Source organism: Micromys minutus (assembly GCF_963924665.1).
Source record: "Micromys minutus genome assembly, chromosome: 12".
Classification (NCBI taxonomy): domain Eukaryota; kingdom Metazoa; phylum Chordata; class Mammalia; order Rodentia; family Muridae; genus Micromys; species Micromys minutus.
In genome coordinates this window covers 48,253,617-48,541,974 of record NC_137981.1, presented here as the reverse complement: position 1 = coordinate 48,541,974, position 288,358 = coordinate 48,253,617, and the positions used below count along the sequence as shown (strand labels likewise).

General features: G+C 41.9%; 1 protein-coding gene and 1 pseudogene across 2 annotated transcripts; one reads left to right on the top strand and one right to left on the bottom strand.

The window, feature by feature from the left end:
* Positions 1-108,946: 108,946 nt before the first annotated feature.
* FNDC3A (fibronectin type III domain containing 3A) lies at positions 108,947-249,613 on the bottom strand. Its single transcript, XM_080926399.1, has 26 exons — positions 249,476-249,613; positions 226,719-226,856; positions 206,638-206,713; positions 156,108-156,184; positions 147,951-148,188; positions 143,508-143,777; positions 141,880-141,938; positions 135,727-135,884; positions 135,565-135,624; positions 134,492-134,630; positions 132,726-132,779; positions 130,381-130,505; positions 129,111-129,285; positions 127,943-128,029; positions 126,545-126,683; positions 125,500-125,568; positions 124,083-124,201; positions 121,671-121,776; positions 121,392-121,567; positions 120,013-120,126; positions 119,224-119,373; positions 118,843-119,126; positions 118,490-118,702; positions 115,357-115,523; positions 114,442-114,569; positions 108,947-111,404 (listed from the first exon to the last, which is right to left on the bottom strand). The coding sequence occupies exons 2-26, from the start codon at positions 226,815-226,817 to the stop codon at positions 111,090-111,092; spliced, it is 3,597 nt and encodes a 1,198-aa protein (XP_080782525.1). The 5' UTR covers positions 226,818-226,856; positions 249,476-249,613; the 3' UTR covers positions 108,947-111,089.
* Positions 144,669-145,598, top strand: LOC308427999 (large ribosomal subunit protein mL44-like; annotated as a pseudogene). The gene has a single exon. The product of its transcript is annotated as a large ribosomal subunit protein mL44-like (transcript).
* Positions 249,614-288,358: the final 38,745 nt, after the last annotated feature.

Below are 288,358 nucleotides of genomic sequence, written 5' to 3'. Positions count from 1 at the left end.
AGGCACATTCAGATGTGGTGGTGGCCACCTTCAGTGATGCACTTGAACCAGGGAGATAGGATGGTGTCTTCTACTCTGTCTCTGTTCTAAGATCATATTCAATTTCCCCTATGTAGGATAGTAATGTATGTATGCATGCATGTATGTATGTGTGTATGTATGTATGTATGTATGTATGTATGTACGTGTGCATGCATGTATGCATGCATGTTCCCAGATGTAGAGACTTCCAGAATAGAGAAAAATCACCAATCTGTCCTGTTCCAGACATGTGTTAATTGACAATTCTTTTTGATTTTTACAAATTTGCAGTGGTCACAATCTGGGGCTCCCAGAGCATCCAAGTCCAAATATGCTCATCCCCATCTAGGGCCCATATGATCCTGAGCCTGAGTTGTGGTACTTGGCCCAGGCTTGCCTGCTTCCAAGCTTGCCTCGGATTTGTCTTCTCTTAAGGGCTATCCTAAGATCCACAGTCATGAGTCTGGGGTTCATCGAGTATCTCACAGTGACCTCCAGAAATGTTATGACATCAGAGAACATTGGAGAAAGACCCAGAGACTCAATCCAGATTAGAATTAGTTAAATTTATTAAAGCTACTATCGGGGCCACTATCTCAAACACAAACTAGACCCATGAAGTGCTGAGGAGAACAAGAAAAGGATTCTTAAATCAAAAACCATAAAAGGACCTTAGATATCTACACAGCAAGGCAAGGGCTGTTTTGTCTGCAAGGATTAGGCAGTCAAGGCAACCTCAAAATAGTCCTGGGATGCCTGCACAAGCAAGTCAGAGAAGCCAGAAAAGCAGTCATATTATGACAATGCAGATGGTGACATCTGCACATTTCTAGGTAGGAGAATTACTTAGTTAGGGTTACTGGGGACTTCCAGGTTCTGGGATCAGAGACAAACAGCTACTAGGTACCAAGATGTATGTCCAGTATAAATGGAGTTTCTTTAGCCATCACAACACAAGCCTACAGGAGATATTTCATATTAAAACTACCACCAGAAGGCCAAGGGAAACTGAATAACCTTATGGATGGAACACAGTTTTACCATTTTACCACTGGAAAGAACCATGGGACCATTGTGGAAGGCAAGGATTGAGTTAAGCATGAAGTATCCATAAGACAGGGTGGGCAGGGAGGGTTTATGTACAGTATATGGGACCTTGATAGCAGACAAGCACTAGAAATGGCAAGGCTGAATGAGCTTAAACCCCAGGAATCTCAGAATTGACAATGGCAGGAGTGAAGTCAGCTCCCTGCCAACCTCTACCTGCTCTGAAACAAGTAACCATGACACCCCACTGAGAAGACCAGGGACACTAGATCACATAGCATTAACACCCGGAATTCTCCATGCTAATGGAGTATCTAGATAGCCACTAAGCAGTCAGACACTGGATTTCCCTTCCTGGGCATTCCTTCTGGAAAGGGGGTATTTAATCCCTGATTCACCCCCAAATAAAGCACATGCATTTACATCCACCATCAAATAAAGCAGTAAGAACAAGCGAGGATCATTTCTTCATCAAGGATCGCCACAGGGTAGGTCTTCATCATAAAAATCCTCTCTTCCAACCTCTCTGTGTTCTTTATGCCGTCTCTCAGAATCAGACCCATTCAGTGCCCCCACCCACCCCCTTCCCCACCCCTGTCCAGGGCCCTGCTTTCCCTGTCATGTGTGTGGACACTCTGAGTAGAAGCAAAGACCTTGGACCCCATTTCTCGACTCCCAACGATAAACAGGTGGTGACCGGTACGCAGAAGACCGGGAACCACAGCCCTTGTCCCAGATCCCACTGTTTTCCTTACAGGAAAACACGGACTGTGGACCACCGACTGGGAACTTTGCCTTGCTTTTTCCCCCCGCATCTTGCCAGGTGGTGCTCCGTGCACCCCAGCAGAGAAGCAGGTGCTGTATGGCAGGTTTATTAAAGTGAGCTCTTGAAATGTCCTGGACCACTCGAGATGCCTGTTGAACAAAACCTGGAGCCCCAGCTTCTAGTTGCATACCCCAGACAATTAATGGAGTAATTTGCTGCCTTTTCCCAGGTTCTTTTATTTGATGAGAGCAACACATACCTCTCTCCCTGAAGCCATTAAGACTGCTTTAACTTGCCAAACCCTCTCCTTATGACGATTTGATGTGACACTCCCTGCATGCTTACAGGCCAGTCTGGACCTATGAAGTCCCCCCATGACTGCAGCTCCACTACTGAAAACTTGGGTTTGAGTGGGTGAGATGGCCCAGTGAGTAAATGTATTTGCTACCTGATGATCTGAGATTGATCCCCGGTCCCCATATGATGGAAAATGAGGACTGACTCCCAGAATCACCTCTGCGACTCGGAAGCAGCAGGGGGCTGCAGGGTCAGAGGCGTTTACTTCATTTCTCTTTCTGCATTCACCTGGAGAGGAAGAGGGAGGAAGAAATCGATGCTGACTATCCAGTTCAGAAGCACTGGCCAAGCACTGCCCCAGCCCTGTGCACAAAGAGTAATCACAGAAAACTCGCACTACCCTCAACAGAACAGGGTCTTAGGCATTTGCAGAGAACCTTATGAGAAACCCTGGTTTCCCTAAAGAAGCCTTCATCAGAAGGAAAGAAAGGTGTGTGGGACTGAGGTGGAGATTACCAAAAAGAACTTTCAACCAGAGCACCTCCTTGCAGTATGGAAGAATTTTCCCTTGTTTATTATTTTTAAGAGGGACTTTTAAGGGGTTTCGGAGACAGGGAGTTACTTTGGAGCCCAGGCTGATGGGGAAGTCACTATGTAACCTATTCTGGCCTCAAATTCATGGCTAATTTTCTGCCTCAGTTACCTAAGTGCGGAGGTTACAGGTGTGAGCCAACATACCAGTTGACATTTTAATACATTTTAAAATGATCCTGGAATGGATTGACCTTTTCAGATTTGAGCCATTTGTTTGTCAACCTGACAAAAGCTAGCGTCATCTGAAAGGAGAGAACCTCGGCTGAGAAAAATGCCTCCATGAGCTCAAACTGTAGTGCACGTTCTTAATTAGTGACTGATGGGAGGCCAAAGGTCCATTGTGGATGGTGTTGCCTCAGACTGATGGTTCTGAGTTCTATATAAAGAAGGCTGAGCAAGCCATGGGACTCAAACCTATAAGTAGCATCCACCAGGGCCTCTGCATCAACTCCTGTCTTCAGATTTCTGCCCTGTTTCATCTCCTGTCCTGTATTTCTTCAAGGATGTACAATGATGTAGAAGGGTAAGCCCAATAAACCCGTTTCTCCCCAAGTTGCTTTGGCCATGATGTTTTATCACAGCAACAGAAACTTGAACCAAACTGATGTTCCTCTTTCTGTGCCTGACATTGCTTGCCAGAAACAAAAGTTGGGAATTCCAGGAAACAGGTGTAGAGAGGAAGGAATGATTAGAGGGTGTCTTAGTTAGGGCTCTATTGCCATGAAGAGATGTCGTGACTATAGCAACTCTTATACAGGAAAGCAGTGAATTGGTGCTTGCCTGCAGTTTCAGAAGTTTAGTCCTTCGTTGGCATATCAAGAAGCATGGCAGCACACAGGAATAGACAGACATAATGCTGAAGAAGAAGCTTGAATTCTACATTCAGAACTGAAGGCAGCAGAAAAGGAGAGCAAGTGGACTCGGCTTGGGCTTTAGAAACCTCAGAGTTCATTCCCAACAAGGCCATGCCTCCTAAATCCTTTCAAAGAGCAAGACTGTCCGACGACTAAGATTTGAATCTGTGAGCCAATGGTGGCTATACTCATTCAGACCACCACAGAGGTGCAGGGAGCATCAATAGACCTGAAAATTCACTAGCCTCGCATCCTAAACATCGGGATTATAAGCATAAGCCACCAGGCCTGCCTGTATTCATATATTTAACTACCGGGTCAAGTAAGATGACTCAGAAGAATAGCACTTTCCACAGAAGCCTGGTGACCTGAACTTGAACCCTGGGACTCATGTGGGGGTGGAAGGAAAGAACTAGCTCTGAAAGCCTGTACTTTGATAACGATTCCATATTTATACACAGAGAAATGGAGAAAGAAAGCAATAGAACCTTCCATTGCTCTCCATGCTGTTATGGCTTGTTGGGTGGGAACCTGCATGACACTGAGGTCCCCTTGCCTTCATCTTTTTATACTCATCCCATAAGAATGAAATGTAGTCTCTGACTAAGAAGCATTCGTGCTTTATTGTTGTTAATTTTTTTAGGTTTATTTTATTGTATGTATTGTTAGTGTTTGGGCTGCATATATCTGTGCATTACCAATTACAGTACTACTAATCACATTAACGGTACACTGGTGCTTGCAAGTGAACAGTGATGCAGTGCTTTCAAGCAGACGTGCCTGTAGTTAGCACAGAGGCCACTGCGAATGCAGGTGTTGCAGATGTGGAAGTGGTGCTCTGCTGTTCTATGCAGTGAGTGCCCACGTACACTGGCAGAGCAAAAGTCTCGTGCAGTCATCTTTTCAGTCCGTTTATCACCACCTCCGTGTGTGGCAGCACAGCTGTGTGTGTTGTGATATTACAACGTTCTTGCTGCTATACGTGGGCTACCATTTGCACGGTGTGCTTCTCAACCCCGATTCCCTTAGGGACATTTGTGTTTCTGTGTACTGAAGGTGACTTCCTAACAGTACGAGTAAAGCTGTCTGCTTTTTTTTAGTAAATGACTCGTCGTAGTACCGTGGATTTTGCAAATGCACCATTGTATGGTGTTTTAGGCAGATGCGTGTCTCTTTTCCAGAGGCCCTCGTGTGGTGCACGAGTTAGAGTTACGAATGTCGTGCATCCCCGTTCTCATGTGCAGTGAGGGTCCAGGCGCACTGCTGTAATAACCATCCCCCGTGCTGCGCTTTCCAGTGAGCCACCGCCACTCCTGATACAGTATAGCTTTGGGCCTTCCTTGGGCTTAGTAAAGTTCTTGCTGATAAGAAGATATTGTGATAGGAATGCATTTCGCAGGGTGTTGTTAGGAATGTGTGTTGTGCAGTTCAGATGCAGCAAACGTGAGAGCTCCACAAGTAAAGCCGCCTGCTTTGTTTTAACTGTACATGAGAATATGCTACAGGAAAAGCGCATTCAATTTTGCAAGGATATCATTGTACGGTGTTTTAGACATGCAAGTGCCTGTTTTCCAAGGAGCTCATTGTCGTACATGAATTATAGATACTTATGCGTGTTCTCCCATTCCTTTCATACTCGTCCAGATTCATTGATATCATAAAGATCGAATGTGATCTACTTTCCAGTAGACCTATCGCTGAACTGTACCTGTGCTATGCTCCTCGGCGTTACAGCTACTGCCTTTGTAATCTTCCCACCTTGTACACTGTGTGCTGATCAATCCCAGGACTCTTAGGAATGTCTATGTTCCGGGTCTAAAGCAGGCACCTTCAGAACTCTATGAGTAAACTGTCCTTTTATGGTCATGGAATGTCAAGGTCCTCTGCTACAATAAAAACCTCACACTCTTTGCTGTACAGTCAATCTGTCACCAAGCCTGTCACGATACAGCTGTGTGCAAAGTTCTTGCATTGTGATCACACTATTTTACACTGTGTGCCTCTCACTCCCGTTGTCTTAGAAACGTTTGAGTTGCCGTTTTACTGCAGGCAATTTTGGAGCTGCACGGAAAAACCTGCCTTCTTTGCTACAAACATTAGATTACAATATAGTCATAGCAGTGCACTGTTTTGGGCAAATACACCACTGTACATTGCTTTAGGAATACCAGTGTGTTTTCCAAAGAGGCCATTGTATGTGGCTTGAGTTCTAGATGCAGAAGATGTGCCCTGCTGTGGCAAAAGTCTCGTGTGTTCTGCTTTCTAGAAGATGTATCACCACTTAGTTTCCCTGAAATGATGTCCCTGCCATGAATATTACAAGGTTCCTGCTATGGTAATAGTTCGGCCATTATCCCAGTATCATCCTTCCCAGTGCTCTGAGGAATGTTTATGCCACTGTTTTCCTGCAAGCAAATTAGGGCCTATAGGGATAAACCTGTCTGCTGTGCTGTTAATCCATTTAGATTATGCAACAGGAATAGGACACTGGAGTTTGCAAGTGCACCGTTGTGTAGAGTTTTGTGATTCTGGTGTGTTTAACAAAAACCGTTGTGTAGCATCTGAGTTAGAGTGAAGTATGTTGTGCTTCCTTCTCCCTTTCAAGTTCAGCCCCAGTGCACTGCTATAATAAATACCTGATGCGCTGTGTTTTCCCATGTGTCCGTCACTTTTGCTACAGTACGTCTGTGTGCCTGGCTTTGGAATTACAAAGTTGTTAATGTGGCAATGGCACTGCCATTTGCATTCTGTGCTTGTCAAGTCTGGTGCTCTTGGAGAAGTGTGTGCTGGTGTCCCAGTGCTGGTCATCCCAGCTCCATATTAGTAAACCTGCCTGTTTTGTTGTGAACACACATTAGATTATGCTATAGTCACAGTACAGTGGGTTTTTTTTAAAAAAAATGCATCATTGTACAGTGTTTTACATATATGAGCATGTGTTTTCCAAGAGCCCAGTGTATACTGCATGAGTTACAGATGTGTATATGGTGTTTCTCTGTTCCTTTTATGTTCAATCAATGTCCGGGTGAATTGATATAATGAAAATCTCATGTGCCCTGCTTTCCAGTAAACCACTCCTGTTAGTACATCTGCTACATTGCATTGGTAGTGTGCTAATCTATCCCGGTACTGTTAGGAATGTCTGTGCTGTTGTTGTAATGCAGGAAACACCGCAGCTGGAGGAATAAACGGGTTCTCCTTGTTATAAGTGCACATCACTGCACAAGTCACAGTGTAATTCTGTGTGCTGCAGTGTTATTTCCAACTTCTTGCCCTTGTGATCTTACTACCATCCAGGCTGTGTGCTAATCAGTCTCCACGCTACTGTTATTAATGTGCTGCGGCTCTGTTGCTGGCAATGTCAGAGCTGTGAGGATAAACCTGTCTGCTGTGTTATAGTTGCACATCAGAACACACTACTTTTCTACTACATTGATCTTGCAAATATGCAATTGTGCATTGCTTTAGGGCTGTGTATGTTCATGTGTGTCTGTGTGTATGTGTTTGTGTGTGTGTATGTCTGTGTGTATGTTTTGTATGTATCTATCTGTGTCCATGTAGTGTGTGTGTGTGTCTATGTGGTGTGTCTGTGTGTGTATCTGTGTCTGTGTGTCTATGTGGTGTGTCTGTGTGTGTATCTCTGTGTGTGTGTGTCTATGTGGTGTGTGTCTCTGTGTGTGTGTATCTGTGTATATGTGTCTATGCAGTGTGTGTCTGTGTGTGTCTGTGTGTATCTGTATGTGTGTATCTGTGTATGTGTGTCTGTGTGTGTATCTGTGTGTATGTCTGTATGTCTGTATGTGTTTGTGTGTGTGTGTGTGTCTCTCTCTCTCTCTCTTTGTGTGTGTGTGTGTGTGTGTGTGTGTGTGTGTGTGTGAAAGATGCTATTGTGAATGGCCAGAGTTTTAGATGCATCTGCCAGTCTCTCCTCTTCTCTTCATGTCTGGGTGTACTACTACAATAAAAATCTCTGTGAGGTGCATTGGTGTAACAGAGTTCTTGCTGTCATGAAAAAAGACTGCTGTTTTCAGTGTTTTTACCAATCCCACAACACATGGGTACAATTTTGCTGCTGTTTTTATGCAAGCAACTTCAGAAAACACACTATTGTGCAGTATTGTTTCTGTCACGTGAGTGTCCATCTTCCAATAATGACACAGTGTGAAGTTTTAGTTGTAGGTGCATATGGCGTGAATTTCTGTTCCATTCATGTCCCACCATGGCTCAGTGTTACAAAGTGACCTCATGTTCTTTTTCCAGAAACCAACTGTGTCTTCTGTTAACTACATAATTGTTATGATACACTCTTCTGTACATACATCATCATACGAGAAACATGTTCTGGATGTCCTTGACACTGCAGCAGACACAGTTCCTCCTCCAACTCTGAAGCGGCCTGCCTCACAGCAAGTGTATGTTCCTGGGTAAAGCTGGTCCACTAGCAACACAGTGGAAAGAGTAACATTTTACAGCGGTAGGACTTTTATTAAACCCATTCACCCCACAGAGGTGTGCTGGAGCAGAAGTGTTGGTTGATATACAAGAAAGCAGAGCACGTGGAATCACCGAGTAACTGAACCAAGCAAGACGCTGAAGTACAAGGTGGACCCTCTGGGAAACCCAAACACTTGTGACTAAAACCCTTCACCACGGCATATCTGCAAGAACCAACAAACCTGTACCTGCAGCAAAATCTTAATCCCCTTTACCATGAAGCAGACTGCTTTACACATACAAGTCTGAAGTTGCTTTCAGTGGAACATCGGTAGGCATGTTCCTAGATAAAGCAGGTGTGTTAAGAGCAAAATGAAAGCAGAAGGACTTTTACAACAGCAAGAATTCTGTTATACACAGGGAAGTAAATCGGCGCTGAATGATTTACAAGCGAGCAGAGCACAGGCCTTTATTATTGTAACTCTGCCCCGGGACCACCGATTGAACAAAAATGCAACGGGAAAGCTCGCAATAAGCATCCTAATGTGAAACAGTTCACAGTGGCATCTTTAGAACACACATGCACGCTTATGTGACTAAAACACCCCCACAATACCACTATTTGCAAAAACCTATGAATTTTTATTACAGAGAAATCAACCCTATTTACATCAAACCTGATGGACCTATTCATACAGTTCCAAAGTTACTTGCACTGAACACCAGTGCCTAGCTCCCTGGTAAAAGCAGGTTTAAGAATGCAGTGAAAATGGTAATACTTTTACCACAGCAAAACTGTCACACCAATACACCTCAGAGAGATTCACTGTAACAGAAGTGGCTACTGATTTACAGGAAAGCAGAGACATGAGATTATTATTACAGCTCTGCACTGGGACACTGACTGAACTCAGAGGAAATAGGAGAGCACAGCATAAGTCTCTATAACTGAAACAACACACAATGACAAATGACTACAACACCCCACAATGGCAAATGACTACAACACCCCGCAATGGTATATTCTCAAACACCGATGCACTTGTATTGCAGCAAACTCTAAATCTCATTCACAATGAAACAGACAGGCTTATTCACATATCTCTGAAGTTGCTTACATCGGAACAGCAGCACCTTTGTCCCTGGGTAGAATGAGTCTGTTAAGAACTTGATGAAGGTAGTAGGGAATTTACAGCAAGACCTTGGCTACACCGCTTCACTTTACAGAGAGGCGGTGTAAGTGGGGAGTGAGGGACAAGAAAGCAGCGCACATGACTATTGCTGGGACATTGCAGCAGGACAGTGACTGAAGAAGAATGGAACTGAACATCAGTAACTGAAGCAGCACACAGCAGCATCTTTGGAAAACACACGCACAGGTAACAAAACCAGTACAGTGGCGTTTATAAACTTCAGTGTACCTCTGCTGCAGTGAAATTGAAATCCTGCTTACAGTGGGAGAGATGGGTTTATTTTCACACATCTAAAGTTGGGTCTGTTAGGAACAAAGTGAACGTTCATGCCAGAGAAGCTGGTGGGCTAAATAGAGATCTTCACTCTTCCCTCTGTTCCTGGATGACCAAATCCCCACTGTCATCAGCAGCTCTACAGCGTGCAGCTCCCCTTCCTCTCCTGCATCTATTTCTAGTGGATCACACAAATCTTTTCTTCCCAAATTCCTTCTACCAACACATTGCTTAATCTCAGCCCCCAACTCCAGTAGTCTCTCTTTGGAAATCCATAGGCCGCTCTGACCAGGAAAGCAAGTAGGCTAACTGTAGATTTTCACCTCACCCTTCATTCTTCCAAGTCCAATCCCCCGGTCTCATACCTAGCTCACTAGCAAACCTTCTTCTGTGGCCTCCCACTCCTTACTCCTATTCTCAAGAGAGTAACTAAGCAGGTCCCAGTAAAACATTGTTTTCTTCCCTCCTATGAACCTTCTCCACCACACCCAGCCCTTCCCCATTTCCAAGTCTCTAGTGCCAATACCCAGAAACAACGTTGAAATGGAACCTCTAGTACCTACCTCTATTAGGACCTAGAAAGATTTTTTTTTTCCTGTAGACAACACACAACTACCACACTCCCCTAATAACCAAGAGAAAATAATACAAGGAACAAAACACACACCCAACAAAGACAAGACCAGACATCATCTCCTAGGATTAAATTCTTTCTAATCCCACAGGACTAGGTGATGGCATCAAAACAAAATTAATAGCATCCTGGAAAATATGTCTCCACTAGAGCCCAGCAAATATATGTTCCTTCTCCTGCATTTCTTCTCCTTTCTGTATTCCTGAGTAAACATGCCAACATACCCTGAATAGTCCAACATGGCTAAAGCACAATCATAAGAACTCCAAACAGCCTTTATGAATATGGTAGAGTTCCTTAAAGAGGAAACAAATAAATTCCTTAAAGAAATTCATGAAACCACAAGCAAACTGTGGAAGGAAATGAACCAAACCATCCAAGCCTTAATAATAGAAATAGAATCAATAAAGGAAACCCAAACTGAAGGAAATCTGGACATGAAAGATCTAGGAGCTCAAACAGAAGCCACAGAGGCAAGCTTCACTAGCAGAGTACACAAGACAGAGAAGAATCTTGGCCATTGAAGACATGATAGAAGAAAGGTATACACTGGTCAACAAAAATGTCAACCTAAGAAAGCATGGCATGAAACATCTAGGAAATCTGGGAAACTATGAAAAGACCAAATCTAAGGATTAATAGAAATACAGGAAGAAAAAGAAACCCAGGTCAGAGGCACAGAAAATATTTTCAACAACATTATAGAAGAAAAGTTTCCTAACCTAAGGAAGGAAATTCCTATGAAGGGACAAGAAGCATATAGAGCATCAAATAGACAGGACCAGAAAAGAGATTCCCCTTAGCACATAATAATCCAATCACTAAGCATACAGAACAAAGAGTATTAAAAGCTGCAAGGGGAAAAGACCAAGTAACATATAAAGGCATACCTATTGGAATTACATCGTATTTCTCAGTGAAGACTCTAAAAGCCAGAAAGACCAGACGAATGTGCTATAGCATCTAAGAAACCACAGATGGCAATTCAGACTACTATATGCAGCAAAACTTTTGACCACCATAGGTGGAGAAAATATATTCCACAGTTGCATTTTAAAATTCTCATTATCACATATTCAGTAAGGTAGCTGAATGCAAAAGTAATTCAGAAAAATCAATAGCCCATCTATGTGAAAATTACAAATGGTCTGGGAGAGAAATCAGGGAAACAACACTTTTTGCAGTAGCCTCAAAACTATAACATTTCTTGGTGTGATCCAGAACCAGAGGGGATAGAGGACACCAGGAAAGCAAAGCTCTCTCAATCAATATGAGCAAAGCCCATATGAACTCACAGAAGTCAACTCCCATGGCCCTTCACATAGGGTTATTTATGTACACAGGACCTGCATGGGTCTACACCAGGTCCTCTGTGCTTAAGTGATGGCTTTCAATTTAGTGTCTTTATGGGATTCCTGAGTATGTAAATGGGTGGGTCTCTGATTCCTGTGTCTTCTCTTAGGCACATATAAACAGCTACTCCATTCTAACAGCATCTTAGTCAATGTTTTAACCACAGCAACTCTTATAAAAGATAATTATTTAATTGAAGCTGGCTTACAGTTCAGAGGTTTAGTATATTATCATGGTGGGAAGCATCACATCACACAGGTAGACATGTTGCTGGAGAGGTAGCTGAGAGTTCTATATCTGGATTAGCCAGCAGCAGGAAGACCAAGTGAGCCACTGGGCCTGGATTGGGATTCTGAGACCTCAAAGTCACTAGTAAGGTACTGCCTCCAATAAGGCACACCTACTCCAACAAAGCCACATTTCCTAAAATTGCCAATCCCTGTAAGCCCATGGGGGCCATTTCCATTCAAACCATCACAAGTGGTATCTTTAGGTTCTGAGGATGTAACAGTTAAGAAATGAAGTTGCTTTTCAGTGAGAGAAGATAGAAAACAAAATGGATGGCAAGTCAATGAGTACCCCTTCTGTTTCCTATGGCTGTGACATCAGATTGAAGGTGTTGTTCTTTCCCACCTATGCTCATCCACTTGACAGAATGAAACACTAAGATAGCAAAGCAGAAACACCAATCTGACCACATTAGTTAGCAATCCACAAGCCTCTTTTGGGTCCACTGCTAGAAGGATCCAGCCCTAGTTCTCTACTCTGTGATTCTTCTTTAGTATAGAAATACACTCCTCTTCATAGGGCTTGGTCCTGATGTTCTCCATAAACTTAGGGCTTACCCCATTCAGGTCTTAGGTCTCAGTTCCAAAGCCCTAAGCACAATTACAACTCCCCATGTTGGAGATGTTATTTGATAAATGATCCTCTCAGGGGATATATTTCATCAATGACCATCTCATTGGAGGACTTACTTAATGAGTGGTAATTATCATAGGAGGAGATGCTAGGCAGTGACAACCTCACAAACAGTGTTTCTTTGATCCATGACCACCTCACTGAAAGCATAATTGATCTGTGAGTTTCTCTCTTACCAGCTTATGATCCCAGGGCAAGAACCTTATTGGCTCCATTCCCTAAGCCACAGTGTAGGTCCTGAGCCCAGCAAGTATTACTTTGCTTAGAAGAAAAGTAAGCCAATGAGCTATTGAAGAGTCTTTGATCCTTTGGGTATGGAAAGATATCATTATGGTTTGTCCAATCTTCTTCCCCAGAGCCATTTCTAAGGGTAGAAACTTGAAACTGAAAAATGCAGTCCAGTTCTGAGTCATTGTAGCCTTAAATATAGAGATTTTGAACATGGGGATGGAGCACATTGCTCTGAACCGGGCAAGCCAGGGACGGTCATGAAGCCATGACAATCTTTGAGATGCTGAACGCATACATTCCTCGCCTGACTTCTTCACTTTCAGGAAACCCCTTGAAAGTGACTCTACTAAGAAGATGTGATACTTAGGTCTCACAACTTTCCTCCAAATCTTTGTGTTTTCCTGCCTTAGGGTTTTATTGCTATTAAGAGGCTGTGAGCACAGAATCTCATATAAAAGAAATAGTCAGTTGGGGCTGGCTTACAGTTTCAGAGGTTTAGTCCATTACTATCATGGTGGAAAGCATAAAGGCCTATAGGCAGACATGGTGCTGGAGGAGTTAAGAGTTCCCCATCCTCATCCCTAGTGACACACTTCCTCCAACAAGGCCACACCTACTCCAACAAGGCCACACCTCCAATAATGTCACTCCCTGTGAGTCTGCAGGGACCATTTTCATTCAGACCACAACAAAAATAATTTTATGATTGGGGATCATCAAAATATGAGGAACTGTATTAAAGGGTTGCAGCCTTAGGAAGGTTGAGAACCACTGTTCTCTCTAGAACCACTGTGGCTCTCTCTAGGATAAAGACAATGAAGAAAGTCCTGCCCCTGAAAAAACTTTTCAAAAGAAAAAGCAGAGAAGGTAGGTACTAAGGATCATGTTTCAGGAGATAAAGAGTTGAAAGTGCAGTGTGACAGACACTCTGCCTGTCCTCGGGAGTCTCTGGCATTGGAGGCCCTCAGTATGGCTCACCCTTTGGATACCACGTACCTTTCTACCATCTAGGTGGTCAGCTCTAGCCAGAATGGAAAGTATCAGTTTGGGCTTCTGTTGTAGTAAATATTAAAAAATAAAAAGTGTTTTATCTCTTTATTGGCCCTGAGGTCTCACTCCTATGGTCAGACCCTGATAAGAAGCTGTTCGTACCTCTGGCACCTGGTCTGAGCCACCACGGCCCAACTTGTCTGCGCAACTCCTTTCCCTGGCAGTTTTCTACAGCCTGTTCTCTGCCTCTGTCCTGGGGTGTTTCTCTACCCCAAAATCCCACATAAATACAATGCTACAACCCAGTAGCTTTTCATACAGGTTTATATATTCAACTCTCAATCCATAAACCCTCTACACAACAAGATTACATCAAATAGACAAAGATACAAACTGCTTTCTATATGAGATATTAGACCTATAAAATCCTTAATGCTCATAGCTTTTTAACACCAGTCAATCTCACCTGGGTCTAGCTGATCCTTGGGAAATTCCATGTTGCCATGACCTTCTCCCTTCATCCTCTGACCTCCTCAGAGCTCTTAGCACTCCCCACCTCCCTCAACCCACCCAGTCACTGGCTTTCCTTTATTTTACTAATAAAATTGGGAAGGTTCAGTTGGAGTCACATAACTAGGCAGCCCTTCTTGGGGAAGTGGAATTAACATTAAAATACAAACAGCTTCAGGACAATCTACAGGCTTCTAGGAAGTACATTAGGGTGTTAGAAACTCAGTAAAAAGGTAAAAAGAGTGGAATATGCCTTACTGTGCTTACACTTCAGAGTCCTGCCTACAGCATTTCGAACTCTGGAGCTGGTACCTAAGCAACCTTTAGACAGCATGAACTCAGACTGCAGGGCAGAAAAGACAATGAACAGAGGATGTTGGGAGTATTCACTGATTTTTTTTCATCATAGGGATCTTAATCATCCCTCACCCCAAAAGATCAAATCAAAACTTAGCACATACTAAAGTCATCTTCTGGCAGAAATTGGGTTGTTCTCAAAAAAAAGCACCTCTAAACCAGCAGAGACCCCAGCTTCAGATTCCCACTCATTGACCCCAGCCTCAGGTACCCACTCCTTCCTAACATGGTGATGTGGTTGTGTCCTTGGTGTAGAAGGGACATCGTACGGGTGGCCATCTTTGCATCCTTGGTGACTCAGGAACACATTGGTAGTCAGTGAGGTTGAATTGGCTCCCTTCTGTTCTTGAGCTGCTGGTGGAAGTCTGGAGGAGCAGGGAGAGCTCCCACTCCAAATCTTCAATCTTCTGAGCCAGGTGGATCCTTTGCACTTCCAGCATCAGTGCCTCGGTGCTCTTTAGGATAGGACAGATGTAGAGAAGACGTGAACCAAGAGGCCCCACTTCCCACTGCCCGTTGTCACATTGATGCTCTGTAAATACCAACATCCCTCACTCTCAAGAATGTATCTAGAAATTCCTCTAGGGACCGAAAACATTCAATAGAAACACAGTATGTCCATCTTTTGCCATGAAGGAGTCAGATAAACTGCCAATTAAATCACTAAATAGTCCACATATATAAATCATTTGGAATAATTAATATTAACAGTTAAACTTCATCCATCATATAGCCCCTCATCTCAACTGGCTTGTTCCTTCCTCACCTCTAAGAATATTTTTAGTGAATATTTAAGAAAAATGAAGCTTCTCTGTCATTAGTCCTCCCTGAGTCTCTTATCTTCTGCCCTTCCCTGGTCCTGGGGATGAGAGCAGCATCCAGAACCTGGTTCTCCACGGGTGGGACTAACTTCAAAGCCGTCCACTGAAGCAGAGGAAGGGGAGCTTGGAGAAGAACCAGAGCCTTGACTCAGCCTGAAGCCCACAGTTCAGCTGCCAGCTTCACCAGAGCCTCACACTCTGAGCAGACTCACTGCCTGACCACATACACCCTCATCTTGTTCTCCTGTCTTCATCTCTAGAGACCCCAGACAAGGTAGAAGAACTCAGAAGACTCAGATCATGGAAAGCCCCTGGGACCAGAAGCATGTGCTGTCAACTAAGCAATATCCACAACAATCTTTTAAAGCAGAATTTCTTAGCTTAGACCCAGTACTTGCTTCGTAACTGAATTTGGCCTCCACACCCCTCCCCTTCTCTCTCTTTCTCTCTGAGTGTCTGTGTGTGTGTGTGTGTGTGTGTGTGTGTGTCCTGTCAGTCTGTCTATCTCTCTGTGTCTGTGTGTCTGTGTGTATGCATTATCATTGTATGCTATGGAGATCAGAGGACAAGTACAGGAGTCAGTTCTTCCTTTCCACCATCTTGGTTCCAGGAATCACATTCACCTAGGCCCCCAGTTTCCACAAGTGCCTTCACATGTTAAGCCACGTTGATTTTCTGCCTCCATACTCCAGGTACTGAGTTTACAGCACCACTGAACCTAGTACAACAGCTATTTCTATTAGTCTATTTCTACAATCAATCCATCTGTGAATGTCCTCCCGCTTCAGTGCAGAGGCTTCCCTGTCTGTCTCCTCAGCCCTCTGACTTTCTCACTCAGCCTTTCATGTGCCAAACAAAATGTAGCCATGGATACTGGATGCTCTGGTCATCAGCCATCTCTGTGCAAGGGGCTCTGATACAATAAACTCAGTCTTTGGACACTGGAGGAGCCGAGCTGTTCACCGGCTGGGCTTACCATAGACATATTCTCTTCCCCTAGAGGGAGTTGGTCCAGCTTGCCATCCTCTTTCTGAACCTCCAAGGCTTGAGCACTGAGCCAAAAGAACTTCTCATTCAGCTCGTCCAGCGCCTCTTCCACTTGCCATATCTTTTTCTGAAATTAAAAAAAAAAAAATTGTTTTTTTTTTCTTCCTATAGGGCTCAGCCGTGTCATCTTTCCAAGACTGATCTTGGACTTTTGAATTTAATAGCCCCTTCCTTGTGTACCCTGTAGACCAGGCGATAGCTGTGTGCCACTGAAAGCCCCAGGGGACTGCATTTGTTGCTGATGAACTAAGCTTAGGCTCTTTAGGAAAGCTCTCCATCACTGAGCCTCATATTCAGCCAGCTCCTCACCACTTCTACTTCCATGAACATTTTATTCCTATGGTGCTACAAAGCACCGCTCATGCAGGATGCTCTCAGGGAGCTCAGAGCCTCATGAGTCAACCCAGACCCACAGGAAAGACCATTGTAAAGGGATGGGCTAGACTACAGGAGCAGAAAGGACACCAAACCTGAAAGTGAGATCAGAAAGAGGAAATTCCAACTGAATTTTAAAACCTGGACAGGAGCTCCCTGGGGGGAGGGGGAGATAATATAAGCAAAGAGAATAGCATTTTACAAAAGCCAGAGATATAATGTGGTATAAAGCATGTTTATCCATCTAGCTGTCAGTTTATCCATCCATCTATCCACCTATGCACCTCTCTGATGATTTACTCAAATCACCATCTATTCACCCACTCTCCATCCATTTATTCCTTATGTATCCATCAATCTACATATTCATCTATTTACTTACAATCTACTCGATTTCTTAAGCTTCAGTCTATCTATGTTCCCATCTACCCAACCATATACCCCAACTCTACCTATGCATCTCTGCATCCTTCTTTATTCATGCACTCACAGATAAAGTGATATTTATTGAGGGCCTGGAGATAATGGTTCAGCAGTTAAGAACACTTGTTGCTCCTTCATAGGACCTAGGTTTAGTCCCCAGCACCTACATGGTGGCTTATGACTATATATAAACCAATTACAAGTAATCAGACACTCTCTTCTGAATACTGTGGACACAAGATATGCACATGGTGCACAGATGTACACACAAGAAAACACTCATATACATAAAATAAAAATAAACCTTTATTAAAAAAAATTTAAATGCTTACTGCACACCCACCAAGCACTGAGATAATGTTTTGGGATTCCATTGGTGAGCTTCTATGAGTTTGTAGTTTATCAAGAAAGACTTGAGCAGAGAGGTTATATGTGATAAATGATGTCTGAACAGATTTTAGGTTGCTGTGGGAAATAGTTAAAATTTAGCAGCATAGAATTTTGTTGGAAAAGTGGAAGATGCTAGGGAAACACATAGCTAGGGGTCATGGAATACAGGTCACCCAGGGCCTGTATGTTCTTCCTGGTATTGAGGGGTCATCAAGGGCTACAGAGTCTTCCTGGTTATAGAACCCACATTAAGGCTGTCAGTATGCTCACTTGAAAAATGTTTGAGACTCCCCGATAGAGCTGATTATAGTGCTGAATGTTGGCTAAAGCTGTTGTGAAGTGAACACTAGGCAAGAAGTTAAGCCAGGTATAACAGCTTATGCCTGCAATCCTAGAAGTCTTGCTTGAAGCAAGAGTATTGGCAAACATTCAAGGCCAGCCTGAGCCACAAAATGAGATGTGGTTTGAAAACAGACAAATGAGTTCCATTCCGAGCATCCATGTGGTGGTTTACAGTCTCTGTAACTTCAGTCTTCTGGCCTCACTTATAGTGAAACACACGTGTGAACATATATATATACACACACACAACACACAACACAGGGGGAGAGACAGAGACCCAGAAAAATCCCATATTCATGGATTAGAAGAATTAACATTAATAAACTGTACATACTTTTCAAAGTAATGTACTGACTTAGTGTATGTTTTGGTCAAAACACTAATGATGCTATTCCCACAAATACACACAGAAAAAAATAACAACCACAAAATTGTAATAGAGGTAAAAAGAAAAATACTGAACAGTCAAAGTAATCCAGAGATAAAAGACAAACAAATTAACAAACCAGAGGCAATATCATACTTTCCTTTAAAATATGCAACACTGGACTAGAAAATTAGTTTAGTAGTAAAATTACTTGTTAATCTTGCAGAAGACCCAAGTTCAATTTCTAACACTCATGTAGCAACTCACAACCACCTGTAATTCTAGTTTCAGGGGATCTAATACCCTCTCCTGACCTCTGCAGGCACTCAGGCATGTCCATGGTACATATACATATATGCAAGCAAAACACCCATACATGTAAAATAATAATTAAAAATAACAGAACATACTACAAGCTGGGCATGATGGTGCACACTTGCAATCAATCCCAGCACTCGGGAGGCAAAAACAGGTAGATCAGGGTTAATGGGCGCCACAGGCTACTTGGAAGTTGGAGGCAGCCTGGGTTACATGAAACCTTGGTTTTGACAAAGGCAGAAAGAATTAATATCAGTGAAAAGAAAAGGGTACAGCCACTGCAAAAAAAATAAAATGGGTTCCTTGTCCTTGCCATGAAAAGAAATTCAAAGCAGACCAAAAACCTAAAATATAAGATCTGAAGCAATATCTGCAGTAGAAGAAACATGGGGGTGGGCAGTGCTTTAGGGCTGAGAATGGACTACAGCTTTTGAATATATGACCCTAAGCACGAGCAACAAAAACAACTTGGCAAAGCAGCAGGAATGCTTCCTCGTAGCAGAGGGGCAGATCCAAAGGATGGGGATGAGTCTGCAGCACAGGAGACAATAACTGAGAATCATTCATCTGACCAGGACTTAGTGTCTCGGGTATATGAGGAACCCAACACAGCAACAAACATCACAAACACAACCTGAACTCAGTAATTCATTCAAACAGGGAAGTGAGAGTAATAGGCAGTGTTACAGATTGTTAGGGGAGTACAATGAGATGGCTCACCCGAGGAAGAATGGCTGTCATCAAGTGACAAAAATCACATTGCTGTCAAGGACACAGAGAAAGAAGTCTTATATGTCGCTGGTAGAAATGCGAATTGATTACTTTATTGTAGAAAATACGCTGGAGGCTACTCAAAGAGAAAACAAAGTATTCCTCTTCAGAATAGACTCACCATATGATCCAGAAATCCCATTTCTGGGCATATATACTAAAAGTACTAAAACCAATCTGTTGAAAACATATCTACACTCTTGTGCTTGCTGAGTATTATTCACGGTAGCCAAGATAATGGCATCATCCTAGCTGTCCACGAATAGCTCAACAGGTAAATATCACTAGCCACAAAATGTCTTCCTCATGTGGCTGGAACTGGAGGACATTCTCTAAGCCATAATACATCAGACACAAAACGGAAAGTGACTGTTTATCTCATGGCATGCAGATTCCTTTAAACCTCATAGATTTCCATTTCCTGCCATTGAGAACATTGTCTCCAGTTACTAAATCCATGTTGATCCCCTGACCAATATTCACCAGTCATAAAGTACCTCTGCTTGCCACTTGTTTTCCAAAGCTGTGCTTGATTTCTGTCTTCTAGATTTGTGAAGTGACTAGGTAGTGATCAGGACAGAGGGACAATCAGAACCCTGGGTAGGAAAAGGTGAGTGGAGAAATTGGCCCAGTTCTAGGGTTATTCTTACCTGCAAGTCAATATCAGGCCTGTGTCTGAGTCTGGCCCCAAGGATCCACTTCTCAGGAGTTGTGGTCTGAACATCCCTTCCTGTAGTGTCTTCCTGGGGGAGCTGGAAAGGTTCTGGGGCCTGCTGGGGCCTGTGGATGAGGAAAGGAAAAGTCCCATTTGGGCTCTACATACAGTAGTAGGCCCACCCACCTGGGAATAAACTGGATGAGACAAGAGTTCACAGTCCAGGGGCTGGCTGAGCTGGGTAAGCTCTATGAACCCTTTTAGGCTTTGGAAGGAGGCGGTGGCCCTGTAGTCACATGGTCACACACCCTGCCCTCTCTTTATGTGTCCTCTGTCCTCCTATATTGTCTCAAGCTTTCATGTAGAATATGCCAGCTGATTTCTTACTGGAACCAGCTTTTAGCAGTGTCACAGTTCCCACAAACTCTAGATATGCTTCTGGGCACTGAAATAGAGGAAGTCTGGGCTAGGTACAAAATTTTGGTCCTTTCTAAAGGCAGCCATAAGTCACATCTCAGCTTTCTCATCTTATGTCTTTGTCAAGGACATATCCTTCCACCCATCATGGCCATTCAAGACCTCCCTTCCCCTTAAATGCCCACATACAGCCCACTGGTAGGACTGGGGAAGGATAGTAAGAGATCCCCATGGAAAAATTCAATACATGGAAGTGAGAATTAGGTAGAATTAGGTAGGCTAAAACATGAAGTCTGGAGTTTTTCATAACAAACATGAAATGCCTCAGTGGGCATAAAGCGTCTCCAAATCTAGTAGTTGGATTTGAATGTCTTAAGCTCATTTTGTGTTGTGAAAAATGAGATGGCCACAGTCAGGGATCTAAAATTTGTCCTTAGAAGCACCTCTCATGGACCAACAGGCCTGACCCCACCTTATGCTCTGGGGTTCCTGGTCATGGACTGGAGGCTTTTCCATCATGGGTGAGTCTGTCTGATTGGTGGAGTGAGGCTGCTCATCACGGTGACTAGAGGCCTAGGAAGAAGAGATTGTGTTGTAGTCTACAAGGAAAAACAGAGCCTAGAGTTTCAAACCAGAGTTTATGGCCACCTAGGATAAGCCAGGTCCCAGGAAGTATGTTAAGTTATGGTTGCTTGTGTATATTGTTTATGCGCATTTGCATGCATGATGGGTCAATGGGTTCCACCTAGCTCCATGGCAATCTGGTTTGCTCACATACAGGTATATGCATGTACCATAGACCCATGAGTCTCATTTAGCTTCAGAGGATGACGAGGGTGACAGGCAGACTGTCCTGATTACACACATGTAATCAGTTGCCTTAGCAGCCTCTTACCTTTCTGCTGGCCCCAACTGGTGACACACGTGCCTGAGAAAGTGCAGATGCCAGGGCAGTGATAGCTCTGTCAAGCTCTGGCTGCAAGCCCAAGGGAGAGATACTTGGCGTATAGCCTGGGAAAGAAGACCAAACAGAGGAGCCTCAACATAGACACTTGAGCCCAGCACAGATACACCACATGATACCCAATTACCCTGATCCTGGCTTCCTAGCCTTGTGTGGGGGTAAGCATATGCTCCTCCCCTTCTCACTGTATTTTCTTCTTGTGTCACAACCAACTCCATCCTTCTCTTGATGAGATGGACATTTTACTGTGCCAGATGCTATGGGTAGAGCCTTGATCACCTATGGAGGTACCCTGCCTTGATCACCTATGGAGGTACCCTGCCTTGATCACCTATGGAGGCACCCTGCCTTGATCACCTATGGAGGCACCCTGCCTTGATCACCTGTGGAGGTACCCTGCACTTGAATGAACACATGATCTCTTCCCTCTGTTTCTTGGTTGTGTTCATAAATACAACATTCTCAGATCTGCTGGCCTCTTTTACACATCTCTCCACAGCCTTTGCTCACCATACAGTCCTACAGACACATCTTCCTCTGTCCCCCACACTTATGACACCACATCCTGTATTGTCTCCTGGGGCTTGACGAGGAAAGCATGACATTCCATCCTGAGTGGCTTTCCTGGGCTATAGAGCAAACATTGCCTGTGCAAAGATTAATTGATTTTTTTTTCTGTTTGATGGAATTTCATATCCTGTTGATTGGGGAGGGACATAGTCCCTTACCAGGGAAAATCCTCAACCCCTCTCCCTTATAGTAAGTACATAATGGTCTGGGGTGGAAATAGGCTTCATCTAGACTCCAAATGCATCCTGTCAGTTGGGAGATGGGAGAAGGGAGCATGTGGACCAGCTTTAGAGCTTCAGAGAAAATGGGCTTTCTTGGTCCTTCTCACAATCGGAAGTCCAAGGAAAAGAATTGGTGTGAGAGGAAGGTCATAGAAGCTTCACATCCCTTTGTGTGTGTGAGACAAGGCTTTCCAATGAATGTCTAAGCCAATTTCTAAATCCCTCAAGACCAGTCACCCAACATCAGAGCCTGGAGTCCTCATGATCTTGTAGTACATAATAGTGTCCCTGCTATATGGATCCCTCTGTAAGTCACTCTATGATGGGCTGGGATTGGGTACTGAGTACCACATGAGATGACTAAGTGGAATTCCGTACTCAGCATCTACAGCTGACCCTTCCCAACCACACCTGCATCTCACCTGGAGCAAGCTGCCAGGATTCTGTCTGAGATGCTGCAGTGTGACTGACTCTTGCTTCCTGTGATTCATCCTTCTCCCCAGAATCTGATTCCACCTGGGTTTTGACCCCTGAGGGCTCAGGCTGTTTGTCCACGACCAGAGATCTAAGTTCTGACTGGCTGAGGCCCTGAAGAAAGTCCTGAAAGAATCAGAGTTGTGTCAACTCTTAGTAATAAGGTCCCCATGGGCTCTGGCTGCCAACAAAGTAGTGGTTGCTCTCTGGGTAGTTACCCAAGAAAGGGGCTGACCTGGAGTCCCTGCAGCTGCTGGCTTGCAGCCTCATAGAAGGCCACTGCATCCTTCCTGTGCCTGCTTAGCTGAGCTGCTATGTGAAGACTCTGGTCCTCCAGTTTGTCATAGAGCGTGTGCACGCTGAAGTCCTCCAGTGTCAGGGCCTGGGGTGGCTTTCCTATAGGGGAAGATCTTGGAGTGAGATTTGTGGATGTGCAGGGAGCAGTAATGGCCTGGCTGGGGAGGTGCAGCTAGGAATTTTAGAGGCAGAAGAAATGGAGGCCACCTGCAAGAGAAAGCCAGCTGTTCTCTATCTCAGAAAACACTGGAGAAGGAGGGCGAGGCTTTATGGGGAGGGACTGAGAGCCGTATGGCAGTAAATGGTGGATGAGAACCTCTGTGTGGCTGTGACTGAAAAGGACCCTGATTGTGGCGCAGCCAGGTCAGCCTTCCTGTGGGAGCCTCCTGCGGTCCTCTCAAGCTGCATCAGATGCTTCACACTCAGCCCTTCCCCCAACTTGTGCTCACACCTCTACCTGTGTTGCCACAGCCGCCATCTGGTTTGTGCTCTCCCCTTTGACGTCAGTGCTCTTTGGGCTCATGTATAGGTTGCCTTCTCTAGCACCCTTGCCATGAGCACCACCAGGGCTTCTTCCCAGCCAAGGGAAGGGAAGAATCAGGGTGACTAATCACTATCCCTGCCTACCTAGGCCCTGGCTCCACTGGACCCTCCTAAGTCCGAGAGTGGCTCTCTGTTGCCCCTGGCTCACTCTCCATCCAGATACTAAGTTCTACAAGAGGTAAAATAGGGTGGTAACGGCCCTTTTCCAGCTGCAGTAGGTAAAGCACTGAAGAAAAACTCAGTGCACCAGGATTCTGCCTCCACCAGACTTCAAAAGTGAGGGAACAGTGGCAGAATTCCCAGAGAATGAGAAGCAGACAATAGAATTTGCCATGGCCCCTGCTCACATGAACCCTGCAGGGTGACAAGAATGCTGAATGGTGCCTTGAAGCTAGAGAGTCACTTAGAGCTCTGGAAATAAAGACCTTAATGGTTAACAAGTTGTTAATAGTTGGTTAGTGGTTAATAGTTGTAGAAGATGATGTTTACTGTAACAACTGTTCATGACTCTACTTAAAACCCCAGACTGTGAACTGGAGAATCTTCAGAGTATGGGGAAATCTCTCCAGTTAACTTTAGGTCTCATTCGAGAGACTAATACATTGAAAATTACGGAGCGAAAAGCTTATGCTATTGTAACTTTGATTTGCATTTTATTCTTTGTTTTTCTACATACAGGTGGAAGATTAGAAATGGCCTTCCCATGACGCAACAGATGAAAAGAGTCCGGATAACAAAGAATAGTGTCCATTCCAAAGAGATTTCAAAACACAGAAATGAAAATGGGGGCATTAGCATTAACTTCACAAAACAAAGAGAATGTGATAGTGCCATGACAATTCCAAGTCAAGAAATTCATAACTGAACGGATAGAACCAGAAAACCTACCAAAACTGACTCATGAAGAAACAGAAAATCCAGAAGATACATAACCAGTACGGAGAGCAAAAATTCCAGAAAGAAACCTTTACATCTTTGGTCAAACGAGTTCAGCAAAGGTTCCAAGACCAGAATGATTTGGGGGAAACTGAATGCTCACGTGTCGAGAAACAGATCTGTGTTCTTAATTCCACTTCCAGAAGTAAAGCAAAATGAACTGAAATCCAAAATATAGAATCTAAAACGAAAAAACCCTAAGGGGGTGGGGAACAGTGCAACTCCTTCTTAATATTGAATTTGTCCTTGATTTAATATCAAAAAATATATAGGAAATAATAAGGAAAATGCGGTACAGACTTTTTAAACCTAAAATAATTATATCTCAAAGATGCTGATGGCTGGAGCTCAGGTTGGTGATTGAACACAATTCTGCAGGCACAAAGCACTGTGTGTAATGCCCGGCACCTGAAAGAAACACATACAGTACTACCCAACACAATGTCCAGTGTGTGCATTCTGTTTTCCCAGCTAGTCTGGGAGTTCCTGGGTGTAATGCCTATTTCTCAACTATCTCTGTTGTTCATACTCCCTCCTACTGTTTGCCAATCTCTCTTAAGTGAGAAAAGACACTATAAACATTTCAAAGGCAACCTAGAGAATTTCAGGAAGTATGTTCAAATCACGCACATGATGATGGATTTAATATCCAGAATATACAGAGAAGTCCTGAACCTAGATGATGTGTACCCCAATTCAAAATGAGCAAAGGACTCGCCTAGACTTTCATGCAATATTATACAAATATCCAAAGGGTGTGTGGAGAAATGCTCGCCGTCTTCAGTCATCAGGGAAAAGCAAATGGAAACCACAAGAAAACCCCAAGCTCATAAGAGTAGCTTCTACCAAGGAGAGTGCTTTGCCAAAGCTATGAGGGAGCTGGAACTCAGAGCAGAGGAAAGTCTCTTCCCGGAAGTCTCTTCCTGCTCACCATCTCTGCTCATAGTGGTTGCTAAGTGCTGGGGTAGATGAAAATGGTCCAGGATGGGTCCATGATGAAAGCAGTCATGGTCCCCTTAAAATAAGAACACTTCTCCTTCCCAGCCCTGAGCTGAGCCAGGGCAGTTAACGAATTGTCCTTGGCTCTAGAAGACTAGCACAGTAACTAACCCAGGGCCACCCTTTCTGTACACCACACTTGCTGAGGACCTCTGAAGACCCCTATTTCTTGGCCCCAGTCTTTCTATCTGTAAAACAGAGAAAACACATGGAATCATTCATTTGTGGGTATCAATGGGAGGCTCTGCTGGATGGATGAAGTCTCTTATGGCCTGTTAGTAGCAAAGACACATGAGGTACTGTACCAGAGGATATGCCTGATGAAGGTGTGGGGATGAGGCAGAGAAAAGGGAACTTAATGCAAACGTGTAGGTACCTGCACCACGAGTCACATCCTTCTTCCTAGAATCAGCTTCTTCCCTTGAGCCATGAGGACCAAGGTCTTCATAGGACTGGAGGCTGGAAAAAAGATCTGGCCTCAGCATGCAGACTTGCTAGAAGCCCTTCATAGGTCACTGGGTCACTCTATTCAGGCTCTACATGACCAGGGCAATGCTCAGCAGTGCTTGGCTCTTAGGAGGGACCTTACGGCAGCCCCTACATGGGGCCTGTCTAGTGCAGGTGCATAAAGAAATTACTTACTTGTCCCTGAGGGACACACATGAAGCAGGAGTATAAGGCTGGCTCGTGCGTCTCCACTGAGATTCCCCAGCCTTTGTGGGCCATGCCTGAGGTGTGGCAGGTTTCAGAAGGAGGCCAAGGCCAGTGAGCAGAGCTGTTGCCAAGCCAGCAGCCAGTAGCACCCCTGAGAGTTGGAAAGGGAATGGATTTGTGTTGGGTTGTCAGACATCATTGGGCAGTATCCTCTAGCAAGGGGCTGGGGCTAGGTTTCTCCTGGTCTCAAGATCCAACCTAGAGAGTGTGACTGTGACTGAAGGGGACAGGCAGGGAAGACAGTGAGAAAGCCACAATCAAAGTTCTCCTGGGACCTGACTCTCATAGTGGTCCTGTTCTCAAGTGCCACTCCCAGGACCAGTGGGTTTGGTGGTGTAGGAAGGGAGGATGAGAAAGACCACATGGCGGAAATTCTAATGTTGTTGTATACAGCTGACGTCCCCACTCAAGGCCAAGTTTCACGTGTCACCTGTGGGACTATATCCAGAAACACAGGACTGGCTCACACCTGGGCCCTGCTGAAAGGTCCCAGCTGCAGTGTCTGAACTGTTACCTGTGATCACTGTCCAGTCTGGGCCTAGGGTCAACATCCTGTGCCTGAGGACCCCGAGTCTGCCAAGCTGATATGGAGAAGAGGGCTGCACAGGAGACAAGCCAGCACCACAGGCTGCCCCCTCCTCCTTCACCAGCACCACCGCGATATTCTCCGGCTGTCCGTTGTCTTGAAACACATAGGTGCCTGGATCCAGAAACTGATGGGCAAACCTGGTGAGTGAAGAAACAGAATGTGGGAGTTGGCCTTGATGGGCCGCTCAAGCCTGGCTGAGTGTGGTGTTGTTGGTTATGGCGGGGACTCTTAGTTCATTAAAACAGTCTGGTCTATCTAGCTAAAGTACCCACAATGCCTCACTCTGCCAGGAGTCTCTGCCTACCTGAGTACCACCTAATCCTGCCCAACTTTATTCCAGGTGGACCCCTCCCCCCCAGTCTAGGTTCTCTCTCTTGGCTTCCCATCAGGAAGGTCAGCAACACCCCCCTTATCCCCAGTTCCCAGGCATCTCAACCACGTTACCGTGAGAGGCTGAGATTTGTCTCTCGGACTAAATGGCCTAGTCTCCTGAAGGCGCCGAAGTCCCAGTGGGAGTTGCTGTTAAGCAGGTGCTGCCTCTGGTACGTGGGGTAGTGACTGGCAGATCTGTCTAAGGGAATCAAGTGGGTCGGGGATGAGGCCCAGATAGAACCCGGGCAGCCCTGAAACAGAACTCATTTGGGCCTAAGGTGAGTGGACAGAACCGGAATGTGGGTTTAAGGAAATGATTTATTAATCGTAGTGTCAGGCAAGCCCTTCTATTCCTCTGCCCGCAAAAGTCTTCCAGAGTCAAGTGGGCTGGGCATGGCAACCAGGTTTTTTGTAATAAGCAGATCCTCTATCTAACACATGAGATGTAAGAGGCTCAGTACTCAGTGATCATGGTGCAGCAGGGGCTCCCTGGGTGCTGTGGTATGGTGGGGTAACCAGGCAACTGAGAGGGAAACCAGGCCCTGGCAGAGGCAGCAGGTGGCTCTCCTTGAGATGGGCCTTTCCAATATGGTGGAGAGGGTGGGGTTTGCCAGGTCTCAGTGGAGCTGATTTTCTCAGGCTCATGTTCCTCTCTGGCCCATAGCACCTTGCATCTCTGGGGCTTTTGCCTCTTAATCTGATTCTCCACGCCTTAATACTGTAGTCCCCATGTCCTTGTCCCTGCTTCAGTCTTGATGCCCCAGATGGGACAGTAAGCTACCCTGGGAGAACAGAGGCACACGGAGCCGGGCACATCAGCCCACTCCACAACAGACTCGCTTAGCTGAGGTGTACTGAGGGAGGTGGACTAATGCCCTGCCTAGAATGCACATAGGGGAAGAGAATGAGATTAGGACCAGAGAGGATCCCACACTTTCTCCATCAAAAGATGGCTGCTGATGCAGGGGGAATCAAGCCTGCTCTATGGTGCACCCAAAAGTGGGACTTTCTAAAAGGCAGGCTTTCTCCATTTTTGAGGAACGTATCCATCATTGACTAATATGCCCTAGTGGGAGAGGCTGAAATGGCTCTTTGGAGCAACTCCGGGCATGGCAAGATGACAATGTCACAGCTTTGGAAATGATCAGTGAGATGAGGGTTCAAGACGAGGTGTGGTACAGCCCCCCCAGTGACTGCCCTCTCTCCTCGAGGCATAAAAATCTTGCAGGCTACTAGGCTTCAGGGAGAGTCAGGAAATGCTGGAGCTGGGATCTGTGTTCCATTTTACTACAGACAAGGAAAGTGAGGCTCAGGGATGCAATGAGCAAAAGGGTTGAGAGCGGTGTACAGTGGATGGCGGTGGCTTGCTCACTGCCAAGATGTAGTCTCTCTGTGAGATCACCTGTGTGGGAAGAGTGGGTTGGAGAGTCAGGACATGGAGGGAGAGCAGGTCCCAGCTCTCCAGGTGGCACTTACTGTGGGGAAGAAGATGGAGCTGGAAGAGGACCACATCTCCAATTGCTAGGCAGATGACTGGATTCGGAATCTGGAGATAAATGTTGGGGTGCTGTGGGCCTGCTGTCTTGTGATGCCTTGGCTGTGAGGGACTGGATTTGGTTGTTCCTGGGATAATTTGGAAAGGCACAGTAGAAACTTGGGCCTGACTTGGAGGCACACGCTTGCCTTTCAGTTCTATCTCTGAAGAGCAGGCTCGTCCTTGGGTACCTTTTTTTATGAATGCATAGGCCTTGAGGAGGGGGTCTTTGTCACACTCTTACCCCCCAAACTCTAGACACCAGTGAGGGTTTTATGAGGATGCTATGAACCCTGCCTGATCTTTCTTTGGGGAGCAAAGCCACACCTTCTCCTCAGCTTACCTTGCAGCAAGGAGACAAGCATGTCCACTTTGGAGATGATGAAACCAAAGGTACCGCGGGAGCCAAACTGGACCAGGTGGACCCTGGCACTCCCTGAGAATTGCAGATCAGGGCCCAGAGTTTCTAAAATCTCCTGCAGACACACAGCATCAGATGGCAGAGCGGAGCAGGGCAGCCAAGGACAGAGAGAGCTCACATCAAGGTCTGTGGATGCTCAGAGTTTAATGACATGAGCTCCATTTCTTTCACGTCCCCTTCCTCATCCACAGCTGTCCAGGTAGCTTTCTACATCCCTCTCCCTCGTTCTGGTTCAGAGCACCTGGGTTCCCATTGTCCCCTCTGCTTGAGTCACTTGAGAGTCCGCCTGGCCCTTCCTCCCCTCCTCTCTGTAAGCATCCTGCTTAGAAGTCAGTGGGAAACCTCTCACCATAGATCTGCTGCCTAGCACCAAACCAAGAGACCCCTGTGACCCATGAAAGACAGAAGGCAGAGCTTTCTAGTAGCCAACCTGCCAGGGCTAGGCTTCGTCTCCCACTCCTTCCACAGGAGAAGAAACATCAGGGCTTAAAGGCGGTCATGGCAACACCACAGTGGTTACAGCCTAGCCCTGCCCTGAGCTCAGATGCTTGGTATCAGAAGGCCTGACATCATTTTTGTGACTAAGTGGCTTCTTGTCCCAGATGTCATCTTACGTGATGACAGCATCTTCCAGTGTCTCATCTGACATTCAGACGGCACAGTGTATACGAACACAGGAATATCACAGGCCCCTTCCTCCCTGCCTTCCATTAACCCATAGAACTGAGAGGCCCACAGGCGGTAAACCCAGGCAGTATGACAGTGATCAAATGGGCTTCCTCCTCCACTGAGCAGTTCCTTTTAACTGGTGCATGGAGTCTCTGTAGCCCCAGGTGTTGTGTGGCGTCATCCTTCCATCCTGCCTTCCCAAGCCAGCTTTCCCTGAGTTGGCTCACCTGTTGGATGCTATCTCCATCCTCACTCTTCACACTAAGGATCAGCTTCCTGCCAGGGTCCCAGGACAAGGAGAGCAGGGGAGCGTTGGCCAGACATGTAACGTCACAGAGTTCTTCTGCAGAAACATACCCCGAACACTGGCAGCTGAAGAGGAGAGAGTGTGGGAGGTAGTCCCAGGGGCACAGGCCCTCTGAGACCTGTAGGTGAATCCTGAGCCCTTCTCCATGGGAAGTGAGCTGTCTGCTTCCCCAGAGGCCACTGCACCGGGAACGGATGTCAGCGATTGTAATGCATTATGGTGCAGGGTCCAGAACCTGTTTTGTTCTGTCAGGCCGCTGTGCCTGCTAGTCTTATGTCAAATTGATACAAAAGCTAAAAGCAAGGGAGCCTCCGCTGAGAAAATGATTCCATAAAATCCGGCTGTAAGGCATTTATTTTCTTCACTAGTGATTGATGTGGAAACGCTCAGCTCATTGTAGGCTACTCCATCCCTGGATCGATAGTCCTGGTGGCACAGCCATATCCTGGAAACAGTGAGCGTTATGAAGCCAGCACCACTGGGTGACAGTTTTCAGCAAAGCTGAGCAGATTGCTACAACCACTCTGACTTGTGAGTTTTGGTCACTGTGGTGCTGCATTCTTGGGGACTTCCTGCCTTATGATTCATTTTGAGACTTTTTAGCAAAATCCTGAAGTTAACTTTATCAGGGCTGGCTCTATTTGGAAGTCTCCCTTATGCCCTAGAGGATATTAAGCTCAGCTAGATGAGGTCATCATTCCAGGAGTCTTCTCGGGGTGTCTGCCCCTGAGTAAACTAGAACAGTATAGTTAGTGCAGGGTAAACAGGGACGGTTAACAAACTCTGGCTGGCCAGGAGAATAGGTTATAGATTCAAGGGTGCTTTTTATTACAGGTTTAGAGCCCCCTGAAAATGTAGTGTAAAGATGGGGTAGCACAGGGTGCACCCCTGGAGCAATAGAACTGGTAAATAAAAGAGATGGACTAAAATAACTTTCCCTACTTTGTAGCATAGATGTTGGACCATACAGTAAACGAAGTTAAGTATTAACATTTGCTACTTATAAAGACACAGTTTAGGTATTTTCTGTTTGTCTGGAGTGCTTCCAAATGGCCAAACACTGCTAGCCTAAAAGCAGACTGTCGTATATTAAATGTGTTTGCTTTGGAGGTGGCATTTTTAGCTTCTTTAATTTGGAGCCATAGGAGGAGAAGGAGGAGGAGGAGGAGGAGGAGGAGAAAGAAGAAGAAGAAGGAGGAGGAAGAGGAGGAGGAGGAGGAAAAAAAGAAAGAAAAAAGAAAGAAAAAAAGAAAGAAAGGAAAGAAAGAAAGAAAGAAAGAAAGGAAAGAAAGAGAAAGAAAGAAAGAAAGAAAGAAGGCAGAGAAGAATCTGTTCTGTTTTTATTTTCTAATTGTGCGTGAACTTGTTACAACCTGGACATGTGAAAAGTCTAGTATATATTCTGTAGCACTTGGATGATCATTAGTCTATCTTTGTTCTGTGGTCCTTGTATAAATAAAGAAGCACCTTGTTGTTAATCCCTCACAGCAGCAGACACCTGATTCTGAGCAAGTCAGAGCTACAGGAGATTCCCCAGCCATTACCTCCCTCCCTCCTTCCCCTCAACAACTCTATCTTCTGTTTGGGTTGTCTTGTCATCAAGCACCCTAAGACCTTAGGCTGGCAAAGGCTCCTGGGAAGTCCCTGACATCTGGGTTCTATAAGAAAGAGTCTGAGCAAGCCAGGGGGCGCAAACCAGTAAGCAGCATCCCTCCATGGCCTCTGCATCAGCTCTTCCTCCAGGTTCCTACCCCATTTGAGTCCGTGTCCTGACTTCTGTCAGTTAAGCCCTTCCCTCCCCCAACTTTCTTTGTAGTCATGGTTTTCATCAAAGCAGTAGAAATCTTAAGAAAACCATACATAGTAGGCAGGGCTTAACCCACAATGGAGGCAATGCAGAAGGCAAGGAACAGGCCAGCATCATTGCTTCAGGAATCTTGCTGAGACAAACCTGGGAAGAGACCCACATGGCCCAAAACACCCTAGAGGATCTGAAAATAACCACTCTCCACCTAACCCACAGGTCAGTTGGATGCTCAGAGATTAGATTTCAGCTTAGCCTGTGGTAACAGCAAGCATCTATGTTTGGACCAGGGCCTGAGATGGGACCCCATGGGGTCACCTCTTCCTAGTTCTGCACTGCAGACCCAAGCTAGTGTTGGACAGGGCCTCCTTGGTAAGTATGGGCATAGAGAAGTCTCTGGAAGGAGCTTTCATTGGGCTTGGTGTCCCATTGAGGCTGGGCTCAACTCCACCCATCAGAACAGGCCCTCTTGGTTTGCAAGAACAAGTGTGGAGAGGTTTGGGGAACTGTGTTCACTCACATTCCCAACTCGGTGCTAAGTTTTCCACCCCCTGGGCCACAGAAGGAGGTACAATCATACTGCTCTGGAGACACACATTCACGGGTGGCAGCTAAGCGGACATCACCAGGGGGGCAGTGCTGGGCCACCTACAGGGGTTGGCATAAAAAAAGAAGAAAAAAAAAGTCTTAGCCTTGGTGCCTCCACAGGTCTAGTGGAAGTATTCTCAGCTTTGAAGAACATTCCAGGTGCATGGGTAGGTAGGGCCGATGCCTTGGAGGTGACTGGTGCTCATTATGGGATGCTTCCTGGATGTGCTAATGGTGAGGCTGGCTATGTTGTAAGATATTCAAGGGAGCACAGCAGAGGGAAGGGTTGGACTAGGGTGTAAGAGCAGTCCCAGTGGCTGCAATGACATAGAAGGTCATTTGCTGGAGGAAGTGACATAGGGCCATCATTAAATTGGCCTCCTGGTGGCATGAATCTGAGGGAGGAAGCTAGGGACCTGTGGCCTTTAGTGTGGAAGACATATGTGCATTTGAATGGCTCAGCTTCCAAGGGCTGTATTAGCCAGACATGATCATGCCCCTTCCGGAACAAGAACATTCTAATTATGGACACTGTAAAAATGTTACTATAATGTATACCATGTATAAAATACGGACTAACAGATAAATGAAAAGCTAATGAGCAGGCAACCGGGTTTGGACAGTCGTCATCTCTGCAGCTGGTCCTGAGCCACTGGGAGATAGATAAGAAGGCCTCCAGCCTCGGTAGATCTATGACCAGGGACTGCAGGGATGCTTAGGAAGCCAGCCTCTTGCAGATGAACCGTCGCTTACTGCTGGCAGAGAGGAGTCTGGGTGGTCTTCGTGAAGGCATTGTCCTATGTGTACTTGTGAAGGGGCAGGAGGACTTTACAGTCTTGAAGAAGTTGGGGTTCGGAGAGGGGAGTGTGCTGTTGGCAGGGCAAGGAGGGGAAGAGAAACCGTGGGATAATCATCCTAAGGGCTGTCTTAGGGCTTCTGCAGTGGGCGGAGCCAGATAGGAGACCACTCCTCTCTGAGAGTAGGAGGGATGACAGAGAAGGAAGTTTTGGTGTTCCTGGCTGCGGTAACGTGGGAGGGACGGAGGTTGGCCTGGCTTTGACCTGAGTAAGGACATAGGGAAGCATGGCTGGTAAATGGCAGGAAGGATACCGGATCAGCTTACAGCATGGTTTTAGCTGTTCCTGCGCCGGCGGAAGTGTGTCCAAGTCCCAGCCTTAGAGTCGCTAACTCGGTGGCCTGAATAGGATGCAGAATGCATTCCCAACCAGTGACCTCATGCAGGTGCGGGCACTGCTGTTTCAAGGACTTCACCAAGAGGGGAACAGGCCCACCTGTGCTCACAGACAGGACCCAGGCGGGAAGCTACTGGTGGCCCTAGAGCGCAGATGAGGAAGGGTTCTGAGGGTGCGGGACTCTAGCTAGAGCTGCCTCAAGTCCAGGGCCACAGCCAGGTTGGTGTGTGGTGCCCTCTAGTGGAGACAATATAGAATCACGCATCTTGCTGGCTTTTCTCAAAACAGCAAGGCGGAGAAGCTGGGCTGTTTTATAATATTAAATAACAATAATATTGTTATTCCTCAGCTACAGGACAGAGCTTCTGTCCGACTTAGGTGTGGAAGGCCATAGGATTCTGACTCCAAAATTCTCTTTTTGGCGCTAGATATATAGGCTTGGGGCTGTCTGTCACATAAAGACCGGGGATCCAAGCTGAAAATTCTATACAGGTAGGGTCTATCCAGAATGGAATCTGCTCCAGGTGCTCTATAGGGGACTATCTGGGGTAACCTGGGGTAGCATGGAGGGCTTTGTGCCAAAGGGCTGGGGGTGAGGGGATGTAACAGCTGTATACAATCCCAGTACAAGGGAGGGTGAGGTGGGAGGGTCAAAAATTCTAAAACCAAATGGCAGGATGGGGGCTCTAGAGACACAGCTGTGCTTCCAAAAGAATCACCTCAGAGTGGAGGGGGGCTGACACTGCCATCATCAGCCATCGGCCGCTGACTGGGGAAGGGCTGACCCTCTTCTGTTTTCCTGTCAGTCAGCCTGGGCAGGCATGACCCTCCTTCAGGCCATAACTCTCTAAGTTACAATGTCTCGGAGATGTGCACATGACAGATCCAGTCTTACATGGCCGCTGCTGCCTGCCGTTCCCAAGACGCCAGCTCTTGGACAGCCCTCAGGGCCACCTGGAGAGATACCTGTTCTTTGCAGATGAAGGTAGTACAGTGCCCTGACTTCTCTGAGGTCATGCTGAGGAAAGTCTTGCTGAGAGCGCAGCCCCCCTACTTAGAATCTGACACATATCAACCGCTGCGCCTGTGACGCTGTGTGGTAGCCTCTGGGGTGCTCACCCTCCCTTGCCAATCTGTCCCTGTCTGTTGGGCCTACCTCGGGTTGGCAGTCTTCCTCGCTGTGGCTATTGCTCTCCTGGTCGGTTTCCAGACCCCTGTGGTCATAGGAGACATGTCCAGCCTGGCAGATGCAGGAACCATCTGACTTCTGGAAGACCCTGTTCAGACCTCGGCAGGTACAGGTAGAAGCACCTGAGGGCAGAGACATTTGCTCAGCTCACAGACATACGGCTGGGGACGGCCCCATCCAGTCCTCTGGGAGCTTAGGATCCAGCCGTAGAATTCATTCACCAATTTTACCACAGTTCTAGCCTCAGGGGACTGTAAGAAGACACATGGAGTCACAGTTGGTCCGTTTCAATCCTGGCTTTGCACTGACATATCTGAACAGTGGTGTGCAGTGAACTTTGGACCACTTAAATCAGTGGCTGTCCATACTTCATAACTGTAATTCTGCTACTGATATGAACCTCAGAGTAAGTATCTGTGTTTTCAAATGGTTTTAGATCATTCAATATCTCCCTTCCCAAGGGGTCACATGGGCTGAGAACCACTGGCTTAAATAGATCTCTCCGAGGTTAGGCCAGGGTATACACCTTTTATATGCAGCTCCCCATGATCTTCCTGTGCAGCCTTGGCTAATGCCTGCTAAGCTGGCTCAGGGTTCGTTACTATGCACATACTGTGATCCTGGTCTTGAAACACGGGGATCAATTGGCTGCTTGCAGGGTGTGAGAGAACAGTAGTACCCCTGACAGCAGAAATAACATCATAACATAGCTAACCCTGTGGACAGTCACTAAGCAGAGCCATGCTCTCTGAGCTGCGCCAGTTTCTGCTTGCCCAAGATCGCGATGGAGACCTTGACCAGCCCACAGAGCTGCTCTCCTGCATCTTCTCCCACAATGCAGCTCTTCTGACCTGCCACCACTTATCACATGAGGATTGCTTCCTAAGACCTCGCCCTGTGGATCTGCAGGCTGCAGGGGCAGATGAGGATGGCACAGTCACGGGTGGCAAGGATGGACCCAGGGCTCACCCAGGGGAGAGAAGGCGGCGCTCCCACAGGAAAGGCATGCTGCCTGTCCTGGCAGGGCACTGAAGGTGCCTGGGGGGCACGGCTGGCACTCTTCAGAGGCAGCTGCCTGACTGCTCCCACCAAAGGTTCCTGCTGGACAGGGCCTGGGCCTGGATGTCCCCGCAGGACAGTAGTGGCCCACTGGGCAAGGCTGGTCGTGATAGCTCTCGGAGCCTGCAGGGGAATTATGCAGGGATTGTGATGAACTTGTTGGGACATAGGGACAGATCTGAAACCAGATGGGGAATGTCTGGTGGAAGGGTGCATAGAGAGAGCTCTGAGCACTTTGATCCCTAGTTTCCTGCCCATGGGTCTTCTGAGCACACAGCACACGGTTCTATCTTTCTCTCAGCTAGACGTGGCTTAGGATATCGGATACTGAGCCCCCTGGTATGTGGTGATCCCCCCTGAGAGTGTTCGGGTCTCCAGCAGCGCCTCCATTCAGGTACCTGAGCCTCTGCATATTGTACTTTATGACTTGTAGCCCTATTAGGTGGGGTGGTGACCTCTAGGTCTGTTTCTCATCTCACCTAAGGGCCCAGGTCTCACCTGTCTTTGCCCAGTCTCTCCTGACACTCACCTTGGGGGCAGATGAATCCAGGTGGACAGGGCTGGCAAGTCAGGATATCCAGAGCAGGGCTACGGTAGGTGCCTGCCACACACAGGCGGCAGGAGGTCTCTGCAGAGACCCTAAGGCCACTCTTGTTCAGAGCCTCAGAGCCCCCAGGGCACCCAAGTGGATGGGCGCTGCCTGGAAGGCAGTAATAGGGAAACATGCACCTGCACAGAGAAAAGGCCCAGGCTCAGGCCACCTTGTCAACTGAGTCCCACAGCCCAGCTCTAGCATCACCCCACACAGGACTTGGGGTGATTGGTCTGTGTCCCCTGCGTCTCTGTAGGCTGAACCGCATTGATGGAAAAGGCTGAGCTGACCAAGATGGACTGACCCTGGGCAATCTTTCTGTGCCTGGGTAGAGGGATTCATGGAGCTGACTTGATAGCTGGGGTTCCACTCCTTACTCCTGGACGGGGGCTGGGATGATCTAATTTTAACTGAAATCCCCCTCAGGGGGGGATCTAATTTTAACTGAAATCCCCCCCAGGGGGGAGGTCATATCAATGTTAAAGATTAACTGACTATGTCCAAGACTGGCTGAGTAGGACTCTGTGGTCAGAGAGAAGTGGGATGTTGCAGAACCAGAAGCAAATGATTTGGGGCTATTTTTAGGTCCCTCGTCAGTCACTGACCACCTCTGTGTCTCACCTAACATGCGTGTAACATAACAGACCCCTGGCTTCCACCAACCCGGAAGATGAGAATCTCATCAGATGACATCTGAACCAGACCCCACATTTCTATAAGCTGCCTGCCTGACGTTTGCACCAACGTGTTTGCGAAGTGCCTTGATTCATGGCCTCCTTCTTCCTGGAACTCTTAAAAACTTTATGAAACCATTTTACTTGAGACATGGCATCTGCGTTAAGATGAGTTCATGGTTCCTGGCCCCCAAACAATCCATCTTTATTACTCCGCTTGTGACGAGAGGCGTGATTTTCAGTGTTGATCCCCAGAATGGCTGACAAACACTGAGAACATTTTTGTTTTGTGAATGTATCCCAGATATCCCACAGGCCTCGTTTATAAAGAAAAAATAAGCTATTTTTTAAATTACAATGCAATTTTATTTTCATTTTCTTATTTGCTAAATGTGGCTGCCCTGCGGAAGATGTTGCTGGAGGCCAAGGAGAACGTCCTAGCGACATCCCTTGCTTACTGGTACCATCCGGAAGGGCTGGGCCCTAGCTGGCAACCCAATACAAAGAGTTACAGAATACTTGCCCAAGACTCTCCCATTTGGTTCCCATCACTAAGAAATTGAGGACCAATTTGTCATTGAAGAGTGTCTCTGACTCACAAGATGGATGAGGTAATATAGGGGTTCAGCTTTGCAGGATGGTGGGGACCCCTGAGAGAGCTCAGATTCATAAGGATATGAAGGGACTTACCGCTGCCCAGGACCAGTGTAGGTAGAGGAGCCTGCTGGGCAGGCAAATCCCCCAGGGCAGAGTGGAGGTACTCCTGTCCTGGGCCCACAATAAGAACCAGCCCTGCATGGGACCATGTCCACAGCACCTGAAGGAGACAAGACTGGATTGAAGGCCAGTAGGATTCTAGATGAACCGGTTCAGAGACATAGTAAGTTTCTGTCAGGAGCTCGGGGGATATTTGGAAGGCTCTAGGATGTGAGGAGAGCCAAGGAAGTTCCCAGCATTCCTGGCAGAGGTCTGGGTGGAAAGACTGTAGGGTGAGACATTGAGATAGTTGGAGTCATGTGAAGACCAAGGAGAAAGGAGAGGGCTCTGGTAGTCTTCACTGTGTGAGCAGAGAGGGAGACTCTGAGGTTGGAGCCCAGGGACAGAAAAGATCAAAGCACAAGTGAGTCCCACAGTGCTTTGGGGTATGTGCCTTGTGTGGGGTATGACAGAGTATCAACAGAGAAAACGCAGGGACCCAGCACAGGGAAGCCATAGTCTGTTCTCATCCCTCCACACTAAGGATGGTACCTAGGATGGTGGGAAGGTGAAGGGCTCATCCAAGTCCTGTAATTGCCATTTCCTTGCAGGAACCCTCCCATAACTACCAGTGGACATTTTCTGCACCCCAGCCTCATACCCACATTGACTTCTTCCTGTCTACCCAAGGAGCAGAGATTCCATGGGATCTTGAGAGTGGGTGATAAAATACTCTGCACTGGGCTTGCGAAACCTCTTAAGCTGCTAGTCAGACCCTCCCTGATCTAGCTAAAAGCAGGGCTCTAAGGCATCTTGGTCCTGAGGAGATGCTGAGAGAGTCTGAGTAGGTCTTGGGGATAGAGGGAGGTTCTAGAGTGGACAGAGCCATGTATGCCTGCCTGCAGCCTGAGCTCAGTAAAGGATTCTTTTTAAGCTCCAGCCCGAACCCCAGAGGTGAAAGCATGAAGGGTAAGTGACAGAAAAGGAAAGCAGGACCAGGATAGGAGGTCCTATGGGCTCACCTGCTGGGCACTCTGACCCAGGCTGGCAGGGGATGGCAAACACATTGACACGACCTGTCACCTGTGCGTCAGGGCAGTAGTAGCCAGAGGGACAGAGCTCACATTCTTCTGGAGAGGATGCTCCTGGCTCTGAACGAAATGTACCAGGTGGGCAGAGAAAGGCACCCTGTGCACCTGGACACCAGTGGCCAGGGGGACATGGGTAGTCTTCAAAGGAAGAGAGGCCTGGAGGGAAAACACCATGAAAAGTGGGGTCTCCCTTAAACCTCACTAAGGCCTATCTCCATTCAGTCCCAAGGTGTCCCTGGTGTCTTGAAAAGGGGTTCTTACCTGGCCGTGGGCAGTGGTACCCAGCGGGACAGGGAAGGCACTCAGCTGAGCTCTGACCTCCTTCTGTGGTCAGGTAGGTATGCTCAGGGCAAGCCTGGGGGACTCCTGGGTGGGACTCACTCATTCCAGGGCAGTAGTAGCCAGCAGGGCAGGGTTTCCAGGCTTGGGCTTCTGCGGGTTGAAGGCTACACTCAACTTTCTGTCCAAGCATGGTCTCCCTGGCCCTCCATAGGAACAAACATCTAGGCTGTGACATGGTCACTTTATCCTAGGATCTCACCTGCTTTGCACCTCTGTCCTGGGGGACAGGACTCACAATCTTCTTTTCTCTGGGCTCCAGGAGTGGCCGCCAGGGTATGAGGGGGACATGGGATGGGTTCACCACTGCCCTCGGGGCAGTAAAACCCTAAAGCACAGAGTTTTCACTGTGGTGGATACAGTGCAAATAGACAGTACCAAGCTGAGATCCAGAGTGGAATGAGCTTCCCCCCCCCCACACACACACCAGTGTGTTTGTAACACCAGGAACCTTGTGCATTGGCACGGGGTTTTTATATTATGTATACATCCATGCACACATGTTATAGAGACAGCTAGGTGGATCCTGAGCCTTTCGTACCTGTAGGCTGGAGGCAATGTCTGTTACCTGGTGGGCACTGTTCTGCACATAGCTGTTTCTGGGTGCACAGGGCTTGAGGCTTGCTGGAGTCTGATATTATTTCAGAGGTGCCAGGGGGACAGAAGTGGCCAGCAGGGCATCTTCCCCACACCTGTCCACGTCTAGTGCTCAAAGAGAAGGTACCAAGGTAAGAAGCCGGTGATGGAACATCTTATCTGAGGTAGGAGGAAGATTGCTCTAGCCAGAAGCTTTCTCTGTGACTTGTAATGGGATGATCTTGCTTTAAAGCCCCAGAAGACTGCATCAATGTGGCACAGGCAATACCAACACGGTACAGCAAAATTCAGAAAGGAAAGGATGAGACCCAAGCCCAGCACGGGCAGGCAGCTTCTCCTTTGTGTCCAGCAAGTGACAACCTGGCGTGACCCAGGCTGCCATTAGCACAAGTCCTTCAGATGGCTCAGTCGCCCTGAAGCAATTGGCTCTGGGAACAGGGATAGACAGCAGGCACGGATCCTACCTGCTTCCCGTACTGACCTTCCTGTCTGCTGCAGCTCTAGGGCTTGGACCTGGATTCTGAGGCATCCATCCTCAACAAGTGGGAGGGGGACAGTTCCTCAACAAAGAGGAACTTCAGCTCTTGCGTTTCGAGTGGGGAAAGACTTGCTTAGAACAGAGGAGAATCTGTCTCCAAGGCTACATGGAGAGCTGCCTGAACTTAGGCTGCAGGCCTCTTCAGCCACAGAGGCTGACCTCTGGACAGAGCAGGCAGAGAGCTGTGGTGACCACAGTTTGACTGACCTGCAGTAGTGACCAGGAGGACAGATGGAGCAGCCACTTTCTTCCTGGAGGCCTGATACATCCTGAGGAGTGAAGGTTCCTGGGGGACATAGGCTCGGGAACCAGGTTCCTGGAAGAAAAAGAGACAGGGAGGAAGGGAGGAGCCCTACAGGGTCAGAGCCACATCAGTGACTGGGGGACCATAGTCTCTATTCCTAAACAAATTTACGACATGAGTACATCTGTTCTTCCCACCCTCGGCATTCAAGTGTCCCCTGGATTCTTTCTGCTACTTTCTCAGGCAATAACCCATAATGTGGGCTTACTTCAGTCTTCCCTCTAGGAAGGGGACAAGGCAGGTGACTGCCACGTGGAATAATCCTGGAGCCTTCAAGATGGCTCACTGGGTAAGAAGCTTTCTGCCAAGCTTGATGACTTGATTTCTATCCCTAGGATCCACGCAGTGGAAGGACAGAATGAATGTCTCCAAAGTCATCCTTTGAAATAGCATACCATGAGTGTGTGTGTGTGTGCACGCACGCACACACACACACAAGCATGCATACATGCACTCACACATACACCACATGCACACCAATGTAATAAAAATTTTAAAAGGAGCATTAGTGTTTGAGGGTCTTTGAAGAGCAGTTAAGCGTTGCGATGCAGGATCATGCCTCTAGCAAGGACTCCCTGAAGTCCTCTGGGGCTAAGTCTAAACCTTTTCCACATCACGGTAGAGAGAGTTTCCCTCTGCCCTTTCTTCTACTTTGTGAGGAGCAGAAGGTACCGGGACAGGGAGTAGCCTGGTGACTAGCCAGCTCCCTATGTGCTACGTTCTAATAAGAGTCATGGCCATGGCCTACAGAGTGCTGACCCTGGCTTGGTTGTTCTGGTCCACGGACACTTTCCTATCAGATGTCAGAGTCAGCCTTCTCTGTATGGGGCTGCCTTTGAATTCCATGCAGAACCAGGTTGATGATGTTGTATCTTGGTCCAGGACCTTTGGGAAGAGGTGTAAGTAGAGCATGGAGTCAGCAGATAAAGAGAAGGCCAGAAGTAGAATGGGAAAGCAGAGAGGAAGATGACCAGGGCAAGAAGGCAGATGGCTAGATGCATCCATGCGGGATCCTGGTCCAGACTGGTGTGCTTAGTGTTGGGATGAATGCAGAAATGAAGATGGGCAGGTTGTGGAAGGGTAAGATGTGGGTACAAAGTCCCTACACATACCAACTTGACAATAGGCGTGGGCTGGGCAGGGCCTGGGTGTCCTGGTACCAGGATGTGGGCAGTAGGAGCCTGGCGGACATGCGAGACAGGTGTCTGAGCCCACGGAGGGCTGGTAGTACCCTCGGTGACACAGGATAGGCCATGCAGCTCCTGGCTGGCAGAAGTGACCCTAGAAGGTAGATCCAAATAGAAATCTGAGTCTAGGGCAGGGATGGTTGATATTCTCAGTATCTCTGTGGGTCAGCATGGTGTCTTTCTTTCCTTGGATTAATGCCACAGTGAACTCCAGGGGCAAAGAGGCCAGGGGAACTTGCAAAAATTGAGGCTTAGGAGATGGAGGTAATTGGAGTGTTAGGTGGGGTAGCAAAAGCTACACATAACAGATTGTACCCGAAGTTGGGGCATGCACCCATGACCCTGAGATTAAGAGTCTTAAACTCTGGAATGTGCTGCACTACCAGGCCCTACCCAGCTTCCCTTGAATCCATGGATAAAAGACACAGACCCACTGTTGTTCAATTTTAACTTACCTTGGGACATAATTGCTGTGTGCTACTATCTCCCATCAGGGAAAGTGTGCCCTTATCAATATTCTTAGCTTTGCCCACCCCTGCCCTAAACATTACTTGTTCAGTTGCATCTAGTCCCTGCTAAACACCCCTGGCCACCCTATAGGAGCAGCCACAGACCACCACTCCTCCTGAAACTTTACATGGCTACTTGGCTTTCCTCTCTCCGAAGCATGGTGAACTATGTCTCTTCTCTCCTTGTTTCTGTCTGCTCGCATCCAGGGACCAGGAAGTCCTGCCTATTCCTTCTGCCCAGCAATTGACCCATGACTTCTTTACTGACGGATCAAGAACAAACTGGGGAACAGGACCTTAGCATCAGAACTGCCCCTACATTGGAGTTCATCTCTTGTGATCCACTGAGCCATCTTGATGGCCACAGTCTGAGGGCTAATTGTCACCTCAAGCCAAAGCGGTATCTACTCTACTCCTGGGCTAGGAGAGTGAGCTGGGAGGTACCTGAGGGCATAGGACAGGTGTAGGAATGGAAGCTCTGGTGTCCAAGGACCAATCAGAGTCAACTGTGCTGGATCCATCAGCTGAGCCAAGGTCCAGGCTGGGGCAGAAGTACCCAGCTGGACAGGGCCTGCAACTCCCCTTAGAGGTGCCACCTGTACAGAGAGGGTCATAATACAGGGCTTTATATGTTGTGGGCTCAGACATTCTCTAGAACTACAGTGAACCCTCACCCAAACTGTTTAATGGAACTGCCCTTGGTTGGGGTCCACAGGGCAATGTTTTCCTGGGTTGGCCAATGGCACTGCCTGCACTGAAGTTCATTGTGGCCTAAACCCAAGAAAAGAAAGATAATATGCTAACCCATGGAGATACTGAGAATATCAACCATCCCTGGCCTAGAATCAGATTTCTATTTGGATCTACCTTCCAGGGTCACTTCTTCTAGCCAGGAGCTGCCTGTCCTGTCCTGTGTCACTGTGGGTATTACCAGCCCTCCCTTGACTAAGACACCTGCACCTCCACCCCTGTACTTGTCCTGTGGCCTCAGGTACCTCTCCATGTTCAGTCTCCTGGAGGATAAAGTTGGGTAGCCTTGGCCATACCTGATCATGGCATGGCACCCAGACATCTAACCAGTTAGGTTCCTTGCCACTGTTCACAGGGCAGCTCATGCACAATTCTGAGTGCCACAAGGAAGAGGTCCCATATGGGTCTCCTGAGAATAAAGGAGAGGACGCAGGGCTGATGCTTACCTATGTGGTTCCTTGTCGTCCCCAAGGGGCAGGGTACTGGGAACAGAGAACCCTGTGGGCAGTAGTGGCCTCGGGGACAGGGTCCATTTAGAGGAAAGATGGTGTTTCCCTGTGGTGTGGGGCTGGCAGCACCCCCTTTACAGTAGTAACCAGCTGAGCAGGGTCCTTGGGGAGAGAAATATGTGAAATTTTAGCACAGCTACAGAAACTTAACAGCTTAGTTGAACCCTGTCTTATTGAGAGAGGCCCCTAATCATCCTGCTGTTGGATCCCGCTACCAGCTACTAGCTGCTGCTGGTCCTAACCCCAGGGCATCATGGTAAGTAAAGTGGGAAGAAGAAAACTGCTAAGGATGCTATGCATCACTGAGCCCCAGAGATGTCCTTAGTACTAGAGAGGACACTGCCATATAAGGAGAATACTGCAGATGTCAGGAAGTGCTAGGCAGACTCTGGTTGGGGAAAATTCCATTCTCTATAGCAGCCATGAAAGATGCTCCTTTTGCCATCCTGTGTCACAGAGAGAAGACAGAGCCCAGTTGGTCAGTGAATTGTCCAGCATCACACACGGAGACACGCAGGCACAGAGGCGTAGAGGCGCAGAGGTAGATGATACCTCCCTGTAGCTGCAATGCCTGATCTTGGCAGCAGACGGAGCTCACAGAGAGAAAAGGAGGAAGGAAAAGGAAGTATAAAGCATGGCCCACTTGTGCCTGCTGAGGAGTGAACCTTAGGACCTAAGATCTTGGGGCAGGTACCAGCCTTGATTTTGGCTTTGGTTTTGGAAACCTGTCCGTAGATATAAGGTTTCCTCCACCCCCACCTCCTCCCTTGATCTTTAAAGGTACAGACAAGGTAGCATAGGAGCTGCCCCCAATCTGTGTTCTGTGAGAAGCCTGTGCAGCAGAACAGGGCTTAGATTGCCAATCTCCGAGGGCGTGTATGCCAGTACCTACCTTCAGGCCACGTGTTGCCCTCCCCGGGACAAAAACTCCCTGCAGGGCAGAGCTGGCAAGCCCTGGGAGATACAGCACCTTCCTGTGGGTTCAGGGTTCCTTCTGGGCAGGGATGAGCTGAGAGTGTCCCTGCTGGACAGTAGTGACCTGCAAGGCCAAAGTGGTCAGGGGCTGTCTGGGGACCTGGCTATCCTCTAACTTGTTGCCTCCTGTGACAATGACAGAAAAACCAGAATAACCTTGAGGGTCAGAGATCAGCCAGAGAGAGGATGCTCTGAACAAATTGAGGCTTGCAGCATCAGGGTTTAGACATAGATCTCTGAGTCGGCTCAGCATGTGTGAGCAATGTGCTAGAGAGCACATGAACATGAGTGTGTAAAAGAAGTAAGAACTGATGTATGAGCCTGTGTGTGTGTGCAGGGCTAAGTACACGAATGTGTACATGTGGGTGATAACCCCATCATCCTGAGGAGAGGGTGATCTTAGTGACAAGAATACCTGATGCAGATGGCCTTGGCTGATCAGGGCTGAAAAGACAGTGGCCCAGATTTTGTTAACCTAGAATTTTCCTAGAGTCCATAAGTGCCAGGGGAGGCAGCCTACCTCATAGGTGCCTAGGGCAGATAGGAGACAACACGGTTTTAGGCCAAGTCTACACAGCAGTGCCTTCTCTCAGGCATGTTCTGAAAGGAGTCAACTCAGAGTGCATGGGGTCTCCCGGGAGTCCCTGGGAATGCTTGAAGCAAAGCAAATAGTCCATATCTCATGTTTGAGCTCTCTTGTCAACTCATCCCTGATTCCCATGGGAGGGGTCTACAATGAACAGAGCAGGAGGGCGCAGGAGACTACCCATCACCATATCCTCTTTCTAGTGGATGAGGGTAGCTTTGACCTGCCCCTTCAGAGCTGCAGGGAAGAACTGTGTTTGTCTAGACTCAAAACCTTCACCCCACACCTTCCCTCTGCAATATAGCCAGCCCCGTTGTATGGGTGGGCCTGGTCAGGGAAGCCGAGGTCTCATTAGACATTGGGTATGGAAGTTCTGAACATAAGCAACATGGCAGAGTTGGGTCCCTGAGCATCCAAGTACCCTACCGTAGAGAAGGAAGGTAAGGCTGGCCTGGGGGTTACCTTTTGGGCAGGTGATGGGTTCCACAGTGGCTGCCTGAGGACAGTAGGTACCCTGTGGGCAGGGTAGGCACGTGTCAGCCCCAGGCAATGGGCTGAAGGTTCCAGGCTTGCAGGGCAGCTCGTGGTGGGCCCCTGAAGGACAGTAGAACCCTGGAGGACATTTGTATCCATGAGTTCCATCAGTGGGTGAGGGTACAGAGCTTCCTCCAAGGCAGATGTATCTGAGGACACAAACAGCCATGGCTCAACCTCCTTCATCCTGGAATTCCCAGGTAGCTTTGGGAGCCACAGGTCTTGAGCTTAGTCTGGAGCCAGAGCAGTGGATCCAGTACAGATGGTGGCTCAGCTGGGTTCCTGGGGCCAGAGCAGGTCACACACACACACACACACACACACACACACACACACACACACACGAGGAATTCCTCAACTTATACATGCTCTGGCCCTATGATGAGAACCAAAGAGGAGCTGAGAGAGATGGTTCTGAAAAGTGTCAGCATCTTTCAAGTATACTCTTCTCCCTGCAAATACCCCCAGTCCTCAGTGTCCCTGGGCAGGTAAGGCATCTCATCATTCAACACTCAAATAAAGTTCCTGGGGTCATGGTGTCTCTAGCCCACTGAACAATGAGTAGCAAATGTACTGTAGGCATTTCTGGTGCTACTTGCCAATGGCTCAGACCAGAAAGACTCAGATCTACAAGGGCTTTAGAGGTAGCAGGAACTTTCCTGGATGCTAGGGCATTCCTTGAATCTCAGAGGGGGTGTGAGGTTATACACAGTGATATCTGGAAGGCAGGATATCCCCAGCCTACATGCTCAGGGAGACAGTCCTTGGCCTGTACTTTTTCAGTAGAGCCAAGAAAAGGTGGTGAGACTTTAGAATTTGTTTGTATTTGGAGTTCTTTGCAGGCTCAGATTGGGACTCAGGTTCACCCCTTCTCTTGAGGGTTCCCTTACCCTGCATGGCAGAGATCAGCGTCCAAGACTTGCGATAGCCCAGGCTGACTACAATAGTGTCCCGAGGGGCATGGCTGGCATTGGTCTTTGCTGTTCAGGCCACGGGCAGAGGAGTAGAACCCAGGAGGGCATGGAAGTGGAAAGCCTGTTCCCACGGGGCAGAAGAAGCCAGGGGGGCAGATGTCATTCCCAGAAATCTCTGGACCCTCCACCTGTGCAGAGGGGAGAAGAAAGAGAAGTTGTTCTATTAGAATTAGGGCCTGTGCTACACACATCACAGCTGGAACTTAAGGCCAGGGCCACCACAGGTTTCCTAAGCCTGTGAGGCCTCTGGAGAGCAGTCATCAGGATCCACATATGGGCTCTGAATTCTCAAATCCTACCATCTGCTAGCTGCCTCCCTCCTCACTCCTCTCTGTCTCTTCCTCACTTATACCCTGAATTCTTCCCTTCCCCATGCATTAATGTGCAACTCCCAGAAGATCAGGCACCTTCCATTCTAAGAGGAAGAGCTGGTCAAGAGAATGCAGGACTAAGTTACACACCAGGTCAGTGATAACTTGGTAATTACTATCCACCTCTGTCTGTCTGCCCACCATCCTTAGTCTCCATCCATCATGCTAAGCAAGTCTTACATTAGGTGTGAGGATCCCCTGTATCCACATATCTGCTCCTATTGCTGCATATCCTCAACCTAAGATGCTATAACCACTCCCTGTCATGACTGCCAAACACCTTAGCATCTATGTTGTTGCAGGTTTGTAGTGATGCTTAATGTAAAAGATACACATCTTAGAATCAATATGAGGAGTTTTCAGGGAACTGTAGCCATTCTGGGGAAGAAGGGCTCCTGGGAGTTTGGTGGTCCTGAGCCCTGGGGTGTGTGCATCCTGGGGTGCTGGGGTCCAGTGTTATCTACCTTGTGTTGGATGGGAGTGGGGGAAACAGCACCCCCTGTGCAGTAGTGGCCAGAGTGACAGAGTCCAGATGGCTGAGTCAACCCTTGTGACACACAGAACATTCCTGAAAGGAGCAGGAAAAGCATGTGACAGAGGGACTTAGCTTCACACACACTCCCACCCCGTGTTTGAACTCATCTTGAGACCAACATGGGTAAGGATTGTCCCCACCCTTTTCCAAGTCTGCATGCCCTGGTGGACATAGTCCTGAGCGACCCCCACTTTCATCTTTCTTGGGGTAGCCACAGAGCCTCATGGCCAAATTACAGATTAAATACCTGGAATTTCCCTTCATGTAAATGAAACCACAGCTAATAATGTAAGCACACCTCAACCCCTACACCCCCACTCCAACCCCCCACTAGGAGCCCCCCACTCACTCAAGACAACAGGGTTCCTGCGAACAGACAGGCTTCCTTCCTTTTCATTCTTTCATTCAAGGCTTGCAAGGGTGCCTGAATACCCCAAGGGCAGAAGCAGAGCCAGCCCCCACTTCCCCCATAATTGTTTGTCTGGCCCCAGAAACCTCAGATGGGCACTGGGGTTCTTATCTTAATCCTTAAAGGTAAATGGCCAAATTTACCTTTAATGGGGGCAGTCAGGGTACAGAGACTAAGGAGGCCCTGAGTCCCTAAAGAAACATGGGGGCTTGTCTGAGAACTCACCTTTCTCCCACCCACCCTCTCTTCTCTCAATACTTCTTCCCAGGCTACCTCAGTGTCCAAGGTTAAGGCAGAAACCACAAACCTGCTGGACAAGACTCACAGTCTTGCTCTGTAGTAGCTCCTGGCCTGGGCCCAAATGTTCCCTGGGGGCATGGGTGGGCAGTGGCTGAGTGAGAAGCTGTGGGAAAAGAAATAGTCTTGGATGCATAGGCTGTAGCCATGGTGACAAGGTCTAAGAGGCAATGGCAGGATCAGCTTGACTGACTCAAAGTGAAACTCCTTTCGTGATCTACCTAAATCACAGTCCAAGAATCCTAACCCCTTGATCCAGATGCTGACAGGGAGGCTTGAACATGGTTGACCATCTCTAGTGGCCATGATACAGGAAATCTGCCCTTCTTGAGAGGTCCTGGCCATTGAGCATCCCCACCCCCATTTCCACACTAGGCTATCACCCTTGGTACAGGAGTTTGTGCCACATCCATCTTGGGGAACTGAGTTAGATTTGACCAGCTCGGCCCTGGGGCTCAGGTTGTCCTTCCCTGTTCTGTACTTGTGTCCCTACTATGCTCAGACCTAGATTGGGCACTTTGAGGAAGCAAATTTATACCGAACAGATGTTCCATTCTACCTTACATCTTTAACATTCTCTTATTACACCTGGGTAGTTACAGCCCTTCCCCATATCAACTTCAGTCTTTAAAGCAACTCATTAACAGTTGAGAGTCACAAAACTTTCTATACCTATAAAAAAAAAAATAGATCAACCAAGTCTGTAGTGATCAACCCACTGAAAGATCACCTATTAGCTCCCACACAACTTACCTGTGCTGGAGACTTCACAGTAGAACCCCATGGGGCAGAGCTCACAAGAGCCCTGGGCCTCCTGGGGCTGGAAGGTTCCATTCCCACAGGCCTTTGGCTGGGGTGATCCCTCAGGACAGTAGAAGCCCCGGGGACACCGGAAAGACATGGGGCTGGCTGAGGTCTGGCCAGGGGGACAGTAATATCCTGCTAGGCATGGCCCATCAGGGGAGCGTTTCCCAGTCCCTGTAGAGAGGATTGAAGACACTATGGCTGGGCCCAGCCTATGCTCGAAGGAATAGTGTCAAGGAGTGGAAGACAAGACATGGGGCTTGACAGCCCACTTCCTTTGTCTCTTCCTGGCTCTGGGTTCCCTTCTGGCTTTGTGACCTTTCAGGCTCCATGTCTCCTAAGCTCTGGAACCTCTTGGTGTTCTGAGGCCTCTTCTAGCTCCTAGCTTTGCACCCCCTCCTGAACCTTTAGCCTCTTCTGGCTCTGTAGCTCAGTTTCTCTGTCTCAGCTCCTCCATGGGACTGTGTGCTGCTATAGAAACCTAGATTGCAGGTCAGAATGTAAGGTTTCAGTGAGCAGAGAGCTGCCTATGTGTAGGGGGTAGGTTGACATTCTATGTCCCCAGCCTGATTCTGATGTCACATAGCAGTGGCCTTTGGGGCTCCCTTCTTTTTAGCAGCACCTACCTACTCACTTACCTCTGGCAGTACCTTGTTGCATGAAGTTTATAATATAGATTAGACAGACAACTCAGTGACAGATGTCCCTCTCAAAGTCACCTTCCTTTCCACATGCTCATTAGTATGCCCTCTCAGCTTCTAGCTCAATCCTGATCCCTGCTTCCTACACAAGCCTCACCTCTGCTCCCTGCACCTTGGTCTTGAGATGGCCTCCTTTTTTTTCCATTTCCTTCCCAGTAGAAGATCTCCTTCCTTCCTTCCTTCCTTCCTTCCTTCCTACCTACCTACCTACCTACCTACCTACCTACCTACCACTAGCTCATCTGTGTCTTGAGAAATGCCTGCTATACGGGACATGTAACCTGGGATGTCCCCTGTGGGCCGGCCCAGGGCATCTGAAGCAGGCGGGTTAGTTAATGACATGCCAAGGTCTAGGATCTAGCATTGGTAACCTGAGTCAGTGCAGAATTGCCCTGCAGGACAGAGTTTGCAGTCTTTGGTGCTGCGTGCCCCAGGCATCTCTCGGAAGGTTCCCCCAGGACATGGGTGTTGGGTGGGATTCTGGGTACCCAAAGGACAGTAGTATCCAGCAGGACAGTCCACTGGCCTCACAGTTCTGGTTCCTGGCTCCAAAACCCCTACGGAACAGAACCTTTGGAACAAAGGAGTTTGGTGTTAGGTATGAAAGAGTTATTGTCATCTAGGAGCTGAGGTTCTCCAAGTATGAAAGCCTCTCGGGCACAGAAGATCTAGGAAGACATAAATTACCATAGGCCCATCTGAAGATGGAGGAGATGGACACCAGATAGCTGCTGGGCCTATCTGTTGAGTTTTCTGCATGAACCTGCAGATTTCCCAGGCCATGCTTGGCTTTGGGGTGTTTGGTGATCGGGTAGGGGTTCTGTGCTTAGTATATATATATATTAGCCCCTCTAATCTTCAGGGAGTGTAGGATAAGCCAGGTGTCAACAGACTGAAAAGAGAGGCTCTGAGCTTACTTCCCAGCAGGGCACATCTTGCAGAAGCTCTGTCCAGGTTCATCTTGATACTGCCCAGGGGCACAGGCTCGAGGTTCGGGGCTGCCAGGCGGACAAGAGTGCCCCGGAGGACAAATGGTATCTAGAAAGGCAAAGGGAGAAGGCTGTTCCTCTGGGTGGCTTTCGTCTCATTCTAGCAACAACAGCTGTTGTTGCTCCCTTTACATCCGTGTGGCTGTATGGGTGACGTTCTTACAACCTAGGACACCCTCAGGCCCTCCTGGTGCACCAATGTGTGTGGATGTGCCTTCTGTTTGTATCAGTCTTGTGGCTCCCCATGAGAGGACTAGATCCAGTCTGAAGTAAGCTCCAACTTTTGGAGTTACTTGAGACTTTTTAGTTTTGGTGAGAAAAATCCAAACCTAGAACTCTTTCTTACACAACTTTCTTTTGTACACGTCGCCTCTATTTCTCTCCAGGACATTTAATGATGCTCTTTCTGAAGATACTAATTTAGATGGGTAGTGCTCTAGGCTTGTGCTGTATGAATCAGGACTTCTGGTCCTCCTGCAAACATCTAGCTGTTGGAACATGGTCCTCAGAGGCAGTCTGAGACCAGGACACCATTTCATGGAGCTGCATCCTTTGGTGCTGTGAGATTGGAACTCAGTAAAGCATGAGCTCACTCCCCTCTGTCACCTTTAATAGTGTGGCAATCCTACATGGAGGTCACAGAGATGTCATCCCAGGCTGACTGGCCTTGTACAGGGATTTCATCTTTTATACACAGTCCCTGGCTTTGCTGCTTCCTTGGCACCTTGATGCACATTGTTTGTTCTGGTCCAACCTACCGGTACATTTGGCGTCTGAGTGCCCCTTCTGGGAGGAGAATCCTTCATGCTCCTTCCAAGTTATTTGACTGATACATTGATGACTGCTCACTCAGTTACAGAACCCATGTCTTTCAATGACACATATGACCTCGGCATACAGCCTTGGCCTCTGTCAGATTTCTCACCCTGTTTCCCCACTTTGTATTGACCTTATATGGAGGGTGCACCCCTAACAGTCCTCGGTCTACACAACACAAGTCTCAGGAGCCAGCTGTGACTTCATTCTAACTTCCCTTTGTTGTCGAAGAGCATGTCAGAAGGAGCCCGAGTAATATAGTAGGGCCAACTTTCAACTCATTATGATATAAAAAAAAAGGGAACCCTAAGTAATTCTGTCATAATTATAGTCCTAGCAACTGATAATAGCTAATCCAAATGAATAGAAGAGATGACGAAGGCCTACCAGGCCATAGTCCCATGATCCTCTCAGAATGCTTGATTCTGCTGACTGCCCAATTTATAAATCAAATATTCTCTGTTAATCTTAATTTGTCAAAGATTTTCTTTGAACAGTCCCCAAGAGACAGAATGGTGTAGACCTCCAGATCAAATCTGTTTCTGATCTCTGCCTAGCTCACGTCTTCTTACTCGAGCTGTGTGATCCTGGAGTACTTTAATCCTCTACCCTGAAGCATGAAATGCTCCATCTTTAACTGATTTTTTTTTTAAGTATTTCCAGGTTCCTCCATTCCCTTCCCTTATCCCATAAATCCTCACCTCCCTTTTCAAGAATGGGACACTGAGCTCTGAGGGTAGGAGCCGGGTTCATGCATGGTCTTCCACAGTGCAGGAGCCGGGAGCTGAGCTCAGGGATACCCACAGAGCATCTCCCTCTAGAACTTATTCTTCTTCCTTCTGAGAATGATAAGGAGGGTCTGTTCTTACCTGGACTGTGTCCAGAGACAGAGGCCCTAGGGCAGAACCAGCCACCATCACATAAGGCCTCTGGGGAGCTCAGGCCAGCCTGGGAGCAAAACCAGCCAGCTGGGCATGGTTGGCAGTCCTTCATGGATGTAGCGCCTGGCGTGGTCAGGAGGAAGCCTGCAGGGGCACACAGTGGGAGCTGGGACAGGAAGCTTCCCAGATAGATTCATGGGGCACTGTCTCATGACGGTGTTGGGGGGTCACTGTCTCATGACGGTGTTGGGGGGTCACTGTCTCATGACGGTGGTTGGGGGGTCACTGTCTCATGACGGTGGTTGGGGGGTCACTGTCTCATGATGGTGTTGGGGGGCACTGTCTCATGATGGTGTTGGGGGGGTCACTGTCTCATGACAGTGGGGGGGTCACTGTCTCATGATGGTGTTGGGGGGTCACTGTCTCATGACAGTGGGGGGGTCACTGTCTCATGACGGTGGGGGGGTCACTGTCTCATGACGGTGTTGGGGGGTCACTGTCTCATGACGGTGGTTGGGGGTCACTGTCTCATGATGGTGGTGGTGGGTCACTGTCTCATGATGGTGGTGGGGGGTCACTGTCTCATGACAGTGGTTGGGGGGCACTGTCTCATGACGGTGGTGGGGGGTCACTGTCTCATGATAGTGTTGGGGGGTCACTGTCTCATGACAGTGGTTGGGGGGGCACTGTCTCATAATGGTGGTGTGGGGTACTGTCTCATGACAGTGGGGGGGTCACTGTCTCATGACGGTGTTGGGGGGTCACTGTCTCATGACAATGGGGGGATCACTGTCTCATGACGGTGTTGGGGGGGTCACTGTCTCATGACGGTGGTTGGGGGTCACTGTCTCATGATGGTGGTGGGGGGGCACTGTCTCATGACAGTGGTTGGGGGGCACTGTCTCATGATGGTGGTGGGGGGTCACTGTCTCATGACAGTGGGGGGGTCACTGTCTCATGATGGTGGTGGGGGGGCACTGTCTCATGACGGTGGTTGGGGGGTACTGTCTCATGATGGTGGTGGGGGGTCACTGTCTCATGACGGTGGTTGGGGGGCACTGTCTCATGATGGTGGTGGGGGGTCACTGTCTCATGATGGTGGTGGGGGCACTGTCTCATGATGGTGGTGGGGGGTCACTGTCTCATGATGGTGGTGGGGGGTCACTGTCTCATGATGGTGGTGGGGGGTCACTGTCTCATGATGGTGTTGGGGGGTCACTGTCTCATGATGGTGTTGGGGGGTCACTGTCTCATGACGGTGGTTGGGGAGTCACTGTCTCATGATGGTGGTGGGGGGTCACTGTCTCATGACGGTGGTTGGGGGTCACTGTCTCATGGTGGTGGTTGGGGGGCACTGTCTCATGATGGTGGTGGGGGGTCACTGTCTCATGATGGTGGTTGGGGGTCACTGTCTCATGATGGTGGTGGGGGGTCACTGTCTCATGATGGTTGGGGGGCACTGTCTCATGACAGTGGTTGGGGGTCACTGTCTCATGATGGTTGGGGGGCACTGTCTCATGATGGTGGTTGGGGGTCACTGTCTCATGACGGTGTTGGGGGGTCACTGTCTCATGACAGTGGGGGGGTCACTGTCTCATGACAGTGGGGGACGGTTGCTGTTTGTTATGCTTCATTCTTTTAGCCTCTCATAGAGAGGGCTCGTGAACATGGTAGCCAGGGATTGAGCTCTGACGATGCCCTCCCTCATTCTCTTCAGTGTTTCTATGTCTCACCCATCTCTGCTACCTCATTCAGATGCTCGGCCATGCTTTGGATCACCGGAGGCATTCTTAGAAACCATGCACACCACACTATTCCTGCAATGACCACTAGCTTCTGCTTCCTGAAGCATTTCTTCAGTGTCCTTTCCCCCAGAGACCCCTAAGGCTAAGCCCCAGCTCCTTTTGTCTCTAAGGGCTTAGAGCAGACCTTACCCTCTAGAGACTTACCAGGGCCACATGGAACAGGATGGGGGCTTCCCTGAGGACAGAAGTGGCCTGTAGGACAAAGGTCTCCTGTGATCCCATCAGTGGGATTTGGGACAGATGCTCCATGACTGCAGTAGAACCCAGCACTACAGAACCCTGACTGGGTGACCAACCCAGGCAGGACACAGTAGGACCCTAGGAAGAATAACAGGATGGCCCTGAGATGAAGGGCTCGGGTACTTCTCTTCGGAGCCAGTTTCCTAAAATGCTCTTAGGTTTCGTTAGAGACAGGCCTCAGGCACAGACACATTGAGTAAGGGTGGGCATGACCTAATGTGGTCAGGATAGCAAAGGAAGACCTCTGAGTCCACGAACCTTACCTGGTTCACAGGGGCTACAGTCTGACCGATGGACTCCTCCTCTCTGTGGCTTGTAAGTGCCCCGGGGACAGGGGAACTGAGTAGCGGATGTGGTGGCGGCTGGGCAATAATGACCAGCAGGGCACTCATTCCCTGCCACAGAAGAGGTGTTGGCTGGGCAGAAAAAACTGTAGAGAGAAGGGAGGAAAGTTCAGAGGGCGGGTAGCCTCTGCATCCTGACGGCAGCTAGAGGCTACACAAACCTTACACTAATGGCTTCCCAGGGCAGGGCCTGGTATGGAACACAACTCTGCAGAGTCCATTACTAAAGGGTTTGGGGTTAAAGAGGAGGAGTGTGGCACAAATGACCAATAAATAAACAGACTCGGACTTGAGATAGGAAATAGCATAGTAATACTCAACAAAGCTGTCAAAAGATGCAAAGACTCAAGTGATCTTCCAGGCACAGAAGCCTTGGACTGAAGGGGTTAGCAGCAGCTGGTTTGGCTACCCACTGAAGAGAGAAGAATGTAAATTGTATGCACAGAGACTAAAAGGTCCCCAGGGAAGTTTCTCAAAACTCACCCCTGGGGGCAGGGTCTGCAATGCCCCTGAGCAACTAGGGCATTGTGAGTACCAGCTGGACATGGCTTGGGCGAGGCAGTGCCTGGTGGGCAAAAGTGTCCTGAAAGGGAAGCAGACACTATAGTTCTGGCTCGGGATAGCCTTCTGCACAGCACTGAGCAGCCACAGTCATAATTGAAGCCTTGTAGGGCCCAAACACAAGTGTTGGTGCCCTAAGGCATTGATCTCTGCTAGGTGGCAGGCCTAGGGGTATGAACTCATGCTTGACTTAGAAGTGGATTCATTCTAACCTTCCCAGATTTTTTTTTTCTTTACTCCTAGAGAGTACCTGCAGGACATGGGCCACTGGTTCTATCCTCCAGTGAGTTGTTTGGGACTAGAGCTCCCTGGAGGCAGAAGAAGCCTTCGCTGCAGAGCCCAGAAGGATGAGCAAGGCCAGCGGAGGCACAGTAATGGCCAGGCACACACGGAGAGCAAGCAGCCTGCAGGAGAAGTTAGGAGTCACCCACTGATGACCAGCATGGATAGCAAAAGATGGAGAGGAGAAACAGCTGACAGAAATATCGAGACAGAAATAACTCACTCAGGAGAGTATTGGACATTCTTCTGTGACTCCTCACTGTCACAGAAACTTGGGGGAGGGGGGATGGTAGGAGACATTCATGACTCAATTCATTACAGGACAGGGAAGCAAAGGCAGCTTCAGCTAGGGTCAAGCGAATGCTTGGTGAGAGTCCTGAGCCCCACCCCCTCTGGATTTCTGCTTACCACGGCCAGCCTCCCTCCTAGCAAATGCTCTCTGCTGACATTCTCGGAACAGATGCCTAGTCCTTATAGCTCAAACCCTCTCTGTGAGACCTCAACTACCTAACAGTACTTGGTGGCAAGTATGTATTTTCTCTCCAAGCTATTAACTCAGCATGCTGTCCTTCCTCCTACGGCCTCCAGGGCTTCCCACCCTCCCAAATCCCCTCTGAGGTTTTAGTCTCCAGCTTAGAGTTGTGCCAAATCAAGCATATACATGTTGGGAGAGAAGAGCAAGTCAGGCCCCTAGATTTGTGGTGCTTATGTTGTAGAGAGAGGACACCCGACAACAGTCAGTAAATGAAACTGTTGTGTGCTTACGGATCTAGGACAAGCTTTCTTGGGAAGTAACTTTGAGAATGATGAAGGAAGACATCTTGACAAATGACCCTGGTCTCCAGTGCCAGTAGTAATCTTTGGTTTGCGGGTCAGTGTGGTCTGATTAAACAGAGCCCACCCAAGAGCCTTTCTTTGTCCAGGCTGTAGTTTCCCTACCTCTGACTCAAGCTTACTCCAAGGTCCGAAGGTACCAGGTGGGCACGGCTGTGGCATAGCTGAACCTCTAGGGCAGTAGTGTCCAGGAGGACAAGGGCCAGCATTCTCTGGAAACAAGATTCAGGTCAGTCTGGCCAATGGGAAAAACACTTACATCTAGGAGGCAGTCATTCTGAGTAGCTTTCCCCGAGTTCCTGGTGGGACTCTTGCTTGTTGGATTGAGCTGCTGTTTCTGAGAATACTGAAACACCCCTTCCCTTGGTTCCACCCTGTACTGCATAAAGCTTCTGGCCACCCAAGGTGTAGTAGGAGCTTTCTTAATGATAGTCAGCATTCTCTGGAAGGGATGCTGTGGGTGGAGTAAGGCTCTTCCAGAGAGGTTTAATTCTGGGAGCTTGGGGACTTCGCTGAGTCTGGCATATTGAGGTAAGAGCTCACTAGGTGACTGTCTCTTCTTGTTCCTGCCAGAGGGTCTGGGTAGGTATCCTGTATGGGCTTGTATTCTACATTTCCCAGGGACTCTGAGCTGCTGGCTGTTGTTGGGTCCTTATCTCTACTACCCTAGCATAGGCGCTGAGTTATAAACCATCTTGTGTGCCACCAAGCATGGTAGACTTTCTTTCTGAACCTCAGCTGTCTTGTCTGCAGAGAGTGGTTTAATGGAAGAGAGTAATTTGTCCTTCAAAGAATACATGGGAAGCAGGGTGTCTCACTGACAGTTGTCACATGGATTTCAAAGGAGATGACCCCAGAAGATTCTCACCACTGTGGTGGTCCCTTGGCTATACATGAGAACCACCTGAAGGTTGAGTACACTGAGCAGCAAGCACTCCAATGTGATTCCCTGCCCTGGTCTGAGTTCCTGGTGGTTAAAGTCACAGTCTGGCTGAGAACTTTTAACCAAATGAAGCTTACTTTGGCCAACCATAGTCTGCAACACAGAGCATCTTTGTGGACTCCGCCCAGAATTGGGGAGTAGGTGACATGACTCCAAGCCAGACACCAATTCATCCACAGGCCACAGTTTCATGCAATCATGAAATGGGAATCTAAGCCTCGCCTAAGACAAAGAGCTGGCTGTGCAGAAGAGAACAGAAAAATCTGTCTCTTTTGCATTGGCCCATGAAGTAATAGGAGAAACCGCACACACCAACTTTCTAAACAGGGTTCAAAATGTAGGAATGTGTGGGATACCTTCAGTGCCAGCCTCTGGGTTGGGTCTTGTTGAGCCTCTGGTACAGAAGAAGCCCTTCCAGCACTGCCCACCAGCCTCTGTTGCATTGGCCCTGGGACAAAACCTGCCCCCATCACAAGGTCTGCACTGTGGCAGGCTGCTCAGCCCTGGTTCATAGCCATAGGTGCCTGGGGGGCAGGGCTGCCAATCCAGGCCAGTGCCTTCAGAACAGTAGAAGCCTGTGGATGAAGCAGGTCCAGGAAAGCGTTCTCTGGTCAGGGAGGGAAAACATGGGCAGCAGAGAGGCTTGGTCTGTTAGCAGCTTCTACCCAAGCCATGTGAGCACCTCCAATTATGTTATGGGAGCATACAGCCAAGGCTGTGGGTACCTCGGAACAAGGCCCAAATAGAAGTGAGTAGCCTAATTGTCCCTAGCCCATCCCCATCCTCTGGCCAGAGGATCCTTAGACAAGTCAGCAGGACTGTCTGATGCTCACTAACCTCTGGGACACAGCTGTGGCCTCATCCCTGGGACACAGTAGCGGCCACTGGGACAGATGAGGCATTCCGTTGTCACAGTGTGGGAGGCGTAGGAGCCAGGAGGACAAGGAGTGACGTCTATCATTCCCCAAGGACAGAAATGCCCAGGAGGGCAAGGTCTCCCAGAAAGAGTCTCCGTGAGGATAGCAGGGGCAGTTCCCCCAGTACAGGAGATACTGGACAAATGTAAGAAAATAAAAAGCCTTTAGCTAAGAATAGTGCCTGGGTAACATGCAACCTGAGGCAGGGCTTGACACGGAGCAGGACCCGGATTAGTCAGTGACTGGGACTCATTACTTGCCCTCTTGTTTGTCCCCTCCCCCCCCCTGCCCCCAGCATGGCCTCTGACCTCTGACTAGCTCTTCTGAGTCTGTAAGGAAGCAGGGATGTGTCCTGGGGTCACAATCTGCTCCCTGAAACCCCCTAGTGGCCTTGTCTGCAAGGCTTTGGGCCCTGGCATGGCTTGAGCTCTAAGCCCTGCATGTGGCCTATAAGCCCTGAAAGGCAGTGGTTTGTCCCTCCTCAGCTACCCTGCAGGGGTTTCTTCTTGCTTCCTGGAATGCATGTCCCCAGATGAAGTAGACCCCTGAATATCCCTTCTAAACCTGGAGCTGGGAGATGAAGGCTGTGCCTACCCTAAGTAGCAGGATGCTGGCCAGGTTGACAGGAGGCCCCCAGGACAGAGTTGTCCAGCGGAGCACTGCCGACATCCTTCTGGGGCTCTGGTTCCTTCTGAAGACCAAGTTCCAGGTGGGCACAGGGATGGGACTGGAGTGCCTGCAGGACCAAAGACTTAGAGATGTAACCATGCTGCCCCAAGGCACCTGTGCCCCGGGATGGCCCCTCCCCACAAACCAGGACAAGCATTCTTCCTCCGTGGCCAGAGGCGGGATGCATTAGTTGTGGAGTTTCCGGTCACCTTCACTGAAGCAAAGTGGACAGTGAGAAAGGCAGAAAGTGGACGTGGTATTTGCTATTCAGCCTGGGAGAGAAGGGTTTCCCAGGCCTGGATGGGCCTCCTGGATGGGAAGCTGCTGAAACATGAGGAGGCTGCAGAAAAATAATGTCCTGGGCACATTGATTTTTAGTCCGCTTTCCTAAGTTTACATCTGGAAGGGTTTGGAGATGGTGGCATGGGTTTGGTTCTAGTAAAATTCCTCTATGTTCAAGCATACACAGTTCAGTCATGGATGCAAAGCAGAGCTAATATGGTTTTTGAGGAGCAAGAAACAGCATCTGAGGGGAGCAGGGCGCTGGAAAGAAAGGGGCTTTCTCTTTCCCCCAGAGTAACTATAGTGCCATTTGGGTTGAAAGTACCTTCAAGACAGTAGTGTCCTGGGGGGCAGCGGAAGCCCCCAGCCCCATCTGTGGGATACTTGCTAGAAGACCCTGCTTTGCACCAGTACCCTGCAGCACAGACTCCTGGAGAGAAAATGTCTAGTCAGCATAGTCATCAAGGTCCTTGCTGGTGACCATGTTGAGACACAGGGCAGTCTGAACTTTCCTTACGGGAGGGTCATGGGATACACCTGTGGTCAGTGTGGGGTCATGGGATACACCTGTGGCCAGTGTGGCATGGGGATTGAGGTCTTCAAGGACCTTCTTCCTAAATTAACTCTGAAGTCTCATCAACCAGATCCCAATTTGAGAGGTGACCTTCTCAGAGACACCAGGCCTACATGTCTCTAATGGACTCGTTTCATACAGAAGCCACCCACTCTCAAATCAGCACCCCAGGTGTACGAGACAGACATTCTAAGGTCCCCAAGAAGAATGTCAAGGGAGTGGCAATTTCTCTGCAAGTGTGTCTACAGCTGGATGCTGTTCTGCCTTAGAGAAGGGTGCAGTAATGACAACTTCCCAGTCTGTGGGAAGTCAGAGCCCTGAGAATCTTTCCAGAACCAGGCAGATCTCCATCCCCGGGATGAGGGTGGGGTATCGAGCTAGCACCCGCTGTTCCCATTATCTCTAGAAGCAGTGAGCACGCAGACCATTTTCCAGCCCACACACCGTGGCTGTCCTGACTCAGTGCTGCAGACACAGTAGTTTATCTAATAACACCTTATCACCACTTGTCCCTACCCAAGTCCACAGCTTCCTATGGCCTTCTGTGTCCCCCTGTTCTGTACCTGTGGGAGCCGAGATCCCAGCCAGTGAGCAGAACTTTCCGGCAGGGCACGGCTGGCACTCGGTGATGCTTGTTAAACCTTTCTGAGGACCGTAGGTGCCCACAGGGCAGCTGTGCTGAATGGCCTTGGCTGTGCCCGCTGGACAGTAATACCCTCGAGGACATGGGTACAAACTGAAGTCCTGGACAGGCCCAGTGCCGGAGTCACAGTAATACCCTGGAAGAAGTGGGGACTATTGAAAAACAGCCTCTCCCTGAGACTCTTGGCCCTGGTTGTGTCTTCTGTTGCCAGAAGGCCCTGGGGCTCTGGACCCAGAATGTTGCCCCTTGAACTCACACTGGCCTTATCTTTCCCCACTTCCCATCCCTCCTCTTACCTGCTGGGCACCACCCACTGGGAGCCTGGAGACCTGCCTCTTTGCAGAAGAAGCCTGACGGACAGGCCCGGCAGGTGGAGGATGAGGTCTGCTCTGGGAGGCTGGAGAAGGTGCCCACAGGACAGGGTGTAGGCTCGTGTGATGCTGCGACTGATGGCACAAGGAAGAGATGGGTTCAGGAGCAAAGACTCCTCCCAGGGCCTCGAAGCATGAAATGGCCTGTGACCTACAAAGCTTCAGGACCTGCCATTGTCTGACTTCTACTGGCCCAACTCTCTGACCCCTCAGAAGCACATAGAGAGATACTCAGGGCATTCCCCTCCGAGCTCCAGAACACCCACCAGTGCTCACACCACTGAGAGCTGACCAAGCTGGCTCCAAGGGCAAGCAGGTTACTGCTGTTGTTCTTAGCCCTCCAAACAAAGCCACTCAAATGTCACTGGCTTGCGTGTCCTTTAACCAACCCCCCTCACCCAAGGCTTCTCCACTCTAGCCCAATCATTGACAAGCACTCTCTTTCTCTGGCTTCCTCCTCACATCTAGACCAACCCAAGAATCAGGTTTATCGGTAGACAAAGGGATAGAATCATAGCTAGGCCCAAGAAAGGGGTCCATAAAGTCACTCACGGCAAAAGGATCCTGGGGGACAGGGCCCCCCTGTCACCTCATCCTTTGGAGCCGGGGTCACAGAGCCTCTTATGCAGAAGTAGCCAGCCTGGCAGGACCCAGTGGGTGTGGAGAGGCCTGGGGGTAAGAAGGCCTGGGGCTTAGGTTTCTTGAAAATGGTGGTGCATGCCTTAATCCTAGCTCTCAGGGGCTTTAGGACTGAAAATCTGAGGCTTATGACAGTTATACAGTGAAATCACATCTCAAACACACACACACACACACACACACACACACACAAGACCTCAAGGTATGTCTTAAACTCCCAACTGGAACTGACATCACCCCACACCATATATATATATATATATATATATATATATATATATATATATATATATATATATATATATATATATATATATATACATATATACATATATATATGTATATAAAATATTTTTTGTAATCTTGAGGAGCAAAGTTCCATAATACAGATTTTCATCAGTGATAACCACTGCCTCTATATTTCCGAAGATCCATCCATTGAAGTGTTTTATTTTCCCCTCTCTTCTTGTTACTGTTTCAGGTTCCACATTTGAAATCTCCCTAACCACCATCCTGCATCTTGAAGCTACCTGTGTATAGGAATGTGTCATTAGGGAAATCTGGATTATCATCTCAAAGATATGTTTAAAACTTCCAGACTGCATAACAATACACACCAAGGAAATTCATAGGTTCCAGGAAGTTTCTACCACACGGAGTTTTCACACACACACACCCCATCTCTGCCCACACTCTCTCCCTGCACCTCATATCCCCTTCACCCGATCCTCCTCACTCTCAGCCACATCTGGTCCCAGTCCACCCATAAAATCCATTCTCTTTTTCCCTCCTAAGGAGATCCATGTTTCCCCTGAGACCCCTCCTCTTTACCTAACCTCTCTGCGTCTATGAATTGAAACTTGATTACCATTAACAGCTGATGTCCATGTATAAGCCACATTTATCTTTCTTGGTTTGGGTTACCTCACTCAAGATAATTTATTTTTCAGTTCCTCCCACTTGCCTACAGATCTCATGTTTTTTTTTTTTCTGCTATGTAAATGTAGCACATCTTCTTTATCCATTCTTTTGTTGAGAGGCATTTAGGTTGTTTCCAGTGTCTGACTATTATGAATAGAGCTGCAGTGAACATGGTTGAGCCAATGTCCTTGTGGTAGGATGAAACATCTTTGTGTATATGCCCAAGAGTGGTATAGCTAGATCTTGAGGTAGATCAGTTCCCAACTATTTGAGAAGGCTGCTGTACTGGCTGGTTTTGTGTCAACTTGACACAAGCTGGAGTTATCACAGAGAAAGGAGCCTCCGTTGAGGGAGGGCCTCCATGAGATCCAGCTGTAAGGCATTTTCTCAACTAGTGATCAAGGGGGAGGGCCCAGCATATTGTGGGTGGTGCCATCCCTGGGCTGGTAGACCTGGGTTCTATAAGAAAGCAAGCTGAGCAAGCCAGGGGAAGCAAGCCAGTAAGTAACATCCCTCCATGGCCTCTGCATCAGCTCCTGCTTCCTGTCCTGCTTGAGTTCCAGTCCTGACTTCCTCTGGTGATGAACAGTAATGTGGAAGTGTAAGCTGAGTAAACCGTTTCCTCCCAACTTGCTTATTGGTCATGATGTTTTGTGCAGGAATAGAAACCCTAACTAAGACAGCTGCCATATTGATTTTTACCCTGGCTGTACAAGTTTACACCCTCACCAGCAATGGAGAAATGCTCCCTCGCTCCATATCCTTGCCAGCATGAGCTGTCACTCATGTTATTGATATTAGCCATTCTGACAGGTATAAGATAAAATCTCAAAGTAGTTTTGATTTGAATTTGAATTTCTATGGTGGCGAAGGATGTCAAACATTTCTGTGTTTCTCAGTCATTTGTATTTCCTCTACTGAGAAGTCTGTTTGGAGCTGTACCCCATTTTTAATTGGATTATTTATTTTTTGACATATAGTTTCTTGAGTTCTTTGTGTTTTAGATATTAGTCCTCTGCTGGATGTAATGTTGATAAAAATCTTCTCCCGTTCTGTAGGCTGATTCTAATGAGGACTTGTAATAATGGGGGATATATAGTCTCAACTGACCATCTCTTGTTGCCAGGTGAACAAGCTTCCCGTGGCAGAACTGGCTTGCATTCAGTTGAGTTGTTCACCAAGGGTGTCTCCTGGAAACCTTCAAAGACCCTAGACTGTAGCTAAGACAAAGGGTTTCTTTCTGCAACGGACAGTGGGGCCTCCTTGCTGAGGTTAAGATACACACAACTCATTGAACATTGAGAAGTGGAGCTGGTGCCTACACGAAGCCTTCACCACTACATCCTAGTCTTTGTGGTACGGGAAGGTGCTCTGCTGGCTACTGAAACATAGACACAAACACAGCCACAAAACCTCTGACCTATAATCTGTCCTGCATGCAAAATATGCTTGAGCAATGGTGTCACCAATGTCTGATTTCGTTTAAGGCCAACTCCACAAGAAGAAACCCACACTTGACACTGTTAGGGTAACCAAGAACCAGAGACTAGACAGCTCAAAAGCCTCAGGCAGGGCTGGAGAGATGGCTTAGTGGTTGAGAGCACTGACTGCTCTTCCAGAGGTCCTGAGTTCAACTCCCAGCAACCACATGGTGGCTCACAACCATCTGTAAAGGAATTTGATGCCCTCTTCTGGTGTGTCTTAAGATAATGACAGTGTGTAGTGTACTTACATTAAACAAATAAATCTTTTTTTAAAAAAGCCTCAGGCAAAACCAAAACTGGTGGTCTAAAAAGAAACATCACAGAAATGACTCCTAATGCTATTCTGCTATTCTCGTTGATCAGTCCCTTATCCAGTCATCATCAGAGAGGCTTCCTCTGACAGAAGGTGAGAACGGATGTGGAGACTCACATCCAGACATTATGCAGAGAGAGTCTGAATGGGAAACACCCTTCCCCGCAATGTTCAGGGAATCCTGCAGAGATTATAAGAGGCAGAGGGGATGGAAGAAAGACACCAGGAGAACATGGTCCTCTGAATCAACTAAGCAAAGCAGACATAAGCTCACAGAGACAGAAAGAGCAAGCACGGGGCCTACATGGATCTACACGAGATCTTATTATATTAGCTTAGTATTTTTATGGGACTCCTGACTGGTAGGTCTCTGATTCTTGGGACTTTTTTTCTTCCTGTTGGGCTGTCATGTTCAACTTTTGCCTCATTAAATTTTATTTTGCCATGGTTGGCTGTCATCTCCTAGAAGCCTATTCTTTTCTGAGAACAGAAAAGGGATGGATCCAGAGGAGAAGGAAGGAGGGCAGGACTGGGAGGAATAGAGGGAGGGTAAACTATAATCAGAATATATTGTAGAAGAAAAGAATTTATTTCAATAAAAGGAAAAAGGAAAAATGCATGATAATAAATGTAGCTCTGGTGTCTTACATTTAATATATTTAGAAAACTTCATTGTATAAATAAAATACTAATTTTTATTTTTTCTACTGAAAGATATAGATGGTGCCCTCTGTTTTCTTTTCATTTTTTATTTCTTTCATCATTAATAACTGTGGGAATATCATTTTTTTCTCCATTCATAACTGATTATTTGGAAAAGGCACCTGGAAATCAGACAGCTGTGTAGAAGAGTACGTATGATTTTATACCTCATTACTAAAGTGAACTTGAAAATATTTGATCATTTTATATTCAAACAAGATAATCTCTCATTACTTCTATTGACTGTAGCCAACTATTTCTCTCATCAGATTAAATTTGTTTTTCCCATCACTCAAGAATAAATGTGGGCTTTATTCATCAAGAAACAAATAAAGAAATCCCTACAAAGAGGGATTCCCCGGGATTTATGTGTTTCAGAGCTCCACATTGACATCAAGATGGATATCTCCTCAGAGTGAGGTCACCAAGGTCACTGTGGTCACCAAGGACCAGTGACCCTAAAGACGCCTGTCTTTACTGTATTCACAACTTTACACACTCCTCTGACAAAATACCCAACAAGCAATTCAAAGAAGGAGGGCTTTATTCTGGCTCACAGTTTTAGGGGATACATTCCCCCATGGCAGGGAAGACATAGGGCTGGGAATGGGAGGAGTGAATGGTAATATTGCATCTGTAGTGAGAAATCAGAGAGTGAACAGGACGTGGTACTGAGCTACAAAAGCCCAAGGCCTGACTCTAATGACTCACTTCCTCTAAAGACTCCATCTCCTAAAGTTTCCACAACTATCCCAAACAGCTCAACCCAGCTGGGAACACATAGGCTTTATGGGGGACATTTCACACAATTACCCCACACCCAGAGAGTTGTCCATGTGAATCCCACCAGGTCCTATAGGCATGGCCTGTGAGCCACGGAGCTCACACTGTATTGTATTGATCTTTAACAGGTTTTCTTGCAGTAAAGTTCCCTGCTATTCTTTGTGTGTGCATGCTTGCTCTGGGGAATGCTAGAAAGTATGCTCTTGTATGAACCTCAGGGTATACATGAACATGAGTGCCCTTAGCAGAAGGCTCTCCATAATACTGCACTTAAGGGGTCCTCTTCCATGTGGGTTCTATTCCCCTCCCCCCCAGGTATTCAGTCATTACGATGAGAAGAGTAACTAATGTACATGACGGCAGCCCTGCTCTGAAACCCATGAAGCCAACCTATGTTTTCTCACAGTAGAAACTGTGACGTAGCTATTCCTCTCAGCCACACAGGGTCTGAGGTTCATGTCCAGTTGGTCACAGTGCTGAAATGAAGGATTAAGTTCAGTAGACAGAAGAGAGAGTCTTTCCTCACTATGTCCTGCAGTGCCTCAAATGAGCTAAGACTCCCCCAGCTTAGGACAAGGTAACACACACCTGAGTCCCCCTGACTGACACTCTCTATCCAGCTGTGCATGAGTCCAGAGCTGGGAAAGGGGACTGTCCCACTTCTCTCATAGGCAGTCTGAGCCGAGCATAATTGGTTCTTACCTGAGGTAGCACAGAAGAAGCCTGGTGGGCAGGGCATGGGCTCTGGGCTGCCCTCAGGGCAGTAGGAGCCCGCTGGACACTTTCCCCCTGTGGCAGTGGCTGGGCACAGGCAGTTCGTGCTGGTGTAGTTGTCCAAGTCAAAGGGGCGGGCAGTCCACGCCGCTGACACACAGTACCAGCCTAGAGATAGCAATGGCAGGCTCTGGTCTGGGGAGGTCAAGACCAACCTCAACAAGTTACATGCCCCATCATCCCAGTAAGTGCTCTGAGTATTATGCTGTTGACCTCAAGCATGGGTCAGATGTGGGAAGTATGGGGGAGGGTAGGAGCTTATTGGGACCCACATGGGAACCAAACCTGCATCACAGGGCCCTGATGGCTTTGTGAGATTCTCCTGACCACAGTAGTAGCCTGGCGGGCAGGGCAGGCAACTGTCCAAGCTGTGGGTCAGTGGGTCTGGGTTGAAGTAACCCCGGGGGCAGGGGAACTGGGTGGCATGCTTGGTACCTGAAAAGCAGAGTTCAGAGATAGGGTATCTCCTGGTTTCTGAGGGCACCCTGCCCACAAGGCAATGGACTCAAAAGTGCAGTGAGGTGAACTGAGCCTAGAGGCCCTTTGCTGCCTCTCGCTGGCAGCCTGGCTGGGAAGAATGTGTCCCTTGCACCTACCTCGGGGGCAGTAGAAACCCGCAGGACATGGGTATCTGCTGTAGCTGGTGACATTCTCAGGGCAGTAGTAGCCGGCAGGGCAGGGGGAGCAGGAAGCCTGGCCAGGAAGGGAACCATAGGAACCAGCACGACAGGGCTGTGGGAGACTGGTCCCACGGGGGCAGAAGTGCCCTTGGGGACAGGGCCCTCCATTCCCTGAGAGGCCTATTGGGGAAGAGATATATGCGAGGGGTCCAAGGTTGGCCACAACAGAACCTGCGGTGGCTTTATGACACAAAGGCCAAAGTAGACTAAGAATCTTTTTGAGCATCACACTACCAGTAACCATTCTCTCTGCACCTCCCCACAGATCAAATAGCACACATTCTCTAACACATTGTGTATGAAAACATCTCTGTCCATGACAGTGGTGGTCTATCTTAGGATGGAAGGTTCCAGTGGGGTGCTAGCATCCTTGGAGCCTGTCCCTGCTCTCTCTGCCTCAGAGCCACTCTGACATCTTGAGTTTTCCCTGAGGTTATTTTCAGAATTCTTGGCTTCTAGACACAGACTAAATGGATACCACCTTCATGTTCAGTTTTGCTGAACTGGGAGACCCATTCTGTTTTGGCTGTCATCCTGGTTCAGCAGCCTCCCTGGGGACTAGCATTGTCCACCCACGCCCAGCTTCCTACCCATGATATTCAGAACTGTATTTTCTATCTGGAGCTGGAATTGCACCTTGAATGTTTTCTGAATAATGGGCAATCCAGATAAGAGGCCTCTGGTCCAGGTTCAGCCGCCCTCCACAGTTCAGTCCTGGGTGCATGGCCTTAGTGTGGACTCCCTCTGCCACCTTCCCCCTCCCCCGATGAAGACACCCCAAAAGGGAGGTTAGCTCTACCCCCTCACCACCAAGGCTAGGGAAACACCACAGAAAGGGAAACAGGAAAAAAGGAAGAGCTGGGGAATGGAAACAGTGAGTGGGATGCTGCCTTCTGGACGTGACTAGAATTGCATGAACTCAGAAACTGTGGTAACTGGTCAGGCAAATTCTCAGCACAAATAGGGTGGATGGTCCTGAGGCCCCACCCCTTGCTGACAGCTATTGGCAGTGGATAGTTGCTGAAAGAGGAAGAATCGGGTGTTTTTTTTTTTTTTTTTTTTTTTTTTTTGTTGTTGTATTTAAGAATGTGGTCACGCTACAATGGATGACCACACATGTACCCACAGGCATCTTTAACTAAGAGTTATTGAGTTATCAATGGAAAATGACATGAAGTTGTAAGGACCTGTACTGGAAGGATATGGGTATATGAGGGAGTTTGGAGGAGGAAATGAGGGTGAATATGGTCATATTTTATTGTATGCATGTATAAAATGCTCAAAAATAAAGGGGGTGGGAAGGGAACCTTCTTTCAGGGTGAATTCACCTCTGAGGGAGGAACCTGATAACTGGGCACAGTCCTACGGTCCTCACCTTTTAACCTACCCTGTACTTTTTAGGGACTTGCAGATGGTGTGTTCCTGCAGTTATGCCTTGAATCCCACATGTTCACAAGGTACCCTCTGTGACCCCAGTTTGAGTGGGGAGGAATGTTCAGCTCAGCCTCTATGTGATCTGCAGAGTGCCACCACGGTCATTAACCAAACCCCCCTAGTTCTCTCCGCCTATCTTCCAGCAAGTCTATGACTGAGCCAGTGGATGTGGGTAGGATGGAGGAAGGGTAACTCAGGATGCTAGTATGGTGTGTGCAGAAAAGGCATGAGCCATGTTGCTGCTGGAGGGGTTATATCCAGTCTCCACTCATACATAGACCCTCTTCCCTCAAATTATCCAGCATGTAGTTACCCCAATCTTAAGCCCTCCCCAGGGTAACCCCACCATAAGGTATCTTGTGGGGTCAGAGGATCTTTAGACCCAAGGGGTTTCATACCTGTTGGGGTTGGGGAGGAGACTCCTGATAGACAGAAGTAGCCAGGGGCACAGGGTCCTGAGGGAGTAGAGAGGCCAGAGGCAGCACAGAAATGGCCAGCGGGGCATGGCAGGCACTCAGAGGACATGGAGAGAAACATCCTGGGAGACAGAAAGAAACATAGGGGCAGTGGGGCAGTGGGTGTGGAATGGTGGACCGTGAGGCCTGGTAGCTCTGGGATGAGTAGGTGCCATCCTGAAGGATAGGCTATGTGATTACCCCACTCCATTAGATCCCCTATGAGTCTGTCTCCTCCTCACAGGCAGTATCAGGAAGAGGCACAGAGAAGGCTCATATTACCCCCCACTTCTCTCTCTTACTCCCAATTCAAGGGATTGGTGGCCTCAGAATTCACTAGCATCTACAGTCAGACTGTCTATAATCCCTCCAGTCACATGGCTAACAACTGTCCCTTGACTTTGAGATGTCTGCTCTTGGGAGCCTTTCCTAGAGGTTCAGATGTGGGGAGTTCTTTTCAAAGCACTGGAAAGACATCTGACTCCACTCTTTTATTACTTTCTCTCTTGGGTGTGGTATATCTCAAGCCCCCAAGAACCCATGGGATCCACTCACTGCCTGCCCAGGACATATTTTGGTCTCCTAGGCCACTGGGAATAAGCTATCCGAGGCCAGTACTTCCTGAGAGACATAGCTGGCTAGATTTTCTGTGGGAAGTAGGGTTGAGAAGAAGCCAGGGCCAACCCCAACCTAGGGCGTGGTACTCACCGATCTGAGAAGGTGCCCACAGGGCAGGGTAGAGGGATCCCTAAGCCCACTGGACAAAAGTGACCTACAGGGCAGGGGGCTTCTGCGGTTACATGGATGCCTACATCGGGACGAACAGGCTCAGCTCCTGCCCAGAGAGTGAAGGATTGGTGAGAACAGAAAGGAGTGTCTCCCACCCCCAGCACTTTCCCTGCCTCCTGTATCTCCCAAAGCTCCACATCTACACATCTCAGGAGGGAGTCAGTAAAAAGGCTGAACTCTTCAAGGCAGGGATGGTTCTCACACCGGGGATCCCAGCCCATGGGGATAGTGGGTAGGACCTGGGATGTGTCCCTTTCTTAGAAGGTCACTGACTCTGCTTGCTTGTCATAAAATGAGGCACAAACAAGAATATTGCAGGATCTGCATCCCCTAGGAAGGGCATTTTAGGTGCTTTTGGATATCTCGGGGTAGAGGACAATGGCCATCACAGAAACAGACCTAGCTGGACCAGACGCCTCATAAAATGGGATCATATGACTCCATCTTTTCATATGTATGTATGTATATATATATATATATATATATATATATATATATATATATATATATATATATATATATATACACACACACATATATATGGTACAAAGTATACACACACACACACACACACACACACACACACACACACATATAAGACCCCTTTTGCTTTAAAAATTTTGCTTATGAAGAAGAATCAGAACAATTATGTGGATTCTCCTTTGTCCAAAAGGATCTGAGCAAACCTTCAGGACATGAGCTGTTGATGCAGGTTTCAGTCATGCACAGAAACCAAACTCTGAGCCAGACTCGTCAGCTGTCTGGGATATGATCACACTAAAGGTCTTGTCCAAGACTGGTTATAGTGACATGATCACACTGGATCTGGCTCAAAGACACCAGTCCCTTAGGTCCTGAGGTTCCCAAGGCTGCTAGATAGTTTTGTGGGTGCCCTCATCCACACATGGGCCCCTTGGGGTGGCTTGGCCCACGACAGAACAGAACATCCCAGGCGGGCTGGACAGGCACCAGCTTTGTCCCCAATACCTCTTCTCCACACTCCAGGCTTCAGCAGAACAGCAGCGGCCTGGGCAACAGAGGTCACTGAAAGGGACTCCCTCCTGGAAGAAGACAGTTTACTGCTTTTAATATCAAAGAGTATGAGACTGATCCTCCTGAGATCCCTCCTGGCCTCCCTGCATCCCTTTCCGTCCCACCCATCCATCCTGGCTACCCTTACTATCCCCATGTGTGTAGCCATGCATGGGTCTTAATTTTCAGAAGAGTGGAAGAATGTCTCACTATGATACAAAATTTTTATTGCCAATTTGTCAGTTAGCCTAAGCAATTCAGTCTCTACCTGCGCACTAACAGTACTAGCACGCCGTTTGAATTGTGGTACGTTGTATCTCTCTGCCTATATTATTATATTCATTTGTTCTCTCTGTTAATCAAGCTGCCCACCTACCTCCTATCTTCATTTTATTAATGAATCAATCAATCTATATATTACCTATATCCTTAAATCAGTTAATCCTTCACCAGCCAATATTTTTAAATCAGTCTATCTATATATCTTTATATAGATAGATATAGATATAGATATAGATGATATAGATATAGATATAGATATAGATATAGATATAGATATAGATATAGATATAGATATAGATATAGATATAGATATAGATATAGGTATAGATAGATATAATCAATTGTCACCTGTTTCCCAGGGAAGGAAATCAAAATGGACGTCTTTGATTCTGGACATTTAAAGCGTAGCGGGTGCCGTGGACATATGCTTTCAGAGTGAGACATCTGCACATAGCCACATGCCCATGAGCAAATGCTGACCTTGTGAAACTGCTGAACTGTGACTTTCTGAAATGAAATTCTCTAGCCACTGTAACAGCTGTGAGGACAGGTTCCTTTACCATCACCCCTCCCCAACCCCAACTGTCAGGTGACTAAGACTGTGCCCACCCCCTTTTTACAACCCTTACTGCACCAGTCCTAATTCTTGGTGAACAAATGATGCAGTGAACGCTCCCCCCACCTTATAGTCTAAGCTGTGAAAACAGCCATCAGCTTGTAAAAACCCTCCATGCACAAAGCCACAGGAGCTTGAAATTGGCATCTACAGGATGTGATCCTACCTGGGATAAATATATTTGGCTTTGCTTCTTACGTGTGTCCTGGTTTGCTTCGCTGTTGCTGTGATTAAAAGCCACGACCAAAAGTGACTCAGGAAAGAAAGGGTTTATTATGTCTTACTCCTTAGAGGCCACCACCAAGGGAAGCCAGGGCAGGAACCCAAGCAGAGAACTGGAGGCAGGAACTACAGACTGGAGAAACAGCGCTTGCTATCCATGGTTTGCTCTGCTTGTTTTCTTCTACAACTAGAGCCACCTGTCTAGGAAGGCACCTCCCACAGTGGGCGTGACTCTTCCAAGTCAATCATTAATCAAGAAAATGCCCTCACAGGGCTCATAATAAGCTAATCCGATGAAGGTAATTCCTCAGTTGAGGTTCCCTCTTCCAAGGTGACTAGTTTGTGTCAAGTTCACCAAAACTAAGTAGTACAAACTAAGTTGACTTTGATCTACTATTTGCCTATTTTTTAATCAAGTAATCAATGCATCTACCAGCCATCTAGAGCTGTCTGTCAGTTAACAAATATATGTGTGTGTGTGTGTGTGTGTGTGTGTGTGTGTGTGTGTGTGTGTGTTCGTCAGAAAATCTGTATGGTCTGTCAGTCATCTGTTAATCAACATAGAACCTATATTACCTCAACAGTATCTCTCTACTTATTAACCAATGTATCTATCTGTCATTATGAATAGTTACCTACGATGCCACTACTGTCTTGATTTTCCAGGATCTACTTAGGTGTTTCCCTATTCCTGTGGTGTTCTGTTAGTTTCAGCTTTGCTGTTAAAAATCTGTGGTACTTGGAATTTGTTGGTATAATCTGTTTCCCCTTTCAGTGTATTTTCTATATTGGAATTACTAGATTCAGGGCAGGAATTACCCAGAATCTTATATGTCTGAAATTGAACCCAAGACCTGAGGGTTTCCAGGAAACACTCCACACTCCCTCTGACTCCTACTATGAAGGGAGCTTGCTGCTCACTGGCTGTAAAAATGGAGCTAGAATGTTATGAAGGGATAACCATGACTGCAAGTTTACTAGAGCTTTCTTAAGGTACCATATGCACTCTGTCACATCCTGTGTGCACATGTATTCAGTGTCCCTCTCCAGAAAGCACATAGCTCTGTCTGTAATAAAGTACCTATCTTGTTTTTAAAAATAAATGTATGTGTGTCTGTGTGGGAATATGCCGCCTGTGTGCTGGTGCCTGTGGAAGTCAGGAAAGGGTATCCTGAATAGCACTGTTCTTTGTAGAATCACTCTGAGTATTACTCAGGTTGTATTCTCGGTGTGGCTAGTTCTTAGTGTCTGAAGGTTGAGATCTGGCCTGAGGGTACCCTGAGTCCCTCTGGGAACCATAAATGAGTCAGGAGAGGTATTTTTGTGGCTGGAGCCGTGGATAGGTTCCATGATAGACTCTTCTTTCCCCATCTTGATCATCTACTCCTTCCTGTGTGTGTGTGTGTGTGTGTGTGTGTGTGTGTGTGTGTGTATGTGTGTGTGTGTGTGTATGTGTGTGTATGTGTGTGTGTATGTGTGTGTGTGTATGTGTGTGTATGTGTGTGTGTATGTGTGTATGTGTGTGTATGTGTGTGTGTATGTGTGTGTATGTGTGTGTGTATGTGTGTGTGTGTATGTGTGTGTATGTGTGTGTGTGTGTGTGTGTATGTGTGTGTGTATGTGTGTGTGTATGTGTGTGTGTGTGTGTATGTGTGTGTGTGTATGTGTGTGTGTATGTGTGTGTGTATGTGTGTGTGTATGTGTGTGTGTGTGTGTGTGTGTGTGTGTGTGTGTTCTGGGACAGAGGCAGAGGAATGGGTACCAGTGCCTTGCTGGGCTCGCATCCCAGTTCTTCCATCTGTAGATCCGCTCATTCTGTGCTATGGAGAGGTCTCTCTGGCTTGTACATATTGGAATTCACAGATGGCAAAGCGTCATGTAACTAGAATGGGTGGGGTGGAGCTTGGTGAGCAGCAGGGGAAGATACTGTCTGCAAAAGCACAGTCTAGAATCTGTAGGCAGACATGATTCCTGCTACCCTATGTGGAAATTTTCTGGAGCTGAGCTTCAAGGGACTTGGTTGCAAACCTGGATATAACTTTTATTTTTCATCTTTATTCCTTAGGGGTACCAGGCCAAGTTGCTGGCCTGTGATTGACACCCCAGAGGCTGTCTCTGTAACTGTTGTCTCCTTCTGAGCAGGTAGAAGTCAGAAACCCGGCACAGCCTCTCTGGGCAGAACCTGATGTTTCTCCCCCTTGTCCTAGGAGCTCCAGGATAGTCACAATGCAGGGCAAATATCTAGCCAAGTAGAAGTGCACTTTGAAGGGGAACAATCCTGACAGAGACTGGGGCTAAGAGAGCATGGGCATTCTAGGACCAGAAGGGTGGTGTGCACCAGCAAGGGTATGACAGGGACCATTCAAGAAATGGCATCACCACAAGAAAGAAAGACAGACAGACAGAGAGGCAATCTCTGTTTTCTACATCCACAAAAATGGCTTCTTCTGCTAGAGGATCCTTCAGCCTTGAGGGGGCTAATGTCATCTCTACATCCACTCTTCAAAGAAGTCTCCTGGGTCCTAGGCTGAGGAGGTATTCAGTGGTACCTTGGTTGGAGATTGAAGGTTTCCTGCATGGTACCTTAGGAATAGCTTTTTTCCTAGACAGGGCACTCCAGGAGTCTTGGTGATTGTCTAGTGGGCAACTCGCAGTACTTGATGAGGGTGTATCACAGGAAGCATAGGTACCCAGAGGCTGGCAGCAATGCCAGGCCCTGACTCACACCTCACACGGGCAGTGCTTCATCTTCCCCACAGCCCTTCGACTCTCCTGCAGTAAGAACTCTGATTCCCACAGAAGCAGCTGCAGTTGGCTGAAGGTTTGCCTGCCTCCAGGCACTTCTTGTGGACAAGTATCGATGCTCAGACTCGGTAGCTCTCTGAAGCAGCTCTGCTAAATAAAGCCTTCCTCATGGCCTTGGGTGCCTAGTGCCTCCAATGCACACCATAGGGCGGGCGGGAGAATGAGGAGCTATGTGTGCCCTGAGATAGGGGCAGTGATGCCTACAGAGGCAAAGGGAATGGATGTAGGCAAGGCAACGTTTACTTCCCTCTCAGTCCTGAGCATAAGCAGCATTGGTAACACCCCAAGGATGCAGCCAAGAACTAGAGAATGCACAAGACCACGGGCAGAGTGGGAGAGTAAAGGAGAGCAGGAGGATAAGCCCACGGAGAGCGTCCAGGGTACAAGATGAGCAGCTCCCTGGCCATCCATCTGCTTCAGATGAGAAGGGCAAATTCCTCAAGGCACAAACAGTAGCCAGCCCAGCAGCACGCTGTCACAGGTAAATAAAAAAGATGAAGCGCTTTGAATGTTTCAGCACCTTACAGAAGCTGAATTCGTTAACTAAGGGCCTTCCCACCCGTGCCTCTCTTGATGTCTGTGCCCCACTGAAAAGAACTCGCAGCAGATTTCCATGAGGTCTGCTGCAGACAGAGATGTGTGCGGTACCATGTAATTAATTCCACGAGCCTAGCATTGCCTCAGTACCAAAACCAGAGAACTATAGACAACTATCTCTCATAGAGTAAATTCGAATTTTTACAAATTGGTAGAAGATTAAAAAAAAATATATTAGCAATTCAAAGTGTGGAAAGGACAAGATGTGACTGTCAGAGCCACCGAGTTGGCTTGACATTTAAGACAAGATATCTGGTGTCTTGTCAGAATGTGATCGAATATGTCTGTATACTCTTCTCAATAGTAGAGAAGACCCAAGGTAAATTCCTATGCATGCTGAAAGAGCTTTCGGCAAGGCAGAAATAGAAAGGGACTTCCTCTACCTGACTAACCTCCTGAAACAAACTGCAGTGAATATCACAAAAGGTAACAACTGACAAAGTGCTCTCCCGAAAGATCTAGAATCCAACAGGGTTGCCTTCAGATGAGAGTAGTACTAGAGGTTGGAATAGAGAAGTGAGCAAGAAAAAGTAAGGAGTAATATGTGATTGACACCATGGAACTTGTACCACATTTATCCACAGATAATGTGACTGTGAGCAATGAAATCTACACAAAGCTATTAGTTTAAAAAAGACTCAATAAAGAAGGCAGGGATGATAGTCATAAGTCAGTACTGGTATTGAACCTTTGGGAGTCGAAATGGAAGATACAACTCCATTTGCATCAAAAACTCGTGCCAAACTTGTAGGTAGGTTTAGCGAGACAAATGCAGAGGCTGTGCCTAGAGAATTGAGAGCAGCAATGCTCTGCCAAGGCCACACAAGCAGGAATAATCAAATGCTCCACTTACTGCCCTTGCTGTGCTTGCTTTAGTCTCACCTACCTGCGAGGCAGGGCTGGCAGCTGTTAGCCTCTGTCCATTGAGAAGAAGCCCAGAGGTCAGCCTGCAAGGCTGAGCTGCTTTGCTCTTAGCTCCTGCCCAGACAAGCACTTCTAAGGGATAAAACACCCCAGATGAAGAGGGCAGCTGGATCAAGCCCCTCATGTACACCCTGATGATGCTACAACGTGCAGCCCCATCTCAGCTGTTCTCCATAATACATATCTTTCACAGTCTCTAAACTTTGTGTCCCATAGTTTCTCATTCATTGGATGTGACCTTCATGCATCAAAGGCAAGTGAAATCCATTTCTGTAATCAAATTGGGACTCACAGAAAATTCCCCTTCATTCATAGTTGCTATATGGATCTACAGGCTCAAGCCCTTGTAGGCACCACCAGACTCCACCTTTGAGAGAGGGCCAAACCTTGGGGACACAGGCCCGACTAACCCTACTGTGTACATAGCACTACAGCAGCACGGGCAAGCTGTGGCAGCTGAGAGCTTCAATATGCGGTGACTTCCCTATGTGTAGACATCTCTGTTCCAGCCGACTTGGTGGCTTCTCCATTCATGGAGTCATTCGGGAATGGGAGCACTGCACCTCTCGGCACCCGCATGGATATCATGTCACTGACTCCACAGTACATCAGGTGAGTTCATCTGTCCCCAGGGTCAGTCTGAGTGAGCGCTTCATGGGGACTCAGGGTTGGGAGGTCTTTCATAGCTATGAGGGGTTTGCGGGTTATTCCCTGAGAAGAATATCAGCTTTTGCGAATTAGTAAGGATATGGCTGAGACCTGATCCCTGGAGTTTTATCTGCTCTGGGTTCTTCCCAACACACCCCTCCCCAAGGGACAGTGGGAGAAAGAGCTGCATATTCCTTCTATATGGAGTCTGTCTCTACTACTGCTATGTGCTGTCCTGGGAACACCCTGCATTTCGATTTGGGAATGGCTGTTCTGTTACTTAGGCAACCACAAGGCCAAAGGAAGCCAATAGACTAAGCCTGTGAAGCTGCTAGCTGGTAGTAGCTGTCACTTGGCTGGAGTACTGAGTGTGATGCCACCTGACCCACTTTCTGCTGTCCCCACAGGGATGAGTGAACAACTCAGTGATGATGGTCATTCTAAAGAGGCCTGGGGACAGGATGAGTCCCACTTAGGCTATGGGGAGGCCCTGCTTTGATGTGTTTACTTTTTGAGATAGGGTCTAGCTGTGTAGCCCTGGCTAACCTGGGAGTCACTTTGTAAACTGGCCTTGAACTCACAGAAATCTATATGCCTGTCTCCTGAGTCCTGAGATTAAAGGCGTGTGCCACCACTTGAATGAGTGATAAAGGCTCCCTATATAGGGATGTTTATTTTGAACTCATCTTAGGGAGAAGAGGCTGGAGCTGTGGGGGTCCTAGGGTAAGATGTGGTTTCATGTGAGTGAGGACCCCAATAGCAGGAGCCCATGTTGGTAAATATGGCAAGTGGAACCCCTGAGAGAAATATATAAAATGACCAGCCCTGATTCTCAGATAGGGGCCTCGCCTAGGCCGCAGGGCAGGTGAGAGGTAGAGCCAGAACAACGGTTAGTGCTTAGGCGGCTAGTGCTTAGGCCTTAGGGAAAGGAGAAAAGAGATGTGGAGGCAGCCTGTCACACCACAAGTGGAGAAGATGGTCAGCTTCCCAGAGAGAAAAGGATTAGTGTGAATGGCCTGCTTGCTCTCTCTCAGCATAGCTGCTATTAACGATATCCTGCCTCAGAAACATCAGTCACAGATGTCTCCACCTAAGACATGAACAGCGGTAGCCATGCAAGGGATGGCTGTTCTAGATACAGCGCCATTAGACAGAGAAAGAAGGGAGTTCCGAATTCATGCAGTCAGGGACAGTATCAGCTGACAGGCCCAGGATCCCTAGGAACCTGATGCCGAAAGAGTCACAATGGCCCTGCACGACAGACACCCTGCCTGCCACTTCTAGAATTTCTAGGAGCTTAAAGACTTGCAGTCAACACCAAGGAAGACTTAAGCTGACATCTCAAAGCATGGCTTATCAGTCCTCTCAGTTTACACGTGGACAAGCTGGGGCCAGAGGGATTGAATAGCAGAAAGCCACCCAGACCTCCCCAGTGGGAGAGTTACACAGACGGATGTGAGGCATATCAGACTCCAGGCCACATACTCTGTAGTTCAGGAGCCCTGAAGTGTACCCTCTCCTGTTACAACTTCTGTTGGGAGTGTCTGTCCTCCATCTTGGGGAGTTTAGCGGTTTCCCCCTTGCAAAAGAATTATGGCAGCTAGGCTTGTTGGCTGTTTATATCCCCTTAAGGTGGAGTCGTAAGGACATGAGACCCTAACCTGAGCATTCAGATCTCACCTGAGAATCCATTTTCTCTGGAACACCTTTTATGTGAAACTCTGCCTTAACTGCTTGTGGTCTTGGGGAGAGGCTAGAGTATGCTGGCCAGGGAAGACTGGTGAGGAGGACTACATCCATGTAGCATCTCTCCTGAATAAAGGCCTTCCAGGCGTGGTCTATCGAGGAGGATTACCTACCTACCCTGTAGGTAACTTCTCACCTACGCTCTCTAAAGAAGCCCAACAAACATCAATTCTTCAGAGTGAACATTAGTAGAATTGTGCCTCAGTTTGTCTTTGGGGATTTTTTTTTTAAAGTAATGGATACTGATTTGGAGGGGGAAAAAATTCCCTAGGAAGGGATTTAAGCTATCACTAAGGTAATTCATAGCCTCCTCTTGGGTGGGAAGTCAAAGCTCTCAGCAAAACCCCACAGTGCCTAGGAAGTTCCTGAACCCAGTGGGAGGTGACAAACTTTAGGGACAGACAGACTTGCCTCATGTGTGTTCTCTTCTAGGGTTTTGAAAGTAACATAGCACACGCAAGTGACTCCTTTCACCTCCGTTTAATCACGTATAAGATGTTTCCCTGTATTAGTCAATCCCCAGGGGAAATTTAACCTTCAAATTATAGTACCTTCAAAGATCGTCTGTGACTCAGGCCCCCAGGGAAAGTACAGAACAGAAGAAAACAACTTTTTTCTTCAGGCAGGGGGGTCAGGAGAATGGAAATTGGGCAGGACCAGTTCCCAGGGACCTGGAAAGGAAGGAGGAAGCCCATGTCTGAGGGAGGAAGGATCCCTGTAGACTAGAAATACAGTACACATCAGAGAAATCCAGAAAAGGCCTTCTATGCTGTCCTTCCCCATCCATTACTTGGAGTACCACCCCAGTAGCACTGAAGCTCTTATTCAGCCCTTATTCTTTCTGCCAACATGTCTAAGAGCTTGAGATATCTAGCTTTAGATAGAGGAATGCACACCATTTTCCAGAAATTGACAGAAGCCAGTAGGTATAGTATAGTATCCCTCCCTGGCACTAACACATACATCCATAGGTGAAGACAGGAATTCCACTAACCTTATCTTTGATGTATCCGTACTGATGGTTACAAGCAGTAGAACCTGGGGTACCCAAAACCAAGGCTGGGACATGCTAGTAGCAGCAAGAAAAGGTTGAGCCAGAGAATGTGCTGGATCCTGGGCCTGTTGATAAGGAACTTAAGATACCTGTTATGAAACCTGAACCAGACTGACTATCCCCCAGAGTCCAAGGAAATGTGGCCTCCCAGAGAGTACCAAAGTCAGAGGAGCAGGGCCTGGGCTGTCCTTCCAGAATAACAGGATAACATCCAGGCTCCATCCTCTGGAGATGTGCTGGCTAAGGGATTCTGGGGTTGTCTTTATCTTTTCTGCATCAGTTTCTCCATATGCAAAGGGAGGTAAAGAGAGAGCCAAGTCAAAAGACTGAAAAAGACTCTGTATAGCAAGTTCCTTCCTCCTCTGGTGAATTCCACAGCCTTCATCACTTCATAGGCCAACTTTAAAAGTTAAAAAGGGGATTCTGATTTGCAGCAGAATGAGACCTTTGCAGTAAGCTGTAACTGGCCACATCACAGAGAACCACTGGCTGCGGGGTGTGCACCTCAAAATGATGCACCTACAATACAACCCCCTACAGCTAAGACTCGGGGAACATCGTGGAAGAGGGAGGGGAAAGATTGAGAAAGGCCCCCCAGGTCACCAAGATAGTGTCTTCTAGAGGTGGGGACTAAAAGACTACTTGAAGTAGAGGCTGTTAAAGAGGAAGGGGATAAACTTGGAAGGAGTTGGGGAAAGGGATATGATCAAAATATGTTGCACGAAATTCTCAAAGGATTAGTAAAAATAAGTTGACATGCTAATATTCATGGAGGAAATCTAATGGGGGCCTGTTATCCCTACAGGCAATGAAAGACTAGTAAGAAAGGGGGAGTTAGTCTTCCCCACAGATTATTCCCCCTAACTGGTTATCCAGTACCAAGTGGTCAACTTTAACACATATATACAAGCAACACTAAATAGACTTGCAGGTCATAATATGTATTTGTGTGTGTATGTACATATATGTATGTATGTATGTATGTATATATGTATGTATATAATTAAAAAGAGGCTGTGAACTGAAGGTGTGACTAAGGAAAGCGGACCTACTGAGAATCCCCAAGTGCTCTGCCAACACAGTGGGATGCCAGCATGATATCTTGTCTGATAATGCTGCTCTCAGACAAGGCAGAAGGGCTAACGGGAACTGAGTGAGATGGGGTGGTCTTTGGCATTCTACAGACCAGCTACAGGGGTGGAAGGGGGTGGAGCGTGAGAACTGAAACCAGGCTGCTGCTGGTCCGAGAGCCTAGCTGGTTCTGGTGGTATTTGTAAAATTATACACCGCAGCCCAACTAATACCTGCACACAGGAGCACAGAGGGGTTCCCAGGGCAAGCTGTCTGGCTAGACTCATTGATTAGCAAGCCCTGGGTTCAATGGTGCCTCAATATATATGGTGGGGAGTGACAGAAGAAGGCACCGATGTCAACTTGCACATGTATGTGAATACCATATACACATATATGCCTCCATAATAATCTAGAGTTGGGATTGGTGGTTTTAAACCATAGTAGTAGTGAATTCACGTTTCTTTTCTCTCTTTCTCTCTCCCTCTCCTATCCTCCCCCTTTCTTTCTTTCTTCCTTCCTTCCTTTGAGAAGGGTTACCTTGTAGCACAAGCTGGCTCCCAACTCACTCACTGTATAGAGGCTGGCCTTGAACTCCTGATCCTCCTGTATCGATGCTCCAATCACTGGGTGTGCAGGCATGGACCACTGTCAGCTTTCTCCGTTTACATGAATAATTTGATTGGCATTGGCAAGTGAGGTCAGGATTCCTCTGCAAACCACATCTCAAGCTCTTCCCTTTTGTTCATCAGCACAGGACATAATGGGAAATAATTTACCTAGGGAAAGGGTTTGGTTTTCAGTTTGCCACAGAGTGAAAATATCTTCGAGGCCAGGGATGCTAACCAACTGCACCGACTGGACAACATTGTTCCTGTTCTTCCCAGTCCACACAGAGGCCAAGGGTTTCAAGAAGCTGCATCTTAAAAACAAACAAACAACCTGTCAGACAGACTTCTCTTATTACACGCTGCCTCCTCCCTGAGCTTCTTTTATGCTTCTCTATGTTAGCAAAAGCATTCAGAGTAAATACACTTTTTTTTTTTTTTTTTTTTTTGAGATAGGGTCTCACTGTGTAACCCTGGTGGCCTGGAACTCACGATGTAGCTCAGGATAGCCTCGAACCCATGGAACTCCATTCCAGAGTGGAGAAATTCTTAAGGGAATGAAGTTCCGATGCCTTTCAAGTGCTGAGATTTAAAGTGTGGAACACAATGTGGTGCCAAAGTGGACGGTGTTTTAAATTGGTTTCTCAGTTTGATTTTCCCTCAAGACCCAGCATATGCAGAATTCAACAGATTCTTTCATTTTATTTTTATTTTGTTTTTAGTTTGTCATTGACTATCATCTTTTTTCACCGACTTTTCTGATTTCCCTCCTATGTCTTTTCTTCCCTCCTATGTCTAAGTGCTCAATTTATGTCCTGTAGAGAGGATGGAGAGAAAAAAGTACAAGGTATATCAGGGCATTAAGGAATCAAAGAAAACAATCTAAATAAATAACCCTCTAGTTCTCCAGCCATGTTTATCTTCCTGGGAGATGGTTGTCCTGATACAGAACTTGAAACACAGAGATGTGGGTGTGATTTCTGTGAGAAGATGGCCTTCATCCTTAGGAAAAGGATGAAGAGAGTGGGAGGGATGTGGCCATGAGGTGTGGCGAGGCCTGGAAGTGAGAAGGATGCCTCTGGGAATACATGTTGGGAATCCCTTCCCCGGAGGGACCAGCCATACGATGGTATAGTATAGAATAGAGTTTATTTAGGTCATGAGGGAGTTAAGAGGATAGTAGAGGCAGAGAGAGAGAAGAGAGAGAAATAGAGGAGTACAGAAGTAGAGGCCAGTCATGAGCACATGGAGAGAGAGGAGGGAAGGGAAAGGAAGAGAAGGGGCAGGAGGTCGGTGGAGAGGTGGGGGGAGAGCAAGAAAGAGAGCAAGAGGGAGAGGAGGGGTCAAGCAGCCTCTTTTATAGTGTCAGGTCACTGAGGCAGAGCATACCTGGCTATTGCCAGGTAACTGAGGGGTGGGGTATATCTGGCTGTTGCCAGGTAACTGAGGGGTGGAGTATATCTGGCTGTTGCTAGGTAACTGAGGGATGGGGTTTACAGAATCCTAACAATTTCACTGGAGAGTCTTGAGAGGCAGAGTGGAGTCAGCAGAAGCAGAGCATAGAATGGTCTGAGTAGGAGAGGGCAAGTGTGGCGAGCAGCAGCACAGGCAGGAGTAAGCAGCCCAGAGAAGAGACCAGCATGAGGGCGGTCAGAACAAGTTTGATAACAACGCAGGGCCTAAGGACCTTACAAGTCAATGGTCGAGCCCAGCCACCCACAAATGTAGTTTGGTGTCAGAATGTGGCAGAGAGATCTTGGAACGCATCCTTCCTTCCAGACGTTTCCTACGCTGATGATCTTGATGAGGGCACTGAGCCCTTCAGAAGAGACAGTGGGAGGGAGTGGAGGGAATTATGCATCTTCTAGTAAGGCAGTAGTCCAGCTACCAGGAGTCATTACCCCCAGATGTCTGTCTCCAGGTAGAGTAGCAGTTCTTTACCTGTGAGTCTCTCATGGGTCACCTGAGACACAGATGATCCGAAGCAAAATTCGTTATGATGTAGTAACAAAACCAGATTTAGGGCTGAGGGTCATTTCATGAGGAATTATATTAAGGGGTTGCCGCACTAGGGAGCTTGAGAGGACTAGTACACTAAAGGGGTTAACGCTTTAAGTGCCAGGCTGCGGTCTGGGCAGTCCAACCATGCTTGTCTTAAAGGAGGAAGGCCAAGAACATGGTAACTGTTCACTACACAAAGCTGATGTCTCAGCGGTCCCAATTTGGTGTGGAATCATAGAGGATTCTTGGAGACCTGATGGTCTGCAGTTCACACTCGAATCCTGATGTTAGATTTAATGTGGGCCATAGCAGCGGGGTCGACGAACTTGCCAGTGAGGAAGAGGGCAAGTGGTAAAAAGCAAAACTTCTCCTCTCTATGTGCTTTTCTGAGACACCACCAGAAAGCCCATATTTAGGAAAGGTCTTTCTGCTTCGATCGGAAAATTCCTCATAGGAATGTAGTTGATTCCAGATGCAGTCAAGTTGACAACCAAGATTAGCCATCACAGATGATTTATGTCATGGCCTCTTCGAAGAATGGACATTTAAAAAAAATATTTTAATCTCTTTGAGAGGGGCATTACCACATGCTATACTTCGCCCCCGAAATGGAATTATCATAAAGGTTGAATGCTGTGTTATACATAGCAAGGGTCCTTATGAGCAACCGTCAAAGTGCACACTGACAAAGCGTGTCCTCTTATTTTTGTGGGAAATGCAAAGCAAAGTTTTGCCTGAAGAAGTGAACTCCATTTCGCAGTGTGCACATCAGCTATTGCTGCGTCTTTGCCTTTTCCCCAAGTGACGATAAAGACAGAATGTCTAAAGAGCATGTGCGATCGGATACACACATATTTTGGTTCTTAACACATGTAAGATAGCTGATTTCAAATGTCCACTTGCCGTCATTCAGAGACACCCGAGAAGAACATTTCAACTAAGGAACTACGTACACCAGGCTCGAACATCTGAGCGGTGTTCTCTCGGCTGCCTTAGCTGACAGGCCAGAAAGACTTAACTGGAAAGACTTTCCCTAAGTGTGGCAGTCAGCAATTCCATCCGTATTGAATATCTGTAAGCATTTTTAAGATTATTATTCCTTAAACAATGCAGTATATCAACTCTTTACACAGAACTTACATGGTATTAGGTGTTGTATGTTATATCTAGAGCTGACTAGAAGCATATGGAGGATGGGCGAGGGTTCTATGGAAATATGTCATCTTCTAAACACTACTTGAGCATCCAAGGACTTTGTTCTTGTGTGTGGTTGTAGAGTCAACCCTCTGTAGACACCAGGGGACAGTTTTATATAAACACATTCCCCTCCTTGATTCTAGTCCCCTGACAAAGCTTTATACACCCGCAAATGGCAGACTCTTGTATGAACCACAGCAAAAAGAGAGGTGGACGCATAATCAGACCATAGCAAGAACTGGCCACGGAGGTGCTGCATTGGCAGGGGCAAGACTCTCTCTACCTCTTATGTGCACTGTTCTAGGGATGCTGGGTATTCTCCACAGTTAGGCCTCTTTGTTGGGATTCTGTAACCCTACACCTCAGTTACCTGGCAATAGCCAGGTATGCTCCACCCCAGTGACCTGACACTATAAAAAGAGCTGCTTGACCCCTCCTCTTTCTCTTGCTTCTCTCTCTCCTGCTCTCTCTTGCTCTCCCACCCTTGCTCCTCCTCTTCCCCTTCCTTTTTCCCCTCTCCACGTACTCATGGCTGGCCTCTACTCCTCTATTTCTCTCTTCTCTTCTCTTCTCTTCTCTTCTCTTCTCTCTCTCTCTCTCTCTCTCTCTCTCTCTCTCTCTCTCTCTCTTCTCTCTCTCTCTCTCTCCCTTTCTGCCTCTACTACCCTCTTAACTTTCCCATGACTTAAATAAACTCTATTCTATACTATACCATCAAGTGGCTTGTCCCTAAAGGGGAAGGGATTCCCAACATGGGTTCCCCAGAGGCATCTTTCTTACCCCAGGCCTTGCCACACCTCTATGGGCCATTCCTTTCCCACTTTCTTCATCCTTTTCCTAACATTGGTGCTGAAACCCAGGACATCATCTTTTCACAACACTCTTCACCCAGCGTGGGAAAACATCACCATCTTTGAGCTCATAGCTCACAGCGGCCTCCGGATCGTCAGTCTGAGAGCCAGGGAGAAACCTGTGGTGAGAGTCATAATGACGAATCAAATCCCATGTTGTGAAAACCTTCAAGTTGTTTCAAGATCATAGTCAGTAAGCAGAGCTCAGGAGAGCCCACATGCACATTTAGTTTCAAAGGCTCAGAATGCAAGAAGAGCTCATGTTTGGGTTTATGGGCCAGAGCCAGAGAAAGATTGATGTCTCAGTTCAAGCATGCAAAAACACGTCTTCCTTACTGAGGCCTTTGTATTCCATTTGGCCCATTGACAGACGGACAGGGCGAATGTCCACCAGCAGTATGTGCTTTACTTGGGCTGAGATTCAAACGTTTGCCTCACCCAAAAACAAATCCACAGTTGATCAGCTTTCTACAGCTGCGACGGGGTACCTGACAAAATAGCTTTTGTTTTGTTTTTTAATTATAGATTTTTTTTTAAATTAACTCTGAAGTATCAGTAGAAATCCTGATGTGTGCAGGGGGTGTTTTACAGCCCAGATCCCAGGACTTAACTCTGCTCTGTCCTGTTGCAAAAAAGCCGAATGGTGCAGTGATTTGAGCTTTCAGTACTTCAACCTGATGTCAGAAGATGGTGTGCTGAGGTTTGAAGATTGAGCTGTATCCGAAGGCTAGAACAGTCTATAACCAGAACGGGGAAACACATAAAAAGACGGGCGATTCCTTAAGGTGTCAAACGACATATTCTTTAGTTCTGAAGTGGCATCCCTGTCTTTAAAGTCCCCTGCAGGATGAGCTACGCCATAACAGGTTCGTGCTAAGGCCAAACGTGTCTGGAGAACTCTATCTGTCGGCAGCGACTTCTTTTCTGTCACTGCGCATCCGAAAAGGCTCGGTAGGTGAGAAGAGACCGACGCCCACCAGCATCTTCCACGGGCACGCTATCAAGTTTCCGGAGGAGTGGCAGCCCCAGAGCTAGCCTTCCACACTGGGGTAAATATGCCCGCAGCAGTGCAGTAAGTACATCATGGTGGGAGCACTTAGCAGAACAGGGGTGTTCAGCTCAAAGAACGCTCGCCAGGGTAGCGAAGAGGGAGGAGTGAGGGGAGCCCGGACCGCAGCCGTCCCTGCCCCTCATCCGCACCTCCCGCCTGGGAGGAGCGAAGCCGGCGGGGGACGCGGTGCCCGGAACCTGCCGCGAAGGACCCCGACTTCTGGCTGTCGCTGCTGCTGCGCGCCAGGGACAAGGTGGGGCACGCTGGCCGCAGGCTACCACCCTACCACCGGTGCGTTGGCATGGTCCATGAGCTACTGCGGTTGGTGCGCCAGGGCCGACGGGAGGCGCCTCACCTATAATCTTAAACTGCCTGTTCCAAGAAACTGCAACCATGCCTTTGTTCCAAAAGGTTATTTTAACCAGCTATGACTACCTTGTTATGGCTACCTGTTGCTATGACTACCTAGCTACCTTGTCTCTGTTTCAGGAGAACAATATGCTCCTGTAACCCCACCTATTTTTATATTCAGTGCTGACCTCTTGAATCCTGCCTGACAGGGAGGCAGCTCATATACCCCACATGAGTAAAAAAAAGCTTGCTTTAATTAATTTGGCAATGATGATTTGGATTGGTGGTCTTTCTTCTTGAATCTTTGGGATTAACCTCCTCTTTGGTGATGTGAATATGATTCCCGTGGGAAGTGGCGATATTAGGAGGTGTGGCCTTATTGGAAGTCTTGTTAGAGGAAGTGGGTCACTATGGAGACGAAGCTTTTAGGTCTCATTTATTTGCTGGCCAGTGTGATCCAGATTCTCCTCCTGGCTGGCTGCAGTTCAAGACGCAGAGCGCTTGGCTCCTCCAGCACCTTGTCTGCCTGCACCACGCCATGCTTACCACCATGGTGATAACAGACTAAACCCCTGAAACTGTAAGCTGGCCCCAGTTAAATGTTTCTTTTTTAAAAGTTACCATGGTCACAGCAATCGGAAACCCCAACTAAGACACTAAGACGTCAATTTATTTTACAAGGTAAATTACAAGGTCATTTCTGTTTTCCAAAAAAAAAAAACCTTAAATTTGATCAGGTCTTGATCCATTTTCTGGATTTGGACATGTTGCACATCGTATGCCCTGAGCTCCACCCTGCCAAATAATTTTGAAATGTTCGGCCAAGTTGCTATATAACCAACATCCCACTGGAAATCTCGAAATACTTGAAAAAAGAAAAACAAAAAACAAAAAAGCAAAAACAAAACCCAAAAGCCCTAGCCTTGCGGATTGGGGACTAATATAAACCCTACCTTCTTTCGTATTGAATGTTATTTTCTTAAACCCCACTCTAGAGAGATAGTCCTGTTCTACATGAAATAAAACTTGCATAATTTGACCAAAGAATTTGAGTGATGGTCTTTACTCTCTGTCATTGGGATTAACATCATCTTCAGCTGAAGGAGAGCTCAAGTGAGGGTCCTTTGACTCTTCTACAGGGACCCACAACAGCTCCATTGTGATTACCAGTAACCTAGCTGCTTCTGTTTTTACTCTGCTCAATTAGTTGCTATGACTACCTGGCCCAAACTACTAAACTAGTTATCATGAGGAAGAATTTTACACTGTACTGAGAATGACAATTTAGATGAAACACTTTTTTATTGATGAAATTGCAGACTGTTTTACATATTTATCTCTCTCCAATAAACATTAAAATCCTCTTATATATGGTACTGAGCTTAAATTTGTGTGCTACTATGAATATTCAAATAACAAGAATCTGGTCCTCACCTCAAGGGATTTCTTTGCAGCCTGTTGAAGAGACAGACATGGGAAAAATAGATCAAAATACAGAGCTGACTGCCTAGTCCTGGGAACGGACAGACCCAGGCAGACTGAGCTGTGCTCAACTGCTCTCAACTGAATTTCCTCACATCTACACATCTGAGAAACAGGCTTTTAAACAGCAGGTCTTCCAGAGACCTCCCAGTTTTCTGGATTCTTCTGACACCATGTTAGTACAATGTAAATACTGTGTGGTCAGTAACTGTGGTAGTTTGAATAGATTCATGTGTACGATGCTTGGCCATAGGGAGTGACACTATGAGGAGGTGTGACCTTATTGGAGTAGGTGTGGTCTTGTGTCACTGTGTAGGCGGACTCTGAGGTCTCCTATAGTCAAGCTCTGCCCAATGTGGAATCAAAGCCTCCTGTCTGCCTTCAGAGAACAGTCTCCTTGCTGTCTGCAGATGAAGGTGTAGAACTCTTGGCTCCTCCAGTGCCATGTCTGTCTGGATGCTGTCATGCTTCCCTCTGTGACCACAATGGATTAAACTCTGAAACTGTAATCTAGCCCCAATCAAATGCTGTCCTTTATATGAATTGCCTTGGTCATGGTGTCTGTTCAGAGCAATGGAAACCCTAAGACACTGACATATCACAGGACTTTGTGAGTTGTTCAAGATGCTAAAACTGTCCATTCTCTTTACTGTTACGAGTGTGTTCAAGTAATGATGAAGAGGTTGCAAGGGAGAAATTATTCAAATTCCCATTCTTCTCCCTAATGGTGCTTGACAAATAGAGATAAAGGCAACAATGACCCAGAGCCCCCCCCCTCAGCCCCCACTTTGGCAGAAGGAACACCCATGAGTAAATGATTCTCAGAAAAACTACAGAATGTACTGACTGATAGTCACCTGACCCTCTGGTCCCAGATAGAGTTCTGGTACATGCTTGCTAGCCAATAGATTCTAAGGCAATATGCTTAGCCAATATGTTTAAACTGTAACCTTGCTGCTCTAACTTGTACCCCTAAAAAGTATAAAAACTGCTTGTTTTTAACAGCCTTTTGGGATCGCCTCTCCTCAGGGTGTAGATCGACTCCGACGCACCAGACCAATAAACTTCTTGTTTTTGCATCAAGTGCTGCCTCTGTGTCTCTTTGAGAGGGGGTCTCCTGGATACAAAGGCTCTCCGACTCTTTCACTGACATCATCTGAAAGGCTACAGTTCGATGTCTCTACAGGCACAAGGCAATCTACCATAGCCATGGGAAACAGAAAAATTTAATCTTTAAACTCACCATGTAAATCATTTTAATTATGAGAAATGAACACAATAACTTAAAATGTAAATATTGTTCAAGAAACTGCTAAAAATTCTCTTCTTGTTGTCAAGTAATGCAACTCTGTGCCATGATATTTTTAAGGTCGGACAGTGAGCTTATTTGCTGAGGCAGAATTCCTAGGAAGAAGAAGACCTTTATTCACCTGTGTGAGCCTCTGTGGGAAGGCTCCTCCTGCCTCTGGGTGAGAGAGAGCTTGCAAGAGGAAAAGGTAAGAACTTTTACAACCCCCTGGATGGGTTGGTGCTCTAGTGCATATGTGGTCTCTGAGCAAAAAAATGGGGACATGGCCATTCCAAGGTATTGTTGAGAAGGTTTACTGTAGATTTGATGTGGAGAACAGCTGGAGGTATCTAGGAGGATTTAGAATGAACATGTCCGGCAAACTGAACTGGGGTGGGGGTGGGGGCGTGGATAGCAAGCAGGCCAACAGAGATCCAGGGGTGGAGCCTGTTCTGAAATGTGATATGTCAGTGAGTGGGAGTACCCGGCAGGTCCATGTCAAGGTGCCTGAGAAATCATGCCACACGACAGACCTGGTCTAAGGAAGGTTTATTTGGGGGAAGGGAGAGCATTGAGGATCTGGAGAAAGGCAGACAGAAGGGAGCAGAGCCAGAGTGCAGAGAAGGAACAGAGGAGGAAGGAAAGGTCAGAGTGGTGGAGGGGGAGGGGAGGGGGAGGAAACAGCAATCCGTTTTATATGCTATACCTGGGGCAAGGGATGAGTTAAGCTAGCTGCTGCTAGGCCCGGGTGAGGAGCCCAGTGGGATTGCCTGTAAACCAACAGAGCTAGCCAGGGGCCAAGAAGCCAAGAGAGGGTGTACCCAAAATGGCTGCAATTGTATAGGGAAAAGAAGCTGGGGGAAGGGTATCAGAAGCCCAGCCCAGACGCTCAGCAGCAGACATTTAGGGTGGGAAGCAGGGTGCGGAGTGCTGGAAGGACCCACAGGTAACTGAGACTCATCCTGTTTTTCTTTGAGACCTAACAGTCTACCTACAGTTTATGGCTCAAAAAATAACCTTGTGAAACTAACTAGGAAGTACAAACAAGATTCCTTGGGAGTCAGCTCCTTCAGTGATTTAGTGACAAGCTTCAGGGGAGGCTGCCTAATTTCTTGTCTTGGGTTTACCCCATCCCCACCTCCATCCCAGCAGGGGGGTCTGTCAGCTGTAGGCAAAGGATTGGCTTGGTTTTGTTGTTTAAGATTGCTGGCTGCCTGTGACTTAAAAAGGAGCAGACCCAGGAGACATAGTGGGTATCAAACAGCTGTTTCCCACAGGACCATTTTGTGAATGAATATCACATCACTGATGATGTGATGTGCGAGGTTGATGAATGTACATTAATTTCCTTCATTTGACGCCTCTCTCTGCCAGAACCAAACTGCTGAGCCAGGGAATTTGTGCCAAGTGTTGTTAAAAGATGATGTCTGGGTTTCAGCACCAATGTCAGGAAAAGGATGAAGAGAGTGGGGGTGGGAGGATATGGCTCATGAAGGTGCAGGGAGGACTCAACCTGGAGGCGAAGGGGATGCCTCTGGGGGTTGCATGTTGGGAATCCCTTCCCCTGAGGGACCAGCCACACGACGGTATAGTATAGAATAGAGTTTATTCAGGTCATGGGGAATTAAGAGGGTAGTAGAGTGAGAGAGAGAGAGAGAGAGAGAGAGAGAGAGAGAGAGAGAGAGAGAGAGAGAGAGAGAGAGAGAGAGAGAGAAGTGGAGGAGTAGAGGCCGGTCATGAGCACGTGGAGGAGGGGGGAAGGGGAAGAGGAGGGATAAGAGGAGAAGAAGACAAGAGAGGAGCAGGAGAGAGCGAGGAAGGGGCCAAGTAGCCCCTTTTATAGTGTCAGGTCACTGGGGCGGAGCCAGGTAACTGAGGGGTGGGTTATACTTGGCTGTTGCTAGGTAACTGAAGGGTGGGGTTTACAGAATCCCAACACCAAGTTAGCTGATGTTTGCATGATGTTTTCTATCACAGCGATATTTAGAAGTGTCCCCTACCACCACCACAATCCACTTTTAGCTTTTTCATGTTTGCTTTGCAACATATTCACAGACCCACTAATTGGTGGTGAGTGAGGTGGTGCGCAGATTCCCAGTCGAAATCCTTTTCGAAGTTTTAGGGACCAGTAAGGGCATGGTTGATTTGTAGGATGTTTGAAAGCAACCACGGTTAAATGCTTAGACTGGAGGTCTCTTGATCGAATGAAAACCAGAGTGTGAAAGTCCTTCACACAAATATTGATGAACCAAGAACCCTGCCCAGGAGGATAAACTCTGCTTACCTGCAGGAAGATCTGGTAAATATTGAAAGGGCATCGACCGGTTTCAGCGTGGCATCGTACCATACTGCCCCCAGGTACACTCTGACCCTGGCGGTCTCTCCCTCAGGCACCGGCGGGGCATATGGAACTAACATTACATTCATCTCAACGCCCTCCAGACTCTCTGATCTCAGAGACCCAGCTCTCTGGTCACAGCAAGGCCCCCCTTTGCTAGCCAGAAGCGGTTGGCGGTTGGCGCTCTCTCCAGGCAGAGGGCCAGCCACAACCACTGCCTACTCTCCAACCAGCCCAACAAAATTCAAAACGCCAGAAACTTGTAATTTAGCAATGGCTTTATGTCAGATTATCTCAGAAAATGTTACACTCCACAATATGCCCACAAAATTAAGAGCCAGTTGATATGATATAATCATCCCATCTAGGTAAGACAAACTGTCCTGTAATAACCTATTCCTTATAAGATATTCATATCTACCTGTGGCTACACAGAGCCACAAGGAGATGGTTCATCTTCGACCTCTAGCTTCCTCTCCGCTCTCTCTGTCTTCTCCCTCCTTTCCAAAACTCTTTCCTCGCCAAGATAAGACAAACTGTCCTGTCACAGGCCTTGCCCTCCTTTAAGTTCAACCACAGGAAGACAGAAAACAAAGAGCACCTAGCCACTGCAATTCTCTTAAAGGCTCACCGTAGAATGTGGATGTGGTTTCCTACTCATCTGAATACGTGCCATCAAATGCGTACAGATCAAGGTTTGGGGTCAGGCACTAACATGTAAAATATTACTATACAAAGAAAAGATACTTCAAAACAAGGTTTTTAGAAGAAAAGTGAGACCATCTCATTTCTAACCAATCTCAGCTCTAACTTGAGGCCCGAGAGATGTGGATATTTGATGCTGATTGTTCCTGGGGCAGCCATTAAGCTGACCTAAGGTTAAGTAGGGCTTGGGAGGCTCTGTGTTCCCTAACTGAAAGGCACATCACCAGGAAAACCACCAGAACCCAGCCAATCCACCTCAACCCAGCCTAGGCTATCCATTAACGAGAATGGGCACACTGCCAGATCTTCAGGAGCCCAAAGGAAAGGCCAATTATTCCCAAGGGCCCACTTCCTGACACTGGAGCATCCCCACAAATTTTTGAATAGGATTGTGGAAAGCACCCCTGAGTTTAAGTATCACACAGGTCGCTGGGCCTCATAGTGCAGAACAAGACACTGAACTCAAGACTCTAATCTTCATATGGTGGGAAGAGGTGGGTTCCCAGGATGGGAAGCCACAGCTTCTCCAGCATATTCCTGGTTGGGGAGAAGAGGTTATATTCCTTCTTTATACATTAGGGCTTCAGGGAAAACCTTGAATCAGCCTAGCCCTCATCAACACCAGTACAGGCAGGCCTGTGTTCTCAGCACTTGGGAAGTAGAGGCAGGAAGATCAGGAGCTACAGGAAACTTGCCTTAAAAAAAAAAAAAAAAAAGGTTAAATTTATAGAAGCAGAAAGTAAAATTGTGGGTGCCAGTGTCTGAGGGGGTGGAGACTGGGGAGTTCTTAGTGTGTGGAATCTCCAGAGCTCTAAGAACGGATTGGGTAGCAGCTGCCTTGCAGTGTGGCTGTACTGAGGGCTGCAGGAGCTGTGTTCTTGAGATTATTAAAATGACCAATTATACTGCATGTGCTTTAATACTGTTGGCATTTTTACACGATGTTCTGCAAAGAAAAGGCGGACCAAGGAGACAATGGCTCCTTACACATCTCATATTACACATTTTTCTAAGAGTCAACGGTGCTGGGTAGTTTTATGTCAACCTGACACAAGCTATTGCCACAGAAGAGAAGGGAACTGCACTTCAGAAAATGCCTCCACACACTCTGGCTGTGGGCAAGCGTGTTAGGCATTTCTTTAATTAGTGATTGATGGGGAAGAGCCCAGTCCATTATAGATGAGGCCTCCCCTGGCTGGTGGTCCTCGGTTCTATAAGAAATCAGGCCGATGAGCCATGGGGAGCAAGCCAGTGAGCAGCACCCTTCCATGGCCTCTGTGTCAGTTCCTGCCTCCAGGTTCCTGCCTTGAGTTCCTAACCTGTCTTCCTTCAATGATGACTGATAATGTGGAAGTGTAAGCCAAACAAACCCTTTCCTCCCCATATTGTGTTGGTCACGGTGTTTCACCACAGCTGTAGTAACGTTAACCAGGACAGCAACTAAAATGCTAGCCATGTGGTTTAATTTTTAGTTGTGAAGGTTCACTTCTCACTTGATTTTAACAAAGGACAAAGGTTGTATTTTAGGTTAATTGGAGGGGGGAGAGAGAGAGTCAGAGAGCCTGTGTGTGTGTGTGTGTGTGTGTGTGTGTGTGTGTGTGTGTGTCTGCGTATGAGTCTGCGTGTGTGTCTGCGTGTGTGTCTGCATATGTGTGTATATACATATCCATAAGCCAAACTAACTAGATAGAAATTCAGTTGGGCCACATATCAACATTCCAGTCACAATTCTAGCACAGGAAGTATTCAGTGAAGAAGCATGGCGAGGTAAGGTTGAGAACCATTTCTGGGGGACAGGATTCCCCACTCGTGCAGGCTTCCCAGGCTTTCCTTTCTCGGCCTCCCTTTTCAACACAGCTGGTTTCCAACCATGCTCCAGTTTGGTGCCAAGTATGAGACAGAAGTCAAGTAAGTAAAAACATTACTCTTGGCCCTGGAGAAGCTGAATACCTGGGCAGTAGGAAAAAAAAATCTGAAACAGGATTATTTAGGCATGTCATAGAAAATACACATTTATGTTCAAACAGCAGAAAGCAGGCACTAGATGTGTCTGACTGTAAAATAAAGTTTTAGCTGAATCCAATCTAGCTGATAGGTATGAAAATGTTTCAAGAAAATGTTATTTTGTGAACCAAAATTTTCCTTCCTTTTCGCACTAGGGATGGGATAGAAGACTTCTCTACCATTGAGCTATAATCCTGCTCCCAAAGCAGAAAATTTAATATTTTTAAATACATAATAAAAAAGTCATTGATCATAATAACAGCATTCAAGAGATAAATAAAACCTGCTCATTCTCATGGTGCAAGAGTATTTCAGCACTTTCTCCTGTAAGAGCACTCCCCTAGAGTAAACTCAAATCCAATCTAAACTTTCCCACTTCCCATTTCTTATCCATGCAGGGTTTCTGTACAGATCATCTGTGGTGTTTATGTATGGATGCTGAGTATGTATCATCAATAAAAGAAACCACATGTGTGTATGCATGGCTCACTTTGCCGATTGATTCCTACCAGAAATCCCAAAATCTTCTCCAAGAGAGTAATTCCCAGCAGCATTCTTTTTTAAAAGAATGCTAGCGATTCATTTAAAAATGATCATAAACTGAAAATTTCAGGAGACGTTTCAGATGCAAAAACGACAGATCTCGCATTTATAAACTGTTTCTCTCCCCGGTGCCTCAAATTCACATGAGACATAATAATGTCGGCATCCCTTATGAGCAAAAGAGAGATGCAGAAGCCTTATGATGGGGGCTGAGATTACAAGGCCATTTCCCAGAAGAGGATAGAACTTGATGGAGCCGAGGCTTCTGTTCCCATAGAATAAGGTCATCAAAATCCAAGGAAGGTACAGTTTGGTACTCTTCCCCAAAGCACACAAATACTCTGTCATTTCTTGTCATCCTTACCTGAAGTAGAGTTTGGCTCCAGAATCCTCGGAATAGACTAAAACCCCCAGGTTTTCCATAGTCCTGCTTCCATAGAATTCCACATGATCCAATATTGCCCCAGAACACAAAAAAAGTCACCGTCTTTACTTCACCACTTAGCACTTGCCTACGGCATATTTCAGAATGAGATGGGTAAAGCACGTGCTTCTTTTAATCTGAGAATATCAGAACTCTTAGTAAAAAAGATAAATAAGGAATCTGAAAGAAATATGATAATAAGTTAATAACATAACCCCAAGTGAAAGCTCCTTTCTCTTAAATGCCTCTCTTTGGCACAGTTGATGTTTTGAGTACCTTTTAATACTGCTGATAATTCAGTAAATCACAAGAGTCTGTTCTGTTGTGAAGTGTCTGGGGAGGGAGGCATTGCATGGTCACGGTAGGTTAGCAAGTCAGCCCCGTCTTTCAGGATGTTTACGAAAGCACTTTCAATATTTGCTGCTGGTGTAATTGGTTGTAGAATAAACACGGTGAATAATAGTTTATTCTCTGATGCCAGTGTATGTGCTGAGGATGGCTTTGAAGTCATGGCGCTACCCAGCAACAGTCAAGTTTCTCCTGCCTTGTGTTGGTCCTTCAGCAAGCTACGCAAAAGGTTTGGTGGGCCAGGTAGGGAAAGGAAACAAGAATTTGTTAGAGTGTATTATCTTAAACCTCTTCCTGGAGAGGAGCTTCCTGATGATTGGAGAAATGTTGTATACTCAAAATGTATTTGTTCTTGCTGCCCTTATCTTTAAAAACTACAAATAATTACATGAAAACCACCCCCGTATTAGCCAAATAGGCTACTGAATTGAGGAGTTACAGTTCTGATGTTGGCTGTCAAAGTCATCGTGGTCTTTGGGAATGAAACATGAGTCTAATGTAGGGTGTGAATTCTTAAATTCCCTTGTTCTCAGGGAAAGGGTTAAGAAAAGAAATCGCCCCCAGGCATCGCTCTTGAGGGGAATACCATTGGATTTGCCTCTCTACTTACTGTGCACACACAAGAGTTCTTCTGTTATCTCTCTCTCTCTCTCTCACTTCACACACACACACACACACACACACGCACTCTAATATATCTTTTCTTATACTATTAGTCTTTATCCTAACACAGAATAATTTCAACATAAAACTATAAAACTGAATCTCTAAGAACATGGAAACAATTACTTGTGGGACAACCCTATCTATTCAGTCAAGATGATTGGTCACATTTAACATGCTTAGGAATCTTTTTAAAAAGTCTTATACCTTGTTGTCTCAGCAGCTCCCAGAAGTTGGTATTACTTGTTTTATGTGTAAGAAATGTGAGTCACAGGACAGTGAAATGATTCATATTTATTTAATCAAACATCATGCAAATCTGTGGAGGAAGGGCTGATCCCTCTTCACTGAACTACTTCGGAAGCCTCCATCATCAACAGAGGACTTCATTGGACATCAGAGGACTATTAAAAATAGTCTATGAAATTAAATAGCTAAAAGGTCATATTACTCAACACATTTTACATTGTTCTCTAGATATACAGAAGAGGTATGCATTGAATGTTGATTAAAGTCATTGTCTTAAGGTTTTATTGTTGTTAAGAGACACTATGGCCAAGGCAACTCTTGTAAAGGGAAATATTTAGTTGGTATCATCATGATGACAACCATGAGGGCGTGCAGGCAGACATGGTGCTGGAGAGGAACTGGGAGTTCTACACCCTCATCTGTCGGCAGCAGGAGACTGTGAGCCACACTGGGCCTAGTGTGAGCATATGAGACCCAAATCCTGCCCTCACAGTGATACTCTTCCTTCAGCAAGTTCATACCTACTCCAACAAGGCCACACCTACTCCAACAAGGCCACACCTACTCCAACAAGGCCACACCTACTCCAACAAGGCCACACCTACTCCAACAAGGCCACACCTACTCCAACAAGGCCACACCTGCTCCAACAAGGCCACACCTGCTCCAACAAGGCCACACCTGCTCCAACAAGGCCACACCTACTTCAACAAGGCCACACCTACTCCAACAAGGCCACACCTGCTCCAACAAGGCCACACCTGCTCCAACAAGGCCACACCTGCTCCAACAAGGCCACACCTACTCCAACAAGGCCACACCTACTCCAACAAGGCCACACCTGCTCCAACAAGGCCACACCTGCTCCAACAAGGCCACACCTGCTCCAACAAGGCCACACCTGCTCCAACAAGGCCACACCTGCTCCAACAAGGCCACACCTGCTCCAACAAGGCCACACCTACTCCAACAAGGCCACACCTACTCCAACAAGGACACACCTACTCCAACAAGGACACACCTACTCCAACAAGGACACACCTCCTAATAGTGCCACTCCCTATGTGCCAAGCATTCTTTGGGAGCCATTCCTATTCAAACCACCACAGTCATATTTGGGTTTTGCAAACTTTTGTACAAAGCTTGTATGTCCATGATGACAGCGACAATGAGTGTCTGGGAAGTGTGAGTCCTTCAGAATAATGATGGTGGGGTGCTACATAGATGGCAAGGTATTTGACAGTGTCTTTGCTTTATCTTCCCGCCCCCTCCAGGCAAATTGTTTGCTCTGGTCATGACACCCTGACTAAGCTTCCCATTGTTTTCTCAACTTAATCAGCTGGTGTTTTCTACCCGGTCCTGAACAGAGTCCCATCAGCCTACTGTTTAGAAGATTGCAAAGGAGTGGATGAGGGCAATCGACTTGCTAGTTCAGACACCTCTTTTAATATATTAATTTCATTGCTTTCAGATGAATTCTCAAGTGTTGTGTTACTAGACCATGTGTTGTTTTTAAAAGTAACTTTCATACTGTTTTTCATAAAACTTATACTAACTCTGAGCACTTAATATCATCCAATCATTTCAAAATCTCACAAATTATTCATTAATGTGATTTCAGCATAATGGTTTATTTTCCGTTGACAGGCAACCACAGTTCACAATTGCTGAAGGTTCCCATCCTACTACACTTACTAAATTGAGACATTATAAACACATTGCAGAGGTGTTTTCATTAAAGTTTAGAATAATAAAACTTTGAGACTGACATGTTATTTCATTACAGATAGTTGTGAGCTACCATGTGGGTGCTAAAAGTTGAACTCATGACCTCGGAAAGAGCAGTCAGTGACCTGTTATTTAAATCCACTAAGCAGATCACTTCAAACTTCAGCCTCACTTTTAGGTGGTAGATGTTAGCATTCTTTCTAAGCTCCGCCCACAGTTACCTGGCAATAGCCAGGTATGCCTGACTCAGTATAAAAGGGGCAGTTGGTCCCTCCTTTCACCCCCCCTACTTTCTTACTTTCTTACTCTCTTTCTCTCTTCCCTCTCTTTCCTCTCTGTTCCTTCTCTTCCCATTACCCTCCCCTCCCTCCATGTGTTCATGGCTAGTCTCTTACTCTCTCTCTCTCTCTCTCTCTCTCTCTCTCTCTCTCTCTCTCCTTCCTTCTCAACTCCCCTTCCCTCAGCCCTTAATAAACTCTATTCTATACTATACCCATCACGTGGCTGGTACCCCAGCAGGCCTCAGCATGAGCCCACAGAGGCACCTCCTTCTACCACACCATACCTTGCTCTACCAAACATATCCCTGGCTTCCTTTTCTTTTTTTATAAAACACAACAGTAGAAGTGTATTAACACTTCTATTATACCGAGGCAGGAAGAATTCACTGGCCCTTTTTTGAGGTTTTTGGTGTTTTTTTTTTGTTTTGTTTTGTGTATGTGTGTGTTTATGTTTGTGTGTGTGTGTGTGTGTGTGTGTGTGTGTTTGTGTGTGTCTGTGTGTTCTAGGCATTGAGATCAGGTCTCCAGGCCTATACAGCAAGGACTTTAATTGCTGAGACATTTTACTGGCACTAATCTAACAGACAAAAAACCTTGGGTATTATTAAGATTAATTTTTGGAAACAGAGAACAGATTAATAACGGAAAAGGCTTGATGGTTTGTCAAAATTTTTGTGAAAGCTTTCTCCCAGGCCACAAAGCAGGTCAGCAACAAACGGCTGAAAGGTCTGCTGCTACCCTTACCTCAATCCCACCGCTACTGCCAGTCCACGGGGGTGGGGGTGGGGAGACTAAAACATAGGATTAACAGGAAAAAGTGCAGTCCCTTAGTTAAGGAGCAATCAGTGTGTCTGTGGTTATGTTTTAAGATGATTTGATCATTTTATTATCAATTTGCATATGTTTATTTGGCCAAAGCAGTAGACACAGATTGAAGAGGGAGAGAAAAGTTGGGAAGGAGGAGAAAGAGGAAGAAAAGAAAGAGGATGAGGAGGGAGAAGAGGATGAGGGAGAGGAGGAGATCTGGGACCCACCAGTGACCCCTTGGCTGCTCAATGGCAGTAACTGTGGGGACTAGAAGAACTTGGACCTGCATTTCCTAAGGGCTGTCTTCAAGTGGTGTCTGACACCCACACACTCTTCTGAGTGCCTCCCTGTCTTCACTGAGGACCCCATCTGAAAGCTTTAAGCACCGGGAGCTGCAGTGGTGAAATCTCAGGCAGGGGACTGGACGGTAGAGACTGAGAAAGTTCCTTCAGATTAACACACCCAATTCCAGCCAGAAGAAGGGATGGCAAAAGCCATCCTAAAGACTAGTGTGTCCTTGCTCTGACCCCCCCCCCCCCGTCACCAAATAATCTGTTAGATTGTCTTTCCTCATTCCTATTTTATTTGCATTTCATCCATGAGAAAAAAAAATCATCATGTTTTTGTTGTCTGTCTGTCTGTCTGTCTGTCCGTCTGTTCTGTGGACTTTAAATACCCATGGGCAATTATTGTCCAGGAAAATTCCATAATGCTGATTTCATTACTATAATCTATTAGTATAATTTTATGCTCTAATATTTTCAGTTAGCCTCTAGAACACATAATATTAACACCCTTTCAAAGAAACATGAACACAGGAAAGGGCCAGAGGAATAAAGTCTCCTTTTGGAATGGCGGGTCTGTCTCACTTAAAAACCCAGCTCCGCCCTGGATTGGCTGTGATCCTCGTACAGTGTTTCTAAATTCTCCTGTTTTCTGAATTCTCATTGAGTGTATTAAGGAAGTGAAGCCGTCTGAAACAAGAAAATACCATGAGTTTAATATAGAAGCTATTATTTGAAGTCAGTAGCTGGGTTTTTCCTTTAGCTGGTTCTAGAAGCATGCAATGCCCCATCTGACCCTTGTGCTAATCCGGAGCCAATAGGTTTTCTATTTTGTCTTTGTTTGAAGAGATCCTAAAATCCCTTTTGAAAATCAACTTTCTCAGAGGATTTCCAGATAGTATCAAGGATTTTAGGGCTACAGAGCGAAGCATCCCCTTTCTAAAGAGGTGTTCATTTTGAGCATGTTCCGCCCATCCGTGGCTCTCCAGACTGAAACACACATTCTGCGTCCTGACCCTGGCGCACCGGCTTTGCGTGGCGTTCTATTGCCATCATCTGGCAAGGTGAAGTTAAAGGCCCTTGGCTGCCTGCTACCTCGGGAGTTCCGGGTCAGTGAGAGAGGCTGGGGCTTGGGAAAAGCTGGAGACTGCAGGTGTGACAGGAAGAACCGGTTCTGTTATGAGGGGGAAACAACTCGCCCATGTCTATCGAGTTTTTCCAGTGAAGACAATGACAGTGGAGAGGAAGCCAGCTCCGCTACAAAAAGGAAGCTTCAACAGCCACTTCTCCATCTTCTCGGCATCACAGGTGGGCATTAGAATAAAGTGAGAGGAACACGGAAACTGGAGCGTAGCCAGAGGGCGAGCATGTGGCTTGGGCGGCAGAATGCTTGCCTAGCGTGTAGGGAGTCCTGACGTCATTCCCAGCGCCAGCGACTGAGTACCGTGGTGTTCAACTGTAGTCTCAGCAACTGGGAGGTTGAGGCTGGAGCATCAGAAGTGATAGGTCATCCTTGTCTAATTATACATTATTGTAATTATAATATAGAGAGACATGATGTATCTATATCACAGGAAAGTCAAACTGAGCTATGTAACCTGCCTCAAAAATGAAAATTTCCGTTGCTTATAATCACAGTTAGGCCATAGTTTGAGCTCAGACAAACAGACCTTCCTAACTCAGCACCATCTTTAGTTGATATGATGGTGGTAGCGACGCAGCCTGTCACAAGTGTCTGCCTTCACTTTCGTCCCTGTGCCATCTATCTAAGCTGGTCACTTCCAGGTGCCTAACTAGGTAGATAGTACCCAGGAGCTACATCATAACTCCGCTTATGGAATGCTCAGGAATATGGAAGGGAAGCTCGTCCTATCCCAATGACCCACAGTTTCCTAAAACTCCTAACGACTATTTGTGGGTACACAGGCTTTCTTCTATCAAAAGAGTTACAAACCACACACCTTTCCAATGTTGAATTGCTTTTCTCTTGTTCTAACTTAAGAGTTCCATAAAAAATAAAATTAGAATATTAACAGTATCTGTTGATACTCTGATAACTGTCTTGCTAGATTATTCTGTGAATATAAAACAAGCCCAAACCCTAAACTGGACCGTAAAGTAGTTGAGGAGTTGTAAAAACTCTGGGGGTTAAAGAGATGGTTCGGTACTTAAGATCACTGGTTGCTCTTCCAGGGGACCCAGGTTCAATTCCCAGCACCCACACTGAAGCTCACAACCATCTGTAACCCCAGTGCTAAGGAAGTGGCACTCTTAAGCCTCCCATGCCACTAGGCATGTGTGTGTTGCGTTAACATACATGCCGACAAAATATCTATGCACATAAAATAAATATTTTTGTAAATTGCCCAAAGCTTCTATTTTAAATAGATGGCAAGTGAAACAGACCCACACCTGGTCAGGATTTGGAGAATAAAAGACTGGAATACTCAGTCTGAAATGGGACACCTACATCACACCCCTCCCCCCAAGGCTCAGGCGTCATTGCAGAAGAAGAGATTGAAGATTGTAAGAACCAGAGGTAGACGATGACCTCCAGTGTGCTGGACACTGCAGGGCAGTGGCACATATAAACCCACAGTGATTGTGACGGCACACATAAGGCCTGTGCAAGCTCAAGACAGATCGATTCCCACCACGGGTGGAGGAAATGGGCGCATGCCGCACCTCTAGCTGGTGAGCTATTGGCAACTGAGAGCTGTGGGTTGGTGGAGAGACAGGTCTCTTTAAGAGTGTTGACCCTGGCAAGTTGATCACACACTCCGTCGAAGGCCACGTATTCAAGAAAATATGGACAACACAAAACTAGACTTGGGTTTAAAGAGAGAGAGAAAGAGAGGACATAAAGTCGGGTAGACAGAGGAAGACCAAAATGTGGACGCTTCAGAATACTCATGGGAGGTAATACAGGGACAAAGAGTGGAACAAAGACCAAAGGAAAGGTCATCCAGAGACCACCTCTCTGGGGATTCAGCCCAAGTACAGCCACCAAACCCAGTCACTATTGCTGATGCCAAGAAGTAGTGACTCTCAGGAGTCTGATATGGATGTCTCCAGAGAGGCTCTGTCAGAGTCTTACTAATATAGATGAGGATGCTTGCAGCTAACCATTGGACTGAGCACAGAGACCCCCATAGAGGAGTTGGAGAAAGGACTGAAGGAGCTGAAGGGGTTTGCAACCCCAAAGGAAGAACAACAATATCAACCAACCAGACCTCCCCCAGAGCTCCCAGGGACTAAACCACCAACCAAAGAGTATACACATGGAGGGACCCATGGCTCTAGGTGCATAGATAGCAGAGGATGGCATTGTCTGGCATCAATAGGAGAAGCCCTTGGTCCTGTGAAGGTTCATTTCCCCAGTGTAATGCCAGGGCAGTGAGGTGAGAGTGGGTGGGTAGGTGGGAGAGGGAGCACCCTCATAGAAGCAGGGAAATGGGGGATAGGAGTGTGTACTGGCTGTTTTTGTGTCAACTTGACACAGAATGGAGTTAGCACAGAGAAAGGAGTCTCAGTTGAGGAAATGCCTCCATGAGATCCAGCTGTAAGGCATTTTCTCAACTAGTGATCAAGGAGGAGGGCCCAGCCCATTGTGGGTGGTGCCATCCCTGGGCTGGTAGACCTGGGTTTTATAAGAAAGCAGGCTGAGCAAGCCAGGGGAAGCAAGCCAGTAAGTAACATCCATCCCTCCATGGCCTCTGCATCAGCTCCTGTTTCCTGACCTGCTTGAGTTTCAGTCCTGACTTCCTTTGGTGATAAACAGCAATGTGGAAGTGTAAGCTGAATAAACCCTTTCCTCCCCAACTTGCTTCTTGGTCATGACGTTTGTGCAGGAATAGAAACCCTAAGACAGAGTGGGAGAAGGGGGAAACAGGGAAAGGGGATAGCATTTGGAATGTAAATACATAAACTGTACAATAAAAATGGGGGAAAAAAAGAAGGGTTGAGCTGGAAGCAATTGGGAAAAGGGTAAGCATGGTTAAACACATTGTATGAGCATATCAAAAAACTAATAAAAAGGGAAATAAAAAATTAACATAGTCATAGAGTATTGTTGGAATATGGACATAGTTGGAGTTTTAAAGTTGTAGTATAAATCTATAATAACCAGGAAGGTATATACCATGGTTTAAATGCATTCTCACCAAAATTTAGAATCTGAGCACCCTTGTTACCATGGACTCCTTGTGAAATATCCCAAAACTGCTGGAGAGGCTAGCATTACCTTAATGCCAAGGTTAGATGATCATTACTAACTCAAACTACAAATACCTAATACACCAGGAACGGATGGGAACACCTCAGTAAACACGGCACACAGAATGTTCATAGCTAACATTAAGCTCAGTGGAAACTGTCATTTCCTCTATGGCAGAAGACAGAGGTTGCTTGGTCTTGGTGGTTCTATTTAGCATAGTACTGGGTGTCACAGTTGAAGCAATTCGAGAAGAACATCATGGTTACATTTAAGTCCCATCAATTATGAGTGACGTTGTTAATACTCTGGTGTAGGTTTTTATACATCTATACATTTTTTTTTTCTCCTTTGGGTAAATACAAAGGCATACGGCAGTTGGGTTGTGTGGTTAGATTGTATTTACATTTTAAAGAAACTGCCAAACCCTCTTCCATCATTTTGCCTTCCTACCAGTGTTCAGGGGTGATCTAATAGTCTAGTATATGAAGACTGGCCCCAACAAGTCATGAGACCAAAGGAAGTAAGCAGACCCAGAGCACACGGAGACCCTGACTGTTCATTCACAGTGGCAGACTTCAACATGTATCCTTCCCTGCACAGAGTGGCCTCTTTCACTAAGCACATTACTGGGAGTGGAATGAACCATGTGTAGTATCCCACTAAAATAGGGAAGAAACACACAAGATCACCCCAAATTCCAAACTTGATTTTCCTGGTTGGTCAGGCCGACACCTCTTAGCCCTTACTGCACAGATAGCTCAGCATTCCTTCATGTTAAGAATTTATTGTGTTAGAAACTATGTTTATTTACTTGTTTGGGGGCAAGCACATGCCGCAGTGCATGGATGGATAGACACTGGAGGATAACTGTGAAAATTGATTCTCTCCTTGCACCAGAAGTCCGGGTGAGACCTGGAAATCAAACTCAGGCCATCAGACATGGTGGCAGAAGCCTCTTTAGCTGCTGAGCTATCTCACCAGCCCTGGTCTTCTTTCAAAAGTCTTGTAAGTTTATGAGTAAAGTCTGGTCTGTTCACTTTCTCCATAGTTTACACTGAGCAGGGGAAGTGGTGAGCCACCAGCAGCCACAGAATATTCCCAATTATTGAGGAGAAACGTTCTTCTGTAAGCAGGGCCTGTGCTCAGAACTCAGCATCTTTAGAAAGCTGGCTCTCGTGGGAAAATTTACGTGACATCTATGTTTAAGTAGAGTCACTTTCAACCCTCTAGACCTGTGTGGTACTCAAATACAATGCTCCCACCCAGTAATGGGCATTCCTAGGACCGGAATAGGAAGGATTAAGACAGGGTGTGCTCGGACTTTTAGACCACCACTAAGATCTGGATTAGTGTATGTGCCAAGAACCCAGCACGAGAACACGTGAATCTTAGGAAGTGTTCCACCCTATTTGCAAAGGAGAGATCTTTGTTTCTATGATAGTCTACAATCATCCAGAAGGTTCCCCACAGTGACCTTTTCTAGTTGGTACATGGGCGTCCCTCTAGTATGAGAATTCCAAAGATCTCTTGTCTGTTCTCCCATGCTGGGCTTCATACAGGAGGCTTCATAGGAACTGTTGCGGACGGTGATCTGATTCGGCGATGGACAGATGGAGAAGATGCCGAGGGCAGCATTTTCTCAGCATCTGACTTAGGATGTAGTGGGGTAGTGCAGGGATACAGAATGTGCTGATCTTCTGCCGTATCACCACAGAGCCCTGGTGTGGTCCTGAAATTCCTGGAACAGAGCTGCAGGAGAGGCTTTCCATTCAGATGGTGTCTACCATCTTAATCTTGAGATTTCCCGGGGGTTTGAACCTGCTTCAACCTTACCAGTTCTTCTATCTGGTGGCCCAATCCATTTGCCCCACATTTATGTATGTATGTATGTATGTATGTATGTATGTATGTATGTATGTATGTACGCATGCATGTATGCCTCCTGTGTGCAGGCACTCAAGGAGGCTGCAAGTGAGCATTAGCCCCCTAGAGCCAGAGTTACAGGTTGTTAGCACCTGTATGTGTGCTGGGGTCCCAATGTGAGTCCTTCGTTAGAACCATATCCTCACTGAAACTCTTGGCCATCTCTCCAGCCCTGTAAACTATACTTTGAAGCAGTTTTCAGGCTTGCAGCTAACAATTCCAAAGCAGGCACCAGCAAGATTGCTAAGCGGGCAAAGATACTCTGCACTCCATCCAGTGACCTGAGTTTGACCCCTGAATACCTGGTGGAAGAATACCTCCAGCAAGCTGTCCTCTGCCTAAGGCACACACACACTCTCCCTAGCAATGAAGTGAAAATGTATATCTTAAAAAGAGCCTTCAATATGTTCATTGCTTTTTATTCACTGCTTTTTTACTTTTTAGAGAGCACAGGGCCGGGATGGGTAAGAAAATCAGAATCCAGATTCAAATCAGATGACACGGCTCCTGTTTGATACGTCTGAGGCCCAGTCCCATCACCAGCAAGACGGTTTTGGTTTAGCACTATTGCTGATGCCAAGTAGTGCTCACTGGCAGGAGGAACCTATGCAACCTTCTTCCCCCAAATAACCCCCCTCCACACACACACACCAGTAATTAAAAAAAACAAAGCATAGAAAACATCTCCTCTCCAGCTGTAGTATGCCCCCCACAGTATACCCCTTAGCTCACACATCTTCACTTGCAAATGTTCATTTCAATGAGTCATTGGTCTGGTTTGAGATCTCCGGTTTCTGTCTTACCATTAACATTGGTTCCTCATCAGGACTCCTCCTGGTTGTCCTATTGTTTCCCGTGTCAAGGAGATCCTGCAGCTTTGGAGCAGCAGGAATGGCCCTTTCAAGCATCCCAACCATCCCGATAATACAGATTTTTGGCTGGGCCAATTCAGACCCTAACTGTGAGCCTGTGTGGTAGGCTCTCCCTTAACTACACCACCAGGGCAAGCTCTCCAGCACAGCTCTGGCTAGCTCAGCTTTGCTACTCCTAGCCAGCTCCACCGCGCTGCCCAGTAAAGGTGTGAGACTCTCTCCCAAGTGTTGCAGCCTTTAAGAGGCTAGCCCAGCTCTCCCATGCCGTCACCATCAAGGCAAGGCCCTCTGTGTTGCACAGGCAAGGGGGCAGGGTGAGCTCTGAGTGCTACAGCCAGTGAGAGGCCAGGGCTAGCTCCCCTGCTCTAATGACCCCAGGGTTAGCTATTGCAGGTGGCAAATGGGAATGGGAAGGCATCATCCCTGGACCCACACAACCTGACGTCAGGTGAGTGGAGGGCCAGCTCTTCTGTACTTTCACCTTGTGGGGTTTGGGGGGACAGGTTGGGGGGGGGTGGGAGCTTGTATGAATTAAAGTGTACTGGGCTGGTTTTGTGCCAATTTGACAAAGCTGGTGTTATCACAGAGAAAGGAGCCTCCCTTGAGAAAAATGCCTCCATGAGATCCAGCTGTAAGGCATTTTCTCAACTAGTGATCAAGGGGAGAGGGCCCAGCCCATTGTGGGTGGTGCCATCCCTGGGCTGGTAGACCTGGGTTCTATAAGAAAGAAGGCTGAGCAAGCCAGTAAGTAACATCCCTCCATGGCCTCTGCATCAGCTCCTGCTTCCTGTCCTGCTTGAGTTACGGTCCTGACTTCCTTTGCTGATGAACAGCAATGTGGAAGTGAAAACTGAATAAACCTTTTCTTCCCCAACTTGCTTCTTGGTCATGTTTTGTGCAGGAATAGAAACCCTGACTCAGACAGTTAGTAACCAAGCCCTGGAATGCTCAGGCTGATGCATAAAACCTCTGCATCCAATGTTTATAGGAGAGGATTCAGGTGCAGTGCTGTATGGGACTTTGATGCCCTCTGAGAGGTATGATGGTTTCTGACCCAAAAGATCTCTTCCTCAGCCTAGACTTTTGTAGTACCACACATACAATGACAATAAAAACAACAAACCCCAGAGGAAGCCTGTGGGGTCTGTTAATGGAAAATGAAGAAAAGTTGAACTTTCCAGTGGCTTGGACACAGCAGCACCAGTAACAGGAAGGTTTTGGGCAGATGAGGAATTCAAGAATAGTCATGGATCTTACTCCTCATGGGCAAGTGTATTTAATTGAGAGAGAGTCTGTGTTGCCCAATGTAGCATTTAACTCCCAGACTGAAAACATCCTCCTACCTCAGTCTCTCAAGTAGAGGGGACTAGAATTTCCCTTTTTCTTTCCAATGGGAAGTTTATACCAGAACCACCCTTTTCTTTATTTAAACAAAGCAAGACAAGGAATTGGACAAGATCAATTCATTAGGTAAAGCTTCTAAACTCTGTTTTTCTTTTACAGATAGGGTCTCACTAGGTGGTCCTGACTGGCTTGGAACTCATGGAGACACAGCTGCCTCTGCCTCCCACATACTGGAGGCTTCTAAGTCCATTGCTGAATCTACTCCATTGAGTTGCATATTGAGTATGTGTCCTCTCAGGTTGAAGTTCAAATACTGCTTGGTAAATATTGCTAGCCCCTTGGGAAATAGGAGGTATTTAATTTTCTTATATAGGTAGCAAATGATGAACTGTCCACTAAAAAAAAAAAATCTCAAAAAAGAATGATACAACTTTTATTTTCCATGGATTTTACAGATACTTTTGCTACAGTTTATGTATTCTTATGAGATTATATTTTTCACTTGTATGAACTCAACCTTATACAATTTTAAGGTGGTACGTTTGTTTGGTAGTGTCTATAATCTTTAAAAAGTTGAGTTTTTGGAATGTACAGTATATGAGGTAAAATCAAGATTACATTAAAAATTGTTTTCTCCTCTGCACTAACACTGCAGTGAGGCTCAAATGGCAAGTACACTATTAAATGACATTTACTATCAAAAATAGGAGTTCATCTGAATTACTATGAAAAACATAAGCCACTGTGTGGCACATTTTACCATTTAGACATTCAACTATATAGAAATCTCTGGGCTCTTACACTCAGACTCATCTGTACTGCCAAATGTGGCACTTTTAAGAAGTTCTAGAAAACAATCGTAATCAGTTGTTTGGGGGACAAGTTATCACCCTATTCAAAAGAGATTAAATAAAATGTAAACATACAGTGTATTAGAGTGACAGGGTTTTCTTACACTTGGAGAGGCCAAGTTTATCCATTTCTTTTTTGAATAAAGGTTAATGTTTTTTTCTAAAGCGCAGATCATCTGACATAAAACAATTACAATACATGCCCATTCTATTATAAGGGGAATTCTTCAGAGATCTTCAAAGTACAAAACATACATTTCTTTTTGACAGACAGAAGTGCTTAATAATCACTAAAATGCAGACCTCAGCAACTAAAAATTAGTGACTCACTACTCTAAAATCCAAATAATAAATTAAAGAAGCTAGTTACAGATGTCTACAGATAATGTGAAAAAACAAAAATTTCATATAAATTCATTGCAGACTGTATTATTACTGGCAGTCACTGACATCAAGGCGAGATGTACAATGTGATATGACAGAATTCAATCCGATCATCCAATAACTCACAAATGCAAGCTCACAGACATTAATGAACTATGCAATTTGCAAAGTGCTCTAATGCAACGGTACCCACATGCAATCAACAATTTGGAACAGTATCCAAACAGACATTATACATTAAACATTAGTTTCTCAAGAAAGAAAGCAGCTTGAAGTTTACTGGTGCAAATTAATTTTGTCTTCAGATTTGGTACCCCAAACAAAAAGGTTGAGTTTGATTAGAAATTCTGATGGCAACAGCAGTAGTTACAGGAGATGCTGCAAAACCATTGGGAGTCCTTCAAAGCTAGCCTACACCAGGTGATGAGCGTGGACACATCTCCTTACCTGACAGTCTGCACAGACCCAATGTACACAAACACATACACACACGCACACACGTACACACACAGTTTCAAGGCCCAGAAAACAGAAGCCAAAGAGGCTTCAAATTTAGTTATTATGTAAAAGTACTCTGTTCTCAAATCCCCAAAAGAGACACTGTTCAAGTAAAGATCAGTATTTCTGGGTCTGTGATTTCTTGGGCTCACTTGTGAGTTTGTGTGTGCGTACACACGTGTGCATTCGTGCCTGTGTGTGTGTGTGTGTGTGTGTGTGTGTGTGTAGAAGAACTCCACACTCAACAAACAGAAAGATTCTCACTCAGATTCCTTCATCCAGTTTTTGTTTGCTAAGCCCTCCAGTTATTCATCAAAATCCCACTTACCAAACAATTAAGACAATGAGGAGGTAGAAATATAGCACTAGATTGCTTTCACAGCATCAGACTTGAACAAGTTTCGTAGAGAACATTAGTGTAAATTCTAGTCATTTCTGAAATTCTCTTTCACATGGCAATCACCTTCAAAACAAACACATGTGGTTAACCACTGTGTTTTACTCATGCTGACTGGTTAAAACAATCATAAGCAGTGTCCTTTACAAAGTTTGTTTTACTAGAAGGCATATCTGGGGTTGGAGGGGGGTGAGAGAAAAAGAAAAATAAAAGAAAAAAACAGGGAAAAAAAGTCCCAACCCAAGAACAAAATAAACAGCCCTCCCCAGATTGATGTTTCTGTGGCTGAGTTCCCATGAAGAGCCAGCCTAACGACAGAAGCACTGAAAATGCCAAAGCCATGTTTCAATAGATAGTCTCAATGCCAGTGCTAAATGCCACCATTTTGTAAAAGCAATACAGAAATAATTTTAGTACATGACAAGATAAAATGTAATACAGTGTTAAAAATAAAGTTATATTTTCACTTGATTACAAAGTACTGAATGATAAAGGCAATCAGAATGGAAAAGAAAGCAAACAACACCAGGATGACTGCAGCACACTGCTCATCAGTTAGAGTACGCCGGGTCCTCGCACTGTCCACTGTGTCTCTGTTGCTGCTGGCCGGCGGCTCTGTCCTCTGGGAGATGAAGAACACTGTGGTGCTGTAGGGACCTACCAGGTCCTGGTGCCCCGCAGGGTCTTGGCATTGGCGAATGGCACACACTCGAAATCGATACTCACAATTCAGCTGAAGGCTGGAATACCGGAATGAAGTATCAGGGCCCTTGTAAATCTGTTAAGGAAATATTAGAAAAAGAAAGGAGTATGAAGTCTGGACAGACATGAACACTTCTGAGTATAACTCATTTCATCTTGTGTACATGCGGTATGTGGATACTGTCCATGCAGACCAGAGAGCCATGCTGGTTGCCCTACCTTCTTCACCCATTCTATACTTCATTTATTAATACTTTCTGGGAAGTCTTTCACGAACCAGGAGCTAGCCTGATGATTCCCGTGCCCACCTCCCAAGCACTGGGATTTTACCGTGGTAGTTCTACATGCCAATTAGAAGGTTAACGTGAATTACTGTGTGTTAAAAGTCAGCACCGTGCCCAGCTGACAGCGGGTGCTCAGAGACATTACAGTTCTCACCAATGAGCCTCTCCTTCTGTCAATGAGAAAACAAGGCTCACAAAGGCAAAGTTCTTCTCAGGTGGCTTCTTTCAGCTGCTGGTGGGCTATAAGCCACACTTACAGAGAGATACCTATGTTTGCATTCTGTCAGGCTTCCTGCCTGTTCCAATTGTACTTATGTTGTAAATCAGTTTTAACAAACTAGTTTATTCTCAAAGATCTAATCTCACTTGAAAAAACAAAACAAAACAAAAAAATAAAAAAAAACCTCTGCACAATCCAGTATGTAGTGGGTCTCTAACAAATTAGTGACTTCAAGTAAAAATGTAGATGCTAATGGGAAAAGAAACTTTTACTATAAGAAGCCATATTTGTATTTTAAGAAAACGTGTTCCGGTTCAGAGAAAGCAAATCAGTGTTCCAAGTAGAAATACAGAAAGGATTCATGTTTGAGGTATGATAGAGTAAGTTACATAAAACAGAAAGTTACAGAATCCAATGTAAAGCTGTATACATATATAAAATCATTTTAGTTAAAATATTCTTTTATCTTATGGGTACAATAAAGTCATTTTTAATTTTTGTCTTCCCCCTACCCCCTTTTCTGAGATAGGGAGGATCTTACTTCGTAGTACAGGGTGACCTTTAATTCAGAATATTAATTAATTAATATTATTTTTACTTTTGAGCTTTTCTCATTTTATCTTCAAAAAAGTACACTATTATGACTAGAGGGGAAAACCTTCAACAAATAGCTTGCGGGTGACAAGTGACAAGATGTAGAGAAAAAATATTAATAAGTTTTTTGTTTCTTTTTCTTTTTTAAGACAAGGTTTCTCTTTATAGCATTGGCTATATTAGTACTCAAACATCTGCCTGCTTCTGCCTCCTGTGAATTAAAGGCATAAGCTACCACACCCAGCCCTAAATTTAGGTATTTTTACCTAAAATTTTAACCAGCCTTTCCTGCAACCTCAGCCCCCCTACTCTTAGGACCGCAGTCACAAGTCTGAGCTTGTGAATATCCTGACCATTGCTAGAGTCCAGACAAACTTCCTGAGTGAGAAGATAACTTAGGGACGTAGAGTTCTAACTCTACAGTTCCTTACACTTCCTTGTAGCTATACACACTGGTTATCAAATAAATTACAAATATAGATTCCAAATAAGAAGCTAAGCTCACCAAACAGATGACTCTGAGTATCTGAAATGTTACTCACTATAAGATTCTGTAAGTGCTGGAGGCTTAGGCCTATAGCACCTCTAAGCAACAAAAAGGCTCTGATTGAGCCAGCCTTTTTGGTTTTATAGTTAGAAATCTAAAGTAATACTAATTTAAAGTTAAATTAGAATTAGCATTACTGTTTTGTGCACTTATTGAAATTTATATCCTACCAAAATGTGGGATCTCTATTTCCTTTAAAGATGCAGTTAGACAATTACATTTTCTTTAATTTTAATTTTGCTTCTTCCTTGGAATAAAATCTGTTCATCTGTAAACCACATCTGAAATCTAATTATCATGTCACCGAGCAGATGATTTAAAGGAGCAAACAATGGTGTGCCAGATTTAACTCCTGCTGTCCTTTGTTATTTTAGTTAAGTACTGTATTTCTAGATAATTTGAAAAAAATACATGCTTTAAAATTAAAGTAAAAACAAATATATTTTAAGTCCTTATATGTAAAGGTTGATAGAAAAAAAAGGGGAAAAATGGGAATAAAAAATCAAATAAAGTGTAATGCTTCTTGAGACCACCTTTACATTAACTATAAAACTTAAGATATTGATTTCCTTAGAACTTATACGTTCATTTAAATGTTATTGTCATATTATTATTATTATTATTATTATTATTACTGAAAGACATCTTACAGATTTTCCTGCTCCTGTCTTTGTCCAACAACACTTGTAATCAAAATGTGTCTCACTATGTAATTATTCGGATATAAAAAAAATTCTCCCCTGGCTTCTCATTTCACTTGGAGCAAAAGTTACTGCATGGTCTAGGGTGTTAGGGTCATTCCCACATCACTTCTGCATCATGATGGCTTCTTTACTGCTCACTTCTCAAGGGGACTGTGGGTTAGACAAAGTCTATAGGGGTTGGACTACTGAAGGAAAATCAGGAAATGTCAAGCTGACTTCAAGACTCAACAGTCAAGAGTGCTGTGAAGGTCAGCTACTGGGCTAGGACAGGATGGGCACTTTATTTTCTTATAGTAGTAGTCATTGAGAAGAAACTACAGACTCTATAAAGCTTGTCTTAGTGATCTCTTTACTGCTAATCAACTCGAATAAGCGCTCTGCTGCCTTGGGGCCTCTTCTTGGCTTCACACAGGACTTCCTCAGGGAAATGGCAGTGTCCCCAGTCCTTCTCCAGTGCACTGGCACCTGTCTCCTCATGCAGAGCTGTGTCGTTCCACTCCGCTGGAACTCTCGTGAAGGTAGGTACTTTTCACTGCTATGTCCTGACTGCAGGCAATAGCTCAATGAGTACTCACTGAAGGAATGAATAACTGATCCAAGAGCAGGCATTCACAAAATATTTTGAATTCCAAGACAGCTGGAATGTTATATGCTCTGAACAAATGTTTCTTAATTAGAAACTAAATGGTCAAATCTTTTACTAAAAATAAATAAAAATTAAAGATTAAAAATATGTACATATAAAATGGTATCTCGACACATACCTGTTTGAATTCTGAATCTTTTCCCACCATAACTTGAAGATTATAAATAACTGGGTCACCCTTCATTGGCTGTAAATATTCCCATGTAATTTCACAGATGTGGTCATTTATTTTCTCTATTTTGGGGGCTGGATGGAAGAAACATAAACAAGATCAGCTCAATTTGACTTCAGTTGACATATTACACAGATACAGAATAAAAAAAAAAAATCAACAAATCTCTAAAACCAACTGATAAAACAGTGAACTTTTGCCACAGGCATGTAAAGAAAATAAAGACACAACAGTCTTTATGAAGTCATGAGACACTATCTTGGACAACTTATCAACATCACAGTTATAGACAACTGAGCTGGGGGTCTGCTTAACAGAGGACTCGGTGCCTGATGCAATTTTGCTGACAGTCTCTATCACCAGTTCTCAGAGCGCAATGCATTTCCATCTCTTTGGATAAATACACAAACTTCAATCCTTGCCAGAATCATTTTTAAATAATAGCTACTTTAGAACTAGAAATATGTGTATAGCATATATGTATATGAGGATACAGTTGTATGTGAAGCCAAGCTAAAGAAACATTTGTCTTTCTTAGGGGAGACCAAGCTCCCAAAATCTGAAACATTTAAATAACCAGAGTTTATGATAGTTAGCCTTTAAGTAATAGCAGAAATAGCAAATCAGCTGATTAGAAACACTGTTTATTCAACTTAGTATTTTATGTCAGACCATTAAAGAGACCAGGGACTTTCTGAGTATTAGTGTGACACAAGAAACAGCTCTGAGGACCAAGTGGAGCCCCGAGCATGTGCTTTAGTGTGTGCTCTCATCTAACTGAAGGAGAGACACTGGGTGCTAAGTTTTAATCAAGATAAAGGATTTTTTTTAAGAAAGTAACTTTGGGAGGTTATGAATTACCTTTCAAGGCTGCTGGAACAGATTTTGGAGTGGTGAAAACATACTCTTGGGACAGAGGACCTTCCCCAGCTTCATTACAAGCTTGGATGCAGAACTTGTAGGATGTGGACTCACTGAGCCTTTGAACTTTGTATGTATGACAAGGCCCTCTGTATAGAGAGACAAACCTGAAATGGAAATGAACAACTTTACAACAGCATAGAAAAATGCTTTAAAAACCACTACAAGTGTATAATTGGGTATGTTATTTAGGATCAAGTGGCTCCAAAACCTTAAAACTCAGGAGTAATTGAAAACTCTGCTTTCCATCAGATAATAAGAATCACAGACGTAGATCTATCTCCCATTCAAACTTGATACAGAAAAGTTATCACTAATCCAATGTTCAAGCACCCTAAGTTTCTTCTCTGGCTTCTGGTACAATGTTGACTCTGCCTGCTGCCTTTTATGATTACATTTTTAAAAGCATCAGAACAACATAAAGGAAGGCATTGCTTTTATGAGTTACTTCTAACCAGGTCACAATCTACAGCACAAACTTGAGCTATGAGATAATCGGTACTTAAATTTCTCTTATTTTTTATCCGAAAACAATAGAGGACTTAATACATGGGCATAATTCTAGTTAGCTTAGTGACCTTTCTTAGAGATTTAGATAGTACTATGAAAGAATATGAAATTTCAAATAAATTATTTATATAAACTATTAGCTAGATGCTTACAATTATATTTTCTCTAATATATTACTTATAAACTGGATATTTCTCAATATTTTTAATGGACAGTTTTTAAAAAGTTAGAAACCAAGGAATGACTAATGAATGCTCAGATAATGCTAACAGCCTGAAAACTATATTATGGTTAGGAATAAGAAACTATTGATGACCCGAAGCAAAGAGATCTACAATAAGCAGTAACCAGATAAGCCTGGCAGCTTCTGACCCTCTGAAGTACGTTTTCTTTAAATAAGAAAGGGAGGGAGGTGGGAAACAACCACAGATGAAAACTGCTGAAAATTACAAAGTCATCTTCTGATGCCACTGGACAGCAAATATGGATCTCCGTAAAAACAAAGTGAAGCAAAGAGGAGCTGGGGAACTGGCTCAATCGTTAAGAGCACTGGCTGCTCTTGCAGAGGATCCCAGTTTGGTTCTCAACATGTGTATGGTGCCTCATAAGCACGTGTAACTCCAGTTCCAGGGCATCTAACATCATCTGCTCATCTCTGAGGGCAAATAGGCATGCATGTGCTGCACACAAATATGCAGGCAAACATTCATACATCAAAAATTTAAAAAATCTAAAAAAAAGGACAAATAAATCTAAGCTATTAAGTTGGTATAATTTATTCAACTTATGTTAATTTATAGATCATTAAAGGTCTTAAATTGTCTTTTTTTTCCTAGCCACATTCATATCCCAGCAATTCCTCAGATGCTACATAAATATAAATAAAAAGTTTATAACATTATATTTTGTGTTTAGCAGAAGCTTTACCTTTTGTCCACTAATTAGAATGCTTTCTGATAAGCCTTTTTGAACTACCACAAATGCAAAAGGTATAAGCTGGAGCAAAATTTAAAGAATCAATTCACTTAGCGCTTGTGGTATATACCAAAAATAAATGGTTCTTTAAAACCTGCACCTTTAGCTAAGCACTGAGTTAGAACTGCTTTTAGCAAGCCTTCCTGCTTTTCACCCTGAGTGCAGTGATCTAACAAGGGCGAGAAGAATTTAACAATTCACCCAGCTCTTAACAGAGACAAATGGTTATACCATACAACTGGCAAAAAACCTTCTGGCAAAAAATACATATAATTTTGCCCAAAATAAAAGCACAGACATTAAGAAACACACACTATGGTCATTAAAGTGTTCCTAAAAGTGATTAAAACCAATATAAACTTTGGGGAAACTGTCCTTCATAATTTAAATGCTTAAAAGTTAGGCAAACTTCTAATTACATAAAAAGTACAGAAGTATAATTTATAATCTTAAAATATTACAAGGTTACCAGCTATAGAAGGCACAAATCAATGTGGTCTATACAGGGTAAATAAACAGTCCTAAATTGGTATTTACATGTTAATCATCTGAATAACATACTCTAACTGAAAAACATTTACTAGGGCTGTGTTAGTCAGTGTATATAAAAAGCCGGATAGTATGTGTAGAAGAACATGAAAGAGACACAGATAAGCCCCTGGATGACAGGAAGTGTGGCAACAACACTGGACAATAAATTACAGTCCAACCAGGCCCTGCTGCTGAGGAAGGGGCTGAACTGTTGGTTCTGAGCGCCTTGTATCAGGAGTGTGAGTCATAACCCCGCTGTCTAGGACCTCAGAAGCCTTGGAACAAATCCCAATCACTTTCCACTCATTGTGTCCAGCTGGAAATCAAGAGCACAGAGACTTCAGAGCCAAGGTAAGAGCTCATGGGGCAGAGTCCAAGAGTAGCCTACTAAACTTCCCTGAGCATCACTGGAATCACAACAGGAAAGCCACAGGAGCCTTCTGGCATTTTGAAAAACAAACTTAGATTACTTAAGATAGTTTTTTTTTTCTTACAACTTTATTTAAAAAAAGATACATGTACAGGTTTTAAAAGCATTTTGGGATAAAACTATGAATGTATTTTTTGTCAGTACTTGATTTTTTAAAGGTTTGATAGTATGCATTGAAATCTTACTAGTTACAATAAACATAAAGTACATGTAAAACAAAATGTAACATGGAAATAGTCAAAGTTTTCTTGGTGTGTATAGATTAAACATAATTTTTAAATATCAAAAATTGCTAAAAAGCTATCTTCTTAGCTCGAGTTATTAAAGTTAAGATAGTTTTGATAAATAACTTTATTGCATTTTAATTAGTCTGTGAGTGTGTGTTGTCTGTGATGCACATGCAATGGAGCACGTGAGGTCAAACAACTGGCAGGAATTGGCTCTCTTTTCATCGTGCAGGGCTTAGAAGTTTACTCAGTCCTGGCAGCAGGTGTCTCTACCCACTGAGCCACCCCTTGGCCCGTTATGATAGTCTTTACTCTACTCTGGCAAATTATTTACACTATAAACACTTATATACATTAAGCCCCAAAATATATACATGAAAAAGGAAATTAAAAAACCTACCTTCCATTCTTATCTTCCATCTGAAGATGGTACTGAACAGCATCTGTTGATAATGTCTTTGGGGTTCCTTCTCCCCATTTAAGCTTAAGGTTTTGGTGGTTAAAGGCAACACATTCCAGCCGAGGTGGATCAGGAGGAAGAGGCTTAGTTTTTAGCTTAATTGTATGGCTGAAAGGTCCAGCCCCAAGGCTATTCAAGGCTTGAATTCGTATTCTAAATGACACATTAAAAAAAACAAAACAACAACAAAAAAAAAACAAACAAAAAAAAAACCCCAAGTTTACTTTATGGCTATTTTATTTACACCATCCTTTTGCATTAGGCAAACATAAACACAGATTTTTGAGGTATACCTGTATGTTGTATCTGGTTGCAAACTGTCTATGACATAGCTTGTCATCTTTCCCACTGTCAAGGGCTGCTTATCTCCAAGGTCTATGCTGTAGGCAAGGATTTCTGAGCCATGGTCATAAGGCTCTTCCCAGCTAATTGCAAGGCAGGTAGAGGGTGAGTAATGGGGGCATTCTATATCGTCAGCACTTATTTCTTGAAGACAAGTCACAATGGCAGGAACTGATGGTGGAGTCACACAGACAACAACTTCACTGAAAGGACCCGCACCTACAACACTCATAGCCTACAAATGAATAAAGCAAGTTAACAAAGACACAACTGTGCAGTGACCTCTAAACAGAAGATTCTGAACAGTGTGTATCCAGGTACCGGTCACCTACCTGGACTCTGCAGTAGTAGGTAGTAGCTGGTGAAAGTCCTCTTAATTCACAACTGAGGCCAGGCCCACAGTAACACATCTGCATACTTCCTTCGGCTCCTCCCCATTCCAGCCGGTACTCAGTGACGTCAGTTCCATTACTCAAAGGAATCTTTATGAAAAGGATACAGTTTTCTTAGTCTTGATAGTAATTAAATAGCTCTTGGGCAGAATCATTCCCTCCTCTAACATATTAAAAATGAGAGTGTCTTTGAATTTATTTAAAACATCAACACTATCAATACTGTACAATTTTTATTCATTAAAACTACCTGAATAGTTAAAACACATAGCAGAAGAAAAATATGCCTGAGTCAGAGTATCTTAGTAAAAAAACTTCAAAATAATTTGAAGAATGTTAACTTACATAGATATTTTTCACAAGTTTCAGTGACCAATTATAATACACAATAAATATAGTGATGATAATGAACGAGAGAAAGATATACAAAAATCTTTTGATTGTTTATTCAAAGTTCATCAGTTGCTAAAATATCTCAGTTAAAAAAAAAAAAAACAAAAAACAAAAAACAAAAACCTTTGGTTAAAAGCACTAGATAACATGAACCAGAATCTGAATATTTAAAAGGCAAATCTATCTAACTTTAACACTTAACTCATTTCTGTGTGGATTTATCTAGGACTGTTTTCACATAACTGAAGGAGCAGAAGCGAAGATTGCCTTTATTCTTTTATATGCACGACTCCAATCACTGAGGAAAATTATGGAAGTTAGTGGAAATTATAGTACCTCCCAATTCACTTGTGCACAAGTGGCTGATCTGCATGTCACTTGAGGAGGTCTGCATTGGTCTGGTGGCCCAGGAGCTGTAGTGATATCGTATTTTTCTGAAAATGGTCCAAACTAGAAAAAACAAGCAGAACACACATTTTCCTTTTTCATCCTTAAGTGTTCACTACACAGAATCCTGTATCTAAAAAGACTTACCAACAATTAAGTCCTTCAAAATTAATTTGGTCATAATTCAACAGGCATCCATTAAGAGTAAAAGATTTAACAACTATGGAAACAGACGCAGAATTCTAAATTTCATTTAATATACTTTGTCTCTCCCACGCCCTTATTCTTTTCATGAGCTGCTTTCTGTAAACAGAGCAGAGCTCTGGTAAATTCGGGAGGCGCAATAAAAAGAATGCATGAAGAGGGATGTGGGCACCAAGTATGGGAGATGGCAGGCACCAATCTTATCCTAATGAGTCAAAGATGGGTATTTAGTGGAATCATAGAAATAAATGTCCAAAGTTATTCTGACAAACTAGTAGAAACCAGTAAATAAAAAGGAAGACATTACATTGAATATGCTACCAGTTAACTGCAGCCTTGTGAGGTTGCTGAGGGCACAGAGACTATGACAGCTTAAATAAGGACTGTCTGTAGACCGTGTGATTCCATTCACAGTACTTAAGTGTACTCAGATTAAAATACAGTTCAGTTGGAGACAGACTATGAAACAAAGCTCAGCTCACTCAAGTCTTTAAAAACAGTGGTATAGTGACTTGTGAGCTTAAATTTTGAAAAAAAAAAATTTCGAAATAGTTTTTAAAAATGTGTCATATACCTAAGCAACTGCTTTGTCTCAGGGCAAGCGGGGGGGGGGGGGGTGTTAATCAGCAGTTGTGTGGAAGCACTCTCTTCCAGTACTAGCTGCAAAGTGGGGCTATCACCTTTTTATGCATTTTATGGATCTTTCTTTCTCCCCACCCCCTTGTTGTGTGTGTGTGTGTGTGTGTGTGTGTGTGTGTGTACAGACCCACACATACAACACACGTTTAAATAACTCATATAAATCATAAATGCTTAAATATTAGCATTTGCTCATGTAGCCAACCATGGATTACATCTGGTTTGCAATGGGGAGTAAATGCTTCATAAAACTAGTTCAATGACCATGCAAACAGGCTTTTGAACCTCCGTAAAGAAAGGCACAACTCTTTCCAAGTGCTACAAACTCTGACTAAGGTCCGATAGTACAAAGACAGAAAGGCAAGTTATTGGGCATGCTGTTCCTTATTTATAGAAGGAACACAAGAAGCTTATTAAAACAAAATGGCTTGACAACAGGCGTAAGGACACCTGCTCAAGTGGTGACTGGACTGGCAGATCCTCACCCCTGTTCTGTTTGCCGCACGAAGTCTGAAGCTGTACGTCTTTCCAGGAAGAAGGCTGCTCACTGTACACTCCACTTCAGAGCCTTGGTAAACATCTCTGGGCTCATCTTTATCTGCAGGAGTCATTTCTACTGTGTAACAGGAAATGGGTGATCCACCATCAACCTGAGGAGGTCCTAAGAAGGACAGATTTAGGGATTTTAACAGGAGAAATACTTTGAAAGACTTAGAAATAATAAGGAAAACTTAATTATAATTTAGTACCCAAATGGAAATTACCCCATCGTAACTGTATTTCTTTTGCTTTGGGTCTACCCTGCACCCTGGGAGGGAGGCATGGGCCAGGAGGCACAGCTGGAGTCTGCACAAGTAAAGATTCAGAGACCTGCAAAAACAAATGCAAAATCTAATCAAGGGCTCTAAACAACTGGATTGCTCTGACCAAGGGTTTAACACAATGTAACATTGTATCATCAGTGTACAATCTTCACTGACCACAGAAATACCTTATTAAATCATTACAGCATACTTTCATAGACAAAAAGACATGGACTATAACTATTATTTAAAAGTGGGAAAAGGAATAAAACCTTTCTTTAACAAAAAAAAAAAACAAAAAGAAAAAACAAAAAACCAAAGTATCCAAGGGACCCACAACTCTCTTAGATTGTTCCAACACTATAGATGCTTTCTATCTTATTGGTTTTGGAGGTTATGACTCATAGAAAAAAATTTTTTGGCTTTCTTTTTTAAACTGTCTTTTAACCAAAATATTAACTTTTTTTTCCTTATTCCTCTAACATCAATTCTATAGCCAGTTAGTTTCTCTAGTATATGACACCTTTATTTAGTATTGCGTTGATTCCTATTTTTAAAGTCTTCATTTATTTTCTTATGTGATAAGAGTCTGAACCCAGGGCCTTACAAATGCGGAGCAAGTATCTTACCATGAAATGCTAACAGGCTCAGCCTCGATTTTACTTTAAAAATTACCTGGCCTAGTTGTACATTAAGGTTCACACTTAATATTTAATTCTTTTAAAACACAAACCATTTGTTCAACATTTTTCAGACAAATTCTATGTAATGTACAGGCATTCTTCAATGATGTACTAGAAAAGAAGTTTAGATGTTATTATGTTTGTTGTTTTTAAATGTGGGGAGAGTCTTTTTCTCCAGGTGGTTCTGGGAATTCAGAAAGGTTTCTTCTACAGAAGAAAACTGTTCTAGCGCCAAGTTATGCCTTTATTACCAGGGAGCTCTCTCAATGAATAAAAGGGAACACTGTACCACAAGCTTGTTGGTGGGACACACACTCAGTTTCACAATACTTGCATGCCCAACAAGAAGTTTAAAAGCTATTTTTTAATTGGATATTCTCTGTATTTACATTTTAGATTTTAACAAAAGTGTTTTTATTATGTAAACTTCCATTTAAAAATGTTATTATGAATGTTCCAATAAGTGATTCTTGGTTAAATTTATTAAAAATAGATCAGGTGCCTAGAATGTGATTCCTAGGTGCCTAGCAGTGAAGAACAGGAAGGCATGAGCAAGCAGAGGTGCTCCATATGCTGTCTGAAACTGGGGAGGGGGACTCTGCTTCATCCTGCTGCACTGAGCTTGGCTACTGGGGTTGCTTGTGGTATGTGCCTGGGCCAGGGCTCCTGGCATGCTTTAGGATGCTCCCCTGAAACTCACAAGTGAGAAGTGTAGAGACAGGAACTGAAGCAAGCATCTTGGCAGGGAGTGCAGAACACAAAGTATTTCTGGTTTGAAATGGCCTAAAGATGAGGAAAAGGGCAGCCTCTGCCCAGTGTTCTCATGCTCTCATCTGTTCTCAAGCAGATGCAAAGTAGAAACCCTCAAGCACTCAAACGGTGGGGAGACTGGACCAGCCCAAACGGAAAGTCAGGAAGCATGATGAAGACACCCTGACTGAATTACTGACCCATGAAAATGTTCTAAGTGTAGCCAAAGATGCCAAATATACTCAATATTGAACTAGGTTCTAAAACTGTCCTCAGAATTGGGATATAATCAATATAACTGATAAAGTTACTGGTCACTGAGTCCCTCTCTTCTCTTCTCCCCCTCTCCCTCCCCTTCTCCTTCTCCCTCACCCTCTCATTTTCTCTCACCCTCTCCCCACCCCTCTCTCCTCCCCCTCTTCTCCTTCCTTCCTTTCTTCCTTCCCTCCCTCCCTCCCTTTTTTCTTTCTTTCAGGCAGGGTTCTGTAGCCCTGGCTGTCCTAGAACTCACTCTGTATACCAGGCTGGCCTTGAACTCAGGGATTCATCAGCTGCTCCTTCCCAAGTGCTAGGATTAAACACCCAGTTACTGATTCTCTTAATAATCATAAAATAATGGCTAGCTTTTCTGAAATACTAAAATGTTTTATCTGTGTTCCAACAGTTTATGGTTTCTCCAGGGACACAATTTACAAAATAGTATCTTAACTATTTCAATTTCTGCTGGATATGGATATCAAATATCATCCTAAGATTTACCTAAATATGTACTGTGAGTAAAATATCCTGTTAGAATATTCTGGTAAACTGTAACACTAGCCACCCAGGTTATGGAAATTATTCTTGTAGATTTGTCCACATTTCACCAATGGAGGCATGAAAGGCTGATCCTGCCCCATGTGGTCCGGATTAAAAAACAAACGTGCACACATAGCATTACCGCACTCTGCCCTCCATCACTAATGCAGTAAACCCGTAGGCGATAGCAGCAGCCTGGAGTCAGCCGGTCACAAAGATGTTCCCTGGCAGCGCCACTGTAGATCATATCCCACTTGCTTCCTAAAATGTGCAGAATGTATGCAATTAGCTACAAGACAATAGTAGCACTGTGGTATCATGGAGGGGCAGGCACCTCATGCTTCACTGAGTAAGCGTCTAGGCTACTTGTCAGAAACAATTCATGCCTGACTATGTTTCCTGGAAATTTAAAATAAAATTAATTTTCTTTATGCATGTGGTCTCCAACACAAATCTGCATGGCTTTGTTGAACTGAAATACCTCTGTACAGTCTTTGGCTTAGATTAGTTAAGCATATTAAATGTATTTACTGGTCCAGTAATAATATTATAATAATGAATATAAAGAATCAGCATCATAACATATTTACTCATAATTATAAGACCTTTCTTTGCAGTTTATATGCCTTTTATAAAAATAAAAACTGACGAACAGGTGACTCAAGCATAAAGTTCCTATGTCATAAAAACCTTAATTAGAGTTAACCTTCATAGACATGTACACATGGGTACAAACTTAATAAACTACTCTTTAATAATGAAGACATTAAATATATAGTAGCTAAAAAAATCACTCTGGACATGCTAGGCTTGCATGATATAAACATGGGGGAAAAAAAAGAAAAAGAAAATACAAGTGTGGTTGAAATTAAAGAGGGCTGGCACAAAGCCTGTCATTGGATGGGAAGGAGAGGAGGGAGTGAGAGGAGAGGCAAGATGGAGGAAGAGGAGGATGATCCTCGTGTGTCTCTGCTTAGATACAGGGTTGTTATGTATATTTTTAAAGGATTGGTTTGTATGGGATTTGTGCTGTCTGGATGGGCAAACTACATCCTATCAACTGGATCAGCGACATTGATAGCATGTTCTTTCATGTGGCGACTTAATAACTGAGTTCAAGAGAAGTGGTGTGGTGGGAGTGCCATCCTGGAGCGGCCTGCGGACGGCTCGAGTCAGAGAGAACCAAGGGCAGAGGCGTGCAGAGAGGGGGCCAAGGTGTGCTGCACAGAGCAGTACCCGCTCAGATCTGAGCAAGTAGGCAGGGTGTGTGGAGCAACAACACTCAGGAACTGGGCACCACCCTTTTTTAATATTTACCAAAACATGTAAGTACAATAATACAGCAGTGGTTGACATTTGACCCACTGTACTTCTAGAGGTCACTATCTGAAGTGCACCACATTGGGCACAATTGTAACTGCCACTACCCTTCCCATCACCAAATCAAAGACAATTCACAGCACAGCAAAATGTGTTTATGGCAGCAAACAATGTAAAGCCAAGAAGAATAGAAGTTTATCCATCAGAACAGAACTATCAGCTTTACCAGTTATGCTTACCATTAGAACCTTCCGCCATCTCCACCACGTACTTATTGATGGGCGCCCCTCCATTGTCTTTTGGTGGATCTATCACAAACAAAAGAGGTGTTATGTAAATCCCAAAGGACAGAATACAAAGGCAGACTGTCACAGGGTAACAGAACCATGTGAACGATTTTTCTTCACCAATCCTCTGTCTACACTGCTGCCACCAGTCTTCCCACTGAATCTACCTATGTGCAACCCTACAAGAATTTTAATGGCTGCCCAACATTCCTTTCACTTTTGCTCCAAAGGGAATTTGAAATTTGTACTTGTAATATGGTGACATTTTCAACTGTCTCCAAGGCAGGATTGAGTTTGTACACTCCTAAACATATATAATGTTTTGCAAATGTTAATGTTTTGTTGTTGTTTTGACTTGTTGAGAGCTACGATGATTCAGATATTGCTACCACCATGCTCAGTAATCTCTTTTTCCACATGAATCTGACCCTGTTCTTTTAGTGTCAAACTTAGTTAGTATCTGTGAGCACACAGCTTTCACACAGATACATCTTCACTGGAAGACACATTTCTTATCAGACTGCCCTAAGTTAACACCCAGCACCACAATCCCAATGTTATTGGTTCTAGCAGCCAACTGAACACTTCACAGAAAATCATCAGGCTAACTCAGTGGATTAACATGATTGAACTTGGGCCTTCTGTGGTAAAAACATAAATTCTGGGAACTGTGTCCATCAACAGTATCCCTTTCTTCTGAACAACTCCCGTGAATCTGCCTTTTGTCCCATAGCAAGTTGCTACAACAACTAATCATCCACACGATGAGCCATTGCTTGAGCATGGCTTAATATAACAATAATTCATCCATCTGGACATTTACATCTACAAAACAAGAACTTGAATTTTGAACTAGTTGCTTATGAATTTTCTTCTTCTCTTCTAAGGATGAATGGGTAAATTTCTAGCAAATGGTACTGTGATACTTTCATAAGTTTGGTCTTTAAAAATGTTCCTATTTAAATCACTTTAATCAAACACAAAATGAACATCTTACCCCAAGTAATTTTAAAACTGTGTGAGTGAATCTTCCCTCTAACCGAGGGCTTCACAGGTGCTCCTGGCTTATCAGGGCAGGTGCTGAACTCCACCACTTCACTAGGACTGCTTTTACCTTCTGAGTTATAAGCAACGACCTGTGGCAAGAACACAAAGACTGAATGTTTGTTACCAAACCAAGCTGTGAGCAAAATATAAGTTTAGTGAAATGACTAAATACTTTAAGACTGACAAGTCTTCTCTGGTGGAGAACGGTATGTCCTCATACTAAGTGTGCTTGTAATCCACAGCCCTAAATTATTCCCAATGATTTCTTCTGAAATGCCCTATGCATAATATGGGAAAGCCTGTGTGGTGTGATGTGAGGGCCCAGGGAGGAACCAAGTGAAACTGGCTTGGAACTGGAAACTGGCTCCTTCAAATGATTCCATTTCAGAAGTCTTTAAATCTGAACCACTAGTTCTTGGATTCCTAGCCAACAGAAGCTACAATATAACAAAAACTTATTTCCAAGTAGTAAAAAATGAGGTAGATTTTAAACAAAGAAATGGAAAAGATAGATATCCATGTCATTTTGATTTTATAAATTAAACCCACATTTTCACCTTGCCATGACCTACGTAATCATGAAAGAATTTTAGAAACACCTAGCATTCTAAGTAACCACTAAGTGGCCTGTGAGAACCTAGTCAAAGGCAGTGCTCTGTCCACCCTGCTCTGGTCGCTGCTCTGCTCTCACATGTCTGTAACGTCCCAGCATCCTGCTATCATTTTAGGTTTGTTTCTACTAACAGTAATTATTAAATAATTCAAGTACTGGGCAAATTTAAGAGCCAAAATATACCCTAGAGTGATGCAATAGGAGGAAAGATAAATTCCAGAAGTTTCCATGGAGGAATTTCAATGTTACTACTGTAAGCAAGCACTACAAGGTTGAACTATAATATAAAGTAAGGTACCACCATGTAGCATCATCAGTCACAACAAGAACTGACCCGGGCAAGGGTTGTCAATGGGCATTAAACAGGTATGGAATCCTGGTACAAGATAAAATGATTACAAAGGGCAGAGAATGACTTTGCAGTTAAGAAATTGGTAGATACCAACTCTTTTGAGGGATTATGACTAACAGTGTATAAAGGATCTTTCTGTGGCACGATGCTAATAATCATAATGGGTATGTTTTAATATTCATATTTTAATGTATGTACCCACATTACCCAGGTAATAGGTTTGCTGGTTTTGAATGTACATATATGAAGCTTGAAGAGCATTACTATATTACAGTAAGAAGTAAAATAGACCCACCCAGTACAAACAAAAGAATTAAGATTTAAGACCAAAGGCATGGTTTGGAAGGATACACAGTGTGAACATGAACAGTTTTCAGAGTTACCTTAAACTTATACTTTGTGCTTCGTCTGAGGTTTTTCACTGTGTAGGCAAGGTCTTCTCCATCATATCTGGGCTTGAAGCCATACCCCTGGAAGGAAACAGTTTCCATTAGACAGCTCCTCGCGGAGATGTGAGGAGTAACAAGTGTGTCTCACCTTGACCTTCGACCTTTAGTGACTGAACACTGACATGCTGCAGAACCTTTTGTAGAAGAACTGAGATTAGTCTCAGTAAACCTAGGAGTCAAGAGAAGGTCTCTGTGCCGAGGGAGGAATTGGAACCAATGGCAACGAGTGACTTCCCAACAACCACATTTCTCAGCAAAGTTATAAGAACTAATCACGCAGAAGTCTTTAACACCCTTACTTTGCTCTGAATACATAATTGTGTTTAAGTGAAGAAATAAACAGTTGACTGTCCTGGAAGATAAGGTACCACTTAGGTCCAATATTGCTATTTACAGTTCTAGTGACAATGTTTCACTACTATATTAGTTCCCATGTTGAAATTATAAAAGTGAAGATATAACTGAAAATATAGTATAATTTACCATTTAAATGTATACATAAAGATGTATAGCATATTAATGAGAATGTGCCAATATTAACCTGATCATAATCCTAAACAAAGCTGTTTTTGGTTGACAGAAAATAGAGGGAGGGAACTACTAGTCTGAGGATGCACTACACGGCCTCCTACGTAACTCAGTTGGCTGTGGTGTGTCCACAAGCAGTACTGAAAGCAACTGAGGAAGGGTGATAGGATTCTGAAGCTGCTCTATGCCGAAGGCTGAAGGGGTGCTGACATTCCCTATTATTTCTTCCCAAGTCAGTCAACCCATGTCTGATTCTCTGGGCTGGGAGATGTAAGATGCCGTGCTGTTAGGTAAACGCTCTACCACTGAGTTACGCAGCCATCTCTCAAATGTAAAGTGTAGTTTCGATTTTCCAAATATAGACTTCAACATTCACAGTCCCCTAAACCTCTCATATACACCAAGACATCAAGAGACTTGAGTCCTCTCTCCCAATTTTACTTAGACAACAGCAAAGTAAGGCCTGATGGGACTTGGGGAATGAGCCAACTCCTGTGGTGACATTTACTGTATTGGGATTAACACTGTATCAAAATTACTTCAACACTTATTTAAACTACAGAGTCATACTCACTGATGCTTCTTCCTCCATCTCTAAGATGTAAGAAATTCCTTCATCTGATGGTGTTCCTGAGGGCTTAGTCCACTGTAGGGACAGCCAAGTAACTCCAGCTTTGGTCAGCACAGGACTTGCGGGTACAGAGGGGGCACAGCCTGAGGTGTAGTATAAGACTTCTTCACTAAAATCACTGTTGGAACAAATAATTTTTTTTTTTAAAAAAAAAGGAGTAAAAATAATTTTATTGATAAAGAGCCTCTAATACTGTTTCATTAAAATGAAATTTTAAAGTTTGTTGTTGTTGTGACGTGGTTCAAATCAATAACCTTGATTGAGCATGCTAAGTCAGAGCCTGTCCACTGAGCCCAGGCCCAGAAAAATCATGAACAATTTTTAGGGTAGTCCAGATACCAAAAGGTTAATATTCTTTCAAATGTGTAAGTTTTGTTTAGATTTTCTTGGGCTTTGGTAGTGAAATATGTTCAGTCAGTGGAAAAGGTGCACAGTGGTCTGTAACCCAGCTTACTGTGCACTTCTTTCACACTTCCACACGGTACACACATGGAGCAGAGAAGACAGCTCTCACAAGTGCCATTTTCTGTGGTGGAAGATGTAAAAACGCATAATTACCAACTCCCCAAAAGGTAAACAGAAGAATCTCTAAAATAAAACAAACTATTTTTAACAGGACTCTTAAAGGCCCAGGCTAGTCTGAGCTACACAGAGAAATGTTTTAAGAAACAGAGAAAACAAAACTTCAGATAAAATTTTTTAATGGTTACTGATTATCCATCTAAACGAGAACCACGCCAACTGAACTAAGCCTGTTTACTAGTGGCATTAATACGTTTTATCCTAAATTTGATTTATTATTTAATTCATGAATAAACAATAGAAATTTGGGCCTTTCAAGATTAAAAAGGGAGAAGCACTTTTTATTTCTATCAAGCAGCAAGGCTATGGAACCCACCAGATTGTATAACAAAACCATTAGAATACTTGCACTAATGATTAATTTAGAAAAACGGGGAAAAAAACAGAAACAAAAACAAAACAAAACATAAAGCCCCCACAAGCCCCCTTGACAGGTAAAGATTTAATTTATATTTCAGGTTGGAAAAGATCCTGAATTTGATTTTTACTGTCACTAAGACATTCTATGTAACTAAGACATTCTTTTCTGAACTTTGCTACATTATAACAGTATCAACAAAATAAAGCAAAATTTCAATGGATACCCTGACTAAATAGTCTAAAATATTTATTATTTCACAAAACGTCTTACCTTACACCATAGTCATTTTTGGCTGATAATCTAAATTTACAACCCATTGCCGGTGAAAGTTTGGTAATTTTAAATTGCTTCTGTGAGCCCATGTAACACTGACAGAATTCTCCATTTCCTTTCCCCTAGAAAAAATGGCTCATTATTATTATATATAATATGCACTGCTAACAAGAGACAAATCCATATCAGTTTCTTTTGACAGTTGTTTACTAGCTGATTCAGTCTACAGTAACAACACTCCATCACATATACCATGGATCTGAAGAAAAGACTGAGGCGCTGACCATCTCAAGTACAGCTGACTTCAGGTGCAGAAGTAGCTCTCTAAGTAGCCTTGCATAGTTTCTTGAATTAAATATGGGGTTTCAGCCAGTGCTAAATTTCTGGCCATAATAAGGTATGGATCTTATAATCTTTATGGGGGATAATTCATGATGGCAACAGGCTGTTCTCTGAGACAGACAAGTGGCCACTTACATTAACTCTATCTCCAAACCTCCTCCTAAGACTGCTAAGTGTCTTTAAAATAAAGGTTTGAAGTAGCAACTGCTCCAAAAGTTACATATAATACATTCTAGCAGAATTGGAAACAACACAATTAGACAAAAGAGAGAAAAATTAGGCCACCCTAGGACAAATGGAAATTCAGGAATGCTGGGTATAAAATAAAATGGGCATCTCCTTTTTTTCTCACCTATTTTTCTTCCCCATAGCTTGGTGAAGGGCATTTGGGGCTACTTCTGCGAATGGCGGCATGTGGCTGTAAAACTGAACTGTCTTATTATTTTTAATAGTATTTAGCTAAACCTACTGCAAGGTCTAAGCACAAAATCATGTATTCTGAATAATGGTAGATTTCCCTCTCTAGTCTGGACACTATGACTCTACCACCAGTTTGAGTTTAAAGCCATTAAGTTAATTACAACTTCTTGACTAATATAAACTGGCATAATATAATGTAGACTGGCATATTTGGCTAGCTGATACTTTAAAAAGAAACCCCTTGTTTAGTAATGCTATAAAATTAATGAACAACGAATAAACATTCTATTCCTGCTACATTTTAGCAGATCACCTATTGAGTCTTCTGTGACTTGTTAAAATCAATTTTATTCTGAATTCTCTTAGCATTTCTGGAACAAAACTTTCTTAGTTATGCTTTATTACTCCTTTAGTATTATACTGTTGAATCTCCACATTATCAACAGAATTTCCACTCTGGTCCCTTTTCTTTGCTTGGTATAAACAACAGGATTAGAGAAAATGGAATAATTCTCAAATACGAGAGAAAAACAAGAAAACAATGCATTAAAACGATATAGCCCATATGTTGCTGTGACTGCCAAAGATACTCAAGACCTAATAAACCCTAGTCTCTGAATGTTACCTTGTATGGTGAGAGGAAGAACAATTTGGCTAGATTAAGGGTCTTGAGAAAGAGGGTTTCCCTTGCTTATGTGGATGGGCAGGCCAGGCAGGCAGCAGTGAGACAAGACTACAGGGATGGCAGTGTGGTCATGGACCACAGGAAACTGGCTGGAACAGGAAAGAGCTTTAGAGTCCCTGGAAGGAACAGTCATGCTGACACATTAATTTTGGCCCAGTGAAAATCGTTACCATATTTTTGGCTTTCAGAACTGTAAGATGTCATTTAAGTAATCAATTTTATGATAATTTTCTATCCAGGGAACAGATAATCTTGCTATTAAGGCTGGCATGGGAAAAAAATAGTGCCTTTCCCAAGGTAATAATAAATAACTCCCCCACCCCTCTGTGTGTGTGTGATTAAACCCAGTGCCTTGAGCTTGCTAGGTTCTACCACTGAGCTATATCCCAAACTCAAGTGACCATTTTGATAGTATGTTAGAACAAAGTCCATGAAAGTGTGTATAATTTCCGAGACCTCGTGAGAAATCTCGAAGTAAACACAAGTCTTATAAACTGCTCCTCCCAGGTGTAGTGGAAAAAGTTCACGTTAGATTCCACACTACAACTTGTTCCTGCTATTTGTTTACATGTCTCTATGGAAATACATGTGTTTGTCCTTGTTACTGTACCCTCCCCCCAGAGAACTGTCTGACGCTCTGAATCAAGCTGGCTATTGCATGAGACTTTGTCCGCCTCGCTTTTAGGCCCCACCTCCCACGTTCACACTGCCAGAGAAAGTGCTAACAATGGAGGTTGCTGAGACACACCATCCTCCTTCACAGCCCAGTTACTTACATTTGCTAAGGACACTTAGACATCTACGTGCCCACCATATAACTAAAACACACACAATATTATTTTGTGTGAAGATATACACACAAGTTTAACCACAAAATAAGATTCAATGTACTTACTTCATCCCATTCTAAAATAAAGCTTTGGATTTTAGAACCATTGTCACTGGGTGCCTGAAACGGGGTCGGGGGGGGGGGCAGAAATTAGTCATAAATTATAAGCAATATACTTTATGTAATACATTTCTCTGTGACTTAGCCTTTAGAAATGGACTAAGAGGGGCTGAGCAGGTTCCTTGGTTAAGAACGATTGGTGCTCTTATAGACGACACAGGTTTTGTTACCAGAATCCACATGCTGGCTCACAACTGCCCCTAATTCCAGGTACAGAAGACCTGATGCCCTCTTTAGGCCTTAGTGGGCATCAGACGTACACACTGCACATAAATACAAGCAGGCAAACACTTATATACATAAAAAAATAGAAAAGTAAAGAGGCTACCTATATTTTTCTGAATACTCTATAATCTTTAACTCTATAATTTTAACTTTCATAATTCTTAAAAAAATCATTTACTCAAAATTGTTATTGTTTAAATTTCCACTGTCTTTACTGTAATTAACTTTACAATGTAAACAGACTATTTTGCAATATACCAAAGAACAGAAGGCTATGCTGCTGGACAGAAGCACAGCTTGCCCATTACCCAGACCGCAGCTCAGGAATCTGTGGCTTGAGGACAATGGCCTGCATTTCCTTAGTCTTTACTTGTTCTTGGAATGAGAACTCCAACCTCCCTTCTAGTAAAATTTCCACCTACTTCAATCTGCTTCTTTTGTACAACAGACAATCACTGGCTTTTCTTAACTCTGATTCTAAAGACAGTCAACTCTGAGATTCCTAACATTTTACACTAAATTAAAAAAAAATCATGGGTCAGAATAGGAACTATTGATTGGCACAGCAAAAACAGTTCAAAGTGACTATAAAGACAAGAGGGGGAAGAAAAGATTCTTGGAAATCCCAACTCTTTTGTAACAGAAGAAAAAGACTTCAAAGTCAGAGTCTGCAAGTAGGGAGAAGGTAAAGATTTATTTTCCAATAGTTCATGGTTCTAAATTGCTTTAGTCTAGTTGTTTACTTTTCCTTAAAAAGCTGTGTGAAGATATAATATCCACTTTCAAAAACCTGAAGCCCACTTTCCTGTTTTCCTCCAAGGAAACTATGCTTTGTAAAGCACATTACCACACCTCACTGAATTATCATCCACCTTTATGTTGTCCCTTTATTGAAATTATACAAAAGAGGGACAAAGTAATTCCACTTACTAAGACAACTGAGACAGGAGGATAGCAGGTTTTAAAAAAGAAAACAGTAATGGGGATAAAAGTCAGCTGTAGTGTTTGCCTAACCCATGGAAGGCTCCATCATCAATCCTCAAATCTCCAGTATGGGAGGGAGCATCCCCTGGTCAGCTTAAGAAGTTTACTTAGTGTAGTTCAGGTTATCTGAGACAGAATCAACTGGGGACCACCTTGAACAGACTGAGGCTTGTTCCTGATTGCCAGTTGATATAGGAAATACTATCTCTAGGCAGGTGGGCCTGGGAGCAAGCCAGTAAGTAGTGTTTCTCCATGGTTCTGCTCTGATTCCAGTGAGAGAATGTAACCTGTAGGATAAAATAAACTCTTCTCCTGAAAGTTGCTTAAGGTCAGTGACAAACAACAGCAACAGAAAGTTATCTGAAGGCATAAGAAGCAAACATCTACTTTACTGTACAGTAAGAACAGGTTATTTAACATTCTTTTGGTCTCCAAAAACAATTGACATTTAACACAAGGAGGGAAAAAAATGTCTACTTGGCAATCCTCTGAAATACTCTCACCTTCCACTGCAAGGTGAGCGAGTTTTTGGTCCGGTTGGCTATCCTCGGTGCATTGGGGGCGTCAGGCTCACAGCTTAGGGTCGTAAAGCTTTCAGCTTCGGAAGGGATTCCCTTGATCGAATTGGACTCTGCCTGCACTCTATGGGACAAAATAGTTTATCCACTTTTACTATCAACAGTATCAGCTTTAAATAAATACAAGTAGTAAGGTGACTTTCAAATATTCTACCAAGAAAATGTTATCTAGTAGTAAAACATGTCCCTTGAAAATAGAAAAATAGTATAAACTAGTGTTTTTATTTTACTGTAACTCAAAGACAATTTAAAATGCAGAAATGTCTCTATACAAACACACACTCAACATACGCACACATTTTCCCAAACTAGTAATTTTCCAAAAAAAAAAAAAAAAACTTAGTTATTTTCTATTCTATGTGACTCCATTTTTTAATATTAACCCACAGTATTCATGATTCAGTAATGGTGTCAATCCAGTTTGAAATAGATTAGGTTGGACAATGCTTTGAATGGGAGTACAGAAAACTTACAGCATTAACGTATAATAGGAATACTCCTAACTATAAATGCTCTTTAAAAAACAGGGTGCCTATATATTGGGCCGCTGACTGGGGAGGCCTCAGAATGAAAATTTAACAAAATATACTGGGAAACTCTAAGGCATTATAAGAACTGTTCCTATTGAATGTTGTAGAATTCTACACATTAAGGTGAACCAAGCATTGTTTATGATTGTGTATAAACACTTCAGAAGCTAGGGAAAGTCTGCTAAAGCAAATACTGCAGCTCCTCTACAGAGTCCTTCTAACCCTTTCTCTCTCAAACAGGGTAATTAGCTCTTTCCTTTATGGTGACATTTACATTTGTGTTAAATGTTTTTAAGTGTTGTGGATTATTTTGAGAAATAATAATAATGCCAGTAGAAAAATTAAAGCCCCCTATTTAGTTTAAAATATATTCTAGATTTTAAAGGCAATTACTAATGGCAACAACAAAAGCATAGTCTAGCCCTCCACGGTGCCTGTCACATGGAAGCAAAGGAACACACTCCTTACTTTGCATGGTAATCTGTGGCTGGTTTGAGATCATTTAAAGTGACACTTGTTTCTTCTCCTCTGGGGAAGGGAAAAAAGAATATGTAGTACAATTAGCAATAAGCCTTTTATCACAATTGATAACCCAAGTAACATGGAAGAGCAAGACCAGAAAACACCTACACATAAACACTTCTGTATTTCCCTTCCTTCCCAGTGCTCGACACCAGGATTTCATAACTGAAGAGCTCTGGTACAGTTGTCTCATTCTCTTCACCATTAATGAAGCTGGAAGGAGGTGACCAGGTGAGCAGGACCGTCCTTGCCTGAATGTCTGAGGCCTAGGAAACAAATGTCAACAGGTAAAGCACTAGGAAGCAAGTGCATGTGCATGGTAAGTAGTGGGCTCTCGGACGGGCACAGAACTGCACGAAGCAGCAGCAGCACAAACTATCCCAAACAGCTCATAGCAGGAAGCTCCCTGTACAGATGAGATGAATGTGCTGTGAAGATGAAAGACAGACAAAATATAAAGGCTGATGTGGGTCATTCCAGACTGTATAGTGCCACAATAAGAAGACGGGGGAAAGGAATTTTAAACTTATCTGAGAGTTCATTTCTCAATTCACCAAGTATATTAACAGGAAGTAAACAAAATGGATTAAGAGGAAATGAACAAAGGGCACGAGTGTTTCAAGGAGACAAAGCATAAATGCACCACAAGTTAAAAAAGTGTAGGTGCACACACTATTATAAAGGCAGCTGTTTACAACAAGACACGGCTTTAGCCACCAGATGGGAGAATACTAAAGTCAGAACTAGTATGCAGGGTCCAGAGAAATGGCATGTAGGTCAGTACAGGAATGCATGCTGTTACAGCCCTTCCTCAGGGCTGTTTGGGAAACAGTAGTTTGTTCCCCCTTTTCCATCTATCTCAGGTCTCACAATATAGGCCAGGCTAAGCCAGAACGGGAGTTCTTCCAGCCTCAGCTCACTCAATCCTGGGATTATAAACCTGTATACTTCCATGCTAGGCTATATTTACTTTGAGATTTAAGAGTTTCCCTTCAGTGTTTCTCCTCTCAAGATGCTCTCCTACGAGCTGCAAAAGTGTACAAGTACCCGCCCTTCGGGTGTCCACTGCAGCATGAGTGACGGCAGAAGCTGGGAACACAGGTGCTGCCTCTTAAAACGTCCTAGTCATGGACTTTAAAAAAGAATGAGAGAAGAATAATAAAAGTTAATTAATATACTGGTAACACCTAAGGGTATTGAAAAAAAAGTTGAGTAGTAGTTTGTAGTAGTTTGTTAAACAGTAAGTGCTCTAAGATGTCAACATAATGCACAAGCACATCTGCCTTTTGGGGTTTGCTTTTTGTTCACATGCAGAAGAGGACTTGTAAGAAGAAAAATACAAGAGGTTTGAAACGTATATGGTCTTATTGAAATAATTCTGAGTATATGTTTCTCCTATAGCAAGAGCCTAATAAAAAGAGAAATATAGGAATTAGATATAGTTTAAAGATAAAGAAAGCATAGAAATGGGGTTGGCAAGACTGCTCTCAGGGTAAAAGCACTTACAATATAAGCTTTGTGATTCAAGTTTGTGACCAGAACTCACATAAAGGTGGAAGGAGAAAACTTACTTTACAGTGTCCTTCAACTTTCACATGAGTACCATGGCATGCACACTTAAAAATACAGGATGAATACAATATAAAAGATCACATACACACAAACACACAACACACATCCATTCATTGTATATGAGTACACTGTCACTTTCTCAGTCACACCAGAAGAGAGCATCTGATCCCATTAAAGATGGTTGTGAGCCACCATGTGGCTACTAGGAATTGAACTCGGGACCTCTGGAAGAACAGTCAGTGCTCTTAACTGCTGAGCCATCTCTTCAGCCCCTCATACATATTCTTATTTATTGTTTCCAAATGTAATGTTAAACCACATCACAGGACAAGCAAGACCAACAGTGAGTATAACTTTCTCTTTGAAAATTCTCCAAGAATGAATATTTCCAAATTGTGTATTTTCTGCTTTTGTAAAGTCAGGGGAATACAAAAGTTTACTTACTATAATACGGTCATAAATTCTTCAAAGGACTTAAAAGATTCTACATTAAACAGTGTTCATTTGACTATTAGCTGGTAGATGGGACAGGCTTTTGTTTGTGTTTAAACATAAACACAGTTACTGTCACGTGCGTGTGTACCTTCATGCACATCCCATTAGGTATCTTGACCTCACAGAATGACAATGTCAACAGGACTCAGAAGGTGGTTACAGAGCTGCATTAACATCTGTCAGGCCTGTGGCTGGTTACTGTCCTTCACAAAGACAGGCAGTAGGAAAGCATTAAGTAGGAAATCATGGGAAGTAAACTTGCTTGGCCAATACTGAATTCTCAGCATCTAAATGAAATAAAATGAATTTTTCAGAAAGTTGAGAAGACAGTGCCTAGAATTCTTTTCTGCTTCTTTCACTGAACTCTCCCCTAAGCTTAAGATGTTGTAGAGCCATGCACTTCTCATCAAAACTAAGAAACAAACACTAGGAAATAGTTACCTAAACACCTAATGAGAAGCCAAGCTGTTTTTAACTATACAAACTTTCCCAGGACTTCAGAAAGGCTTAGCAACATTCCAGGCCATTCAACCCTGAGAGCACAGCTCATTCTGAATTAAAATGCACACTGACTTTCCCTAGAGTGTGCAGCTGAGTTCCACATGTGAGCATCTTTTCTTTCTATTTATGTGGGCACATAGATATGCTGCAATTATGCTCCTCTAGTGTGCCATGGCCAGTGACTTTTACACACTGCTGTGTGCAGTGCTGCCCCACACCCTCTGCCCCATCCACAACAACCAAACATCCACTTCCTGAAATTTCAGCTCAAACATTCTTTCAGAAGAAAATTTCCCTAATGCCCCTGCCAAGGTTTAATTTCCTTACTAGACATTTGGATAGCATTGTCTTTGTTCTGATGAGTCACAATACTTAAAAATATTTAAAAATTTATTTTACTTTAAAAGTTTACTAATTTTATGTATACAGGTGTTTTGCTTGCATGTATGTCTCTGCATGCCTGCAAAGTCCAGAAAAGTATTAGATCCCTAGAACTGGAGTTAAAGGTGGTCATGAGCTGCTGTGTGGATGCTGGGAATCGAACCCTGTCCTCTTCGAGAGCAACAACTGCTCTTTTCCTCTGAGCCATCTCTCCAGCTCCCACACTTAACGACTTTAATTAATCCTATGATAATGATTCTACTGAAGGAAGCTGTAGGGACCGTGACCACACTTTGCTTCATGATCCATCTCCAGCTCCAAGAATGGCAAATGGCATTTTGTTCAGGGTCAAATATTTATAGAGTGAATAAATATATTCAATTTTATGATCTCATTATAGCACACAAAAACCACAAAAAAAAAAAAAAAAGCCCAGAAAAATAAAAAACAAAGCCCCAAACCCCATGACCTGTACTTTATAGGTCATAAAATTAATCAGAGTCAGCAAATCACTCAATCATTAAGTTAAAAAAAAAAAAAAACTACCTCTTTTTATAATAACAGGTAGATCATTCTAAAACTTCACTTTCTGTGGCCACTTTTAATATTATCTACAAAAATCAACATTAGATGTTATGCCAACCAAATACAAACCTTACTAGGTAGGGCCACTTACTTTTCTTTTTCTTTCTTTCTTTCTTTTCTTTTCTTTTTCTTTTTCTTTTTTTTTTTTTTTTTTTGTTTTTTTTTTTGTTTTACACAGAGTTTATAACACCAAGAGATAAAGGTTTGACACAGCAACACAGGCGTGTGGTTGGTACGGGCATTGCACTGAACATGTCATATTCTGCCCATCCCCTGTGCACAGTATTTTCACTCTAGCACTGCTGCTAGCACCAGAGCATCTCAGGAGGCTGAAGCAACTGGATGTTGCAGACAGCTGTGTTAGTGCATGTGTTTTACCTGGGGACACTCTGAACGGGCAGGAGAAGGGCAACTCTACCAAATGCTACTGAAAGCCCTCAGCTTGCCACACAGTTCTTCCCCGGCCATCACAGGCATGGCACAATGACAGGAGTTAAAGGAGATGGGGCGCTCTAAAGAACACACAGCTCTTCTTCTGAACATACAACAGATTTTGTAGAACTAAACATGTAATTTCTACACTACTTTTATTTTTAAGGTTGAAGCATTTGATGCTGCCAGTAAGCTCACTGAAACTTCTTTTCTAATCTGTACCACAGCAGTGAGAGTGTTGCTCTTTATTCAACGACCTGTCTATAATCATGGCAAAAACATCCAGGAGTAGTCACAGTGAGCTTAGGATGGACAACTGACTGTAAGACTTCTAAAAGGTCTTTGCACTACTGGACACAGGTAAGCTGCTACACAACCAAAGCAACAAGAAACCATCCCAGAAGCTCAGGAGAGACCACCTGAAGACCACATCTCACACGGACAGTGAACACTATCACAATGATGGCCATGCTGTGAGCCCTAACTTTAAGTGAACCCCTTGAGAAGCACTAGGTCAGAGCTCTGGGGACTGCCTGCACTCTAACCCTGGCTCTTACTACTTTTTACTTGCTTGTTTAAGTTCCTATCTGTGAAATGGATAAACAGTAGTCATGAATGTATTATATAAAAATTAAGTAACACATGTGCATCTCAAATACTCTGAAAAGAGACTGACATCAGCAAACTTTTCAGCTACTGTTTCCTTTCATGTTTATTCCATCTACATGGTTCAGTCTCAAGAGAAAACAAGTTAGAGTAAGACAGAGCTCCAGCATTCAAACAGATTAACTGGGAGTTCAAAGAACAGGAAAGACATGATCAGCCTATTTGATGAGGACTGACACTTTCATACAAGGCAAAAATCAAAACAATTTATGACACTTTCATGGAGAATGACAACTTGTAATTTGTTTTTGTGCAAAAATAAGCAAAAACTCCAAGCATTTTTTGTGTTATAATGCTACTATGCATTCTAGGGGTGAAGAGGTAAAAAGTTCTTCGCTCTGTAAGCTGAGGAAAATTTTTAATCAATGTCAAATGGCCTGATCCTGGCTGGAGAAGCTCTGGGCCGCCTGTTCTATCCTAAGCCATGGTATGCTGACAATGGTCCTTGCTCCTGCCTCCCATCCCATGCTCTCTGCACTTGTCTCCCTCAATTTGGGAGCCCAGTGACTTTTTCCTCATTGTTTTAATTTAAAATATTACTTTCCACATACTCTACCTTCCATACTAGATTTGTCTACACACTTTTTTACTTATTATAACATACAGAGATAGCTAAGTAATTATTTTCTGGATGAATGAATGAATAAGTAGGTCAATTTCTTAAAGAATAGTATGACATAGGAACACAAGCCATACATAGTAAGAGATTAAAATTAAGCCATGGAAGAAGCAAAGAGTATGACTGTGGGGGAGGAGGGAGCTAAAACAGTGCATTGATCATTAGACTCATAGAAATGAATTCCAAACAGTGGCATATGAATCCCAAGCAGCTAAACATAATGATGGAGGGTGATTACAGATTTACTTTTGTTAGGCTGTGTATCTCTGACTTGCATCTTTACATAAGAGCCAGGATTAAATCTTAGTGACTGGCCTTTCTGTCAGTTTGCATATATAACGGAGCAGAATCACAACGCTTAGACAGTGGACGAAGAAAAGAACAAATCAGAGCAAGTGTTATGGTATTTTGACGTTTTCACTATTTCTCACAAAGTTTTTCCCAAGACCATTTTATTGACTTATTTATAATTACAGTATCAATTTTTGTGAAAAGCACCTTTGCCTATTTCTGCTTTCTTTATATTTTGTTAAATAGAACTATCATAATTTATGCATGTCTTGTTTCACCTTTTATGAATATTAGTGCTGCAATAAACATTTTCATGTAATTTTTAAACAGGAAGTGTGGTCCCCAAAGTACACATCCTCATTTCTTTTAGGTATTTGTGGAGAACTTCCTATGCTCAATGGGTTTGAAATTTTTACTTTGTATGAGTATGTAATCTTTTGTCATAGCCTTTACACGAGCCATTTGTGATGTATACACATTTTTTTATGTCAGCTTTTTCTTATGTATTTTCTAACTTACTGTACTTAGTGCCCAAAGCCCTTCCCGGGAAATACTTGTCTCGGACATGCTTCCTTGGAAGGACCCTTTTCAGAACACCTACTCCACGATGAGCTACTACTGGCTTCACATGTCTATAAAGTTAACACAAAGCCTAAATGAGAATGACAAAATTCCACATGAATACATGAAATAGCAAGAAAAACACATGAGCTACTCACCACTGGTTTGACAATGTTGGAAAGAAATGCTTCGAATGCTTTAGTTTCTTCATCTTTTTCTTTAAAAGAAGTAAAAAAGAAAAAAAAAAAAAAACTTAAATGCAAAGTTCTCTTCCTCTCCTCTGGTTGTTTTCTAGTTTTTAATCCTTAGTCACACATAAGAGTCTACACCCTTAACAGTTCATCTGCTTTGGTTTCTACTGTAACTGTTACTATCACTCACACAGTGCGTACCTGCGCAGTCGAGTATGCTGTAGACGCCACCCAATAGTGGCTTTTCTATGAGAATGCACTCTCACTCACAATGGAGACAACCCTCTCTCCTCTGGAAGTCTGCCTGCCATTCCCACACCTTTTCATTGTTCTGCTTTGGTCTCAGTGCATCTAAGATGGCCCGGAGTCCACAACTCTCCTGCCTCAGCCTCCCAAATACTGGGATTACGGACATGCACCACCACACCTGGCTTTAATTAGTGAACTAAATACTTGATCACTGTTGACCAGATAGATGCAATCTGCTGTAATTCATAGTAACCACTGACATATAAAGCAAAACAAAACAAAAAACAACAAAATAAAAACAACCAAAATAAACCCTTTAGCCCAACTCATTTGAGACATTAGTGCAGAAAAGGATATTCAGACAGTCTCAAGAACTGAAGAACAGTTTAGTAAACGTTAACATTCAAATCATGAAGCCATAAAAGCACTGATTAAAATGTGCACAATGAATGTTAAGGAAGATGGAGGTAAGCATAATACTTTGAAAATTGTTCCCAAAGCTGGGCGCATCCTAGTTGCTGTCACATTAATCAACTGTATCATTTGATAATTCAACATGATAAGAATTAGGAGTATCACATTAGACAAGTACATTCAAGGACTAAGAAAATTAAGCTGTTAGTATTTGTGAAAAGGCATGTTAGTCTGCCTCGCAGGCACATTTGATGAAATATAGTATGGTCTACCTTTAGAAGTTAAAACAGGCAACAGTATCAAGGAAATCTATGGAAATTAAGATAGGCATCAGTGAGAGGCTTAGCATACAGTCAAAGTACCTGGGCACAAACCCCACACCTGAGACAGGGAGACAGGCTATTGTCAGCCCAGCTTATATTACCTATAGACTACATGATAAAAAGTAGTGTTCAGAGTTTATATGATGACAGTCATATGTTAGAAGGATCCAAAGACAAGTAAAACTTCTGAAGCAAAGAGAAGGAGAATACTATGACTAACTATGGAACATGCAGAGAGGATTGGTTAATGACATAACTAGTTATCATGTACTCATATATAAAGAGGCTGGAAAATAAAGTTTTGGTAAAAGGCAAAACAACCTTATCAAAGGACCAGAAACAGAAGAAATGATACCTTGGTTAGTCAGTTTTCCTATCCAAGGAAACTTCTCAACTAGTAACATTTATGATAATGTAAAATTACTTAATTGACATTTTCAAATGCTAAAGCAGCTGTCTAGCAATCATTAAGATTATAAAACATTTCTCACAGTTAGGGAAATGCTAGGCTATGAATTTATATGCTCCAGGATGAGATGGGTGAAGGGTGAAGATATAATTTTAGCACTTTAAATGAAAAATGTGAGAGACAATATTGTCCAGAGTCACCTTCTATTTCTGGGTCAACTTGCGTACAGCCTCTCCCACGCCCAGATCTGTTTCTTGCAGATCCTGTGTTCACAGCACTGGTATTCTGCCCTTTTATGAGTCCGTTGTGTTCACTGATGGGAGAAGGGCATTTCTGAGGTGATGGTGGTGGGCTGCTCATTTTATCCTTCTGTGTTCCTTGGCGATCCTTTAATTTTTTCTGCAAACGTTCATATGTTTTACTAGATCTTTCATCTCTAAAGTTGGACCTGCCATGTGTAGAGTGGGCATCTAGAAGAAGCAAAACACAAGTGTTAAATTACCGAATTCTCCAAATGGATCTGTCACAGTAAAGGCAGTGAGCCTGTCATTTCACATAAAACTAAAGTATTATAAGTAGTAAAGTTCTGAAAAACAAAGCTATTTATATGTCTCCACTAACAGACTCAAGCTTCCTGACTTGGTTACAGCTCTATGTAAGTTAGCACAGACATTTCTTTCCTTAATCATGTTCCCAATTTTCTCTCCAGAGAAACACCACAGGTCTGTGGGCCGGTGAGTAGTAAGACCACGCTGACCTGGTTACAGCTTTTCCTTCACTGTACTGTAAGCTATTACCTCTCAACCTTCTTCAATCTCAACCACATAAAACAGGAAAAAAATGTCAGCAGTCTAAATTATAATTCTGAAGCAGAAAATCATCACTGAAAAAGCTGCAGGAGTTAGCAAACAAAAATTAATTGGAACATTAAATTTATGTTTTAATTTTGTATCTGAAATATGACATGAAAAAATATTTAAAAGCCTAACAAATTCCCTCAGCAGTGCTTTATAAAATTCTTGAAATGAATATTATAAGGACATACAGAATTCACTCTTCATATGAGCCAGCAAAGCCTTCAGAAAGAAACAAAGGAGTGTATTTCCATGACCTTGGGTTTGGTAATAATTATTAGAAAAGATATAAACAATATAAACAAAGCAAAACAAACATCAAAGTTAGGACCTTTTCTCTATCAAGAGATATCACAGGGAAAGTGAAAAGAGTGTACTGTGGGGCGGGGGTGCCCACAAACCATGGATTTGGTAACATAACAATAAAATGCCAATTCTACTAAAACTGAGTATTTATGACACCGATCTGGCTGACTTCCTTCCCCTCTCCACTGCCTTGTTCTTGCCATGGCTTTTGCCGTACTCCGGCTGCTGCTGCAGGGCCCTCGCTACCCCTTGGCTCCGGCCACCTGCACGCTGGTTCCTCAGTTTGGTGACTGAAGGGATTCTGTGCTGCCTTCTGCTTCCAGAAGAAGCTGGAGCAATGGCACCTGCTAAACTGCCCGATGCCCAGGCGATGCTCAGAGAAGCCAAGCTGGGATTACCATGCAGAGCTACAAGTCTTTGGGTCTCGGTTACAGGAAACCTTTTCGTTGGACCTTCTCAAAACTGCATTTGTCAATAGCTGCTACATCTTCGCCTAAAGCGAAGAGACGAAATGTCAGAACCATGGCACAGGTAAAGAAGCTGCTCTTCTGAATCTTAAGGGCAATCAAGAACTGTTTGAAAAGGGCTGTCTTTTTCACATTGGTGCCTCACACAGTTTCTTGAAGATGAGTTCCCAGACTTGTCCACCGAAGGCATCGAGAGCCTAGTTAAGTTTCTTACTAGTGAGGCAGCTGTCTGTCTGTAACTGGGCTGTGGAGCAGTTGACCCTCAGTGCAGACTTTCCTGTACCCCTGCCCGTATTTTGTCAGATTTTCTTCAGTGATTGGAGCCCTGCTCCAGAGCAGTGGCCCTGAAAGGGCTGCACTGTTCGTCAGGGACTTCTTCGTTACGCAAATGATGGGGAAAGAGCTCTTAGAGATGTGGACCACTGTAAATCGAGTAGAAGAGTTGAAGATGAGAAACATTTCAGCTCCTGAGTCTAGACTTACCAGGCAATCTGGAAGCACAACTGCTTTGCCTTTATATTTTGTTGGCTTATACTACAACAAAAAGTTGATTGCAGAGGGACCTGGGGAAACTGTCGCAGAGGAAGAAGCTGCACGAGCGGCCCTCAGGAAGCTCTATGGCTTCACGGAGAACAGGCAGCCCTGTGACAGCATTGCCAGCTAGGCAGCAAGGGGGGGTGACATCATCATTGCTGAGCGTAGCAGTGAGACAGTGCCAGAGGCGAACGGCTCAGAATATGGGACAATGTCCCATTGACCTTACTGTGCCCCTACAACCAAACAGGTGTTAACTGGGTGGTGGATATTGTTTCTTGTTTTTCTTCCATACTGGTTTATTACTATGCATAATTTATAGAGCTAGATGTGTTTTATTCCCTCCAACTTTGAAGTATAAATACATGCCAGATGTGAAGCTCGTTGTAATATGAATAAAAAGATATTCTTTGGAAAAAAAAGAATATATAGCCAATGAGCATCAACAAAATAAAAGGAAATCAAAACAAAAAATAAGATAAAATTCACAAGCAACAAGATGATTATGAAAGTACATTTTAGCAAGGTTGTGGAAAACTAAAACCCTCATACACTGTTGGTAGGGATAGAAAATGGAGAAACCAGTGAGCAGACAGGGTGGCAGGTGCTATTCACACATGCCCCAGCCCTTCTACTCAAAATTGTAAAATATGCTGGCATTGAGATCGGTATGTTTGCAATAGCATCAATTCACAGTCAGTTAAAGTATCAAATGTCATCAACTAATGAATGGATGGTGCAAAGTGTGATGTGCACACAAGTCTAAACTCAACTGCAAAGCTGATGAGATGCCACTGCATGTCACCAGATAGACGAATCTCAAGTTAAAAACCCAGGCAAAAAATATCATATCTTATATAAATATTATAAATGCTGCACATACATAAATTGCTATATGCATACTAGTGAGAAGTCTGGAACACGAAAACACACAGACAGAAAGCAACTAAAGGGCTGGGGCCAGAGAAGAAATCAGGACAGACTACTTGACAGGTCGAAGAGTTTTCCCTGGGATGGCAGAAATGGCTTAGAATTACAAATCCCTAATCTAAAAATCTGAAATGTCCCCAAGTCTGGAGCTTCAAGTGCTGATAAAATACAAATATAAAAACACCACACCTGAGTGGTGATGGGCTGTGCAAAATTATTAAATAGTATATAAAAATTATCATCAGGGTATGTGTATAAGGAGGTTTGTGTTACAATTCCTTACATCCCAGTCCTAAGATATCTTGTGTATTAGTGTACATGTGCTTGGAAACACTTCAGATAAAGAATAACCTGTAGAGAAAAAATATAAATAAATTCTATTCTTTGTAGAATACAAGTAAAAAAAATTACACTGAAATGTACAGCTACAAATGGCTAACGTTATATAAGAAGCACACTTAGTACCCCCTTTTAAAATGCAGTCTGGCTACACAAATGCATTTACATTTCATCCATTCAAGATAAAATCAGAGTGCCCATGGAGAAAATAAAGACTATGTTGTAACAGAGTAGATCTGAGAGAACTAAAACCACAACAGCTAAGCAACGTGACCTTTAAGAGACAATCATTCTGAACCCCAGCCCCTTCTTCTGTATCTTGGGAATGTTACTGGGAAATGATATGAGCTAATGTATTCATAAGAACACTGTATAGTGAAGTCCAATCTGCAACAGTCTGGCTAACAATGAAACATTCCTTTGGTCCCGTTCTGAGAATCAAGACAGCATGTGACTGGAAAGTTTACTGGCAAAAAACCCAGCACCATCAGCTCCTCAGCCCTGGTATCACATTCCCTAACAGAGAACCTTGAAGGTGACACTTGTCCTCTCCCACCCCTAGCTGGAGGGGCATTTGTGCCCTTTCACCTTCCTTTAGAACACTGAAGTGTGACTGTGCACATTTTTACTTACTACCTAGACATGGTGCTACACAGCTCTTATTGAGGCTGTTGTAGGAATGTTCTGACCACAGAACAGGAAGGAGTATCAGAAAAGGAGATTCTCATAGAAGAAACTTGAGCTACAAACAAGTAAAAAGGCATTGTTTAAAGTCATAGCAAAGAAAAAGATTATTGAGTTGTGTATGTGCACATGTGAGCGTGTTAGTCTTATCTTTTCAGCAATGTATTAACTGAAGGCAACTTTGAGCTTCTCAATTTCTCAAAGAATCCACCAACTTTTTGTAGTCACATCACAGCCTTTCAGGTTTAAAAGAAGCTAAAGGTTTAAAAACCTCCTTAGAGGAGACCTGTCATCAAACATGACCCTGCTAAATATTCTGTCTGATGTAAATTACATTCTGATTTTGTTTACCTGTTTGCTGGAGACCTGTAGCATCATGAAGACAAAGTTCCTAAATAGTGCTTAGGCAACAGAAACACACTGTGCTATCATTACCATGGGTAGTTTCCTTTCTATGACATGAAGCAAGCATCTCTTATGTCCAAGTGAGGGACGGCCACAGCAAGGCAGGGATGTTTGAAGATCTTACCTACATCTGCATATACTTGTGAAGACTGATACTGTGGCAGATACTGTGTGGCCATGTCGCCAGCTCCAGTCACTGGTGAGTACATATGGCGTGGTGGAGGGGGCATCATGGTTGGGACGGGAATGAAACCAGGAAGAGGAGGATGTGGGGAGCGGTGGATAACTGTGTGGCCACCAGGATGAAACTCTGGTGATTGCGGAACCACAACGACTCTCCGAACACCATTGTCTTCAATAACCTATAAGATGAACACCAGGTTACAAGTCTCTTCGAAAGGAAAAAAGCAATTCTCTCCAAATATACTTGAGTAAAAACATGTGCACTATTAAGATTCAAAAGACTGAGAATAACCATAAAAAAAATTTACTCAACATCTTAGGGACTAAATCAGCACAAAACAACAAAGCAGTTCTTGCTGTACAACATGTTATCTAAAGCAGATCTTAAAATACCAATGAGATAACTATACTCTGAATGAACAATGAGCTAGGATACTGGGTATTTTAGATACATTTGGTGGTTTGGGCATAATGGGGCCAAGAATTTCATTTTCTATATCTTAACTGATGGTGGATCAAAAACAAGCTGTAAGAAGACTAAAGAACACCAGCTATTTTAGGTCCAAACTAATAAAAGTATTTGTGGCACTGCACCTTAAAATTCTATTTCCCCCTTTCTAGAACTCAGCAGGGTGTGGTGCTGTATACTTGAAATCCCACTACCCAGAGGCTGAGGCAACAGGATCCTAGCGTTCCATACCAGTCTGGTCTACATAGTAATATTCTATCTGAAGAAACAAACAAACCAAAAAAAAAAAAAAGCTCCCTACCCTATACTGCCATATTACAACTCTGAGAATCAATTCTTTAAAAAATAAATCCCTTTTGGTTTTCACAGGACCTTCTAGAATGTGAAGAATATAGGACAAACAGGAATGCCTAAAAAGTATAAGATTTTTAATCTCAAAATTAGGAATCCTTCTATAATAAATGGTTAATAATATACCCAGCACTTCAGAAAGACAGAAAAATTATTATACGGGAGTGCTCATTTAAAAACAAAGCTGTTTATATTTAAAAATAGCAAGTCTTATGTAATATTTATGTGGATACAGATGAACCTGAGTTACTTTCTACTGAAGTGTGAGAGGATCCCTGGACAACACTGGACTGGAATACTAAATGGTTTCGCTATTTATATGTAATATATTTAGCATATATATTACACAATGCAGGGTATTTCTATGTACTGCTGAGAGTCTTTACTGTATTCTTCCAGGGAAATGAATGCCTCAAATCTTCAGGCAAACGTACAACATGGAAGCAGATGTATCTGGAACCCAGTTTGCAGGGAGTCTGGAGTGGCATACACCTTTTTAGCCTCAATCCTAAGAGAACGCACATTAGCAAGATCTTGAAACAGACTCTAAACTAGAACCCAATAATCTGCCATGACAGCACTCCTACTATTATCCTTCTCATTCCTAACTCCTAGAAGACAATTCACCCTGAAAGGATTTTTAGTTCTCAGTACTATTCCAATTACCTTTCTACTTTGTGTCTTTGTGTGGTATGCACGCTCTCATGTATGAAAGGGTGAAGGTATATGTATGTGCACGACTCTCTGTGGAGGCCTGAAGTTAATGTCAGGGATCCTAATTATTCTTCCATCTTATTGTTTTGAGGCAGGTTCTCTTAATCAAATGCAAAGCTAGCTGACCACCCAGTCCTATTAGCCAGCCGCCCCTGCTTCTGCATTCCCAGGCATTCACGTGGTTCAGACCTCCTGCTTCTGAGCCAAGTGCCAAGGAGCCATCAGCACAGCAGTTGTCAGCCTTTCTAATCTTTTTCTTCTCAGCAAATCCTACGCTCTAGTTGCAGTGAGGATGGTCTTGATGATGGCTTGTCATTCAACATCTTGTCCTTCTGTTGAGATTATTTTCCTTTTCTTTTTGTTTTCTCTTAATCTAAAACCAGATGGATCCTGTCATTATCTCTCCCAGTTAAAAAAGATTTTTGAGCCAAAGAAAGAATGGACAATTTAAGAGAATTTTGTGATATAACCTAGAGTTTTCTGATCCAGAGTTTGCTGTGCCCTCTAGAGAGCATTTGGTTGTATCTGGAGACATTTTGGGGGTTTTAGTAGAGAGGTCAGGAATGTTAATTGTCTTATAACACAGGGGATGAACCCGAAGTAAAAATTACCCAGAGTAAATGTTTACAGAAGCAGGTCTAGAAATCTTGATACAGCCTTCTATTTGATAGGATTATTTTGGCTGCTGAATTGAGAATAGAAATATGAAGGACAAAAGCAAAGAAACTTCTGAAAGCCACTACTGTCATCTAGGCAAAAGCTGATAGGGCTACTGTGGGCTACAGTTGGCTGGGTCTGGGTGAAGGCAGAAGAGGTTTTGAAGTGCCCCACATACACATGCATTTAAAAGCAAAAACTTAGTTGACAATTCCATGTGGGAAGAGAGAATAAGACTGAACTCACTAACTGTGATAAGCAAGGCTGGGTAGAACAAGTTAAGAGTTTATGGGGTTTAGCATTCAGAGTTTTAAAAAGGATTAAAGGGTAAGAATTTTATAAATTTCTAAGACATCTAAGTGGAAATGTTTAGTAGACTGGTAAGAACCAGTTTGCACTTCCAGAAAGATCAAAGGACAGCCTGCACAGCAGGAAGAAACCACAATTCTTTTGTGGAGTTAAGTTTATTAAGAGGGAAAGCTCAACCTGTAAAAAGCTAATAAATAGGTCGTGTAGATGGACAATAAGAATTGACCACTGATTTAGCTAACGGGTTAGAAAACTGTGACCCCATGAAAACAGTTTTGGAAAATTCAGGGAAAACTGGCTGGAGTGGAAGTGGAGAGAATTAGAGCTCACAGCATGATTTTGGAAGTCTTGCAAAGGGAAATACAGAACAACGTTATGGCTGCTAAGAACAGTGGACTGGAGACATTTTATTTGTTTTTCACTATTCATTGCAAATTATTTAATTCATATAACAATACTGTAAACTAGATACTATTATCCCTATTTTAGATGGAGAAATTCAGGCATATAGATGTTAAATAAATTGCCCAGGGCCATACAGGTAGCACTATAGAGGAACTAATGTTAGAATTCAGGCAGTTTGACTCTAATTCGATATTCCTCCTAAGTCTGAGGATAAGCAGAGGATAGTGGAGAGTCACTACTACAATGGTTTGCAGCTTTAGTTTTGATCAATGTGAGAAGTTCTGTGGATGGTGGAATATGAACATAGTTGGTGTCACTGAGTTCTACGTCTAAAAATTGTTAAGTTGGTAAAATATGTGCTATGTGTTTTTTACTACAATTACAAAAGCAAAACTATAACAGCAGAAATGACATTGAGAAACACAAACCAAAAAACCAACATAAAAGCAACAAAGATCTGGACCGGAAAAAAGAACACAGACCACTTCAGCACTTCAGAGCAAGGCCTAGACACCTCAAAACTGCCTTAGGTCTCCAGAGGCCTAGCTGCTAAGAAACAGCCAGCCCGTAGACCCTGAACTTCATACCAGCTGGTCCTCTGGCTGTGAGGAGTAAAGGAAAAGCAGTAAGGTAAGTTAGATTGTTAATAAAAATTAAAATGCAGAAAAGCAATTCCTTAACTACAGGTACTGTCTAATCTTAATCAGGCAAAGCCTTATTTCTTCCATTAAAGCAGAAGGGTTGTGCTCAGTATTTGGTATTTTATACTGCAATTTGTGCTTTCCTGTCCTCAGTGACCAGTCTAAGGTCAATCTGCTTTGTTTTGTTTCATTACTGGAAATAGTATTTTTTAAAAATACTGCATTTTTTAAAAAAAAGAAGTGATGTGTGTGATTAGTAATAGTAACTCTTAGTTCAATAGAAAGTTCATGCCTCCTTTTCACTCATCCCCACACTGACTCTTAGGTGACTTCCTCTACTCTTTGCTTCCTTCCCAGACTTGATAAGCTCCCCATCTTGAAGTTTTAAATAATATTAGTACCTGAGCACTCTGCCAGGAAATTCCTATTTTCTGACACCCAAGTGCTTATACATGCACACATGCGCGCACACACACACACCAACAAGTTAGCACACAGCCTCCACCCTCTAGTCCTCATCTGAACTCCTGTAAGTTTTCTTCTAGTCTTTCCAGACCCCTGCTCTCCCCTTCTGGCTATTTTCCAAAGACAACATAGGGATCTGCTAGGATGCAGAAGCTTTGAAGAATGTACTGATTCACTGCTGACTGCTGACATAATATAAACTTAAAAAGCAAGCACAACTTAAAGGAGTAAGTTGAAACGTATAATTACGCTAACATGGGTCTTTCCCCTACTTTACAAAATCTCCAATCCTACAGGAGCCCTCTCATTGGTATCACCATCTCCATGGCACTAAAACAGACAAAAAGATTAGTGGCTAAGGGGGAGCTGCTTTATATCCCAGGCTAACCTTGAACCTGGACACCCTGTTTCTACCTCTCAAGCCCTGAATTAGTTATGAGATACTATGTCTGGCTCAAGACTTTATGCATGTAGAGGTCAGTGGCTGACATGAGAGGTCTTCCTTAACAGATAGATGGCTACTCCATTTCCTAAAGTAAATTCTTTCACTAAGGCAGTGTTCTCCAGTTCTTTTAGTCTAACTACTCAGCTTGTGCTGGGCAGTCTTCTGTGTCTGTCTTCATTCAGTGCTGGAATCACACCTCACCCCTCCTAGTTATTTTTTATGAAGCTGCTAGGGGATTTAAGTCTGGTCCCCAGCCAGTCCTCAAGCACCTCAACTACATGCCATCTGGTATCCCAAGAAGAATGTTTTGATGATACCATCCAGGAGTTACAGTTAGGTATTTTATAAACTTTTCAGTAAGTCATTAACTTCATTACTAAAATATTAATTTATTCCCTGTTGCAATAAAAGGTTCTTAAGAAATAAGTTCATATTTGTCCATGAGTTGTGATTTCTTCTGTTGTCACCATTTGCTTTGTTAAACTTTACAATTTTCTTACTTTTTTCCCCTTTTGGTGTCTTAACTTCTTTGGCAAATATTTCTGCCTCTGAGTTGTGTGTCAGTCTCTTACAGCTTCCCTTTCTGCTTAAGGAGTATTAACAGCTTATTATTACACCCAAGAGAAAGGGCAGGCTCCAGAGCTTATCAATAGGAAAGGTATATCATGGTCTCGGCCTACAGACCTCAATGCATCTTTTCTAAGCAGCCTGTCTGTCTTGAAGCTTTCTTCCTGCTTCTTAGGGCAAACATACTAGAAATCTAAGAACGGAGGTTGCTCACAGTGTAAGGTGCTATAGGAGACTAGCTAGTGCTCTATATAAGTGCTGCTTCAAGCCTGACAACCCAGACAGTCTGCATCCTCTTAGGGCCACACATGTACCTTGATCTTTCCTTCCACTCTTGGTTTCTTCATGTGCTACCATTATGCTCCTGTCAGGTTTTGGACAATGTGTCAAGTGCTTAGCTGTGAGTACAATGTGGATTGTATTAATGTTTTCTAGCATTAGAAATTATGTGTCATTGAACTGGGGCATGTTAACTGGAGACAATGAGAACCTGAGCATATAGTCTCACTGTATAATTACAATGTTTCAAAAGTCTGTATTTTTTATCTTTGGATTATCTCATAAATATACTTCAAAATAATAAATTTCCTAGAGACAATCTTAATTCTTAAAATTAAGATAATAGTAATAAACTCACTAGCTTCTCACAATCCTTCCACAAAGATTACTATTAAAACTTATCAATTCGTTTGACAAATATTTGTGGAAACCTACTATGTTTGAATACAAGAATGTAAAATTAATTAAAAGGAACCGAAGAACTCGTGGAAATTAACAGAAGCCTTAGTTTCTCTCTATCTATGGAGTTAGAACCTAAATCAAAGGTAATGGATTGACTTCTAAGTGTTTACTATGCTATCTGTTTGGTATTGAGGATACAGTAACTGGGTAACTTTGGCCTCACTCTTTGTATTCCGGTTCTATGAGCCTCCATGCTGCTCCTAGGTATGGGATATACCGGCATTGAAGGTCATCTACAATGGCAGTTCCTGTTTCTAGAACCAGTTTTCACACAATAAAGGCAAGGCAAATGCCTACCTTTCTTTAGACTCAGCTTAACATCTTCCCCAGGACCTGCTCTGCTATGCTGTCACGGAACTAAACCCAATTCAGCTCGATGCTAACGTCTGCCTTTGCTCTCCTGGTAATAGACTTATCTGTCCACTGACTATACTTTTTGTTTGGTTCTTCCTGAAAGAGACTCTGTAACCTTTAGAGGGAGGTAGAGTCTTGCCTCTTTTCATTCTCAAGGATGGCTGGTGAACACCACTACATATCTGTAGAACACTGTTGTATATAAGAACTAGTAAACATTACCTTCCTAAGAAAGAAAATTAATCAACAAACTGATAAACACGGTTATGCCAATAAAGGTGACTAAAGGGTTGAAAAATCTGCTTCTTCATTTATGATTGAGTAAAATGAGAAGCTTGAGAGTTGTTATAAAAACAAAGTACTGTAAGAGGACAGAATAAGCTTGGCACAGGGATTCATCCTTCTAATTCCAGCACTAGGTAGTGTGAACTCAAGGCCAGTCTAGCTACACAGTGAAAACCTATAAAACAGAAAAGTCAAAATAAGACCCCCCCCAAAAAAACCAACCACTACCACCACCAACAAAATCTCAACCACCCAAACCTCTACAACTCTGTAACTGTCCCACTCATCACAGTTTGGCAATGGTAATACTCAGTAAATGTTTGAACTCAATCATGCTTGAGGACGGTCTCTGTATAAGTGAACGAAGTTCAGAGGAAGAGCACCAGAACAGAGGAAATAACAGACGTTATGCCAACAAAATCTGGAGTAAATCACATCAATGCTTTCTAAATTTTAAAGATCATGGATCAGGTACAGGTCTGGGATATAGCAGTGAGCAAGTGAGTTAAACCTACATGTAGAATGGGAACTATAGTAAATGAAGGGCTCAGTGCATGTAAGTAGTGACAGTGACCAGAGGCTAAGATATAAAGATATATATATATATAATCTTGTGTCTTCATTGAATTACAAGGAAGGCACACAGAGTCAAGAAAGATGATATGCACAAAACCCAACAGCCAGCAAAGGTTTGAGATAAAGAACCCAGCTTTTCTGACTATTCCAGGCAACATATATCCCCCCACACTAATTTTTGCTGTCACAGAGGTATGTTTCATAATCTAAACAAGAATCTACCCACAATAGCCTACGGAGATTCTGCTATAGTCAGGGAGGAAGTAAGACATGGTCTGAAGAGCACCTAAATGCAAACTTGCTGTTTAGAAGACTATAAGTATTCCCTAATAGGGATCTGATGCAACAAGCCCTGAGCACAAGGAATCTCAGTAGTGAAAAACTACTTATTTAATTTCATTAGCCTGCATATCCAACCTAGCTATACTTAATTCTTTAAATTGGCAATTCATGTTAGGTTATGGTACAGATGGCACTGATCTCAGTCTCAGGGCTACAGGGAATGGCTATAGTGTAGACAGCAATGGCATCCCTCAGTCCTCAGGGTTACAGAAGGGCTTCAGTGTGGATTACAGGAATTTCCTCAGTCTCAGGCTTGTGAGGCAGGTATAACATCGGACACATGCAATCCAGTCTCTCAGAAGGCAGAAGACGGTAGGTCTGAGGTTAGCCTGGGCAATAAGGAGAGATGGAAGCAAATTCTATTTCCCACAATGTGTCCACATGATTACTGGCAGCACCAAAGGCTGTTCTATAGAACAAGGCTGGAATTCCTGTCCAGGTTTACTTAAAGTCAGTCATCTGAAGAGCTATGTGCAGGCAATTTAGCTATACAATTTGCATATTCAAGGAGACAAAATACGAAAATTTCTTTTGGAATTTAGTGCCCAAAGGTAGCTGAGTGGTGAATATTACCAATTTATTCTTCCCTCCTTTCAAAATATAGTAAAAGATCTGACATGGACTTAGAGGAGCTACTCCTCTGGATAACAGTCAGATCTTTAACAGCGTATTTTCACCAGAATCAGTGTCAAGGAGAGTAACATTATCTATTGACCTACATATCTCCCTATTTATCTATCTACACATACACATATAAATACAACACAAAAAGCATACCTGTGGGGCATATCCAGGAGGCACATAAATAGGAGGCACGGAACCATTTGGGGACATCATTGGAACCTGAGCAGGACCTAAATGGGTTACAGAAATGACGCAACAATCCATCAGTGCTTAGCAAGGTAAGGCAGAGAACAATATGACACTTCACCTGAGCTAAATGTTAAGCTAACAGTGCTGTAATCTTATACTATGCAAAGAAATTAAGATTACTGAGTTTTTGTTTTATGTAACATTTTAATATAAAAAGTTACACATAATATGTATATATAAGTTTTTATGTAATTTACTTTATGAAGTGTATGTATTATCTTTAAGTACAGCTCCATTTCTTAAACTTATGGGTAAGACCTAAAACCTAAGATTTACAGGCTTTCTAACGTAAATACCTAGTCAGTTTATAATCTTAAATCATTATTTACTGTGCAAATACCCCATGTGACTCTAATGATTGTGCAAGTAGGAAAATCAAACTGAACTTTGTGTTTAAAAAAAAATCAATCAGAAATGAAAAAGGACCGACCCCCCCCCACACACACACAAGGACAGTAAGGTCTTCGAAGGGTTCCATACGGATTAAGAATCTGTGCAGTGTAGAACAGTTGGAAGAATGTGCATATGCATTTACCCTGAGCAAACTTTGCTTTCCCTGAGCACAGAAACATCCTAAGCAACGGGGACTTCACTTGCACTATGCCTTTCACTTTTATGGTGTCATTTTTCCAGATAACATTTATAAATGTGATCTTATTCTCTCTTCACCTTGCTAAGAATAAAACAAGTACTCTTGAAGTTTTATCCTTTCTAGAACTAAACCTCACTTCCTTTAAATAACTTTTTAGAAAAATACCTTATTTGGCTTTTTTCTACCGGTAACTTTAGAATGCAGTATACCATATGCTCCAGTTTTTAATCATTTGAAAGAAATATATATGAGAAATTATCTTTTCTAACGTATCAGATCGGGTAAAAAATTTCTGGGGAGAATGAGGGGGGTGGTGATCTCTTTTACATGCAGAAAATCCACAGGTGGAGTGAATGGTACCACAGGTTAGGGCCATTGTGATGGAAAAGTAAGCAGGCCCCGGCAAAACTACATTCCATCCTTTCTAGGGGGTGGGGGAGGGGAGGTCAGAGCAACCAGGGTGGATAGGGGGCTGTAAAGAAAGAGAAAGGAAAATGTTAAGAGCTTTGATTAGAAAAGTACTAAATCATGGCAGATAAGGGGAACTGAAGAGAAAGGGGAGAAAGAAGAAGAGAAGACAAGAGAGAAGCAGGAAGTGAGGAAAGAGATGAAAGAACAGGGAGGGAGAGCAGGGCTGAAGAAGTTGCTAGAAAGCAAGCAGACGGAGTGCAGACTTCAGTACACTGTATTACCTACACAAATGTTAGCCACACTCCTGTCCAAAAGAAACCTGGCAAATGCATGGAGCTGGGGTGCTCAGGCCTGGCCAGCAAGTGCTCTACAGCCCCGAAGTGAATGAAGGTCTTCTGACTATTTCCTTAAAACTGTATTGATTTTACAGAGTGTTTCGCCTTCATTTGTGCTTGTCCATGTGCCTGGTGCCTGTGCAGGTCAGAAGAGAGTGTTGGATGCCCTGGAACTGCAGTTATGGATGGTTGTGAACCACCATGTGGACGCTAGAAACTGAACCCAGGTCATCTGTAAGAGCAAGTGCTTTTAAATCCCGAGTCACCTCCAGCCCCTTTAAGTATTATCTTAATCATAACTCATAAACACTAATACTATGAGCTACACTTTTAACGTTTTTCTCTTTATAATCATTTAATCAAGCAACTATATTTAACATTACCATTTTCCAGACAGAAAATGAGGCAGAGGGAACTTAAGTGCCCAAGTGGTACCGCTGGGACTTACAAAGCTAACAGTTTCATTTCTCAGGAACACTGAAATGCTCCTCACTGTCAGTAACTGCTATGAGTCAGTAGGTCTTGCCTCTAAGGAAATTAAGGCTACCTTGTTTCTATTTCCTTGAAAAACACAACAGAAAGCAGAACACAATTCTAAATTTAAGTAAATATTACCTATGAGTTTGATAAATAGCACTTATGAGAGCCTCTTTAAAATCTCTACACAGAAAGGCTTCATTCAAAACACATTTCTGCTCTCTGGAGAAAGGGGAACAGTTGTGCACTAATGGCCATTTTTATTCATTAATGAATTCACATAAACCAGTAAACTGAGAACCAGAGATTTTATTGACAATTGTATTTTTATTTTTTTTACTTAGTAGAAGAAATTAATACTCACTGAGCTCTGACTATGTACTAAGCTTATACTTCAGGCCCTCTGCACCAACTGCAAAGTTTAATGTCATTAATTTTAGACAGGGATTGATGAAGACAGTATGCAAACGAAAGAAAGCAGAAAGGCATCTTCAAAAAACGAAACTGTTCTTTAATGAAAACAAACTGGTGTTTTGTTTCTCTGTGGCTGCTAGTGCAGCAACTTCCAGGTGATGCAACCACAGCTCCTATCTCAGCCTCCACAGTGCAGGCATGTGCCACTGTACTCCGCTCATTCTTTGATAGATCTCGGAACAATTCATCATTTAGTTTCACAAAAGACTTCTTTATGACGTGATCACTTTGACTACTTAAGTACTTTTTTTTTTTTTTTTTTTTTTTTTTTTTTGGAAAGTAGAAATGTCACATAGTTAGATTTTAAAAAGGCAATTTATCAGTGCTATAAATACTGGTGGGATATATTTAACATTGACCACAAACCTGCCACACCCCCAATACATAAACAGCAAACACCAGTACTGATACTCAGAACCACAATGCTGGCAACACCATTTTACTTGCCCTGTGTCCATAGTAACAGAACTCTAAAACCCCTGCACACTTATTAACACGATGCTTGATTACCTCCTAGGTCCAACAATACTTAGTAACTCAGGAAGTTCTAGAAGATTAACCACAAACTATCTTAAATTTGTATGCAGCAAAGCAAACTGTGTCCAAAGAAGCCAAATCTGTTATGGGCGTACATACATGTACACCTGGCACAAGAAAGCTGTACCGGAGCAACTGCAGGTCACATAACAGCCTCTTCAGAGCTGACAAGCTTTAGGCAACATGTACTCCACAGCAGAGAGTGGTTACAGTTAAGGGCCTATTTCTTATTTTAAAAATTTGCAAAAGCGGGTACAATTCTATTGTCATTTGCCTTAAATTTGTGAAACTCCCCACCCCAATTCTTAAAAGTATCATCAATAATTTATACCTAATTCATTTTACCTAACACAAACCAAACCTACTGTTTCCTTGTTAATGAAATTCATATCAAGAAATCCCCCCCCCCTTTCAGAACAACCCAAAACTACAGATTTGCCCAAGCATTTAAAATTAAATATGCAACGGGCTGCTGAATGCTGCCGTGCACAATGGCTTCCAAACTAACGCCAATTTTCAGATCCGTCTTAAAAGAGAAAACACGAATAAAATCAAGAGGCCAGCCAGAATGGGACATGTTGTAAAATTTAAAATCACTCTGGCTCAGAGTCTACAATTTTCATAACCACATAATAATTTGTAGTATTTTTACAGAGAACAGATTTGACATTAAAAAACACACAACGCGGCTTTAGGTTACTACAAAGCTTCCTATATTTTATAACAAAAGCGAATTTTCAGAAACAGCAAATCTTACCACTCATTTTGTTTCTACAGGAGCAGCAGTCAGCGAACAAGAAAACCCAACAAGGAAACGGCGTAGTACACGTTAGCAGCTTTAATTGGAGAACAGTTTCGCTTTTTTTTCCCCTCCAAGCTGGTAAGAGGAAAAGATCCTTTGACCGAGTCACGTGACCGATATCACATGACCTGCACTGAACCGGGAAAGACCGGGAGAGGAAACAGCTCAAAGCGTCGTCAGCTTGGGTGCTACCGAAACAAAACGATTTAAAGGCTTCTTAGCCGTTTTCCTGCTTTACCGCTTTCTGCCTTAAGAGCCGAAGTAAACGCTAATCAAAAGAAACCTGGTGGATACACATTCGATGGAAAAACATCCTCTTTTGTGTAATTAACCCAGCCTGCTAGTGGCTTTCACATAGAAAGTTTGGGGTAAAATTAATTTCATACGAGTGTATAACTTGTGAGCATTTCATGCTTAATATTTAACAATGTCTGTATACACAGAACATTGCCCAAACAATACAACTGAATGACACGTTCCTTACAGGTGGAATATATTTCAGGCTTGTTTTTATTGTCAGTGTACTTTCCTAAAAATAGAACTTACTCTTGGCATTAAGGAAAGATTCTTAGTGGATAGTATTCTTGTTCATATTTATAGATTTAGAAACACATATTTATAAAATAAATTTATAAAATATCGCAAAAAGCAGTTAAGGGAAAAATACTCAGTAACACGGGGTGAAAAATATGATGCCATGTAAACTACTTAAGATGTTATATAAATTCAGAGGAAATTTATCAATTCCTCACACAAACATACAAGTAACAGCTGGGATCTGTGATGTGTAGCACAGTGGGGAAAATGGATTTGGGTACTGGATGATACTGAAAGTTAATGAGTTCCGATACTCAGTAGCGTGGCAATGTACTATTATTGGAATCTGTCTCCTGTGGAAAAGTTAAAATGACCAACCTCAAAGCACTGATGGGAGAATCAAGTTAGACAAACCAGTGCATGAAATACACTGTTTGGCACCACTCAATAATTGATCGTTACTGTAAGTGAAAGTAAGATCATTTGACTCTCAAAACTAATGATGACACAGTTGAGAGGGACCTTCTGGAGTGCCCTACTTGTTAATGCAAGCAGAGGCATCATTACCAGAGAAACTGAGGCCGGAGCAGCTAAATAACTTGTTGAGGGCACACAGGGAAAGGCAGGGTTGCTTCAGGCCCAGTGTCTCTCCTGAAGGTAAAAAAATAAACCTGGCAGGGCACAATCCTGTCAATTTGACTCAATAAAGGGATGTCAGACACCCCGGAGGAGAAGGGTAATTGTTGACTGATTTCCCCTGAGGCTGTGGGATGGGCTTACTTCCGGTGTCTCACTGCAGCCACTTTGCCCTCATGTGTTGAGTATTTTTACAGTAAGTTGTTTTTGTTTTTTTTTTCTATCTGCCCCAACACTTGCTGTCAAGACAATAACTTCAAAGCCCAAACTCTAGATCCATGATTTCTCTGCTCCTTTCCCTGCTTCATTCTTAAAGCTACATCTGGAGGCCCATCTTGAACTGATTTCTTACAACTATAACTACTACATCCTGCTTCACAGCTAATCTTACCAAAATTAGTAGAAAGAGACCTAATAATATTCTCTTTTCAATTACTAATTAAAATGGTTAGGCAGTATCTGATGGACAGAAAGAAAAATCCTGACAGCCATTAAGCACACTGAAGTGACTTCCTTACACCTCAGCAGCAGAGCCCAGTGACGGACACTGCTGTGCCTACTCTCCAATCAGGTGGTGCTGGGCCACTCATGCTGCTGCTCCTCAAAATCTTGTCTTTCTTCTGTCTTTACAGTTTCCTAGTGGACAAGTATATTAATGGTAGACACTTAGCTCTTGTCTTTACTCTTATCTTCACAATTCCTAGAGAAGTATATTAATGGTAGACACTTAGCTAGCCTAACAATGCACAAGGCCCTAGGTCCAATTCCAGTATGGTGAAAAAAAAAATCCTAAAAGGAAAACAATCCTTTATCTAACCAATTTAATTTACTTAATTTTGAGGCTTATAAACATTAGATAGTATTATCTTCTGTAACTTCATCCTCCACATGCTGGATTCTGTCTAGGCATTTGTGGCAGATTAGTAAATGAAAATGGATAAATCTTACTTTTGAAGAGGTGGCATGGGGGAAAGGTAGTTGCTGTTAGCACTTGACAGCCTAAATTCAACCCCCAGTTTTCACATGGTGGACAAACACAACTGGACTCCTGTAAATTGTCCATATGCACGCCTTAGCATTTACACTCTTATCTTAAGGTTTCATCTCTGTGAAGAGACACCATGACCACAGCAACTCTTATTAAGGAAAGCATTTAATTAAGATTGGTTTACAGTTTCAGAGGTTTAGTCCATCATTGTCATGGCAGGAAACATGGCAGCATCCAGAACAACATAATGCTGGAGACAGAGCTGAGAATTCTACATCTTGGCCCATGGGCAGTAAGAAGAAACTGTCTAGCTTGAGCATCAACTACCCCCTACCCCCCACACAAACTTCCCAGTGGCATATTTCTTCCAACAAGGCCACACACCTCCTGATAGTACAACTCCCTATGGCCAAGTATCCAAACACATAAATCTATGAGGGCCACTCCTGTTTAAACTTCAACACCACTTTAAAAATTTTAAATAATGAATACATAATAAATCAGTAAGATTGAGATGAATGATATATGCTTGCAAGTATGTTTGATGAAAACATCTGAAGGTAGTAAATGAAGAAAGAAATAGAACAGAATAAGATGGGTGGCTTAGTATAGAGAGATGCTACCTGGCTGAGCTAAGAATTGAAATTCAAAATAGTGATCAGTCTCAGTTGCACTGAGAAGGTCACTTCTGAACAAAGATTTAATGTGAGAGGGTGTGTGAGAAAAGATCATTTTTTCATAGAGAAAGCAATCAGTACCAAGTCCCTAAGGAACATGACAGGCATCCTCAAGCTGCCTTAGAATACTAGAGTTACTAGAGGGACATGGCCAGAGTGGTAGTGAGGAGACAGGAAAAACATTCTCCTGGGCCTTAAAAGACACTGTCAGGTCTTAGGCCTTTACTGAGTGAATCAAGGTAGCCACTGATGGGCATAAAACATTATATGAACTATATCTTAAAAGAATTCATCTAACTCATACACACTGCTTGCTGGACTATATGGTACACCACTTGAAAAAACTAAGTTAGGCATCTTTACATAGGCCACAACCCAGTAATAGAAAGCTCCAAAGAACTGAACCTAGATATTCATGCAATCTGAAAGTGTTTGCATGAGCCGAAAATGGATGGAATGGGCCTAGAGATAAGCAGGTGCCCCAAAGTTATCAGAACATAAATGCCGAATCCAAGAGACCACTGCCTTAACTAATTTGGGATTAGCATACAGTCTGAGAGATAAATTCCATTGTCTCTGATAAAAGGGCATTTAATCCATGAGACTTGCTAACATCACTAAAGAAGTAGAGACAGACTAGACTCTAAAGGGGAGAGATTTCTGCAGGTCTCTTGGCCCACATCTTTCTTTAAGATACTCTTCTGTACCCAGGAAGAAAAAGGCTACACTTAGCATTATGTAATTGCTATTTTTGAAGAGCAGTGCCCTAATATGTTATCCCCCTTTCAGCACACACTGCATGAGAGATTCTAACAGTCCAGTTTCACTACTACTTAGAATGCAGATTTAAAAATCTGGACATACCTAGCTCGTGTCTGCCATCTTTTTATTTCTATATGGGTTGCCTCTTTAAAGCAGATTAGTAAGATTTGAGTCTCCTCAGTACTTACTCATTTGGGTTAAACTGGCTGGAACTATCTTATTAGTTCACGCCTTGTTTTTCATATATTTTATGAAAATGTACAAACATTTCCATAATTAAGTTGGAGTGAAACATGGTTGGACTGCACTATGTAGGTCTAAAGGTATCTCCATTCCATATAAAATTAATCTCCTCATGAGCACATAATGCCAATAAAATCATTTTGTGGAAAACCTTGTTTTAGAAGAGAATGATTACCTGAGGATCCAGTCTACCAAACAAAAACAGCTTCAAAAATCATACTTCAACCAACCACAATCATTTTTTCCCCAGACCACTCTCCTGAGATTATACTGGGAACAGTCACTAAGATTATGTTCTTACTGAAAAATCTAATTAATATTACTGACCAATCCCTGCTTCTCCTTAACATCTAATCCTAGATTTCAATCTTCTGATCATGTCTTTTAAGTACTTAATGGCTTGTGTTCTTTTCTTTCAGGTGTTGCTTTCCTGGAGGATGGTTCCTGGCCAGCTTTTGTTATTCTACATCAGCTCTCAAGATGACCTTACTTATACTCATAGAAGTGTAGGGTTCTGCACCTCTGCAGATTTTCCTTCTGGGCTCTAGGTCTATAATATGAAAATCAAATCAGTTCTCCCTTCAATACACACTCTACCTGCTGTATTTCCCATGGCTTTATTTTAACAGAAACTTGAGGGTAACACTAGGTTTTCTTCTTCCTGCTCATCTCCTGGGAAGCTCTGATAGTTTCATCCCTTTTCTCCTACTGTTATTGCTAAGGGTAACAACCTAAAACTATTTCTGTCCTCCTAGTGGGTCTCCTTGTCACCAATACCTTGCAATAAACACCCCTCACATACTGCTGCTAAAATGAATTGAAAAACAAACCACTTTTTTCTCCTCTGCTTAATAGTCTTTTACTGTTTATGAAACAAAGTCTAACATGTTGAAATACAACTCTATTCCTGTCAATACTGACTAAACAATATTCTTTTTGCCATTGTAATGAAATATTTTCAAATGACTTTGAGCACTATCTGCTATTTTATTATAATTAGTGATAGCATGTGGCAGATTTTTGTAGGAAGCAAATGAAGTCCTAAGTAAATGTGTCCTACTGTGAGGGGTATAGCCATGCAAGGACCCAGACACATCAGACACACAGGAAAGGCAAGGCCTTCCTGGCACAGGAAGGCGATGGTGGAATCTTTTGGGGTCTAGTACTGACTCCAGGAACTATAGAATGTGTTAGCTAAAACCAGTGTGAACAGGAAAGTGTCAACTTCAGCTTTGCCCTCAAGTCCTCAAAGATGACTGTGCCTGTGAGTCCCTACAGAGTCATCCAACTAAGGTTAACAAACTCAATCCTCTAAAAAAAAACTGAGATTCCAGCAAAGTGGACAGGGAATCCCACCTTTTCTGTACATGTCTGTACTTTCTTCATTCCTTTTCACCCTAGGCAGGTCAAGCCCTAAACCATGCAGGACTCTGGAGCTGTGCCATCCAACTCCTATACCTGTGAGACCTGAAAAGTTAAAATGCTTGTATCTTACTTCCCTGAGCTTAAAATAGAGACAACTATTATTCTAAGTTATGTGGATATAACAAGGGCTAAATTAAGTTCACAGTAATAAGCAAGGATCCCCAATATAAGTAGTTATGTTTGCCTTGATAAACCTAACTGAAAATCGACTGTTTCCAAAAAAAAAAAAAAAAAAAAAAAAAAAAATGCTAGTAGTGTGTCAAAGTGTTATGATGAAGTCTAAAGAATTGGTATGGTGGATTCTGCTATTAGAGGTAATAGTGTAAAATAGTTGAGGATATTATGGAAATAAAAAGCAAGTATTTTTAAGTTTGTTGCAGTGGTCACCATTAGACAAGGATGAGATAAAAATATATGCACATTGATGCAAAAGCTCACTATATAAACTTTAATGCTCTCGATTCATCTCCAATATTCTTATAGGAAAATTATTTCATGTAGGTTACTAGCTTAACAAGGGTTTTAGAAAACATGTATGTATCTGACTCTTCCTATTATAGCTGAAAGGTTATTCAAAACCGCACCCATATCAGTAATGCTGAGCCTTTTAACTTGAGGTGTCTCTGAGGACAGTAAGGGTAGCAGTAGCTCAGTATAGCATCATATCCTACTGACAGAACTTAGCAACATCAATGGCATACACAAAAAGCATACAAGTCTTATTTGCTCAAGATCATTAATAAAGTAAAGAAGCTGTGCATGGTGATATATTCAGGAGGGAGAGGCAGGTACTTGTCTATGAATTCCAGGTAATCCTGGTCTCAATACGGAGTTCCAGGCTAGCCAAGGCTACATAGGAAGACCTGGTCTCAACAAATAAACCAACCAATCATCTACTCGAAAAGCAATAAAAAGACACGGATGTAATTCAATGAACTCTTCCTTACAACACTTTTTTAATCTTTTGAGAATTTCATACATAAATACATTACACTTACATCATTTTGTCCCCTCCCTCTTCTAACTCTCCCTGTGTTGTATCCCCATCCTAAATTCATGACTTTTTTATTTATAAGTACATGCATGCATACACATATACCCCACACATGCACAAACATGGTTCCATTAGTGCTACCTGTATGTACATCTGCTCAGGGGTAACCATTTAGGATTTAGAAAACTTTCAGAGAACTTGTCCCAAGAGAAAACTTCCTCCTTCAATGGCCATTGACTATCTACAGCTCTCCATTTAGGGTTGGGACTTCCTTAAAATTTCCATTTACTCTGGCATTTAAATTAGCTGGTGGTGTGTACCTGTGCACAGGTACCTGTTCTGTTTAGAGTTAGGGTGGGCAGCATCCCTGTCCTGTGTAAAAAACATTATCTTGTACCAGTCAGTCTTCTTGGTCCTTTGATTTCTGCAATACTGACCTCTCTTCTGTAATGTTCTCAAGCCTTAAGTGTAGGATTGTATTACAGTTGTAGTAACTGGAACTGGGCACTCCGTGACCATTCATCTTCTACAGTCAGACCAGTGTGCATCTCTGTGTAACCTCCATCTGTTGCAGAAAGAAGTTTCTTGGGGCTGGAGAGATCACTTAGCTGTTGCAAACACTGGACGTTCTTGCAGAGGACCTGGGATTATTTCCCAGTACTCACATGGTGGCTTAAAACCATCTGCAACTCTAGTTCCAGGGGAGCTAATGTCCTTTCTGGCTTCCACATGCACCAAGCAGGTATGTAGGACACATGCATACGTGCAGGCAACCACTCAAATAGACATAAAAAAAATTCTTTTTTAAAAGAAGCTTCTCTGATAAAGAATTGCATTTATCTGTGGGTATAAGGATAAATATTCCAAATATAGTTGGAAGCTATATTAATTTATAAAAATGGCAGCAACTGGGTGTACTTTAGGGTCATTGTTCCTTCTAGGCACAGGTTCTTGGCCTGGTGTACAGACCAGGAATAAATTCCTTCCTACTGAGAGAGACTTAACTCCAATTAGTGAGCTGTGGGTTGTTCCCAACACTTAAGTGTCACTATTGTACCAGTAGGGATATTTTGCTGGGCCAATCACTGTGTTTCACAGGATTTACAACTCAGAAGGGTTGTTGATTACTCTTCTTCCTTGACAGCTTGTACAGCACCTTGTGGTACTTAACAAAGCTAATCACAGGGAGAAGACCTCTAAGCCAGTACCAACTCAAGTATTACAGAAGTCGGACAGAAGCCTTCAACAACAGGGTCTTACCTTCAAGTTCTGGGGGTCCCATGGCAACGGCAATAGCAATAGCTTATACTGTTTTGAGACTCTCTTGGACACCTCACCCCCACCAGGATCAAAAACTCCAAGGGAGGTATCCCTTGTCTGGTTGTTTAAAAAAAAAAAAAAAAAAAAAAAAAAAAAAAGATATTCTACAGCTTTTATGAGGAGCATATAACCCCTGTGGGCTAACTTTATTTGAACTGTGTATGTATGTGTGCGTGTGTGCATGCGTGCGTGAATGCGTACATGTGGAAAGAGAGAGAGAGAGAGAGAGAGAGAGAGAGAGAGAGAGAGAGAGAGAGAGACAGACAGCAGACAAACAGCACACCCAGGAGCATATGCACATATATATATTTTAAAGTTAAGGTAATAACATTATGTGTCTCGATGACCTTTGGAACACCTTTTACCCCACCACTCTCTGTCTCTCCCTCTGTACTGGCCTTACTCCTCCACCTGCTTCACTTTCCCCTCTGCAGAGCGCTTGTGTTCTCTATCCCCGTTCAGGGCTTTCTTCCTCCCGTCAGCAATACCTCTTTCTACTTTCCCAGTTTCTGTGGCTGCTCCTCAGTTATACCATCAAATCCAAAGATTAAGAACCAGGATCCACAAGCACTCACCTTTCTGGGTCTGGGTTACCTCTGAGTATTTATAGTTCCATCTATTTGCCTGCAATTTTTTTTCTTGAAACACTACTTTGCTTTTATTCATTTATCAGTTAATTCAAAAGTATTTATAAAGTCATGTTTCCAGAACATGGGTGTAACATTCCAGTAATAAACACAGACAATAAAGCAAACATGTTTTTGTTTAAAGCTGAATAGAATTTATTTGTGTGTCCTACATTTTCATTATTCATTCATCATGGAACAGACATCTAGGCTGCTTCCACCTCAACTACTGTGAACAGAGTGACAATGAACACAGCTGAGCAAAAGTCATAGTAAGGTACTTAGTCTTCTGGGAAGTGGTATGAATGGGTCATATGGAAGATGTATTTCTAGGTTTTTAGGGTCTTTCCAGATTGATTTCCATGACTGTTGTACCAGTCTGCAATCCCAGCAATGGTGAATGAGGGTTCTCCTATCCCTGTATCACCAGCAGCATTTGTCAGTTGTTTTCTTGATCTCAGCTATTCTAACAGGAATAAGATGAAATCTCAAAGAAGTTTTTATTTGCATTTCCATAATTACTAAGAATGTTGAACATTTTTATGTTTTAAAGTCATTTTAATTTCTTTTGAGAACTCTCTGTTCAGCCTGATAGCCCATTCTTTTATCTGGTCATTCGCTCTCTTGACTGCTTTTTGAATTCTTTATGATTCTGAATATTAAGCCTCTTGGAAGTATACCTGGCAAGGATTCTCTCTGTATGCTTTCCTCTTTACTTCATTGATATATCCTTTCTTATATGGAAGCTTTTGACCTTTATGATATCCCATTTACCAGTTTCTTAATTCCTGAACAGAGTCCTCCCAGTCGCCCATATTCTCTTCTATCGGTTTCGGTATTTCAGGATTCACACTGAGGTCTTCAATCTGTTTCAAGTTGATTTTTGTGCAGAATGATAGATATGTATCTAATGCATTCTTTTCCATGTGGGCATCTAGTTTTCCCGGCATCATTTATTAAAGATATTATCTTTCCTCTAGTGTACATTTTTGGCAACTTTGTTAAATATCAGATCGCATTAATTAAGTGCACTTGAATTTGGGTCTTGTATTCTGTTCCACTAATCTACGTGTTTGATTTAGTGCCAGCCCCATGATGTCTTCATAATTCTAGTTCTGTGATACAACTTGAAATCTAGCATGGTGATTTCTCTAGCTTTGTTCTTTCAATTCAGGGCTGCATTTGCTACCTAGATTCTTTTTTACTTCCATGTGAACTTTACTGTTGCAGAATATTTGATCATACTGTGACCCCCAAGACTATGTTGTTTACTGGAAAGAAAAACCTGTTTCTAGTTGTGGTGTGGTTCAACCCTTAACACACACCTTTAATTCCCCTGGCTGGAATACAGACATGCCCTTGGCATCCAACTTTTAACCCCAAACAATGAAGGTGAAGTGAGTTTGATAAAAGAAGCATCGACGTTTGAAAGTGATGTCTAATTGAGGGGTAAACAAAGTGATTAATTAGAGAAATATCTGGCAGAATAGGATATACCCAACTCTCACAAGAACAAAGAAAAATTTAAGAGAGTAGCACAGAGAGAAGCCAGGCTGAATCGGTCAACTTGGAGAAGAGTTTGATCCAAAACAGTTGAGTTGAACCAGCCAGCCATAGCTCAGAAAGAACTAGAAAGAATGAGCCTACTCAGCAGTAAATCTCAAAGTCTGAAACCATTCTAGGCCTAGAGTAGACTGTACAGTAGCTAGATACTCCCAAGACTAGGCCTAAGTTAGCAGACAGAGGCAGTAAGCCTTGGAAACAATAATTATTACTTCAGGCAGATAAAAGTTACATTGGCACTTTAGAATATTTCTTTCTATTATCATGAAGAATATCATGTAAACTTTATTGGGATTCTAAGGAATCTATAATCTTAAGATGTTCATGTTTACAATATGAATTATATCAACCCATAAGCTTGGGAGATTGTTCCATTTTCTAATATTTCCAATTTATTTCATTAGAGAGATACTCAAAGTTTGCATTATAGATGTCTTTCACTTCCTTGGTTAGGTTTATTCTTAAACTCAGGAAGAGAGCACTATTGGGAATGAGTCCTCCTATGATCTTTATTAACATGTTTCTTACTGATATATTGAAAAACTACTGATTTTTACAAGTTAATTTTGTATCCTGCTACTTTGCTGAAAGTTGGTTATTCCTAGAAAATTTCTAGAAATTTTGGTAGAAGTTTTGAAATCTTTATGTCTAATATATAATATGCAAACAGAAATTATTTTCATTACCGATTTGTATCCCTTTTATTTATTACTCTTCTTGCTGTATGTGCTTTAGCCAGTATTTCAAGTACTCTACTGAAAAGGAGCAGGGGTGGAGGGGAGTAGACAGTCTATCTCGTCCATGTTTTCTCTATTTGGAATGATGTTGTACATGGGCATGTCACATACAGCCTTTATTACACTGAGGTATGCTCCCTCTAGTCCCATTCTCTGTACACACACAGTTTTACTTTTTAGTCACTTTGCAGGTAAGGCCACACAGTTAACATTTTCTTTCTCTTAATTAAAAAAATTTAGAAATTTTCTCATAATACTAAGTTATAAGCATTAAATTCTTTTCCATATTATGATACAGATGCTACAGCAGTGTCAGTTTCTTAGGATGAGGAAGTTCGGGGGCTAAGAAAAATGACTGGACTATGAAGGGTTAGATGGCACGTCTCCCTTCCAGGCCTGTGATGGTTAAGGTTAACTGTCAACTGGATAAGATTGAGAATTACTTGGGCAACAAGGGCACTGGTCATTCCTTGATTCAGTTAACTGAGGTGAGAAAAACCTGTCAACTGTGCCTGGAACCATTCTCTGGTAGGTCCTGGACTATATAAACTGAACAAAATGACACTGTGACTTCTCTACCTTGTTGGACGAAGTCAGGACGCTTCCTTTCTTCTTTAAGTTGCTTTTGTCACATATTTGCTCACAGCAGCAGGAAAAAGAGAATAAGATAATGGCTTTGCACATAACATCATTCTTCTGAGGAAACACGTGATGGAAGTGGTGTGTCCTTTCATGCTTCATTGGACTTTATTTACATTTCTTTTCTTTACCCTTATCTACTCAAGATCCACTAGCACTGGCTTAGAGCAAATAGCAATAGGCCTTGAGAGCCCCTCCCCTGCTGCTGCCCTTAGTGAGACAGGTTTCATTAGCTGTGTTAACCTGAGTCTCTTTACAGACCTGAAAATGCATCTGGAAAAACAGAACAGCAATTAGAGTTTAAACACACAACACCTATACTAGGTAGAGAAAGGGTATTGCCAGGAGCCATAAGGTTGTTGACTATTTCTCAGTGCCAAAGGCGAGCTCCTCCCTGTGAGTAGTTGGCCAGGGAGATTTCTAAGACCCATAGACTATGACCACAGCCACTGATGCTGGCCATACACTAGAACCAGAAGGTGAGAACCTGCTGCTGAAGACACCACATACAATGGCTACACGATATCAAGTTTGGAGTGAGCTGACTTTCAGAATGCTGAAGGCATGACACACGTGTTTGACAGAATTACTAGTGATAGCCCTACTTGGTATGGGGCCCTTTGTGCTATAAACATAAATGAGCCCGGCAAGATGTAGCAGTCGACAAAATCATGGTTGGACATTAGTTATGAGTACAACCTGTTTTTCTTTTATTTAAAACTGCCCCACTACAGCGAATACACATCTGGTACTCTTAGGGCAAAGTCTGTGACTAGGCAAGTCATGGGTATCAATACAGAAGCAACTGCTTTATTAAGTGGATCTTATGTGCCTGTCACACTGCCTTCTAAATGGTTAAGCCACAGATTACTCCTGCTGTCAACCTCAGCTATTTATGGAGGCAAACTTCTTTTACAATGGATTTAATGCAGAAACAACCAGTCAAGCTCATAAAAATTAGTAGCTTAGTGTGGCACTGTGGTCCAAGGCTTGGCCAAACTCAAAAGAAAATAATGAGACACTTACTTCATTCCCGGCAAGGCTGAGAGAACATGACCAAAGATAAATGAAAAACGTAAGTGCCAGGAAAGTGGGTGGGATGTTGCCTAGCTATTATTTCTTCCTAGGAGGTAGGAAGCCCTGGAGACTCTGGAAGCCAATGGATATTACAGAGAAGCTCACAAAGTTATAGCATTCAGAAGGTCCCTCCACAAGCTTAAGGGTGCAGAAAGGGTGTGTTCTCCACTGCAGGTGACTGTAAGCAACAGGATGCAAACTTCCTGAGTTATTGGCCACTCCAAGTTGCATTTGGGTAACTCATGCTTCTGTAAGTAAGCCCAATAAAGCCAGAAGTGGGTGGAATCGTTTCTTTAATCTGATATTCAGGATCTCATCTTGGGTAAACAAATACATGTTCACGTCTCCCAGTGGGAAATAGAGGGAACAAACAACTCTACCTATGTCTTTTCAGACTTTATTAGCTATTTATCCATTTAATTCCTTAGTATTTAACTGGAAAAGTTCTTTTGTATTTTTAGATAAAGCTGCTGCTGACTGTTACATCATAAAGTGATAAATATAAAGTTACTGATATCTTCAACAGGCCCTATTTTTGATAATAGTTTTAAGATTATATTCATATTAGGAAAACGTTGCTTTCGAGATATTGCCTGATAAACTTGGAATCAATTGTCTTACTGGGGAACATTACATTTATATTTTATCTTACTAAAACAGGAACCATGACATCTTCAAATATTTTTATAAACTTATTTTATTCATTTCTTCAGTTGTAATTCTTGTGACTGTTTCACTAATTTAGACTACATTTTCTTAGTTTACTGGTGCTATTAAAAATGTATAAATAAAACAGCATTGCCAAGTGAGTTAGGTAATAAAATTTCATACTTTTAAAAATGTAAGCTATAGCAAAAATATTTAGATTTTTATTGTCTGTATATAATTTACAGTCACCTGCTTCCAAATGTTCCTTCAACTGGTGGCCTGGTGACATCAAGTGGCTAACAGAGGCAACAGCATCAGATAGTTTCACTATCACCAGGAAAGAAAGAACTTACTTCCTAGCCTTTTTATATCTAAGTGCTTTAGCTTAAATGTCTCCCCCAAATTCATGTTAGAAAGGCAATCCTCCAATTCTACATATGCAGATAAAATCTGGAGGTGGGGCCTTCAGGAGTTAACTGGGATGAGGTCAGGAGGCTAGAGAGCTGCTTTATGAAACAAGAGGAGAGAGGTATGAGACAAACTAGTGTGCTTCTTGTCTCTATGGGATGCCCTCATCCATCTTCTGACACAGCAAGAAGCCTTCAGCAGACGTATGCCCTAAATCCTGGCCTCTGCAGTCTCAGCTGAGAAATATGTTTCCTCGACAACTACTCAGTCTAGTACAGTATGTCATAGTAACACAATACAAACTAGTAACATCAAGTACAGCTCATGTCTTCTGACTTTCCACTTAAGATTTAAAAACAAATCAAAGTGCAAACTCCAGAGATGAAGAATCAAGTAAGAAAAGGTGGCCAATAACTTTACACTGTTAAAAATAATTATGAGACAAATGTCAAGCTAATTAGATACTAAAATGGCACAAACCTGGAATGCCTCATACAGGGTTTGTATTTCTGCACAAAACATCATGACCAAGAAGCAAGTTGGGGAGGAAAGGGTTTATTTAGCTTATACTTCTACATTACTGTACATCACCAAAGGAAGTCAAGTCAGGAACTCACACAGGGCAGGAACCTGGAGGCAGAAACTGATGCAGAGGTCATGGAGGGAGTGCTACTTACTGGCTTGTTTCCCTTGGCTTGCTCAGCTTGCTTTCTTATAGAACCCAGGACCACCAGCCCATGGGTGACACCACCCACAATGGGCTGGGTCCTCCCTCCTTGATCATTAATTGAGAAAATCCCTTACAGCTGAATCTCATAGAGGCATTTCCTCAACTGAGGCTCCTTTTTCTGTGATAACTCCAGCTTGTGTTGACACACAAAAGCAGCCAGTACAACATGAAAAGGGTTATTAGCACTGCGACAGCCTAGGACTTTCACAAGCTGGTGATGTAAGATAGGAAGGGATGAAGCAGGAAGTTACAGAAGAGAATGAAAAGATCAAGGCTATTACTTACACTTCAATTCTGGAGGGCTTTTCTCTCTCCTGGAAACTTACCCATTCAAAGTTTAGACAATGTAGAATACATAAATTAATGGCCTAGGTATGATTCAGATTTATGATTTCATTTAATCTATGTTCAAGTAATTAAAAATATCTACAATTAGGTTTTCTATGCACCTAGATATAACTGCAATATTAAGTAGAATAAATATGATGAATTAACCATATATATCTTCAGGGCTTTACATGATCAATGGCCTTCTATAGGCAGAGTTCATCTTGGCCTACCATCATGGCAATAAATTAAGTAAGCCAGTGCAGGGAAAGCATGAAAGTTATCAAGATACCCTTAGAAGGTGGAGAGGGAAAGGCAGGAGACCTTTCCTGTTTGGAGTCCCTCACCACTCCTACCTGGAAGTGCTCATGGGGAGTTGAAGTACATGTACGGGATATGAAAGGCCAGCTGAAAATGGGACTCTGTCCAGTAAGCAGCCTGCTTGGGCACATCACCTGTGATGGGACTTCTCAGTGATGCAGCTTTCTGTAAATCACCCTGCTCCTGTTCAATAATAACCTCTGATCAATGTTTCTTAGTTAAGCCAAATAAATACACTGATTTCCATAGCTGCACTGGTATGAAGTGCCCTATCTGGGGTAACAAATATTTAACTTTCCTCAAAAAAAAAATTATAAATAAGGTTAGACTCTAACCTTGACACTAAGTTGAATTACATATAACACCTGAGTTAGGCACCATGTTTACCAAGTGACTGTTTCTAAACAAGAAGTTCTTTCTAGTGTTCTCATCAGAACCTGCTGTGATACAAGGATGCAGCAGTACCAGTCCAATGTGAACAATGACGGATCATTCTAGTGGCCCTCAGGATTTATTGCAGTACATTAGGTTAGCTATGTCTCAAGAACTCAAAACCCACACACTGACATCACAGAGAAGTGATATGGATCAGTGACGTAAATCCTGTCAGAATCAAACCTTAAGGCCACAGAGGTTTGGGGGAAAAGTGTACAAGTGTCAGGGCAGACCAGTCATCTGCCACTTGACTTTACCAGGTCAATGTTGCAGTGATGAAATGGACTGTTTTAATTTAGTTACAGATTTCCCAAGTAGTAGATGCTATATTAAATTTCCTCAGGACTTCTGTGGGTTAAGGTCTGGATATTTCAAAACATGTTAAGGGACTATCAGTCAAACAAATTACATGGAAAATGCCCTCTGAAGTCTGTCTTAACACCAAGTATAGCACTAGTCATTAAGCATTATATAAAAGGTGTTCTGCTTGACAAATCCCACTTAGATTCAGATTTTGAACAAGACACCAGGGCCTTATAATTCACTCCAATCTAAAGGTCTTCTTCCCTCTCTCAATGCTTCTTTATTGTATTGTTTTTAGTTTTATTGTTATTTTGAATGTAAAAACTGTTCCTATTTTATAGTTACTGTAGGATTAGAGACAACTAATGATTATGAGTAGCTGTGTGTGAAGTTCTAAAATGTCTTCTCAAATGACATGCATGCACACAGTGAAAATGTCTTCTGAACACAAATGCAAACTCCTAGAAACCTGACACAAAGTGTTTGCATTTTGCTATAGGCCCCTGAGAAAGGAGTCATCTTTACCCCAACATCTTCTCTTCAACTTACATTCTCCTCAAAAATCACCACTTCCCAGGAGGATGAGAAAGGCGGCAGGATGTGAGCTGCAGGTATCTAGGACCCTCATGCTTTCTCACCATCAGTCTCTCACAGACTTGAGTGAACAACAAGGACTATGTCCCACCCTCAGCCAATCATTTTGGTGAAACTTCTTTAGCCTATTTTGTTTCTATTGGAACACTGTAGTGAAGAAGGTGTAGCATGCACAAGGCCCAGATTTAAAAGGGGCCTACAGAAGGCACAGCAATTAGGATTGTTTGCTGCTCTTGAATAGGACCAGTGTTTTATTCCTGGTCCTGGTCCATATACATAGTGACTTACAACCCTCATAACTCCAGCGTCAGGGATCCTGATGCCTTCTTTTGACAGCATAAATGCAGGCAAAACACTCATACACACAGAATAAAAAAATCAATCTGTTGAAAATTAAGAAAATAGTTTTTCTTTGTTTAATAACTATTGACCTGAGAGTAGCATCGGCAAACATAATTTGCTGTGGTGGTTGTCTACACAGTTCTTGAAGACTTCGGATGTGCTGAGAACAGCACCCTGTTTCCATTCTCCTCAGCTTCACCTGGAAATCACTAGGTCAGAACGCCTTTAGTTTATCATTTTATGCAATCTGGAGCATCTGTGTTGCCTCACATATTTCTTCAAGCTACAAGGACAGTAAAATAAAAAAGTAGATGGAACCTCCAAATGTTTATGATATGCTGAAGATGGAAAAGAGGTAGCTCGAGACCTTACAAATGAAAAGGAGAAGGGCAGGGCTTCATGTTGCTTTCATTGTCTTTGGGTTCAAATGTCACCAGTTTATGTGAATCACTTATGGTAAAATTGAACAGAGAAAGGTAAATGGCCAGGAAACACACTTATAATCTTGTCCCCTAGAACCAGAATTACATACATGGTCTCTCACTTTCTTTTTCCACATGCATACACACATATGTACATGTGTATATATACACATGTGTATGTGTGTATTCATTTGTCTATGCATGTGTTTATGTGATTTCCCAAAGAAACCACTCATTTCCCTTTTTAGACTTAAAAAAACTGTCTATATGTGTATATGTGTTTGCATGTGTGACTGTGTACCACATGTGTGTGGCTGCCCGTGGAGGCTAGAAGAGAACATATCTGCTGCAGCTGAAGTTACAGTTTGTCATGAGCCACCATGTAGGGCCTGCGAACTGAATCCAGGTCCTCTGCAGAGTAACCAGTGCTCTTAACTGCTGAGCCATCTCTCTAGCCTTCAGAAATCATTCTTATACTTATAAGAATGTGTGTGTGTGTGTGTGTGTGTGTGTGTGTGTGTATAAATATATACCCAGAGCTATATTTCACATGTAGTACAGCAATTATGTATTCTTTAAAACCTACGGTCTGCATCTTAACAGCCTTAGAGTTCCTTTCCTGGCCATACACAGATGCCTCAATTTCTATAGTTCATTTGTCATTTCACCTACTGATAATCTGGCTGTTACAATACAACTGCACACAGTATTCTATCCTCAGGATAAATTAGTAGCCATGGAAGTACTGGGTTAAACAGAAGCCATGGTCTGACATTAGCAAATGAGCTCAGGGTTTACTCTCATGCATAATCTGATCAGCACACTCAGCTCAGCTCCTAACACTTTGGCATTTGCCAATCTGACAGATGAAAATATCATCTCACTGTAGTGCACCTTTCATTTTCTTTTCAGTCAGAATGAAACAGCTACACTTCTAAAGGCCACTTGTTTATCACTGTATTAAAAGTTTCTATTTTTTTGTATTCTATTTGCAGGGGTACTATACAACCATACTATAGTAGCTCTTTGTGATAGGATACAAATTATTTCAATTTCTCTGTATTTGTATTTTCTTGTGGTCTTGGTAAATTGGACCTATGGCCTTGAGCACGGCAGCAAGTGTCCTACTTCTAGGCTAAATCCTTAGCCTACTGTCTTTTATCTTTCTTACAGTGTTATTTTTGTCCGCTCCTCAGTTACAGGATGAGATATACAAGAGACCTGTACCTTCCCCTAAATATAACCTTATTTTCCTTGCTTTTACACATTCCTAAAGTTAAGTCTCTCATGGTCTCAACTTTTTTTCTTATCCTATATTTTTTCTTGAAGAGAAAAATTTGTATCCTACCCACTGACAAATTTTTATTTCTCTTGTGAGACCTTCTGAACAAAATCAAAAGGTACCCTAAACCTAGTGTGTTCAAAAATGAAATTTATTCCATTTTCCCCTTTCTTTCATTCTTTAACATATAAATGAAAGGTAGTGGCATTCACCTGTTAAAGTAATTGCACAAGTTGTCAGCTACCCTAGCTCCTAGCTGCCCCACAGAGCCTCCAGTCTCTGCTCTGGTTGTTTCTCCACTTCAGACCCTCCAGTGATCCCCTCTTCCTTCAGAGCTACAAAGTTGTGAAACGTTATGAAGTTTTGTTTTGTTTTCTGCAGCACTGCGGTAACGCAGCACAATGTGTGTGCTATGCCGCTACACTATAGGCCTAGCCTAGCTTTAGGTTTCATTATTTCTATTTTAAATAAAAAAAATTTATTGTGGGAGAGCTGAACCCAGATTCTATCAGATTTCTAACTGACGATGCTTTAGAGCACGTTACATATAACAAGGCACACATGTACATGTAGAGGACAGCTTTGTGGAGTTTGTTCCCTCTTCCACCTTCACAGAGGTTCCAAGAACTGAGCATGGTTTCCAGGGTTAAGCAGCACTTGCCATTGCTTGCTTAGCCATCTTTCTTGCCCCTAATAAAACTTTAAATTTTTCCACTGCATGGAAAAAACTACCAAGAGTAGGACTCACCCGTGAATGTTCGTTATGAAGTGTGCCACAGCTCCTGGTCCTGTCATGCATGGTAGATATATATTCTACTACTGAGCTACTTTCCCCATTTCTCTAAATATGAACTGTTTAGTGTGAATACAATGGTATCTATAATATAGAGTATAAATAAGTTTTTGTCTATTTTCAGCCACTCTCCCTTAAGCTGTTCTGAAGATACCTTTTCTGCCATTTCTAGTCTAGGCATGTTCCACCTTTAGAAGGACTATGCTGCTTCTTCTGTCTCACAGGCATCTCTCTAACTTCACCCTCATAACAGCTACTACTTCTTTAAGTGGCATCATTCCTAGACGCGCTCAGTGATCTCACATGCTCACTTTTTAGCCTTCCACACATATTTGGGCATAACTAATTACACATCAGTGCTAGGCTTCGAGGCACAGCCAAAGTCTCCTCAGGACAGCAACAAGAGTTATGGCAAACTCTATACCCACAGGAAAGGATGTGCATTGAGCAATGTGTTTTATGTGTTCTGGCAAGTGCCTGACACCTGGAGACAGGCAGGGTATGAGAGGTGAAAAACTACAACACACTGTGACTAAAAAGGTGTAAATGCTAAAAGCAGCTGACATTTCACTGAAACAACACAGGGATTTTTCTTCTTTAAAAAATGGCCTGATTAAGTAAATAAAACCTGATGTGAGGATTAATGATAATGATAATAGGTAATTTTGAAAAACCGCATTTCAGCAATTTAATCAGGCTCACCCTCAAACGTTCCTAGACCAAGAAAGACCCTTAATAGCTAAAGATTCTGAGACTTTAAGGATGCTCCCCATCCTTCTCATTACCAGAATTATATAATAATATATAAAGCAGACATTTTCTTGCCCACTTTAATTTATACAAAATGTACGGTTATGAATTTATAAACTTGCGATGTTTCTCATTTTCTTCTTTTTTTCCTCTTAGTTAACACGGGTCACTAGTTTTCTCTGCACTCAAAACACAATCTAGTACATCACCCCCTCCCTCACTTTAGAATAAGTGGAGGGTCTAAATTTAAAAGAAAAAAGGTTGTTCCATTTCTGCCCTGAGCCACAGGCAGAGCAGGCACACTGCAATCAGGACTCGCTGCCTGCCCACAGAGAACTGAACACCCAAAGGAGACACAGGAGCGCTCTCCCTACTGAGCCCACACTCTCTCTTCACTGACTATCTGGAGAGGGACCTCCGGGAACTCTCAGGGCGCATGTATCCCCCTACTGCTTGGATCTGTGCCCTTCAGGCCTCCATTTGCACCTAGAGCTGGTGGAGCCTGCCCACAGAGACCTGAACACCCAGGAGTGATCTCAGAGCTAAAATTAACCAAATAGAAATGAAGGGAACTATACAAAGAATGAAAAAAAACAGGAGCTGGTTCTTTGAGAAAATCAACAAGATTGATCAGACCTTAACCAGACTAACGAGAGGGCACAGAGAGAGTACCCAAATTAACAAAATCAGAAGTGAAAAGGAGACCTAACAACAGAAACTGAAGTTATTCAAGAAATCATCAGATCCTACTACAAAAGCCTATATTCAACAAAACTGGAAAATCTATAGGAAATGGACAATTTTCTAGACAGATACCAGGTACCAAAGTTAAACCAGGATCAGATAAACTATCTAAACAGTCCCATAACTCCGAAAGAAATAGAAGCAGTCATCAAAAGCCTCCCAAGCAAAAATAGCCCAAGACCAGATGGGTTTAGTAGAGAATTCTATCACACCTTCAGAGAAGACCTAATACCAATACTCTCCAAATTATTCCACAAAATAGAAACAGAAAGAACACTGCCCAACTCATTCTTTAAAGCCACAATTATGCTCAAACTTAAACAACACAAAGAAGCTATAAAAAAAAAAGAACTTCAAACAAATTTCCCTCATAAACATTGGTGCAAAAATAATCAACAATATTCTTTCAAACCAAGTCCAAGAACACATCAAAAGAATCATTCACCATGATCAAGTAGGGTTCATCCCTGGGATGCAAGGATAGTTCAATATACAGAAATCCATCAATGTAATCCACTATATAAACAAACTCGAAGAAAAAAAAACATATGAATGCTGAGAAAACATTTGACAAAATTCAACACCCCTTCATGTTGAAAGTATTAGAAAGATCAGGAATTCAAGGCTCATACTTAAACATAGTAAAAGCAATATACAGCAAACCAATAGCTAATATCAAACTAAATGGTGAAAAATTTAAAGCAATCCCACTAAAATCAGGGACTAGACAAGGTTGCCCACTCTCTCCTTACCTATTTAATATAGTACTGGAAGTACTAGGCAGAGCATTCAGACAGCAAAAAGAGGACAAAAAAATAACACACTGGAAAAGAAGAAGTCAAAATATCACTATTTGTAGATCATATGAGAGTATACTTAAGTGAGCCCAAAAATTCCACCAGAGAACTTTTACATCTGATAAACAACTTCAGCAAAGTGGCTGGATATAAAATTAATTAGAACAAATCAGTAGCCTTCCTCTACTCGGAGGATAAACAGGCTGAAAAAGTCACAAAGACTATAAAAGACCTTTCTGAGACCCTATTCAAGCAAGTGAAGGATCTGTATGACAAGAACTTTTCAAGTCTTTGAAGAAGGAAATTGAAGAAGACTTCAGAGGTGGGAAGATCTCCCATGCTCATGGATTGGAAGGATCAACATAGTAAAAATGGCCATTTTTCCTAAAGTAATCTACAAGTTCAATGCAATCCCCATCAATATTTCAACTCAATTCTTCCTAGAGTAAGAAAGAGCAATTTGAAAATTCATTGGAATAATAAAAAACCCAGGATAGCGAAAACCATTCTTAGAAATAAAAACACTTCTGGGGTAATCACCACCCCTGACCTCAAGCTGTATTACAGATCAATCATAAAAAAACTGCACAGTATTGGTACAAAGAAAGGCAGGTAGATCAATAGAAGAGAATCAGAGCCCAGAAATGAACCCACACACCTATGGTCACTTGATCTTTGACAAAGGAGCTAAAAACATTCGATGGAAAATGGACAATCTCTTCAACAAATGGTGCTGGTTCAACTGGTAGTCATCATGCAGAAGAATGCAAATCGATCCTCTCCTATCTCCTTGTACAGAGCTCAAGTCCAAGAGGATCAAAGACCTCCATGTAAAACCAGGTACACTGGAACTAAGAGAACAGAAAGTAGGGAAGATCTTAGAACACATAGGCACAAGGGAAAATTTCCTGAACAGAACACCAATGGCTTATGCTCTAAGATCGAGAATAGACAAATGAAACCTCATAAAATTGCAAAGCTTCTGAAGGGCAAAGGACACTGTTAAAAGGACAAAACAACAACCAAGAGATTGGGAAAAGACCTTTACCAATCCTACATCTGACAGAGGGCTAGAATCTAATATATACAAAGATCTCAAGAAGTTAGACTCTAGAGAATCAAATAATTCTATTTAAAAATGGAGGACAGAGCAAATCAAAGAATTCTCAAATGAGGAATAGCGAATGGCTGAGAAGCACCTAAAGAAATTTCTCTAGTCATCAGGGAAATACAAATCAAAACAACCCTAAGATTTCACCTCACACCAGACAGAAAGGCTAAGATCAAAAACTCAGGTGAGAGCAGATGCTGGCAGGGATGTGGAGCAAGAAGAACATTCTTCCACTGCTGGTGGGGTTGTAAGTTGGTACAACCACTCTGGAAATCAGTCTGGCAGTTCCTCAGAAAATTGAACATAGTACTACTACCTGAGGACCCAGCTATATCATTCCTGAGCATATACCAAAAAGAAGTTCCAACATCTAAAAAGGACACATGTTCCACCATGTTTACAGCAGCCTTATTTATAATAGCCAGAAGCTGGAAAGGACCCAGATGTCCTTTAACAGATGAATGGATACAGGAAGTGTGGTACATTTACACAAAGGAGTACTACTCAGCTATTAGAAACAATGACTTCATAACATTCCTAGGTAAATAGATGGAACTTGAAGCTATCACCCTGTGTGAGGTAACTCAGTGACAAAAGAACACTCTGGTATGTACTCACTGATAATTGGATACTAGCCCCACATCTTGGAATATCCAAGAAACAATGCACAGAAATTATTAAGTTCAAAGAGAAGGCAGGCCAGAAGGTGGATACCTCAGTCCTTGTTAGAAGGGAAAACAAAGCACGCACAGGAGAAAATAATGGGACAAATAGAGGAGCAGGGAAGAAAAGATCATCCAAAGACTGCCTCACCTGGGGATCCATCCAATGTGCAGCCATCAGACCCAAACACTATTCTAGATGTTAAGAAGTGCTTACTGGCAGGAATCTGATATGGATACCTCCTCAGAGGCTCTACCAGAGCCATACTGATACAGAGGAGGATGCTTGCAGCTAACCATTGGACTGAACACGGGGACCCTAATGAAGGAGCTAGAGAAAGGACTGAAGGAGCCCTCAACCCCATGGGAAGAACAAAATGATCAACTAACCAGACCCACCACAGCTTACAGGGACTAAACCACTGACCAATGAGTTCACATGGAGAGACCCATGGCTCCAGGTGCATATGCAGCATTGTCTGTCATATATGGGAAGAGAGGCCTTTAGTCCAGGGAAAGCTTCTTTTCCCAGTGTAGGGGAATGCCAAGGTGCTGAGGTGGGAGATGGAAGTTGGGGAGGGAGCACCTTCATGGAGTCTGTGGGAGGGGGAAGGGAGATGGGATTTTTCGGGAAAGAGGGCAACATCTGAAATGTAAATACAAAAAAAAAAATCAATTAAAAAAAGGAAAAAATAAAAGAAAAAAGTCTAAACATTTAAAAATGTATTTTAAAAATTACATTTAGCTGGTCTGTGGTTTATACAATCAAATTTGTTAAAATTATCAAATAATGTAGAAAATAAGAAAACCTCCAATTTTATCAAATGAAGCAAACATGCCCAAATTATTTTCTATGCACCTATATTCATCCAAAGCAATGTTTTCTCACCTACTAAAGAGATAATTGTTTATAACTTTAATAATTTATAATTCTAATTTCAATAAAGCCAAGATTCTAACTAAAGGTTTTAAACTTTCATGTTTTTTTAGAGGGAAAAGGTAGAGAGTTCAGGGCTCATCTTGTGACTTTCTTCTAGGAAGTACATCATGTCCTAGAGTCCCTGGTCTGACTGAAATCCTCCTGGAATCTATAGCTCTCTTCCTGCTTTCTCAATAACAGCACTATTTCATGCAATTCCTTAATGTTCCTTTTATTAGAGGACTAGAAACTTCATGGGGGCATAGCGACAAATTCTATGCTGTTCACCAATCTTTTAGGTAGTGACCACACATACTTAGCAATAATTTATTTCAATTAAATGGATTTTAAAAAGCAGCCTCTAGGTCATGTTTCAAGACTTACTAATTTATTCAATTCAGTATTTCCTGTAATCTACAACAATTATACAATGCAATCAGTATTTAGGTCCTTGGAAGAATGAATATTTCAAGTACGTTCTCTTTACCACCATGGCTGAATTTAAATGCTATTTTCTAAATGTTTTCAGTTGGAAAAGAGGCTTTTTAGCCTGTGGTTAAAGAAAAAGGCATCTTATAAGTATATTCCGTGCACAGATTGTACAAATGGAGGAGGAAGCTAAGCACTGATATGTAGAGGTGCTCATCCCATTTCCTGACTGGAATACCAGCTGCCTTCAGCTCCTGCTGCTGAACTTTGCTGCCATGCAGGCCTGAAAAGAACTCAAGCTGTTGCTGTCAGAGGACTTTATCATAACAGGGAAAGCAACTAAGACGATCTCTCTAATCACAGCTCAACAACAGTTGCCTTCTCTGATATATTTTCTATTGAAGTATCTCTTATAAGCCATTCAGAATTGAGTATAGTTCATAAAGTATCTTTTTTTTTTTTCTAAAGAGCTGCAACCAGCTACTATAATTCAGAAATCCTGGTCACTAATTCATCTCTAATCCCAACATGGCTCAGTTATGTAAACTCCAGCCAATGAATGAAGATTCTTAAGAAAGAGGATAAGTATCTTACATGTCTGTCTCTTCTGCCCTTTTCCATTTTGTGTGGGACAAGGTAGTGTTCAACCTTGGACCTTGTAGACTAGAGCAATCTCCTAAGTATGACACAGAGCAGAGAGCCTCTACCTAACTACTGCCTATCTCTAGGTCAATCTTTATGGGGGAGGGGGGTTCATACTATTTGTCTTGGTTTTCTATTGTTATGTCACAATGACCACAAACTTTTTTAAAAGACATATTAATTAGCTCATAGTTGTGAAATTCAGAATCTGGCCTAGTGTAACTGGTTTCTCTGGCCAAGGTCTCACAAGTTGAAAACCAAGGACTCTTCCAAGCTCCTTTGACAGAAGCACTCAGTCTTAGAATTATAAATACAAGGGTACCATGTCCTTTTGGCTACTATCTGAGGCCATAACTCTTTGAACAGACTCAAAGTCTGTTTCCGGTCCACACTTCCATCCTCGAGGCCAGCACATAAACTCTTGGACTTGTAGCATGCTTTGTTGTGTTTTTGATGTTCTCTCAAAAGAGGCCTGTCCCTTTTAACACCTCAAATTACCAGGTAAAATTCGTTCTGATCTCTTAAAAGTCAACTGTAAATAGCGAATAACCCAATCAGGAAAATAAAATTCATCAAAGTAAGTTTGAAAAATTACATAGCATTTATACAAAAGGGAAAAAGACCTTGGGCTATCTCTGAATTCTGTAGCATTACTTCAGATCTCTGCTACTTTATAGGATTTTTAAAATGAAATTAGATTTATATATATATCTTATATGATTACATATAATTTTAACAAGTACAATTCTCAGTAGTATATACAGTTACAATTCCATGTAGCCACCACCTCTAGCTATCTTTGGAACTAAACAATCAACTCACTTAGGAACCATCCTCTATTCTCTTTTCCCCAGGGTCCTGACAACCATCACTGCACACATGTCTCTATGGCTATGTCTACTCTCAGTACCCCAAATAAGTGAAACCATTTGGCATTTACTTGCCCTTTTGTAGCTAGGTTATTTAACTTAACTACTATGTACCATTGAACCTACATATTAATAAACATCAGAAGAACTAAGGATTTCCAATAGGAGAAAACACACAAAAATATAAATGCTATTAACATTCTTCATTAAAAGTAACTGGTTCAGGTTGTCTCTATTTTGCTTTTAAACATAACTTGTGATGTTACCCTAAGTCAGTTGTATACAGTACAGTTTCTTTTGAATAGTGACATTCAATTAGGTTTCCAGGAGAATGAGGACTATTTCAGAATGTACTCAGGGTAAGTCACAGCCACTCAGTAGAAAAAAACAGGGGCGGGTGGGGGATGGGGTTGGGGTCTACATTTGTGAATGGATCATCTACTTGATTTACTTCATATATGATACTAAGTTTCAGAACTAGTATTCTGAGTCACTCTAATAGTACTGACGTTTTCCTCAATAAGAGAAATTTTAAAGGGTAAAATGTTTTAATAGGATTAGGTGACTTCCAATGGCTAAGGAATAGCTACCTATATTTTAGGGCATTTCCCAGGATAGTTAAGATTTTCTAAGTAATGCACAAAATAAAACTCCAGAGTTTATATTGGCTAATGAAGCTATTAATGCCCACCTATGTGGGAATGAAAATCTACTACATATTGTTTTAACCTGATTTACTTATTAGAGTAGAACTTAGACCTTTTAGCAAAGGTCAGACTTGCAATGCAGTTCCTGAACCAGTTATTGGACCTATAAAAAGTATAAGCTGGAAGGTGTAACCCTAAGCCCAGCATCCAGAGCCTGAAGTAGGACTGCTACAAATTCTATGCCAGCATGGGCTAAACTGTGAGACCCTATCACAGGCTGACAGATAGACAGACAGACAGAGAGACAGAAAAACAGAATGGCTATGTGCTTATCACCAAGAACATGTAGAGTGCACGTGTGCACGCACACACATAAATAAATATAAAAAATAAATCTTAAAAATGTCTTCATAGTTTATTTAATATATCAACAGAATCTTGAGAAAAGAGACATTTTTTAAATCAGACAATCAGATGATGAGATAATTCCTATTTATAAGCAAAATGAAAGAAAGCATTTCTTGGACCCTTGAGGTAAGCTTTTACATGCCGATGGGGTTGGTATTGTTGGTTGGTATTGTTGTTTATGTCCCCATAAGATTCAGACACTTCAGTGGAAGTGTCTCTCCTACACATTCCTTAATGATTGGTAGGTACTAACAAGCTATCTAACTCAGTTTGATTATACCAATATATATATGTATAGCCACATACAACCTCAAGTACTCTGAAATGTGCCTCTGCATAGGTATATTGTTAAATTAAAAATTCTCATTCAACACTCAAGACCCACCCGCAGACAGCTAAGCCCCAAAACAGCCTTGTAAGCGATCTCCCACCTGAGCCCATGGCTGTCTCTGGAGAGATTGCCTGGAGCTCCGAGAGGACAGATAGCATGGTGCACTGTGGGATCAGTTCCTTTCCCGCCCAGCGAGAAGGCTGGGTGACCACTATCAAGACTCGAGACGCTCCCACAGATGGCTGAGCCCCCAGAAGAACCTTGCAAGCTCTCTTGACAAGTTACACACCCTACAGGCTATCCCCAGAGGGAAGGCCTGGAGCTCTTGGAGGACATATAGCATGAATCAGGTCCTTACCAACCCAGCAAGATGGCCTGGTGACCTTCAACAAGACTCAGGACCCCCCCCCCCCAGAACAGCCTCACAAGAGCTCTCTCACCTGAGCCCACAAAGACAGAATGGAGTCACTGCCATCAGAATACTCTGCCTGCCGGCAAAGAGCTAAACACCCAGAAGCAATCTCTTTCCTGAGCCACATATGGGTCCTCAAACCCACAAGAGAGACAGGCTCCAGTCAGAGACAAGTTCACCTATAATTACAGACAACAAGATGGCAAGAGAAAAGCAAAAGAACCTAAGCAATGGAAATCAAGACAACCTGGATACATCTGAAACTAGCTCTCCCACCACAGCAAGTAGTGGATTGCCAAACACCAGAAAAACAAGACTTAGACTTGAAATCATACTTCTTGATGATTGATAATGGAGATCTTCAAGAAGCACATGGAAAACTCCCTTAAACAATACAGGAGAACACACATAAACAAGTAGAAGCCTTTAAAGAGGAAACACAAAATCACTCAAAGAACCACAGGAAAACACAACCAAACAGACGAAGAAATTGAAAATGAAAATAGAAACAGTAAAGAAATCTCAAAAAGAGAAAACCCTGAAGATGGAAAACTGAAGAAGGAAATCAGGGAAGCAGGGATCACCAACAGACTACAAGAGATGGAAGACAGGAGGATCTCAGGGGCAGAAGACAACATAGAAAACATTGACACAACAGTCATAGAAAATGCAAAAACCAAAATGCTCCTAACCCAAAACATCCAGGATATCCAAGACACAATGAGAAGACCAAACCTAAAGACAACGGGGGTAGAAGAGGGTGAAGATGCCCAAATAAAAGGCAAAGTAAATATCTTCAACAAAATCACACAAGAAAACGTCCCTACGCTTAAAAGAACAAGATGACCATGAACATACAATAAGCCTACAGAACTCCACATAGATTGGACCAGAAAAGAGACTCCTCCAGATGCATAAGTCAAAACACTGAATATTCGAAACAAAGAAAGAATCCTAAAAGCTGTAAGGGAAAAGGGACAAGTAACATATAAAAGCAGAACAATCGGAAGTACACCAGACTTCTCAACAGAAACTATGAAAGCTAGAATATTCTGGACAGAGGTCATACAGACCCTACGAGAAGAAAAATGCCAGCCCAGGTTACTATGTCCAGCAAAACTCTCAATTATCATACATGAAGAAACCAAGATATTCCAGGACAAAAGCAAATTTACATAATATCTGTCCACAGATTCAGCTGTACAAATGATGATAGTGTAAAAATCCAAAACAAGGAAGGAAACCACACAAAGGAAAAGCAAATCATGCAAGGAAATCAAAAGAAGAAAAGCACACAAACTGGAAAATCTATAGGAAATGGACAATTTTCTAGACAGATACCAGGTACCAAAGTTAAATCAGGATCAGATAAACTATCTAAACACTGCATGGTACTGGTACAGAGATAGGCACGGGTATCAATGGAATAGAAGAGAAGATCCAGAAAAAGCCCTCACATATATGGTCACATGATTTTTAACAAAGGAGCTGTAAACATTCAATGGAAAAAGGACAGCCTCTTCAACAAATTGTGTTGGTCCAACTGGCACTCAGCATGCAGAAGAATGAAAATAGACCCTTTCTTATTTCCTTGTACAAGGCTCAAGTGCAAGTGGATCAAAAATCTCCACATTAAACCAGGTACACTGAAACTATTAGATGAGAAAGTAGGGAAAACCTTAGAATACATAGGCACAGGAGAAAATTTCCTGAACAGAACACCAATGGCTTGTGCTCTAAGGTCAAAGATTGACAAATGGGACTTAATGAGATTGCAAAGTTTCTGTAAGGCTAAGGACACTGTCAAGAAAACAAAATGACAGCCAAGAGAGTGGGAAAAGATCTTTACCAACCCCACATCAGATAGAGGCCTAATATCCAAGGTATACAAAAAACTCAAGAAGCTTGACACCAGAGAATCAACCCTATTAAAAAATGGGGTACAGAACTAAACAAAAAGTTCTCAATTGAGAAATATTGAATGGCTGAGAAGCATCTAAGGAAGTGCTCAACATCCTTAGCCATCAGGGAAATGCAAATGAAAACAACCCTGAGATTGAACCTCACACCAACCAGAATGGCTAAGATCAAAAATTCAGATGACAGCAGATGCTGGCGAGGATGCAGAGGAAGAGGAACACTTCTCCACTGTTGGCGGGGTTGTTAACTGGTACAACCACTCTGGAAATCAGTCTGGCGATACCTCAGAGAATTGAACATAGTACTACCTGAAGATCCAGTTCTTCCACTTCTGGGCATATACCCCAGAGACACTCCAATATACAACAAAGACACATGCACCACAATGTTCATAGCAGCCCTATTTATAATAATAGCCAGAAGCTGGAAAGTACCCAGATGTCCTTCAGTAGATGAATGGATACAAAAATTGTGGTATATTTACACAATGGAGTACTACTCAGCTATCAGAAACAATGACTTTATGAAATTCTTAAGAAAATGAATGCATCTAGAGAATATCATCCTGAGTGAGATAACTCAGTCACAAAAGAACAGACATAATATGAAGTCACTGATAACTGGATACTAACCCCAGAGAGCTCTGAACACCCCAGAAACAACTTACAGACTATATGAAGTTCAAGAGAAAAACAAAGGCCAAAAAAAAAAAAAAAAAAAAGAAAAAAGAAAAGAAAGTGAAAATTAAAAACTATTATGCTTAATCTTTACACTCCAAGAAAACTTTGACTATTTCCAGGTTACATCTTGTTTTACATGTACTTTATGCTCATTGTAACTAGTAAGATTTTAATGCACACTATCAAACCTTTAAAAAAAAAAGTACTGACAAAAATGTATTCGTATACTTTTATGCAAAAATGTTTAAAATCTGTACATTTATCGTTGTTTTTTAAAATAAACTTGTTCAATTTAAAAGAAAAAAAAAAAGAATTCTCAAGTGAGGAATATCGAATGGCTGAGAAAAACCTAAAGAAATGGTCAACATTCCTAGTTATCTGGGAAATGTAAATCAAAACAACCCTGAGATTTCACCTCATACCAGTTACAATGGCTAAGATAAAAAAACTCAGGTGACAGCAGATGCTGGGTAGGATGCTGGGTAGAAAAGGGAACATTTCTCTACTGTTTGTGGGATTAAAAGCTGGTACAAACAAACACTCTGGAAATCAGTCTAGTGGTTCCTCAGAAAATTGGACATAGTACTCCATCTCTCCTGTACATACCCTGAAAAAAAGCTCCAACATCTAACAAGGACACATGCTTCTCCATGTTTACAGCAGTCTTATTTATAATAGCCAGAACCTGGAAAGAACCCAGATGTCCTTCAACAGAGCAATGGATACAGAAAGTGTGGTACATTTACACAGTGGAGTAACTACTCAGCTATTAGAAACAATGACTTCATGAAACTAGTAGGCAAATGAATGGAACTAGAGATTATCATCCTGAGTGAGGTAACCCAGTCACAAAAGAACACACATGGTATGCACTCACTGATAAGAGGATACTAGCCCCAGAAAGCACTGAATACCCAAGAAACAATTCACAGACATTTGAAGCTCAAAAAGAAGGCCAAAAATGGGGATGCCTCAGTTCTTCTTAGAAGGGAGAACAAAACACTCATGGGAGGAAAGGCAAGGTCAAATAGTGGGACAGGGATTGAAGAAAAATTATTCAGAAGTCACCTCACCTAGGGAGCCACCACATAAGTAGCCACCAAATCCAAGCACTATAGCTGATGCCAAGAAGTACTTACTGGCAGGAACCATATAGAGATGCCTCTTCAGAGACTATCTTAGAGTTATATAGACACAGCTGAGCATGCTTGCAGCTGACCATCGGACTGACCTCGGTGACCCCAATGAGGGTGCTAAAGAAATGACTGAAGGAGCTGAAAGGGTTTGCAACCTCATGGGAAGAACAACATTATCAACCAACCAAACCCTCCAAATCCCATGACTAAAACAACAACCTCTGTGCACACATTAAGAGAACTATTTATCCAGTTGCATGTGTAGCTGAAGATACCAGTGTTTGGCATCAATGTGAGAAGTGTCTTTTGGTCCAGGGAGGGCATGTTTTCCCAATATAGGGGAATGCCAAGGCAATGGGGTAGAGAGGGTGATTAGGAGGGAGTGCACCTTTGTGAAGGCAAATAGAGTGGGAGAAGAGAAAGGGATAACATCTTAAATGTAAATACAGAGTATCTAATAAAAAATGGAAAAAAAAGATTACATAGCAAATCTTTCAGTCACCAAACTTTTTGGTTAATGTAAATGTGTTTCCTAGGTATATGCATGTAGGGTTTTCAATTATATTCTTGAATACAGTACTTTGGAACTAATCTTATCATATGTGCTCCTGATCACAGAAGTGACAAATGTTTTCTTATAATTTTGGTTGTGAGCCTAGCATTTAATGGCTGAGCCATCTCATCAGCCCTACACGTTTTCTAAAGCAGTCATAAATTTCATTCTTTGTACTCAATTTTGCATTCTTATTTTTAATTGAAGAAACTTGGAGAAGAATGAATAACAGGCATCTAGTTATACATCTTCTCATTGGGATGATTCTCCTAGAGAATATTCTTTTCAAAAACTTTGCAGGTTTATTGATAGGTAATTTACATACTATAAAATTCACCCTTTTTAGATGCATGGGAGAATGATGATTTTTATTGACTTTAAAGGGGTGCAACCATCACAACATTTAGTTTTATAATATTTTGTTAAATTTAGAAGTCTCTTCTATTTGCTATTACAAAGTGCCAGGAATTTAAGCTCCTTTCTGTCCTTCAGATTTCCCTGTCTGGACCAAAGGTGAATGCGACAAGCTACCATCTCTCCTATCTCCCACTTGCCCTTGGCATGCTTTGAGATTCATCTCTATTACTGCACGAATCTCAGAATCATTGTCCTCTTATCCACCAGCATTCAACCGAATGAATATAGAACATTTCATATTCATTTATCCCCTGATACTGACTTCCCCATTTTGTCAATATGAATAATGCTGTTGTATATTTCTTTCTCTGTGTAGATATGTTTCCAATCTTCCTAAGACACATATCCAGGAGCATTACTGTTGGGGGATATGATAAACTTATATTCAACTTTTAAGAAGCAACACATTTCTCCTTTATAAAACATACAACAGAATACGTATTCGTTGTTTTATTTTTCATGAGATGCAGTCTCATCCACTTACTATCTCTAACGTTTTTAAAATTACACTTATTAATTTGTGTGTGTCCCATCCAAGTACTAACCAGGCCTGACCTTGCTTAGCTTCTGAGATCAGATGAGGTCAGACACATTCAGGTTGGTACCACTCTTAGATATATACCCAAAAGAAAAGATGCCCCACTATACCACACAGACATGTATTCCACGATGTGCATAGCAGCCTTATTTGTAATAGCCAGAAGCTGGAAACAACCCAGATGCCCCTCAAATGAAGAATAAGCACAGAAAATATGGTTCATTTACACAATGAAATACTATTCAGCTATTAAAAAATAGGACATCATAAATTTTGCAGGCACATACATGGATGGATTAGAAATTATCATCCTGAGTGAGGTAACACAGACCCAAAAAGACATATGGTATGTACTCACTGACAAGTGGGTATTAGCCAAAAAGAATAGAATACCTAGAATACAACCGACAGAATGTAAGAAGTTTAACAGTCAGAAAGGCCAAGTGAGGATGCTTCAGTCCACTTAATAGGGGGAATTATCATGGGAGGCAGAGAAAGGGAGGGATTTGGGTGGGAGAGGAGGAATGGAGCGGAAGGGGAACAGGATCAGTGGGAGAGAGGGAGAGAGAGAGAGAGAGTGTGTGTGTGTGTATGTGTGTGTGTGTGTGTGTGTGTGTGTGTGTGTGTGGTGTGTTTGGTGGGAAACAACAGGAGAGAAGCCCAGAGGGCAACAGGATCAGCAGGAGAGACCCTCTAGAAAGTTCCAGAGACCTGGAAGGTGAGAGACTCTCATGACTCAATGAAAGGTGACCTTAGATGAAGTGCCCTACATTGGGGAGAAAAAAAAGACAAAGAGTCCACCTCTAGTAGAAAGATGGGGCCTCAAGAGGAAGGATAGTGTTAACAACCAGCAATCAAAATCTCTGACCCAGAAATGTTCCTATCTAAAAGAACTGCAGAGAAGAGAGAAGGGAGAAGAGACTGAGGGAAAAAAGATCCAGCAATGGGCCCAAGTGAAGATCCACCTCATGGGACCACACCAAGGCCTGACACCATTACTGATGCTATGATGAGCTTACAGACATTAGCCAAGCATGGCTGCCCTCCAAGGGGCCTAACCCGCAACTGACTGTGACAGAAGCAGATACTTACAACCAACCAATGGCCTGAGGTTGAATTAGGGGAAGGATGGAAAAAGTAGAAGAGAAGAATGACCCTATAGAAAGATCTGCAGTCTTGACTAAGCCAGACTTCTGAGGTCTCCCGGACACCGAGTCACCAACCAGGCAGCACACGCTAACTGGTGTGAGGCCCCATCCATGTATAGGTAAGGACTGCCTGGTTGACCTCAGTGGGAGAATATCTGTCTAATCCATGATAAAATTGAGGCCCCAGGGACTGGGACGCCTGGTGGTGGTGGAGGATCCTCTCCAGGATGGGGTGGGGAGGAGGAATGGGATGAGGAACTCTGGAAAGGGGGCACTTTCTAAATTGTTAGTAAATAAAATAACAATAAAAAATAAGGCAAAAATAAGATTCTCATTCAAAGTACACATTCCCACAATTAACTAAAGAGGTCTCAGTCTAATTAAGAGTTTATTCTGAAATCAGAAAATTTTTAGTTAAGATGAACACTAAAATTCATCTAATCAAATTTCCTTTCTTTGCAAGAATTGCTTTTATAGTACCATCTAAGCAGAATATGAACACACACAGACAGATACACACAGACACACACACACACACACACACACACACACACACAAAGGATCTTGGTTTAACTACAATGAATGACTCCATTTATATGCAGCCAGAACAGTCCGACATTCTTCCCTGAGTCAAACTCTACCCCCTCACATCCTACTGGTTTCCCATAGTATAGAAAAAAAATTTACTCAAAGTCAAGTGTAGGTTGATGTTAAGGCAATACATGATTGAACAGTGAACAGGTAGGCAAGAAAAGAGTCAGGAGGAGCAGAAGAGAGGGAGAGGAGGTGGAAATTGACAGAGGCAAGAGGAAAGCCGGCGTGTATGTTTCTCTCAGTGCATCTCTTGCTTGATGAGGTTGCTAGAATTATGTCTAAGGGTTTCTATGGGTCTAATTTATCTTTTCTGGATGGGCAGTTTGTATCTTTGTCCACTGTTTGTAATTGAATGATTTCACATCCATATGTTCTCCTGTTTTAATTTTATGGCACAATCCAAATGTGTTCATATTTCTTTCAAATGTGTTAACATGATGCCATGCAAACTGCATAGACCATCATCTACCCTGAGTTTACATTTCTATTTCTGTAGTCTAAGTCTTTATTTTCTTTTGAAAATAAGATTCAATAAGATGACTCATTTAGTTCTAGTCCTACTAAAATAAGCAGCTTCTATTTATAAAGTTTAGTCTTCCTCTTTTATACTAGAATAGACACTGTCAATAACTATGTTGCCACTGTCACTCAAGCTCCTCTGTGCGTCTGACTCATCTATGCCCCTCCTATACACATGGATAATCTAGTAGGAAATGGTGAACAGTATCTAATTCTGGCTGCAAAAGTAGTACCTGCACTAAAGTAAACATGTACTGAGTTTTTTGTTTGTTTGTTTGTTTAAGTAGAGAAGTGTTAAGAGTAAAATATGGTGCAGGGAGAACAAACATGGAAGGAAATAATGTGACAAATAGAGGAGCAGGAATAGGAGAAAAGATCATCCAGAGACAGCCTAACCTAAGGATCCATTCCATATTCAGCCACTAAACCCAAGCACTATTCCGGATGCCAAGTAGTGCTTACTGGAAGGAACCTGATATGGATGCCTCCTCAGAGGCTCTGCCAGAGCCATACCAATACAGAGGATGCTTGCAGCTAACCATCAGATTGAACACGGGGAGACCCCAATGAAGGAGCTAGAGAAAGGATTGAAGGAGCTGAAAGGGTCTGCAACCCCATGGGAAGAACAAAGTTATCAACTAGCCAAACCTACCACAGCTCCCAGAAACTATAAAACACCAATCAATGAGTTCACATGGAGAGACCCATGGCTTCAGGTGCATATGCAGTAGATGGTAGCACTGTCTGACATCAATGGAAGAAGAGGCCTTTGGCCCAGGGAAGGCTTCTTTTCCCAGTGTAAGGGAATACCAAGATGCTGAGGTGGGAGAGGATGGTTGGGAGAAGGTGGTTGGGAGAGGGTGGTTGGGAGAAGGAGCGCCTTCATGAAAGCAATGGGAGGGGGTGGGGGACAGGATTTTCAGGAAAGGGGATAACATCTGAAATGTAAATACAGAGGATAGCCAAGAAAAAAAAAAGAGTAAAATACGGCTTTAAGAAGAAATCTTCCTACTCAGACCATTTTGCTGTGTGCCTTTAAAAATTAATCCCACTCAGCTCTCACTGCTGACCTCAAGACAACTCTTGCACATGAACAGTCTAATAAACGCTCTTGGCCGTCTTCAATCCATGACAACAACTCTCCCACACAAATGGTCTCCCACTCTTTGAGCTCTGGTTTACCACCCTCCTTGTGTTAGTGGTGCTTTCATCAAACTCAGGGCTTTCTTTCCCCCCACTGTTTGAGAATTTCATACAAAATACAATGAATTTTGGTCAAATCTGGCCCTGACTCCTCTTCTCTAACTTCTATTATCCATCTCATCATTTTTCCCTCTCAAGTCGACTTCCTGTTGCCAATGCATGTGCAGATATAGGTCCCACATTAGAACTTAGCACTCTGTCAGGACGGGCATGGAAAGGGCAATGATTCTCCCTCTCCAAAAGCCGTTCACTGACAACAGCTCCTCAGCTAGTCAGGACTTCATGAGCTCCTTCCCCATCATGTTAAGATTACAGTTGGTTTGTGCATTCAATGTAGACAATGACCCTTCCAGGTCTGGAAAATGCTGTTTATAGCAGTATTATACTATCTCTAGCTCTTATATCCTTTCTGTTCTCTCCTGGACAATGCTTCTTGAGAGCTACACTAATACATGGGTATTAGATATAAGGACACATATTTATGGAAGAGTTTAGCATTATGTCCACTTAGTAGAATAATAGTGAATTCTCCCACAAGGCCTATCAACTACTACCTAACCCCTGGGTCTTGGCCCAGTTAGCAGTATCATGCATCTAATCCATCAATTTAGAGTATCTGCAAGTCCAATCAGGAAGAGGCTGGTTACTCTGACGAAAGTCATGCTAGTCTGCATCAACAGTCTTACCCTGGCTTGCAGAGCTCATAGCTATGCAAGAGTATTGATTACTTCTCTCTCCCAAATGCATAGCACCTTCTTGCACTATGAAAGGTAGTCAGTAGAGCTAAAGCTCCCAAGTCAGTACCAGCATCATTTCTCTACGTCCTATGACTCAAGTATACAATGCCTTCAGCCAGCATTACCCTGACACCAAAATAAGGTAAAAACAAAATGAAACAGAAAACCACAAACCAATTCCCCTGATGAATATAGATGCAAAAATTCTAATTAAAATGCCTGCAAACTGGATGTGTTCTTATACATTACATGATCATAAACTATAATCAGGTTGGTTTCACTGCAGTAATATGAAAATGGTATAAATATGCAACCAATCAACATGCTATATAATTCATACACAGACTAAAGGGATGAAGGTATATGAGCATCATAACCGATTAAGAAAAAGGCCTTTGAAAGCATCCTGAGGAAGCAAGCTTGAAAGGAGCACAGCTCTCAACATAGTAAAAGACTATCTACAATGAACCCATAGTCCATATTCTAGTCCGCCTTTTACTGCTGTGATCAACACCATGACCAAAAGCCATCTGGAAAGGAAAGTGTTTATTTCATATTTCAGCTTACAGTCCATCATGAAGTCAGGGCAGGAACTCAAGGTAGGAACCTGGAGGCAGGAAGAGAACCAGAGGCCATAGAAAAGTGATGCTTACTGGCATGTTCCTCTATCTATGGCTTCTCAGCCTGTTTTCTTATAAGACCCAGGACCATCTGCAATGGACAGCTGTTGACAATGGGCTAGCTCATGATGTTTTGGGGTAATCAAGGACTTTATCAAGACCCGTGCAAGAGGCTGTTTATGAGATACTTAGCTAAATCAAAAGTAACCTACCCATTTTCTGAGAATTTGTGTGAGGTTGAATAAAAAAGCACTAGACTAAGCTGACAGAAGAAATACAGCATAACAGTGATTATTACTACTAAAATAATAGATTATTACACTACAGCATAATTATTACTACTTATGCTTGTATACAATCAAAATGAGCAACAAATGAACAAAAATACATTCAAGATGTATAGTCTAGAGAGGAAAAGGGCACCAGGAAGCTTAAGGTTACACAGAAGTTACTGCTAGAAAAGAAGCAGTAATTAATTCATAAAGCAATCAGTGTCAGCAGAGTAGCCTCTGGCTCTGTACTAGAACAGGAAAAGTACCCTGAGGGCAAGACCCCATCTACCAAACCACCAGGGTGTAAAAGGAAAAGACCAAACAGACAAGTTTTCTGTGGCTAGAAAACAAAAGCCTAATGGAAGGTTAAACCAGTTTTAGCACAGAGAAGCTGCTGTAGCTAAGATACAAAGAGGTCATATTTTAAAGACAAGAAAGATGTAAGATTGGGGAGGGGGACCATGAGCTCTTTCTTTAGAGAACTGTGGTAGCACATGGCTGGGTCTAATTGCCTAAAGGCAGGCCCTGAAAGGCCACTCAATGCTCTGTAAATAAAGTCTGGATTGAGATGCATACTCTAGGATGTTGAAGATGCCATAGCCATGAGAAGTCTCCCAAGGAGGGCTGAACAGAGGGACCTGAAAGCAGCTCAAAAAGAGATGCATGTTACAGGCACCAAAGCTGCAGGGGCAGTGCCACCTAAACCATTAGAAACTGAATCCCTAGATATTGTGCATTGCTGGATTTTAATCTTGTTTTGGTCCAGTATTTCCTCAGGATCTCCCTATGCCTCCTTTTGGGAAGAGGAATGTATACTTTGACACAGTATATCAGAAATATGTAATAATGGTTTTTAGTTCTTTGATTGCTTGTCTTTTTTTCCAAATTTTATGGTGTGAGGCATCACAATTAACAGGTTCCCTTGAGTCTCAGAGGAGACTCTAGACTTTTAAACACTATCTGGGCCATCAAAATATGAAGTTGGACTCAGTGCAATTTGTATGATATAATGACTATAAGCTCATGTGTATTCAGAATTATTGCTGTGAAATGACTACATCACCAAAAACAATATACAAATTCAATGAAGTCACCATCAAAATGTCAATGACATTCTGGGTCAATGGGGTAAGTCATTGGGCAAGGGAGCTGTTTTACAAGCCTGGGCCTAGTGACCTAAGTTAAATCCCTGGGAACCCTTAAAGGCAAAAGGGGAGAAGTGACTCTACAAAGTCGTGTAGAGTATATGCTGAGGTACATACATGTGTGCACACAAGTACATAATAAATAAAAATGTTTTTAATTCCAATGACATTTTTCAGAGTACTAGAGAATTGATATAAACACACACACAAAACAATAACAACAACAACAACAAAACCCCCAAAACTCTAAATACCTAAAGCAATCCATAGCAGAGAAAGATCAATGCTAGAGATACCTTAGTCCCCAATCTTAAATCCTATTATAGAACCACAGTAACAAGAATTTGATAAAACAGACATGTAGACCAAGATACTAGAGTAGGGGACCGGATAAAATCCCATACAGTTACAGCTACCTAATTCTGAACAAAAGCTGTCAAAAATATAAATCGGAGAAAAGGCAGCTTCTTTAATAAATGATTCTGGGAAAATTGAATTTTCTCACATACAAGAATGTAACTAGATCCATCTTTTAATTTATACAAAAACTAATTCATAATGGTTCGAAGAGAAGCTCTGCTCTTCCAGAGAATCCAGAATCAGTTCGCAGCACTGACACTGAGTGGCTCACAACAACCTGTACTTCCAGCTCCAGAGGATCCAAGCTCACCATCTGGTGTCCTCAAGCACATGGCATATATAGACAGAGACACATATCCATAAATAAAAGAAAATGTTTAATCAAACTGTTAGAAGAAAACAGGTAAAACATATTTATTTATAGATAGAAAATGTCTTTAAAAAAGACTCTGCTGACTAGGTTTATGACAACTTGATACAAGATAGAGTAGGGGTAAGGTGAGGGTCAACTAAAAAAAAAAAAAAAGCCTCCGTATAACATCACTCTTTAGGGCATTTTCTTAGTTGTGGATTATGACAATCCTTGGGCTATTGGTCCTGGCTCTATAAGAAAGCCTGCTAAGCAAGCCATGAGGAGCAAACTAGTAATCAGCCTTTCTGTGGCCTCTGCATCAGCTCCTGCATTCAGGCTCCTGCCTTGTTGACTTCCTTCAATGGTGGGCAGTGCTGTGGAAGTATAAGTCAAATAAACCCTTTCCTCCTCAACTTGCTTTTTAGTTGTGGTGTTTTATCTCAGCCATAGTAATCCTGACTATAAAATAGACTTCAATAAGAAAAGAAATACTTGCAGCAATTGGCAATGGGCCTGCATAAAAAGAATGGGAGAAAAAATATGTGAAGTTTGTATCTGACAAGGATGAATTAAAGACCTTGAAAGAGGAACCACACAACCAAACAAACAACAAAGCACCAAAAACAACATAAAATGCAATCAATAAATGATCCGATGGACTAAAGAGAGAAGAAATAAAACTTGGTAAGTATTTGAAAGTGTTCAATATCATCAGCCACCAGGAGAACCCTACTAAAAACTTCATCAAACCACAGGGGAAGAGCTATCAAGCAGTTACAGGAACTGCTGATGGATATGCAGAAAGAACACGTAACAAGTTACTGGAGGAAGATAAGAAGGCACAGCCATTGTAGCAGTCAGTACAGAGGATACCTGAGAACTGGGGAAGACAAGCCAGCAAGTAAAAGTACTTACAATGCTTGATAACATAACTGCTACTGACAGAACCCACATGGTGGAAAGAGAGAACCGACTCTTATCAAGTTATCCCGACCTCCACATGTGTATTGTGGCACACTCACGCACATACACAACACATGCACATACACCAAAATAAACAATTTTTTTTAAACTCTAAACTTAGGAAATACCATATGAGCATATAGTCAAAAGATTCTAAGTCATCACACCAAAGAGGTAATTACATGTCCATGTTTACCACTACTCTGTTTCTAACAGCTAAGATATGAAATCAGTTTATACTATCATCAAAAGGTGCTTGGAAAAAGAAAATTTGGTAATACATACAATGGAATTTTATACACTGGTAAAAAGGAACAAAACGGCCCTTCCAGGAAAATGTATAGAGCTGGAAAGCATTACGTTAAACAGAGTAAGTCAGACTCACAAAAACAAATGTAATTTTCATATGCAGAATCTACCCTTGTGTAAGATATCAATGGTGGAGAAAGAAGAGGCCTGAGGTCCAAAAGGGTAATGGAATATATATGAATGACATGAAGACAGAATGAGGAACTATTTGGCAGGAGGAATTAAGAAGTTCACAGTAAAAGAAAATAAAAGGACTGAAGAGATGCTCAAAGGTTAAGAGCACTGGTTACTGTTGCAGAGGACCCAGGTTCAATTCCTAGTACCCACATGGTAGCTCACGACATCTGTAACTCCAGTTTTAGAGGATCTGATGTTCTTTTCTTGACTCTACAGGCACTAGACACACATGTATATGTAAGCAAAGCATTCATATAAACTATAAATAACTAATGTTTAAAAGAATAAAGTATAATAATACATATCAGACATATATAAGGTATATACGGGTATAATAATGAAACACATTATATGCTTAATAAAAAAGTTCACTACTTACACTCTATGAAATATGCCTCTTTATGTTGTTAGTAAGCCTAATTTAGAAAATTTTCTAATTCCTTATTCTCCTTGCTATTACACAAATAAAACTAAGAAAGATAGTCACTAGCATATGCTACAAAGTCTAATAATATTCAACCTACAAATCTTTTCATTTAATGTTTACATGCCCATGTATGAGTTACCCAACAAACATGACCTGGTTTCCAGTGTTTCTCACTAGGAAGGCAATGTGCTGACCTACTTATCAAAGCACTTTACTGCTACATCAGATAAACGCTAAGTTGTTGTTGTTATTACTATTAGATACGTTTCAAAATTTCTCAATGTACAATCAAGACAGACTCAAGATAGTATCTTCATTTCAAAGGTAATGATGTATTTGGGCTGAAACTATTGAGTTTCACCTAAAGATGGTCTAAGCTAATGTGGTACAGGTTCCATCAGGGAGTATAAGTAAAGTCAACCAATAAGCAGAAAGATAAAGTGGAAACCAGTCACAAGAGACTGACTTTCTCATGCACCAAAATGAAATAACTCAATGGTCAAATGGATAGCACCAGGAAAACCAGAAGAGTACTCAGAAAGCTCACAGTGAACTGGGTTTAGTGTCACACACCTATAATCACAGCACTGACAGGCTCAGGCAGGTCAGGTAAATGGTTTCCAGCTTTCTAGACATTAACTCCCCTCAAGTGTGCGTCCACGTCCTCACAATAAAGTTCAAGTTGTCAGCGCATTCTATGGGCCATTTGAAGAACTGTCAGCATTTTAGCTCCATCTGCTTTTGTATTCCCTACTTTATACAACCATTTCAGCAATTCTAGTCTCCAAAGTTATTCAAATAATTCAAGTCATCCCTTCCTTTTGCTGTTTTTGAATACCGTTTACCTTGTCTAAAACACCTTGAGGCTTTTTATCCATCTTGCCAATTGTTCTTTTCCTTAAACACGGCTTATGTGAAGAGATTTCCCCATTCATAACTACTGTTACAGGAGCCTAACTGTATGTTTTTATAACACCACATGCACTAAGTGTGATCACTGTATTGATAGAACTGTTCAGTTATTTTTTTTCCTTAACTAATACACTGGATATTGGTTGTTGTTGGCTTGTCCATTTGTTTGTTTGTTTTTACCTGGAGTCCAACTCAGGGCCTTGTTAAGCAAATTGCTCTACCACCAAGATGCAGCACACTACACTAATGGTCTTAAAAGATAAGAACTGTGACTTCATTTTCTGCTAATTCCCAAGAACCAGCACAGTATACACAGACTTAATGAATTCACAAGGAAAACATGGTTAGTAGTTTGTTCTTTGAGGAAGTGTGCTGTGGTAGAAAGGTACAAATTAAGCTCAGTTCATAACTATCTGGACCTCACTAATTATGAGAGTCTAATCAAAGGTGGCAGCGATTTAGACCTATCTAAAGTTTTAATCTAGTTTTTGTTTCTATGAATTCTTGCAAGGTAATTAACTTCCTAAGGCAGAAATGCAAACATATATTTATGCTAGGCCTACCTCACTCTTTACATGCTCCTATAGAGATTTAAGAAATCTTTTTTTTTTTTTTTTTTTTTGTTCTCAGCTTCACTGCCCTGAGCATTCTTCTGGTGGCTGCTTCTCTCTCTTGCTGCCCTTCCTTCTCTCTATAGCTCAAATCAGGAAAGGGGTTTTACCAAATGACAGACACTCCTGATGGGAGAGGAGAGGGGATGACATCAATTGATTACCCATTATCGTTTTTCCCTATAGGCTTCTCTCCAAACCAGTCCTCACTTACTACTACTCTTCGTTCACACATAGACCTGACATCTTAGTTGTGGGTTCTGTTTCTGTGAGGAAACACCATGACCAAAAGCAAACTGGGGTTTATTCAGCATATGCTTCCATCTCACTGTAGTCACTAAAGGAAGTCAGGTCAGGAACTCATCAGGGCTGGAGCCTTTAGGGGAAATGCTGATCTAGAGGCAACAAAAGGATGCTGCTCACTGACTTGCTCTCCATGAACTGCTCAGCCTGCCTTCTTACAGGACCACCATCCCAGGGAAGGCACCACCCACTGATATGCTGGGCCCTCCCCCATCAATCACTAATTAGAAAAATGCCCTACGACCTGATCTTATAGAGAAATTTTCTCAATTGAAGGTCCTTTCTTACAGAACAATCTAGTTTGTGTCAATTTGCTATAAAAGTAGACAGCACACCTGGTAATTCTAGACAGATAAAAATGTAAGAGAACTTTTTACTGTTTGACTCTCTTTATTCTTTTTCCCTCGTTAAAAATTCTACCCAGTAATTTAAAAACAAAGTTTCCACTTATCACCATCATCATCATCCAGAGAAAAGACTGTTTCCCAGTGAAGAAGTGTGTCCTTGTACAGAATGCTCACACAGGAGTCAGCTCCCTTAAGGTCTGGTGAAGACTGAGGCAATCTGTAGAGTACACAACTCTTCTGACTGTTGCTGCCAGATATTAAAATCAAATGAGAGGAATTATGAAGTAATAACTTACAGGTTGCATCCACAAACTAACTTTTGAAATATAAGTTCTTTATCATTCTGTGATTTAGCTGTCCTTATATTTTAAAATATAGTGAAACACTCTGTTTTTACCTCTGCTAGTGTATTGGGGTAAATCAATATTATGTTAATTAAAATACCTCCTTGATTAATATTTATGAATAAACTGAAAGGCACACAAGTAAGCTATGTGATCAGAAACTTATATTCTATGTGATTCTTAGAGAAACAAGAACTTGTTTGAAGTCAGTAAAGATGGCAGGCTTCCTTACTGCGCATGACTGCTCATACAGTCTTGTCTAGATCCTTTCAAAACGATCGCTTGTTTGTGTATCAACCCAGCTACAGCACAGGTATTTTAGATTAACTTAGTAATATTTCTGTTTTAATTGTATATTTTATATGTTTACATTTCAAATGCTATCCCCTTCCCCCCTTCTTCCATGCCCCCTCCCCTCTTGCCCTGCTTCTATGAGGATGCTCCCACTTCCACCCACACACTCCCACCTCACTACCGTGACATTCCCCTACACAGGGAATTGAGCCTTCACAAGACCAAGGGCTTCTCCTCCTGTTGATTTGAGAAAATGCCATATTCTGCTATGTATGTGTACACCCGTAAGGTTCCAAGTTTGACTTGTGACTACTGGCTAAGGTATTTTAAAAGATTCAATATCAAAGTCAGGTTATGCAGAGTGATAGAAAAAGGGCACTGAAAACTGTGCTCAGCCTGAGGCAGTTGCAGCCAATGCTAGTCAGAGAGTGTGTCTAAGTCCTTCACCCTCAAAAGTATTACAGTCTAGATTTTAACAAGGTAAGTGGTGACTCACCTCCATGGATTCTTTCATTTAAAGCCATGATTATTAAGTAAAAGTCCATGAACCAAAAGTGATACAAGAAATTGTAAAAAAGGCAAATTCAAAGTGTTCAGGTATTAATTGAAAGGCAAAATAAACGCTTCCAACTAAACATAAAAATGTAATTCCATAACTGAAAGGACTATTGCATGGAGGTACAGTACACAGGCACCTGGGAAGTTAGTGTGTCAACTGTGGCATCACAGGTTTCAGAGTACACTGGGATCACCTTCTATTAGCAGTCACTCTGCAGTACTCACTATCTCTACTTACTGAGTACCCCAGAGGTCCAGTTTCAAGAATAATGTATGCTTATTAGTTAATGTGGTGGCTTGAATGACAATGGCCCCCAGTGTCCCACAGGGCATAAGCACTACTACGCCTTGTTGAAGAAAGTATGTCACTGGGGTGGGCTTTGAGTTCTCAAAAGGTCAAGCCAGGCCTAGTAGCTCACTGTCCCTGTTGCCTTCAAATCCAGATACAGAACCCTCAGCTACCTCTCAAACATCATGTCTATCTGACAATATGCTTCCCACTTTGACAATAATGGATTAAACATCTAAACTATAAGCCAGCTCCAATGAAATGTTTTCCTTTATAGGAGCTGTCAATGGTCATGGTGTCTCTAAGCAACAATAAGACCCCAACTAAGGCAGTTATTCTTACCCTGACCTATTACGGACAGGAACAAGAGCTATACTGATAGAAAATGCATTACCAAACTTAAATAACCTGTAGCACCTTATAGTAAGCTCTAAGAAACAGCTAATATTTAACTCAGCTTCTCTAATTCCAAACATACTGACTTTGTCTGTTTGCTGACAGAAACGTACTATCTCAGTGATAAGAGTACTGAGTTTGCTGGCAAGGCTGCTTTGTTCTGATGGACAAAGGGGACCATCTGTCCCATGACACTCTTCTTATCTCTGACTCTGTTGGCAATCTTTAGCTAGTAAATTCAAGCAAGTCAAAGACGTGAATCTTCTGAATCATATCTTCCTACCACCGCCCCTCTCTTAGAAGTTTCCCCTTTTTATGATACTAGTGACAATGGATGAAGGGGCCACCTTAACCTTTCTATAGCCCTTACTTTCATATATAAATACAAGTCTCATTAAATGGAGGTTGTTTTGTTTCTCTCAGGGAATTTGGTGATGTCTGGAGAGATTTCTATTTGTCATAAATCACAGAGTGTAAGAATAACAAGTGCGTAGAGAACAGGGACTCTACTGAACCCACAGCAATTCATGGATGGCTCCCGACAGCTGGAAGACATCCAGTCAAAAATGCTAAGGGGATGTCCAGAAAAGGAAGACTACAGTGAATGTGGTAGAACATCTGAGCTGAGTTTAAAGCAGTTGGGTTAGAACCACCTGGAGTGTGGTGACAAGGGTGAATCCTACATAAGGAAAATCGTGCTGAAAAGAAAAGACAGGTTACAGTTAACAAGCAGACTTTTTAAAAAGCCTGAGGAAGACAGTGACAGTGTACTCATATACATAAAACAAATAAATAAATCTTAAAAAAAAAAAAAGCCTGCGAGAACCACACTGGAGGGGAAATAAAACAAGATTAGAAAACAGAACAGCCCTTTTGAGGACTAAAAGACCTGGCTAGAGTCATTTACTTTTTTTTACTAAATAAAGAAATGTACACAATAAAATGTTACAGTTAGATCAAGAACTGAGAAAGAGACTAATTAGAGTTCTACTGCAGCAGTTAAATGATTGGAGTACTCAAGCTTGTGACTGAGACAAAGTGAGGAAGCACAAGCTTACCACTGTTACCTTCCCAGAGAAATAAAAGGTAGATTTTCTTTTTGTTACACAATATAGAAAATTATTCCTCCTACCTGTAATGCACTGAAACTGTCCATCTTCTCTTCTTATTGTAAATGCTTCCCCTGGATTAACTTGTACCAGAATAACCTGGAAACAATGGAAAGAAGAATTAATCAAAACTATAAAATAACAAATCAGTATATAAAAATATGCAGTATATAAAAATACACGAGCAGATGTGAGCTTTAGAAAATTGGAGATACTACATTATGTTTGTTTTACTATTCAGTAGGTCATCAGGCTATAAAGAAAGAAATCAGAAAAATAAGCTAATGGCAAATTTACTGAGAAGTAAAAAAATTCACTCAGTAAAAATGATGGAGTTAAATCTCACAATTGTGGATTATATATTATACTTTAACACAAGCACTTAGAAACTGATAAACTGATATATAGATTATACTTGAATTAAGGTAAAAAGTTATATGTGAAAATGTGAATTTAATTCTGTCATTTATATGTAAACCGTATACTAATTTTATGACATTTGAAACTTAATCAAACAAAAAACTGGAAAAATAAAATCTAGAGTTCTAAAGATCAGTTATGAAGTAGCAATGAAAATGACTTTATGGTAGGGAGTCACCATAACATGAACTGTATTAAAGGTTTACAGTGTTAGGAAAGTTGAAAAGCACTGTTCTAATCTGTCCTAACTATGCCCCTTTCTTTCCTTTAAAACAGGAATATTTGCTCTATCCCACTGTATATTGGAAGTATGTAACTGTGTATCTTAGAAGCTCACAGCTAAGAGATTATTATTATTATTCAAGTGTTAGAAGAGACTTTAGACTTCTGTGGTGTTTGAGATAATTAAAGAATGTGGGGACATTTAAAGATGGACTAAAAGCAAATTGTTTTATGAGATGAACATTATTAGACTACAGAAGCCAGAGGTGAAATATTATGCTATAAAGTGTCATATATTTGGTTGTCAAGTTGAAAGGATATAAACTTGTGGTGGTTATCTGTGATCTGATCAACAGCCTGGTAAGATTTAGAATCACGAGGGCACTCACCTCTAGGTGTGTACACAACTGTTTCCAGGAAGGACAGAATGGGAGACCCACCCTAAATGTAGGTGGAGCTATCCTCACCTTGCACAGGGGCGCACTCTCTGCCTGAGAAAACAATGTGACTAGACGTTTCATACTTCTGCTATGGCTTCCCCACTATGACATAATAAACCTTCCATGTCAACCCTTAAACTGTCCTTGTTGGGTATTGTGTCACACAAACAAGAACAGTATCAAACACACTGGCATCTGCCAATGAACCAAAAAGGCAAGGGGGTCTAAACCAGATGACTCCAAATAGCTTAAAATCTACTTGTTTCCCACACTGTCTTAAACATTAGTTCAGAGTCACAAATGAACATTTTTGCTACTTTATTTTATTTTGTCTGGCTTTAAAGTATCACATAGAACCAAGATTTAGCTCCAAGCGATGTTGTTTTAATAACTTGAAGAAAACCAATAGAATATTTTATGACTTCCAAATAATTTGTCACTTTCCCACTCATCTAAGCAGGTGTTCAACTGGAAACTAAGAGTCTGTAAGAACAAAGAATGGCATCTGTGAGAGACTCCTAAAATCACATGATATAAATGAAGCATCCTATCATCTTTCAAGTTTAATTCCTAACTAATAAAACCTTATTATGCTTTATTATAGGCGAATACTTGCTGCTTCTCCTACTACATACCAGTTTTAACATGAGCTAGCTAAATCTTACTGTATTTACTCATTCAACAAAAATTTATTTCCAAAATTGAATTTTTCTTTTTAAATTCCAGATAGATATAAAAGGGGAAAACAACCAAGGAAGCAGGATGAATCCATATTGGAGTGTCTCCTAGGAAGACCCTGGTGGCAAGACCAGAGTCAGCTAAGTCACCTCTGAAAAGTATTCTGAGCAAGTGTCGCTATAGCTGTGGTCTCAGTGGCCCACACCTTCCATCCTGTGCAGTTCTCTGGGTCAAGCCCATGCTTGCTCTTGTCATCACAAACAGACACCGAGCTGGGAACCCACTGCAAAGTTCCCTTTGGATCCCATGGGAAATGAGTCCAAATAATCTTTCTGAAGACCAAGAAGTGGAGAAGAGAGCTCCTGACTACCCACTGTCAGTGTCATCAGAGCATACTTTGCTCTGTATAGCTGGTGGACTTCATTTTGTTCTATGGAAGATTTTCTATGACATGATTTTGTTTTTAAATCCATGTTTTTCTCCACATTAAACCAGGTACACTGAAACTATTAGATGAGAAAGTAGGGAAAACCTTAGAACTCATAGGCACAGGAGAAAATTTCCTGAACAGAACACCAATGGCTCGTGCTCTAAGGTCAAAGATTGACAAATGGGACTTAATGAGATTGCAAAGTTTCTGTAAGGCTAAGGACACTGTCAAGAAAACAAAATGGCAGCCAAGAGAGTGGGAAAAGATCTTTACCAACCCCACATCAGATAGAGGCCTAATATCCAAGGTATACAAAGAACTCAAAAAGCTAGACACCAGAGACTCAAACAACCCTATTAAAAATGGGGTACAGAGCTAAACAAAAAGTTCTCAATTGAGAAATATTGAATGGCTGAGAAGCATCTAAGGAAGTGCTCAACATCCTTAGCCATCAGGGAAATGCAAATGAAAACAACCCTGAGATTCCACCTCACACCCAGTCAGATTGGCCAAGATCAAAAATTCAGATGACAGCAGATGCTGGTGAGGATGCAGAGAAAGAGGAACTCTTCTCCACTGTTAGTGGGGTTGTTAACTGGTACAACCACTCTGGAAATCAGTCTGGTGGTTCCTCAGAAAAATGGACATAGTACTCCCTGAAGACCCAGCTATTCCACTTCTGGGCATTTACCCCAGAGACGCTCTAACATACAACAAAGATACATGCACCACAATGTTCACTGCAGCTCTATTTATAATATCCAGAAGCTGGAAAGAACCCAGATGTCCTTCAGTAGATGAATGGATACAAAAATTGTGGTACATTTACACAATGGAGTACTACTCAGCCACCAGAAACAATGACTTAACGAAATTCTTAAGAAAATGGATGCACCTAGAGAATATCATCCTGAGTGAGATAACCCAGTCACAAAAGAACAGACATAATATGCAGTCACTGATAATGGGATACTAACCCCAGAAAGCTCTGAACACCCCAGAAACAACTCACAGACTGTGTGAAGTTCAAGGAAAAAAAAAAAGAATATATTTTAATTAAAAATAGAACCGTATCACATCCCCCTTTCCTCCCTACAGCCCCTCCCAGTTTCTCTCCTATCCCCTCAAATTAATAGCCTCTTTTCCTATATTATTGTTACATATACTTATGTATATGTATATGTACCCACAAATAATTAATTACAACCTTAAAAATGTATTCGTATACTTTTATGCAAAAATGCTGAAAATTTGTACATTTATTTTTGTTTTTTAAAATAAAGTTTTTCAATAAAAAAAATCCATGTTTTTTGGTGTCTCTATGGTTTCTTCTCTTTTATAAAATATTTAAAATTCTTCCTAAAACAAGTAAATCAAACATTTGGATCTAATATGAGAAAACATTAGCTAATTATCTAAACAACCTGTCAAAACTATCACTATAATCTCCCATAATGCCTAAAATTGTAGTACATTATCAAGCAATAATATGTTGATTAACTATGATATACTGAGTATACCATGGTGTCTTATAAAATATGAATAGTTTCTGTATTAAAATTATTCACTATAACACTGACAAAAAAACAAAACTAAGAAAATCAAACACGATATACTGAAAGTAAATCCTAATAATAATTTAAAAAGTTACATTAAAAATTCTAATAAAAAGGAGTAAAGTTTACTTCTTTATTTAAAAATCATTTATTAAAGAGCTACTTTGCAGAGACTAAGTAACAAAGAGAACTCAAGGGGGTATAAGGCATAAATCTCCCTGCACAGGGAGAATAGGATAGATTTTGTGGGTCCACTGGGAGCAGGCTGACATAAAAAGAGGAGAGATGGGGTAAGGAGATATAGAGGGAGAGAGCACTGAGAGAAATTACTGGAACTGGGAGACATTTGGGTATCAAGGTGAAAACCTAGTGCATCAGAAACTCCCTGGAATTTACTAGGGTGACTCTAGAGAGGACACTTAGTAATGAGGAATACAGAACCTCAACTGTCTTCTGAAACCCAACAAGGCTTCCAATGGTAGGACTGTGACACCAACTCAGCCACAAAACCTTCAACCTATGATCTATCCTGCCTATAAGATGTGCTGGGGTAATGGTGGTATTGAACTTGTGGGAGAGGCCAACCCTCACTGGTCTAACCTAAGGCCACACTATATGAACCCACTCTTGTCACTGCCTCAATAGCCAGGAAGCAGAGGCTGGACAGCCTAGAGACTCAGGATCCAAACACAACTGGCAGAAAGAAAAATAAAGACAATGAAACAATTTCTAGTGATACTCTGCTATACTTATAAATCAGTGCCTAGCCCATCACCATCAGTGAGGCTTTATTTAACAAGTGATGGGAGCAAATGCAAAAAGACCCATAACTAAACATTAGCTGGAGCTTACAGAAACCCTGAAGAGGGAAGAAGAGGGGAAGGAAGGATTGCAGGAGCCAAAGGAGTCAAGGCCACCATGAAAACGCGGCCCACAAAATCAAGTAGGCAGGGCTCACAGGGGCTCATAGAGACTGAAGAGGCAATCACAGAACCCTCTGCATACATATATTGTATAGCTTGGTGTTCTTGTGGGACTTCTTACAGTGGGAATGGGAGGTATCTCTGACTCTTTGTTCTTGGGACCCTTCTCCTCCTAATGGGCAGCCCTGATATGAGAGTTTGTGCCTCCTCTTATTGTACCCTGTTATGCCATCTTTAGTTGATAGCACTGGGAGGCCTGCTCTCTTCTGAAGAGAAACAGAAGAGTGGAGGAAGGGAAAATTGCAGTTAAGATATATTGTATGAGAACAGAATAAATTTGGGAAAAAAAAGAAAGAGCATGTTAAAGAGCTGTGTGGCAAACACTCTTGCGGGTACTATGAACACCATGAACAAGAGAAAAATCCCAGACCAAGGTTCTGAGAAGCTCATAGTCTGGGAAGGGGAGAAGTAAGTACTTGGTTGACCAACTCTGGGGTGTAATGAGTGAGAGGTCAGGGACAATGTGCAATAGATAACCGTGCAACCCCGAACTATCACTCCAGGACAATCAGGAAGAGTCTTAGGAGTATGTTAAAAAATTTGCAGTCACATAGGCATTACCCTAGAAACCAGTGCTTAATCTGAGATTGTGATCACTTAGTTTTCTTTTTGTAAAGTTTTTATAGTCTGAGCTATTTAGAATACTTCAAGAACAGAAAACACTTAGGACTGTTAAGGTAAAAGAAAGCATGGACAATTCTAACAAAGGAGAGCTAACATGGCAGCTATTGTTTAAGTTAGGAGAAATACAATGGAGAGAGATGCAGAAACTGGGTTAGGATGCTCCCTTAGTATCAAGCTAAGGGCAATCAATTAACCTTTATGCAAACCTATCAGACACAGGAAGTCCATAGCCAACCTCATCTTTATCCTATTTTGAAACTAGCAACACTATAGGGGGAAAAAAAACAACTGTGTCCTTCATTTGGTGAACAATGATGTCCATTTATATTCACCAACTACTAACTCAGAACTATGGTTTTTTTGTTAGGCTGCTACAGTTACTAAATGGTGTTGAGTTGCTTGTCTTAAGATTATACTGTTGTATATCTAGTTAATGACATGCCTACACAATGGCTAACTAAAGTAACTATCTATTTATTCCCTTCTATGCCTAAAGGTTGTCAAATAACACAATGCTCACAGGGTGGCTGTGATGTTTACATGAGGTAAAAAATGTCAGATGCTCAGGATAGTCACTGATATTTACTAAGCACACTCTAAGCATGCTACCATAGGAACAGGAGGAGTGCCATCAATGTTTTTATCAGTATTTATCTGTTGCCTGACGGACTTGCCTCTGGCAATAAGGACCATTTTACACATTCGAGCAACTGCTCCAGAATCCGTATGTTCTGCACTCTGTGTGTTTCTGGGTCTTAATTCCCTCTTTGTACAAGGAAACCAGCAGTATTGCTTTAAGTCTTAACTAGCAATATCAATCCTAACCACCTGGTAAGAATAACAAAGAGCTCATTGATCCTCTAGCTTTCCAGCTATCAATCTCCTCTACTCTTTTCAATCTAGTATTCCAATAACCAATAGCCCACTTTAATGTTCTAATTCATGATTATTGATATACTATTCTCTTCCACAAACATGTAAGATTTTATTTTTGCATACACTGATGACATGTTACACTCACAATTTCATACAGTATATTGAAACTCATCACTCTTAATAGTTGTAAATTATGATTCATATTACAACACACCAGGAAAACAGCAGACAGAAGGACTCTACAAACCTTGATCTCATAAAATTCTGTAATATACAATTAGCAATAAACATAAACTATGTGATGACTAATTTTTGTATCAACTTGAAAACTAGTCATCTGAGTGGAGGAAACCTCAACTGAGAAAATGTCTTCATAAATAGACAACAGTCTAGAGACAACTGGACAAAGTGAAGAGAGTGAGAGATTTTGGGACACTCCTCAATGGGATGTCTGTATCAAACTCAGGAGTCAGGGAGCTATGCAGAAGTGGAGGCAGAAGGTTTCTAAGAGCCAGAGGGGATGGAGGATATCAATGAAACCGTGTCACTTAACCAAAACAGGAAGGATACACGGGCACTTCACAGTTCAAGCCAGACAAGGAATCAGTGTGAGTTCCCACTCCTAACCAAGAAGCTATCTCCAAATGTCATGGCCTGTAACGGAAAAATTAGTTTTCGGCAATAGTCTCCATGGCTATATTAAAAGCTCCTAAGAGTAGGCCAGCAGATGATGACCAACACAAAATAAACACGGTACTTTTGGAGACACTTGGTCTCATCACTTCATGCATTTTTTTGTCTTATAGTTTTTTACTTGTGAATTATGTTTCTGAAGTGAATGTACCTGTGCTTCTTGTGTTTTTTCTTTGATATTTTTATTTATTCTGGTTTGTTTTTTTCTTCTTTTCTTTCTTTCTTTCTTTCTTTTTTGCCTGTTTTTCTAAAGAGAGAAAAAGAAGGTATGGAATCGGCTAGGTGGAGAGGTAAGGAGGACCTGAAGAAACTAGAGAAACCATGTTTAAAATAAATTCTATGGAAAAACATATTCTCAATTAAAAAGGAAAAAAGATTAGACTATCAGCATGACTATAGGACATTTTCTTAATTGGTGATTGATGGGGGAGGGCCTAGTCCATTGTAGGTGCTATACCTGGGCATGTGACTTTAGGTGCTATGAGAAAGCAGGCTAAGCCTGTCACAAGGACCAAAGTAGTAAGCACACCCGCTCCATGGCCTCTGTATCACCTCATGTCTCCAGATTTCTGGTTTGAGTTCCTGCCTTTGCCTCAATAGACTGTAATTGAGGGTATGTAAGCAAAATAAACCCTTTCTTCTCTAACTTGCTTTTAGTTATGGTGATTGGTCACAGCAGTAAAAATCCTAATACAAGATAGAGGCTAAAATAACCTCAGTGATAAATAGCCTATATATTTAATGTATTAATACCCTAATTATAGTTCTGAAAAGTTGCTTTTACCACCTTTTCACTTTAATCTGTAATATGTTTTATTCAAAATACAGGTAACTACATATTTAATAAAAGTATTCTATGGATTTTTTTTAAAGATCAATAAAGTAATTAAACTTAAAACTGGGAAATGTACTGTTTTTACTCCCTGAGCTGACAGCTGAGGCAGTTCACGATCTTACTCCCTAATCTATAGTACATAACACCCTGACAAAGGCATGAGGGCGGACTGAAGTGCTACACCCTGGATGTAGCCAGGCCCTTCCTGTCAGTGCAGCACTTACTTACTGATGCATGCATCTTCTTCAATGTCCTCATCCTCCTGCTGCTGACACAGCTGTCAACAGCTGTAGGAAATGCAATAGCTTCTGCTCCAACAAAACACAATTTCCACTGACAAAATAGACTTAGGCTGTTCCTGTGCTTAGTCTAACAAGGTAAGCCTATAAAACTCCATTCCTGCAGCATTTCATACAGCCATAGAACTATCTAGTGTAACATGCATAAATGTAGAATGACAAGCTATAACCACTTATGAGTTACACTCATCCATATCCACCCCCAGCCTTATTGTCAAATTAGCCAATGTGTAAGAAGGGTCCCATTGTATATGACTGTATCTGGTTACCATAGCAACTAAATCAACAAAGAACTGTAGGAGCATCTGGTTCTGGATTATCCAATATTCGCTGGCAGAATTTAAGAGTATGTTATTTCTAAATTTACTTTGTTTGAAAAGCTACAGTTCTAGTTAATTTGTATTTCTGGGTTTGAAGAATGTTAGTCTATTCACTTATGTACAAGCTATGAAGATACACGGTGAATGAAGCAGTCAGTGTTTGTGTGCAAGGTGTTTGGCATATACCTGGAATATCCATTGTATAAATCTAAAAGTGGCTCCACAGTTTTAACTCATTTGTAAGAAACAGATGAAAACTCAGTGTACTAGCTCTCATTGATGATCATATTCAAACTATGTAAACATAAAAAGTAGATGGGCTTTAATCTGTTTGTAACAAGTTATAATCCATTTACCATAAAATTTGTCTTATAAAATGTAGAATTCAGTAGCTTCTAGAATACAGTTATTAAACTAAAAACCATCCTAGCCGTAAACTTCTCCTGTGCTGGGCATCCACACACATGGCACAAGTGTTCTACCACCATGCTGCTTTCCTAGTACCAAAGTAAAGTTTGGATGATTTTCGTTAACTCAGAACTTTTGTAGATTTTCATGACTGGTTTCTTTCATTTAACATGCATCCTAAGTCCATCCAAGTATAACAAGTACTGAAGTGATTCACATTAGTATGTGGTCAAATGATACTGTACAGATACCAACATCTTGTTTATTTATCTGTTAGTGGACATCTAAAATGCATCATATTTGTTACAAATGATGCAACAAAATTTTTAACAGACACATCAACTAACTCATAAAATGGACTTACCAGACACATTCCTATCAGCAATACATGAAGAGTTCAACTTTTACATGCTTGCCAACATGTGTTACCACATACATCTATGTCCTGATCCTAATCTGGGAGGAAGTGCATTCAGCTTTTCAGTGAATTCTGGAACATGTATGCTTTTGAGATGGAAGAAGCTCCTCTAGACTGTTTTCAACTGAACGGATGCTCTTCTGCTTTCATTAGAAAAGGGAACTGAGTTCATGCTCCTTTACTACTGTACTAGCTGAAGACTCCCTTTGTTGTCCTGCATAATCATCTTGATATTGCTTGACTGGACTTGTTAAGATTCTGTATCTGTATTCATAAAGAATACTGGCCTGTAGTATCCCTGTGATGACTCTGTTTGACTTAGGTAAAATGCTAAACCTGCTTTAAATATTTCTGGAATTCACAGGAGGAGCCACCAAGCCTTTCCTTTATGAGAGTTTTCATTTGTGTATGTGACTGTATGCACACATTCACACACAAATTCTCTTTACTTGGCATTACTTTATTCAGACTGACATTTTTCTTTATTCATTTTATTTCTTTATTGGTCTAGTTCATATAGGTTACAACTTATTGGCATGCAATTGTATAAACCAATTATCCTTTTTTTTCTATAAGACCTTTACATTCTTGATTTCAGTATTGTAAGCCTTTTTATTATAAAGTTACGTAGGTGAGTACCTGACCTTAGAAATTTGATTACCTTTGCAAAGAACTTTTAATTTGTATAATTGGCTATCTTTTCTTTAAATTCTGTCAGTATATTGGATATCTGGAAATTGTAGTGTTACATGAAGACTGGTCTATTCTTTTATTAAGAGTTTTTATTTTAAAATTATGTATATTTGTGTATGTCTGCATGGGAATATATGCATTTGAGTGCAATTTCCTATGAAGGCCAGCAGAGGGTGTTGGATCCTCTGCAATACAAGTTATAGCCAAAGTTGTAAGCTGTCCAATATGGGTGCTAGGACCCAAAATCAAGTCCTCTGCAAGAGCAACATATGCTCTTAACCACTGACCCACCTCTATAACCCCAAGATTGGTCTTTCTATTATAAAACTATTATAAAACTGACACCTCTAGTAACTTTCTTAAATGTAGTCTACACGTAGTTCAGTTAAACACTGCACCACTTGTGTTTGGTTACAGTTTGCATAGCATATGTTGCAACTTCTTAATCTCAATACTTATATTACCTATTTATTTTAACATGCAGTCAGTAAAGAATGCTGAGATACTTAATCCAATAAACTGAAAATAAAAATCTGAGGAGTCTGTATTTTAGTTCTGTACTAAAGAAGTGCTGTGAATGCTGAATAACAAAGGAGTCTTCAAGGAAAGCACACGACCTTTTAATCTTGCTAAATTTGTTAACTGGGGACTCATAGAACCAGAGGATGTTCTAGCGGGGGATTAGAGGACAGGCTGGGAAAGATCATTCATGTAATAGAATTGCCATCCTTAGTTCTATATAAATTTTTATAGCCTTCCCTACAGAAAATCTGACAAAAGCAGCCGAATCATTTGTGCTTACAGAGGCATGTGCTTGAAAGGCCAGCACAAAGGCGTATCTCCTTCCATCTCTGTGTTGCTATAACCAGTTTTGACCCCAGGGAAATCCTCAGCTTGGTTCCTTGTCAAATTCTCCCCAAGTTAAGAATGTGCAGAAACTGTATACCAAGTACTAATCTAGAATATTATTTTGTTTAGTTTCATGAGGTTGTGTTGTTTTTATTATATTTTGTTTTGTTTTGCTGAGATAGGGTATTGCTACATAGCCCAAGCTGGCAAAACCTTACACAATCCTCCTGCCTTAGCCTCCTAAGTACTGAGAGTGCAAATGTGGACTGTGACCTCAGTCTTAACAGTGCTATTCTTTTAAAGAGAGATCTGTCTGCATCGTTTATGTGGTTAGTGATAACATGAAGCTAACCACACATGGCGACAGTAACTCCACTAGGAGCCTCGAGTTCCTGGTTCACACACGATCCACCAAATGTCTAAAGCTGACAGCATTTGCCACTCTCACTGACATCTTCCTGGGTCTTTTTCTTGTACCTTTTCCCGAGTCAAAATAATTTCCTTCAAAGATTTTTATTTCACTTTTCTATTTTTTAAATCGTTTTGACTACCTGTTAGTTATCAGCTCAAAATTAAAAGCCAAAATATAACATTTAAAACCTTTATCAACTATCCTAAAAAATATAAACTCATTATCTTTGAAATCTTTTGTAAAATACTTGAAATAATAGAAAAGTATGAAGTATGATGTTGTTTACTTGTCAGCATCAACCAGACATTTAATATTAACCAATGAGACTCAGATCCTCTTTGGATAAGTGTTAAGTTTATAGGTGTGTGTGTGTGTGTGTGTGTGTGTGTGTGTGTGTGCGTGCGCTCGTTGAAAGAGACAGAGAGAGAAACAGAGACAGAGAGAGACAGGGAGAGACAGAGACAGAGAGAGACAGAGACAGAAACAGAGACATGGAGACACAGAGTACATCTTTGGAGTACATCTTTCATCATTAATATTCCTCACCTGCATCTTGTAAGTTTCTTTGGATTCTGTTGTTTTGGTTAGCGTATATAGTCTTTTAATCTCAACACTGTCCCTATGGCTCTACTTTCACTAAACACAACTGCTTTCTGGGTACAAAAAGCATTCAATACACCCATCAAGACTACCAAACACTTTAGTTTCTTGGTTCTATGGATGAAACGATGATTAAGGGTCCATAGCATATCTAAAGATGCATATGAAACCCTGACACTGATATTTACTGGTAAAGAATGGGAGCATTATTCATATATTCCTCCAATACAGGAGTCATAAAAGATAATTCCAGCCATGTTAAAATCCCGGAATACAAAAACTATTTTTTCTAGTATACTCAAGTATTAGCAAGTAATAAGCAGTTTTGGCAATCGATGCAATGTGCTGATTTGTAACTTGTGCACTCAGGGACATCATTATTTATTTAGAAATTATATCTTTTATTTAGTATCCTTATATTTTACTTGACAGGCTTGAAATTGACTTGTGAACCAATTCCTACTAAAGCAATAATATATTAAGAAATATTTTCCTGACTGCCTTGCTATTTAACCTAACTACAAGCAAATTTTAATATCATTAGAACAAGAATCAACATTTTTACACAGAGATAGCATGTAGATAGATATGTATGCAGCTAATCTTTTAGGGGAAGGAGCACAACTGAACCTTATTATAAAGTATGTTATATTAACAGATTTGGCCTAAACCATGTGTATAATGTTTCTTATACAGTATTATTGCATATTAATTAATGAGATGTGTGTACATAATGTGGGGATATGGGAAGATGCATATGCATACACATGTAAGTAGAGGCCAGAAAATATCATTCCTCGGGCACTATTCCTTTTAAAAAAAAAGAAAAAGAAGGAAGGAAGGAAGGAAGGAAGGAAGGAAGGAAGGAAGGAAGGAAGGAAGGAAGGAAGGAAGAACAAATAAGACAGACAGACCAGCTAGGTTGACCGGCCAGTGAGCCCCACATGTCTACCCATCTCTACTTTCCCAGCATTATAAGTATATGACACCATATCAGGCTAAAACAAACAATCAAACATAGATTTGGGGCACTGAACTTAGGTTCTCATGATGTTTCTCCACATCCAGTAAAGGAGGTATCATTTTCTCATGAAGCATCATTGAAAGCGGCATGGTGTAGACACAGAAGAGAAATAAACCAGTGGTAACTAGGAGTCTCTTTAATGTTTAAATTCTAATTGTCTGAGAACTTCTAAGGAAGGCTTTAACAAGAGCTATTTTTAAGCAAAGAGAAGACAAGTTCAGGTGCTGTGAAATCTGTGGTCCAGGGTCTGCACTGGGGTTCTGGGACACAAAGATATGAGCTTTTAGTTTAGTGTCGCAGGAATCTGAACCCCAAGGTTCACTAAATAGGTATAGCTTGTCACATACACCATCTGTTTTTAATGTGCATAATATAATTTACAACTTTAAAAAAAACTATGATCATTTTCTAAAGTTATCACATCTGAATTTCAGTTACTAGTAAATCTTATTTCCCATTTAACTACACATAACCCCCAGAGAATTAAAACAGCAATAGCATAGTGAATGATTGTCTCAGAAATGCAACTTTTAGGTTGTTTAGGTGGTATAGGGGGAGAAAAAAAGAAGCACCCCTACTTGTCTTTACTGCTGTTTTTAATTTCCTCTGTTCAAGCAAACATCTGGATCCTGGTGGGAACAGTAGGCTCTGCACAAGTTCAAGGTGGATTCTTCTTTTCTCCCTATGCTCAGCTACTTGGTAGCCTTGAAAATGAACAGTCTTAAAAACCACTGCAGCCACTGGAGGGGGCAGACTGATGGAGTGTCACAGACATTTCATCCCTAAACAAGTGTCATTATTGGACTCAGCTAGCAGTTCCCTGGAAACCATGGCCATGGGGCCAGCAGCTCTGTGTCACTGCATGTTTGTCTAAAACAGTGGCAGATGGCTGACACTGCAACTGTCTGTAGTGATAACAAACGGGAAAGCAAGTAAGCCACCAAAGTCTACAGGGGAAACAAAAGCTAAGAAACAGTACACAGGCAGCTCCAAGAAGCTCCAATACATCCAAGCAAAGAAAGACCTGCTGATTTGGGTACAATATAACTGGTTACAAATACTTCCCCTATATGCATGCCAAATATAAATTCCTTCATCACAAATAATATCACATATTCCTTTACTACCTCTAATATCTTGACAATTTTAGATCTCTAACTCAAGTTACATCTTTCATGAATCTAGCTTGTTAATCTTATTTTTTATGGCAACTAAAACCATGGTATGTGAGTAGAAATCTTACAGTCAGCTTGATCCCTAGGGGTTCCAGCCTTTTAGAAGCTATATGACTTTATCTAGTAATGTACAACTAAACATCACTGTAATTCATAGTTTCAAAAAAATGGAAATGTTCTTTCTTTCTCTTAAGGCTTTGGTAAGAACGAAGAAAACAGTACAGACAAGGTGTGACTTAGCCTGGCCTATGGCAAGGGCTGGATGTTAGCTGTGATCATACTTACTGCCTCTGCTGACAATCCCCAAAACCTGAAAATCCTTTGATTTTCTCATACTCCCTTCCCTTAAATCCTAAATGTGCCAGCACTTCTGTTCTCTCTACTGTAGAGAACTCATTTTTCTAAGTGCATATGACCTTGCCCTAAAGATTATCCCCGCTCACTGGTAAACAGTCAAATGTAAATGGAAGCCAACCTATATTTGAATGTAACCAGCAACAAACCTCAAGGATGGCTCTCAAGTGAAGATAATTCAGGGAGAGCCACAGTTAACCTATGATAGACACATTGCTTGAACAACAAAAATATTTACAACCACAGTATTATCCTCCTTTTCCTGACTGTGAGACCTGTCTCAGTGAGTGTTCCTCCATCCCACACACAGATTCAAATGAAATGCCTGGGAGATTTTAATCTTCTCACTTTCTCCTCAATTTGTTTATTAATTCTACCTACACAATATTTCACAAATTATCATAATTAAACGTTCGCTCAGGTTCTACTTGTGTCTACTACTTCCCTAGCTTTATGCCCCTTAAACATTTTCATTACATTTTAACAGATTGCCTCTCAAAGTGATAGCCAATGCTCAAGGATAATAAAGGGCATGGCAGGAGCAACCCTTATACCAAATCAACAAGTCCCAACTTTACAGCCTCAGCCACCTACCTAGCACATACTTCCTACTTTCTAAATAATGGGGGAAAGGGCGGTGGGGTACCAAGTAACTAAGAAACGCCCTGACTGCTTAAAGCCTACTGGCATATTAGGACTAGCCAATCCCATTTGTCCTGCCTTGCCTTTCATGGAGCCTCTTCCAGCAAAGCTCTCAGCTCAGGCTTTCTTGTAGCCCATGCTGCTTGCTATCTAATTCCTGTCAGCCTTCTTAGGGAAACACAAATAATTAAAAGCTTCAGATAATGAATGTATCAGCGTCTCTGTGTTAATTCTTGACCTCCAACATAAAGCCTGTGGACACAGATCAGGCAGGACACAGAAAACAGTAAAAGAGACTAACTAAACGGAGACAATTATGATTAAGACTCTTCATAGAACTTGGTGAGCAGTTCTGCTTCTAACTGTAGTGCTGGGGGTCAAATCCAGGGCCTACCACAGGCTAAGTGCATGATTTATCAAGCTGCATACCAGCCCAGCCCAAAATTAACTTAACCAAAATCTTAGTATATTCAATCCATTTAGAAGACAAATGCAAAGAAGTCAGAGACCGTCAATTTAGAAAACTGTTGGGCTAAATTTGAAACTGAAATATCTGACTGTCCTTGATATCAACAATATGTACAGAGCTGAGCATCTCTCCTGTGATGCTTGCATTCCCCAAAATTGAGCAAATGTGGAGTTCCAACAGCATTAGTCACTCCTACATGCTTGGCTTCCTCCACTACTGAGATCTAACCTATAGCACACACTTTGGCAGACTGTTTGATAGCATCCTACAAAACTAAACATTGCTTTGTGATGTGACCCAAAGTCATTCTCTTACTGTACACACCATGAGATAAAGCTGAGATTCACCCTTAACTCTGCTCCAGAAGGTTTAGGTTTAAAATGGTCACATAAGTGTCCAAAACTCAAAGGAACTGAAGTGGATTTCAAAAACAGATTAAACAAATGACCTAGTTTAAAACATTCACACAAGGGGGTGTTACACAATAATAAAGCAGATAAGGGTCATTAAACCAATACAAGAAACATCCAGGCTATATTGTCAAGTCAGAGTAACCAATCTGAAAAAACACACACCATAAATTCAATTACATGGGATCGAGGAGAGATAAAAGTACAAAATACAGGAGGAAACCCAATGGCTATCAAACCTCCAAGGACAGTGAAGGAGAAATGAACAGAGAAAGCATGGGGCTTTCTGCAGTTGGGAAGCTACTCTATGTATGATAATAGAAGTACAGTGTATACACATGTCAAAACTCACAGAGCTATAGAACATTGAGCATAAAGCTTAAAACTGATTGACAGCCACCAAATCATGATGTTTTGGTAGCTGAAGAGCTGCATATAAGATAGTGGCTCATTAGATTATATTATCTAGTTACATCATTTTTATTGTAATTTATATATTGATATTTAACACTAATGTGACAATGGAGGAAACCACTGTGAAGGTAGTATATTAGAATTCTCCACACAGTCACTCAACTTTTCCTACAAGCCAATTAATACATAAAAAAAGGAAAGTTCTCTTTGAAACAAATAGAGACCACTACATAAAATGACACAGATCAAAGTGCAGAGAACAAGAGATTAATTATGTGACACCCATTCCAAACTGATATATCTAGAGCACAACTCCACAACCTAACATTCATGCATCATTATGTAAAAAGAGGGTATGGAGAGGGACAATCACCAGAAATAGAAAGGTCATTGTGAGATTGTGGCTCCTAGAAATGCCAGGGAGATTACATTCATCAACTCTCAGCAATATGGCTGCCTAAACAAGGCCTGAACAGTGAGGACACTAAACAATGAGCATGATAGTGCAGCAGGGGGAAGCATGAAAGTCCTCCCCCTAGAAAAAGAACTATGAGCAAGGCCTGGGAATGCCTAGAGTGGGAGAGTAGTCTTCTCCAAGAAGATTCCCCCAATCCGTTATCCAACATCAAGTGGCCAGCCCATTCGTCAGCCCTGAAATCATATACACACAGACAACATAATACAGACGGAGCTGTGTGTGTGTAGTTTTGCATTTAACAATAAAAGAAGGAATGGATTTAAAAGACAGCAAGAGGGGAGAAGGGTGTGTGGGGAAAAGAAAAGAGGGAAATGATGATGTATCTATATTACAATTTCAAATAAATAAAATCAGTAAATGAATACATAATATATTACTAGCTGGGTGTAGTAGTGCATAGCTTCAATTGCAGCATTTGGGAGGCAGAGACTGAGATCTATGTAAATTTGAAGATAGCCTGGTCTACATAGCAAGTTCTAGGGCACTCCGAGCTACACGGTAAGACCGTGTCTCAAAAAACAAAAATTTATTGTAAGGCAAAAGCAAAACAGACTCAGCAGCCATGGCAGAAATAAGAAATGTCTGCCACTATTTCTGTAAAAGCTACACTATATATCAAGAGTACTCTGTAGTCCCATAATCCAAGCCCACTATAACCATAAGAACACAGAGATAGACACAAGCATTCTTGAAGGAATCGGTAATCTTTTTTTTAAGTTTTACTTATTTATTTTTTAATCTCTTTTTATAGTCCAGACTTTATGTCCCTCCAGATCTACCTTCCCCCCACCCCCGCCCATTTTTTTTTGTTACTGGAAACTCTCTGCATTTACATTTCAGATGTTACCCCTTTCCCACAATCCCACCCCCCCCAATTGCCTCCATATAGGTGCTCCCTCTCCCAACTACCCTCTCCCACCTCAGCACCTTAGCTTTCCCCTACACTGGGAAAACAAGCCTTCGCTGGACCAAAGACCTCTCCTCCCCATTGATGTCAAAAAATGCTGTCCTCTGCTGCACATGTACCTCGGGCCAGAGGTCTTTCCATGAAAACTCATTGGCTGGTGTGTTAGTTCCTGGAAGCTGTGATGGGTTTGGTTAGTTTAGACTTTTGTTCTTCCCATGGGGTTGCAGACCCTTTCGGCTCCTGTAGTCCTTTCTCTAACTCCTTCATCGGGATCCTTATGTTCAGTTGGATGGTTAGCTGCAAGCATTCTCCTCTGTATCAGTATGGCTCTGGCAGAGCCTCTGAGGAAGCATCCATATCAGGTTCTTTCCAGTAAGCACTACTTGGCATCAGCAATAGTGCTTGGGTTTATTGGCCAAATATAGGGTGGATCCCCAGGTGAGGCAGTCTCTGGATGATCTTTTTCCCCAATCCCTGCTCCTCTATGTGTCCCTTTATTTCCTCCCATGAACATTTTGTTCTTCCTTCTAAGAAAGACTAAGGCATCCACTTTCTGTCCTTCTTTCTCTTTGAGATTCATAAGATCAGTGGATGGTTTCGTGTGTATTCCAATTTTTTTGGGCTATCTGCTTATAAGTGAGTACATACCATGAGTGTTATTTTGTGACTGGGTTACCTCACTCTGGATGATAACTGCAAGTTCCATCTATTTGCCTAGAAATTTCATGAAGTCACTTTTTAATAGTACTACATTGTGTAATGTACCACAATTTCTGTATTCATTCCTCTGTTGAAGGACATCTGGTTCTTTCTAGCTTCTGGCTATTATAAATGAGGCTGCTATGAACATGGTTGTGCATGCGTCCTTGTTAGATGTTAGAGCTTCTTTTGGGTATATGCCCAAGAATGGAATAGCTGGGTCCTCAGGTAGTACTATGTCCAATTTTCAGAGGAACCGCTAGACAGATTTCCAGAGTGGTTGTACCAGTTTACAACCCCACCAACAGTGGAGAAGTGTTCCTCTTTCTCCACATCCTTGCCAGCATCTGCTGTTACCTAAGTTTTTGATCTTAGCCATTCTGTCTGGTGTGAGGTGGAATCTCAGGGTTGTTTTGATTTGCATTTACCCAATGACTAGAGATGTTGAGCATTTCTTTAGGTGCTTCTCAGTCATTCGATATTCCTTAGTTGAGAATTCTTTGTTTAGCTCTGTACCCCATTTTCTAACAGTGTTGTTTGATTCTCTAGAGTCTAGCTTCTTGAGTTTTTTTGTATATATTTGGATACTAGCCCTCTATCAGATGTAGGATTGGTAAAGATCTTTTCCCAATCTGCTGGTTGTCATTTTGTCCTTTTGACAGTGTCCTTTGCCTTTCAGAAGCTTTGCAATTTCATGAGGTCCCATTTGTGGATTTTTGATCTTAGAGCATATGCCATTGTTCTGTTCAAAAAAGTTTTCCCTGTGTCTATGTGTTCTTAGATCTTCCCCACTTTCTCTTCTAATATTTTCAGTGTACCTGGTTTTATGTGGAGGTCTTTGATCCACTTGGACTTGAGCTCTGTACAAGGAGATAAGAGAGAATCGGTTTGCATTCTTCTGCATGCTGACTGCCAGGTGAACCAGCACCATTTGTTGAAGAGGCTGTCCTTTTTCCATTGAATCTTTTTAGCTCCTTTGTCAAAGATCAAGTGACCATAAGTGTGTGGGTTCATTTCTGGGTCTTCAATTCCCTTCCATTGATCTATCTGCCTTTCTCTGTACCAATACTGTGCAGTTTTTATGATTGATCTGTAATACAGCTTGAGGTCAGGGATGGTGATTACCCTGGACAGTTTTTTACCGTTGAGCTACTGGACCACCCCAAATTATGCTTTACTGTGTGCTGTTTACAACAGCCGTTTGCACCACTGCTGCCATTCACAGCTTCAGATTCTAAAGAACTCTACCAGTGAAATCTCCTTTTTAAGAGAAAAAAATCAAGGCCTAAATCTTTGTGGTTATGGCTCAGCCTGATAGTGTGTCTTCCTCGAAATAGAATACAGTTATGGCAACCAGGGCAATGTACTGTGATTAACTGATTAACAGATTCATAGTGAAGTCACTAACTGGCCTCAGGCAACAAATATTAACAGAAACTTAGCAGAGACTCATTGAAGTATATGAGTATCTGCCACACCTGTGATTAATGTGGGGGAAAATAAAATCTTAGGGGAGTTCCATCTGACTCTGAAAAGCAAGTCAGCAAAACAAAGGTAAAGGTAAAGCTTAAGAAGGTGTGTGAGTGCACATGAAAACAAGAACCAAGACAAAACTTTTTTCACCATGTTTAGGATATAAAAACGGACAGAAAAAGCAAGAACACAAGCCTACTTGTACTGGTTATTCAATAGCAAAGACAGCAGCCCCTTAGGCTAAAATAATAATAATTATTATTATTACAAGACACTAGGTAAAACACATTTCTGTTTTCTTACCTGTTGTGTTCCATCTGCACTTACAATAGGGGCAGACAGAAGAGAGATGTCGCTACTTAAAATCTGAGCTGTGTCTAGCAAAGGCGGATGTTCTGCCATTATCAATAAGGCATCAATACACTGGAAAGCCCTCCAACTCTGCAAAACAAAAAGACAGAACCACTGAAGTACAAATCCAGATAGCACATTGAAATACAATCAGGAATTGCCTCACTAATAAACACACTGTCCAAGGAAAACCAAAAAGATCTCCTGACTCCTTTTTCAATCAATTATTTGAGGAAATGTCTTTCACGCAGCCTAACCAAGGTGACCAGTTAGACTCAAGCTAATGCTAATACCAAAAACTATGTGAACAAATGTCTGCAAGGCCACCCTTCCATTCCTAGATAGGGACTATTTAATTTAACCATCACTAATCTACACTATAAGAGACATCAAACTACAATGGCTAAATGAGGTAACTTTAGCTCTGACATTTTTCTTTTGAGCTGTCAAGGTAAAATTACAAAGGCTCAATCTCCCTCATTCTGTTTGCCTTGAGGCACTATACAAAAAAAGAATCCTGATTTTCTACTGAATCCTCATACAAAGTAACACAGTTTATGAGGGGTTAGGGGACTTGTTCAGGATCAGGGCAAGAGCCTTCAAGTTTTAAGCTCTTCCAGTATCCATTCATCTGCTCTAAGTGAGAACAACTGTACAGCAAAATGACCCCTTTGTTAATGAAAGGGTGTGCTAGCATTCATAAGGCAAGGTGGGATGGCAGAGGATTAGTTCATACTGCACAAACCAATAAACATCAGTAAACTGAGCAAAGCAAACACAGTCATATATGCTAAGTCCATGCCAAGCTTTATGGAATCATTTTTGAATGCTTGTCACATTCACCAATTAATTCAGTGCTAAGGGGCAAGGTATTTGATTTTCAGGATGAAATTCACATTATATTAAGATGTTGAATCTTCACAGAAACTCCCATAGAAGTTGGTTCAACTTGAAAACAATTTTCTGCTGAACCTGAGATCAGGCCTTGGGTACTGGTGTCACACCCAATCCAGAGGAAGCCCATCACCCAGGTGCTCTAACACACCCAGGACCACAGGTGAGGAGGACACAACATCTGTCCCAATACCCAGAGTAACTGGGTACCCAGGGATCCAGGGAAACAGGAACCCCGGCCCAGCCAGTAGCCTGGGACCCTTCCATTCTGAACCTGAGCCCTAAGCAGACCTTAGGCACTGGTACTGCACCCAATCCCACAAAAAAAAAAAAAAAAAAAAAAAAAAAAAACAGAAGAAGCCCGTCACCCAGGTGCTCTAACATGGCCAGGATCACAGGAACACAAGATTACAGAAACACAGGTCCTCTACCATAGCCCAGGATCACAGAGAAAGCCAGAATCCCAGGAGATCGGACACACCCAAAAGCACTGGAGCTCTGACAGACTCAAGGACATCAGAAGCTTAATCACACTGAGAGTCCAGTATTTCAGCTGCACTTGACTCCCAGGAGCTCTGACATACTCAGTATCCCAGGATCCCAGAATCCCATGATACCAGAATCCGAGGATCACAGAGACACCTGGACTCCAAGGAGTTCTGACACAATCAGGATCTCAAGAAAGATAGGCTCCAGTCAGAGACAGCTAGGGCAGGTAGTACTAGAGACAACCAGATATCTAGATAGCCCATAACGCCTGAAAAGCAAGATTTGGATTTAAAATCCTATCTCATGATGAGGATAAGGGGACTTAAGGAAAGACATGAATAACTCCTTTGAAGAAATACAGGAGAACACTACCAAATGGAAGAAAGAATTGGACAAAACCATCCAGGATCTAAAAATGGAAATATAAACAATAAAGAAATCATAAAGGGAGACAGCCCTGGAGATAGAAAACTTAGGGAAGAGATCAGGAATCACAGATGCAAGCATCAGCAACAGAAAACAAGAGATAGAAGAGAGAAGAATCTCAGGCCAGAAGATTCCATAGAAATCATGGATACAACAGTCAAAGAAAATGAAAAATGCAAACCATCCAGAAAAACCAGGACATAAAGAGAAGACCAAATCTAAGAATAATAGGCATAGGAGAGAGCGAAGATTCACAACTTAAAGGACCAGTAAATATCTTCAATAAAATTATAGAAGAAAACTTCCCAAACCTAAAGAAGGAGATAAACATGAACATACAAGAAGCCTATAGAACTCCAAAGAGATTGAACCAGAAAAGAAATACTTCCTAACACATAATAGTCAAAACACCAAATGCACAAAACAAAGAAGAACTATTAAAAGCAGTAAGGGGAAAAAAAGGTCAAGTTACATATAAAGGCAGACCAATTAAAATTACACCAGGCTTTTAACAGAGACCATGAAAACTAGAAGATCATGGACAGATGTCATACAGACCCCAAGAGAACACAAATGCCAGTCCAGGCTACTATACCAAGCAAAACTTTCAATTACCATAGATGGAGAAACCAAGATATTCCATGACAAAAATAAATTTACACAATATCTTTTCACAAACCCAGCCCTACAAAGTATAATAAATGGAAATCTCCAACACAAGAAGAGAAACTACACCCTAGGAAATACAAGAAAATAATCTTTCAACAAACCCAAAAGAAGATAGCCACACATACATAATTCTACCTCTAACAACAAAAATAGCAGGAAACAACAATCACTATTTGTTAATATCTCTTAACATCAATGGACTCAATTCTGCAATAAAAAGACATAGACTATCAGACTGGATATGTAAGGAGAACCCAACATTTTCCTGCATATAGGAAAGACACCTCAGTGACAAAGACAGACACTATCTCAGAATAAGAGGTTGAAAAATAATTTTCCAAGGAAATGGCCTCAGGAAACAAGCTGGAGTAGTCATTCTAATATCAAATAAAATTGACTTTTAACCAAAAGTTATCAAAAAAGATAAGGAAGGGCACTTCATTCATACTTATGAAAAGTCTACCAAGATGAACACTCAATTCTGAACATCTAAGCTCCAAATGCAAGAGCACCCACATTCATAAAAGAAACTTTACTAAAGCTCAAAACATACACTATACCACACACAATAATGGTGGCAGACTTGAACACTCCACTCTCTTCAATGAACAGATCATGGAAACAGAAGCTGAAGAAAGACTTACAGAAATTATGAACCCAACAGATTTGACAGATATCTATAGGATATTTCATCCTTCTTCTCAGTACCTCATGGTACCTACTCCAAAATTGAGCATATAATCAATCACAAAACAGGCCTCAAAGCATCCTATCAGATCACCAAGGACTAAGACTAATCTTCAACAACAACAACAAAAACAACAGAAAAGCCACATACATGAAAGCTGAACAACACTCTACTCAATGATAACCTGGTCAAGGAAGAAATGAAGAAAGAAATTAAAGACTTTTTAGTATTTAATAAAAATGAAGGCACAACATACCCAAACTTAGGGGTCACAATGTAGCTCTGAGTGCCTTCAAAAAGAAACTGAAGGGACCACGCACTAGCAGCTTGACAGCACATCTGAAAGCTCTAGAACAAAAAGAATCAAATACACCCAAGAGGAGTAGAAGGCAGGAAATGATCAAATCAGGGCCAAAATCAACCAAGTAGAAACAGAAAGAACTAAACAAAGAATTAGGACCTGGTTCTTTGAAAAATCAACAAGATAGACAAACCCCTAGCCTGAACAAAACACCAATGGCTTATTCTCTAAGATCAAGAATTTATGAATGGGAACCTCATAAAATTGAAAAGCTTCTGTAAGGCAAAGGACATTGTCAAAAGGACAAAACGGCAACCAACAGATTAGGAAAAGATCTTTACCAATCCCACATCCAATAGAGGGCTAATATCCAATATATACAAAGAACTTAAGAAGTTAAGTTAGACCCAAAAGAATCAAATAACTAGAGCTAAACTAAGAATTCACAACTAAGGAATGGCTGAGAAGCACCTAAAAAAATGTTCAACATCCCTAGTCATCAGGGAAATACAAATCAAAACAACCCTGAGATTTCACCTCACACCAGACAGAATGGCTAAGATCAAAAACTCAGGTGACAGTAGATGCTGGCAAGGATGTGGAAAATGAGGAACAACTCCTCCACTGCTGGTGGAATTGCAAGCTGGTACAACTACTCTGGAAATCAGTCTGGCAGTTCCTCAAAAAATTGGGCATAGTACTACCTGAGGACCCAGCTGTACCACTCTTGGGCATATACCCGAGAGATGCTCCAACATATAACAGAGACACATGCTCCACTATATTCATAACAGCCTTGTTTGTAATAGCCAGAAGCTGGAAAGGACCCAGATGTCCTTCAACAGAGGAATGGATACAGAAATTGTGGTACATTTACACAATGGAGTACTACTCAGTTATCAAAACAATGACTTCATGAAATTCTTAGGCAAATAGATGGAACTAGAAAATACACTGAGTGAGGTAACTCAGTCACAAAAGAACACATATGGTATGCACTCATTGATAAGTAGATATTAGCCCAAAAGCTCAGATTACTCAAGATATACTCCACAGACCACCTGAAGCTCAAGAAGTTGGTAGACCAAAGAGGGGATGCTTCAGTCCTTCTTAAAAGGGAGAACAAAATATTCACAGGAGGAAATACAGAGATAAATTTTGCAGCAGATACTTAAGAAAGAGCCAGCCAGAGACTGTGGGGATCCATCCCATATACTGTCACCAAACCCAGACAATATTGTGGATGCCAAAAAGTGCATGCTGACAGGTGCCTGATATAGCTGTCTCCTGAGAAGCTCTGCCAGAGCCTGATAAAAATAGTCAAGATGCTCTCAACCAACCATTAGACTGAGAATGGGGTCCCCAATGGAGAAGTTAAAAAAGGATTGAAGGAGCTAAAGGGGTTTGCAACCCCACAAGAAGAACAACAATATCAATCAACCAGATCCCCCCCCCCCAGACTAAACCACCAACCAAAGAGTACACATGGAGGGACCCATGGTTCCAACAACATATGTAGCAGAGGATGGCTTTTATCGGGCATCAAGGAGAGGAAAGATCCTTTGTCCTGTGAAGGCTCAATACCCCAGTGTAGGGGAATGCCAGGGCGGGGAGAAGAGTGGGTGGGTGGGAGAACAGTCTCATAGAGACAGGGTGATGAAGGATGTGATAGTGAATCCCAGAGGGGAAAGAGGATAACATTAGAAATTTAAGTAAAGAAAATATCCAATTTAAAAAAAAACAATTTTTTGTTTAGATATATTAGAAACTGCCAAGACTTTTAAAAATACATTCAACACCGGTACTTACTGATGATTTCATACTAAAAATGCTAATAGAGAACATTGTATATGATTAGCTATCTCATGAAAGGCATGCTGCTTAAACAGTGGTTATACTACATACACATGCATATGAACAAACTAACTTCTGCTATAATGCGCATTACTAAATTACTTAAAGATCGATAAAACTCAATACTTTGAATCATATCAAATAATTTCTCTGTGGAATTCACAAATAATTTTAAGGTGGCAAAGAATATTTGTGTTATTTTGACTCTTGAAAGTCTCACAGTATTACATAAGAGCAAACATTTCCAGGAAGTAAATTCACAACTAAAAAGAGAGCATGTAAGTACTTCAGTTTTGTTCCATGCTTCCTCTTTCTTTTTCTTACTTCACTCCTCCCTCCCCTTCTCCTTGTTATAACAGCAATCAACTTTTATTTCATTAACAGACAGACTCTCAATGCAGTGCAGGCTGGACTCCAACCCTCCTCTGCTGTGATACCCTGGGTCCCCAAAGCCACACTCATATGCCTTCCTCCTCCTCACTGCCCAATTTTCTCTTTTCTGTTTTCTTTTTATGTATGTGTGAACTGAGGATTGAGTTACATCATAGACAGCTGAAGGAATTCAAAGTTCCAGTAAACAAAATATTCCCAAAATTATTTACTGGTTTGGAAAATGAATTTGAACTTAGACTGGCATATGACTGGGTGGGCACCCTTAGGTGGAGAAAACATGTCAAGTGGCATTGAAACTGTGCAGTAACCAACAAAGCTCTACAATCATCTTGGAAAAAAAAAAAAAACTTGTCTAGTATTATCAAAGTTTGTTTGTTTCTCCTGCTAGGGTTTGAAATCAGATCCTTGCCCAAGTGAGGCAGGCACTACAGCTTAGATCTACAGTCCTATCTACCAACACAAAGTTAATTAGGATATCCACTGGTATCTTGATAGGTTTGCCTTTGTATGTGATTGGTGCTTCTCTCAGAAAGCTCTCAATAGTCTCTGTTCTGAATACTTACTGTTTTAAGCAGAGTATGATGTGGCATATTCTTTTTTTGATCCTATTTATTTGGTTTTCTAAATGCTGCCTACATCTGATAGGCACTTCATTCACTAGATTTGGAAATGTTTCCATGCCTTTCTTGAATACACTGTCTCTGCCTTTTGCTCATTTTTTTCTTGTCCTATAACCATGATTTGTAAATTTAGACCTTTAATATAGTTTCTCTTAGGTCTCAGGTGTTGTTCATGCGTCCTTATTTATTTCATTTGTCACTGAGTATTCTAATTCTCTTAGCTTGTCTTCAAGCTCTAACACTAACTTCCATTTAATTCTACTGCTAAGGTTTCCCACCACGTTTTTTTTTTTTTTTCACTTATTGGTATTTTCATTTCCAAATTTTCAACTTTTCTTCAGTATTCCTACCTCTACCCAATTCCTCTTCACATTCTGCACTGATCCTTATTCCATCCAGCTGTGTGTAGTCACTATGTCAAGAAGTTTATTCCTGTCCTCTTGGATTCCAGTCAACAGTCCTATAATTATTCTTTTTGAATGCTTAAAAATTTTTCATCTAATTCATTCTCACTGGAGTCAATTACTATGGAGTTAGTAATCTTAAGGAGTCATGTTGCCTCTGTGTGTGTGTGTGTGTTGTTGTTTTGGCACTTGTCTCTGGGACAAGTTTTTCAATCACACACATTCTTTTAGTAAAAATTTACAATGTTCAAATGGAACGATCTTGTAGTAAGGTTGTGATTTTATTTTTTCTGACAATGACACTAATTTTTGACACATGTATTCAATGCATTTATAGACGTTCTAGCTAGAATAGTTACATAAAAAGGGGGGAAACACCATGTTATTTCTAGAAAATGTAAGGATTTCGCAAAAGCTATGATTGTTTAAAAAAATTCCAGGATATAAAAATCAATGTAGAAAAATGAATTGTTACTATATTCTAATGGTGGATAATCTGAGAAAGAAATCAAGATTCAATTTACAGTAGCACCAAAAAAAGAATAGAGAGATGGGAACACAGCTCTGCAGGTAATTTTGCATGAGCCATGCAGGCCTGGCACTGACTTCAAGAGAATTCACATAAAAAGCCAGAAGGGAGGCAGAGAAAGGAATCACATGGGAGCTCTTAGGCCGGCTGGCCTGAAGTGTGGAGCACAACCACAGAAACAAGAAAAGCCCCACCTGACTCCTGAGTTATCCTCTGACCTCAACACATATACTATGGTGTATGCATATGTGCACACACATAATAAACAAACAAGCAAGCAAAAAAAAAACATATAGTTAAAGAAACTTAGCCAGAGGTAAGACTTGTACTATGAAACTACAATATTTCACTAAAAAGGGGAAAGATACAAATAGAGAGAAAATACCCTATGTTCATTTATTCAAAGATTTATTTTGAAGATTTCCAAACTCTTCAAATAATCTGCAGATTCAATAAAACATCATTTTTTAAGGGTGGAGAAAATGTGATCCTGAAATTCATATGGAACTTTAAAGGACTGTAAATAGCCAAAATAACTTTGAAAGAGGAAATGCAGGATTCACACCTCTTGTTCTCTAAACATATTAAAAAGCCATGTAATGATAACATGTATGGTACTTGTATAAAGAAAGACAACTAGATCAATAAACCATAGACCTCAGAGATACTCTAACATATGATCAAACAATCTTCTATGAGAGCTAAGACTACAAAATGGGAAAGGACATTTTTTCAACAAGGTCATGAAATTGAGATATCCACAGAGTGAATCTGGACTCTTATAACACATACAAAATTTAAAAATAGGTTAAAGATCTAAATATAAGAATCAGAGCTATATAAGCCCTAGCTAAAATAAGCAGGAAAGCTTCATGACAACTAAGCTTCTTCCATATGTACATACATGGCAAAAGCATAAAACAGATATGGCAGCACATCAAACACAAATGTTCAAGTATCAGAGGACTCCACACAGAAACAGCTTTCAGAGCAGTTTAAAACTGCAAACTGCCACAGTGAGGCAACCACAGCAAAACACAGTGCACTGGGTCCTCAATGGCACTGCTCACAGTTTTGGAGGCTAGAGCCAGGGGATGGGCTAGCTGCTATCTGGCTCCTCCAGGACCTGCTTCCTCATTCAGAGATCTATCCTCTTCGTGATTTCTCTATGAGGGGGAGGAAGCTCCTGTTCCTCTCTTATAAGAACATTAATTTCATCATGGGAGCTCCACCTTTATGACCTCATCTTGGGTCTCATTATCTTCCCAAAGCCCTGCCTCCTGACATCATCACACTGAGGTTAAAGCATTCAAATAAGAATTTTGGAGATATACATTCAAAACTTAACACTGCCATTACCTCTTCCCTAAATTCATGTCTTTTTCATTCTGCCCCAATGGTCCCAAAAATGTCTTAATTTGTTTTAGTGTCAATTCTAAAACTCAAAATTTCATATTAGCATCGCCTATATCAATCATTGAGAGAAACTCATGACTCATTCCAACATAGTTCTTTTTCTTTGAACTTGTGAAGCCCTTTAAGTTGTGTGTTTACAAAATATAATGATGGGATATACATTTGGATAGAAGTTCTATCTCCAAGGGGGAAAGAAAAAAGTAATTCTAAAATCTAGTGGTACAAACACCATAAGGCCTAAGACTTTGGCTTAATGCTCTCTTTTCTAGACCTACTAGAATCACCCACCCACACAGCCTAACAAGGTGTCCCATCCCTTCTAGTAGTGTCAGGGCCCTAACAATAAATCTCTGACACCTGGCAGTAAACATCTCATCCTTTATGATCCACATGGCCGAGCGTAATAGATGACATAATCTCAGTAGTTGAGAGGCTAACAAAAGGGAGATTGCCATGAGTCAGCTACCTGCCTTACATACACAGTGCGCTCCAGACCACCCTCAACTACAGAACAGAACTGCTTATTCGGGTCCAGATTTGCTTTCAGTGCCCCAGTAACCAACTGCCCTTTTTGGGCAGTTGCTTTACCTGGCTCTGCAGGAGCTTAGGTACTACAAGGAAAGATCCATTTTAGGTGTCCCCTTTCTAGATACAAGCAAATGTGCCTATTTATTACTACTCTGGCTGACTTTAAGGGAACCACTTCCAGATTTCTGAAGTTTGTTTTCCATGCAATTCTTCCATCTTAGGTTCTTTGACAGGCACTTTTATAATCTTCATAGGTTTCCTAGATTGCAACTTAATCTCAAATCAGAGTCTGCTAGGACAGACTCCAGTTGCCCTGCCTGTATTGTACTTGGCAACCTCCTTAAGGAAGATCAACCAATCATAGGCTTATTTTATTTTCCCTCTTTTGGTACCCTGTAGAGCTGTCCTTATTCTTCACTTTAATTGGCCTTAGGGTGAGTTGTTTCTTTAATTGGTCAAGGTTTTTAAGTTTAATTTCTTTTTATTTTAAGCTACATTCATTATTATTATATAATTACGATTACATTATTAATAAATAATCTAAACCTTTCTTATGACATATTTACCACATTCAGCTCCACATCCTTGTCTACTGGGAAGGAAAACTGGGTACAACAGGTAGGATAGGTGGGCCTCATACCCGAAGGAACAGAAGTTTGGGGCAAAGGGGGGGTGGAATGGGATCGGGGCGGGGTAAAGGGATAACATCGCAAATGTAAATACAGAGTATCTAGTTTTCTAAAAAAGCAGTTTTGAAGATTAAAGTAAATAAATTAATAAATAAAAATAACTAAAAGAAGAAGTTTGGGGGCAGTGTTGAAAGCCACTATTTTAATTACTTTTCTTAGTCAGATTCAGTGAAGAGCATTTAATTATGCATTCAGGAAATATAGTCAGTCCCCAATCCCCCACAACAAAACTAGGAAATCTGGGATTCAGAGTAAAGTTAATTCCAAAGAATACTTCTCACATACATACACACACACACACACACACACCATTATAGAGACACTGAGCAATGTATAGTGGGCATGGTGGGACACACTGTAATCCTAGAACTCAGGAGGCAGAATCAGTAAGATCACTATAAGATGGAGGCCATCCTAAGCTACATGGCAAACTCCTGGTTAGCCTGAGCTACAAGGAAAACTCTGTGAGTCTCAAAAAGAAACAAACAAAAGAAACTATGGGATACAAGATACAAAAGTAAGAGCAATGCAGTAAGGGACTGAGACCAGCTACATAACAACTACTACACGTTGTAAAGTAATATTACCTTAGATTCTTAGATCCAGAGTGTCTGTGTGTGCAGGACATCTGAGGTACTTTTAGAGTCAAAAGGTAATTACACCTGGGTTAACTCTATTCTCATCTGCAGATATTTTATTGGCCTCTGTAAAAGTTATTACTTTTTATATAATAGATCCTTGTAGAATTTCTAGTTCCAAACCATGTGCTACCTGACTCCTCTCTGACCACATTAACTACTTAGCAGTTCCACTCACAGCATCATCTATGCAGAAGCTGCAGACCTAGAGCAACTTTGCATACTTAACATGTATGTTAGCTTCACCAATTACTTGCAAAGAACAAATTTTATCACAAGAAAATCCTGTTTTAATGTTCTGTGAAACATAACAGAGCATTTCAGTAGAACACAATAACTTAATGCAGTCCTTTCCAAATTCTGTTATAAACCTCTAACTAGTCCTGGGCTAAGTTATTTTCTGTAAGTACATCATTTCTCTCTACCCTGTTTATTAAAAAATCTTGTCTTTTACTCTTAACACACAGTGATTTCTCTCCCAAGTTCTAACACCAACTGCCTTTAGAGTTCTGGAGCTGACTCAGTGGTGCAACACTTGTCTTACCCGCTGAGCTCCCTTGATCTTATCCCCAGGAGGAGCAATTTCATATGATATGAAATATGAAGGTATATGGAAGATGGAAAACATTCACAATTATAATTTGTGTAGGGATGGAACCTGGGACTGTGCACTTCCCAAACTAACACCCTGCTGCTCAACTACAGCTACAACTAAGAATTACATCTAAAAAAGTAAATGTGAGGTGGGAATGGGAGGACTGTGGGTTTGCTAGCCTGTCCTCTGGCCTCTGGCCACCCACCCAGTCTAGCCCCAGAGTCAATGAGAGATTGTGTCTCAGAGAATTAATGCTGGAGGAGAGCAATAGAACGGAGCACCCAGAATTTTCCTCTGGCCTCTGCATATGTACTGACATATAAGTACATACATGCATTCCACACACACACACACACACACACACACACACACACACACACACACACAAATAAAAATAATATTACTTTGGATATCAGTTAAGATATAAAAGTTAAGAATCACTACTATAATTCTTCTTGGAATGTATTTTACTACATCTCAGACACACCATTATATTGAAATTAACACCTTGATTTTGAGTCTTAGCCTTAACAGCCTGTTATTATAAGATATGTGTGTGCCCACAGGTGCCAGGTATGTGTATTCATGAGAGCATGTGTGTTGGTCTCTCCTTCTACTCAATATATGTGTATAAGAGATCGCTATGGGTAGGTAGGTAACAAGTGCCTTTGTTTGCTGACCCACCTCACTGGCCTTGACATTGTTATTTCTAAAAATACCAATAACTTTACAGACCAAGTGGGAAGCTTTTACAAGTGAAAGAAAATGCTATTTTAAAAATGCATAAAAGAGGACAAAAACTAAAACTGCTCAGTAAAGAAAATAATTTGGAAAGGACCAATCAGAATTGCCAAAACCCAACCCCCTTCAGTTTTGTTACCAGGTTTGTTTCACTATAAGGGCAGGATGTACTGTACTGCTGTCATAAACATATACACAGAAGCACTACTTTTTCTTTAAAGTGACAAATAAAGTCACATGTAAGACTCTTTTAGGTTTTTCTATGCAAAATACCTGAAATTTTTCATTAAGACTTACTTTCATAGCTCTACTTCTCATACCTGATGGTGCCTAACTTCTACTGTTAAGACCACACCATAATTTATTCTAATGATGGACACACTTCGTGGCTTTTAGGATGTGTGTGTGTTGTGTGTGTGTATACAGTGCATGTGAGTACAATACCCACAGACGTCAAAAGAGGGCACTGGATCTCCTGGAACTGTAGTTCAAGGTAGCTATCTTACATGAGTGCTGGGGATTGAACTTGGGTCTCTACAAGATCAGTACACATGTGTAACTGCTAAGCATCTGCTCAGTGGTTAATATCACTCACTGCTTTTGAAGATCTGGGTTCAAGCCCTAGTACCCATATGATAGTTCCCAGGGATATCTTGCCCTCTTATAGATTCTGCAGACACTGAACAAGTGTGGTGCACATACACACATGCAGACAAAACACTCATATACATAAAAACAAGTCTTAAAAAAAATAAAGCTTTACAAGGCTTTGATTTTCACCTTTAATAAGAAAGTCCCCCTTGTACTTATTTCTGAAATACAATTGGCTATGTGCTTCTATGGCTTCCTCCATCTTCAACCTTCAATTTTGCAAGTTTCATTTTAAAAATCACATTAATATAAACTAATATGGTAAGAACTGCTACTTTGTAATTAGTGAGTTACCAATTTCAGTAATGTTGCTCCAGCTATTCATATATCTTTTCATTTAGTTATTACACATTTTATAATTTTTAAAAATATTTTACAACTTACAATTGCTCTTTTTCTTAACTACTTCAAAAGTCAGTCACTGCTGGTACAGAAAAACACTAGTAAATTAACCTCATAGCAAGGTATTTACTGAAACCCTTTAAGTCATTTTCAGTTTACTATCGTGTGGTGGGGGGAGGGCGGACTAGATACTTACCCGCTATGCTTAAGAAAAGGATGTCTAGCCTTACCACTTCTCTTCTAATTCTGTTTTGTCGCTGTTGTGGTCAGGGTGGCGGCAATGGTGATGGGGCTACCCGGAACAGAGCCCATGACATCAGCTATATGGTTAAGTGTTCTAAAGCTAAACCACACCCCAGCCGTAGTTTGTATTTTCTAAGTTAACAATCATATCAGTTATAAATAATAGTACTAGTCTCCTATTACAAGTTATTTTTCTTGTTTCTTAATGTATCAGATAAGAGTTCTAGACCAATGTTAATAATGTTCTCATCTTTTAATAGAAGTGCTTTGGCCACCAAACCCAAGTACTATTGCTGATGCCAAGAAGTGCTTACAGGCAGGAACCACATATAGATGCCACCTTAGAGGCTCTGCCAGTGCCAATACAGATACAGTTAAGGATGCTTGCAGCTAACCATTGGACTGAACACAGGGACCCCAATGAGGGAGCTGGAAAAAGGACTGAAGGAGCTGAAAGGATTTACAACTCCATGGGAACAACAACATTATCAATCAAACACTCTAGAACTCCCAGGAACTAAAACACCAACCAATGAGCACACATGGAGAGAACCATGGCTCCAGTTACATATGTAGTAGAGGATAGCATTGTCTGGCATCAATGGGAGAAGAGGCCTGTGGTCCAGTGAAAGTGCATTTTCCCAGTGTAGGGGAATGCCAAAGCATTGAGGTGGAGAGGGTGGTTGGGAGAGGGAGCACCTTTATGGAAGTGAGTGGAGGGGGAGGGGGGATAGGAGTGGGGGGAAAGAGGGGATGAGAGTGGGGGGAAAGGGAATAACATTTGAAATGTAAATATAGAGAGTATCCAATTAAAAAATTAAAAAAATAATAGAATTGCTTTTAGTATTTCACTATGACATTCAATATAAGTTTCTGCTATAGTATTTTTATAATGTTATTTCTTGTTGATGGTGAGTTATCAGGACTGGTAACTGAATTTAAGAAAACAAATTTTAGCACCAAAAAAAAATTATAGTTGCCCCTAAAAACCTTAAATATAGTAAATTATATTACTATTTCCTAGCAGTAAATCACTATATACCTGGAATTCAGCATAGTAACATTTTTAGCACCAAAGAGATAAGGATAGTTGTTTCTTAAATCTATATAGTAAATTACATTACTATGTCTCTTAAGACTAAATCATTACATTCCTGGTATTGGAACTAGTATTAACAAAAAGCCCAGGTCCCAACATCATCTGGACTCAAAGTCTTTATCACCCCTCAATAACTCTATGGTCTTGGACATATTAGTTACCTTATTTTAAAAATGGTGGCAATGATGTCTAACTCAGATGGTTTGAGAACTAGATAAACAGCTATGTGTGAAGTTTGGAACAAATCCAAGACAGAAAACGCAGTTATTATTATTGACTAGTAACTTTGTACTACCCAAGAACTAAGTTTGTAGCCCTCAAAGGGTCAGCAAACTAAGGCGTAGGTGTCAAACCTGGCTGACTGCCTGTTCCATAAATAAAGCGGAATTGGAAGAGACCCACACTCATTTTTGTATAATATTGCCATGGCTAGCTTCTGTTCCTGCTGTAAACTTGGCCTCACTAGGCATGCAGACTCCTTGCCACCAACAGTGCCTGATATATCAATTTTCTGCTCCTTCTGTTCAAAACTGTCAGTAGCAGCAGTACTGCTCACAGTCCAATAGTTAGACTGTTACCCAAACATACATAATAAACAGACACAAAAACACACACTAAACAATATACACAATCACAACACTCTACAGGAAATAGAGCTACTCACGACAAAACCAGGAAAGAATCACACAAGTAAAAAGACGCAAGAGAAGAGGTACTTTATTTAATTATTTTAAAATATTTATTTATTGACATAACTTTATCGCTCATCCTAGTCTGTGAACCCAGAGAGAAGGAAGTAAAACATTCATTTCATAACATTTATATTGTAACCCTTGGAGACATTTTAATTCTTTAACAAATGAGAGATAGATAAATTAATAGTGAAAATAAGAACAGGAAACCTGGGTGGCAATAACTAATATATCTGTCAAAGTTGCAGTTATAAATATATTATGGCACTTGTTCCATTCACAAGAAATAAGTTCTGCCTTTTACTTCTTTTTTAAACACTTATTCTAAAGGGTAGGTATTATCCATTGTACATGGAGAAATCGGGTCGCTGCAATAAAGTGGCATGTTTCTATATACCCAGTAATGACAACCAACAGTCTGTTACACCATTTACCTCATGCTGCAAAGCTGGAAAGTGATGAGACACAGTGAGTGTCCAATGGTACCAACAGAATACGAATTCGCAAAGAAAGGAGGCTGCAGTTAAGTCAAGAGAACGTTTGGTATATCTTTAAATTGACAAGTTATTCCAATACACTCATCACTTGAAGTATTAGTCTGAATGCAACCTAAAAAGATGGTCAAGAGGGACATAGCAGCTCCTACACTGTACCCTAGAGTAGTGGCTCTCAACCTTCCCAATGCTGAAAACACTTTAATACACAGTTCCTCATGTTTTGGGGACCCACAACCATAAAATTATGTTGTTGTGACTTCAGAATTGTAATTTTGTTACTGTTATGAATTATAATGTTAATATCTGATATGCAGGATCTGTGATATGTGGACCCAGTGAAAGGGTCCTTCAACCCGCAAAGGGGTTGCAACCAATAAGCTGAGAACTACTGCCCAACCATGTAAACCAATCTTAATAAATTTAAAATAACAAATAGATTAAAAAGTACTGCTCTGAAGTAGCAGATGTACTTGGACATAACAATATACAAAGCAACAGAAAGCAACCATTATGATAAAATGTAAAAGTATAGACACCAACCATTATAAATAAAAATACCACATGAGGAAAAACAAACAAGTCTTAAGAATAAAACCATATTTGAGAATGGCTATATTTTTTTTAAAAATCCAGAGAGTTTAAACAAAATAACATCATGAATTCTTTTTATTTAAGTAAATATTAAGACAGACTGATTTTGAAGTACATGAAATAACTTCTTTGTCAACCAAAGCAGTCAGTGTGTACATGAGCTACTTCTCTCGAGGTACAAAATATACAAGTTCCACTTTCACCAATATGCTTAGAGTCAGGAGTGTCTGCACCCACCTGTGTTTTATATAGACGCTATAACGTGGCCTGGTGCTTCTATGTATAGTGTTTTCAGCTTACCACCACAACTATAGCCACCACTCCACATCACATCACAATTTTGCATCGTGGAGGCAATCATTTTCACATTTTGAAGCATCTTAAATTTGGGGTTTGGGGTACTCGATTTGTAATTACACTTTTAAAAAGGTCTTAAATATGCTGTGAAGTGTACTTAAAAAACATCTGCTCTAAATCTACAGCCAAGTAAGAACATTCTCTCCCCTCCCATTATGTGGCTATGGGCTTATTGAAGAAGACTACACACACTTAAATCAATTAAACTAATCCTTCACTGGAGAAGGAGAAAGTCACTTTGAAAATATCAATCTAGATGTACAAACATGTATAAAGATGTGTGTTCTAAAGAAGAAAACAGAAAAAAGCAGCACTATTCAACCCTGCTATAGCTGGTTCATACAATAATCTGTCAGTCAAGGTTGATGACAAAACACGAACTAGACTTTGTATTTCGACCAACTAGCACCTAAGCCATCGCAACAAGTGAGGAAGGAAGAAAAGTCATTCCCAAGTACAGTATCCGACAGGTTTATACAGGGCTTTAATAGTAACCGAGTATTGGCCCTGAAATCCAATGTGGCCTTATCAGGTGTCTCTGGTACTGGAAAGATCCTGCCTTCTACTTTACTCTTCCATATACACACTTTCTTCCCACCATGGATACAATAGCAAGGCAGTAAGGAACAGAAGATCAGCATGCCCTTGCAAAGAGAGACAAAGGAAGAGTAGAGCGGGAACTAATCTGAAAGATTAATGAGTGGAAAATTTTTTATGTCTTAATTTTATTTGCAAAGAAAAACTTTCTAGAATACTGAATGCTTCCTGAAAAGGCTGGTTGTAGAACTCTGCAGAGTAACACTTGACCTCAAAAGTTCTGGTCATATTAGGAAAGCAATCTGTTCAGCAGCTTCTGGTACATACGTATGAGCACTGATGTAAGCACATACATGGTACCTTAACATGTTCATGTTTCAACCATATTGTTGAGCCCTTTACAGTGTGTGTGATGAAAACAAAGCAGATATTCTCAATTTTAAAAATTAGAAAACCAAACTATGAAATCCCGGTCACTAATGAGTGATGACTGTAGAAGTAAGATCTGCATCATCCACGGCACTGGATCTCCTCCTTAGGCGGGGAAGATGGCGGAACAGTAAAGCAGAGACCAATTATTAACTGCTCACCACACCCTTCTTTTTCCAAGACAGGGTCTCAACTATGAAGCCCTGGCTGGCCTGTCCTGGAACTCACAATGTAGTTCAGGCTGGCTTCTAACACAGAGGTTCTCCTGCCTCTGCCTCTAGAATGCAGAGATTAAAGGCACATGCCATTGTGCCTGGCTATGCATTTCTTCTTAAAGCACAATGTTAAGCCAAATTGTATTAGGTAGCCATTAAGAAAGGTCAAACAAAATCTAATTCAAAAGGCTTATGCTGCCTTTAAAATTAAGATAGTAAAAATATTTATTAAAAAAGGCAAAGTTATAGTTATAAAAGCATAAAAGATTAATGCTTGGTTTGGTTTTAGTGTTTTTAACAGAAAAATGAAGGGGAAAAACAGTATTGATTCTGTCTAGTCAATGTCCCTTATTCTTTCTCCAACATCCAAAACTGACCACATACAAAGCCTATTTATAATACCTGAAGCTTAAAACATATGTTCTTATGCTATCTATATTTTAATCTCACTGTCACAAACAATGTAGCAGCCTTCATCAACTGAGCCATGATCTCAGGCACCACAGGTCACCTGGTAATGATAAGAAAAAAGAGAAAAGTATCTTAGATCAGTGGTTCTCAGCCTTCCTAAGGCTGTGACCCTTTAATACAGTAAGTATGTCATATTGTGGTAAGTCCAACCATAAAATAATTTTCATTGACTCTTCATAATTGTAATTTTGCTGTTATAAAGCATAATATAAATATCTGATATGCAGGATATCTGTTATCGACCCCTGTGAAGGGGTCCTTCATCCCCAATGGGAATGAAAGCTGCTGTCTTAAAAGCACATGTTATAAATTTAGAAACTTCAAAAGAGATGTTTCAAAAAGAGAAGTTTCAAAACAGTATTTTTTACTGATTACTGGGTCTTCCCTCCTTTAATCTACATGGTATGACACGTTCTAAATGAGTCTAGTTTATCAATCTGATAACCAATCATTCCACAACAGTAACTATTCTTGGGGTTCCTGCAGATTCCTAATGTTTAGAACTCACCTTAGACTACCTTTAACAAACAGGTCATTGGTCCCCTGCTGTCACTTATAGACCTCCAGCACCCTAGCCAAGGTTTCTAAAATGACAGTTGTATTTTTTAAAACCATAACCCCAGCAGAGTTGGTAGGTTTAACTTTATACAAATTTTAATTCCAGCCACTCTGTAGCTGGTTCACTGCCCAACTCAAAGATGACTTCTTCCTGGTTCTGAAACCTAGACTAGGCTCTTGCTAGAACTTTAAGCACAGACAATAATTACAGTAGCAGTTGTTTTAGCATATTTTCTTTATTTTCATATAACACTACTTCAAATGACCATTAGGAAAATACTTTACAACATGTGCTATATAGACAGTCATGACTCAGCTGGATGGCTAACTCTGGCCTAAAGACATAGTTCTTAAATTTAAAAAAAAAAAAAAAAAAAAATTAAACAAGCGAACAAAAATATTCAAAAGAGACTACAAATAGTTTTCAGGCCAATATTACCAAGCAATCTATAAAAAGGCTGCCTTCCCTTATCTAAGTTATATAAACATATATAATCTATCAAATCACTAAAAAAAAAAAACTTGAAACTAGTGATCAAAATGCTAAGCGAAACAAAACACAGTAAGAAATAAACACTGTATTTTCTCATATACAGAATTTTTATCTCTGTATGGCATAAAAGCAGAAGTGTGACTAGGAGGATATTAAGGGAAAGGGAGGTAGAAGCGGGAGAGGGTAATGGGAAGACATATTTTCTATCATATACAGAAATGCGCACTCCCCCTACACACACACACACACACACACACACACACACACACACACACACACACACTAAAGGCAGAAGAAGCATTTGGGGAATTGGGGACCCTCAATTAGCAAGGAAGAGAGTCCAAAGATGGTGGTGGGGAAGAAAATGAGCCCCACATAATGATACATAAAAATGAGAATGTCATATCAAAATCTACTATTGTGTATGCTAACTAAAATCAGCGAAAACAAAGTGGTATGTGCTTCTTTATTACTTTCGGAGACAGGTTCCTGCTGATAAGCAGAACTTTCTTCTCTGGGGCTTCCTGTTCCACTCTTCATACTTGGTAGGGCCTAGCTCCAATCTCTGCCTGCTCACCTCTTTTCCTAATACTTGTCCTTGGATGCTCCCCAACTATTCCTCTGGCTACTGCCTCCAACTCTGCCTGTCACTCTCTTTTGGAGTGAGTTTTCCTTTGATACAGAAGCCCTTTCTAAATTTCAAGTTGGACTTCCTCCAAATGCCCAGACTGTTGTAGCCCTCCCTCACAGCACTTTCAGTCACAGTAGACGCCACACACTTTAAAGATAATGTGCTGTTTTTGTTAATGGTCTCCTTTGTTAGTGTACAATTCTTAGATAATTTGTAGAAATTACTTGAAGGAACACGTCCCACAGCTTGGTATCCTGCACTTTAACAAAGATTCCTCTCTGGGTCCAAGCAACTATCTCATAGTCCCTATCTCCAGCAGAGAGTAGCCTAAGGCCTGGGAGTGGCTGATAGGGGATTGGGAACAGCAGATGAAACTCACAAAGAATTTAATGGAAACCCAGAGGCTGCATGGCAAATTTACACAGTATACATTAAAGACAAAGAAAACCCAAACAGTTGGAGAGAAGGTTAAGGATCCTGACATAAAAAGAACTCACTGAATAATACTCTGAAATAAAGACTAGAGTATTTGAACTGGATAAACACTCACAATACACGTAAAGGAACAAAATGTGCCCATTATCTCTACGGGTCATCAATTTCTTTGTAATGAGGCACTCTTAACATTGATACACATTTATTGTACCAAAGTAATCAACTAAAGTACTATGGGGTTAAATGGACAGAATTCTAGCCCTGACTTTAAAAAAAAAAATTAAGAACTTATTTTAATAATTCTTGTTTTAGAGCTTGCATTTGATGACAACAAAAACAACTAATCGCTTATCAATACCAGGCTGATAAACTTGGAAATCACCTGCGCATCTTTATCATGCACCAAGATATCATCAAAACTCATTTTCATGAAAAAAATGCATTAAGAATGTTTTGCTTTAAAAATCCTATTTTTGTTTATATCATCAAATGATATTTTAACACTACAGGCAAAATATAGGATGAATAAGCCATATATACATAATATATATATATATACATATATATATAAAATGCCAAAAATATATTTCCAAGGTAAGTAGAAATTTTACATGAGTCTAAGCTATAGCTGAACAAATCATAAATTAAATGTCTTTTACCTAAGTCAAGCTGAAAGACAATATTCATTATAATCTTTATTTTTCTCTTATGTTTTCCAGAATCTCTCAGTCTCCATGAGACATGAAAAGCGGAGAATTTTGTTCTTCACTGGCACTAAATTTATAAAAATATGGAAATGTAAGAATGAAACACTAAGTGTATAGTAAGATAAATCAGCTCTCAATTACATGGAGAGGAAGTGATGACACAAGACACCAGAAAAAAAAATCTGTTTTCTAATGCACAGCATTAATTTGGGAGAAGAAATTCCCCTCACAATCATGCTTCACTGACCCAGTGTTAATTAAGCAAGAGTTTTGGGTTGTTTCTCCCCCTGACCATTTGGTGATGAGGCTTCAGACAGAACCGGAAAGGAAGGAGTTAAGACAGACGCATACAGGTGGCTAAAGGCAAGGAGCTGGAGATAAAAATGTTCCACTTAAGCTACAGAGAATGCTGGGATATAATCTACGAAGACAAAACAACACAGAGAAATTTAATATGAGAGTGCTAAAAATTTTAAATGTAAAGTCTAAACAAGATTTTCCCCCATCACCTTTTCTTCTCTCCTTCCCTTTAAACGATGTTATTAGTGGCAGCAAGAATTCCAAGTGAACTAAAATCTTAAAAACAAACTCACATTTATAAGAAAAAATCATGTTTAAAAAGACCTTATCATTTCTTTCTAATAGGCCCACCACCTGTCTCCATGGGTAACTGATCTCATTAGTTGAGAAAAAAAAAAAAATCACTTTAAACAAGAAGATGTTAAGAAGGCAGGGGACTCATCTCTCTGAAACATTTCTAGGCGACTTAAACAACACTTCCGAAATGACAAGAATTACACAGTCCACAAGTACACACAAACTAAATATTTATCTACACACGGGATATGAGCCAGAAATCTCAATTTGCTTCTGCCTGACATATGGCTCGGTTTTGACTGGCATATGTTTAGTACTAATGCTGGTAAAAAGCGCAGTGATTAAAATATTACAGAAAAGCTTCGACTGTTATTTCACTCTTACAACTGATCTTAGCAAAAAGGCTGAGAGGCGATGCTATTAGATTCTTATGACACGGAAAAACATGCACAAACTTGGCTTTCAAGAACTGAAACAGATCACAATAGGAAGCAGCAAAAGCATTATGTGGCTCAGTATATTTTTGTTTTGTTTTGGTTTTTTGTTTTTAAAGTCTACCATGAGTACTTCAAGATTATAATAAAAAGAGGAAAAGCCTGTCAGCCTGCTATTCTCAGTTAACAGACGGATAGACAAGGTGCCCTACGGAACTTACAGTCTCACTAAAATAAATAATAATCTCTAGCTCACCATCCCTAGCACCCTCAGCAGTCACACACACACACACACACACACACACACACACACACACACACACACACACACACGAATACCCCCAAGGCTTTTAGGAAAGGTGCTAGTTTAAGAAAACTACGATTACCTAGGACACCCGTTAAAAGCAGCAGCGCTAGCGATCATCTGACGCCGAAATGACTCGCTCCTTTCCCTTCCCCGAAGCGCACGCCGCCCTCTCCAGAGTCGTGTCAAAAGTTCCCCCACGCAGCCTGCCATCCTCCTCGCCACAGACCTAACAGGTGGCTGACTTACCTGGGGGAGAGGAGCCGCCAGGCACCGGCAGTGGCCGCCGGGGCGCAGACCCGAAGGGCGTGTTTTCGAGGACCGATCCCTCAGGTGAGCCCGGGCAGCGCTCCGAGGTCGCCGAGCCCCGGCAGGTGCCGCGCACGCCTCCGCCGCCTCCCGGGGCCCCCGCCAACCCCGCGGACCGCGCGGCCTCGCGTGGGGGCGTCGCCCGCCCTCCCCGACGGGCTCAGCCCTCAGGCGGCGCGGCCCACAGCCCCAGCCTAACGGTTTCCCCGACGCGGGCTCCGCCGGTGCCCCGCCGGCTCTCACCTCCGAATCCCGCCGCTCCGAGGCGAAGGAAGGCGGATCTCCCACACACTCACACACCGGCGTCTCTTCTGCGAGGCTCCGGCTCGTCCTCTCACAGGCTTGGCGGTGGGCCCCGGGCTCCCGCGGCCGCCGCTGCGCTGACTGCTGTGGGGGGCGTGTTTCCCGGCAGTGACTGCGCCGCCGCCTCAGCCCCGCTCTTCGCTCCCTCTCCGCGTAGCTCCCGCTTTCTGTTTCACCCGAGGGACCGCGAACGCCGCCGCCGCCATGATTACTACGGAGCCGGGAGGAGGAGCCCGGAGTCGGCGCGCCCAGTGCGGCTGCGCGAGCCCCGCCGACGGCGCCCCCGGCCGCCTGGACCCGGAGCCCCCGCGCGCGCCCGCCTCCCCGCAGCCTGGCTTCGCGGGCCCGCAAGTGTGCAGCGTGCGAGCTCCGGTACCGCTCCGGAGCCGCTCTCCCAAAAGCCCGGGAACTGTGCCGACGACTGACGTATCCGGGGCCCCCACACGCCATTCCAAAAGCATTTTAGAAAGCGCCCCGACCCACCACCCCTAGAGACGATCCGTGGCAGCCCTTCTCCGAAAGCCCCAGAACTTAGAACGCCGGCAGGTGCTTTGGAGAGACAAGCCCAGAACGGGGAAGCGCCCCCGAAGTGGGGCTCAGATGTCTCCACTCCCAAACGTTTAGAGCCCCGGCATTTTATAGCACCCACAAAACAGATTTACGTCTCTCAGAAACGCCAAGCTTAATTTATTGGGCTCGGACCAGCCAAATTGAATGGAAACCCGTTACCTTGATTTCCACCACGGCGGCGACCGAAGCGGAGGCGGCAGCAATTTCCTTAAGCCTCAAGCAGTGGGGGGGCGGGGGGGGGGGACGCTGCAGTAACGCCCGAGGGCCGGCCCGACTGCTTACTTTTGCAGTTTCACCGGAAGCCTTAGGGAGAGGGTCGCCTTTGGGAACCTGAGTCCTCCCCTGTCCATCCAAAACTGGTGACTGACGAAACCAGGTTCCACGTCTGACTTGGATTTCAGTTTCTTAGTCCTGCTGCGTTTTGAGCAGGCGATCCTTGTTCTTTTTTTTTTTTTTTTTTTTTTTTTAATCAGTTGACAGAAATCTCTCGAAGATGTACGTATTATTTACGTTCTTTTTTTTTAAAAAAAAAATGGATAGTGAAATGTTTGGTGGATCTCTGAGTATCCAATATGATATCCAGACCGTATCCCGAAACCCCATGGGATTGCAGCGGTGTGTGTGAGTGTATGAAATCCCCGCTTTGGAGCTGCGTTTTGCTGTGTTCTCCTTAGGTTTCTTAAAAGACCCCTCACTTGGCTTGTGTTCATCTGCCTCTACATCTACTTTGACCATTTCTATTTCTCCTGCGGCGGTGTTTTTAAAGCCCCCCCTTTTCTCCTACATTTCTCTATGGCTGCAGACAATGATTGATCCGACGGTTGCATCCACAGCCAGCTAATGAGAGAGTTTGTCAACAAGTAGGCCAGTGATTCTATCAGACGGTGTTTTGAGATTTGGGGATGGGGGTGGGGCAAAAGTCCTTTCCCTGAGAGAAATATTTCATTTTCTTAACTTCCAGCTTTGGCCCTCTTCCAGACAAAATTACTGGAAAGCTGATCTTGGAATAACAGAAGTATAACTGTTCATTGTTTTGCAATGGGCGAGTTTATATCTGAATGTTGGGGGAGTTGCGTGGCTTCCCCTTACTGCTGCCTAACTCTTGTTCGGCTGGAGTCTAAACTAGTGGTCTCCAAAGTTAAATCCAAGCTAGTATTTTTCCAAAGCATTGCTCTTGTGAACTTTGTAAAAATGTAGATGGTACCCCCTCAAGATTCTGGTTTCATGATTTAGCGGTAGACAAAAAAAAAAAAAAAAAAAAAAGAACTTAAAAATAACCTGCATTTTTATAAGTATGTTTGAAGCCCAACTACATGCCTTAGGCAGTGCAAAAAAAAAAAATAGCCTAGTTGAAGGAAATAAGGGTATGTAATTCATGACATCATTGAAGTAGACCTAGCCACTTTGATATTTTGCATAATGCTGTGAGAAGGAGGGTAAAAACTGGTGGATTTATATCCTTTGGAGAGCAAGAAACACACATAAATCACCCTAGCCAGAGAGACACAGGAATCTATGTTGGCTCTGAGCAGACATTTCTTTTCCCCATCAGGATGCCATTTCACCCTGCTTGAGCTCCAGCAACAGTGAACACTAGGAACACCATTCTTCCTTAAACTTTTCTTCTTTATGGGGCAGCCATTTTTTTAGTTTGCCTCCTCTCTTCCTGGGTACAGTCTCTAGTCTCTTTGCACATGCCCATTCTTCTCTCTGCCAGTGGCACACCACTTGGCCTTCTCCGAAGTGCCCTGAGGTCTACCTAAAGTTCTCTTACCCTATGCAGAGTCACCCACACCCTAGTGTAAGCTACCACCCACTGATACTTCACACCTCTACACACCTGCAGCCCACACTCCTGCATTAAATGCCCAAGTCCTTTGCATCATCAATTACGTCACTGACTGGCGTGCTACAAAATGTCCCAGGTTCCCAAACATTGGATCAACTTCATGTTTTCCTGGTTCTTCAGCTCACCAGATCAAACATCTAATAACCCTCCCGGATGTTTACCCCACCCTGTCTCCCATATCTGTTGCTGTGCCAACTCCTAGAAATGTTTCCTCCAAAATCCCCCTACTGATCCCACCTCTTTCCAGTCACCACCGAGCTAATTGGGTCTAACTGCAGACGGTCTGTGTGTTCTCAGCTTTGCAGCGGAAATGATCTTTCAAGAAGCAAATAAGACCCATGTCACTTGTTACGTAACACCTTCAAATAATTTATGATTATTCTAGAATAAAACTAGAGTCCTTCCAGTAGCCTGCAAACCACCGTCTCATAAAACTCTTCCCTGGCTTCCTAGGCTGAGGATTTTCTGGCCATTCTTCACTAGCACTGGAATTGGAATAGTTGTAGGCTCTGCCTTCCTTTTCACCGTCTTATCCCCTACTTAGCCTTCGGGGCTTAGTTAGAACAGGACATGGGGGAATGTTGTCTCATATATTAGCAACAGATTGCATTGTAGATTCTCTTCTCAAAGATACTTCCTCTTTGGCCGACAGGAGTGAAAAATAGACATAATGTCTCTATCAGAGGAGAGGGCTTTTTTTTTTAAAAAATCACCCAGCATAATAAAGGCTCCTCGATGCAGCCCAACGTTGAGCAAAAAAAAAATTTGCAGCCATTTTTAAAAGACTGAGAGATGATTCGTAAGCTTTGAATCCCTTAGCCATGACTTGCAGTCAATGTTGCCTCCCAAGACCACGGAGTCAGGAAATGAATTAAACAACAGATCGTGACATGGGTCATCTGCCTTCTATGCTGTGATTCTGTCTTTTGATCCCAGAGTATCTTATTCTGGCATCTGTGGAACTGAAACAGGTCAGTGCTACAAAGGATGATAAAATGAATGAAATGATGATGAAACTCTGGAAGTTTGAGAAGGCGTGATGGACTACGAAGAGGAAAAGAGGAAGAACTCAAGTGTAGCTCTTGGTGCTGGCAATGGGGCAGCCGTTACCAGCACTGGCAACTCTTTCAGAAGACTCAGGCTTGATTCCTAGGACCTACATGGTCCTCACAACGGTCTGAACCCCCAGCCCCGGGGGATCCAAGGCCGCCTTCTGGCATCTACCAAACATATATTCATACCTGCAGGCAAGAATCCAACACGAATAAAAATAAATAAATCATTAAAATGTTTAAAAGGAAGTGACGATTGTCCTTTAGGTCAAAGAGGAGTGGGGAGAAAGACAGACAGAGAGACAGAACAAAGCAAGCAGAAGTCTGATTGGCTGTGTGCTGGCTGAATTCTCTGAGTAAGACTACTCAGTCCTGAGGAAAACCAGAGAGAACACTTCTACCCTTGCCCTTCACCTTGAGTACATGAGTAGAAGATGAAAGTGTAGGTATGCCACCCAATCCGGCTGTATCAGGCACTGTTTCATTGCTTTGAGGAGACAACATGGCCAAGGGAACTTAACGAAGAAAACATTTCATTGAAGGCTTACTTAGAGTTCAGAGGGTTAGTCTGTGATCATCATGGTGGTGAGCAGGCCAGTGTGGAGCTGGAGCAATAGCTGAGGGCCTTGCTTTCTGTCTCTCCTTTTATTCAAAACAATCCTGGAAGCCTTAGTTTTGTTTCAAAACCAAGAAAGTCTACTCAAGTGCTTTCCTGATGCTGAAAAGGAACCTCAGTGATAGAATCTAGCATATGTGAGGTACTGGGTTTGATTCTCACCATGGAAAACCAACATAAAAACAATAAACACATACATACAGACACTCACACAATCCAAGTCATTTCCTGAGTTGAGTAGCAACTGTCCTAGAGAGATAGTTCTTAAGTGTTAGCAAAAATAAAAATCACTTGGGATGCTTATTCAGAATCTAATAATTCAGGCTGTAGAGAGGGCCCAATGGTTACATGCATTCATCCTTAGTACCAGAGTTTTATTCCCTGTACCCACACCAGGCTGCTTACAACTGCCTGTAACCCCGGCTCCAGGAGGATCTAAGGTCTCCAGCCCTTTCAGGCACTGGCATTCAGGTGCACGAGCGCACATGCACACACACACACACACACACACACACACACACACACGATAGTTAAAAATGTTAATATATAATATACCATATAACATATAATATGACACAATGTATGATGTAGAACATCTCATATAACATAATATACAATATATAATACGTAAATATGATTAAAATATAATATATGATATACAATGTATGATGTACCATATAATATACAATATAATATATAAATATAATGAATATATAATGTATAATATAACATTTCCATCCAATTATCCCTTTTCCAAGATTCTACATTTTCTAAGCTTTCCAAGGAGTTCTGATGTGGGTAACCCACAGACCACACTTTAAGCATCTTAGAGTAACACAAAAACGGTTAACCTTCACGAGAAATTTTTCCTCTATAATACAATATTAACTTGGATTAATGGAATTGTTTAAAATTGCTCTTGCCTATGGTTGAAGATTTTATATAGTTTCTTCCTTATAGAGAAACTAAGGCGGATTAAGGGTTTTTTTTTTTTAATCATAAATGATAATCCTAATAGCCAAAATTTGTCACTGCTAATGATATGGTTTCAAAGCACACTAAAGAGGACAGACAGAGCTTACTTCCCAAATGGGAAACACTCATATGTTTGCCTTACTTAAATGGAGTAAGTTTTCCCATATGAAAGGTCTACACAATCATAAGACAAATGATTTTTCTCTCAGTTGAAAAAATAGTTTTCTCTATCCATTCTTGGATCTGTCAACAACTCTTTGATGCTTTGTACATGCTAAGGGAGTCTTTGGGAGAGTGCTCAGGTTTGAACACACCATCATTACCCAGCAGACCAGATGACGTGTGAATCAGTTTTAGAGACAGAAGAGGAAGAGAGTCATCTATGAGAAAAGCAGGACAGAACATGACTTGAGAGTTCTAAAAACTAGGCTCAAACCACTTGGCTTCTCCACCCCCACCCGAATCCCACCATCCCCAAAAGGGAAGGAAAAAAAAAACAAGCCTCAAACTAGAGCAGTGTGTTCTTTCCCAAGAAAATAGTGAACTTTTAATGTGGAAGAACAAGATGTACGTGAGTTTAGAGATGAAAATCCATATACTCTAAATTCAATTGTAATTTGCTGAACTTAAGAAATTCCTTCTCAAACATTTGAACTAAATATTTAAACAAAACTGCATTTTTAAACAACCGGACAAATCAACTATTCATGGTAGCAGGCAAATATTTATACAATCATTCGTCTTTGTATAATATTTTACACTACACCTTAAAGCGAAATTGACAATTCTTACATTGAGACAAACTTGTATAGATGTTGAAAAACTAGAAAAAAGTATTGATCTGCTTAAGACTGTTTTCTATGCAGAATTCCATGTAGACTTGGTTAGCCTAAAACTCCAGAGTTCCTCTGGCCTTCATGGTCTGAATGCTAGGATTAAAGGAATGCGCCCCCATGCCTGCAAGCAAATCTTCACAAAGCATTTAATTTCATAGTAGTGGTATCAATTTGGTTTGCCTTCTCAAAACTCATGCTGGAGGTTGATTATCTTGGGAACTGAAAAGTTGGACACTCAGTCTGCCCGTGTCTTTACAGATGAGGCCTTTAGGTGGAATGAGGAAGGGATGAGTTCATCTAGATAGATTCCCCAGTGAAAGAATCCCTGTGGCTTTATGAGATCTGAGGCAACACATGTTCATACATGCCCCCATCTCTTAAAGAAGATGCACTGTACCAGCTCAGGAGTCTATGGGAACACGATCATCACATGCAGCCTTTTGCTTTTCTCTCCAGAACAACGGACCTAAATAAGCCTTATTGCTATAGAAAAGACTCCTTCTGGCTATTATACTCTTAATAACAAAATGGACTCACACAATATTTTAATTTTATAGAAACTGTACCTCGAATTGAGTAAACTCATGGTATAGCCAACATTCCCAACATCAAGCCTTTGCCACTTCTGGGAGGCAAACAAGCTCAAAGCAAATGTTTCCTATCGCGTTTGCATTTTTCCCCCTCTGTAAATAAGCCTACTCTATTATCTCTGTTGACATGCTCAAACATGCTTAAGTCCAAAGGCTAAAGAGTCTAAGCTTAAGTTGTGACTCTAGGTATAAAAACAACTGGGTGCTTCAGGTGAGGGATGTGGTCATTAAATAAATGACTTATTAATTTTCTTAATAGCAGTATCCCTCAAACATATATGAAGTTCGTTCTCCTACTCAAGAAATACAAACTCCTGTCTAACAAAAGTCCCATTTATATTGACAATCTAAATTTGCTTCAGAAGGTCTATTGCGGAGAACCATTTAACAATCAAGAAATATTCACAGAACCCTCGTCTCTGATAAAGACTCTGAGCAAAACCAAGAGCCCTGACCTCAGCAGATTTCCTTTCCATGCAGAGCATTTGCTTACAGTTTTCTAACTCCAAATCCACCCTTTTTGCCATTTCTTTCATATATGTTGATGAGCATATGTGTGATATTATGTCTTCCTCGGTCACTTCTCTACCCCCCCCCCCACCTTTTTGAGAGAGAGCGAGGGTGGGGTGTCTCTCACTGAACCTGGAACTTGTTTTGGGCAGACTATCTGGCCAATGAGTTCTCAGGAACTTCCGGCTTCTGCCCTCCAGTTCTGGGATTACAGAATCCCAGAATACTCAGAGCGGTATGACCCTACATTGTTTTGGGCATGCTAGCTTTTTTTTTTTTTTTTTTTTTTTTTTTTTTTTTTTTTTTTTTTTTTTAATGTGGGTGAGGGAGATCCAGACTTAGTTCTTCATAGTTGTACAGTGTTAAGATCAAGCAATGCCCTACTCTACATTATTCAGTATTATGTAAAGTAGTGGGCTTTTCTAGACCTGCTTTGCCTTGAGACTAATTTACAAGCAACTTTCAATTCAATTGTTAAGGGTAGAGAATTGTTTCCTAGGGTGGACCAGCAAACACTACTATCTAACCAGTACCACCCACAGAGCACTGACTGATAATGACTAATCCTTGAGCATTAAAAGGGTTTGGTTCTTTACTTATTAGGCTAAATCAGGGGCACGTGGATGTATTAAAATCATGTCAAGAAAAAACATGCCTAATGGTTATCAGATGTTCCAGATGGAGAAAAGGGTGTTACTCCTTCACCTGAACCTACAAAGTGTTGGATGCCCAGTACTGTGATGTAACAGCCTCACACCTACCTGTTATCTGTCTGATAGATGGTATATGGCTTAAGGACCAACAGGCAGACAACCCCCGCAGCTTCACCTCAGTTTGGTCACCCATGACTGACAATACCTGGTCGACTGCCATCTGCCTGTCTACCTGCAAACTTTTTTAGAGCTGGATCTGCCATTTCTGTCTCAACCTGGTGGCTCTGTCCTTTAACATTGAAACCAGACTCAACTGCACCTTTGTCAATCCTGACTCTCTCAGCCTATAGACTGAAACCTCTCAGAGTCTGCTATAGACTCTTTAACTTGTACTTGTACTGTAAACTAGATAGACAGATAGACAGGCAGACAGATGTAGATTTACTGTGTGATATGTGGTATGAGTTAATGTTAGTAATTAAGACAGAAATAAAGGGGCTGGAGAGATGGCTCAGTAGTTAAGAGCACTTGCTGTTCATCTAGAGAACTCAAATTCAATTTCCAGCAACCACATGGTGGGTCACAATTGTCTCTAATTCCAGTTCCAGATGATTCAGACATACATGTAGGCAAAGTATCCATATACAGTCAAAAAAAAAAAAAAAAAAAAGGGAACAAAAGACCTGAATTTGCCTCAACTAGATTCAAGGTAGTGGGGATTATCTGGTAACTTGCTGCCACTGAAACACCTTCACCATATAATTTATTGAATACATTTATTCAGTGAGAAGCATATGTTTATTTAATAAATTCTGATGTTGTGGAAGGACATGAGCATGCATGTCTATGTTTCTGACATAGCATGCCACAATCAAAACACGAAGTAAGCACTTTGCCCACGTGGCCAACTACCCAGTCCCAATCATTTTATGCTGTGCTTTGGAGAACTGGTACCAACGGGATGTTAATTAAAGAGTGTTTGGGATGAAGAAGAAAAAACAGGTCTTGCTTCCTATTGTGATGACCAACAACATAGTTCCTTTAGAAGATGACAGCTAGGATTTCCTATTTAGCTCCTTGACCTCTGTGGCCCATCGCCCCCTTCTCCACCCATCTCCACTTGCTCTTCCTGGCTTTTGTTTTGTTTTGTTTTGTTTTACCATCAGTCTGACTAGTTCCTTAGACATGACTCTATCTATAATAATTTATCATGGGTTCTGATTTCTGAAGCCTTAATTTGAAATTTGAATTTTAAACATGCTGGTTCAAAATGCTTTAGATCTCAAAATATAACCACGCCCAAAAAATAAAAATAAAAATAACCTGAAATGTAACAAGATGAACAGCTGAGGTGATCGCGGCTGTAGAGTTCAAAAGGACAAGATGGCCAGTTGCTATGGGATATTCAAAGACAAGCACCTTATCTTGAACATTTGAGTTTTTTAAACTGTAATCTTCAAAACAACACTGTGATCAAAACAGTATAAAGTTCACTCCATATGGGAGAAAGTTAACTCAAGAAATTCAACTTAGGCTCCCAGAAAGTGTGTTGGTACTGTAGTGATGAGTACACTTGCCTTCCAACTGAGGCTCCTGGACACACCGCTCACACGGTGTCAGGGGTGGGATTCAACACTCTGTAGTGTTCAGCATCCTCTTTCCGCTAGTTCACATTTCTTCAGAAAGTGTGGAGTATTATGAGATGCTGAGGAATAGGCATCAAGTGGAATGATGCTAGTAGAATGTTCTGGTCGTTATAAAGACATTCAAGTGGGAAAATATCAGGTATTCCTAGAGTAAGAAGCCAGGGCAAAAGTCTGTGGTGGGAGGGAGTTATGGAGATGCAGAGGAAATGTATACAAGCCAAGTTCACAGTGATTTTAATGGTACATACTTGGCTTAGATAAAAGCATAAAAATATCTACATATAAGAGTTGTAGTCCAACAAGTTTATGAATAAAAAATAATGAATTATTTTTTAAAAAAAGAATTTTTAAACAATGTTATAAAGGGTCAGAAAAATGAATAGGCAAAAGTTAAAAAGCTTTTTACTTTCAAAGTAAAAAAAAGGCTATCAATGACCTTCAGGTCACAGGTCACTGTAGTTGTCAAAGGTACTTAACTAACACATTTAAACTAAAGAAAAATGTTATGGCTTACACCAAATGTTCTAGGGTGTGTGTGTGTGTGTGTGTGTGTGTGTGTGTGTGTGTGTGTGTGCGCGAGCACATGCTGTGGTAAAACACTGACCAAAGGGTTTATTTGGCTCATGCGTTCTGATCTCAGTCTGTTAGTGGGGGAAAACACATCCTGGAGGCAGGAACTGGAGCAGACACAATGGAAGAATAGAAATGGTTGCCTTCTACAGATTGTTCAGCCTGCTTTCTTACATAACCCATGCCCAGATGCCCATCTTCTACAGGGACAGCACAACCTACAGTAGGCCTTCCACACTGATCATTAATCAAGAAGATGCCCCCACAGGCTTAGGCAAGTCTGATGAGGTCAATCTGATGAAGGCATTTTCTCAGTTAAGTTTCCCTCTTTCTACACTATCCTAGTTGTGTTAAATCAACTTGGGGCAGGGGACCCTAATCCACATACCAAGTGATAAGACAAGAAAAGGACAATACTTTATAAGGAACAAAGCGAATTGTTCTCCCAGAGAAAAACACATTTATCTGTTCCTTGCTTTAGTCCCAAGACAATCCAAGACTATGAGAGATCAGATAACTATTCTCACTGAAAGGTGATAATCTCTGATATACCTTTAAAAGATAAAAGGAGAAAAAAAAACTTCATTTCTTTGATAAGCCAATAACACAAGAGAGATTTTGATCAAGTGGGCCTCTAATCAGCTGCCATGTTCTCTTATGTTCTGCTACACACCTATAATTAAGACAATTGGGTTCAGCATGCCATGCGGGAGATCCTTTGTGGGCTATCTTAGAAATTCAACTGTCATTTACAACTTCGTTTCCATGGCAAAATGTCTTTGCAACTTCCAAACAGCTGACCTCTAATCAACTTTTGGACTATAACTTGCAACTTGGTGACCCCCTGTGCTGTGAATGTAGATTGTTTATTATAACCAATGCTTTAACAGCACTGAATTTCAGGGATTTCAAATAAGTTCATTTCTTTCAAATCAATACTTCATTTTAGAATAAGGGATTTTTAAAAAAAAAAAAAAAAAAGTAACTCATTTGGTATGAACAAGAGGCAAATCTAGTAAATTTTCACCATGAAAAACCTGAAGAGAAGGGGTAATTCTTGTACATTCTGTGTACAATAATTAAATTATATCTGAGTAGTTTTTTAGTCTCCCCAATGCAAAGTAAGGAAAAGTCAAGAATTGCCTGTCTGATGTTCTTCCTCCACAATATAACATTTGGAAACTGTAGAGAATGTCTTTTATCTGTAGACTGGAATGGTAAAGATTGTTTCAGTAACTTTTTAGTACACAGTGCATAAAGAGGTACAGACTCATACCAACAATAACTTAGGTGAAGAAAGCTGGTTTCTCTTCCAGGGGATGAAATGATCTTACAGATCAAGAAAAAGCTTTGAAGCATGTGACTAGATTTCTAGTTCATTTTACTATTTCAAGTAATTTTTTACTTCCATGTAAACAATAGAGCCTTTGTAATAGAAATGGAATATCAAAAAATAGCTCTCTTCTATCAATCCATATTCTCTAAAGATATTAATTACCCTCATTAAATTCAGAACTGATCATCTGAAGATACTGTATGAATAACGTTCTAGACAGCCAATAGCAAGACACCCTAACAACCAGTGGTATTTTTAATGGAGGCTCACGTGTCATTTTTACCCTGGGATTCTTTGGTTTGCTTGCTTATCTTCTGAGCCCTATTGATTTCTGATCCATTGGTTGTATAAGGAACAGCAATGATATCATCTATACATTAAAGAAAAGATTGAAATCTTAAAAGCATTTGCTTAGCATCATATACCCAACAAGTTGAAAGAGTGAGGTTTATTTAGAGCTGGTGCTTTTTTTATATACCATATCTTTCAAATACTCTACTGAGTCATTCATTCTTCCTGACATTAGGGGTGTCAGACTGGAATTCAAGACTTCCTGGATGACCAAGTCATCATTCAAAAGACCTTCCTCAAGGCCAAGTATGCCCACTGCCACTAGTTCCAATAGAATTTTGATTTCCATAATTTCTTTCCTCATACCACAGGGTTATTTGGAAGTATCTTTTCTTATCAAACATCTTTAAAGTACATTTCATTATTAGTTTTTTAGTAGAAGGATGCACAGAGAAAGGTATGTAGCTTGTTTCCTTTTCGTTTTTCTAAAACCGCTTTATCGTGAAGGCTTCCCGTATAAGAAATTGAATGAGTTTTGTGTGTATAATGCAGTGAATGTGGAGAGACCCTCATTACAGCCTATGCCGTAAAACTATGCATTGGAGGCACATAAGAGACCTTCATTACAGCCTATGCCGTAAAACTATTCACTCTCAAAGTCTCACTTGTTTTCCTCCTTGAATTCTAACTTTTACAAAATTATGGACAGAGAACCTGTTTTTATACAATAGCTTTCTTTTTGATGTTGTTAAACTCTCTGTTATGTGGTCGCCTAAAACCATGTACCTGAAAGACTGTATCTCCCTGTTCTTTCAAAACTCTCGAGACCTGTGGAACTTGTTGATGCTGTTTAACTTTTTATTTTTCTTATTAATCACTTTCTGTTTCTGTTCTGAGTTTTAAACATAAATTTCCACTGAGGTTATCAGTTTATCTTCGTAGTCATTTACTTACAGATTGCTTTCCATCTTTGGGGATTATATTTTAAAATACTTACATGTTCAAGATTATATAATGTGGATCCCTGGGATGAAACCAATTTGGTCTTAATTTATAATTTTCATAATGTGATTTAGAACTCAGTTTTCAACTTTTTGATGGGAAAAGACTTTGGTCATTAAACTTGTTTGTTTTCTATCTGTATCTGGTTTGGTGTCAGGCTGACACTGGCTTCTCAGAATGAGTTTGGTAGTGTCCCTCCCTTTCTACTGGGAACAGTTTGAGAAGGGTTCCTTGGCTCCCACTCAAAAGTGTAGAAGAGTGCAGAAGAGAAACCCACTATTCTGAGCCTGCTCTTTTTTGTTTCCAGGAGAATTTCAATGACTTCCCAGTCTCATTGCCCACCGTGAGGTTATTTTAATTGTTCCTGCCTTCTGGATTTCATTTTGGTAGGTTTTAGTCATTAGAAATTTGTTTCTCTCCTAGGTTTTCCAGATTTTTGAGGCTCTCAAAGAATGATCTTTTGGGTTTTATTGAAAAGAAAAATTGTTGTTCTCATATATAATTTTGTTGATTTGGCTCTCTCTCTCTCTCTCTCTCTCTCTCTCTCTCTCTCTCTCTCTCTCTCTCTCTCTCTCTCTCTCTCTCTCTGTAGATTATCTAGGAGTCTGACAATCTTGTTCATGTTTTCAAAAAGAACAACTTTTCTGCCTGGCTCCATGTGTTGCTCCCCTCCCTCTGTCCTCTGTTTCTCCCCCAATCTCTATTTCTTGCTATCTACAGCATCCTGGTTTATATTCCCATCCCAAGTCTTTGGATGTGTCATCACATTATTTGTTGGAGATCCCTCTGACTTTAAAAAAAACCAAGTATCTGCAGAGTTTCATGTTACAACTGCCTTAGCTCTGTCCCAAGGGTTCTAGTAGGCTGTTGTAGGATTTGAATTTGACTCTAGGGCTTTTACATTTTTCTTATGATTTCTTCAAAGATTCAAAGGTGTGGAGTTCAATTCCATTTGTGTAGTTTGTGGGGATTATCTTGCTGCTGATTTCTAGTTTTATTTCACTGTGGTTGGATAATCAAAGGAGCTCTTCACTCCTTTATTCCCTTGTATGTATTCCCTGTCAGTGGGGTGGACTCCTCTGTAGATACCTGTTAAACTAGACTGATCTATGATATAATTTAGCCCTGACATTTCCTTGATGACTTTTAATTTGGAAAATATGTTGATAGAATATAAAGGTTCCCACTACTGTAGCTGGACATCTGTGATGTTTTAGTGTGTGTTTTGTGCAATTGGGAGCTCACATATCTGGTGCACAAATATTTACAGTTGTTATATCTTCTTGGAGAATGGTGCTCTATACTATATGTAGTAGTCCTCTTGATTTTCTAACCTGTTATGTTCTGAAGACTACTTTATCAGATGTGAGAATTACTGTCCCAGCAGGATACAGTGTCTATTTATTGGTAGATTGATTTCCAGCCTTGGCTTTTAGATGTTGTTGACTTTTTAGTTATAAAAGTATCTTGAGGACAACACATATTTGAAATATGTTTATAGGACAAGTTTTACTATGAAGGCCTGGAAATAAATAAATAAATAAACACACACACACACACACACACACACACAGACACACACACACACACACACACACACACACACACACACACACACACACACACGGTAAGCCAGGATTACCTTGAGCTTTCAGAGAGCCACCTAAAATCTAAGTGCTGGGATTAAAAGTGTTCACCAGTAATTCTGGCCTGGATTTTGTTTTTTTAATCTACTCAGCTAGTGTGTGTGTCTTAGCTAGTGGTGAGTTAAGTCCATTTGCAACTAAGCTATTATTGAGAGGGATTTACTATTTGCTATGATTTTGTTGGTTTCTGGTCTATTTAGTTATGTTACTGGTAGATCTTTTCTTCATCCAGTGTTAGTATGAAATTCCCTATTGGATATGATTGATTTCCTACTGAGCCTCCTGTGTTTCTTTGTTCCTCTCATGAAATGGGTTAATTTCTGTCTTCTCATGGCTAAAATGCTTTCTTCATCCTCTCTGCAGAGTATTTTCTGAAGTGCTAGCTTCTTTATCAGGAGTGACCTTAGGATATATTTGCCTTCAAATATTCTTCTTTGTGCATCAGTTTTAAAAGAGATTTTCTGGGTATAGCAATCTGGGTTGATAGTTACTTACCTTTGTATGTCCTTGGAATATATGCTCCCATGTTTTCCTGGCTTTGGGAGTTGCTCATAAAGGGTGAGCATTATTCTGAGCTTTTGTATGTGAGTTGATATTTCTCCTTTACAGTTCTTGGTGTTCTTTGCTTTACATTTTAAAAAGTAGTACATTTCCTTGTTTATTGTCTGCATGTGTGTGACAGTATGTGTGGGTATGAACTTGCCTTGAAGCATGTGTGAGGGTCAGAAGATGATTTGTGGGAATCAAGTCTCTCCTACCATGTGGGTCTTGCAGATACCACTCAGGTTGTCAGGATTAGGGGCAAGTGCATTTGCCAGCTGAGCCATCTTGCTGGCCCTTATTTTTGACATCTTGACCATGACATAGAGCAGAGGGCTTCTCTAGCTGAGCCTCTTCAGGCTCTAAATGCCTGTGTGTTTCAATTTGTTGAGGCTTGGAATTTCTCAGCTAGAATTTCATTGCAGAAACTTTCTTAGCTTTAAAGAAGTTTTAAACACCGCCTGTCTAATGAGTTCTTAGAGCTCTTGAACATATCCTAGAGTTTGGGGAATTTTTGTTCATATTTGTTAATGTTTTTCTTTAAATGCATCTGTCTATACTATTGTCTTAGCTTTTGTTCTTCTGTTTGGTCTCATCTGGTAGTAATTTCTATTGCTTTTGTTTATTTATTTTGGTTTTTGGTCTCTCTCTCTCTCTCTCTCTCTCTCTCTCTCTCTCTCTCTCTCTGTGTGTGTGTGTGTGTGTGTGTGTGTGTGTTCATTTGATTTGTTGTTTCTTTCATTCCCAGAATTTCTGTTTGGTTCATTTTTGGAACTTTAATATCCTTTTTTCCTCCATTTTTAAAATTTTCATTTTGAATTTAGATATTTACTCTGTGTACATATGTGCATGTATATGTTTGATGGTGCACATATCATGATGAAGTATGGGAGATCAAAGGACACCTGTTAAGAGTTGGTTCTCTCTTTCTGCTATATGGCTTCTATAGATCCCACTCATGGGACCAGGCTTGAGGGCAAGTGTTGTTATCCATGGAGTTATTTAACTAGCCCCTCTCCCATGTTTTTTTAAAATTTTTCTTCCATAGTACTATTTCATCTGTTTTATTTTCTAATGTAGATCCTGAAGTTGATTTTCATTATTCATTTGCTTATTTTAGTCCCATATATGGCTATTAATTCTTTTTAAAATATGATCCTCCAACCTTCTCCTGGCATATCAGATCTAATTATCTTTATTTCCTAGTATTAAGAAGTCATCAGCTTATAGGGACGCTATAATGAAAAGCTGTCACATAATTTTTATGTTTCTTTGTGTCTGTTGGGATGTATGTTTATATTTTTGGTTTATATTTCTTCCCCTTTCCCACCTCTGTTTTTTTTTTTTTTTTTTTTTTTTTGGTTGTTTTGTTTTATTTTATTTGAAAGTTCTTCTGATGAGTTGTCTTCACATGGATTTATGTTCAGGGGAAGCCACTGCAGGAACAGATGTAATGGTATGAAAGTAATCTTGGTGTTAACTGTTGGTGAAGGCACTTCTGTTCCCATTAGGCTCAGAGAGAATGTTACTAGAACACTAGTTTGGAAAGCATAGCTTATACTGAAGTGATTCTCTACCTGTGGGTTTCAACCCCTTTGTGGGTCTGCTCACAGGGGTGGCCTAAGACCATCAGAAAACACAGACATTTACACACTGCAGTTCATAACAGTAGCAACATTATAATTGTGAAGTAGCAACAAAGTAATTTTATAGTTGGGGGACACCACAACATGACGAACTGTATTAAAGGGTTGCAACATCCGGAAGGTTGAAAACCACTAGCTTATATGGTTTAGTTGTTATTGTTTTAAGGTAAGAGTATCAATATTTAAGTAGTAAAATAAGGATTGAATAGGAAAAGAGGAAAGAGAGGGGAAATGATTAATAAAGTATGTGAATAGAGATATCCAGAGACATAGAAAAAGTATTGTAGATTTTGAGAAGGGGTAGCAGATATTATAGTCTTTGAAATCAAAAGCAAGTTACAACCTAACAAGTGAATAATTAAAGTATAAATACTAGCATTTAAGTGAACAAAACATGAAAATTAAAGATTAATATAATAAAAATGGGCAATACAATGAGATAACAAATTGTACATTTCCAGTCTGAATCTTTTTTTTAATTGAACAACTTTATTTTAAAAAACAAAGATAAATGTACAGATTTTAAAAGCATTTTTGCATAACAGTATATGAATACATTTTTGTCAGTACTTGATTTTTTTTAAAGATTTGATAGTATGCCTTAAAATCTTACTAGTTACAATGAGCATAAAGCACATGTAAAACAAGATGTAACCTGGAAATAGTCAAAGTTTTCTTGGTGTATAAAGATTAAGCATAATGATTTCTTTTTTCTTTTTTCTTTTCTTTCTTTTTTTTTTTTTGGCCTTTGTTTTTCTTGAACTTCATATAGTCTGTAAGTTGTTTCTGGGGTGTTCAGAGCTTTCTGGAGTTAGTATCCAATTATCAGTGACTGCATATTATGTCTGTTCTTTTGTGACTGGGTTACCTCACTCAGGATGATATTCTCCAGATGCAGCCATTTGAATGCTCCAACATACAACATAAGACACATGCACCACAATGTTCATAGCAGCTCTATTTATAATAGCCAGAGCTGGAAAGAACCCATATGTCCTTCAGTAAATGAATGGATACAAAAATTGTGGTATATTTACACAATGGAGTAATACTCAGTTATCAGAAACATGACTTTATGAAATTATTAAAAATCTCTTTTTATGGTTAAGGTAGTACGATTTCTTCTGCCTGATCTTTATATTGTCTTTTATTATTATTTATTTTTAAAGTTCAGATTTCATAAATAGGGAGAAGGGTTGCTAGTTTCAGTTATCGAAACCAGTAAGCATGTCCTTCCAGGGAAAAATGTTTCCGTGGGCAAAGACCACTTTCTGCCCATTTTCTCATGCCTCATTTCCCCAGGTTGCAAAATACATCTCTAGCTCATGCTTTTCAGACAAGTTTGCACAGAGCTCTCGATGTCTGGAGCTCCGAGGAAGAGCATGGAAGGCCAGCTAACTTGTGTTTACCTTTATCAATCTGACTTGAAGTGCAGTAAGCTCCCCACCCTCCAAACTTCCTGTAACCCCTCTCTACTGCTCCTCATTGCTATGGGCTAAGGCCGGGGTAAGGAGAGTTGACAGTCAGAGGAGGCCTTGGAAAGATCGAATGTCTGTCAGCTTTGGATTCTATTAGCGCACACGTGACTACATTCTCCATAGCCTGGGTTTCTTAGGGTTTCTGTGGCTCCATGTTCCAAGTTCTGATCTTGCTCTTTCCATACATTTTGATCCCTTGTTCCTATCTCTGAATCCAGTTCCGGAGTTCAGAAGTCTTTGCTCCTCCAGGCAACAGCGGATTGTGGGAAAGGGTGGGTGTTGCAAATCCTTCAACTTCAGGCTCCCATAACCCTTTTCTGGCTCTGTGTCTGCAGCTCTTTGTGCTCTCCCTTCCTCTGTAGCGTGCTGAATTCAGACTTCGATTGACTTGCTAGAGACTGACAGTCTCTCTCCCAACTCTCAGAGCATACTTACATGGTGGCTCCCAGCTCTGCGAGTAGCTTGGTGTGAGTGGGAGGAAATGCCTGACTGCTTTACAGAGAAAACCTCATCTTTTTTTTTTTTTTTTTTTTTTTTTTCTGTAGCTCTTTCTCTTCTTTCTCTGCTGGTGGCCTTTTAACCTTGACTTTCTTCCAAACACATGTCTCTGTTAGCTAAATTTTAAGATAAGTGCTGTACACTTTTGCATTTTATTTATTTATTTATTCATTTGAAAAATATTATTGGAATTGGATGCATAGGTTTTATTATAATGCCAAAGAATCCTACCACAGAAAACCAATACAATATGTCATCCCTGAGACTTCAGGATCCTTGTACCATTCTACCCACATCTGGATCCTCAAGACAACCTCAGAGGATGAAAACTAAGACCACAGTGAGGAATGGACTAAGGGGAACATCTCCCAAAGAGGTGGCCTTTATGTAGAAGTCTAGTTACATTGAAGCAAGACAGACAAAAGAATGTGGTGAGAATACCGGCTATGATCTCTTTGACTCATTCCTTCTTACTCCAGGCTAGACCCTAATTTTCAAACTTTGATGAATTTTGAAGGGTTTGTCTGTTTGTGTGTTTGTTGTGGAATACTCATTTGGCTGAAGCAGCAGTGTTGGACATACTGTGCTTGAGATGTTCATAATATGGAGACCAAGCTCAAGGACCTGGACTGCTACAGTAGCACCTTTGCAGTACTTTTAAGCAACCTATCAGTAACTGAGATGCATTGCATTTTACTGTCCTTCAATATGAAAAGTCCAACTGTTTCATCTTCTGGGTTCACTTGGATTATCTCAATGCAATAGGGATACTTGGTACTGTGTTTAAGGTATTTGTTCAAACATGTATGTGACTATACTGAGAGCTATGTTTAGTCATGAAGATGTTTTTACTCTAAGACATTTGTCATTTTATTGAGAATTCTCATAAATATTTTTCTTAAAAAATTCTAATAGGTTCAGACTTTAGTTTATGCTTCCTTTAGAGTATATTCAAATATATACATCTACATATATAAAGACATCTTGTTAATAATCGGGGTGGAGATAATTTTCTAACTAATGTATTCTACTGTTTATACATACAAATAAAAAATAGAAATCAATAAAACATCTGAAACAAAAACCTGTATCTCCAATGCTTTCATAAGGATAAGTGCAACTATGTTAGGCCATTCTAAACTATGAGGAGAAATTACTGGCTAGGACTTCCGAGAAAACCCTTTACAAGGAGCGTGGGTTTAGGTGGGTTAAACAGAGTCCCTTCACCTTTCATGTCCTTCTTGCTATCCCAACAAGATATCTTCTGGGAATGGAACAGTGCTGCACTATTGAGGCTAACACATTGCAACTTTATTCAGGAAGAGAGTTATGTAAACATAACTCCATGAAGTGGTATAACAGGGGCTTGGGGGCCACTTAGGGGAAATATAAAAAAATATAAGGGAGAAAGCTTTCCCTGGAAACACATATAATCTAGCTCAGGAAAGCAAGTCTATTCAGGCAGCAGGTAGACCTCCTAGACTTCTGTCTTGTAGGCATGACTAATATTACAGTTCACATAAGGAGTAAACGTACCAGAGGATTTGAAGATGGGAGATAGATATGTAGATTAGCATGAGCCACCCAAAAAGTCGCTGGGAAGTATAATTGCCCTTTGGTCCTTACAAAGGAAATATTTTCCCTGCTTCCATGGAATTTATTAGAACTTCTTTGCCTCTTATACATTGATGCTGTTTCCCTACCCCATTATCTAGTGTTTCTCTTGTTAGCAAAATGTGTGTGAAGTATTATATATGAGGTAATTAACTCCTCAAAAGAGTATGACAATTCAAGAAATATAAAAATAAATGTGCAAATTAAATTAATATGGAATTTGTTGTCAAATGTTTCATTTATATTAAATCTAAAGAAAAAACTAGCCTAAATATGGTTAACACTTCCTGATGACTATTTGGAATACTAAAATGAAAACCAAATCATCTTGCTAGAGAATAAATGGGGTGAAGGCAGGCATCATGGCATATGTCTGGAATCCCAGTACTCAGGTGGCAAAGCAGGAGGATTGTCTCAAGATAGGCTGGTGTTCATAACAAGTTCCACTAGTCAGGGCTGATAGCAGGAAGTGGTCTCAATAAAACAAAACACCAGAAAGGATAGTTTTAATGCTTTACAAAATGGAATCGCAGGTGTCAAACAGGACATCTTACTATGTAGACTCGCTGTACGTAGACTCGCTGTACTTCTCTCATTATCCTGCAACAATGGTCCAGGATTGTAAAACCCCAATCTCTTTTTTATGCCTCATTAGAAATAAAGACATGATGAGGGTAAGAACCACATCACTACAACCCGTGGAAATAATAATTCACTAAGAGGTGGGGGCACCCTCTAGAAAGTACCAGAGACCTGGGAGATGAGAGACTATCAGTACTCAATGAGGATGGCCTTATCCAAAATGACCAACAGTGGGGAGAGGGAATTCGAAGAGTCTGCCTCCAGTACATGGACAGGCCTCACATGGAAGGACACGGTTGCCAATACAGTAAAAATTTCTGACCCAGAACTGTCTAAAAGAACTGCAGAGACAAAACGGAGAAGAGACTGAAAGAAAGTCAGTCTAGTAGCCAGCCCAATTTGGGATCCATCTCATGGGGGTGGGGGGAGGACAGTGAACTGAGGCCTGACACTTTTGCTGATGCTATGGTGTGCTTACAGACAGGAGCCTAGCATGGCTGTCCTCTAAAAGGCCCTACCAGCAGCTGACTGAGACAGAAGTAGATACTTACAGCCACCCATTGACTGAAGTCAGGGACCCCTATGGTTGAATCATGGGAAGGATTGAAGAAGTTGAAAAGAAGGGCAACCCCATCGGAAGAACAGCATCTCAACTAACCCAGAGCCTAGGGAGCTCCCAGAGACCGAGCCACCAAGCAGGCAGCATACACCAGCTGGTCAGAGGTCCCCAGGACATATACAACAGAGGACTTCCTGGTCTAGCCTCAGTGGGAGAAGATGTGTCTAATACTTGAGAGACTTGAGGCTCCAGGGACTGAGGAAGCCTAGTTGGCAGGGAACACCCTCTTAGAGGCAAGGGGGAAGAGGAATGGGGTAAGAAACTGTGTAAGGGGGACCAGAAGAGGGGAATAATGGCTGGAATGTAAATAAATGAAATATATATATATATGAAAATAAAAAAATTAGTAAGAACAACAATAAAGCTCTGGTGCAGCTTTCTTCAGCTTAAAAAAAAGAAAAACAAAAATAAAAACAAAACATTATTGAAAAATTTGGTCAATCTTAATGAATATAAAAAGAACCAGGAGTTTTGCCACCTTCATATATGGTTCAGGACAATTATAAACCAATTGTTTTTTACCCCTTGTTTTTATGGTCATCATACTTTAACACTGGATGGGTAAGGGACTCTCCTGGCCTGTAAGCACAAATTCTGATAGAGAGTTATTCTATTTAAAACTCTTTGAAGAAGAAAGGTATTATTTGAGTATTAGGCATTGTTATGAACACCCTGCCTTTTAGAAGCTCAAAGGATCTGTCTTTATTAGTATTTCAAAGCAGAAAGGATAAATTATTCTCAAACTGTCTGTCATGGTTTTCTTTCAATTGCTGTGACCATCACCAGGACCAAGAGCATCTCAGAGAGGCAAGTGTTTATTTCATCTTATCCTTTCTAGTCTATTACTGAGAAAAGTCAGGGAAGGAACTCAAACATGGCAGCAACCTGAGGAAAGGAGCTGATGCAGAGGCAATGGAGGAGTGCTGCTTACTGGCTTTGTCATCTTGGCTTGCTCAGCCTGCTTTCTTAAGAATCCAGGACCACCAGCCCACGATGGGCACTACCCACAGGAAATTGCATCACAGGTTAGTCTGGTGAAGAATTTTCTCAGTTGAAGATTCCTCTTCTAAAATGACACAGGCTGTTTTATGTCAAGTTGACATAAAACTAGCCAGCATAACCTGAATGTTTGCTTGTACAAAAATGAGTTTACCTTTGCAAATAGAACTTAAACTATTCCAATAATACCTGCCCCTGAAATGAGAGGGTAGTACAAAGACATGTGGCTGTTAAGTTTGGGGGGCCATGAAGCATTGTGTTAAGTCTTTTAACTGTAAGGGTAATCAAATAACTGTAGGGATTTGTTATTGAGAACTTATTTACCCCTTTCCAGATAATCAGCAACAGTCATAAAACAGTTAAATGAATAGAATCATCAGTCTTTGAGTGAAGTCAATTTTATGACTTACTGTTTATTGGGACTCAGCCAACTCACATAGCTTTTCCACTTCCTTAGTTAAAATTCCAATGTCATCTGGCCTGAAGCTGGCCAAAGAGCTCATGCTTTGATATAATTGGCATATTGAGGGGTACAAATTGAATTTCCAAACGCTTTTAAGAATTTGCAAATAACAACTTCGAATATCTTTCATGATGATTGAAAAAGAAGTGTGTCTACACAGATTAGAGACTCAACTTAGATCATCATCAATTTAGACTGGATAATTAGAGGATATAATTTTTGGCCCATTGGAATGTGTTTTGAATTCAGCACCAGTTATTTTCAGTAGGACGTAAAGTCTGAATATTTCAGATGAAATTTTACTATGTTAATTTACCCATTCTAAAGCGTGGGACCTCACACTTTTTTTCACTTTTTTTTGTCATCACCTATTAGAAGTATGGTGTAACAAATTAAAATTTAGACTATAGTAAATTGAAAACAGGAAATCTTATCTTTAATAACTTGAAGAATTAAAAGTTTGTAAACCCATGGTAAGTCAGAGTGCTGTTTTGTCTCTATGTATATAAATACACTGGTTTTTCTAAAGACCAAGCTTCTTGCTTTATTACAAGGACAGAGTTATAATTCAAAATGTACTTTATTCTTAATGCACAAGGTAAAAAATAGTATGAATTTAAATTACAAGTCAATACCCATCGTAGGTGAGTCTTCAGTTTTAACAGAAGCTTCAGATCAAGTGTTCTCTGTGTCCCCAAAAGAGGATGATTCAGAACTTGATGAGATCATTTGGGACATCTAAGAAAGATTGTTACATCATGTTACTGTCACCTGAGTGCCCTATTACAATGATTAGAACAAGAATTTTGAGTCACCAAACTTGGCTTATTGATCACACACTAGAAATCCAGACTATGCAGAAGGGAACAATACTCACAACCTCAGTGGTGATGTGAGAACTCTGTTCTTAGACTCAGGAGTTAAGAAAACGCAAAGGAAATAGACACACCCTCATTTTGCCCTCAGACTGTGGCTTCCTCCAGAAATCTCAGAAGAATGATGCCTGTATCCCCCACATGCTGGCCACATTGACTGCTGTCTGCTTACACTGCTTCTGAGTTGGTCTTGTCCTCAGCCATAGATTACTGACTTGAACAAAGAACTACCCCTACTAAGAAACATCTCAAGGCCAATGGCCAATGGAAGACAAGACTCTGTTCTTGCTTCAGTTTGTGGCCATACCAAGGGTCATTCTCATCCATTAACGATTGAGTCCTCAACAGCAGCAGCTTTGTGAGAAATGCCTTTTCTCATCCTTTAAAAGCCTTAAAGCATTAGGAGGGACGAAGGAATAAATGTGTGGGTGGATGACCAGGCAAATGTAAGAGGAAGAGAATTCCAAGTTTAAACATAAAAGAAACAAACAAAACAAAAGAAAACAACAACAACAAAAACAGGTCCTACATTCATAACCTCCCAAGCCACTTAAAACATGGAATGTGGAACATAACATTGTTTTACAGGAAGGAAAGGGTAGATATACTTTCAGGTTGACTAAAGCCAAGTGATATTTCCAGGATGGCATTTATAATCTTGACTTGTTAATGACCTAAGCTTCTTGCTGTAAAACTTGGCATCTCTTGACTCCATGTAATTACACTACAAGTCACAGCTCAGTGAGAGCAAAGAGACCCACCTAAAGGTTACATGAGTGTGTCAACATTGAGCCATGAAGGGCTTCTTTTTGTTCAGAAAGTGTGTCCCAGAAAGGCCCCTCCTCCTGTTGAACGCAGGGTTCTGCCTTGTCCCAGAGAACAAAGATGCAGACTACAGATCGCTTCTGTGTCTGGAGCCTAAGAGGTTGTAAAATGAAATAACAGGCTCAGATTTCTCTTGTACAAAATCTTGGTACATTCCTTTCTTCCCCTTAATCCCACTGGCCAAAATACTGGGCTAAGACATTTCTAGGGATGGTTTGAACTGAGGATAATAAGCATTTCCTTTAACTATACTCTACCTTTCCAGGAAAGGCACTTCCTACTTTTATTAAAGAACATCTTACAGTCAGTTCTTCCTCCAAATACAAAAGACAGAAGTATTAAAATCATCTCCATGTAACCATAAAAGAAAAACTATGAGCTTAATCATTTAGCACATGATTGCTTAAAATAGATGTGGCTGTAAGTGGGCATAATATTGAACCAAATAATGACCCCTTTCTAAAGGTTAAAGCATGCATGTTTGTAGCTCTCTCCCAGCTCTAGTCTCATTGTAACCTTTGAGGTGGTCTGCAGTGATATGATTCATTTGAAACAGGACAAGCTATTTTTAAACAGGCACATTTAAAGTCACATTCAATAAATGGATTCTCAGCTGAAAAAATCTATTAACTATTTATAAAAAAATAGGTGTTTAATTACCAGGAAACATTAGTTACCCCGAAGTGCATTTGGTGCATAAGGTAGTTAGAAAAAATAGGGAATTTACAGAAATAAATGGAAATGGCAGGGACTTACTACCAAAAGCAACTTCCAACAAAAAAGTGCTTTTAGTAAGAAAGAATATATTCTTTTGAGCCATGAACAAATATATTATTTAATTCCAAAAGTTCTTCATTTAACATGACTGAAATTATTTTGGTTAAATAAGACCTCAGTAATGCTTCCATTAAAAATATGCCTTCAGTGCCAGAGCTCTCTGTACCCAGACTCTGCTGCAAGAGAGTTGGTCTCACAGGAGTGCTGACACATCTGAGAGCACACATGAGACCACAACTTCAGCTCAAATTTCTGGCCCAAGAGAAACCCGTCTGAAGCCCTCAGGACACAGGAACCAAGAAACAATAAGGAACAGGATTCTTCTGGTTTCTGCCTGTACCCAGAGCTGACCCTTTGCTACAGATCTTTATACCCAGACCCCTCTGGGAGAGATCTGGTCCTCCAGAAGTGCTGACACACCTAAAAGCAAAGGTAAGACCACCACTTCTGCTATGTGAGACCTGCCTGGAGCCTTCAGGACATGGGAATCAAGAAGCAGTTTGGGACATAATCCTTCTGGTTTCTGTCTGCCCCCTGTGCTGACCCTGTGCCACAGCTCTCTGTACCCAGACCCTGCTGGGAGAAGCTTCAGTAGTACTGACATAGAGGCTTAGAAGAGGGTCAAGCCACTGTCAGAATCAGCAAAACCAGCTAAAACCAGAGATAAGCATATGGTGAGAGGCAAGTCCAAGAACCTAAGCAAAAGAAACCAAGGGCACTTGGAATTGTCAGAACCCACCACAGCAAGTCCTGGTGTCCCCAACATACCTGAAAAGCACGATTCTAATTTAAAATCACAACTCATGATGATGTTAGAGAACTTTAAGAAGTCCTTAAACTTTTTTAAAAGAAATACGAGACAACACAGGTAAACAGGTAGAAGCCCTTAAAGAGGAAACACGAAAATCAACCAAACAGGTGAAGGTGTTGAACAAAACCATCCAGGATCTAAAAAATGGAAATATAAACAATAATGAAATCACAAAGGGAGATAGATAGCCCTGGAGATAGAAAACCTAGAAAAGAGATCAGGAGTCATAGATGCAGCATCACCAACAGAATAAAAGAGATGGAAGAGAAAATCTCAGGGTCAGAAGATACCATAGAAAACATTGAAACAACAGTCAAAGAAAATGCAACCCAAAACATCCAGGAAATCCAGGACACAAGGAGAAGATCAAATCTGAGGATCATAGATAGAGAGGAGAGTGAAGATTCCTGACTTAAAGGGCCAGTAAATAACTTTAACAAAAGTATAGAAAAAAATTCCCCAACCTAAAGAAAGAGATGCCCATGAGAATGCAAGAAGCCTAGAGAACTCCAAATAGATTGTACCAGAAAAGAAATTCCTCCTGTCACATACTAGTCAAAACACCAAATGTGCAAAACAAAGAAAGAATATTAAAAGCAGTAAGGGAAAAATATGAAGACAGACCTATCAGAATCACTCCAGAATTCTCAACAGAGACTATGAAAGTTAGAAGATCCTGGGTAGATGTCATACAGATCCTAAGAGAACACAAATGCCAGCCTAGGCTAGTATATTCAGCAAAACTCTCAATTAACATAGATAGAGAAATTAAGATATTCTATGACAAAACAAAATTTACACAATATCTTTCCACAAATCCAGCCCTACAAAGGATAATAGATAGAAAACTCCGACACAAGGAGGGAAACTACATTCTAGACAAAGCAAAAAAATAATCTTCTTTCAACTAACCCAAAAGAAGACAGCCAGAGAAACATAATTCCACCTCTAACAACAAAAATAACAGGAAACAACAATCATTGCTTCCTAATATCTCTCAACAATGGACTCAATTGCCCAATAAAAAGGCATAGCCTAACAGACTGGATACCTAGAGAGGACTCAAAATTTTGCTTTATACAGACAAAACACCTCAGCAGCAAAGACAGACACTAGCCTGTTGTAAAAGGCTGGAAGACAGTTTTTCATGCAAAGAGTCCCAAGAAACAGGGTGGAGTAGCCATTCTAATATCAAATAAAATCAACTTTCAACCAAAAGTTATCAAAATTGATAAGGAAGGACACTTCATACTCTTCAAAGGAAAAGTCATCAAGATGAAATCTTGATTCTGAATATTTATGCTCCAAGTGTAAGGTCACATACATTCATATAAGAAATCTTACTAAAGCTCAAGGCACACCTTGAACCTCACACAATAATAGTGGGAGACTTCAACACTGCACTTTCATCCGTGGACAGATCGTAGAAACAGAAACTAAACAGAAACACAGAGAAACTAACAGAAGCTATGAACCAAATTGATTTAATAGATATCTATAGAACAGTACTCCCTAAAAAAAGAATATATCTTCTTCTTAGCACCTCATTTTCCTTCTTCAAAATTGACCATATAACTGGTCACAAAACAAGTCTCATCAGATACAAGAAGATTGAAATAATCCCATACTTCCTATCAGATCACTGTGGACTAAGGCTGGTCTTCAATAACAACAAAAACAACAAAAAGTCCCCATACACATGGAAGCTGAACAATGCTCTACTCAATGATAACTTGGTCAAGGAAGAAATAAGGAAATTAAAGACTACCTAAAATTTAATATAAATGAAGGCACAACATACCCAAACTTATGGAACACAATGAAAGCAGTGCTAAGAGGAAAACTCATAGCTCTGAGTGCCTTCAAAAAGAAACTGGAGAGAGCACACCCTAACAGCTTGACAGAATATTTAAATCTCTAGAATAAAAAGAATCAATACACTCAAGAGGAGTAAATGGCAGGAAATAATCAAACTCATAGCTGAAATCAACCAAGTAGAAACCAAGCGAACTATACAAAAATAAACAAAACTAGGAGATGTTTTTTAAAGAAAATCAGCAAATAGATAAACCTTTAGCCAGACTAACCAGAGGGCACAGAGACAATATTCAAATTAACAAAATCAGAAATGAAAAGGAAGACATAGCAACAGAAACTGAAGAAATTCAAAGAATCATCAGATCCTACTATAAAAGCCTATTCTCAACAAAACTAGAAAATCTGGATGAAATAGACAATTTTCTAGACAGATACCAGGTACCAAAGTTAAATCAGGATCAGATAAACCATCTTAACAGTCCCATGATCCCTAAGTAAAAGAAGTAGTCATCAAATGTCTCCCACAACATACACACACACAAAAAAAGCCCTGGACCAGATGGTTTTAGTGCAGAATTTTATCAGACCTTCTCTAAACTATTGCACAAATAGAACCAGAAAGAACACTACCCAATTCCTTCTATGAAGCCACAATTATACTTATATCTAAACCACAGAAAGACTCAAAAAAGAAAGAAAACATCAAACAATTTTCCATATGAATATTGATGCAAAAATACTCAATAAAATTCTTGCAAACTGAACCCAAGAACACATCAAAACGATCATCCATTATGATAAAATAGGCTTCATCCAAAGGATGCAGGGATGGTTCAATATACGGAAATCCATCAACATAATTCACTATATAAAAAACTAAAAAAAAAAAAAACAAAACAAAACAAACAAAAAAAAAAAAACAAAAACAAAAAAAACCCCACATGATCACCTCTTTACATGCTGAGAAATCATTTGAAAAAAATCAATATCCCCTTCATGTTAAATGCCTTGAAAAGATCAGAATTCAAGACCCATACCTAAACATAGTAAAAGCAATGTACAGCAAGCCAGTAGCCAACATCAAACTAAATGGAGAGAAACTTGAAGCAATCCCACTAAAATCAGAGATTAGACAAGGATGCTCTCCTTGCCTATTCAATATAGTACTGGAAGTCCTAGCCTGCACAATTAGACAGCAGAAGGAAGTCAAAGAGATACAAATCAGAAAGTAAGAAGTCAAAATATCACTATATGCAGATGATATGATAGTATATTAAGTGACTCCAATAATTCCACCAGAGAACTCCTACAGCTGAAAAACAACTTCCACAAAGTGGCTGGATATAAAGTTAGCTGGAGCACATCAGTAGCCTTTCTCTACTCAAAGGATAACCAGGCTGAAAAAGAAACTAGGGAAACGACACCCTTCACAATGGTCACAAATAATATAAAATACCTTCGTGTGACTCTAACCAAGCAAGTAAAGAATCTGTATGACAAGAACTTCAAGTCTCTGAAGAAAGAAATTGAAGATGATCTCAGAAGATGGAAAGATCTCCCATGCTCATGGATTGGTAGAATTAATAGAGTAAAAATAGCCATCTTGCCAAAGCAATTTACAGGCTCAGTGCAATCTCCATCAAAATTTTAACTCAATTTTTCATAGAGTTAGAAAGAGCAATTTGCAAATTCATTTGAAACAACAAAAAGCCCAGGATATGGAGAACTATTCTCAACAATAAAAGAACTTCTAGGGGAATCACCATCGCTGACCCCAAGCTGTATTACAGCACAGTAATGATAAAAACTGCATGGTATTGGTACAGAGACAGGAAGGAAGATCAGTGGAATAGAATTGAAGAACCAGAAATAAAACCACACACCTACAGTTACTTGATCTTTGACAGAGGAGCTAAAACCATACAATGGAAAAAGAACAGCCTCTCCAACAAATAGTGCTAGTCCAACTAGTGGTCAGCATGTAGAAGCATGCAAATGGATACATTCTTATCATCCTGTACCAAGCACAAATCCAAGTGGATCAAGGACCTTCACATAAAACCAGATGCACTCAAACTCATAGAAGAGAAATTGGGAAAGAGCCTTGAATATTTGTGCACTGGGGAAAATTTCCTGAACAAAACACTAATGGCGTATGCTCTAAGATCATGAATAAACAAATGGGACCTCATAAAATTGCAAAGCTTCTGTAAGGCAATGGACATTGTCATGAAGAAAAAATGGTAATCAACAGAATGGGAAAAAAATCTTTGTCAATCCTACATCTAATAGAGGGCTAATTTCTAATATATACAGAGAACTCAAGAAGTTAGACTCCAGAGAATCCAATAAACATATTAAAATGTACAACAGAACAATGAATTAATTCTTAACTGATGAATATTGAATGGCCGAGAAGCACCTAAAGAAATGTTTAACATCCTTAGTCACCAGGGAAATGCAAATCTAAACAACTCTGAGATTCTACCTCACCCCAGTCAGAATGGCTAAGATCAAAAACTCAGGTGATAGCAGATGCTGGCGAGGATGTAGAGAAAGAGGAACACTCCTCCACTGTTGGTAGGAATGCAAGCTGGTACAACCACTCTGGGAATCAGTCTGTTGGTTCCTCAGAAAAGTTGACATAATACTACTTGAGGACCCAGCTATAATACTCCTTGGCATATACCCAAAAATGCTCTAACATGTAGCAAGGACACATGTTCCACCATGTTTATAGCAGTCTTATTTATAATAGCCAGAAGCTGGAAAGAACCCAGATGTCCTTCAACAGAGGAATGTATACAGGAAATGTAGTACATTTACTTGATGGAGTACTAGTCAGCTATTAAAAACAATGATTTCATGAAATTCTTAGGCAAATGGATGAAACTAGAAGCTATCTTCCTGAGTGAGGTAACCCAATCACAAGAAAACACACATTGTATGCACTCACTTATAAATGGATACTAGGCCAAAAGCTTGGAATACCCAAGATACAATTCACAGACCACATGAAGCTCAAGAAGGAAGACCAAAGTGCAGATGCTTCACTCCTTCTTAGAATGGGGGAAAAATAACTACAGAAGAAAACATGGAGACAAAGTTTGAAGCAGAGACTGAAGCAAAGGTTATCCAGAGACTGCCCCACCTAGAGATCCAGTCTATATACAGCTACCAATCCCAGACAATATTGCTTATGCCAAGAAGTACATGCTGACAGGAGCCTGATATTGTCTCCTGAGAGGCTGTGCCAGGTCATGACAAATTCAGCGGCAGATGCTCATAGCAAATGATTGAACTAACTGAGAACGGAGTCCCCAATGGAGGAGTTAGAGAAAGGATTGAAGGAGCTGAAGGGGTTTGCAACCCCATAAGAACAACACCACCAACCAAGCATAGCTCCCAGGGACTAAACCACTATCCAAATAGTACAAATTGATTAACCCATGGCTTCAGCTACATATGTAGCAGAAGATGGCCTTGTTGGGCATCAATGGGAAGAGAAGCCCTTGGTCTTGCCAAGTCTGGATGCACCAGTTTCTGGGAATGTCAGAGTGGGGAGACAGGAGGAATTGGGTAGTTGGGTGAGACACCCTCATTGAAGCAGGGAGAGGGAGGAATGGTATAGGGGGTTTATGGAGGGTAAACCTGGGAAGGGAATAACATTTGAAATGTAAATAAAATATATCCAATAAAAAATTAAATAAATGAAAATTTAAAAATATTAGTAACATAAAATAAAATGATAAAAGAAAAGCCTGTCTTACACAAAATAGCTTTCTGATGTACTGACAATATAATTCAAGTCAATAAAAGGAATAAGGAAGTCTGAGCCAACCATCTTACAGAGGACACATTTTAAAGGTAGAACTGCTGTCCTGTCTTCAGTTGTGTACCCACTGCTGAATTCACCAGGCTCCAATGGATCATTTCAAACTCAAGATCACTCAGACAGCCCTGATTAATCTCAGTGAGTCACAAAACAAGAGCAAATGACACAAACATGGGAGAGATTTGCAGTACTCAGAGGGTCTGACTGAGTGTTAATGAAATAGGACTGTAAAACAGCTTAGAATTCTTGGAGTGCAACGGCAAAAATACATGAGCGAATAAAGCAACACACACACACACACACACACACACACACACACACACATACACACACACACACACACACATACACACACGGCACCTCTAATGAAGCTGTTTTGCCCCTGGAGATCATTAGGCACTAGAAAAATTTAAGTATAATAAACATGTACAATATAACAAAATAAAATAGCATACATAGCAATGGAAGATTGCCTCCTGCCTGACCATATGGACATAAAGAATAGAAGCCACACATTCAAGTACTTGCCGTATTTGAGCTTTAAAGGGACAATCTACCTTTCAGGACTAGAAAGACCACATCTGCATTCTTGTCTATAAGGCTAGACTGCAGTGGTAACAGAGGCAGTGTAGAAAGTAAGGAGCGCAGTGCACTGATTTGAACAGCTCTGAAAGGCTCTGTGTGACTGGCATCTTTAGCATGCACATCATTTAACTTTAAAATTTAAAGCAAATGAGCAATTAGATGGCTCTATCTTAGAACTGAACTGTTCATTTGCCAAAGTGTCTCAGTTGCTAGTTATGTGATTGCTGGAAGTATGCTACTTTAATAACTCAATAGGCCCTTCATTATAATCTACAAAAAAAATTGCCTTCACTACTTGTTAGTTACTCCCTAAGAACATTGCTCTGTGTGGTTCTCTACTTTTTATTCCTGCATGTAGTTTGTTGGGCTGACCAGATGCTATGAATTGAGTCATTGTTGGAATGCATAGAGTAATTTCCAAAGATGGAAAGGCATACCTTTTAAGACAATTGACAATCTGCTCTGCTAAGTGGACACAGTGTCAAACTGCCCTCTAAATTTGTATCTCTCTGCACATAAATTGGTCCAGCTCTCAGACCTCATCAGAAATGGTTTTCTGTTTGTTTATTTGTTTGTTTGTTTTGTGTGTTGTGGTTAATGAAGAGTCTCCTAACTAATTAGAGTATGAAGAATAAGTGTCATGCTTAGAGACATCTATATCACATCCCACAACCAAGGCTCAGGAACCATCAAGTAAGTGGGGATAGAAAGACTGTAAGAGCCAGAGATCAAGGAGGACCAGACTGAAACAGTGCCTTTGGATGTGACATAAACCACAGTATCTGTGGCTGTCTACCCAAGATCAAGCCAATCAACACTGTAGGATGGAAGAGAGAGAGTCATGAGGCTCCACTCCTGAGGAGTTATTGACAGTGATGTATGCTGGGGAGGGACAATCAGTTTTCTGTAAAAGTGTGGCTACTAATAAGTTGACCATGCTCTAGTGGATGGCTCTACACTCAATCAGTATATGGGTCACACAAACTGGACTCAGTGGCTTATTCCAAATGAAAGCAAAGCCAAGTAGAAGAAATGAAGTTGGGAGGGGTAGCAAAGATGGGAGCAGGCCCAAAATGAATCAGGAGGAGGAATGAGGGTGAATCAAAATATACTGTAAGAAATTCTAAACAAATTAATAAAATACTATATCAAAATAAATAACTGTGTTTTATTTATTTTTCTTTAAAAGTTTTAATTAACATGTTAATTATATATAAAACTCAGTGTGATGTTTCAGCACACACAGTGCATATTAATCAAATCCAGCTTTTTATCATCACCATCTGTTTCTGGCCTTTACTCATCACTATTCTGCATTCAAGCTGACTTTAAAAATACAAACAAACAAAAAAAAAAACAAAACAAAATCCTGGGGCTTGCATGAACTTAGCTGGTAGAGTATTTGCTTGGTATCTATAAAGCCCTGGGTTTCGTCTGCAGCACGTCATAAAGCAGGTATAGTGGCACACATCTAATCAGAGTCTCAGTATTCTGGAAGTAGGAGCAGAAGGATCAGGAGCCATACTGTCTACTATGCAGCAAGTTAGAGACTGGCCTTAGATACATTAGAGCATTTCAAAACACATAAGCAGCCTTCTACATGTGAAGAGGAATGTCTTTTATCTTCCTCTCTGTGCTGGCTTATTTCAGTTTACATGATGAGTCCAGTTCCATCCATTCTTTTGAAAATGACAAGATTCCATTCTTCTCCATGGCTGACTAATATCCATATGCACTTAAATATCTACATTTCTTCATACAGCAGCTGATAAGTTGATCTCATATCTTGACTGTTATGAGTAATGCTGAAATATGAGTATGCAGATATTCCTGTGCTGTGCTGATTTTAATTGAAACTTGTACCTTCAGTTCCCATTTCTATGTCAGTTTATGGGCCTCACTTCCCAACTGACTTAATTAAAAAAAAAAAAAAAAAAAAAAAAAAAAAAAAAAAAAAAAAAAAAAAAAAACATTCATCTGCAAAGCCGATACCTGCATCTGAGAGAGGAAAACACCTTATGAAAGGTGAAACAAAAACCTCCAACAAGTTAATGCTGAATTCATAAACTTACAAATGCCTAAGAGAATTCTTCCAACTATCAACTCTTCATTTAAAGCTGGATTATAAGGTAGTGGAAATCATGCAATAAAAGACCAAATGTTTTCCCTGTCCTCTATTTATTCAGAAAGAAGACCACACGCATTGTAAAAATCTCACATTAACTTCTTCAAAATGTTTTCTTCCCCGATCTCTGTTCAGACAATGGCAGCAGAGTCACGCACTACCAAGCTGCTACCCATGTTTAAGCCGGTCTTTGTTACTTTGTGGGTTTTTTTTCACCCTTTATCCACCCCTGCCCCACCTTCACATTCCTATTACTAGATAGAAGAGAAAATTATGGAACTCATAGTTAGATACCTTACTAGATAGAGGACAGACAGAGAGAGAGAGAGAGAGAGAGAGAGAGAGAGAGAGAGAGAGAGAGAGAGAGAGAGAGAGAGAGAGAGCTGGCAAAAACATGCCTCTACTAGAGCACGAGGCAAATCATAGTCGGTTGCTGAGAAACACCCCCACATCTTCAAACCTGAGATTAAAACGAAATAATATTCTTAAGGTATTTCTGTAGCTTTTAAAGAAACCAAGTTTTCAGAACTCTCCCTACATTGGGTGTTATTTTAATTTTTTTTAATTGTAGAAAATAACAGGCTCATTATGCTTTTCTGCATGTCTATGGCATCCTTTGCTCCCTGCTGCACTCTCTTAATCCTCAGTCCTTTCCCTTTTCCTAACAGTCTCTCGTCTGCTTTCATATTACCTTCCTCTCTGTGCTGTGTATTGTTTTTCTCTCTCCTAAAGCCCCTGTATGAGAAAGCACACGTGCCATTTGCCTTTTTGAGTTTGGCTTTTCTCACTTACACGATGCTGTTGGCTCTCTGTACCCTTGCTGCCATCATGGTGGTTCAGGTCATTATCATATCTGTCATTAAACTACTGCATAAATGCAAGATTTCCTGACTGGCCCACCGACCTCCAGTACTTCCCCTGTTAGCCCATTTTGTGAAAGCAGAGATGACCACGGCATTTCCTGCTTTAGATCCTGTCATGCGTCCTCAGGGCTGATGGATCACCATCTGTCACCAGCCCATCTCATTCTGCCTTTCCAGCTTTATTTCTCCCCTTGTACTCAGCACACACAGCACAGGACTCTTCTGAGCCTTTCATTTTCCATCCTGTTTGCACAGAGTGCGTTTCACTGTACTCTATTCGAAGACACTCTTTCAGTATGACATCCTCTAGTGATACTATTTTCTACGGTCAGAGAACGTCCCACACTTCTTTTTATTTCTGGGGTACTTTGTATATATACATTTGTAGCTTAACTAACTTGATATTGTGGGAGCCTGTGGGTGCATTATGTGTGGTGTGTGTGTATGTGTGTGTGTGTGTGTGTGTGTGTGTGTGTGTGTGAATTTGTATGTGTGTAGGCCAAAGGAGGGTTTTGTGTGTCCTGCTCTATAACAGTCCTATTTCCTTGAGACAGGATCTTTTATTAAATTAAAGTCTAGGCTGCCAGCCAGCAAACCTCAGAAATCTTCCTGTCTGCTCCCACCCACAGCACTGGGGACACGGTTGTTTAGGAAGCCATTTCTTCATGTAACTATACATACTAACATACTATCATACCATCTTTTAACTGGACTTACATTTTGCTTTTCTCACCTAGAGTGACAACCACTAAAAGGTGGGGGCTATCCTATTTATCACCGGGTCTCCTAGTTAAGCTTATTGGCTGATCCAGAGTTACCACTCAATAGATGGCTTGGTGAAAGTCAGAGCTGGCTGCTGTTTATTGGGTTTGCATAGTATACATCTGATTTTACACAGTGCTGATAGAAACAACTTAACCAGAATGTTCTTATTACTTCGAACTCCATGGAGGAAAGCCACTGACAGGCCTCTAGTTTACATGGGTTCTGCAGATAAAGTTGCCTAATTTCCCAAAATCTGGAGTGAGAATTGTCCATTGCTCAGGAGAACAATGTATTCTTTGACACTAACTGTAAAAGCTTTCAAAACAAAAATGTAAATTTTCTTTGCCCCTAGGCTGTTTTCACTAGTCTTCCTCATTTACGAGCTCACTTGTTTTCTTTACACACAAGGAACGTTTTTTTTAGAGTACTCTGCCGTTAAGAAGCATTTGGTAACCTCTAGTCAACCTATTTAGATTTCAATGTTCTTATCTGTGTAATGAGGCTAATGGTACTAAGCTGTTCTCCCAGGGATGCTTGATTAAATATGTGTCTTGACACTGCACAGACCCTGCATATATCAGCAAGGATTTTTCAAAATAAAATGTTCTATATGCCCAGAAAATGGTTCCATTTGGCATTGTTTGAAGAGCAGGCACATTTCCACAAGGGAACACTTGCACCATCAGCAAACATTCCAAAATAGATCTGAGGTAAAAACTGTTATGACTGCAGCTAATGTTTTATTTGGGGTTGATAAGACAGGCAAGTATGTCAAAACATCTCCACCCATTATTTTTAATGGGCAGAACAGGCTTTAGTGGAATGTGCAATTCCCATTCTGCATTCAGCATCCTTGCTGTTATAAGAAGATGTTATAATCTATTCACCCTACATATGCTGCATTGGATTTGCCCACAGTGTCTTCCTTGTTACTTTAAGTGGGACCAGAGCCCAGAATTCCTGTGGTCATGCCCTGCCCAGCATATTTTCCTGTCGTTTAATGGGGCAACAGGGGCTGCGTTGCTCTTCCCCACATCCCTGGCCTAGGTGAATGTTCTCTTTTTCCATAACTCATTTTTCTACCATCCTGATAGCTCATTTGTTCTTTCCACTTCTTATATAAAAGAGGTCAGTTTCCTTCCCAGTCCTGAGTGGGCCCTGAGGGGAAAAGACACCAGAGAAAGGAGACAATGCATGGGAGCCAGAGGGGACAGTCGAAACAGATGCATTTGAAATGCTGAGAAGTGGAGGATGAGTTTAGATTTCCGTGAAAACAAAGCTTGGGACAATACTGTGACTTCTATCCTCCTTTTGTCTGGCCTCAACCTAGGTTTAGTGATAAGTGAATTTGCTAATTCTTTCTCCTGGAGACACCTACGAAAGAGGAACTGCAGTCCAAACAGGGGAAATGGCATGTGCTAATGTTTCAGAGTAAAATCTGTCTCTGGTCCATCCTTCCTCTGCAGTCTAACCTGGTGTGCAACAGAACCTTAAAAACACCTTTTATGGAAGCCTAGTGTACCCAGAGAAAACAATGCCTTACAAACATTAGAAGTCAGATGAACCCAGTGAATTTTCACAAACCAAATGCACTCATTAACTAGGGCAATCTGATGGACACTTCTCTCTTTGTTTGCTTTTGCACTTTAGTTTTCAGGGACCATTCTCCGATTCACTGAACCAGAAACTCAAGAGCTGAAGCCCAAATGTCTAAGTAAATTCCCCTGGAAAGACCTTTGCAGCAATCCGCATACCCATCTCATTAGTAAACTCTGCTCAGCTCACAGACTCATAGCTTGGGTAGGAAACTCTTAGTCTGGGAGGAAGGTGAACCAGGGGATGGCCCTGTTTGGAGAAGTTTTTTTTTAGCAGTAGCTTGAGAAGGACAGATGGCAATCCCTCTCTAGTTGCTGCCTGTTCTTCCTCTGTCTTATATTACTCTATCACTTGGTAATAGAACCCCAATTTCAGTGAAGTGAATAGTCACCAAGCATGCACATAATATGGCCTCATTTGAAGTTAAATGTGGCTGTGAAACCAGTTTTTAGCCATTTAGACTCTCCATAGAAAAGTCATGTGTGAACTGGAAAAGTAAGTGAAGGTGAGGTTCATTCTTGCTGACTATCCCCATCTTGCTGACCGATGGAAGATGGACATGGCTGGGACTAGAAAGAGCATTTAGGCTCAGATGGATAAGGGACATCTGTCATGGATGGGAGATCAAAAAGCCTGAAGAAACGTAGATTCCTTAGGAAAAATTTTAAGGATTTCACCCTGAATCTATAATACCAACTGTGAATTTTGAAGAGAAAACCGTTTGTAGTTTAGCTAGTACTAATTTGAGTTTTAAAAGAGCATACAAAATGTGTCAACATATCTAATTGAGACAAGGATATCTTCTCCTATTTAGGTATGTCTGAAGGATCTCAATTAGAAGTAGCCATCTCCCTAGAAGTCAGTGTTCTGATTTGCCTTCCTCTTCCTCCTCCTCCTTCTTGGCTAAAGAAATGCTTGAGAGAAAAATTCGGTTGTGATAATCAACTCTCAGTGAAAACAAATGTGCCTTGTACCATAGAGTGGAAGCTCGCCGTCTGGGAACCGTGTATGTGGTTGGCTTCTTGCCATAGGTTTCCTCTGAACTTCAGCAGAAAGAGGTCTTAGCCTGTATCGTGGAGCACTTTGGGGGCATTTTCCACAAAGTGCCTCATTCTGTGTAGGTGGGTGTCAGTTTCATCATGTAATAACTACAAAAGACTTCTGTGGTCTGGAGGTACATGTCCAGCCAGGTGGAAACTGGTTCTACTTCCTAAAGATATGAAGCCTAGGTGTGTGGTCAGGTCTCAAGCCAAGAAATCAAGGGGGCAGGGCTCTCCCTTTAGTTTAACTACCAATGGAAAAACAGATCATAAACCAGGAATTAGATTAGGGCTCAGGCACAGGTTTCAAAGAGGGAGTCAATCCAA

Coding starts and splice junctions, on each gene's coding strand:
- FNDC3A (XM_080926399.1), bottom strand. CDS start 226,817: ATGGCAGAACATCCGCCTTTGCTAGACACAGCTCAGATTTTAAGTAGC. Junction 141,939..143,507: donor AGTTGACCCAGAAATAGAAG/GTGACTCTGGAC, acceptor CTTCTTTTAAAG/AAAAAGATGAAGAAACTAAA. Junction 134,631..135,564: donor GCCACAGATTACCATGCAAA/GTAAGGAGTGTG, acceptor TTTGTCCCATAG/AGTGCAGGCAGAGTCCAATT.